At 41.9% G+C, this 286,312-nt stretch overlaps 11 protein-coding genes and 1 pseudogene across 29 annotated transcripts in view; 9 read left to right on the top strand and 3 right to left on the bottom strand.

The window, feature by feature from the left end:
- ARNT (aryl hydrocarbon receptor nuclear translocator) overlaps nt 1-21,388 on the top strand; it is a 52,302-nt gene extending 30,914 nt beyond the window's left edge. Inside the window, exons 9-22 of the mRNA XM_049880383.1 lie at nt 366-431; nt 834-919; nt 2,392-2,468; nt 3,303-3,437; nt 9,403-9,477; nt 10,731-10,882; nt 16,052-16,162; nt 16,328-16,397; nt 16,551-16,674; nt 16,865-16,967; nt 17,339-17,486; nt 18,748-18,910; nt 19,532-19,698; nt 21,202-21,388. Of these exons, the coding sequence (XP_049736340.1) occupies nt 366-431; nt 834-919; nt 2,392-2,468; nt 3,303-3,437; nt 9,403-9,477; nt 10,731-10,882; nt 16,052-16,162; nt 16,328-16,397; nt 16,551-16,674; nt 16,865-16,967; nt 17,339-17,486; nt 18,748-18,910; nt 19,532-19,698; nt 21,202-21,291 (1,567 nt within the window). The 3' untranslated portion in view covers nt 21,292-21,388. The remainder of the gene's footprint in view (nt 1-365; nt 432-833; nt 920-2,391; nt 2,469-3,302; nt 3,438-9,402; nt 9,478-10,730; nt 10,883-16,051; nt 16,163-16,327; nt 16,398-16,550; nt 16,675-16,864; nt 16,968-17,338; nt 17,487-18,747; nt 18,911-19,531; nt 19,699-21,201) is intronic.
- Nucleotides 21,389-22,943: 1,555 nt separating this feature from the next.
- On the top strand, nt 22,944-38,464 carry CTSK (cathepsin K). The gene is made up of 8 exons (XM_049880382.1): nt 22,944-24,650; nt 26,082-26,202; nt 28,068-28,190; nt 28,276-28,431; nt 31,394-31,612; nt 35,624-35,789; nt 36,060-36,165; nt 37,883-38,464. Exons 2-8 carry the CDS (start codon nt 26,083-26,085, stop codon nt 37,980-37,982), a joined length of 990 nt encoding a protein of 329 aa, XP_049736339.1. The 5' UTR covers nt 22,944-24,650; nt 26,082; the 3' UTR covers nt 37,983-38,464.
- Nucleotides 38,465-65,136: 26,672 nt separating this feature from the next.
- Nucleotides 65,137-90,333, top strand: CTSS (cathepsin S). 4 transcript variants are annotated; one of them, XM_049880378.1, is made up of 9 exons: nt 65,137-65,221; nt 66,779-66,875; nt 67,802-67,928; nt 75,508-75,630; nt 78,190-78,339; nt 80,074-80,301; nt 81,650-81,815; nt 84,050-84,152; nt 87,636-88,079. In XM_049880378.1, exons 2-9 carry the CDS (start codon nt 66,850-66,852, stop codon nt 87,733-87,735), a joined length of 1,023 nt encoding a protein of 340 aa, XP_049736335.1. In that variant the 5' UTR covers nt 65,137-65,221; nt 66,779-66,849; the 3' UTR covers nt 87,736-88,079. The 4 variants fall into 4 exon arrangements, with proteins under 4 accessions (XP_049736335.1, XP_049736338.1, XP_049736337.1 ...); XM_049880381.1 differs by lacking the exons at nt 65,137-65,221; nt 87,636-88,079 and adding an exon at nt 89,990-90,333 and having other exon boundaries at nt 66,738-66,875; XM_049880380.1 differs by lacking the exons at nt 65,137-65,221; nt 87,636-88,079 and adding an exon at nt 86,633-86,719 and having other exon boundaries at nt 66,738-66,875.
- Nucleotides 71,938-74,649, top strand: LOC126073399 (60S ribosomal protein L23-like; annotated as a pseudogene).
- Nucleotides 90,334-104,455: 14,122 nt separating the features above from the next.
- HORMAD1 (HORMA domain containing 1) lies at nt 104,456-125,286 on the top strand. Its single transcript, XM_049876003.1, has 14 exons — nt 104,456-104,632; nt 105,368-105,512; nt 107,055-107,118; nt 108,060-108,096; nt 109,902-109,922; nt 110,197-110,223; nt 111,523-111,590; nt 112,073-112,224; nt 113,944-114,206; nt 115,748-115,814; nt 115,894-115,970; nt 120,661-120,744; nt 123,284-123,355; nt 124,894-125,286. The coding sequence occupies exons 1-14, from the start codon at nt 104,600-104,602 to the stop codon at nt 124,972-124,974; spliced, it is 1,191 nt and encodes a 396-aa protein (XP_049731960.1). The 5' UTR covers nt 104,456-104,599; the 3' UTR covers nt 124,975-125,286.
- A 1,197-nt stretch (nt 125,287-126,483) lies between these two features.
- On the top strand, nt 126,484-164,237 carry GOLPH3L (golgi phosphoprotein 3 like). 2 transcript variants are annotated; one of them, XM_049880374.1, is made up of 6 exons: nt 126,518-126,591; nt 127,041-127,176; nt 128,772-128,966; nt 154,741-154,872; nt 155,774-155,888; nt 161,915-164,237. In XM_049880374.1, exons 2-6 carry the CDS (start codon nt 127,072-127,074, stop codon nt 162,340-162,342), a joined length of 975 nt encoding a protein of 324 aa, XP_049736331.1. In that variant the 5' UTR covers nt 126,518-126,591; nt 127,041-127,071; the 3' UTR covers nt 162,343-164,237. The 2 variants fall into 2 exon arrangements, with proteins under 2 accessions (XP_049736332.1, XP_049736331.1); XM_049880375.1 differs by lacking the exon at nt 127,041-127,176 and having other exon boundaries at nt 126,484-126,591; nt 161,915-164,236.
- Nucleotides 164,238-167,934: 3,697 nt separating this feature from the next.
- On the top strand, nt 167,935-174,775 carry ENSA (endosulfine alpha). The gene is made up of 4 exons (XM_049880376.1): nt 167,935-168,129; nt 169,766-169,891; nt 171,161-171,327; nt 174,034-174,775. Exons 1-4 carry the CDS (start codon nt 168,073-168,075, stop codon nt 174,047-174,049), a joined length of 366 nt encoding a protein of 121 aa, XP_049736333.1. The 5' UTR covers nt 167,935-168,072; the 3' UTR covers nt 174,050-174,775.
- A 22,436-nt stretch (nt 174,776-197,211) lies between these two features.
- MCL1 (MCL1 apoptosis regulator, BCL2 family member) lies at nt 197,212-201,229 on the top strand. Its single transcript, XM_049880373.1, has 3 exons — nt 197,212-197,976; nt 198,330-198,577; nt 199,597-201,229. Exons 1-3 carry the CDS (start codon nt 197,316-197,318, stop codon nt 199,711-199,713), a joined length of 1,026 nt encoding a protein of 341 aa, XP_049736330.1. The 5' UTR covers nt 197,212-197,315; the 3' UTR covers nt 199,714-201,229.
- A 12,423-nt stretch (nt 201,230-213,652) lies between these two features.
- On the bottom strand, nt 213,653-225,929 carry ADAMTSL4 (ADAMTS like 4). Of its 12 annotated transcripts, none has more exons than XM_049880355.1 (18): nt 225,823-225,929; nt 223,058-225,345; nt 222,794-222,851; nt 221,954-222,309; nt 221,094-221,790; nt 220,755-220,857; nt 219,672-219,820; nt 219,141-219,345; nt 218,720-218,892; nt 218,447-218,558; nt 218,160-218,345; nt 217,836-217,965; nt 217,125-217,329; nt 216,616-216,792; nt 216,064-216,270; nt 215,787-215,966; nt 215,354-215,498; nt 213,653-215,202 (listed from the first exon to the last, which is right to left on the bottom strand). In XM_049880355.1, the coding sequence occupies exons 2-18, from the start codon at nt 223,075-223,077 to the stop codon at nt 215,066-215,068; spliced, it is 3,240 nt and encodes a 1,079-aa protein (XP_049736312.1). In that variant the 5' UTR covers nt 223,078-225,345; nt 225,823-225,929; the 3' UTR covers nt 213,653-215,065. The 12 variants fall into 12 exon arrangements, with proteins under 12 accessions (XP_049736312.1, XP_049736313.1, XP_049736322.1 ...); XM_049880356.1 differs by having other exon boundaries at nt 223,058-225,398; nt 225,823-225,927; XM_049880365.1 differs by having other exon boundaries at nt 223,058-223,192; nt 225,823-225,926.
- LOC126071432 (translation initiation factor IF-2-like) lies at nt 223,206-234,999 on the top strand. The gene is made up of 4 exons (XM_049875630.1): nt 223,206-223,249; nt 225,393-225,453; nt 225,561-226,396; nt 231,377-234,999. The coding sequence occupies exons 1-4, from the start codon at nt 223,206-223,208 to the stop codon at nt 231,378-231,380; spliced, it is 945 nt and encodes a 314-aa protein (XP_049731587.1). The 3' UTR covers nt 231,381-234,999.
- Nucleotides 235,000-259,938: 24,939 nt separating this feature from the next.
- Nucleotides 259,939-267,128, bottom strand: ECM1 (extracellular matrix protein 1). Of its 2 annotated transcripts, none has more exons than XM_049880371.1 (9): nt 266,534-267,128; nt 263,869-263,949; nt 263,690-263,767; nt 263,294-263,350; nt 262,464-262,786; nt 261,829-262,203; nt 260,910-261,130; nt 260,668-260,755; nt 259,939-260,256 (listed from the first exon to the last, which is right to left on the bottom strand). In XM_049880371.1, exons 1-9 carry the CDS (start codon nt 266,601-266,603, stop codon nt 260,026-260,028), a joined length of 1,524 nt encoding a protein of 507 aa, XP_049736328.1. In that variant the 5' UTR covers nt 266,604-267,128; the 3' UTR covers nt 259,939-260,025. The 2 variants fall into 2 exon arrangements, with proteins under 2 accessions (XP_049736328.1, XP_049736329.1); XM_049880372.1 differs by having other exon boundaries at nt 263,294-263,347.
- A 99-nt stretch (nt 267,129-267,227) lies between these two features.
- TARS2 (threonyl-tRNA synthetase 2, mitochondrial) lies at nt 267,228-280,834 on the bottom strand. 3 transcript variants are annotated; one of them, XM_049880369.1, is made up of 18 exons: nt 280,593-280,834; nt 280,102-280,298; nt 279,672-279,795; nt 277,857-277,981; nt 277,090-277,207; nt 276,895-276,959; nt 276,567-276,645; nt 275,296-275,442; nt 275,016-275,114; nt 274,483-274,703; nt 273,688-273,850; nt 272,983-273,120; nt 272,721-272,798; nt 269,772-269,872; nt 269,469-269,612; nt 269,213-269,285; nt 268,476-268,590; nt 267,228-267,554 (listed from the first exon to the last, which is right to left on the bottom strand). In XM_049880369.1, the coding sequence occupies exons 1-18, from the start codon at nt 280,665-280,667 to the stop codon at nt 267,406-267,408; spliced, it is 2,211 nt and encodes a 736-aa protein (XP_049736326.1). In that variant the 5' UTR covers nt 280,668-280,834; the 3' UTR covers nt 267,228-267,405. The 3 variants fall into 3 exon arrangements, 2 of the variants coding, with proteins under 2 accessions (XP_049736326.1, XP_049736327.1); XM_049880370.1 differs by having other exon boundaries at nt 269,469-269,570; XR_007516781.1 differs by lacking the exons at nt 267,228-267,554; nt 268,476-268,590 and having other exon boundaries at nt 269,469-269,566.
- Between the last annotated feature and the right edge of the window lie 5,478 nt (nt 280,835-286,312).

Raw genomic sequence — 286,312 nt, 5'->3', positions numbered from 1 at the left:
AGATGTGGCAGTCGGCTTCCTTAACAATTACACCCTTGGAGACCCTATGGGGCAGTTCTCCTGTGTCCTGTAGGGTCGCTATGAGTTAGAATTGACTCGATGGCAATGAATTTAGTTTTTGGTCTGATGTGTATAGAAGCTTTGCATTTGAAGAGCGTCTGGGACATTTTGACTTCAAATTTTAAGACAGCTACAAGTTTTAGAGATACCAAGCCTGACTTAACCTTTATCCTTCCTTTTTAGGAGCATTGTTCCCAATTTTCTGGGTCTAGTTGTATCCAGAGCCTGTTATCTGGCTGCTACTAATGGAAAGTTCTTTGATCGGGCAGCCTAACTGCTTTTAATCTCTCTGTTGGTTAAAACAGGTGCGGCAGTAGCTCCGTGGACCCAGTCTCCATGAATAGACTGAGCTTTGTGAGGAACAGGTGCAGGTGAGATTCTAAGCAGTGAAAACTAAAGGGATGGCCAAGTATCTGGAGAGATCGTCACTTTTTTTCACCCATCTTCCTGTAGTCCTTCCTTCAGTAGTCCTCACCCTCATTCTTCACCTCCTAGTTACTTTTTTTTTTACTTTGACATTTTTCTGAGTTTCTCAAGCTTCTCCTGTTCATCCTGTTCAAGCTTCCGTTCATGCTTTACCTACTTCCCTCCTGCTATAGTCATTTTCATTTGCTTTACTTTGGAAATGCTCAAAAATGTGGTGGTCACTTTCAGGTGGGGAAGGTCCAAGAACTGGTTACCTTGACTGCTAAACACTCTAGAGCATAAAAGTTAAAGGTACTAAGCCATCATTGCTCTTTAGAAGTTTTACTGGGCAGGGTTTTCTTTTCTAGGAATGGGCTTGGCTCTGTGAAGGATGGAGAACCTCACTTCGTGGTGGTCCACTGCACAGGCTACATCAAGGCCTGGCCCCCAGCAGGTAGGAGAGTTGGATAGTGATTTTTCTCCTGGTTCTGCAGGTTCCTCACAGAGTCCAAGAAAATTAGCTAACGTTTATTATTTACCTGGCATATGAAATATATTTTGATACAAGCTATAAGAAAATAGAAAAGAAAAGCAAACTCAGACTTGAAAATGACTCAGTATTGGTCGCATCATAGAATATATAGTTTTTAAATGTCCAAATTCATAACAATGTGTATTAAATGTCTATGTTCTAAGCATTTATGTGCAGAGAAACATTTGACCTTGAGGGCATCTAATTTTGGAAAGCTTTCTAAAGTAGTTGTAAGACTTTGGAAAAGAAAGGGAAAATGACTTGATTGCATAACTTATGAAGGTTTTAAGCTGGGATGTGAGCAGATAAGCTTTACAAGAATTTGAAGTCATATAGGGACTGTGAGGAAGGCAGTTGGAGTGCAGGGATCAGCTTTTTAAACTGTTTTGTCAGTTTCCAAATCTTAGGAACTTTATTACTTCTCTGCTGGATGGGTATGATTGGGAAGTGAGGGTTGGGAGGAGACAGACAAGCTAAGCGAAAAGGGAGGCAAGACAGTATAGTTTGGAAAGAGATTAAGCTTTGGATTTGGAAAAGCCTGAGTTTGATTCCTGGCATTGTCATGTATTAGCAGTACAACCTAGAGTAAGTTGCTTGCTCTTTTTAAACCTCATTTTCCTCACTTACAATTTGGAGTCAATACATCCTGTATAGAGTTCTTATGAGGATTAAATTTAATGTAAGGAGAGCCTCAGCCCAGTGCCCAACATGTGGTAGGCATCCAGTAAATGATAATACTTAATAAAAAAAATTTTTTTAAGTAGTATTGACATTTGAACTTTTTACTCAATGTACTGTATAAACCATACATTTGAGGTACATTTGGACTTTCATACTTCTGTATAGATCTCAAAGGAATACTATTTTTCTGGGTAAAAAGAGTAGGAGGGAAATGCAGCCTTCTTCCTTTTCCTTAGAAAGCACTGGCATCTCCTCTCTTTTCCAAAGGGCACAGATAACTTTTAATATTTGGTATAATTTCATTTTTGGCGATTTGCTTACTTTAAAAGTCACAGGTGGGGCAAGACATTTATTCTCTGCCTGTCATACGGTCATGGAATGAGGTCTTATGTGTTTGGTTTGGCCAGTGTAGTTTTGTAGAAATTCCTTGGGTGAGATCTCTACTTTTTATCTTACTACAACTAATGTGGGTAAAATATATGAAAATACATGTATGTGTGTGTGTGTGTGTGTGTGTGTAAATATTTAGAATAATGCCTTGCATATGGTAGATTCTATGTAGCTTTTTACCTTTATCATCATTCATCACTCTCTCTTGCATTATACCTAACCTTTTTATGCATAAATATATGTTAATTCTTTACCTGCTTGACTTTGAAGGCATTTTTGAGTTTGATATTCCCGTTAAACCTTTAAACCTCACCTTCGTAAAGGTGTCTCTCTCCCAGATGATGACCCAGAGGCTGGCCAGGGGAGCAAGTTTTGCCTAGTGGCCATTGGCAGACTGCAGGCAAGTATGATGAATTTTCCACATCTGTTTTCCTTTGGAATTAGAGGAAGTTTCCCTCAGAACTTGTTCATGTTCATTTTCTTCTACCTTCTCTCCTAGCCTCTGAGTACAAATGGAAAATTCCGTAAAACTCCAAAATTTTAAAGGAATATGGCATTCAGAGTTAACATAGTGTTCAGCTGCTAACCAAAAGGTTGGCAGTTCAAATCTACCAGCTGCTGCTCTTTAGAAACCCTATGTGGCAGTTCTACTTTGTCCTGTAGGGTTGCTATGAGTTGGAATCGACTCAGCAGCAATGGGTTTGGTTTTTGGTTCTCTTGGATTTAGGAAAAGCTGAAGAATATGCAAGAGGAAGAGAGATCTTTTCCCCTCGTCTTTCTTATTTTTTTAGCTTTACAATGCCGAATTTTCCATTTCCAATTAATTTCCTTTGCCCCTGTACAAGAAGAGAGTTCGTTTGATTTTATCATTACATGACTATAATGATAGAGAAGTGGGAGTTTTTTGATTCTGCTCATAAAAATAGATAAGCTTCTTGGTTATTTGGGACCATAATTTTCCAGTCTGAATAATGAACACAGCCTAGCCAGATAAAAGTAGATGGGGTTTTGGGTTGAATTGATTTTTTTTGCTTTCTTTACTGACTGAGCAAAGAGTACATGTGTGCTAATGGAGCTAGCCCTCATGCCCTTTCTGATTGTAATTGTCATTATTTCCTTTCTGAGTGAGATGTGAAAGTTTAGAAATGCCTAAAACTGGTGGCCTCACATTTATGGAAAATACATCTGTAAAGAAGATAATAATTTTATCTCATTTTCATCCTTTTACTCTCAGGTAACAAGTTCTCCCAACTGTACAGACATGAGTAACATTTGTCAACCAACAGAGTTTATCTCCCGACACAACATTGAAGGAATCTTCACTTTTGTGGATCACCGCTGTGTGGCTACTGTTGGCTACCAGCCACAGGTGAGGAGCTGAAGCTCTTACACTGCTTATCGTTAGGCCTCTGTTTTCCCTTGGCAATGCTGACATTATCTAATCCTGTAATTCCGGAGACAGTCAAAGCATGTCAGCTCCAGCTCAGAAAAAGACAATCCCATTCTATCAGTAGCTAGCCTACCAAGGCTAGAATCCCATCTAGAAAAATAGGACTTGTGAAATGAAATAGGAGAAGCAGACATGAATATGTATTTATTTTGCATTATTGATATTAATACAAATAATGATGCAGAAGTGCTTGTTGTAGTTAAAATGGTATGGCCACCTTTAGATAAATCATATTATTACCCAGATGACTAATAACCTACAAAATAGGCAAATTTAGCACGTTATTATAATTTTATTTTTTCATTTATTGTGCTTTAGGTGAAAGTTTACAGCTCCAGTTAATTTCTCATACAAAAATTTATACACATATTGTTATGAGACCCTAGTTGCAATCTCTGTAATATGACAGCACACTCCCCTTTTCCACTCTGGGTTTCCTGTGTCCATTCACCCAGCTTCTGTCCCTTTCTGCCTTCTCATCCCGCCTCCAGACAGGACCCGTCCATTTAGTCTCATGTATCTACTTGAAATAAGCGCATTCTTCATGAGTATTGTTGTCTTATAGTCCAGTCTAATCTTTGTCTGAAGAGTTGGCTTTGGGAATGGCTTTAGTTCTGGGTTAACAGAGTCTGGGGGCCGCGTCCTCTGGGGTTCCTCTAGTCTCAGTCAGACCATTAAGTCTGGTCTTTTGACTTGAATTTGAGTTGTGCACCATGCTTTTCTTCTGCTCTGTCAGAGGCTCTCTGTTGTGTTCCCTGTCAGGGCGGTCGTTTGTGGCAGCTGGGCACCATCTAGTTTTTCTGGTCTCAGGTTGATGCAGTCTCTGGTTTATGTGGCTCTTTTGTTTCTGGGGCAAATACTTTCCTCGTGTCTTGGTATTCTTCATTCTCCTTTGCTCCAGATGGTTGGGACCAATTGATGCATCTTAGATGGCTGCTCACAAGCTTTTAAGACCCCAGATACCACTCACCAAAATGGGGTGTAGAATATTTTCTTAATAAACTTTGTTATGGCAGTTGACCTAGATGACCTCCAAAACCAGGGTCCCTAGACCCCTTTCCCTGCTCCTCTGTCCCTCAAAGTGTTTGGTTGTGTTCAGGAAACTTCTTAGCTTTTGGTTTAGTCCAGTTGTGCTGACTTTCCCTGTATTGTGTACTGTCTCCGTTCACCTAAGATAATTCTTATCTATTATCTTTTTTTTATCTAGTTGGTGAATCCCCCTCTCTCTCCCTCTCTACCCTCTTAACCATTAAAGAATGTTTTCCTCTGTGTTTAAACCTTTCCTTGAGTTCTTATAATAGTGGTCTCATACAATATTTGTCCTTTTGCAACTAATTTTACTCAGCATAATGCCTTCCAGATTCATCCATGTTGTGAGATGTTTCACAGACTCCTCATTTTTCTTTGTCATTGCGCAGTATTTCATTGTGTGTATATACCATGATTTGTTTATCCATTCTTCTGTCGATTGGCACCTGGGTTGTTTGTATCTTTTTGCTGTTACGAACAGTGCTGCAGTGAACATGGGTATGCATATATCTGTTCGTGTGAGGGCTCTTATTTCTCTAGGATACATTCCAAGGAGTGGGAGTTCTGGATCGTATGGTAGTTCTATTTCTAGCTTTTTAAGAAAGTGCCAAATCGATTTCCAAAGTGGTTGTCCCATTTTACATTCCCACTAGCAATGTATAAGTGTTCCAGTCTCTCCACAACCTCTCCAGCATTTATTATTTTGCGTTTTTGGATTAATGCTCTTCTTACTAGGGTGAGATAGTATCTCATTGTAGTTTTGATTTGCATTTCTCTATGATTGTGAGCCATTATCTCATCTCATGTATCTGTTAGCCACCTGAATGTCTTCTTTGGTGAAATGTCTGTTCATATCCTTTGCCCATTTTTTAATTGGGTTATTTGTCTTTTTGTTGTTGAGGTTTTGTAGTATCTTGTACGTTTTAGAGATCAGCCGCTGATCAGAAATGTCATAGCTAAAAACTTTTTCCCAATCTGTAGGTGATCTTTTTACTCTTTTGGTGAAGTCTTTGGATGAGAATAGGTGTTTGACTTTTAGGAGCTCTCAGTTACCTCATTTCTCTTCTGGTGTTTGTACAGTTCTAGTAAAGTTTTCTATACTGTTTATGCCATGTATTAGGGCTCCTAGTATTGTCCCTGTTTTTTCTTCCATGATGTTTATCGTTTTAGATTTTATATTTAGGTCTTTGATCCATTTTGAGTTAGTTTTTGTGCATGGTGTGAGGTATGGGTCTTATTTCATTTTTTTTCAGATGGATATCCAGTTATGCCAGCACCATTTGTTAAAGAGACTGTCTTTTCCCCATTTAATGGACTTTGGGCCTTTGTCAAATATCAGCTGCTCATAGGTGTATGAATTCACATCTGGAATCTCAATTCTGTTCCATTGGTCTATCTAGCTGTAGTACCAGTACCAGGCTGTTTTGACTACCATGGTGGTATAATAGGTTCTAAAATCAGATAGTGTGAGGCCTCCCACTTTGTTCTTTTTTAGTAATGCTTTACTTATCCCCGGCCTCTTCCCTTTCTATATGAAGTTGATAATTTGTTTCTCAATCTTGTTAAAAAACGTCATTGGAATTTGGATTGTGATTGCATTGTATCTGTAGGTGGCTTTGGGTAGATTTGACCTTTTTACAATGTTGAGTCTTTCTCTCCATGAGCAAGGTATGTTTTTCCACTTATGTAGGTCTCCTTTGGTTTCTTGCAGTAGTGTCTTGTAGTTTTCTTTGTATAGGTATTTTACATTTCTGGTTAGATTTGTTCCTAAGTATTTTATCTTCTCTGGGGCTATTGTAGATGGTATCGATTTGGTGATTTCCTCTTTGATGTTCTTTTTGTTGGTGTAGAGGAATCCAACTGATTTTTGTATGTTTACCTTGTATCCCAATATTCTGCTGAACTCTTCTATTAGTTTCAGTAGTTTTCTTGAGGATTCTTTATAGAGTTTTCTATGTATAAGATCATGTCATCTGTACATAGAGATACTTTTCCTACTTCTTTACCAATCTGGATGTCCTTTATTTATCTAGCCTAATTGCTCTGGCTAGGACTTCCAGCACAATGTTGAATAAGAGCGCAGATAAAGGGCATCCTTGTCTGGTTCCCAGTCTCATGGCGAATGCTTTCAGACTCTATTTAGGATGATATTGGCTACTGGCTTTGTATAAATGCCTTTTATTATGTTGAGGAATTTTCCTTCTATTCCTATTTTGCTGAGAGTTTTTATCATGAATGGGTGTTCGACTTTGTCAAATGCCTTTTGTCATCAATCAATAAGATCATGTGGTTCTTGTCTTTTGTTTTATTTATGTGATGGATTACATTACTTGTTTTTCTAGTGTTGAACCATTGCTCCATATCTGGTATGAATCCCACTTGGTCATGGTGAATTATTTTTTTGATATGTTGTTGAGTTCTGTTGGCTAGAATTTTGTTGACGATTTTTGCGTCTATATTCATGAGGGATATTGGTCTAATTTTCTTTTTTTGTGGTGTCTTTACCTGGTTTTGGTATCAGGGTTATGCTGGCTTTGTAGAATAAGTTTGGGAGTATTCCACTCTTTTCTATGCTCTGAAATACCTTTAGTAGTAGTGGTGTTAACTCTTCTCTGAAAGTTTGGTAGAATTCTCTAGTGAAGCCGTCAGAGTATGATTTTATTTAGATTTGTCTTTTAACCATCCAGTTAACTTTACCTGAGTTAAGGTATAAACCATTATATGAACTTATCATCAAGGGTTACTTCTGATTATAGCTGTTTGAAGAGATTTTGAAAAAGAAGAACAAAGTTGGAGGATTTACGCTATTGGTTTCAACATTCATTATAAAGCTATTGTTACTAAGACAGTGTAGTGTTAGTATAAGGATGGATCTGTAACTCAGTGGAACAGAATACAGAGTCTGTTCTCACATTTATGATCAACTGATTTTCCACAAAGGCGGCAAGACAATTCAATGAAGAGATTTTCCAACTAATGGTCTTGGAACAATTAAATGTCCATATGCAAAAAAAAAAAAAAAAAAACTAATTTAGACCCTTACCACATATCATACACAAAAATCAGCCTAAAGCCTAAATGTAAGAGCTAAAACTATAAACCCTCTGGGAGAAAATCTTTGTGACCTTGATTTCTTTAATGACACTGAAAGCATAATTCACAAAAGAAAAAGTTGATAAATTAAACTTTATTAAAATTAACGTTTACTCTCTTAAAAGTACATCATTCCTGGCTACCAGCATTGACCATTCTGACTGGGGTCACAATAGATGGTCTCAGGTAGAACGGGAGAAAAATACGGAGCAGAACTCAAATTCTTTAAAAAAAAAAAAAAAAGGACAAATTGGAACAGTAGAGAACAGACGACTCCCTGAGACTATCACCCTGAGACACTCTTTAAACCTAGAACTGTGCCTATCCCCTGAGGTTACCTTTTAGTGAAATAGCAGAAATAAAGATATTACCTGTAAGATTGGTACCCTACTTAAAAACTGTCTGTATGAGACCAAAAGGTCAACAGTTACCCAAAAGCAAAGATGAGAAGATAAGGGGGCAGGGAAACTAAGAGTGCTGGGAATGGAACAAACAGAACACAATTAAAGAAAATGTTGACACATTGTGAAAAGTATAACTAATGTCACTGAATAATTTGTGTGGAAATTGTCAAATGGGAGCCTAACTTGCTGTGTAAACTTTTACCAAAAACTTAATATTATTTGAGGAAAATAAAAGGGTGTCATTAAGAAAATGAAAAGACTAGCCACAATCTGGGGAAAAATGTTTGCAAATCATGTACCTGAAAAAGGATGTATATTCAGAATACATAATGAACTCTTTACAACTCATTAAGACAAACAACCAATAAAAAAAGGGCACAGGATTTGAACAGACATTTCACCAAAGAAGAAATATGAATGGCCAATAAGTGCATAAAAAGATATTCAACATCATTAGTCATTAGGAAAATACAAATTAAAATCACAATGAGATACCACTATATACCCACAAGAATGGCTGTAATCAAAAAGACTGACAGTACCAGGTGTAGGTGAAAATATGGAGAAACTGGAACCCTCATGCGTTGCTGACAGATAGGTTAAATGGCACAGCCACTTTGGAAAAACATTTTGTTAGTTTCTTAAAAAGTTAAACATACCCTGTGACTTCGCATTTCTGCTCCTGAGTATCTACCCAAGAGAAATGAAGACATATGTTCACAGAACGAGTTATACATAAATGTTCATAGCAGTATCTTTCATAATAGCCAAAGACTAAAAATAATTTAAATGTCCATCAAATAGTGAATGGATACACAAACTGGTATATTCCTGTTAGAATACTCCTGAACAGTAAAGAGGAATAAACTATTTATACATGCAACAACATAGATGAGCCTCAAAAATGTTAAGTGAAGAAAGACACAAAAGACTACATATTTCAGAATTTCATTTATGTGAAATTTCTAGAAAAGGCAAAACTAAAGAGGCAGAAAGCAGATCAGTGGTTAGCTGGGGAGATCAGATTGGGATCAACTGCAGGCAAGTGTGAGGGAGCTTTTGGAGCCGATGGATGTTTTCTAAAACTGAATTGTAGTGATGGTTGTACAACTTGGTGAATTGTATATGTAAATTATACCTCAAAGTTGTAAAGAAATTGTTAAATGTATAATGTTATGGAAAATAAAAATTCTGTAGAGACCAGCTGCTTAACAGATACCATGTTTGTTTCTTTTTTTTTTCTTCCACAATCTTAGGATAAAGGCAGGAGAGATAAAATCCAAGTCCCCAGCCGACAGGCCAGGAAAGTTGGATGTCCGTAAAATTATAGTGTCTTACTCTTCTTTCTCCCTTTCTAGGAGCTCTTAGGAAAGAATATTGTGGAATTCTGTCATCCTGAAGACCAACAGCTTCTAAGAGACAGTTTCCAACAGGTAAGTTTTTCCCTTGGTTTGGATCAAAGTAAATATTTTTTTCTATTTATTACATTCATTCCACAAATACTTATTGACTACTGATTAATTAAACAGTATGGTAGGTGCTGCAGTTTTACATTCTTTAATACTTAACCTGTATTTTGGAGGAACAGAAAAGGAAAAAGGACCAGTACATTGAAACTATGGATAATGTCCAGGGTATTTCTGTTTGGCTTTGGAATCATTCAGAGGCTATTCACTATCTTGTATCTAGCTAGCTGTATCCAAGGTGCTGTCTTTAAGGTCTTTTTACTGGGCTTTAGCTGAGCTGTGGATAGTATTAGAAAAAATCACTTTAGGGAGCACTTTTATAGATAATTAAGAGTTGAGTCCTAATTCTAATTTTTAGGCCCTAGCTCCTGAGTGTAACTGGTCAATTTAGTTTGAAGATAGACATGGCTTTAGTAGTAGTAGCTCTTAGTTTATATTAAAAAAAAAAATTATCCTTGTTAAGCCTCAGTAGTATTCTTATTGATACAATGAGTACAATAATCGTAAATAGTACTAAATAGTACTTAATTTAGAGGGTTGTTGGGAAGATTATGTAAATAAAATAAGTCATATAAAGCATGTAGCCTAGTGTATGACACATAGTAATTACAAAGTAATCTAAGTTGCTAAAATTATTGTTGTTTTATTGTTAGGGAGAGAGAGTCAAAAGATTATTTTCTATTCCATGAAACTAGAAACTAAAATAATCTAAAATTATTTTCTTAAAAAAAGGCAAAACAAGACTAAAACAAACTTGGGTTTTATTTATGGAAATCTCCATGTGTGTTATGAAAACAAATTCTCTGGTTTTGGGGGGGAAGGCAGAGTTGAAGAGCCACATGTAAGCTGTATTAAATGTCATTAAACCTAAAATTTCTAGCATAGTCTTGTAAAGCTAGCTCAGCATATCCTTAAAGGATTTTTTAAGGAATGTGGGGAAACAATCTTATCTTTACTGGAAATAATTACCGTTCTTGTTTGGCTTTTACTGGAGTGGTCAGATTGTTTGGGACTCTGGGAAGAAACCTGCTAAATATACCTCCTCTGTATTTAGTCACTTAGTTTTCACTGCTCATGTTATTTTGTTAGTAACATTGAAAGTGGCTGGTGCTTCAAGGTCGGTGATGTAAGAGTCTTAGGGTTGTAGAAATGGGAATTTAAAAAATTTTTCTAAAGAAAATTTTCTGTGCATTTCACTGATGGCATGAAAAATTTTTCAGGTGGTGAAGTTAAAAGGCCAGGTGCTGTCTGTCATGTTCCGGTTCCGATCTAAGAACCGAGAATGGCTCTGGATGAGAACCAGCTCCTTTACTTTCCAGAACCCTTACTCAGATGAAATTGAGTACATCATATGCACCAACACCAGTGTGAAGTATGTACCACAAAGGCCTTCTCTAGGTTGGGATTTCTTATGGGCCAAGTCTGATAAGCCTTATCAAGCTGTCTGTCTCCTTCTCTTCCACCTTTCCAATATTAAACTCCATTAGGTTCAAGTTCCTCATCTCCAACTTCTTAAAGGATTTGGGTAGTTGATCCAGGTAGAATAAGTTTTTAACGAACAATACTTTAGAGACTAAGTTCTGAGATGTGAATATAGCTTATATTTCAGTTTTATGTTTATCAGCTCATTTTAGAAAGAATTTTTTTTATATACCCAGTTTTTTATTGCTCTAGTCCGGCAGGATTTTCCTTTTGAGCTGCAGTCTGCCAACTTTTTCTGTAAAGGGCAGACAGTAAATATTTTAGGCCTTGTGGGCCATACAATCTCAATTGCAACTACTCACCTCTGCTCTTGTAGCACAAAAGCAGTCATAGGCAAGTTGAAATTAATGCACATGGCTGTGTTCCAGCAAACCTTTATTTTAAAAAACATGCAGTGGCCCAGATTGACTCATGGGCTATACTTTGCTGACCCCAGTTTTAAAGTACATCACACTGTTTTGTTATTTTCTACTCCTCTCTTCCCTGAACCTTTTCTGTTTGAGATTTCTTTCTCAGGCTGCTGCTGCTTTTGTTTTTTTATACAGCTTTAGTAAGATATAATTCATATGCCATACAGTTGACCCATTTAAAGTATACAATTCAGTGCACCCATTACCACAATCTAATTTCAGACCATTTTCATCTGCCCCTGGAAGAAATCCTGCACTTATTAACATTTAGTCCCCTTTCCCCTCCCTAGCCCTGTACAACCATTAATCTACTCTGTCTCTATGATTTGCCTATTTACACATTTCATATAATGGGACTCATACAGCATATAGTCTTTTGTGACTGGCCTCTTTCAATTAGGGTCATCCATGTTGCTGTATGTATCGGTATTTCAGTTCTTTTTATTGCTAAACAGTATTCATATATATATATATCATTTTTTTTACCCATTCATTGGTTTATTAACATTTGGGTTGTTTCCACCTTTTGGCTATTGTGACTAATGCCGCTATGAATATTCATATTCAAGTTTTTCTGTAGATGAATTTAAACTTTTGAGCAGCCACCAAACTGTTTTCCAAAACCACTGTACCATTTTACGTTTCCACGAGCAATGAAGGAGGGTTCTGATTTCTCCGCATATTTGTCACCACTTGCTATTGTCTGTCCTTTAAATTCTAGTCATCCTAATGGGTGTAAATTGTTAGCTTATTTCCTTGCTACTTAATATACCCCTGTAGAATTGGCTTTGGGACCTAGCCTTTTAAGATCAAATTATGAATAATTAGCAAGTGTGAATAATACCTGGTTGACAACATTGAGTCAGTATTCTCCAATTCAATTTTTAGGGCTTTTAAAGCTTAATTTTCTGTAAACTAACAGTATAAAACAGTAGATCAAGTTACAACATTTTATTACCTTCTCTTAGGACTCAACTGTATGGTCATGGTCATTGTAGTCATCTTTATATTATACAACATTGTTTTGTGTTTCCATTGAAATTTAAAAGGACTCAAGTTTCTGAAAATACGGCTTTCCCCAGTTTTATGTATAATTTTTCCCACCACAACTAATTTTTAATATATATTCTTTATAGAAAAATTGAAAAGTATAGAGAGAAGGAGAAATTCTCACTATCCAGAGATAATTTTCATTAATGTTTCAGTGTACTTTTAGTTTTTTTCCTATGCAGTTGATCAAGGCTTGATCAACTGACATATTTATTCATTCTAGTATATTCTTAAAGGGGACAAATTAAGAAAGAAGATTGAAATGCCACTATTTTTTGGTATATTCTTGTGAAGCATGTATTTTCTGGCTGAGGCTTAAGATATATAAGGTACATGAATGTGGCATCTCCATCAGCATCACCTCACTCTCAAAACTTCTTTGCAGACACACCATCTGGTGGTAAGGGTTTACGGTTGCAGGCTGGAAATTCTTTAGGGACCTTTTACTGATGAGGGTGTGTCCTGTGTTATAGAAGCTGAAGATGCTCTTCCAGAAGGGTAAAGCTTAAAGTATCTAAATTATTTATCTAATTTCCAAAGATGTAGACAGCTGCAGCTGCAGCAAGAACAACATTAATAAATAGCCCCTGTGCCTTTATAAAAGGGAGGTGCCAGTCCCTCCCTGCTTTGACAAGGCTTTTAATGGCTCGTTGCCTTCTGTAGATTTACATCTGAGGTGTGGTCTCCCCAGCTTGTTGGAACCACTATTAGTCTTCAGCTAGAGCAGTCAAAATAACAGCATACTGTGTGTTTAAGGAGTAAAAGCTGTTCTGCAGAACCCTTTTCTTTAGCCAAGAGGAAGCATTAACCATATTGAAAATTTAGTCCTGCCAAAATAAAAAGAGGTCAAGTCCTTAGACTGTAGGCCCCTTCAAGCAACAGAGTTAGCAATATTTACCTCAGAACCCAGTTGGATTTTGCAATTTGAGGAGTGGAAGTGACTCTGTCCCTGATGGAGAGATATCCTTTCACCATACTTATTAAGTCTCCGTGCTGAGCAAATAATGCAGGAAGCTGGACTACGTGAAGAAGAACGGGGCATCACGTTTGGAGGAAGACTCATTAACAACCGGTGACATGCAGATGACGCAACCTTTCTGGCTTAAAGTGAAGAGGACTTGAAGCACTTACTGATGAAGATCAAAGGCCACAGCCTTCAGTATGGATTAGTCTTCAACATAAAGAAAACAAAAATCTTTGCAACTGGACCAATAAGCGACATCATGATAAATGGAGAAATGATTGAAGTTGTTAAAGATTTCATTTTACTTGGATTCACAATCAATGCCCATGGAGGCCACAGCAAGAAATCAAATGATGTGTATTGCATTGGGCAAATCTGCTGCAGAAAACCTCTTTAAAGTGTTAAGAAGCAAAGATGTCACTTTGGGGACGAAGGAACGCCTGACCCAAGTCATGGTATCTTCAGTTACTTCATATGCATGCGAAAGCTGGACAGTGAAAAAGGAAAACCAAAGAAGAATTGCCACCTTTGAATTATTGTATTGGCAAAGAATATTGAATATACCATGGACTGCCTGAAGAATGAATAAATCTGTCTTGGAAGAGTACAGCCAGAATGCTCCTCAGAAGCAGGAATGTTGAGACTATGTCTCAAATACTTTGGACATGTTCTCAGGAGGATCCAGTACTTGGAGAAGGACATCGTGTTCTGTAAAGTAGAGGATCAGCGAAAAAGAGGAAGATCCTTATCAAGATGGATTGACACAGTGGCTGCAGCAATGAGCTCAAACCTAACAACGATTGTGAGCATGGCGCACAACCGGGCGGTGTTTCATTCTGTTGTTCATAGGGTTGCTACGAGTCATAACTGACTGGGCGACGCCTAGTGCCCACAGTCCCTCTTATAATGGGAGATGGGGGCAGATAGTGGAGACAGAGGTGAAAGAACTTCCAGATGACCTTTGTCTCCTGGCCTTTTCCAGACCTTGCTGTAGTAGATAACACAGCTTGGCATTAGGAGTAAGCAGGCCTCAGCTGTCTTCAGCTTTTCTCACTACTCCATTGATTCCTAGAGATAATCAGCCATCTTAAAAGTCAACATTAGCTATGAAACTTAAAACTCATTAATGTTAGAATAGAGGAGGCACCTGTTAAAATGTAGTTTCTTCTCAACCAAATACTAAGAATGGGATCCTGGTGCTTACGTTTTCACTTGGGTTTGAGCGGCAGACCTCTGCTAAGCCAAGGAATTTTGACAGAATTCTCAGGAGTGTACCTCATTTCATACCTGCCCAAGTTTTGGGTTAGATAGCTCCCAAATGAATTGATAGACTCTTGCATTCAAATGAGGAAATGAAAAACTAGGATAAGAATTAATTGCATTTTAAGGATAAGAAAACTGAGTCTCAGATAGATTAGGTGGTATGCCCTATGCCACACTACTAGGAGATCATGAAACCAAGACTTTCTTATCCCAATAAAACTACATTTTGAGGCTTTATCATAATAGCCGATTGAACTCTGGAATGTGGCTTACAAAGAGCATAAATGGAAGAATTTTATCAGTCCTGGCCTTTTTACCTCATGACCTTTGGGAAGACTGGAGAGTGGAAAGGAGAATACCAATTAAGTCAGTAGGTATCTTTTGAGCCCAAAAAGTGCCTTTGTCTAGGTGTTCGGTAATGTGTTACAAGATACGTACAGCTTCTACCTTCAGTTAGCTTATAGTTTAACATGGGAAATCTGCAAACACATCCATCAAAAATATTTCGTTACCAAGGAGCCCTGGTGACACAAGTGGTTAAGCACTCAGCTGCTAATTGAAAGGTTGGCAGTCGGACCCCCCCAGCTGTTCCACGGGAGAAAGACCTGGCAATCTGCTTCTGTAAAGATCATAGCCAGGAAAACCCTATGAGGCAGTTCAGCTGTGTCACATGGGTCACTGTGAGTCAAAAACAACTCGACAACACCTAACAACAAAAAACATTTCATTACCAAAGGAAATAAAGAGCAAAAGTAGTCACAGATTGAACCATGTTAATCAGGTTTACATATAATTACTATATACTCACAGCTTACAAAGTCACATGTAATTATATTTATGGAGAAAACATGGTTACTGCTTTCAGTGGCTTAAAATCTGGAAAACCTTTCTGTGGTTAACTATTGTGTGCTGGCAGGTGTTCTCAGCCTCTTTATGTCCTCACTTCACTCATATTTGCAAAGTTACATCAACTATTGAAAGATGTATCCTCCAAAGTTTTCCTATTCCAGTTCCTATTGTGTATGTTTCTCTCTCTTTTCCTCCTACTACTCTTCAGTGCGTGTGCATGTGCGTGTGCACACAAACACACATACACACACACACCCCCTATGTATTAAATACACAAACAGCTAGGCTAGAACCCAAACAGGGTGAACCCTTGGGCCATGGGACATAGTTTCTATCTGTACTGTTTTGTCCACAGTATGAATTATTTGCTGAAACTAAGGTTATAGGTTACCTGTAGGATTGGTCTTTAAACGGGTATTTATTAGTGATTGCCCTACCTACAGATGAATCTGTACAGCTTTATGTACAAACAGGGTCAAATTCTTTTTTTTTTTTCTGTTCTGTCTACTCCCTCTTTTCCCAGGAACTCTAGCCAGGAACCACGGCCTACACTTCCCAGCACAATCCAGAGGCCACAGCTAGGTCCCACAGCTAATTTACCCCTGGAGATGGGCTCAGGGCCGCTGGCACCCAGGTGAGAAATAGTGGAAGAATCATTTATTGGGCAGTCAGTAGCCCAGGGGATGGCCGTCTGCAATCCCATGTTTGGTTGGTTGGTTGGTTCTTTAAAGTTTTCCCAGATTCTTTTATAAAGTCTTTTTTTTGCCCGTTTCTCTCCTTACCGGCCTTTAACATATAGGCAGCAACAACAAACAGAACTGGAAGTGGTCCCAGGAAGAGATGGACTAGCCAGCTACAGTCATCCCCAGGTGTGTGTGTTTTCTTCCCTGAAGAGGACAGTAAGCATTTCTTAAAAAATATCTTCCAGTGCCCATTAAGAGTGTATGCATCTATGTGGATTTTAGGGTTTTGGATTATCCTGTTAAGTCCTTCATGGTTATTTTTATCACTGTATTCCGTAGGTCTCTGTTCAGCCTGTGACAACCACAGGACCAGAACACAGCAAGCCCCTTGAGAAGTCAGATGGTCTGTTTGCCCAGGATAGAGATCCAAGATTTTCAGAAATCTACTCCAGCATCAGTGCAGGTATATGTTCCTCAATTCCCCTAAATTCTCATTTAGATCACTTACTGATGGGTCTGCTGCTGCCCAGCCAGTGGTTTTCCAACATATTACCCTTTAATCATAATACCTCATAAATAAATAGGAACTTGCTGAACTAATAACTACAGCCCCTTGACTGGCCCTCCCCTCCCCCACTGCTTTTGGTCCACAGATCAGAGTAAAGGCATCTCCTCCAGCACTGTCCCTGCCACCCAACAGCTATTCTCCCAGGGCAACACATTCCCTCCTACCCCCCGGCCGGCAGAGAATTTCAGGTGAGCCCCATATGTGTGTGCTGCTTTAGAAGGCCCTGAAGTCAAGTTGTATTCTTCCTTAACTTTCTCTGATTATTTCACATAAAGCAGTGGAGCTTGCAGGGCCTAGGGTGAGGCAAGCTGCTTCTCTTCCACCTTTCTTTGTACCTTTCCTATTGCCACGTTCTAGGTTCCAACTCTGTATGTCCTGGTCAGTGTGTGATTGTCAGTCTTTCTCGTTTTTTCCAAATTTGGTTATCAGGCTTTTCTTAACTCCAGGGAAGTCAAGGGGAGATAAGGATACGATAGCACTTAGGTTGCCCTTTGATTCCTAGTTTCTGTGATAAATCTAACATTTTAATCCTTTTACTTCACTGTTTGTTCACTCCTAGGAATAGTGGTCTGGCCCCTTCTGTAACCATTGTCCAGCCATCAGGTTCTGCAGGGCAAATGTTGGCCCAGATTTCACGCCACTCCAACCCCACCCAGGGAGCAGCCCCAACTTGGACCCCCAGTACGCGCCCAGGCTTCTCTGCCCAGGTAAAGCTTCTCATTTGGCTGTCCCTGTATATAGTTTTTTGTTTTTTTTTTTCCTTATGTAAAATTACTAGACACCTTCCCTCTAACCTCCTCTTACCTCCCCTCCAGATTTTAGCTTTGTTAGAGCAGATCAATCATTAAAAACCGTAGCTAATCCAAAAATGTTAGTAAAGTCCATGCTTTTCACATATCCGCTTTAGATCAGGATTGCTCACACAGAACATTTTGGACAGGTTTGATTTTCAGGTCTTTACCCCTTAAATTCTAAAAAGTTTCCACTTTGTGGATACAGGGACAAAGGAGACAATTAAATAAAAAAATAAAAAATTGAGTACTTATTTATATATAGTAATGTCTATTTACCCAAAAAATGTATCAAAAAATTCTTACACTGTATTTTTATGCAGATAACACACGTCTTCTATGTTTGTTTGCTAACCATGTCCTCCCCCAGTGAGGTATCTTCATAAGCACTGCTATGCCAATTTTTTTTATATGTTGTTGTTAAAAAATTAGCATATCATGCTTACAAAAACACCTTGAGGGGAGAGGGTTTATCAAACAGAAATACAAGGCATTCGTTATTTGCATAAAAATATGGTATATGATATATTTAAGCCCAAAGCAGTCTTTCATATGTTAATATATATTTATGTTGTGCAACTAATATTTTAAATAAAAAAGCCAGAGCCAAAAGTAGGCTTCAGAATTGTTATATGCAGTATGATATCAATTGTGTAAAAAATGTATAGGAAAATGAAAACTGGAATTATCCAAAAGTGTTAACCATGAGTACTCTAGTGGTGAAATTATGAAATGGTTCTTTTTTTTTTTTTCTTCACTTTCCAAATATTTCTTATTAATATAGTAAGAAAGAAATGTTTAATGAAATAAAAGACATCATTTAGGAACAAACTGATGCAGTACAGGCTAAATAAGAAAATACTGCAAGATGTTTTTGCCCTCCATATAATATTCTGTTGTTAATGCCTCTAGTTTTTATATAACTTTAGTTTATAAAATGCTTTCATTTAAATAATTTAATTCTCACAACCCTAAATGTATGATTTTATTAATCCCTTAATTCTTTGCTTTTTGCACGTTATCACAGCTGCCTAAAAAATAGTGTCAGGGAGATAGGGAGTTAATCAGAAGAAATGTACAGTAGGAAATAAGTGATGAGTTTGGTTCCGAAGAACACAGTGATGTGCAGTACTGTTAACGTTCCATTTGTTGTTCCCCATCCCCTTCTCTCCTTCAGCAGGTGACTTCCCAGGCTACAGCCAAGACCCGTTCTCCCCAATTTGCTGTGGGCAACTTTCAGACTCCATCCTCCTTCAGCCCCATGTCCCTCCCTGGTGCTCCTACTACATCACCTGGTGCTGCTGCCTATCCTAGTCTCACGAACCATGGATCCAGCTTCGGTGAGTCCAGATCGGAAGGAGGGTAACAGGAAGATCACACCGCTAAAGAAAAAGGATTCGGTAGTTAAAATTGTTTGCTGTGTCTTGGGTGCACTGACCTATTTATGGGGAAAGGCAGGTGTATTCCCTGGAAAGTGGCAGTCTGTTTGGAATTAAAACCCTGCCCACATGAAAAACACTTCAGCACATATATCCAAAAGCATGTTAAAAAAAAAAACAACCCATTGCTGTCAAGTCAATTGCAACTCATAGCGAACCTATAGGATGGAGTAGAACTGCCCCATACTGTTTCCAAGGAGCATCTGGTGGATTTGAACTGCCCACCTTTTTGTTAGTAGCTGTAGCTCTTAACCACTACACCACCAGGTTTTCCAAAAGCAAGTATATTACTATAAATTTAATATAGTGCAGACTAAATGAGCATCGGGCTCTTTGGAAAGGCTACGTACAGAAGAAAAATTTATTTGGGGCTGGGTTTTGAAATGAAAGGTATTAATTGGCAGAGAGAAAGACGGAAGGTAATCTAGGTAAAGCTGATGGTTCGCATGTAGTTGTGTGCCAGTTTCCTATCTCCAGCGGAGTTAGTAGATTGAAGTTGTTTATTCCTTGCTGTATTTCCAGCTCCTGAGACTGGACAGACTGCTGGACAATTCCAGACACGAACAGCAGAGGGTGTGGGTGTCTGGCCGCAGTGGCAGGGCCAGCAGCCTCATCATCGTTCGAGTTCTAGTGAGCAACATGTTCAGCAGCCATCAGCACAGCAACCCGGCCAGCCTGAGGTCTTCCAGGTGAGAGGAAGAAAAGAACTTCAGAACATCAGAAACTGGGAGAGAAAGGGTCAGGGAGGACAGACAGAGAAGGAAGCATGCATGGACTGAGATGTTTGGTTGAGAGTGTGTAAGAGAAGACAGAGGAGGGACATGCAGAGATAAATGTCACTAATTGAAAAAATTATGAACTTAGTGTGATACACAGCCTTTAACCAGATAGAGAAAGCTAGTGATTTGAATCAAGCACCTTGTGAAGATGCCCAAGAAAGTTATTCTAACCCATTCACGGAGATCCACAGCCCCACATTAGAATAGCTATGGATACAAAGTAGGCAGAACCTATACAGAAAAAAAAAAAAAGGAGCCCTGGTGGCGCAGTGGTTAAGAGCCCGGCTGCTGACCAAAAGGTTGGCAGTTTGAATCCAACAGCTGCTCCTTGGAAACCTTATGGGGCAGTTCTGTTCCGTCCTGTAGGATCACTGTGAGTCAGAACCAACTTGATGGCAGTGGGTTTAGTTTTGGTTAATACAAAAAAATGCTTGAAGTAGAACATACCGATTATAGCTATAAAGGTATATTTATGTAAGTCCTGAGGGGCCTGGAAGAGTAAATGGAGTAATATTAGTCAGGCAAAGGAAACTAATTTAACAGACTGATTGAGAAAAGGCAAAATAGGTGTTGGTGGGTAAACAAATTATTTTATAAGGATCAGCACAAAGCTTTTCCTTTGAGGCAGAGGTTAAAGATGTCCCAAATGTCTAACCTTTCTAGGCTGCCACACCACTCCATCATCTCTGACATCGACTATTCCCTCTCCCTCAGTATTCTCCCTCTGTCTTTGGGTTCCCTAATTTCTTGCAACGCCTCACAGAACTCACCGACCATATAAAGGAAATGGCTCACGAGGCTGTAGAGGCTGGCGAGTCCCAAATTCGTGGGTCAGGCATAGACTTCTCCCTGGCCCTCAGTCTCTGCCCAGGGCACTCAGCTTTCTCGCTTTGTGGGCCGGGAAGCCCACTGTGCCATCTCCTGTGGGTTTCTGCTGCAGGTCTCTCCTCCTTTGGTGGTGGTGGGCTCTCCTCTGCTCTGGAATTGGCTCTCTTTTAGGGCAAAACTGACCAATCCCCATGATAGGCCATAATTATCCTATCACACAGTCACCTGGGTGAGAGTTACAAGGCCATAGCTGTAAGGGCCACACAAAAAGGTAGTTAATCCACCACAGTGGAAAACAAATAGGATGAAAGATACTCGTTATGTGTCTGTGTGACAAGCAGGTTTCTTTTTCCCTTTGAAAATACTGAGAACTGAAAAAGAGGGAACATGAGGAACTCTAGGAGGAAGACACAGAAGGGACTAGGAAAAGGCTGTGATCTAACAGAGAGAGTTGCTGGAAGTAAGCTCAGTACAGGGAGGCTCTCTGGGGTCTGTGGTAGTGGCACGGGGGAGTGCTGGAAGGGAGCTCTGTAAATGTAAGGGATCAAGGTGAGTGACCCAAATTTACTCTTTTTTTCTCATTAGGAGATGCTGTCCATGCTGGGAGACCAGAACAACAGCTACAACAATGAAGAATTTCCTGATTTAACTATGTTTCCCTCCTTTTCAGAATAGAACTGTTGGGGTGAGGATAAGGGGGTGGGGGAGAAAATCACTATTTGTTTTAAAAAGCAAATCTTTCTGTAAACAGAATAAAAGTTCCTCTCCCTTCCCTTCCCTCACCCCTAATGTATACCCCTTTTCCCTTCTGGCCTTTCCCCTAACCCTCTCGCCTCTCTGAGATAACATTTGTAGATGCAGTGGAATGAATTCCCAAGGCTTTTGGGGCCCTTTGAAAAACTGAGGCTAAACGAGGTTAAGAATGCCTTTCCTTATGTCTCTTGACCAGAACTTTGTGCAGACATGATTTGTGCTAGGGTCAAGGGGCAGATTAGAGGAACCTGGCACCCACTATTTGCCTTGGATACTATGGCATGTTTTTGGAAAAAATTCTGAATAGGGTGGAAGAGAATTGTCCTCGTATTTGAGGACCATGAAACATGGTAGGTATATATGGGATTTAGGAAGTGAGCATAGGCTCTTTCTCCTGCCTATGAGCAGTTCCTCTGGAAAGAAACTTGTGAGTGAGTGAGTGAGACTGTGTGTGCGTGTGCGTGTGTGTGTTCATGTGTTTATTCCTTTTCTCCCTCTTAGGGAGTTATGCAAAATTTGTCCCAGAGTTTATCTTTGTCTTTCTGTGTGTTTTTCAAAGAGTCCTAAGGAATTAAATCTTCCAGGTATTTCCACTTAGTATTGCAGCCAAAGAGTATTTAAATAAATGTCTTTGCTGCACCTACATCTATGCCAAGATAATATGCAGCTGTGAGCAAATGTATAGTCATTTGTTGATACAGTTGGTCTCTCATCAAACATTTAGTGATAAGGCTGGGCCATTCCTGCTTTTGGTGCTCTCACCTTATATGGAAGATCTGCAGACATTACAGAAATGGGCTGGCAAGATAAACACTTTAGAAACCCCAGACTTGGCCATAAAGACAATGCTGCATTTCTGTCAGAATCACATATGATGTGTATTCTGTAGACGTTATTTCTGCGTGGAAACTCAACTTCTTGGATTAGCAGTCTGAGTGAAAATCCAGCTGTTGGGGTATAAACCAAATACCAAGCCCTCTTGCAAAGTAGCTTCTTTCATCCCATCCTCAGTGTTCAGTCAGACAACAAATGGAAATTTAGGTCTCTCCTGGACCTATAGCTCTTTGCCTCTTCCCTCCAAACTTGAGATTGGATGTTGCTTTAGAGTGTAAGTGTAGTAATTCCATGTGACAGATGGGGCCTGGATTCCCATCCCAACAGGGTCACTTAGTAATTAACGATAGCCATATAAATGCAGATACAGGTTATTACTCTCACCCTTTACCTTCCTCAGGTCACAATCACGTGTAACAGCCTTTTTTAAAAAAAATTGGCTCAGGCCAGTATCTAAGTGCAAGGCTGAATAAGGAGAAGACATATTAAATGTAGCCATAGGGGACTGAGGAGCACAGATGGCCTTGGAGAGGCTAAGGGAATGTCATTTACTGAGTTTCCCTCCCTTTTGTCTCCAGTCTGGTGCCAGGTAGTAGAATCGAGTAAGGGACAGTTTATTTTTTTATTCTATGTGCACACATACAGTATACATATATATTTATACCACAGTTTAAGAAACCAAAAAGTTGAGTTTCCAATGGAATCCTTGTTTTTTAATAATTGACTGTTTTTAAATGTGATCAAGACTATAATATTGTACAGTTATTATAGGGCTTTAGGGGAAGGGGAGGGTAGGGAGAAGACGCTCTGGGGGTTTTGTTTCTTCTTTTCCTTCAGGGTTTTATTTTTGATTGTTTCATTTTTTTCTTGTTGGCCATTTCTGTACTGCTGGCATCTGTGCTGAGCCTTACAGTGGCAGAAATAATGACATGTAGCAAAGATTTTAAAAAACAAAATATTTTTTCCTTTTGTAAAATTTCTTGTGTTGTGTGATCTTGATTATGGCTTATTGTTGCTTTCCAGTTCTTAAACAACAGATGCCCACATCTAGACAAATCCATAGCTTGAGCTCCAGACATACAAAAATAAAGCACAGTGTGACTATATAATTGCAGGACTCAGAAATCACAGGGTTGTGATCACTCAGCACTCCACTCCCCCCCACCCCCCCTGTTGTCCTCCTGATCATGACACATCTGAGTAAAATCAGAAGGGACGTTCTGACCAAAAGGAGGGTGAGAGGCAATTGCCCAAGTTATCAGGAGGGGGGAGAGAGTTGGGGCTTGAGAACATTAGGGCACATCTGGATGCCTTCCCCTGGAATGTCCTCCTCTCCTGGATTAAAAGGAGTTAGGGATGGAAAAATTTAAGCTGTTCAAATCTGGACCTAGTTTCCCTCTAGGACCATATGGGTCATTTGCAAATCTTAAAAACCATAGGCATAAGGCTGTATTCCTGAGGGCCTGTGCAGCTGAGCTAGAAACGGAATCTAGAACCCAGTGTATTCTTTCTATGCCCAGGACTGTCTTTTCTCCTCCCCCATAGCTGGTAGGAAGAAAGTGGGATTTTAGGTGTGGTTTGGAGACTTAGCTAGACTCATGATCTGTCACATGCCTGGATGTTCGGGAAGCGTTTGGAGAAGCTCATGTGACTGGACCCGGTGCAGGGATTTTAATAATTGAGACAGATAATGTTCATCAGGCATCCCACCATCTGGGAATTTTAACCACGAAGAGTCACATGTGAGCCCATCAGTGCTTATGGCATCGATTCAGTGCTGTCATAAAAAACCAGGACTGCTGCTTTTGGTTACTTTAGAACTGATTTCATCCAGACTTTCTGATGGGACGTACCCTTCGTCAACAAAACTATCAGGCTATTCCCCTGCTTGGAAGCAATGACAACTTTTAGCCATTAACAAAATACAAATAAGTTTGGAGCCTGTGGCTTCCCTCACATTACTCCTTTCCAGCCTTTTGTGTTTATTCCTTCATCATTGGGATAAGGATTAGACACAATTTTGAAAAATGAGGCTTCAAAGTTGGGGAGGTGGGCAGTAACAAGGAAATGATATTAAAGAGAAGGAGGATGGGGAGAGAGAAGTGCTGTGTCCTTCCCTTTACCCACCAAGGAGAAGGTAAGCCCCAACTTGAGTAATGCATATTGAGGTCTTGTCTGAAGCTAAATAAAGACAGTCACGTGGAACTAAAGACATAGCAAATCTCCACCCATACGCAAATCCACTCCTGCCTTCCCTCTTTGCTAACCCCTCTTCTCTGAGTGTTTCTATCCCCGCCTCCCTCCCCTATCCAAATTTTCCAGCAGCAGACTGCTGCAACTGACTTCCGCAATCCTGATGGAATAAATCTAGCCCCCTGTAGTAACTCGCCCACATTATCCACACGTCCCTGCCGAAACCAGCCCAGAGAACAGATCCCCATCAGCAGGTAATATTTTCAGTTTCCCAAATCTTTCAGCTTCTCATTCTTCCTAGCTTTCAATTTTTAGTATTTGGGATTTGGGGACCAAAACGGACTTTTTCTGCTGAGGGAAAACAGTGCCTCAGGCCGTTTCTTGGCTAAAATCTGCCTGGAAACATTCAGTATTTCTTCTATGATTTATATGCATGGATGCATGGTTGTGAGTTAAAGCAAAGGATAAAGAAAATCCACCCATTCCTCAAGAATGGCCTTTATAGTTTTCTGCTCTGGCCAAAAGGGACCAAAAGAGTTAACTCACTAGTGGGGAAGAGGGGGCACAGGAAGCTTGGTGGCTCAGTGCTTCCTACTCTGACATATGAGAGCCCCTAACAGTCCAGCTGTCAGATGTCCTGCTGGACTGAGTTCGCAAAGATAACTCAAAAGTAGACTATAAATTCAGAAAGTATGCAAACTGTGAGACTTGATACAGATTGTAAATTTTTCTTAAAATGGAGGCTATGTAAGAAAGCCACTGCAAGAGTGAAGCAAGAATAAACTGAAGAGCTGTTAATTTAGTGATCCTAAAATAATGCTTTTCAACCTTATAATTTTTTTTTTTTTTACACATCTTGGTTCTTAGGATTTTTGTCCTGTGAGGCAACTGCAGTTTTTTGTTGTTGGAAAAAAGAAAGGAAACCTTCCCTGCCCACAGCAGCTGGTTGAGATTAGGGCAGCTTCCTGCCTAAGGAGGAGGGGGAAGAGAAAAGAGGAAGAAATACATAAGGAGAGTGAGGAGACAATAAACATCTCATAGAGAACAGGAAATACTGTCAACCTTTCCCTTGACCTCTCCTGGCAAGATCTGGAGAAGTAGCCTAACAAATTCAGAATTTAGGCAACGAAGAGAAGAATGAATGCCTTAAAGAAATGGTCAGGAAGCAAAACTTAACCGAAATCTGTCTTCTAGGTGTTCTCTAGCTCCACTTCTCCCATCTGGCCCTTACCCTGTTCATACCCTCCAAGCCTGCTGGGGACATTGGAGGAGACAGATGCCAAGACCATTCTGATCATCCAGTTTCTGTCCCCTTTCTGGTGTCCGTGCAAGTGTGTGTTGGTTGAGCCTCCTTAGGTCAAAATACTTGGAACTAGATGTGCCAGTACCCAATCCAAACCCAGGCCCTTTTGTTTCACGTGAAAATCATCCTCAATTCTGTCTACCTTCCTCATCAAGTCTAGTTTTTCCCTTCCTCGTCGGGAGAAAAGTGTTCTTCAGGTTCATGAACCCCCTTGAATTATTGTGTACAGTTTTCTTATGAAAGGGAAATTTTTATTGACTTCTTAAAGGAGTCTGTGGCTCCCAAAAGGTTCATAGTCACCTGACTGGGAGTGTGGCTTCAGCTATTGCCTTATCCTAAAACAAGCTGTGAATCCCTTCCCCTCATTATCCCCTTCCCCCAGGATGTGGGGGCTCAAGGTTCTACTGCTGCCCGTGGTGAGCTTTGCTCTGTATCCTGAGGAGATACTGGACACCCAGTGGGAGCTATGGAAAAAGACCTACGGGAAGCAGTATAATAGCAAGGTGCGTGGAGACCTGGAGGGGAGCATGGTGGGAGGGCTGGATCTGAGACTGCTAATCCTTTACTAGCTTCCAGATTCCTTTCTTCAGTCTAAATACTTTTAACCCCTCCAACCAAGCATTCCTGCTGCTGTTTCTTAGCTCTTAATGTACGTTTTTCATTTCTGTGCTTTAACTCACCATCAAGCCCTACCTATCCTTCCTTTGCTGTATTCATTTGCTGTCCCACACTTCTCTTTTGGGAAGCCTTCTCAGAATAATGCTATTAATCTGTAAGCAATTTTTCTACACATCTCCCCAGAGCTTTGCATTCTATTGTTTGTATTTATTTAAATTTTTTTTTCTTTTTTAAAAAATACTGTGATTTTGGAGAGAATTTACATAGTGAATTAGGTTCTCATTTAACAATTCCTATACATATTTATTCAATTACATTGGTTACATTTTTCACAATGGGTCAGCATTCTCATTATTTCTATTCTGTTTCCATTGATCTAGCTTCCTTGTCCCCCTCCTTCTCATCTTTGGTCCAGGGTAAATGTTGACCGTTAGATCTCATTTAGATGATTGTTCACAGAAGCACAGCACTCACGGGTGATATATTTTACGAGTCACTGTGTCTTTTGACCAATAGGTGACCTTGGAAGTGGTTTGAGTTAGGGTATCTGAGGGCAGTAGTCTCGGGGGTTCCTCTAGTCTCTACTGGTCCAGTAAGATTGGCCTTTTTAGGAATTTGAGTTCTACTTTTTTTTTTTCCATTCCATCTGGGACCATCTATTGTGTCCCAGGTCTGAAAGGTCAGTAGTGGTAGCCAGGCGCCATCTAGTTCTTCTGGTCTCAAGGTAGGTGAGGCCATGGTTTATGTAGACTGTTAGTCCTGTAGCCTACTTTCTTCTTTGAGTGTTTGGTTTCCTTCTTTCTCTTTTGCTCCAGATGCATGGAGGCTGATAGTTGTATCTTAGATGGCTGCTTGTAACTTTTAAGACCCCAGGCATTACTCTCCAAACTAGGATTTAGAATATTATCTTTATGAACTATGTTATTACAATTGACCGAGTTGCCCCCTGAGACTATGGTCCTAAGCCCTCAAACCCAGTAACCCAATTCCACGAGGTATTTGGTTATGTCTAGGAAGTATCCAATCCCAGGGGGCAGTTCTACTTTGTCCTACAGGGTCAGTATGAGTCAGAGTCATTGGAAGGCAATGAGTTTCTTTTTTTTTTTGGTTTAGGAAGTATCCATAACTGTGCCCCCATGTGCATTATGTTATATGTGAATACATATTTCTTTTTATATACTCTTAATAATTCCACGGTCAGTTCCCCAACTTGATTGTGTTGTTGTTATTGTTGGTATGTGCCAACGAGTCGATTCCGACTCATAGCGACCCTATGTGCAGTAGAACAAAACACTGCGCCATCTTCACAATCGTCACGCTTAATAAGCCCATTGTTGCAGCCACTGTGTCGATCCATCTCATTGAGAGTCTTCCTCTTTTTTCATCGACCCTCCACTTTACAAAGCATAACGTCCTTTTCCAGGGACTAATCCCTCCTGACAACATGTCCGAAGTATGTAAAGACATAGTCTCGCCATCCTTGCTTCTAAGGAACATGCTGGTCATACTTCTTCCAAGACAGATTTATTCATTCTTTTGGCAGTTTATGGTATATTCAATATTCTCCAACACCGCAATTCAAAGGCGTCAATTCTTCTTCCGTCTTCCTTATTCAGCGTCCAGCTTTCATGTGCATATGAACTTAATTGTAGATTCTCTGTTATTGTGAATTTTATCCCTTTCCCTAAAACCTCCACAGTATTACATATGGGACACAGTCTATGCCAGTACTGACTATGCTTTTGTTTAGGTGGATGAAATCTCTCGGCGTTTAATTTGGGAAAAAAACTTGAAGTATATTTCCATCCACAACCTTGAGGCCTCTCTCGGTGCTCACACATATGAACTGGCCATGAACCACTTGGGGGACATGGTGAGTTGAGCCTCAACTCCTAGCCCACCTGCCCTGCTTGCCTTAGTTTCCTGCTTATGCCTGGCCTCTTTCTTCTTTGTCCTAGACCAGTGAAGAGGTGGTTCAGAAGATGACAGGACTGAAAGTACCCCCCTCTGATTCCCGCAATAATGACACCCTCTATATCCCAGACTGGGAGGGCAGAGCCCCAGACTCCATTGATTATCGAAAAAAGGGATATGTTACTCCTGTCAAAAACCAGGTAACTTCCATTTTTCTGGGTGTGGATATGTAATCTGGCATGACCTCTCCTTTTTCTGCTTCTTTGTTTTTGAAGTAAGAGGCCTCCAGGAATAGGGGGCAAGGAATTAAGGTAAATCTCCATGCTGAGAGAATATAGACTAATCTGTTATCACCTATTTTTGGACCTTTAGGTTGTTTCTGGTTTTTCATTATTACAAATAATGTTGCAGTAAGTACCCTTGTGCATATGTTTTTTGTGCACATGTACAAATTTGTATGCAGAATAAATCAAAAACTGAAATCGCTAGGTCACAAAGAATTCCTTCCAAAAATGTTTTTACAATCTTACACTCTTACCAGCATAAGAATGACAGTTTTCCCAGAACCTTAGCAATGGATTTTATCAACAAGGTGAACATTTGGTTTAGCGTTCATTCAACACGTTTTCTGCTCACCAGCCCCCACCACCCCCCCCACCGGCCGCCCCGAATCTACCAGGTACAGTGCTAGGCAGTAAATATTCAGGATGACTAAAACATAACCTGGGTCCTCAAGAAACCCTCTTGATATTAATCTTAAAAAATTAAAAAAACAGGGAAGAAAAACTTGCAGTCTGGCTGAACCAACACTAACAATAATAGGTAGCACTTTAAAAAAATATTGTGGTGTAACAGATGATGATGGCTGCATAACATGGTGAATGTAATTAATGCCACTGAGATGTACACTTAAAAATGGTTAAAATAGCAAATTTTATGTTACTAACTTTTGAATATACACCTAGGGAGTGGAATCGCTGGGTCATATACTAATTCTGTTTATATTAACATAAAACTAGAAAACTTTTATACCTGAGCATAATGTTTTCAAGGCTTATCCGTTTTGTAGTATCTGTACTTATTCCTTTTTATGCATGAATAATATTCCATTGTATGTATATACCATATTTCGTTTATCCATTCATCTGTTGATGGACCCTTGGGTTGTTTCAACCTTTTGAATATTGTGAATAGTGCTGCTGTGAACTTTAGTATACAAGTATCTGTGTGAGTCCCTGTTTTCAGTTCTCGTGGGTATATACCTAGGCGTGGACTTGCTGGGTCTTACGATAATTCTGTTTAAATTTATGAGGAACTGCCAGATTGTTCTCCATAGCGACTGCGCCATTTTACATTCCTACGAGCAATGCAAAGGGTTCCAACTGGTCCCATTGGTTCCTCGCCAATGCTTGTTATTTTCCATTTTTTGTTTGTTTGTTTTTTAAATTATTAGCCATACTAGTGGGTATGAAGTGGATCTCATTGTGGTTTTGATTTGCATTTTCCTAACGGCTAATGATGTTGAGCATCTTTCATGAGCTTATTGGCCATTTGTATATCGCCTTTGAAGAAATGTCTATTCAAACCTGTTACCTGTTTTTTAATTGGGTTGTTTGTCTTTTTTTTTGTTGAGCTATAGGAATTCTTTATATATTCTGAATATTAGACCCTTATTAGATATATAATTAGCAAGTATTTTCTCCCATTCTGTATGTTGTGTTTCTACTTTCTTGATAACCTTTGTTGCACAAAAGTTTTTAATTTTGATGAAGTGCAATTTATCTATTTTTTCTTTTGTTACTTGTGCTTTTGGTGCTGTATCTAAGAATCTATTACCAAATCCAAGGTCCTGAAGATTTACTCCTGTGTTTTCTTCTAAGGGAAACCCTGATGGCGTAGTGGTTAAATGCTATGGCTGCTAACCAAAGGGTCAGCAGTTCAAATCCACCAGGCGCTCCTTGGAAACTCCATGGGGCAGTTCTACTCTGTCCTATAGGGTCACTGTGAGTCAGAATCGACTCGATGGCACTGGGTTTGGATTTTGGTTTTTCTTCTAAGAAGGAGCTCTGGTGGAGCAGTGGTTAAAGCACTTGGCTGCTAACCAAAAAGTCAGCTATTCGAATCCACCAGGCACTCTGTCGGAGAAAGATGTGACATTTTGCTTCCATAAAGATTACAGCCTTGGAAACCCTATGGGGCAGTTCTTATCTGTCTTATAGGGTCGCTATGAGTCAAAATTTGACTAATTGGCAATGGGTGTGGGGTTTTTCTTCTAAGAGTGTTATGGTTTTTGCTCTTATATTTAGGTTGTTGATTCATTTTGAGTTAATTTTTGTGTATGCTGTGAGGTAGGGGTTCACCTTCATTCTTCTTCATTATAGAGATTATTATGTGTCAGGAATTTATAAGTCCTTTACATGAATTGGAAACGCTGGGGGCATAGTGGTTAAAGAGTTCGGCTGCTAACCAAAAGGACGGCAGTTCGAATCCACCAGGCACTCCTTAGAAACTCTATAGGGCAGTACTACTCTGTCCTATAGGGTCTCTATGAGTCAGAATCAACTTGACAGCCATGGGTTTAATGGGTTTTTACGTGAATTGGAGCTGTGGTAGCGCAGTGGTTAAGAGTTTGGCTGCTAACAAAAATGTGGGCAGTTTGAATCCACCAGCCACTCTTCGGAAACCCTGTGGGGCAGTTCTCTGTCCCTTAGGGTCGCTACAAGTCGGAATCGACTTGATGGCAACAGGTTTGGTTTATATGAATTAAATCTTCTAATCCTCGTAACAACCCCATTAAGTATATTACGATTATCATCCACATGTTACATATAAGGAGGCTGGGCACAGAGAAGTAACTTGCCCAAGGTAACCTTTGCAAGTAGGTGGAAAAGCCAGGGTTAGAACTCAGGCAAACTGACTCCAAAGCAGGTAATCTGCTCTGCTATGCCTTATTGCAACTACCAATAACAATAGTAACAGCAGTTATCAACAGCAATAGAACAATGCAACAGATATTACATGAAGGGGAGTAGGAAGACTTCACAACAAAGGTAACATCTGTGCTGGAATTTATAAGATGAGTGGAATTTCATCAGGCAGGTAGAGGGAAAACAGATGAAGTGTGAACGGTAATGACTGATAATTTCTCTATATACCTCTCAGGGTCAGTGTGGTTCCTGTTGGGCTTTTAGCTCTGTGGGTGCCCTGGAAGGTCAACTCAAGAAGAAAACTGGAAAACTCTTAAATCTGAGTCCCCAGAACCTGGTGGATTGTGTGTCTGAGAATGATGGCTGCGGAGGGGGCTATATGACCAATGCCTTTCAGTATGTGCAGAAGAACCGGGGCATTGACTCTGAAGATGCCTACCCATATGTGGGACAGGTAAGACCACCCCACACAGATACACAGTTCTGTGATGGTTCTGTAATGGCATCTCCTTCCCCAACATATTTTGTACTAGAAACAATTCCAGAAATCTTGTTTTCTATTATCCTAATTTGATGGGATAATTTCCCACAGAAGGCCAGGAAGATTCCCACAATCTGAGAGAACTTCGAGAGCTTAGGCTACCACAGCTCCTATCTGTCTCTCTCTGGTCCTGGAGAAAAGAAACAGCAGACAGGTTATTCCTTAGGCCTCTGAGCAGATCTCTATATCCCTCTGCTAGGACCTTGGTAAAGAACTACCTCTGCTGACCAAAAGGTCGGCAGATCAAATTTACCAGCCGCTCCTTGGAAACCCTGTGGGGCAGTTCTACTCTGTCCTATAGCGTTTCTGTGAGTTGGAATTGACTCAATGGCAACAGGTTTTGTTTTGTTTTTAGTACTTTAATTCCTCCACTCCCAGTACAAACCCTCAACCCACCATGCTGTTTTCATAAGCCATGTGGCTTTATTTTGTATGATCTCAGCGTGGGTTTTAGGAATGTTTAAGTAGATTAATAAGTTAACATACTGACATACAAAATGAGACAAAAACAAGTTGCTTCATATTTACTGTAATTTTAGAGATGAAGAATCTACTCACTTCCTCCTAAACTACAGTTCTTTAGTGATAGGAATGAAATCTTTCTTATCTCAAAGGGAGAAGAGCCAAAGAATTTTTGTATATATGGGGCTGATAGGTAATATAATATGGGGCCTTTGCAACAGGCATCTTTGGAGCAGGGATAGCAAATTGATAAGATCTGAGTAATAAAAATGATGGCTACTATATCCTAAGCCATGTGCTTAGTGCATTTTCTTATTTAATCCTCACAACAGCCCTGTAAGGTATACTTATCATCACTTTGTAGATGAGGAGATTGATAGTTAAGGAGGTAAAATCAAAACCAAAAAAAACCAAGCCCACTGCTGTCAAGTGGATTCCGACTCATAGCAGCCCTATAGGACAGAGTAGAACTGCACCCCATAGAGTTTCCAAGGAGTGCCTGGTGGGTTCGAACTGACCTTTCGTTTGGCAGCCATAGCACTTAACCACTTCACCACCAGGGTTTCCAAGGAGGTAAAACAGCATATTCATATCCATACCACTAATTACGTATTAAAGCCAAGATTTATCTACCAAATCTGTTTATCTGCAGTAACATTTGTATACATGTCTTCTATGCATATATGTGAGAGTTTCTTTACTAGGCTATAATACCTTGGAACAGAATGTCTAGGTCTTATGTGTATGTGCAGCTAATGTCAAATTGTTTACTGAAGTATTTGGAATAATTTATACTCCCAACTGCAGTGTGTAAGATCCCATCTATTCATGTCTAATCAGTATGTTTATCTGGCCATTTGCATTTCTTCTTCAGTGAATTGACTGACTGTTCATATCTTTTGCCCATTTTTAATCAGGTTGTTTTTCTTGTTTTGGGGAATTTAAAACATTTTGGATATGAATACTATGTGTGAAATGATGTCTGCTGCAATAAAATGCTCATTAATGTAAATGAGTGAATAAATCCATTGCAAAGGATCTCAACAACCTACACAGTAAAGGCACTTCAATACTTCCTCATGACAATGGCCCAATAAAACTTATTTTGTAAATTTCACTCAATTTTTATCCCTTTTTATGGTTTTTTAGCTGTCAGGTATGCAAGACAAAGAAAATGGAGGTTGTACCTAGAAAAAAACTTTCTTCAGTGCATATAAAATTTTCAAAACTGCTGTGTCCCAAATCCATATTTGAACTCTGGGGCTACTAGTATCAGCTGCAGCATATTAAATCTGTCCTAACAATGAACTTGTTAATTCTAAATACATCAGGTCAATCAGTGAGATAACCTGAACATGACAAAATATTTTAACTTTTTTTTTGGCATTTAATATAAAAAATGAGACAAATCCCAACAGTATATATAAGATTTGTGTATATAAATATAGATAGATTTGTGTTTATAATTTATTCCATATTGATCAATCCAGGCAGCCAATTCAAAAGTTTGTGTAACTATGTTAATGAAAGTTAAATACTGTCAGAGCTAATAGATGGTCACTAATTCATTGACATGGAGCCCTGGTGGCACAGTGGCTGCTAACCAAAAGGTTGGCAGTTCGAACCCACCAGCCACTCAGTAGGAGAAAGATGTGGAAGTTGGCTTGCATAAAGATTACAGCCTTGGAAACACCATGGGGGCAGTTCTATTCTGTCTTACAGGGTTGCTGTGAGTCAGCATGGACTTGACGGCAATGGGTTAATTCATTGACAGTGTGTATCATATATTCAACACTGTATTGATCAGTTTGCTGTGGGGCACCTCCAAGACTGAATAATTTAAGTGAAAATTACAAAACATTTAAAACCCTATTTTGGAATACAAGGGGTGTTTAACTTTCAATTTCCATTCTTCCATGGCCTCAGATAATCTTTCCAGCATGACGGAGCAATGTGGAATGATTTAGGTCTCATAATCAAGTTAAAACGAAGAATTCACCATATCATACATATGCTCCATTTGTTAACATTCTGAAACTTGGGCAATCGTCCTCTTGTATCTATTTTACAGCTTCTAAAAGAAGTTATTGTTGAAAACTGGAAGAACTCTTCTTAGATGAGCACGTGAATAAATAAGGGAGGTTAAAAATTTTTTTCTCAAAAAGAAGAGATCTGATAGGGTGGCAGCCAGAGAAGAATATTTTAAAAGGACAGTAATTTAAGTTTGTTCCAGCCATAACATAGGTTATTCTGACTTTAAAGTAGTATTGTATGACATCTTTCTGAGTCTGTTCCCAAGATATTCTGTTTTACTTGTAGATCTTTGCAATCTCTAGCACCAGGAAGCATCAGGAGTTTGGATCATGTAGGAGAGAATAAGAGTTTTGAAAAATTACCAAGGTAGAAGACCACTGTGATCTTCAAATAGCATGTCAAATGCTGCCATTACTGTTAATACTTAGATGATATATTCTTGTTGTAGGTATAACTTTAGGATTTTGAAGGGGTAGTCTGCAGGAAGATGAATTGCCAAAAAGACCTTACCACCTTGACACAGACTGTCGTTAGATTCCTCAATTGTGGTTTGCCAATGAAATACATGAATCGCCATCTAGATGAATTGCCATCTAGACCTGTGAAACATGGTCTAGAAGATCCCAGGCTAAATTGCTAAGTTCTCTACCAATCTGTCTTAGTGTCATGTTATATACTTTTATATCTATCTCTGATGGGAGCAGAGGAGCCCTGGTAGCACAGTGGTTAAGCATTCAGTTGCTAACCAAAAGGTCAGTGGTTCAAACCCGCCAGCTGCCCCACGGGAGAAAGATGTGGAAGTCCGCTTCCGTAAAGATTACAACTTAGGAAACGCTATGGGGCAGTTGTACCCTGTCCTATAGGGTCGCTATGAGTCGGAGTTGACTCGATGACAGTGGGCTGATAGGAGCACAAGGGTCCAACCAAAACTCTTTGCCTCATACTAGCTCCACTGATATAGGTGCAGAGGTACAAGATCCTCCATCTAGCTGGACAATGGCCTTGGCCTCATCCCCACATAGCAGCTGTTTCTTCCCAACCCTCTGAGGCTTATATGTGCTACACAGCCAGAAGATAATTTGTGCTTTGTTTTTTTTTAATCTTATTTAAAAAAAATCTTTCCCTTTCCCTATCCTGAGGCAATAAAAATATTCTCTGTTTAAGTTTTACAGTTTTTCCTTTCACATTTATATCTTGAAACCACCTGGAATTGATTTTTATATATGGTAGAAGGTAGGGATCCACTTTTCATATTCCTTTTTACAGTTTTCTAAAATGGTGAGGAGGGAACAGACTCTAGAGACTTTTATCTGCTGTTGCCATTAGTTCAAAGCTAGAAAGCCAGCCTCATTCATGGGTAGAGTTCTCACTCACCAACTCATTGCCTACTGCTTTGTACCAATCCTCTTTCAACCTTGTTTCTTCCAGGATGAAAGTTGTATGTACAATCCAACAGGCAAGGCAGCTAAATGCAGAGGGTATAGAGAGATCCCTGTGGGGAATGAGAAAGCCCTGAAGAGGGCTGTGGCCCGAGTAGGACCCGTCTCTGTGGCCATTGATGCAAGCCTGACCTCCTTCCAGTTTTACAGCAAAGGTAAGAAGCTGTACTTAGAGAGCACAGACAACTGTCTTTTATGATGCAGGCTTGGTGGCTTCTCAAAGGATACTGAGCATTTTCAGTACTTAGTTTTCATATTCAGACTGAACCTAGCCAGAGAGAAACTAGTAGCTGCTGCGGTCTACGGTATCTCTGACTTAAGCCCTTCTGACTGGGGCAGAAGTCTACAGAGGCTGTCCTACACTCGGAGATCCCACAGGGCAATCCCTGGATTGCAGAGCCTCACCTTGATGGTTTGTTTCCTAGGTGTATATTACGATGAAAGCTGCAATAGCGATAATCTGAACCACGCAGTTTTGGCAGTGGGATATGGGATCCAGAAGGGAAACAAGCACTGGATAATTAAAAACAGGTAATGTTGGGATCGCTCCTTTTGTCACTCAGTCACCTTCTTAACACTTAGCCTCACCTCCAACTTCCCAATATTCCCTTCTCTCTCCCAAACCAAGAGAAAGTTCTCAAACTTCTCAGTTCTCCAGTTAGAGGCCATTAATTCTGAGTCTAACCTTTAATAGCCAGGCAACAGAAAATACTACTCAAACTATGTGTTGGGCTGCTCCACGTGCAAGGTATTTTTGCTAGGAGCTTAGCCACAAGTGAATAAGCAGGATGTCTCTCTTCAGTGATCTCACAGCCCAGTAAAAAAGACAGCCTTAACTAACACAACATAAATGAGTAAAAAGAACCAACAGGAGCCCTGGTGGCACAGTGCTTAAGAACTTGGCTGCTAACCAAAAGGTTGGCAGGTTCAAATCCACCAGCTGCTCCTTGAAAATCCTGTGGGGCAGTTCTACTCTGTCCTATAGGGTCGCTGTGAGTCAGAATCAACTTGACGGCAACGGGTTCATTTTTCTCTACTGTGATCAATTTCTTAGGGAGGTCTGCAACATCAGTCTGTCTATAAGCAGTAGCAGAACAATGTAAAAGTTTAATATCCCCGTATGTAGCTTTTTTCCCTTCCAGGAACACTTAGAATTGACATGTACAAGAACTTGCCAAAGATTGTGAAATCTGTGAAGAGAAACAGTCTTTGGAGATAAGATGTGAACTAAAATATCAATGTTTCCTTTCCTGTTATTGAAAACAAATAAACTCCAGGGTACCTTTGTTCCCCATCTCTTTTTGGCCCCTAGTGACTTTAGTGGGGGCAGATTTATAAGAATTATACTTTTCCTTTGCTTATTGGTCAGCACCAGCCTGGCAGCAGCACTGATTAAATTTTCTGTCCTTGCTGCCCCTCCAGAGCAGGAATCCTAGACTTTGGGAGGGTGGCAGATTAATACAGTGGTGCTGGGTATGGGATGCCACCTGCAGGGCTGACAAGGTAGAATGTGAGGCTGCGAGCTGCTTCACACTTAAAGCACCTTTTTATATCACAGTGCCATCTCAGGCTGAACCTGAGCAGCCCTTTTGAGAAGTACCCCTCCCGTAGCTTTTTCCCAGCGTCCTCCCTTTCTTGACTCCCAGCTCCTAACGCTTACTCTGTCATCTCTTGATTAGGTATCAAAGGTGGAGGCAGTATTTCAGAGAACTGAGAAGAAGAAGGGAAAAACCCAGGCAGGATCAGGATCACCGGGGGCCCCTAAAGAAGGGGTAGCCGGTGGTAGGGCACAGGTCTTAAGTAAAATGTATTAGGTAATTGAAGAACTTACTGGCTGGGGAATGAAAACTCATGAAAAGAATACAAGATGATTATATAATCAACCCATTTTCCTTAGCAGTCTCATCCACTCTCAAAGCTTCATTCGCCTCTCCTGCTTTCCTGCCTCTATTGCTCATTGCATGCTCCTCCACTGGTATCCTGTTTCCACACATTCAGATTCCATCCAGCCCGTGGGCTCAGCTCAGATACCACCTGTTGCATCAAGCCTTTTATGCCCTTGACCAGAAGCAGTCTCTCCCACCTTTGAGACCTATAGCATTATACCTTCTCTCCATTTCTTAACTTTAAACTTTTTAAAGGTAAAAATTGTCTTTTTTGTATACCATCAGTACCTGGCACAATACTCAGTGTTTTCATGAATAAATAAACTGAGGGTACTAAGTATTTTTCTCTATTGATCTTACAGCTGGGGAGAAAACTGGGGAAACAAAGGCTATATCCTCATGGCCCGGAATAAGAACAACGCCTGTGGCATTGCCAACCTGGCCAGCTTCCCCAAGATGTGACTCCAGCCAGCCAACCCCATCCCGCCCTTCCATTCCTTCCATGATGGTGCGTTGTACTGATGTACTTCGGAAGGGAGTTGGTGTGCCTTTCTTGAAGCAGATGTGTTCAGTTTCCTTATTTGTTTACGCTTCAGGTGACACCCCTACTACTTCCTTCTCTCCACCCAAGGCCTTTATTTTTTTCACTGTGGCCACAGCAGGAATTTCCCTGACAGGTGTGTGTTCTTAGGTTAAGAATTGTGACCACAGCCTGCCCTGGGACTAGTTAGCTATAAAAAACCGTAGAGGATTAAGGTGACCTGAGTTCTCAGTTTCCAAGCTCCCTTTTCCTATATCATCAAAGTAAAAATTTCTGTGTCTTTCACCCGAATTCGTAAGTTTATTCATAAATCTTTGATACAAGTCTACATGGTGCCAGAAATGTGTTTTCTTTTTCTTCCTTTGGATTTTTTGAAATAAACTAAGTATTTATCTCTTGTCTTCTATTTAATAAATAGCTATTTAATTAACATTCATTTTGTGTCAGATAATGTGCTAGGTGCTGGAGGCACAAGGATAAAGCATATTCCCAATCCTTGATGTTTGGTTGGAGAGACTGTCACATTGACAGTTCATTCATTTATTTGTTCATTCCTTCAAACAACATTTATTATGTGCTTACTCTCTACCAAGAACTGTACTAAATTTCAGGAATTAAGTGAACATAATCCCTTCTTTTGAGGAGTGCACAATCGAGTGAACTACAGCAGCAGGTTAAGGACCACAGTTGAGATGTATACAAAGTGCGGTAAGAACACAGAGGTGGACGTGCCTAACGTCAGGGAGCAATTAAGAATTACAAGGATAGTTTTAGGTATACAGGTCAATGATAAGACAGAGCAGTATTTAATTTTGCCTGTGGGGGGAACCAGATTAAATAACAAGTGAACTGAGTCTTGAAAAATGCCCTAAAGCCCTTTCTAGGTTCTACAGCCTAAACTCTTTATTGTCTCCAAAAGAAGAAACTGAAAATCTTATTCTGTTTTCCAATGAGCCTTTAAAAGAATTGTTTTTACTTATTTTGTTGTTGTTGAGAATATACACAGTAAACTACACACTGATTCAACCGTTTCTACATGTACACTTCAGTGACACTGATTACATTCTTTGAGTTGTGCAGCCATTCTCACCCTACTTTTCTGAGTTGTTCTCCCCCATTAACATAAATTCACTGCCCCCTAAATTTCCTATCTAATCTTTTGAATTGCTGTGGTCAATTTGATCCCATATAGATCTTGAAAGAGAACAATGCTCAAGGCAGACATACTTTACTAGTTAAGCTAAACTATTATTTGGTTTAAAGAAGACTTTGGGATATTTTTGGTTCAAAGATTATCTCAGGGCAATAGTTTCAGGGGTTCATCCAGCCTTCATGGCTCCAGAAAGTCTGGAATCAATGAGAATTTGAAATTCTGTTCTGCCTTTTCCCCCTTCCAATGAGTGTTGATTCGAAAAGAACTTTGCTAGCTAATAATAAATCAGCATAGCTTGTTTTGCCATTTTTCATAAAATGTTTGAGCTCCTATTATTACCACTAGAAAGAGTTCACATTTATTTAACACCTACTATGGGAGTCAAAATTGACTCAAAGGCAACGGGGTTTTTGATTTATGTGTCAGGTACTATTTTATTTTATCCTTATCAAAATATTTATTTTTGTGTATAAATATGTATTACCATGCGTTGAGCTGTGTATTAAGGCTAGGAACATGGAAAAAAATTAGTAAGGCATGGCTCTGACTTCAAGAATTTTGTAGACCAGTGGTAGATACAGACATATAAGCAACTAATAATACCAACTATAATGAAATAAATACGTATTATGCAAGCTCAGGGATGAGTCATTAATTTTGATGGGATTTTAGATGAGGCTTCACTGAGAGCAGGACTTTGAAAGATCTGAATTATCAAAGAAGAGGAGTGGGGAGGGCGTTTCAGGCTGAAGGTTCTGGGTGAGCAAAGGCATAGAACCATGTGGGTGAGTGGTATGCCCTGGGGTAGCTCAAGTATAGGGTGCAAAGGCAAACATGATAGAACTGAGGGGAGAAAAGTAGGTTGGAGGCAAATCCTGGAAGGCCTTGGATGCCCTGTATCTCTCAAGAAGTCCAGACTTTATTTTATTAGATACGCAGGCATTTATTAGGCATCAAACATTTTTGAGCAGGAGAGAAACAGTATATATCATCCACAGAGGTGAACTTTACCTCTCTTCCCATTTTTACCTTGGTTTCTTTCTTGTCTAACTACACTAGATAGTTATCTCCAAAATGATGCTAAGTAATAGCGCTGATAGATCCTGGCCTAGAAACATGATTTTTGAATTGGTACATGAAATTCCACTATAAAGATGTATATAACTTATTTAAATAGTCCCCCATAAGTGAACATTTATATTGTTCCCAGTGTTTTTAATTACAAATAACACTGCAATGAACAATTGATATTTTGGCACAAAGAAGTTTTAAAACGATTATATAATCAAACCTGTCATGTTTATTTTTCTATTTTCTTCGTTGCTTTTAAACCTACAGTCTTTATCCTTCTAGATAATGGTTCTATTATACTTCTAATTTTTCAAAGTTTGATTTTTTTAAAACCTTTTTGATCCTTTTGCAATTTATTTTGGTGTGGAGTGTCTGCTCTACTACTGCCTTTGTTTTTAGTAGCTCTCCACACAGTGGAGTCGAGCATAGGCAGGCTGGCTCCAGAGCTTGCGCTCTTAACTACTATTCTGAATATTTATTTGAGAGTTAATTTCTGTTGTGCCAGAAAAGAACACTACAGCGGAGTGGGGAAAGTCCTGAGCTGGATGTTTGGCCAGTTCTCATTTGGGCTGTGGGCCTAGGAACATTCTTCTATCATTCCGTACTCCAGTTTTTCCATATGTAACAGTATTCGTTGTTGTTGTTAGGTGCCCTCCAGTCAGTTCTGACTCATAGCAACTAGATGTGCAACAGAAGGAAACACTGCCAGTTCCTGCACCATCCTCACAATCGTTGTGCTTGAGCCCATTGTTTCTGCCACTGTATCAATCCATCTCATTGAAGGTCTTCCTCTTTTTCAATGACCCTCTACTAAGCATGATGTCTTGTCCAGAGACTGATCCCTCCTGATAACATGTCCAAAGCATGGGAGATGAAGTCTTGCCATCCTTGCTTCTAAGGAGCATTCTGACCATACTTCCTCCAAGACAGATTTGTTTATTCTTTTGGCAGTGCATGGTGTATTCAATCTTCTTCGTCAACACCATAATTCAAAGGCATCGATTCTTCTTCGGTCTTCTTTATTCATTGTGCAGCTTTCGCATGCATATGAGGTGACTGAAAACACCATGGCTTGGGTCAGGTGCACCTTAGTCCTCAAAGTGTCAGTATTAAGTATTATTAAGCTTTACTATGGACTCAACAGTCACGGGGGATGTGTGTGTGTATGTGTGGAGCCCACGCCATGTTAAGTGCTTTACACACAGTACTTTTATTATCCCCTTTTTACAGATATCAAATAGCTTGACCAAGGTCACTTAGTAAATGGCTGAGTCATGACTCAGACCTAGTTCTTCTTGTTTTTCTATCTCTTTTTTTAAATTTTATTATTATTATTAACTTTATCTTATGAAACATTTCAAACATATACAAAGGGACAAGAGTGAAATAAAGTGAAGCCTTGTATTCCCTCCTTGCTTAATAATTACCAACGTTTTACTGATTTTTAGTATTTTAAAACAAAGTGCAAATATTAACTTACACACTTCATTATACATCTCTGCATAAGAATTTTTTTTAACATAACCACTATGCCATTAGCATACCTAAATCTAACAAAATTAACAATTATTTCTTAATGTCACTTAACATTTGGTCCATTTTTAAAATTTCCCCAACTGTTTCAAGATATCTTTTTACTGTTATTCAAATCAGTGTCCAGTTTTACACACTGCATTTGCGCGATAAGTTATTGTATTCCTTCACACACACAAACATACACAATTCTTCCCCCATTGGTTTCATGGGGAGACCAGGTCTTTGCCCAGTAGAATGTCCCATACTTTGGATTTAGCTGATTGCTTCCTCATGTAGACCCAGGTCTTTCTGAATTCAAAGTCCTGGTGCTCTTAATCATTACAATATTCTCTGGTTTTCATTCTCCCTCATAGAAGTTGTGAAAAGGAAATGAAAACTTAACAAGTGACAGCCCATTAAACCTTTAGTAGAGCAGGCATTATTGAAATCCTGGGCACTTTTATTTGTTTATAGTAAATATCCTCTTGGCTGGCTTCCCAGGCACCTCTTCTCTTAAAAAGCCTTTATGAATCATTGAAGGGTCTCATAATACTTAAGCGTTTGTCCAAGGACAGCTGGGACCTAGTCCTTGACCTCTGAGTATTTATAGCCTAAAGGCTTGGCTTCCTGAGAGACACTATATGTAGATTTGATAGGGTGAATATTCTGTATCTTTGCAGATAACAATCTTAAATATAGAAAATGCCAAGAAAGCAACTAAAAAATTATTAGTACTAATAAATGAGTTCAGAAAGGTTGCAGCATATAAGATCAATATACAAAAATCAATTTTATTTCTATACAGTGAACGAATCAAAGACGAAATTAAGAAAACACTTCCATTTTCAATAGCATCAAAAACAATAAAATACTTGTGAATAAATTTAACAAAAGAGTGCAAAACTTAAACTGAACTACAAAACATTGTTGAAAGACATTTAAGAAGATCTAAATAAGTAGAAAGACATCCCATGTTCATGAATTGGAAGACAATATTGTTAAGATGCCAATACTCCCCAGGTTGATCTACAGATTCAACACAATCCCTATCAAAATTCCAGTTGGCATCTTTGCAGATATTGATGAGCTGACAGTGGTAGTCCAAGATGGCAGAGTAGTCAGGTGCTTCATAACATCCCTCTCACAACAAAGACCTTAGAAAACAAGTGACTCAGATATAGATGACAACTTTGGAACCCTCAGCATCAAAGACAAGGCTGCAGAATCGGACCAAACACCAAGTGGAAGGAGAGATGGTACAAAAACAGAGGACACAGAGAATTACGGATCACTGGCGCCCTGCTAGCTAAACCTGCAAAACATGGCCATACTGAGACAAAGATAGCAGTGTTCTGAGTCAAAACACCCATCACCTGGTGCAGCCCAAGCAGGAGCAACTCTTGCTCATGTCCAGAGCCCAGCGAAAGCTAAGTTCACGCAACTCACCCACCGTGCCCACCCCAGCCCCCTGTGCCAGAGGCCCACAGGCCTGTGGCACCCCCATCTTCTTGCCCATTCCCCCTCTCCACACGCAATCAGTCCAGCAGCACCCACTACCAGCCCACCCCGTAAACCAGGTGCCCACGGATGGGAGGTGTCTGTCCCTTTGTTCAGCCACTCACACCAGGGGCCCATGGAGCTGCAGTGCCTCCTACAACCTCCAGCCACCTGCACTGGGGGCCCTGAGGGCCAGCGGTGCCTTCCACTCCCCTCAGCTGCCCACACCAGGGGCCTGAGGGCTGGCAATGCCTCCCGCTCCCCACAGCCACATACACCAGGGGCCTGAGAGCCAGTGGTGCTGCCCAATTCCTCCACCCACCTGTACCAGGGACCCAAGGACAGGGGGTACCTTTTGCTCCATATAGCCACCTGCACTGGGGGCCTAAAGACCAGTGGCACAACTTCCCCTGTGATGTGCTCTAGTGCACAGGGAGGGGCACACCCTCCAACTGGGCACCCATGAACCCCTGCCTTGCCCCCGCATCACTTCCGCCCACAACTAGGAGCTTGTACGTGCTCCAAACCCCTGTGCAGCCCTGCCTGCCCAGGATCATCAGAGTTTCCTCACCACTCACCCGGGGCTGACAACCTGGGCACCCTTGCTCTGACCACCTGGTAATTGGCAGAGCGCTCACACAACACCCAACTCAGTGACCAGGGAGGATGTCTCTTGCATCCATGTCCTGGTGACTGGCTGGTCAGATATATTACCACACAAGAAGCACCAGCTACATCCTCAGCAGCCCTGCAAGACCAGCAGAGACCTGTGCTCACACATCCAGTCACTGCCCCACCCACCCAGAGAGAGGAGATGAGGGCTTCAATGTGGTCAGGTTAGCGACCAGAGGAGCACGCACCCAGCCTACTCAGATATATCAAAACAAAACAAATATTCAGGACACAGCAAACAAACATATAATAAATAAAAATAAACTTCTTGATGACTCAGAGACAACCCGTGAACCCACTGCCACTGAGTCAAATCCAAGTCATAGCGACCCTAGGACAGAGTAAAACTGCCTCATAGGGTTTCCAAGCAGTGCCTAGTAGATTCAAACTGCCAACCTTTTGGTTGGCAGCTGAGCCCGTAACCACTACGCCACCAGGCAGAAAATATCAAATCACATAAAGAAGCAGGACAAGATGGCTTCAGCCAGTGACCAAAATAAAGAACCAGAAAATTTCCTGGAGGAAGAAATGGTAATGGAACTACCTGATAAGAAATTCAAAAGATTAATATACAGGGCTCTCCAAGAGATCAAGGAAAACACAGACAAAAACAGGGAAAACACAGACAAAGCAAAAGAAGAATTTGGGGAAACAACACAAGAATGAAACAACAAATAGACAATTTGAAACCATACAAAAACAGCAACTAGAAATCCAATAAAATTTCAGAAATAGACAACTTGATAGAAGATATGGGGCAGAATTGAAACAACTGAAAACAGAATTAGCGAATTTGAAGAAAAATCCCTCGACACCAATTTGTTTCAAGAAAAATCAGAAAAAAGAATGAAGAAGATGAAGAAAGCCTAAAAATTATGTGGGACCCTCTCAAGAGAAGTTTGTGTGTGGTCAGAGTTCCAGAACAGGGGGAAACATGGAAAACATGGAAAGAATTGTCAAAGATTTGCTGGCAGAAAACTTCCCATATATCATGAAAGATGAGAAGATATCCACCTAGGAAGCTCAACAAATTCCATACAGGATAGACCCCAAAAGAAAGTCATCAAGACATATCATAATCAAACTTGCCAAAACTAAAGACAAAAAAATAATCCTGAGAGCAGCTCAGGAAAAACAAAAGGTCACCTACAAAGGGAAATCAATAAGACTAAACTCTGATTACTCAGCAGAAACCATGCAGGAAAGAAGGCAATGGGATGACATATAAAAAACATTGAAAGAAAAAAAAAAATGCCAACCAAGAATTATATATCCAGCAAAAGTGTCTCTCAAATATGATGGCAAAATTAGGACATTTCCAGATAAACAGAAATTAGGGAAATTTGTAAAAACCAGACCAAACTTAAAAGAAATATTAAAGGGAGTTCTTCAGACAGAAAACAAGCAATATCAGACAAAAACCTGAGATTAGGACACAGGACAGCATCAGCCAGATAACAATCCAGATAAAAAAAATTCTAAAAATATGAGGTTAAGTCAAAGAGTATTCCTATAAAATCACAGAAACTTCTATTAAACAAAAATATCAAAATATGAAGCTATTGTTTCTCAACATATCCTCCATCTAGGTCTATACACTTCTGAAGGCAGTGTTTACATCCCTCTAACCCTTCCCCGAAGAATTCTGTGCTCTTCAATTTACATCACATCAAAACGGCAGTTTTGGCATCCCTGAGGGACTCAAATTGTGTTCCTTTTAAATGTTCTTTGAGTTTTGGGAACAAAAACAAGTCTGAAGGGACAAGATGAGGGATGTAGCGTAGATGGAGTAAGGTTTCTCAACGAAATTCTCATAGAACCCTCAAAGAATGAGCAGATACATTGTCGTGATGGAAAAAAATTCCTCAATGGAAATTTCCTGGCCTTTTTCTCACCAATGCAGTCTTTGATTTTTTATTTAAAACTTCTTTATAATAAGCCCCCATAATTCTTCTGTGTCCTTCAAGAAAATCTATTAAGATTACCCCTTTGGAATTCCAAAACAGTCATCAAAACCTTCTGAACGATGTCCCCTCTTATGGCTCATTTTTGAGATCTTCCCGATCTTCCTTAAAATGCTTGATCCATCTAAAAACTGTTGTTTCATGTGGGGCAGCATTCCCATAAACTTGTTGCAAAGCTTCAATGATTTGGGAAGATGTCCACTTGAGTTTTGTTAAAAATTTGATGTTAGCCCTGGCCTCAAAATCATTTTTTTCCATGGCACAAAAAGTATCCTTTTTTTTCAAAGGCACCTTAGTGAGACTAAGACAAGTGCTTTACTGAGAGAACTTGTCTGCAGCCATCCATTGATCACAGAGACATGTTTAAACACTTTTTTTTTTGGAATAAACCCGTGCATGTATGACTGGAACCCTAGTAGCAATATTTTTTGACTTACTCTCATAATACAAACCTAAAAGACTGAAAATGGGAACCCAGAGATGTCGATCTGTAAATGATGACAACATCAAAACAAAAAAGGGGAAATAAACGGTGTAGTTACAGAATTTTCCTATGAAGAGGAGGTGACAGCAATGTCAAGAAATAAAAGACTGTTTTAAACTTAGGAAGGTAAAGTTAAATTTTAAGTTAACCACAAATAAAGTTAATAAACCTCAGCAAAATAGAAAAAGAAAAAAAAAAAAAACAACTCAGTAAACACAAAATCAACAACGATGAAAGAAATTAAAAGAAAATCCACAAACAAAAAGAACTCAGCACAAATAAGTGGAACGAAGAAACCATCAACACTACAAAAAAGTACTACAAAATGACAGCAGTAAATCATACCTATTAATAATGACACTGAATGTAAATGGCTTAAACGCACCAGTAAAGAGACAGAGAGTGACAGAATGGATTAAAAATCATGACCTATTGATATGCCATCTACAAGAGACACACCTTAGACACAAAGATATAAACTAAAACTCAAAGGATGGAAAAAAATATATATCAAGCAAACAAATTACCAAAAAAGAGCAGGAGTGGCAATATTAATCTCTGATAAAATAAATTTTAAAGCAAAATCCACCATAAACGATAAGGAAGGACATTATACAATGATTAAAGAGTTAGTTCACCAAGAGGACCTAATCATAATAAATATATACGCAGCCAATGACAGGGCTCCAAAACACATAAAACAAACTCTAACAGTATTGAAAAGAGAAATAGTTCCACAATGATAGTAGGAGACTTCAACACACCGCTTTCAGTGAAGGATAAAAAAACCAAAAACCCAGTGCAGTGAAGGATAGAACATCTAAAAAGAAACTCTGTAAAAATACAGAATATCTAAATGCCACAATCAGCCAACTTAATCTCATAGACATTTACAGAACACTTTACCCAACAGTAGCAAAGTGTACATTCTTTTCCAGTGCACATGGAACATTCTCCAGAATAGATCACATTTTGGGCCACAAAGCAAGCCTCAACAAAACCTCAAACACTGAAATAATACAAAGCGTTTTCTCTGATTACAGTACCATAAAGGTAGATATCAATAACAGGAAGAGCAAGGGGGAAAAAATCAAATATATGGAAACTTGTGGAGCAATTAATGACTTTTGTTTGTGGCCTTTCTAGCCATAGTCTTACAAGTCCCAGCCAGGTGATTGGGTGAAGCTGTGCAAATAAGGTAATTGTTGCCCACCAAGGGGATTGGTCAGTTTTGCCTTAAAAGAGAGCCAATTCCAGAGCAGAGTGGAGAACACACCACCACTAAAGAATGAGAGACCCGCAGCAGAGAGATGGCGCACTGGGCCTCCTGGCCCATGGAAAGAGAAAGTGAGTGTCTTTGGGCAGAGACTGAGGGTCAGGGAGAAGTCTACTCCCGACCCACAAATTTGGAACTTGCTAGCCTCCACAACTGCGTGAGCCATTTCCTTTATATGATTTGTGAATTCTGTGAGACATTGCAGTGAATTAGGGAACCCAAAGACAGGAGGGAGAGTACTGAGGTGAGAGGGAGTAGTTAATGTTAGAGATGATGGAGTGGTACAGCAGCTTGGAAAGGTTAGACATTTGGGACATCTTTAACCTCCACCTCATAGGAACCAGTTTTGTGCTGATTCTTATAAATTATTTGTTTAAAACCGAATAACACCTTACTTAAAAACTACAGGGTAATAAAAGAAATCAAAGATGGAATAAAAAAAAATTCCTAGAATCAAATGAGAATGAAAACACACCTTACCAAAATCTCTGGGATGCAGCAAAAGCAGTGCTCAGAGGTCAATTTATAGCAATAAATGCACATATCAAAAAAGGGCCAAAATCAAAACATTAATCATACAAACAAATAGAAAGAGGGCACCAAAAGAATCCCAGATTCACCAGAAGAAAGGAAATAATAAAGATTAGAACAGAAATAAATGAAATAGAGAACAGAAAAACAATAGAAAGAATCAACAAGACCAGAGTTTGTTCTTTGAAAGAATCAAGAAAATTGACAAACCATTGGCCAAACTGACAAAAGCAGAAAAGGAAGCAAATAACCTGAATAAGAAATGAGATGAGTGACATTACAATAGAATCAACTGAAATAAAAAAGGATCATAACAGAATACTATGAAAAACGATACTCCAACAAATTTGAAAACCTATAGGAGATGGATAGATTTCTAGAACACACTACCTACCTAAACTAACAAACTGTGGTAGAAAAACTAAACAGACCCACAACAAAAGAAGAGATAGAAAAGGCAATAAAACTCCCAATGACAATAACAAAAAAGCCCTAGACCAGACAGCTTTACTGGAGAATTCTACCAAACATTCAGAAAACAGTGCACATCAATACTACTCAAACTATTTCAGAGTATAGAAAAGGAAGGAATACTCCTGAATTCATTCTATGACGCCAGCATAACCCTGATACCAAAGCCAGGCAAAGACACCACACAAAAAAAGAAAATTACAGACTAATCCCTCATGAATAAAAAAATACAGACACAAAAATTCTCAACAAAATTCTAGCCAATAGAATTCAACAGCATGTCAAAAAAATAATACATCACAACCAAGTGGGATTCATACCAGATATGCAAGGATGTTTCAGCATTAGAAAACCAATCAACATAATCCACCACATAAATAAAACAAAACAAAAAAAGAATCACATGATTATCTCAATCAACACTGAAAAGGCATTTGATAAAGTCCAACACCCATTCCATAAAAACTCTCAGCAAAATAGGAATAGCAGGGAAATTCCTCAATGTTATAAAGGGCATTTATACAAAACCAACAGCCCACATTATTCTCAATGGAGAGATACGGAAAGCATTCTCCTTGAGAACTGGAACCAGACAAGAATGACCTTTTTCACCACTCTAAGTCCTAGCTAGAGTAACAAGGCAAGAAAAAGAAATAAAGGGCATTCAAATTGGTAAGGAAGAAGTACAACTATTCCTATTCACAGATCATACACTCCTATATATAGAAAACCCCAAAGATTCCACAAGAAAGTAACTGAAACTAATAGAAGGATTCAGCGAAATAGCAGGATGCAAGATCAACATACAAAAATCAGTTAGATTCCTCTACACCAACAAAGAGAACTTTGAAAAGGAAATCAGGAAAAAAATACCATTTATAATAGCTCCCAAAAGATAAAATACTTAGGAATAAAATCTAGCCAGAGATGTAAAAGACCTACACAAAGAAAACTACTGCAAGAAACCCAAAGAGACCTACATAAATGGAAAAACATATTATGCTTATGGATAGGAAAAAAACTCATCACTGTGAAAATGTCAATACTACCCAAAGCGATTTACAGATATAATGCAATCCCAATCCAAATTCCAACAGCATTCTTTAACAAGATGGAAAAACCAATCACCAACTTTATATTGAAAGGAAAGAGGCCCCAGATAAGCAAAGCATTACTGAAGAAAAAGAATAAAGTAGGAGGCCTCACGCTACCTGATCTGAGTACCTACTATATAGATCTCAGTACCAAAAGAGCCTGGTACTGGTACAACAGACACATAGACCAATGGAACAGAATTGAGAACCCAGGCATAAATCCATCCACCTATGGACATCTGATCCTTGACAAAAGACCAAAGTCCATTAAATGGGGAAAAGACAGTCTCTTTAACAAACAGTGCTGACAAAAACTGATGTCCATTTGTAGAAAAAATTAAACCAGACCCATAGCTCACACCATACACAAAAATGAACTCAAAATGGATCAAAGACCTAAATATAAAACCTAAAATGATAAATACCGTGGAAGAAAAAATAGGGACAATGCTAGAGGCCCTATATATGGCATAAATAGAATACCAAACATAACTAAAAATGCACACACATTGGCAGATAAACTAGATAAATGGGACCTCCTGAAAACTAAACAATTATGCTCATCAGAAGACTTCTCCAAAAGAGTAAAAAGAGAACCTACAGACTGGGATAAAAAAAATTGGCTACAATATATCTGACAAGGGTCGAATCTCTAGAATTTATGGAAAACTTCAACACCCTAACAAAAACACACAAAAAAACCCAAACAAAACACAACACCCTAACAAAAACACACACACACAAAAAAAAAAAAACAAAGAAAAACACAAACAATCCAATTTAAAAAATGGGCAAAGAAACAAATAGCAGATGAAGTTGCTACAGAGATGGAAACACAACAGCAATCACTGACCCCATTAGCTAAGGCAACATGAGAACAGAATAGCTTTAGATTTTTCATTAGTCCAAGAAAGTGTAGTCTGTGTTGTAGACAAAGAATTAGACAGCAAGCTACTTGGTTACACACTGTGGCACCCTTAAAAACACCAGATTTATTTGGTTGGTTACCATCAAGAATAAGTACCTGGGTTAGATCACTATTGCAAGAAATAGTAATATTCTTCGTCTGCATCCTGATAGTATTAGGCATAATAAAATTTATCTTCTATTGTCTTACTCACCTAAAAGGCAAAAGAAGGCCTCAGGCTAAAATGTTGATGTACATTGAGTCTGCTCACTTTGGCAATGTGATTGATGATAAATAACATCGCTCTTACTTAAGATCCTGCTGAAGAACCAAATGGTATCCAATGGAAAACCAGCACCAAGAGTTTAAAGAGCCTGCAATGGCTGCCATCTAGGCACTCTACTAAGTCCAGGTATTGATCATAAATGCGTTATCTCCAAACTCCAATCAACAGGAAGGAATGATTTAGGAAATAATATTGGAGTCATTATTCTCTGTCTTTGAGCATAGAGAATGTGATCCAGCTGGAACTAGACTCACAAGGACTCACAAGGATACATCAACTGGGCCCTGAGATATGAAGACAATAGCTAGGATAATCTTGGAAAATATCTTTTAGGGAAACTTGCACATAAACCAATCAAACAGAACACAAAAAACTGTCCACACTTACGTTTTTCTATTAGAATTAAGTGAAAGAAAATTTGTTGGATCAATGAGGACCCTGACTGTGGTTACTGAAACCTGTACAGGATCACAGTTGCTGCCCAGTGTGTGAAAAGGTAAAGTTTTCAATGGTTTTGCCCATTTGTAATGTTAATATATACTGATGGTTCTTTAGCGTTCCTTGGACTCAGACAGGTATGGCTCTGGCAGCATGCTTGTCCGTTTCCCCATTTTTGCTTATTCTGTAATATTCCTTGGACTCAGGCATGGCTTGTGGTAGCATGCTTGTCTGATTTCCCACTTTTGCCTTTTTGAATATAGGCCAGATAAATTTTTCTTTTTGCTTTACTAAAAAAAATAGAAAAAGAAAAAATGGGCAAAAGATATGAATAGACACTTCACCAAAGGAGACATTCAGGCAGCTAACAAACACCTGAAGAAATGTTCACGATCCTTTGTTGTTAGGTGCTGTCAAGTAGGTTCTGACTCATAGCAACCCTATGTACTACAGAACAAAATACTGCCCGGTCCTGTGCCATGCTCACAATTGTTGTTATGCATGAACCCATTGTTGCAGCCACTGTGTCAATCCACCTCGTTGAGGGTCTTCCTCTCTTTTGCTGATCCTCTACTTTACCAAGCATATCCTTCTCCAGGGACTGATCCCTCCTGACAACATGTCCAAAGTATGTAAGACGCAGTCTCGCCATCTTTGCTTCTAGGAAGCATTCTGGTTGTACTTCTTCCAAGACAGATTTGTTCGTTCTTTTGGCAGTCCATGGTATATTCAATATTCTTCACCAACACCACAATTCAAAGGCATCAGTGCTGCTTTGGTCTTCTTTCCTCATTGCCCAGCTTTCACATGCATGTGATACAACTGAAATTACCATGGCTTGGGTCAGATGCACCTTAGTCTTCAAGGTGACATCTTTGCTTTTCAACACTTTATAGAGGTCTTTTGCAGCAGATTAGCCCAAGACAATGCATCTTTTGATTTCTTGACTGCTGCTTCCATGGGTGTTGATTGTGGATTCAAGTGAAATGAAATCTTTGACAACTTCAGTCTTTTCTCTGTTTATCATGATGTTGCTTACTGGTCCAGTTGTGAGGATTTTTGTTCTCTTTATGTTGAGGTGTAATCCATACTGAAGACTGTGGTCTTTGATCTTCATCAGTAAGTGCTTCAAGTCCTCTTCACTTTCAGCAAGCAAGGCTGTGTCATCTACATAACACAGGTTGTTAATGAGTCTTCCTCCAATCCTGATGCCCCATTCTTCTTCATACGGTCCAGCTTCTTGGATTATTTGCTCCGCATACAGATTGAATAGGTATGGTGAAAGGATACAACCCTGAGGCACCTTTCCTGACTTTAAAACCACACAGTATCCCCTTGTTCTGTTCGAACAACTGCCTCTTTTTTTTTTATTGTGCTTTAAGTGAAAGTTTACAAATCAAGTCAGTTTCTCATACAAAAACTTATACACACCTTGCTATGTACTCTTAGCTGCTCTCCCCCTAATGAGACAGCACATTTCTCTCCACCTGTATTCCCCGTGTCCATTTAACCAGCTCCTAGCCCCCTCTGCCCTCTCATCACGCCTCCAGACAGGAGTTGCCCGCATAGTCTCATGTGTCTACTTGAGCCAAGAAGCTCACCCCTTACCAGCGTCACTTTCTGTCTTATTATCCAGTCCAATCCCTGTCTGAAGTGTTGGCTTCTGGAATGGTTCCAGTCTTGGGCTAATGAAGGATCTGGGGACCATGACCTCCGGGGTCCCTCTAGTCTCAGTCACATCTGTTAGTCTGGTCTTTTTATGAGAATTTGAAGTCTGCATCCCACTGTTCTCCTTCTCCATCAGGGATTCACTGTTGTGTTCCCTGTCAGGGCAGTCATTGGTGGTAGCTGGGCACAATCTAGTTCTTCTGATCTCAGGCTGATGCAGTCTCTGGTTTATGTGGCCCTTTCTGTCTCTTGGGCTCATCTTTACCTTATGTCCTTGTTCAAATAACTGCCTCTTGATCTATGTACAGGTTCCTCGTGAGCATCATTAAGTGTTCTGGAACTTTCATTTTTCACAATGTTATCCATAATTTGTTAATATCCACACAGTCAAATGCCTTTGCATAGTCAATAAAACACAGGTAAACATCTTTCTGGTATTCTCTGCTTTCAGCCAGGATCTATCTGACATCAGCAATGATACCCCTGGTTCCACATCCTCTTCTGAATCTGACCTGAATTTCTGGCAGTTCCCTGTTAATAGAGAGATGCAAATGAAAACTACAATGAGAAACCATCTCACCCTTACATTACTGGCACTAAAAAATAATATAACAAATGATGGAGAGGTTGTGGGGAGACTGGAACTCTTCTACACCGCTGGTGGGAATGTAAAATGGCACAACCACTATGGAAAACAGTACGGCGCTTCCTTAAAAAGCTAGAAATAGAAATACCATATGACCCAGTGATTTTACTCCTAGGTATATACCCTACAGAAATAAGAGCCATGACATGAATAGACATATGCACACCCATGCTCATTGCAGCATTATTCACAATAGCAAAAAGATGGAAACAACCTAAGTGCCCATCAACAGATAAATGGATTAAAAAACTGTGGTACATATACATAAAGGAATACTACACAACAATAAAGAATAATGGCTAATCTTTGCAACATCTCACAATATGGATGAATCTGGAGGACGTTATGCTGGGCGAAATAAGTCAGTCACAAAAGAACAAAGATTGTATGAGACCACTATTATAAAGAAACAAGAAAAGGTTTACACACAGAAGAAACAAAACATTCTTTGGTGGTTACCAGAGATGAGAGGGGGAGGGGAAAAAAGTACTAAATAGATAGAAGACACAGGTTAATATTGGTGAACGGAAAGGCAATACACAATATAGGAGAAGTCAAGCAAATCATGACCAAGGCAAGGGAGGACACTGAGAGGAACATAAGAACAAAAAAGGCAACAATGGTAATCACTAGACAATCCTGCAACAACAGTATTAACAAACAATAATTTATGAACAGATACATAAGTAGACAGGTACACCAAGAGGTATGGGAGGGTGTAAGGGAACACACCCACCCACAGATATAGCTTTGGTGGTAGATATTTCTACATATATAACTGTAACCAAAAAAAAAAAAAAAAAAAACCAAACCCAGTGCTGTTGAGTCAATTCCAACTCATAGCAACCCTATAGGACAGAGTAGAACTGCTCCATAGAGTTTCCAAGGAGCGCCTGGCAGATTCGAACTGCTGACCCTTTGGTTAGCAGCTGTAGCACTTAACCACTACACCACCAGGGTTTCCAGTTACTGTAGATGCTGCTTATATATTAATATAGACAATAGAGCACACAAGGGCCACAATCAGGGCAACTTCTTAGATGTAACCAAACACCTTGTGGGATGAACTTCCCAGTCTCGAAGGCAAAAGACCATAGACTCAGGGGACATCTACATCAATTGGCACAACATAGTTCATAAAGACTAAGTTCTGCATCTTACTTTGGTGAGTAGTGTCTGGGGTCTTAAAAGACGTCAAGCAGCCAGCTAAGATACAACTATTATCTCTTACTGTCGTGAGCAAAGGAAAGTGAAGAAAACCAAAGATTCAAGAAAGCAATTAGTCCAAAGGACTAATGGACCACATGAACCACAGCCTACACTACCCTGAGACCAGAAGAACTAGATGGTGCCTGGCTACCACTACTGATCGCCCTGACTGGGATCACAACAGAGGGTTGCGGACAGAGTGGGAGAAAAATCGTAGAACAAAAAATCAAATTCACAAAAAAGACCAGACTTGCTGGTCTGACAGAGACAGGAGGAACTCCGAGACTATGGCCTTAAGACACCCTTCTAAACCAGAACTGAAGCTATTCCCAGAGACCACCTTTCAGCCAAACCATAGACAGGCCCATAAAATAAACAATAATACTCGAGAGGAATGTGCTCTTTAGAACAATCAATTATATGAGATCGAAAGAGCAACATTTGCCCAAAAGCAAAGATGAGAAAGCAGAAAGTGGTAGAAAATTAAGATGGAAGGAAATTGGGAACCTAGGACGGAAATGAGGAGAGTGCTGAAACATTGTGGGGAAAGAAGTAAATGTCATGAAACACTTTATGTACAAACTACTTAACGGGAAACTAATTTACTCTGTAAATTTTCACCTAATGCACAATTAAAAAAGAAAAAAAAACAACAGAAGGGACATGTAAAAGAAAAACTCCTACAACTCAATAATAAAAAGACAACCTAATTTTAAAATGGGCAAAGAATCTGAACTGCCATTTCTCCAGAGAAGATATACAAATGGCTAGCAATGGGTTTAGTAAACACATGAAAAGATGCTCAACATCATCAGGAAAATGCAAATCGAAATCACAATGAAATATCACTTCACATCCACTAGGATTCCTATAATCAAAAAGACAGATAATAACAAGTGTTTGTGAGGATGTGGAGAAATTAGAACCCTCACCCATTACTGGTGGGAGCATAAACTGGTGCAGTTTGGAAGAGTTTGGCAGTTCCTTGAAAGCTTCAACACAGAATTACCATATGATCCAGCAACTCCGCTCCTAGGTGCATACCCAAAAGAAATGAAAACATATGTGCGCACCAAAATTTGCCCACAAATATTCATACCAACATTATTAATAATAGTCAAAAAGTGGAAACAACCCAAACGTCCATCAACTGATGAATGAATAAACAAATTTTGATGTATCCATACAATGGAATGTTATTTAGCCATAAAAACGAATGAAATGTTGATACATATTACAACATGGATGAGCCTTGAAAACATTATGCTAAGTGAAAGAAGCTAGACACAGAAGGCCACATATACAATTTCACTCATATGAAATATGGAGAATAGGCAAATCTATAGAGACATAAAGTACATCAGTGGTTGTCAGGGGCTGGGGGGAGGGAGGAATGACTGCTAATGGATAAGGGGTTTCTTTTTGAGGTTATGAAAATGTTCTAAAATTGATTGCAGTGATGGTTGCACAACTCTGAATATATTAAAAAACACTGACTTGTACACTTTAAATGGGTATGTGAATTATATCTCTATTAAAAAAATTTTTTTTTAAAGATGTTATCTAAAAAAAAAAGATGCTGTGCTATGATAATTTTTAACATATATAAAAAACCAAAAAACCAAACTCGTTGCTGTGGAGTCAATTCCGACTCATAGTGACTCTATAAGACAGAGAACTGCCCCATAGAGTTTCCAAGGAGCTCCTGGTGGATTTGAACTGCCGACCTTTTGGTTAGCAGCTGTAGCACTTAACTACGCCGCCACCAGGGTTTTCTTATATACAAAAGTTTTTTTTTCTTTTTTCAGCTCTGTCCTTCCTCCACTTAACCATAAAGTCTGTGGTTATTTGTATGTCGTTAAGTAGCATCTCTTTGTGGAATAGTTGGTTTAGACTCCAGTGTTTCACACAAAGATCAGATCATGTCACCTCCCTTCTTAAGACCTCTCAATAGCGTCTCATTGCTCTTAGGATAAAATTTAAAACCATTAACATGAATTTCAAGGCCCTGTATGACCTAGCCCCTACCTTATCTCTCCAGCCTCCTCACTTGAACTTTGTGCTTTAGTTCTACTGAATTTTTCATTTCCCTCTCTCTCTTCAATCTCTTTTCACTGCCTGAAAACACTTCTTTTCCTGGAACACTCCTACTCAGTCTTTGGATCTCAGCTGAGAGCTGAAATGTTAGTTCCATTGAGATGCCCTCTTTGACCCCCCAGCTCCAGGTTAAGGGTAACTGTTTTGTTGGCTTCACTTCCCCACTGGACCATGAGATCTGAGGGCAATGAGAATGTCTGTCTTATTCATCACTAAATCCCCAGGACACAGCCTAGCATCTGGTTCTCAATAACTATTTGTTAAATTCACATTGCAAAACTGGTTATGTCATCTAGATTGTGACCTGTGGGGATCTGCATAATAATCAAAGAGAGAAGTTCTAGTGCTGTTTAAACCTTTATTATTCAGCCTTTTCTCAATCAACTTGATGGCGCTGGGTTTGGTTTGGGTTTGGTTTCTCAATCGGCCATGAGATTATGAATCAAACATTGCTCAATCACTGTTTTAGAGTTATTCTTGACTTCTTTTATGGTCCATGTCATGGACTGAATTATGTCCCCCCAAGACTGTGTGTATCATTTTGGCTGGGCCATGATTTCCAGTATGGTGTGGTTGTCTTCCATTTTCTGATTGTAATTTTATGTTAAAGAAGATGAGGGTGGAATTGTAACACCCTTACCCAGGTCACCTTGCTGATCCAATGTAAACAGAGTTTCCCTGGGTTGTGGCCTGTACCACCTTTTATCTCTCAAGAGATTAAAAGGAAAGGGGAGCAAACAGAGGGGGAGGGGACCTCAAAGCACCAAGAAAGAAGCACCAGGAGCAGAGTTCCTCTTTTAGACCCAGGGTTCTTGCACAGAGAAACTCCTGGTCCGAGGAAGCCTGATGAGAAAGACCTTCTTCCAGAGCTGACAGAGAGAAAAAGCCTTCCCCTGGAGCTGATGCCCTCAATTTGGACTTCTAGCCTAGTAGACTGTGAGAATACAAAATTCTCTTTGTTAAAGCCATCACCATGTGGTATTTCTGTTATAGCAGCACGAGATGACCAAGACAGTCCATATCAGCAAATCCTGCCCTTCTGCTCTCAAAATACATGAATCTGGCCACTTCTTTCTGGCCACACAGCTACCACCCTAGTTTAAATCCCTATCATTTCTCCCCTGGACTTCTGCAGTAGCCTCTAACTTCCCTACTTCTGCGCTGCACTCTGCTCTGCTAATGGTCCATACTATATACTCTGTTCCCCGCACAGCAGATCATATCACTCTCCTGTACAAAGCCCTCCCATTACACTTTTTTTAATTTAATTTTATTGTGCTTTAGGTGGAAGTTTACAGCACAAATTAGTTTCTCATTCAAAAATTTATATACAAACTGTTTTTTGAATCCTACACTTTCATTTTTTTTAAACAAATATTAAATATCTACTGTGTGCTTCAAAAAAAATCCAGGCGGGATTCAGAAGAAACCACAGAACCAGAGATATCATTGCTGATATCAGGTGGATCCTGGCTAAAAGCAGAGAATACCAGAAGGATGTGTACCTGTGTTTTTTTGACTGTGCAAAGGCATTCAACTGTGTGGATCATAACAAACTATGGATACCATTGCGAAGAATGGGAATTCCAGAACACTTAATTGTGCTCATAAGGAACCTTTACATAGAACAAGAGGCAGTTGTTCGGACAGAACAAGGGGATACTGAGTGGTTTAAAGGCAGGAAAAGTGTGCGTCAGGGTTGTATCCTTCTACCATACCTATTCAGTCTGTATGCTGAGCAAATAATCTGAGAAGCTGGACTATATGAAGAAGAACGGGGCATCAAGGTTGGAGGAAGACTCATTAACAACCTGTGTTATGCAGATCACACAACCTTGCTTGCTGAAAGTGAAGAGAACTTGAAGCACTTACTGATGAAGATCAAAGACCACAGTCTTCAGTATGGATTACACCTCAACATAAAGAGAACAAAAATCCTCACAACTAGACCAATAAGCCACATCATGATAAACAGAGAAAAGACTGAAGTTGTCAAGGATTTCGTTTTACTTGGATCTGCAATCAACACCCATGGAAGCAGCAATCAAGAAATCAAAAGATGCATTGTCTTGCGCAAATCTGCTGCAAAGGACCTCTGTAAAGGGTTGAAGAGCAAAGATGTCACCTTGAAGACTAAAGTGCGCCTGGCCCAAGCCACGGTATTTTCAATCGCATCATATGCACATGAAAGCCTGACAATGAATAAGGAAGACTAAAGTAGAATTGATGCCTTTGAATTGCGGTGTTGGCGAAGAATATTGAATATACCATGGACTGCGAAAAAAATGAACAAATCTGTCTTGGAAGAAGTACAACCAGAATGCTCCTTAGAAGCAAGGATAGAGAGACTGTGTCTTACATACTTTGGACATGTTGTCAGGAGGGATCAGTCCCTGGAGAAGGACATCATGCTTGGTAAAGTACAGGGCCAGTGGAAAAGAGGAAGACCCTCAACAAGATGGATTAACACAGTGGCTGCAACAATGGGCTCAAACATAACAAGGATGATAAGGATGGTGCAGGACCGGGCAGTGTTTCATTCTGTGGTACATGGGGTTGCTATAAGTCGTAACCAACTCGACAGCACTTAACAACAACAACTATATGCTTGGTGGCGCAGTGGCTAAGTGCTCGGCTGCTAACCAGAAGGTTGATAGTTCGAACACACCAGCGACTCCTTGGGAGAAAGATGCGGCAGTCTGCTTCCGTGAAGATTTACAGCCTTGGAAACCCTATGGGGCAGGTCTACTGAACCCCAGTCTTTTTTCCTGGTGAGTCTTCTGCCTTCTTGCTCTGCACTAAGTTTAGTTTGGGGCTTTTCTACCCTATAAGGCTCTAAACTATGGGATTTTAGATTGTTAAGCCACAGGCAGAAAACTACTCTTAGCAAAGCCATATTTTCTTCTTTCTTTCTTCTTCTCTGCTTTTAGATAGGCCACTTTCAGATTAATTGTATTCTTACTGAAGCCTGCAAAAGGAGCCAAGACATGCCAACATGTTGATTTTTTCCTATCCCTTCTCTTAATGCCACACCTTTGTGCATTTCTTAGGCAGGAAGATCAGTAATAAGTGAGCTATTTTAACTATGAAAATAATGTCTTATTAAATTTTCAGTATAAAATTAATAACTGTGGATAAATTAACAGAGAACAAAACTAGCATCAATATTATCCTACGATTTTTTTTCTTCAAGACTTTTTTTTTTTAAGACTTTTAAGACTAAGATAGCTATTCAGAAAATCCTGAAGAAGCTGCCTCTCAGGTGCATGAGGTTAAGAGCTAGGAACCTCAAAAGCTGAAAGAAGCACAACTGTTACAAGTAAGCACGAGACTTCCCTTTTCTGCTTTCATTTCTCCTTTTCCATGTCATTCAGGAGATCTTTCCTCATCTGTCATGTGAAAAAGGCAGCATCCTAGATGAGATTTAGTATTGTACTTTTGGAGACTTGTTTTGTTTTTAATTTCCATAGTTAAATAAATTTGTAACAGCAAATGTGCCTACATTTTAAGGGAAACTTCTGCGCAAAAATCCAATTTACAGCTTTGGAATGTTGCAAGATGATTTTTTTATTTTAGAAAATTCATTAAGCGGACATGGGGATTGACCATTTAATGACATGTTTCCCTAATGTATTTAAATACCATATTTGTTTATAGACTTATTTACCAGGAGGAAAGTAAAAGAAGCAGAGAAACCTAAGGCTAAAAGCCTCAGAAGCCACTATCAAATGGTGATGAATCAGAAGTGAATATAAAACATGTAGAAGATTAGGAAAATGAATCCAACAGATGTGTACTAGTTATTGCCTTGTGTTAAGCAGCAGAAAAATACAAAGATGAGGAAGACAAGATCCCCTATCCTCAAGGTAGCTGTTGAGATAAAATGATTTTATATGATACAAAACTGCGTGGTACAATTTGTAAGTGTCATAAAAGCACAGAGGAAAGATGTGTGGGGTAGTCAAGAGAAGGCTCCATGGAGAGACAGTGGATCTTGCAGGATGAAGGGGCCAAGGAACGGAAAGAGGAGGTGAGAATGACCAGGCAAGTGTAGAAGGCCCATGAGACCAGCTCAACTACAGCAGGGGTTGAGAGTTTAAAAAACTGTTCTAAATTGAGTAAAATGCTCAAGGATGAGCTAGATTAGGGGGAAAAGTCCTTGAAAGGCAGAAGATCTGGATTTCATACAGAAATCATTTGTAGAAAATGGCATGATGAAAACGTGTTTTAGGAGCACAACCTGGCAGTGATAAGCAGGATGAGATTTCAAAGTAGGCTGTTTTGAAGACTGTTGAAATGATTTAAATCAAGTCAGCAAATATTTATTTAAGGGGCTAAATCTACCCCTCCAGGTAGCTCTGTAAGGCGAAGACACAAATCATTGTAGTATTAGGCAAAAACTTAAGAGGATGATTTTTCTGTTCTCAGAATCTGAGTTTGCCATAAGGGAGCCTCAATTCGCTGCAGAGATTCAAACAGTGACGTCCAGTTGCAGGGTAAAGAAAGGTTTTCCGGAAGAGGCGTCCTCTGAGACGGGCCATGATACAGGAGCAGGGTTTCAAGAGGCCGGGTTGAGGGAAGGACATCGCAGTCACCCGGAGGTAAAATGCTACAGATGGGGAAGCACTCCTTTTAAAACTGGGTTCACTTCCAGATCAGCAACTAGTTCTGTCCTCTTGAGAAGTATATAACCTCTGGGAACTTTAATTTCCCCTCTGTAAAATAAGAATTATAACTGTACCTATCTCATAATGTTGAATGAAGTAAGAATACACAAACAGGATAACATATTCATTGCCACGATTGGCGTCCAATAAATGTCAGCTAGTACTATTTTTTTTTTTTAAGTACTATTACAATAAAAAAAAATTTTTTTTTTTTTTTTATAATAAAAGCAAGTAAAAAGTGCAGAGGGTTGTAAGCATAGGTGTTCTAAGTACGTGAAGGAAACTAGTTGCTTAAGTATAAAAAATATAAGGCTCGTGTATAAGAATAGTGAAGATGAAGCTATAAAGATAGGGTGATGCTGCTTTGTATAGAATCTGAAACAGACTTTTTTCTTAAATCAATAGGCAATATGAAGTCATTGAAATTTTTTGATAAAGGAAGTATTATGATCATATCTCTGTTTTAGGCGAAGACACGATGAGTATTTAGACCTGTGTGGTCTCGCATAGTAGCCACTAGCTGCAACTGGCTATTGAGCACTTGATATACGGCCAGTCTGAATTGAGATGTGCTGTAAATGTAAAATACACATGGATTTTGAAGACAGTACAAAAAAGAATCTCATGGACAATTTATTGATTACATGTCAAAATGATAGTATTTTGCATATATTGAATTAAATGAAATATACTTAAATTAATTTCACCTGTTTCTTTTTACTTTTTTTAAATGTGGCTACTAGAGAATTTAAAATTCCTTTGTGACTCATATTATATTTCTATTGGATAATGCTGTTCTACAGGTGATGGAGATTGTTAAAATAATGAGTCAGGGATTTGCCCTTCCAGCAATGGTCAACTAGGTAGTACAGACTAGCCTTCCCACTGAGGGAAAATAGAAAAGCTGGAAAGATATTAAAAACAACAAATCTCCTTGAAGCCCTCAGAGACCCAACAAGGCCTTGAGGACTTACTGAGGCAGGCTAAAACATCGGATAGTATTGCAGTTTGAGACGATGGTATGTTGAGTAACTAGAGGAAGGCTAGCATCTCCCTAGACTCAATAGAAATGTCCATCTGGATCTTTCTACATAATAATTTATCACACCAGCTATGGTAAACTTAAAAAATGAATCCCTTAGATTCCCTCCAATCAAAATAATAATAATTTATCACTTAAGTTCAATCAAAAAATATTTTCTGTGCACCTAGTCTGTGCCAGGCTCTGTGTTAGCTTAAGAAGCGTACTGTCACTTGCCATGCCAACACCTTCTGGAATCAATTACTTTCCCCCTCCTCTATTGAACCTAAGACAACATTTCAGTGAAAGGCAGCAATAATATAGTGGTTGAGAGAATGAACTTTGGTGCCAGCCTGCCTGGATTCTTATCCTGCCTCTTCCATTACTTGCAGGGTAACCCTGGGCTTAGACTAGAGCTAGGGATTTATAAAATAGGAAAAATAATAATAGCTACCTCACAGGGTTATTGTGATGATTAAATGAGTTAACATACGTAAAGTGTTTAGAAGAGTGCCTGGCACACAGTGTCTGTTATATACTGGGAATGAAATTATTCAGATCTAGGCCCAGTCCCAGGAGCTGCAGGAGCAAGTATACTGTAATTGAAGTCAAGTTTAATATCTTTACAGTAATATTTCTTGTACTATTTTTTCAGCATAGAAGTGTAGGTTTTCAGCTGCATTATGGATTAGATAGGCTTTTGTTGGATTGCCTAAGAAACTAATCACCACTGTATAATACTTCTTTAGGAAAGCATATTCTTAGACCTAAACAGCCTTCTTATATGTCTTTTAGAACACAATCTTTTACAAGTCGAAAATTGCCTGTGTATACAGAACCTAAAAAACTGAATTGAAGAAGGCTATTTTACCGGGCCTGCGCTTGAACTTTACAAATAGAGTGAAGCAACTGTCGTTCATCTTCCACATTAACACCACCTTAGATATCTTCATATGCTCTGCCCCTTCACTGTCTTTTGCTGCTGCTGTTGGTAACAAGCGCTTTCCAAAAGGGCTGTACTGATTTACTAGGTCTGGCAGGATGTGAAAAGGAGAAATGAATTGAAGGAAAGCTGATCCCTCGTGACAGGGCTCTGTGCTCTTGTTCCTGTTTCTAATGTTTGTGGCACAGGCCAGCTGCGATTAATCAACATTTTTGGTGTCCCTGACAAAAGGAATTAAATGGAAGCTTCAGAGCCCTGCCCCATCTATCGTATCTTCGAAGCATTCAATTTTGTCTTCCAGATTCTTGGAGTAAATTACTGGACCATGGAAAGGCTCTCCAATTTTTAGCAAAGGCATTTCTAATCCCCCAAATAAAGGCATGACACAGTTCTCCTAAAATCTGGAGCAACCAATTTGTTCTTAGTTGTCCATGAGATTAAGGCATCTTAAAGCGTGCATTTTCTATACCTCCCAACTAGATTTTAGTAACCTCAGGTAGGAATGGAAACTCTGGTGGTGTAGTGGTTAAGAGCTACAGCTGCTAACCAAGAGGTCAGCAATTCAAATCCACCAGGTGCTCCTCGGAAACTCTATGGGGCAGTTCTACTCTGACCTATAGGGTCGCTATGAGTCGGAATCAGCTCGACTGCGGTGGGTTTTAGTGGGTAAGGTAGGAATTGTGCTTTTTGTTTGTTTGTTTTTTCCCCATCCATATCTCCTTAAATGCTTCAAATATGTTAGCTGATTGATGAGCTAAGATGCTAGTCTGGTTAGCCGACATCAGTAATGGCCAGGCTTTCGTCCTTAGATTAGTGCAAATTCTTCATTCATTCATCAAATATTTACTGAGATTCCTCTTAATCTCAAAAAAAAAAAAAAAAACAAAAAGATGCCAAATGGAACATTGATAAATGAGTGCCAGGAGTGTTAGTATTTCAAATAAATATCCCAAAAGGTAGCATTACTCATAACCATCTATCTCAACACTAAGTACTTTGTTAGAATCTTGTTCTGTAAAGAGAACAGACCTAGGAATAATTAGTTGGAGTCATAAAATCTTTCCACTCATGGAGAGGTATTATGATTGCATTCTGTTGCCGTTGTCTTACCCTGTTAAGGTACCATGAAGTCAGTATTTCTGAACTACTTATGCACTGGGAAAGTGAACCACCAGTGGATTAACTTACTTGCTCTGGGCCTTATAATCAACAGCTGGCAGAATCAAGACAAATGTGGAAGTTTTTAAGCTGTTTATTCAGCCCACAAAGTGACAGTGACACGAAAACAAAACAGTGGTAGTTAATATCACTTCTTTTTCCCATAAAAGGAAACTCATTTGTATTTTCCCTGCCTTCCATCAGCAAAACTTTAGTTTCCTCTAAAACCTGCACATTTATCAGAGATCACAGTAGATCAAAGTAAAATAAATGTAGTCTCTGCTTTTTTTTTTTTTCTGCTTAGCTCTTGAATCTTAAAGCAGTCTGGGAAGAAGTGGATATATCCTTGAGATATCTGTTTCATTTTGGAACCAATTCAACTTAGTCTCCGGGTAAGTCTGGAATTCATTTATAGATTTAAAATGAACATGCGAAAAAATTTAAATGGCAGTAGCTGCCCAAATTATGTCTAGAACAGCACTGGACAGCACAACTAGCCCCTAATTTTTTCCCATTTGGTATAGGATTATCTGAAACAACTAGAGAAGTAATTTCATACACAATTCAGCTTAGACGATATCCAGTAATGGGGAGAAGGCCTTTTCTGTTGCCCAATTACCATATTTATGGTATGTACTGAGTGTAGGTTTATAGACCCTGTCCAGCAGAAAAATGATGACTGAAAATAAACATGATCTTTTCTAAAAACAGTTGCCTACAATTTTTATCTTAAAGGAAAGACATTTGTTTTTATGTACATTTCCTCAGTAAGAAAATTCTGCCATACATGTCTGGGGGACAAATACATATATAGTAACCTGTGAGAGCTGGAACTCGACCGGACTACCTTGTTTTTCAGGTCTTGCAAGTTTTCCACCTTTGACAGGGTGCAGTCTTACTACTTTTCTATCGTTCCTTTTAGTGGAAAATATTTATGTTTTCCTTCTCTGACAGGTTTCCACCTTACACAGGTTCCGGCTTTCACAGGTTTTACTGTACAGGCACCAAGGCTTAAAGCAAAAAACTGGGTAGAAGACAACGTGAAGTCATTGGGAGTCCCACAATAGTTTTCCTCGTGAGTTTCCTCTGCTCACAACCTGGGAAAAACACCTTCCAATCAACCTTCTGGGTCCCAGCCCTTATTTCTCCAAACTCAACTCTCCTGTGGATGTCATTATTGAGTTTATCTATCTGTGTAGTATAATTTATTTTAAAATGGTAGGAAGCTCACACAATCTCTGGAAAGGCCAGAGAACCAGTCAGGTTTAAAGATTATATAGTCGGGGACATCACCCAAACCATAAAGACAGGGCTGCTGAAATGATGGTGCCACTGAACAGACACAATATTTGACATAAACATCACCATGTGGGTGACACTGGGGACTAGATGCTGGAAGCTCAGTTGCTGCTAGGAGACATCTCCCCCATAACCACTCGAGCAGTTAGGTGTATATAAGTTGTATATTTTTTTCCATGACTATACTAATATGTATTACTATCAAAAAAGATAATTTGAATTGATGAATGAAGGAATGGCTGGGTGAGACTCTGACAATAGTAGATTATGGATGAACTGTGTTAAAAGGAATAAGACAGGTTTTCCCAGGAAATCATGGAGAGAGCTGGATTTCAAAAGCTTAATCCTAATCTCTTCGTAACTAAATTTTTTTCCATCTGAAAATTGGCGTTTTTTAATTAAGAGTGAATTACCAAAGTGATAAGGGATTAAAGAGTAAACTTGTACTGCTTTTACTTCACTGAGTTTGTTCTATTGATCTCCCCCAATGGGGGCTCTTCTTGATTGTTTACTGTACCCACATTGTCCCCAGGATTGCAGGGAGGAAGTCAGAGGTAGCTCATCTAGTTAGACTGTAAATGAAACTGAGACGAAAGTTCACTTCCTCATTGTGGATGCCTCATGTGACAAGTTCCAATTTCTTCTTAAAGTCACTGTAACTCGTCTCCTTGCTGCTTTTGAAAGCCTTGGAGAGAGGCCATCAATTCAAGAACTCTTAACTATGGGCGCACCTTCTGGTCCTAGCAGGTATGTACTGCCTGTTCCTTTTCTCCCGTTTGCTCTTTAAACACCCCTCCTTTATGTTTTTTTAGCTTCCTCTGCCTGCCAGGTTTACAACCTTTTGTTTTAGGAAGTAAACTAAGAGATCATGTCACCCAATTTGCTGCTTCTGTTTCTGACTGAAAAGAATCTATTTTTGAAAAGTTAACGTCTGCTTAAACATCTAAGCCTTAGATTGAAGTACAGCTTTCTTTGGAATTTAATTTGAAGATTTAAATAGTTAAAATCCTGCTTTGAAATAAAAAGAAGCACGAAAGGCAGTAAAATCTAGTTTGAGGAGGCTAGTCACTGAACTTCTGTTGAAAATCCCTTTGAATTAAATACAGAAGTGGTGTTTTGAAAAGTAGTTAATTGCTTCTGTGGAAATAGATATTTCGATTGCTGAGAAAAAAAGTTTAAAAAGTAAAATGACCCAGGGGGCATGAGAGCAGTACATAGGCGTTGTCTTTTAACTACTTTCAAAGGTCACGGATGTTTAAATAAACCAGTTAAGAACAACTCCTCTACTGAAAACTTCAGAAGATAAACCTGATTTTTCAGAGGTTTGTCTTCTTCTTAAGAGTAATTTTTTGGAAAGGAAGAAAGAGGATTTTCATTAATTAGATTTGTTGGCAAATCCTGGAAAGCCCTGGCTTTCGCCTCCCCCGCACCCCTCCCCAATATAAATTTGATTTACCAGATACTGGGAAATTTCTGAAAATAACTTTTTAATGCTACTAAGTAATGGAAGTGGTAGTTTAGACATAAACATGAAGTTGCACATGGCTATAGATCCCAGAAAATTTCTTATATACTTCTATCCCTTTGATGGATTTTTGTTATGAAAAAAAAAAATACGGTCACTCTACATGCAGCTAGCAGCTACTGTTCCTATGTTATCTTTCCTTAAACAGAATGAAATGGTTGCTTTGGGTGGCCCTGGTGTGCTCCTCTGCAATGGCACGGCTGCATAAGGATCCCACCCTGGATAACCACTGGGACCTCTGGAAGAAAACTTACAGCAAACAATACAAGGAGAAGGTAGATGAGATGGCCACTCCAGCAATATGCTTCCATACCCCATGCTTTCTCCCTGTCCAAATTGAGTTCTTACAAGCAGTGTTTTAATCAATATTTTGGACTCTTTTTTTGCTAGATGCTATTCTTTTATTCTTGGTACTAGAGATATATCAGGAAGCAAAGTTCCTGTCTTTAGGGAACTCACATCCTACTGAAAGAAACAGGAAATAAGTAAATAAGGAAGTAGATGGTAATAAGTGCAGAAGAGAAAAATAGGATAAGGAATGGGGGACAAGAGTGGCCCCCGGTGATGGCAGTGAGAGGTCAGGAGTGATTATTCCATATATATGAGGGGATAGTCAGAGAAGCCTTTAAAAATAAAGTAACATTTGAGCAGAGAATTGACGGAAGCCAGTGAGCAAGCAAAGTGAGTAACTGGGGACAAAGGTCCCAGGCCAAAGGAAAATGAATGCAAAACCCCAAGGAAGGAGCACATATGGCATGTTTGAGAAACTCAAAGGTTTTATCACAGTTCCTGGCACATAGAAATGCTACCAGATGTTCCTTGACTTTCACTTCCCACCTTGTAATTTTGTTTACTTCAAAGCATACTCAAACTTTAACCTTGTTCGTCAAATAACTATTCTATAACCACATAATATCTGAGTTTGTAAGCAAGCATTATGTGATAATTTATTTTCTGTGTTATTTTGTATAAAAATGACACTCTTAGTAGGACATGAACTTGGGGTTGTTTTCTTAGTGGTGATCCATTTCACCATCACCCACTCCTGTTTAGGACTAGGCCCCCAATTTCAGGTTGACCAGTTAGATGTGCAGTTAGCATCACTAGTTACCTAATGAATTCTATCTCCCCCCCCTTTTTTTATAATCGTGTTTATACCAATAGAATTTTTTTTGTTGTTTTAATTGTACATTAGATGAAGGTTTACAGAACAAAAGCCAACCAGCTTCTCACGAAACAGTACATATCGATTTACAGCATTGCTTAACAACCCCTTGACATGTCCACACTCTCCCTTCTCAACCTTGGGTTCCCTATTACCAGCTTTACTGTCCCCTCCTGCCTTCTAGTCTTTGCCTCTGGGCCGGTGTGCCCCTTTAGTCTCCTTTTGTTCCACAGGCCTGTCTAATCTTTGGCTGAAGTGTGAACCTCGGGAGTGACTTCATTACTGAGCTAAAAAGCTGTCCAGGAGCCATACTCTCGGGGTTTCTCCAGTCTCTGTCAGGCCAGTAAGTCTGGTCTTTTTTGAGAGTTAGAATTTTGTTTATGTTTTTCTCCAGCTCTGTCTGGGACCCTCTATTGTGATCCCTGTCAGAGCAGCCAGTGGTGGTAGCCAGGCACCATCTCATTATACTCGACTCAGTCTGGTGGATGCTGTGGTAGTTGTGGCCCATTAGTCCTTTGGACTAATCTTTCCCTTGTGTCTTTAGTTTTCTTTATTCTCCCTTGCTCCCGAAGGGGTGAGACCAGTGGAGTATCTTAGATGGCCACCCACAAGCTTTTAAGACCCCAGACGCTATTCACCAAAGTAGAATGTAGAACGTTCTCTTTATAAACTATTTTATGCCAATTCAGCTAGATATTCCTGAGACCACGGTCCCCACAGCCTTCAGCCCAGCAAATCAGTCCCTCAGGGAGTTTGATCTATCCCTCTTTTTAATGATGTCAGTCCCTCAGGAGGAACGAGCATGACTTCTGATTAGTATTCCTGATGCCTTTATGATTTATCTCAAAGTTCACTTACTTGTCTCTTTTATCCTTTCCTTTTCTTTGTTAGATTTGTTTTTCTATATTCTGTTTTTTCCCCTTCTAGTGATTTGGAAATGTGTCTATATATGCCCAACTCTGGGCTAACAGGGTAAAACTTTGCTTCAAGGGAGAGGGGGCTGACTCCAGACTCACTACCTGAAACCAGGGTCTGGGCTGGGGCTCTCCCACTCACTGAGCGGTACTGCTGCTGACTGCTCACTACGGCTACAACTTAATGGGAACTGTGGCTCTGGGGAGTGAGGGTGGCATAAACCAAAAAAAAAAAAAGAATCCCGTTATCATTAAGTTGATTCCAACTCATAGTAGCCCTATAGGACAGAATAGAACTGCCCCATGGGATTTCCAAACCTGTAATCTTTTCAGAAGCAGATTGCCACATCTTTCTCCCATGGAGCAGCTAGTGGGTTTGAACCACTAACCTTTCCGTTAGCAGCTGACCGCTTAACCACTGTGCCACCAAGGCCCCTCGAGGGTGAAGTAAGAGGTGAGCAATTAATTCTAAGGGGCACCATGGACATTGTATTCTGGGTATATTGTATTCTATATAAATGAAGCCCCTGGAGGGCAACAAAAGCATCAGAATATGAATTCACTCCAGATAAAATTTAACTAATAGAGCAAAACAGGATTTTAAAATGTCCACACAAATGAGCGAGTAATTGTGAAATAAATTAGAAATCCATTTAGAAATCTTGGAAATGAAGTGAAAGATACAGTCCTTAACAAAGATTGGAGATACCCCAAGAGTATGGCCCCCAGACACCCTTCCAGCTCAGTAATGAAGTCACTCCTGAGGTTCACCCTTCAGCCAAAGATTGGACAGGCCCATAAAACAAAATGAGATTAAAGGGACACACCAGCCCAGGGGCAAGGACTAGAAGGCAGGAGGGAACAGGAAAGCTGGTAATAGGGAACCCAAGATCGAGAAGGAAGAGTGTTGACATGTTGTGGGGTTGTTAACCAATGTCATAAAACAATGTGTGTATTAACTGTTTAATGAGAAACTAGTTTGTTCTGTAAACCTTTATCTAAAGTACAATAATAAAAAATATGTATGTATATATAGTCATTGAAATAAGAACTTAATAAAAGGGATAAATTCCAGTCTGGACTGAGTTGGATAGAAATGAGCAAACTGGAAGACAGTACTGAAGTATTCACCTTGAATGCAGCACATGGAAATAAAAAGAAAAAAACTATGAAAATATAGGTAAGAGACTTGGAGTCTCCAAATACATCTAACAGGAGTTTCTGAAAAAGAGAATTAGATGGAATGGTGAAGAACCAATATTTGAAGAGATACTGGCTGAGAATTTTCCACTTATGAAAAAAATCCTGGGCCTCCAATCAAAAGTGTTCCCTAGTAAATGACAACACTAAGAAGTACACAAGACTAAGGGAAGTTTTTAGTAAATGCTATAATATATACAATTTCGCAACAACAGCAATAACAACCACAAAATACGTGTGTGGTTACATAGGTAGGTATGTATCCATGTGTGTACAGGAAGGCACATGTGCATATAAAGGTGTGCATGTATAGGTGCATCCGTAGGCACATGTATATACATGTTTCTGTGTGCTGTACATATATGTTCATATATATAATAAAGCACATAGTGGGCACAGTTACAGATACTTCCTAGACATAATCAAACACCTCACTGGATTGGTTTACTGGGTTGGAAGGCTTAGGACCACAGTCTTGTGGGACAACTCGGTCAATTGGCATATCATAGTTCATAAAATTTATGTTCTACAGCCTAGTTTGATGAGTAGCATCTGGGGTCTTAAAAGCTTGCGAGTGGCCATCGAAGATACAACTATTGGTCTCCACTTGTCTGGAACAAAAGAGAAAGAAAGAAACAAAAGACTCAGAAAATACTAGGCTACAAGACTAATAGCCCACACAAACCACAGCTTCATCAGTTCTGAGACCAAAGAACTAGATGGGCCCGGCCACCGCTATTGACCATTCTGACTAGGGACACAATAGATGGTCCTGGATAGAATGGGAGAAAGCTGTAGAACAAAACTCATTCTTAAAAATGGACCAATAAAGGCTAGAGGAACCCCCAACACTATCACCCTGAGATACCCTCTAAACTTGGAACTGAAACCACACCTGGAGGTCACCTTTCAGCTAAATAACAGATTGGCTCATAAAATAAACAATATCACTCATGAGTACTCTACTCTTTTAAAAAATCATCTATACGAAACCAAACTGTCAACATGTACCCTAAAGTAAAGATGAAAAGGTAAGTGGGGACAGGGAAGTTAGATTAATGGAAACAGAACAAAGAGAACAGAAATAATGCAAATGTTGACATATTGTGAAAAATTTAAGCAATGTTGCTGAACTATGTGTAGAAACTGCTAAATGGGAAACTAATTCGCTGTGTAAACTTTTGTTTTAATTGTGATTAAGGTGAAAGTTTACAGAGCAAATTAGTTTCTCTTTCAAAAATTTATACAGAAATTGTTTCACAGCATTGGCTGCAGTCCCACAGTGTGTCAGCACTCTCCCCCTTCCCCTTCTACCCCAGGCTCACTGTGTCTATTCATCCAGTTTTCCTGTCCCCTTCTGCCTTCTCGTCTTTGTTCCTGGGCAAGTGTTGCCCATTTGATCTCATAAGCTTGATTCATCTAAGAAGCATGTTCCTCACATGTGTTATTATTTGTCTCATAGGCCTGCCTAATCTTTGGCTGAAAGGTGTACTTTGGGAGTGGCTTCAAGTCTGAGTAAGATGGGTGTCTGGGGGCCATAGTCTCAGGGGTTCCTCCAGTCTCTGTCAGACCTCTGAGTCTGGTCTTTTTTGTGAATTTGATCATTTGTTCTATATTTTTCCCCCGCTCTGTCGGAGACTCTCTACTGTAATCCCAGTCAGAGTGGTTGGTAGTGGTAGCCAGGCACCATCTAGTTGTTCTGGTCTTGGGTCATGTAGGCTGTGGTTCATGTGGTCCATTAGTCCTTTGGCCTAATTGGTCCCTTGTGTCTTTAATATTTTTCCCTCTCCTTTGCCCCGGACTGCTGTGTAAACTTTTACCAAAAGACAATAAAATATTTTTTTAAAAAGGCACTCCCCAATCAAAAGTGCTCTCTTCTATCAAAAGTACCCAGCAGGAAGTTCAAGAAGTCAAAGCCAGATGTGTTAGGTCCTCTGGTGTAAAATTCCAGATTTCTCTGGGTCTTCTGGAAGGAGCTGTACTCAACTATGCTGATAACACAATAGCCCAAAATCTGTATATCATCTCTGTCAAGGGGATAAAGGGATGTCTGAACAGTCTTTCCACTGCAGTGTAGGTGCCATGCTAATGGCCGAGGTCAAGAAAGGGAAACCAGAACTCAGAAAGAAGCCACATCCAGCAATGGTAATTCCACAACAAAAGTCATACCAGAGAAAAGACAATGTGTTCCATTGTTTTGAAGATAACGTGGGGTCACAGTAGACAATAAGGATGAGATGAAAGGTTCTGCCATCACAGGACAGGTTGCAAAGGAGTGTGCAGACCCGTGGACCAGGATTGCGTACAATGCTGGTAGCATTGCATGATTCTTCAGTGTATTTGTAAAAAAACACTGCATTAAAAATTATTTGCTCAGTGTCCACCAAAAGTAGATACACATGCATGCATGCACACACACATGTATACACACACACTCCATAATTGCATGAACTACTGTTAAGTAAAAAATCATAGGCTCAAGTCCAGTTCTGCTACCAGAATGAAAATTCTAATAGAGTGGTGGGACTATAGACCCTTCACCCAGCTAGTTCTACACCTGACTGTATGCGACTTGGCTATGTCAGTGATATGCCTTAGTTTCCTCATCTATAAAATAGGGATGATTGTGATATCTACCTCACAGAGTGTTTGTAAGGATTTAAAAAATTAACATATGTAAAACACTTATAACAGAGCCTGGCATATACGAAGCAGTGTATATGTGTTGTGTTAGCCATTATTATTTAGGTGTGTCCTTGGATATTGCCGTAATTCATTGTCTAGGCCTCAGTTTCTTTATCTGTAAAATCAGAGAGGGGTCTAATGTGCAATAAAAAATGTGCGATAGAAAGCTAATATTCCAAGTTCTACACTTTTGTGAGCATTTGGATGATTCTCATCTCTAATGTAGTCTTCCCTGTGAAGACTTTGAAACAGTAGGCTTGAAGCCCAGGACAAAGAAGTTAAATCTCACCATGACCTCAGTAGAAATTATATAACTTTTCTCTTAGATACTATGAAGGAGAAAAATAAACCCACTGTCAGAAATATGGTTAAGAAGTATATAGCTGAGAGAACAGCTTGTAGCTGAGTCATCTAGATCTTAATAAAGCACAATGATCCCCAATTTTCAGCACTGCCCTATCAATGGAGTATCATCTTGGACACGTAACAGACACTGACTGAGATTTTAAGTTTTGTTTGATGGCCTTGTAAGTCACAGTATAGCATCCTACTGAGCAATGCATTATGCATAGTAGGGCAGATCATAGTTATCAACTGAAATTGTTACTTTGGCTATATATTAACTTATACAGATTGTTCAAAAGCATTCCACAGAATAGGTTCTTTCTAGATTGCTACTGCATGTTCATTTTCACTTTTGTTGTCTAAAGATACAATTGCATTTATTTGTTTAATATAAGACCAACCTAAGAAGTGGCCTATATTTTTAAAGAAAATAAGATTTAGCTGGAAGTACCTCAAATTTGTGCCAGGACTTTAACTGTTAGATGCTAGCATACAGCAGTGGAAACTCATATCATAATTGAAGCAGTAGTTTTCATTTTCATGTGCCTCTGAGTCTAGAAAAGAAAAGAAGAATGTATTTTGATAATATTTTCTTGTTTAAAGGACCTCAATATAAATGTGAATATATATGTATGGACATACATGTATTATGTCATAATATACTACATGACTATTTACACAAGAATCTTGCCCAATAATGCTTTTAAAAAAAGATGTTCAAAAATTATGAGAACAGATTAGTTAGTATGATTTAAAATCTTAGTCTAAGATTATGAATAATAGAAAAAAAGGTAATCAATATTATCATGTAATAATCACCTGTAGTCAATGGCATGCCACCTCTCTAAAAATCTCAGCTCTCCTTGGGAGGGGTAATACAATTAAAAGTCTCAGATATAAAAAAAAAAAAAAATTATTTGCTCAAAAAAAAAAAATATTCAGCAGAATAAAGAAATTCACACCCAGACACATAATGAAGCTGCGATACATCAAAGAGAAAGAGAAAAATGCAAAAGCTACCAGAGTTAAAAACAGAGCAACAATTACACTAATAGACCTCTCATCTGCAACAATAGATACCAGAAGACACTGGAGATAAATCTTCAAGTAACTGAAGAAATGTAGCTTGAAATTTATATTAAGTTAAGCTATTTTTCTGCTTCCGAAAGATTACAGCTGGCCTTGAAAATACTATGGAGTAGTTCTATTCTGCACACATCAAGACCTATAAAGATTAAGAGACTTTACCCACTACAAAAGATATACCTCAGCAAAGAGCAGCTTCTAAAAAAAAAAATTCCTATGTATTTTAGCATATTAAGTAGGAAGGAGATTTACATAGATCATAAAATAATATTAATCACCCTCAAGGCAATTAATAACTAGAATTAAGATTAACATGTGACTTTAGTAGCTAAACTGGATATAAATTTATTCGCATGGTCCCAGCAGATCCACATTTAATAGAATGTTTCATAATATGCTATTTTCATTATTTAACACTTATTTAAACTTATAACTATATTCTTTTTTCCTTATATTTAGAATGAGGAAGTAGCACGACGTCTCATCTGGGAAAAGAATCTGAAGTTTGTGATGCTTCATAATCTAGAGCATTCAATGGGTATGCATTCATATGATCTAAGCATGAACCACCTGGGAGACATGGTAGGTAAATTACAAACAACTCTACTTTCATGTCTGGTTAAACATGATTTCTGTCTTCCCCAAAACAGTTTGAATGTTTTCAACAACTACAACAAGGGAAAAACAAGGCTATATGTGTACAAAGTTAGAAAACAGTAGAACTTAAGGGCATGAGAATTTGCATAGAGCTTCCTTTCTTTGTCCTATTTTGACCACTCTCCCTAACAAATCTCTTCTTTAGAGGAATATTTTAAATTCACAGAATACTCTGGCTTTTACTTTTTTTTTTTTTTTGGTCATTCACTATATATTTTTATTTTTTTAATAACTTTTATTAAGCTTCAAGTGAACGTTTACAAATCCAATCAGTCTGTCACATATAAGTTTACATACATCTCACTCCCTACTCCCACTTGCTCTCCCCCTCTTGAGTCAGCCCTTTCAGTCTCTCCTTTCTTGACAATTTTGCCAGCTTCCCTCCCTCTCTCTCCTCCCATCCCCTCTCCAGACAAGAGTTGCCAACACAATCTCAAGTGTCCACCTGATATCATTAGCTCACTCTTCATCAGCGTCACTCTCCCACCCGCTGACCAGTCCCTTTCATGTCTGATGAGTTGTCTTCGGGGATGGTTCCTGTCCTGTGCCAACAGAAGGTCTGGGGAGCATGGCCGCCGGGATTCCTCTAGTCTCAGTCAGACCATTAAGTTTGGTCTTTTTATGAGAATTTGGGGTCTGTATCCCACTGATCTCCTGCTCCCTCAGGGGTCCTCTGCTGTGCTCCCTGTCAGGGCAGTCATCGATTGTGGCCGGGCACCAACTAGTTCTTCTGGTCTCAGGATGATGTAGGTCTCTGGTTCCTGTGGCCCTTTCTGTCTCTTGGGCTCTTAGTTGTCGTGTGGCCTTGGTGTTCTTCATTTTCCTTTGCTCCAGGTGGGTTGAGACCAATTGATGCATCTTAGATGGCCGCTTGTTAGCATTTAAGACCCCAGAGGCCACATTTCAAAGTGGGATGCAGAATGATTTCATAATAGAATTATTTTGCCAATTGACTTAGAAGTCCCCGCAAACCATGTTCCCCAGACCCCCGCGCTTGCTCCGCTGACCTTTGAAGCATTCATTTTATCCCGGAAACTTCTTTGCTTTTGGTCCAGTCCAATTGTGGCTTTTACTTTTTATGAATTCTACAAAGCACTGCCTAAAGACTATTTACTCACATTTTCTATAGTAAGTCATCATACTTACTTAAGTCTAAATTGACAATTTAATACGGTCCACCTGTTTTCTTGAAGGGGGGTGTGAGTATTCAATATCAAAAATATCTCCTATTAGTTATTATATTCTGTTCTATTCTACAAACCTTTACTAGTGTTGTCATAGTACTTCTTGGAAGGGAACACCCTAGCTAGACCAGCTTCTCACTTAAGTTCAGGACTCTCCTCTGCAGTTCTTTCTCACAAGGAAAACCAGTTTAGTCTATTTTTTAAACAGCCCTTTTATAAAATTCTGCCTTGTTACAACTGGACTAAACCAAAACCAAAGAAGTTTCCTGAATAAACTGAACACTTAGAAGGCCAGCATAGCAGGGGCAGGGGTTTGGGGATCATGGTTTCAGGGGACATCTAGGTCAACTGGGATAATAAAATCTATTAAGAAAACATTCTGCATCCCACTTTGGAGAGTGGTGACTGGGGTCTTAAACAGTAGCACATGGCCATCTAAGATGCATCAATTGGTCTCAACCTACCTGGAGCAAAGGAGAATGAAGAACACCAAAGATATAAGGTAATTATGAGCCCAAGAGACAGGGCCACATAAACCAGAGACTATGTCAGCCCGAGCCCAGAAGAACTAGATGGTGCTCGACTACAATGGATGACTGCCCTGACAGGGAACACAACAGAGAACCCCTGAGGGAGAAGGAGAGCAGTGGGATGCAGTTCTCAAATTCTTGTAAATAGACCAGACTTAATGGTCTGACTGAGACTAAAAGGACCCCCGAGGTCATGGTCCCCAGACCTTCTGTTAGCCCAAGACAGGAACCATTCCCAAAGCCAACTCTTCAGACAGAGATTGGACTGGACTATGGGATAGAAAATGGATCAAGTAGACACATGAGACTATGTGGGCAGCTCCTGTCTGGATGGGAGATGAGAAGGCAGAGGGGGTCAGAAGCTGGCCAAACGGACACGAAAATAGAGACTGGAAAGGAGGAGTGTGCTGTCTCATTAGGGGGATAGCAGTTGGGAGTATATAGCAAGGTGTATATAAATTTTTGGTACTGGGTATATAAATTTTTGTATGAGAGACTGACGATTTGTAAGCTTTCACTTAAAACACAATAAAAATTAAAAAAGAAAAAACTCTGCCTTGTTTTGAACCAAAAATCTGCCTCCTTGTAACTTCTTAATTTTTACCATTTTTTTCTCCTTCCCATTGATAATTCACCCACCAGTAGTAAATAGTACCTACGGTGGTCACAACTACCACTGGTTTTTCTAAGTTTTCTAATGTATTCCCAGATATACTTATTAGAATATCGAAAAGGATATAAGTCAAAGCAGATATATATTTGCTTTGTAGACCAGTGAAGAAGTGATGTCTTTGATGAGTTCTCTGAGAGTTCCCAGCCAGTGGCAGAGAAATGTCACTTTCAAGTCAAATCCTAATCAGAAATTGCCTGATTCTCTAGACTGGAGAGAGAAGGGATGTGTTACTGACGTAAAATACCAGGTGAGTATTATCATCTCAGGTCTCTTTACCCCAGGTGGAACTCTCTTTCTTCCCTAAAAACCTAGTGTAGCTACATTATTTGGTAGTAAATCTCATAGTCCCTTATGGTATTTTCTAATTACTTTGTTATTCTTGTCTTCCCAACTAAATTATAAACCCCTATATACAAATACTGTACTTTATTCCCCACAGTGCTTAGAACACCACTGGTTAGAGCCATGCTAGACAAAAACTGTGAAGTAAGCTAACAGGTCTTTAAGACAAATTTTTATTGCCCATGCTATCCATTGACTGCACTGAGCCTTCCACCAAGTCAACGTCATGTGCATGCGTGTGTGTGTGCGTGCATGCGTGTGTGTATGTACACCAATCAGGAAGTTTCCCCCTTGATCTCACTTAATTTCAGGGTCGAAGGATGGGAAAGAACTATTGCTGAGAGTGGTCTGTAAGTTGTACCAGTCAGGTTAATTCATGGTTAAATCAAAACCAAATCCACTGTCATTAAGTCAATTCCTACTCACAGCGACCCTATAGGACAAAGTACGACTGCCCCATAGGGTTTCCAAAGCTGTAAATCTTTACCAAAGCAGACTGCAACATCTTTCTCCCATGGAGCGGCTGGTGGGTTCGAAGCCTGACCTTTCGGTTAGCAGCTGAGTGCTTAATCACTGCGCCAACAGGGCTCCTTCAATTCATGGTTGGGCTTGCATTATTAGAAAGTAAGAAATACAGGCTTTACAAAATTGTTGTTCCTATGTTTTTATATTTTCATTTTTCTTCAATTTGCTTGAAAGAAAAATAAAAACAAACTATGAAACTCCTAAACTGGTCAAGAATAGAAACTCTGGTGGTGTAGTGGGTAAGAACTACGGCTGCTGACCACAAGGTTGGTAGTTCAAATCCACTAGTCACTCCTTGAAAACCGTATACAGCGTTCTACTCTGTCCTATAGGGCTGCGATGAGTCAGAATCGACTCAACAGCAACAGGTTTACCCTAGTTTCACTAAAATAAAAGTTTGTGAAGATCCAATAAACTATATATTTAGATGGTAACTACGAATAATTTAAGGTACTGTTTTCCCTAGATACTTGCACTTTAATGGGGGATTTTTGCTTTAATCAAAAGCAATTTCAAATTGCTTTCTTGGGTAGAGAGCAAGGTACGAGGGAGGGAAGAACAGGGAAAGCAATTCTGATGAGGCTGTGGACCCTCTGTACCTTTTTTAACCAAAGCAGCTTTGTGTTCTTCTGTTTGTTGATACCTCCCTGTAAAATATCCTTTGATCAAAAATTTTTGAGAAGTGCTAACCTAGGATTAAAGTTTCTTATGTTTCAGCCTTCATTTGGCAGAAGGAAGGGTTTGTCAGGTCAAGGGAATCATCTTAGCCCCTCTCAAAATCACTTTATTGTAGACATCTATCTCCCTTACCTATGGAGGAAGCTAGCTGGGATTCCGTACGTGCTCAGTAATTACTGTTTCTTGATATATTTGAGTATGGCAGTTATGCTCTGAGCTCAGCCATGTGCAGACCTTTATCAAGGGTAAGCCTTGCTCAAAGAACAATCAAGTATTTAGTCTCCGTTTCCATTGTCTTGGAGAGGAGAAAATTGTAGTGGGGGAGCTCTTTCTGGGAACAACTGGCTGACCTTGGTGGGAGTTGCCCAGTTTGTGTTTCAGAACCCGTCAGCACTGACTCCCTCTGATGACCTCTGTGACTTTGTCTCTGTTGTAGGGTTCTTGTGGTGCTTGCTGGGCTTTCAGTGCTGTGGGGGCCCTGGAAGCACAGCTGAAACTGAAAACAGGAAAGCTGGTGTCTCTCAGTGCACAGAACCTGGTGGATTGCTCTGGTGAAAAATACAGCAATAAAGGCTGCAACGGTGGTTTTATGACACGGGCTTTCCAGTACATCATTGATAACAACGGCATTGATTCGGAAGCTTCCTATCCCTACAAAGCCACTGTATGTCACAAGTAAATGTTTTGTGCTGCCTCATGACCTCATGCTGTCCGTTGACCGCACTGGACTTATCTCCAAGCCAGTTGCTTGAGAAGCCGTGTTGTGTGTCAGAGAATCCCAACTGAGAATTCTTAAATTCACAAGTTCTCTTTCTTATGCAGTAGGTAACCTTCTTAGATCACTGCAACACAATGTTTTCCAAGAAGCAAATAGCATTCATGCTTAAAAAACAAAATTTAAGTAAACCTTCTTTAATATTCTTCGTGTATAGGTGCCTAGTATTTAAACGTTTTTATTCTGCAGTCTCCATGACAGCTTGACCTTATTCTCAGATCACTGACCACGTCATTCTTCTACCTACTAACAAGCTAAATAATGTTCTCCTTCTCCTCACAAATTCATTATGCATTTTGTTAAATATGTAATATATCCATGTACAGAAAATTTGGAAAATATCCAAAATTTTACTATCTTAACCATTATTACTTTGGTTTATATCTTTCAAGTTCTTTTCCCCTTAAACATTTAAAAAAATATAGCTGTATATATGACATATATGAATTTGCAACTTTTCTTTTTTTACTTGAAATATACTATAAGTGCTTTCCATATCATATGGTCTTCACAAACCATCATTTTAACTTCAGATCATCGTCAGCAAAGATTACCATCATCAAAAAGATTTTAAAACTCTTCTTTAGCATTTATGATCTCCACGTAGTATTATCTTACAATCCACCTGGGAGCCACAAGGGATGTTGTCCTGGCAACTTCTGCATGTATGAAGATGCTCACAATTGAAAACAATAGAATAGTTCTATATTTCCTCTGTTATTGATAAAACATGGAACTGTTAAGGTTTGGAAGATTCGATTTTTCTTTGTTCGAAAGAGAGAAGGTGACATCTCTTGCCTGGACTATTGCTGTAGCCTTCTGATTGGTCTCCTTTATTCTCAAATCCATCTTTCATACCGCTGCCAAAATGGTTTGTTTAAAATATGAGCGTGAGCTTAAAATTGAAGCCAGAAGAAAAGGCTAAGGGAGACTTGAAAAATTCGATAGGAAACTTAGGGGGCAGTGAGTTTATGTTAATGGGGGAGGAACAACTCAGAAAAGGTGGGTGAGAATGGTTGCACAGCTCAAAGAATGTAATCAATGTCATCGAATTCTATGTGTAGAAACTGTTCAATTGGTGCATGTTTTACTGCACCAAAATAAATAAAATTAAAAAAAAAAAAGGAAAGGCTAAAAGTGAGGAAAGAAAACCCATCTTAAATCCAAAATACCTAGGCTATTGGTGATTTATAAAGGAAGTTGAAGTATACTTCTTTATCTATTGTACTTTTTGCAGGATGGAAAGTGCCAGTATGACCCAAAAAACCGAGCTGCCACATGTTCAAAATACACTGAGCTTCCCTATGGGAGTGAAGATGCCCTGAAAGAAGCTGTGGCCAACAAAGGACCCGTGTCTGTTGGTATAGATGCGAGTCGCCCTTCTTTCTTCCTCTACAAAAGTGGTAAAAATTCAGATATATTATCCTCTTGTTATATGCTGCCCTTGCACTATAAAAAGATCTTATCCTTCCCTATCACTCCACCTCTGAATGATTAGATAGATTAAACAGAATCCTCCATTTCATATAAGGCAGGCTTTTTCATTCCCAGTTCTAACTGGTAAAGTAACACTTATCAAAGTTTACTGATACTGCATGCCATGTGCTAAGCTAAATTCTTAACATGCATTATCTCATTTAATCCTTACACTAACCCTAATTTGTTGTTGTTGTTGTTAGGTGCTGTAGAGATGGTTCCGACTCATAGCGACCCTATGTACAACAGAACAAAACACTGCCCAGTCCTGTGCCATCCTCACGGTTGTTTCTATGCTTGAGCCCATTGTTGCAGTTACTATATCAAACCATCTTGTTGAGGGTCTTCCTTTTTTTCACTGACCCTCTACTTTACCAAGCATGATGTCCTTCTGCAGGGACTGGTCCTCCTGCTAACATGTCCAAAGTATGTGAGACAAAGTCTCACCATCTTTGTTTCTAAGGAGCATTTTGGCTGTATTTCTTCCAAGATAGACTTGTTCGTTCTTCTGGCAGTCCACGGTATAGTAAATATTCTCCGCCAACACCATAATTCAAAGGCATCAATTCTTATTCAGTCTTCCTTATTCATTGTCCAGCTTTCGCATGCATGTGAGGCGACTGAAAATACCATGGCTTAGGTCAGGTGCACCTTAGTCTTCAAGGTGACATCTTTGTTTTTTAACACCTTAAAGAGGTCTTTTGCAACAGATTCGCCCAATGCAATACATCCTAATTTACAGATATAAAAACTAAGTTTTAGAGAGGTTAAATTGCTTATGGTCATATGGTTTGGAACAGTGGAGCTGGGATTAGAAACCATGCCACTTGATTCCCCAGCCCATGCTTGTAATGACTATAGAGACTGTGTAGGGTAGGTGTGGCCCAGCAGTGCACAAGGAGGGCACCTAACACTTTTTTTAAGATGAGGCTTGAAAAAATTATACGTGATTATATAAACTTAACAATACATTTCCTGAGACCCACTAAGGGTAGAGCATTGTATTGGACAAAATAGAAGGCTAGAATCTTTTTAAAAAAACTTTGCCTTAGACATTATAAAACATAACTACCATGACTAATGAGAATCGGTTATATTACATCAGCAGATGAAATAGCATGAAAGGAAAGCGTTGTTTCCATGAAAACTAACCCGAATGCTTTAGACACTCAGTAAAGATAGACTGAGTAAGAAAACTGTAAAAGGTGGGGGGAGGGTTAAAAATCTAGAAGGATTCAGAAGGCTTCATCAGTGTCTTTAAATTCTTGATGTTTAGTTAAAGAATAAACTAAATCAGGAAACGTTAGAGCATACAATTATGGCTTATACAAGAACAATGGACCTATGCAAACAAAAGAAAAGCCATTGACATTACATCCGCAGATCAGTGAACGAATGTGCATTTATATGCTTTCAGTTAAAATAAAATATTTACGTTTGAGGTATGGTATAGTATTTTTATAATCCTCTTCTTCAACCAAAGTTTCAGTCATTCAACCAATGAATCACATGGGATAAAAAGGACACTATTAAATGATGTGGAGTCTTTGGACAGTACAGTTAATGCAGTGGGCTGCTAACCAAAAGGTTGGAGGGTTGAGTCCACCCAGAGGCACCTCAGAAGAAAGGCCTGGCAATCTAGTTCACAAAAATCAGCTATTGAAAACCCTAGGGAGCACAGTTCTACTCTGACACACATGGAATCACCATGAGTCGGAATCAACTCTGAAGCAACCGGTCTTATTAAACTATGTATTTCTGGTGACACACACACACAACTTCACCTCAAAGAGCATTTAATCTGCTAAAGGATGAAAATATATGAAACAAACAATTTAGTAATATATACAAAGAAATATGATAAGTGATTGTACAGAATTTTTTTAAATAATTAGGAAAAGATGGCAGGTTATCAAAGAAAGTATTTGAGGGAACTATGATTGGATTGATATCAAACCTGGCAAGAAAACTGACAAATATAGCATTGATGGCAAAGAATTATGAACTCTAAATAGTTTAAGCATGAGAATATATATTCCTAACACTTTAATTAACCTTGTCGTATATCCAAAACAGTCTAATAAAAAGTAGTAGTATTTTCAAATGTCCCGCATTGTTGCATACCATTTGCTCTTTTTCTCCACCCATATCTTACTCTCAGGTGTCTACTATGACCCATCCTGTACTGATAATGTGAATCATGGTGTATTGGTGGTTGGCTATGGTAACCTTAATGGAAAAGACTACTGGCTTGTGAAAAACAGGTAAATATATCACACTTTTATGTGTATTTTATTAAAATCAGGGATTTGAGGGAGCCTGAATAAATGCTTTCTTGTGATTACGTTGATCATGATATTGACAATGATAAACATTTGTAGCTTCTTACAAAGTGACATTCTCAATTACTCAGTACCCCATTTCTTCACTTCCTATTCTGCCTTCAGCACTTCGTTTTATGTATCTTGTATCATACTTCTCTGAACATTCTTAGGAAATTCTATGTTTAACTTTTGGAGGAATCACCAAACTGTTTTCCATAGCAGCTTCACCATTTCACATTCCCACCGGCAATGGACGCAGAACTTTCATTTTTAAATCTGAAACTCGAACCAAAAACCCATTGCCATCGAGTCACTTCCAACTCACAGCAACCCCGTAGGACAAAGTAGAACCGTCCCACTGGGTTTCCAAGGAGCACCTGGTAGATTTGAACTGGTGACCATTTTGGTTAGCAGCCTGAGCTCTTAAACACTGCACCACCAGAGCTCCAAAACTGGGACAGTTCCAGGTCATTTGAGATGGCTGGTCATCCTGGAAGAAGGGTATATATTTTTAGAAAGTGGATGGACTCTACTTGAGTCCAATCATACCTGGTTAATAATAAACATAACTACCTCCATGTATTGTGCATTTACCATGTACCAGATACTATACATGTATTTTAAATAATTTTCTCATTTAATTTTAAAATAACCTTATGAGAAAGGCATGTTATCCCTGTAATACAGACTAAGAAGCTCTTGATACCAAGAGAGTTAAGAAACTTGTCCAAAGTTGAACCATTTGAGTGGAAGAGCCATAGAGTTAATAAAAATGAACAACTTGGCAAGGATGGGAATGAAAATCTGGAGGAGACTTGGCACAGTTCCGAAGGCCACAATTTGTCCTCAGATGCTTTATGTAGCTTGAGATTTGTATTCAGTAGTACTCTCTAAAGAAGAGCTAGCAGGACTCAGTCAAAAAGAGGCCTAGGATTATCTACAAAGTTTGGGGCAGTTGAACTTGGTCAATAAACTGGAAAAAGTTTATAAACTTGAACAAATGAGAAAAATAAGTTGTCTAAATGTTGAATGGGATCTTGGACTCCTGATCTCACTGGCCGAATTCATACTACTGATAACTAGAACCTCAAACCAATTTTCATTACCAGAACAAAGATCCAAAGTCAGTTCATCTAAAATGGCTTATGTATTTTTTTTTTCCAAAGGCAGTAAAATAGCTATAGTAAGATATGAATTATGTAAGATTTTGGATGTTCTGGTCTGAATTTCATTCCCCATGCTACCTTACTCCCAGGGATAATGTCAAGAAAGGAATCGTATAATAGAGTGGTCTTTGGAGTAAAAACAATCCGAGATTTGAATCCTGGCCTCACAATTTACCATCTGTTTGACTTTGAGCAAGTCAGTTTACCACTCTGCCCTTCTGTTTTCTCTTCAGTAAAAAGAAAATGATACCTAACTCACCAGGTGATGATTAAATGAAATAATAGACTTTAAGCTGCCTAACAGAGACTACATGCTCAATAAATCGTGGCCATTAATATTACAAATAGCTTGGCCAGAGTTTACTGTTCTTACTTTTGCTCATCAAACTGGATACAAAAAGAGCACTGCACCCACTGGTACAAGGTGAAAATGGAATTTGAGTTTTATGCTAAAGTTATGCGCAGCTACAAAAGAATTTTAAGCAGGGGAATGGCAATTAAATGAAAGGAAGCAAAAAAGGAATTCCATGAAAAAGTTTAAGAAGGAGTGGCTGGAGAGGGAGGAGAAAATCAGGATGATAGTGTCTTAAAAACAAGAGTGAAATGAGAGGAAGAGTAGACAACTTGTTAAATGCTACAGAGAGATAAAATTAAGACTTGAATAGTGTTGCATGAGTGGCTGATAACTAAAACAAAAAAAAACAAACCCAGTGCCGTAGAGTTGATTTCGACTCATAGCGACCCTACAGGACAGAGTAGAACTGCCCCATAGAGTGTCCAAGGAGCACCTGGCGGATTCAAACTGCCGGCTCTTTGGTTAGCAGCCATAGCGCTTAACCCTTAAAGCACATACCTTTTAAAATACACCACTTGTCCTCTTGCAGTAAACCAGCACTTCTTAGTTTCTCCACTGCAAACAAAAACACAACCTTCTTTTGAGTCCTTGAGCAAAAATTTTCAGTGGCTTCCCTTTGCCTGTGGAATTGAAGTGCAAACTCCTCAGCTTGCTCTTCTAAGCTCTTCACACATGGTCCTACGTCTTACTTTCTATCCTCTTTTCCCACTGCTTCCCTAGAGACATCCAGTTTTCCTTTCAACTAAATTTCTTGCTCTTCTCTAAACACACTAGACATTTTCACAATTCTCCTGCTCCATGTGACTTCTTTTCCTTAACTATTCATACGACTTCATATCCTAGTTACAGCATTTAATGAATTCTGACTCATAATTATTTGTGGACTTTCAATTACTTAGAATCATAAAGAAGTTGAGAAATCATTTCTTCTATAAGGATTTTGCCAGTTTTTTTTAACCAGTCTGTGGCAAAGTGGGAAGAAATAAAATATTGTGGTGAGTTTTCATAAATTTAAATTTATTCAACTCAAAGGACTGTCCTTAGACATTATGTCCTCCAAATATTTTTATGTTAAAATATCCTTTCTTTTACAAAATATAAGTTTTGTATTTAAAAACAAATCCATACTTGCTAAATAAAAAAAAAAAAAATTGGTGACTTTAGGTCAATCTGCAAAATTCGTTTTAAGTTCTTTAAAGTCCATGAAATCAAAAAGCAAGAAAACCACTGATTTGCTCTAACCCTCATCTGACCCATGATTCCCTCTGTAAATAATAACTCTGACAAATGACACAGCTAGCCTGTGCTTGAATAGTTCTAGTGGCAGGGAACTCAACAGCTTACAAGGTAGCATATTCTATTTTTTGATAACTTTAATTATGAGAAAGTCTTAGTTCCACTTCTAGATTTAAAAACTTTTTGAGAGCTTCACTTTTTATTGCTTATCTTAGAATTACTTGCCCTATGCCTTTTCCATAATAGTTGCTCAAAAATATTTAATTGACGTTCTTTAGAGGAATTTAAATTTGAAGGAAAGTCATCACTCATGATCTTATTATGCAAAACCATTTGGAGATGGGGCCTTGGAGAGGATAATAATATTATTTTCCCTGCAGAAAGCACATTTACAAAGCAGGAGAATTGAAAGACTCGGATGGACCTCATATGGTTTCCTTAGGTATTAAAAGCCTGTTCATCAATATTACACTACAGCATTCCAAACTACCCTTTGAAAATTGCCTAGAAGCCATGGAGAAATTATTATTTCATCCTAATTTTGTTTTACTGCTTTTCATATATACTTTTATATACTTGGGAGAGAAAACCACCTAAGGGATAAAATGTGGATAATAAGGTTTTATTTTATTCATTTGTAATTTTGTGTTATTTCTTTTTCTAAAGCTGGGGCCTCAACTTTGGTGAACAAGGATATATTCGAATGGCAAGAAATAGTGGAAATCACTGTGGGATTGCTAGTTTTCCCTCTTACCCAGAAATCTAGAGGATCTCTTCATTCTATAAAAAGTCAAGAAAGATGAGCTACTTCTAATCTGTTGTAACCAGTAGAAATAAGTGTGTCATGATCAATGTATTTTTTTTTTAATTAGAAAACATAGTTTGACTTCTTTTCTAACTTTGCAGACCCTGAAAAAAAGCTTGCTAACTAAATTAATAATGTATGATAGTTATAACTGCATGGAAATTTGTCAACCTAAAACAATCTGTTGTGTTTGTCCTTGTCTTATTTTCCATTCCATTTTTTGTTTTGTTTTTTAAGCTCTCTGATACCCTTTTTTAACCTGGTGGTGTATATATACTTAATAAATGTTTGTCTTTTCAAATTTCTATCATTGCCATATACCACTCTTTCCTTATTCTTAGGTAACTATTATAACCTGTAATGTACTGAGAATGTACTTTGATGGAAGAAACTATGAAGTCATATTGAGGCATTGGTGGTTCAGTGGTAGAATTCTCACCTCCCATGTAGGAGACCAGGGTTCCATTCCCCGCCAATGCGCCTCATGTACTGCCAACACCCACCTGTCAGTGGAGGCTTGTGTCTTGCTATGATGCTGAACAGGTTTCTGCAGAGCTTCCAGACTAAGACAGACTATGAAGAAAGGCCTGGAGATCTACTTCCAAAAATCAGCCAATGAAAACCCTATGAATCACAACGGTCTGATCTGTAACTGATCATGGCGATGGCACAGGACCAAGTAGAGTTTTGCTCTGTGGTGCGTGGAATCCCCATGAATCTGGGCCAACTCACCAGCAGCTAACGATAAATGAAATTATAAATGTCCTGAGGGCTCAGATTGTGCCTTTACACATAAAAGGATCCAATTAATGTTTTTAAATCAATGATGTCAAAGTGAACAAAAGCTTAAAGATCATCTGGTTTTGGGGGGACCTCATGCTACCAAGAAGCACCGGGAGCAGAGCACATCCTTTGGACTTGGAGTTCCTGTGTGGAGAAGCTCCTAGTCCAGGGGAAGGTTTTACAAGAAAGGCCTTCCTCCAGAGTTGAAAGAGAGAGAAAGCCTTCCCCTGGAGCTGATACCCTGAATTTGGACTTCTAACATACTAGACTGTGAGAAAATTAATTTCTCTTTGTCAAAGCCATCCACCTGTGGTATTTCTGTTACAGCAGCACTAGATGACTAAGACAGAATTTGGTATGGAGAGAGTGGGGTGCTGCTCTAACAGATACCTAAAATGTGGACGTGGTTTTGAAACCTGAATGACAGGGAAGCAGCAGTGGCAGAGACCTAGCAGCAACAGAACCAGGAAACCAGTGTGGGATGGTGCTGGAGCCAATCCATGGAGCAAGAGAGCTGAGTGCCTGTGTGCAGGAGGCTTCCTAGCAGAGTGGGGTGCCTCCAGGCACTTATTGGTGGAGCTAAGCTTTGGCACACTTGCCCCAGCAGGGCAGGTGCAGGTGTGAGACCTGAGGCACCGAGAGGCCAAGAAACCAGGAAACAGAAGCTGAAGGGACAAAGAACACAAGCTGAGCTGCCACAGTCTCAAAATGTATGGTCATGACCTCATGGGTTTCAAAGGGTGGAGCCATGGCTTCTAGTGTTTCTAAGGGTGGAGTCGCCATTCAGATAGACTAGGAGAATGGTGAGTCTAAAGCCGAGGGAGCAGAGTTGCTGTCCCAGTGGGCCTGGAAGGTGGTGCTGAAGCCCAGGGCCGAGGAGCTTCCATTCAGAATCCAGAGAGTGTGGCCAATACCTAAAGTTTGGAGGGCAGGGCCATTGTTTAAATTGTCTCAGAGAACAGGGGATTATTTTCAAAGCCTTGAGGGCTGATGTAATATGTTCTGCTGACTTGCTTGGTGCCTGTCGTCCCTTCTTTTTCTCCAGTTTCTCCCATTTGTAATGGAAATGTCTAGCTTGTGCCTGTTCTGCCATCGCACCTTTGGAAGCAGGTAACGTGTATTCTAGATTTCACAGATGAAGAATTTTTGGATTTTGGACTTGAGTTAAGATTTTTGCTATGATGTGACAGGGTATGTTTTGCATGGTGCAAGTGAGACAGGTAGGGCTAATTGTGCTGGCAGAACAAAAGAGCTGTTAAAAGATTACTTCTAGAAGTTGGGAAAACAGGAACCACATCCTGTCAATATGAGACAAAGTTAAAACAACCCATGAATTACTACCTCCTCCTTAGTGTTTTTCTAGTCCCTTCCCCCTTTACAGGCTCTGCATGAGCAGAAGAACAAAGTGTGACCACTGTTTAACCTTCCTTAGTCCGTCGAAGAGGGTGATGTAGTGCTGAAGATCAGTGTGCCTGCACCATATGCCCTAATAAATGATGCCAAGGGTTGCCGAGAGGACTTCGTCTTGAATATCAGCAGGTTCCATCTTGGATTCCAGATATGCGTGCAACCTAATTAGTCTGCACCGTTATTCTGAGAAGTACCCGCCCCTTGAAAGAAACCCACTAAATATTCATTACTCTATTGTCTCCACCAAACCTATATAAGCCCTAGCCTTGCTTCCCTTTTCAAGTCAGTCTTTTGGAGTGGCATAAGCCCCCACTGACTCTTTTACTTGTCACAAGTAAAATAAACCTGTTAGAGCTGAATCCAAAATTGTCTCCTCTGTGTATTCTTACGAGAGAAAGACAAGAACCCATTGAGTCCAGAGGGCCTCCGTGCCCTCCGCGGTAACACAAGGATGTGATTTTGGGGGGGGCTAAGGGGTCATGGATTGAATTGTGTCCCCCCAAAATATGTGTTAACTTGGTTACGCCATGAGTTCCAGTATTGTATGGTTGTCCTCTATTTTGTGATTGTAATTTTATGTTAAAGAGAATTCAGATGGGATTGTAACATAACCCTCACCCAGGTCACATCCCTCATCCAATGTAAAGGGAGTTTCCCTGGGGTGTGGCCTGCACCACATTTTAGCTCTCAAGAGATAAGAAGGGAATGGAAGCAAGCAGAGAGGGGGACCTCATACCACCAAGAAAGAAGCACCGGGAGCAGGGTGCATCCTTTGGGCTCTGAGTTCCTGCGTGGAGAAGCTCCTAGTCCAGAGATTGACGAAAAAGCCCTTCCTCCAGAGCCAACAGAAAGAGAAAGCCTCCCCTGGAGCTGACACCCTGAATTTGGACTTCTAGCCTACTAGACTGTGAGAAAATAAGTTTCTCTTTCTTAAAGGCATCCACTAGTGGTATTTCTGTTATAACTGCACTAGATGACTAAGACAGTCCTCAAAGTAACATCTTTGCTTTTTAACAATTTAAAGAGGTCTTGTGCAGCAGACTTGCCAATGCAATGCATCATTTGATTTCTTGACAGCTGATTCCATGGGCATTGATTATGGATCCAAGCAAAATGAAAAATTTGACAACTTTAATATTTTCTCCAATTATGATGATGTTGCTTATTGGTCTAGTTGTGATGCTTTTTGTTTTCCTTATGAAGGCTGTAGTCTTTGACCTTCATCAGTAAGTGCTTCAAATCCTCTTTGCATTCAGCAAGCAAGGTTATGTCATCTGCACATCACAGATTGTTAATGAGTCTTCCTCCAATCCTGATGCTGCCTTCTTCATATAATCCAGCTTCTCAGGTTATTTGCCCAGCATACAGCTTGAATTAATAAGGTGAAAGGACACAATAACAAAATTTTTAAGAGACCATCTGTTTTCAAGCACTTTGGAAGAATTATTTTAATAATAAATAATTAAACTAGTTAGTTCAAATTAATTTTATCTAGTTATTGGCAGTTTGGCCAAGGCCTTTTTTTGGCGAATAATTAAGTCAGCCTGAATAAAACAGGCAAACTGCATAGAAACTGCATATTTTCATCTAATTTAGATTATCTTCCTCACAATTGCTCTAGATTAGAAGATGAGTTCTGCTCTGGACAAGAAGCAGGAACTTTAAATTTTACAAGTTAATGCCCATGACATGAAAAATGTATGGGATAATATCATTAATAAACATTAAGCAACTACTACTAGCCTAAAGGTTGGCAGCATCTGGGGAGACAGGCCTGGTGATCTGCTTCCAAAAGGTCAGTCTTGAAAACCCTATGGAGCAGTTCTGCTCTGCACACATGGGGTCGCTATGAGCCAGAATCTACTTGACAGCAGATAACAGCAACAACAAAACTGACCTTAAACTAATTTCCCTATTTCTGGCTCTCTCACCCAAAAACACATTTTAAGGATCAAAGATTAGACAGGACTATAAAACAAAAAATAATACATGTGAGTAATGTGCTTCTTAGCTTAATCAGATATATGAGACCAAATGCGCAGCTCCTGTCCAAAAGCAGGATGAGAAGACAGGAAGACACAGGAACTGGCTGAATGGACACAGGGAACATGGGGTGGAAAAGGAGAGTGTGCTGTCACATTGTGGGGATTGCAACTAATGTCAAAAAACAACATGTGTATAAATTTTTGAATGAGAAATTAATGAACGAGCTGTAAACTTTCACCTAAAGCACACAAAAAAGAAAACAAACAAAAAAAGAATTGTTAAGTAAAAACATCAGAGTTTAAAAGTATTCGCCCTAAGACACCCTTCTGAACTGGAACTGAGGCCACTCCTGGAGACCACCTTTCAGCCAAACCATAGCCAGACTCGTAAAATAAACAATAACACTTGAGAGGAATGTGCTTCTTAGAACAATCAATTAGCAACAATCAATTAACAATTAACAATCAACAAGCTACATTTGCCCAAAAGCAAAGATGAGAAGGCAGGACAGGGTAGAAAATCAGGATGAAAGGAAATGGTAATCTAGGATGGAAAAGGGGAGACTGCTGACACATTGTGGGGAACGAAACTAATGTCATGGAACACTTAATATACAAACTATCAAACGCGAAACTGATTTGCTCTGTAAACTTTCACCTAATGCACAATAAAATTTTTTTTAAATAAAAGTATTCAGTTGATTGTTCTTCAGTTTTTAACATAAATTTTGTTTTACCCACAAAAGTGACTGTAAGTGGAAGTAAACCAGCAGTTCTGAATCTCTGTCATGCCCTGGATCCCTCTGGGAGTCTGGTGAAGCCTATGGATGCCGTTTCAGAATTGTTGTTAGGTGCCGCTGATTCGGTTTTCGACTCACAGCGACCCTATGCACAACAGAACGAAAACACTGCTGGGTCCTGAGCCGTCCTTACAATCGTTGTTATGCAGGAGCTCATTGTTGCAGCCACTGTGTCAATCCACCTCGTTGGGGGTCGTCTTCTTTTCCGCTGACCCTATACTCTCCTAAGCATGATATCCTTCTCTGGGGACTGATCCCTCCTGACAACATGTGCAAAGTATGTAAGACACAGTCTCGCCATTCTTACCTCTAAGGAGCATTCTGGCTGTACTTCCAAGAGATTTGTTCGTTCTTTTGACAGTCCATGGTATATTCAATATTCTTCGCCAATGCAACAATTCAAATGCATCAATTCTTCTTCGGTCTTCCTTATTCATTGTTCAGCTTTCACATGCATATGATGTGATTGAAAATACCATGGCTTGGGTCAGGCGCACCTTAGTCTTCAAGGTGACATCTTTGCTCTTCAACACTTTAAAGAGGTCCTTTGCAGCATATTTACCCAATGCGATGCATCTTTTGATTTCTTGACTGCTGCTTCCATGGGTGTTGATTGTGGATCCAAGTAAAATGAAATCCCTGACAACTTCAAATCTGTTCTCTGTTTATCATGATGTTGCTCACTGGTCCAGTTGTGAGGATTTTTGTTTTATGTTGAGGCGCAATCCATACTGAAGGCTGTGGTCTTTGATCTTCATTAGTAAGTGCTTCAAGTCCTCTTCACTTTCAGCAAGCAAGGTTGTATCATCTGCATAACGCAGGTTGTTAATGAGTCTTCCTCCAATCCTGATGCCCCGTTCTTCTTCATATAGTCCAGCTTCTCGTATTATTTGCTCAGCATACAGATTGAATAGGTATGCTGAAGGAATACAACCCTGACGCAAATCTTTCCTGATTTTAAACCAATCAGTATCCCCTTGTTCTGTCCGAACAACTGCCTCTTGATCTATGTAAAGGTTCCTCATGAGCACAATTAAGTGTCCTGGAATTCCCATTCTTTGCAATGTTATGCATAATTTGTTATGATTCACACAGTTGAATGCCTTTGCACAGTCAATAATTAACACAGGTAAACATCCTTCTGGTATTCTCTGCTTTCAGCCAGGATCCATCTGACATCAGCAATGATATCCCTGGTTCCACGTCCTCTTCTGAAATCGGCCTGAATTTCTGGCAGTTCCCTGTTGATATATTGCTGCAGCCGTTTTTGAATGATCTTCAGCAGAATTTTGCTTGCGTGTGATATTGATATCATTCTACAATTTCCATATTTAGTTGGATCACCTTTCTTGGGAATAGGCATAAACATGGATCTCTTCCACTCAGTTGGCCAGGAAGCTGTCTTCCATATTTCTTGGCATAGATGAGTGAACACCTCCAGCACTGCATCTATTTGTTGAAACATCTCAATCGATATTTTATCAATTCCTGGAGCCTTGTTTTTTGCCAATGCCTTCAGAGCAGCTTGGACTTCTTCCTTCAGTACCATTTGTTCTTGATCATATGCCACCTCCTGAAATGGTTGAACATCGACTAATTCTTTTTGGTATAATGACCCTGTGTATTCCTTCCATCTTCTTTTGATGCTTCCTGCATCGTTTAATATTTTCCCCATAGAATCCTTCACTATTGCAACTCGAGGCTTCAATTTTTTCTTCAGTTCTTTCAGCTTGAGAAACACCGAGCGTGTTCTTCCCTTTTGGTTTTCCATCTCCAGCTCTTTGTACATGTCATTATAATACTTTGTCTTCTCAAGACGCCCTTTGAAATCTTCTGTTCAGTTCTTTTACTTCATAATTCTTCCTTTTGCTTTAGCTGCTCGATGTTCGAGAGCAAGTTTCAGAGTCTCCTCTGACATCCATCTTGGTCTTTTCTTTCTTTCCTGTCTTTTCAATAACCTCATGCTTTCTTCATGGATGATGTCCTTGATGTCATTCCACAACTCGTCTGGTCTTCGGTCACTAGTGTTCAATGCGTCAAATCTATTCTTGAGATGGTCTCTAAATTCAGGTGGGATATACTCAAGGTCATATTTTGGCTCTCGTGGACTTGCTCTGATTTTCTTCAGTTTCAGCTTGAACTTGCATGTGAGCAGTTGATGGCCTGTTCCACAGTCAGCCCCTGGCCTTGTTCGGACTGATGATATTGAGCTTTTCCATCATCTTTTTCCACAGATGTAGTCAATTTGATTCCTGTGTGTTCCGTCTGGCACGGTCAATGCATATAGTCGCCGTTTATGTTGGTGAGAGAAGGTATTCGCAATGAAGAAGTCGTTGGTCTTGCAAAATTCTATCATTCAATCTCTGGCATTTTTTCTATCACCAAGGCCATATTTTCCAACTACTGATCCTTCTTCTGTTTCCAACTTTTGCATTCCAATCGCCAGTAATTATCAATGTATCTCGATTGCATGTTTGATCAATTTCAGACTGTAGCAGCTGATAAAAATCTTCTATTTCTTCATCTTTGGCCCTAGTGGTTGGTGCATAAATTTGAATAATAGTTGTATTAACTGGTCTTCCTTGTAGGTGTATGGATATTATCCTATCACTGACAGCGTTGTACCTCAGGATAGATCTTGAAACGTTCTTTTTGATGATGAATCCAACACCATTCCTCTTCGAGCTGTCATTCCCAGCATAGTAGGCTATATGACTGTCTGATTCAAAATGGCCAATACCAGTCCATTTCAGCTCACTAATGCCAAGGATATCGATCTTTATGTGTTCCGTTTCATTTTTGACGATTTCCAATTTTCCTAGATTCATACTTCATACATTTCAGTTTCCAATTATTAATGGATGTTTGCAGCTGATTCTTCTCATTTTTAGTCGTGCCACATCAGCAAATGAAGGTCCTGAAAGCTTTACTCCATCCACGTCATTAAGGTCAGCTCTACTTTGAGGAGGCAGCTCTTCCCCAGTCATCTTTTGAGTGCCTTCCAACCTGGGGGGCTCATCTTCCAGCACTATATCAGACAATGTTCTGCTGCTATTTATAAGGTTTTCACTGGCTAATGCTTTTCAGAAGTAGACTGCTGGGTCTTTCTTCCTAGTCCGTCTTAGTCTGGAAGCTCAGCTGAAACCTGTCCTCCATGGGTGACCTTGCTGGTATCTGAATACAGGTGGCATAGCTTCCAGCATTACAGCAACACGCAAGCCTCCACAGTACGACAAACTGACAGACACGTGGGGATGTCTCAGAATGATGTTTTTAAATGCATAAAATAAAACACATAAGATTACAAAGAAAGCCAATTCTACTGAAATACAATTTTTAAAACGTTAAAAATAGGTCCCCAGACTTTCTGGTAGGCCAAGACAGGAACCATTCCCAAAGCCAGCTCTTCAGAGAGGGATTGGACTGGACTATAAGACAGAAAATGCTACTGGTGAGGAATGAGTTTCTTGGGTCAAGTAGACACATGAGAGACTATGTGGGCAGCTCCCCTCTGGAGGGGAAATGAGAAAGCAGAGGGGAAAGAAGCTGGCTTAATGGGCACAGGGAATACAGGGTGGAGAGAGGGAGAGTGCTGTCTCACTCTGGGGAGACTAACTAGGAGTATATAGCAAGGTCTATGTAAATTTTTGTATGAGAGACTGACTTGATTTGTAACCTTTCACTTAAAGCACAATAAAAATTTAAAAAAAAAGTTAAAAATATAAATTTGTGATATAGTAATATACATGCTTCTATATAAATGCATTAAATAACAAGAGTTAATAACTATCCTGAATTTGAAGTATTGATGAGGATAAATGATATTTCAAGATATCGGCAAAAATTGTTATGTGATATAAAAATATCTGGGTTTTCTTTTGGTGATAAAGTCACAAGCATTCCTACTATTACTGTGGTTTATGGACTATGTTCAGAATTGAAGGAAATGCTAAATTTCATTTGTTGCTGTTAGGTGCTGTGGAGTGGGTTCCGACTCATAGCGGCTCTATATACAACAGCACGAAACACTGCCTTGTCCTGCGCTATCCTCATGACTATTGTTATGCTTGAGCCCATAATTTCCATTAGAGGTTAATAAAAAAATTAAGATGTTTAATTTTTTTTCCATACAAATTCACAAATTCCCTGAATTCTATCCATGGATCCCTTGTGGATCTGGGAACCCCAAGTAAAGAACTCTTGAACTAAACAAGTAAACCAAAACCTGTTGCCATCAAGTTGATTCCAATGCTTAACGACCCTAGAGGACAGAGTAGAACTGCCCCATAGGGTTTCCAAGGAACAGCTGGTGGGTTCAAACTGCCGACCTTTTGGTTAGCAGCCGAGCTCTTAACCATGGCGCCATTAGGGCTTCAAACAAGAAAAGTAATGAAGTATTTAACAAAAATCTTCACTGTATATCCAACACAGGGGGAAAACTTAGCAATAAGTAATTTTAAACTTATAGAAATAAAACATTTTTTAATTGTGCTAAGATATATATCACAAAAAAATTTTGTTTAACCAGTCTTCAGTGTACAATTCAGTGACATTATTCACATTCACCAAGGTGTGCAACTCTATTATCTATTTCCAAAAAAAATTTCAATAACCCTAAACATAAACCTAGTACTTATTAAGTAGTAACTCCACATTTTCTCCTTCTCCTAGCCTCTGGTAACCACTAACAAACTTTTGTCTCTATGCATTTTCTGTTCTAGATATTCTATACAAGTGGAATCATACAGTATTTTGTCCTTCTGAATCTGACTTATTTCACTCTCATGTTTTTAAGATCCATCCATGTGGCAGCATGTATCAGAACTTCATTTCTATTTATGGCTGAGTAATATTCTATTGTATGTATGTACCATATTTTATTTATCTTTTCATTTGTTGATAGATTTTGGGTAATTTCTACCTTTTGACTCTTGTGAATAATGCTGCAGTGAACATTGGTGTAAAGAATCGGTTTCAGTCCTTGCTTTCAAGTCTTTTGGGTATGTGCCTAGCAGTGGAATTGGTGGAACATATGCTAATTCTGGGTTTAACTTTATGAGGAACTACCAAACTGTCTTCCATAGTGGCTGCACATTTTACATTCCCACCACAATGGACAAGGGTTCCAATTTCTCCACATCATTGCCAACACTTGTTAGTTTTCATTTTTCTGGTAATAGCCTCTCCAGTGGGTATGAGGTAGTATACTATTGTGGTTTTTATTTGCATTTCCCTAATGACTAATGACTTTTAGCATCTTTTCATATGCTTGTTGGCCATTCATATATCTTCTTTGGGGAAAAGTCTATTGTGCATTTTTTTTAATTGGGTTATTTGTCTTTTTGTTATGGTGTTGCAGGAGATCTTTATATATTATAGATATTAGACCCTTATCAGATATATGGTTAGCAAATGCTTTCTCCCATTCTGTAGTTTGGCTAAGCCATTTGTTTTTAAGAAAATAAAAATTTCAAAACAAAAAATAAATTTAAGGAAAAATATTGAAAAATCTCCATCCCTCTTCTTTATCCTATAGGCTCAGATGCCCCATCCTTAAAAGTAACCATTGTTATTAGTTTCTTGTATATCTTTCTACAATTTGTTATGTATATATGAGCAAAGTTTTAAAAACATATGTTGTTGTGTGCTCTTGAGTTGACTCAGACCCATAGTGGTCTTATACAACAGAGTAGAACTGCCCCATAGGGTTTCCTAGGCTGTAATCCCTAGGGAGCACATCGTCGGGTCTTTTCTCCCATGGTGCCACTGAGTGGGTTCAAACCGCCAACCTTTCAGTTAGCAGCCAAAAACTTAACAATTGCACCAACAGAGCTCCTTATCAAAGTACATAAGGAACTATAATTTGTTTACAAAGTATAAGCAAATAATTTATTTGAAAACTCTTTATAGTCTTATAAAAAATAATAATGGTTTATATAGAATTTAGGAGTCCTGGTGGTGCAACAGTTAAGCACTTAGCTGTTAACAGAAAGGCTGGCAATTCGAACTCACTCAGTGACTCCATGGGAGAAAAGACCTGGTGATCTGCTCCCATACCAAAAAAAAAAAAAACCCAGTGCCATCGAGTCGATTCCGACTCATAGTGACCCTATAGGACAGAGTAAAACTGCCCCATAGAGTTTCCAAGGACCATCTGGCGGATTCAAACTGCTGACCCCTTGGTTAACAGTCATAGCACTTAACCACTACGCCACCAGGGTTTTTTGGCTCCCATAAAGAGTAAAAAACCAAAACCAAACCCAAACCCATTGCCATCAAGTCAATTCTGACTCATAGTCGACCCTGTAAGGACAGGATACAACTGCCCCATGGGTTTCCAAGGCTGTAAATTCTTATGGATGCAGACTGCCACATCTTTCTCCTTCTGAGCAACTGCTGAGTTAGAACTGCTGACCTTTTGGTTAGCAGCCAAGCACTTTAACCACTGCATTACCAGTCTCCTTCCGTAAAGAGTACAGCCTAGAAAACCCTACGGGGCAGTTCAACTCTGTCACACGGGGTCGCTATGAGTTGGAATCAACTTGTCAACATCTAACAACAGCAGCATTGATTCCGCCTCATAGCAACCCAATAGGACAGAGTAGAACTGCCCCATAGGGTTTCCACGGAGCAGCTAGTGGATTCAAACTGTCAACCATTTTGATTAGCAGCCAAGCTCTTAACCACTGTGCCACCAGGGACTCTATTTACTTCCAGGTTTTTAAAATATTTGTATTGCTATTTTTGTACTTATCAATTTTAGATGGTATCTATAGACGTAGCTGTTCTGGTGGTAGCTGAGGTTTTAGATCTCTTACACCACCACCATCCATTTCTCCACTCCCATCCTCATATATAGTGGCATAGTTGGTTAAATCAGTAGTCGATGATTGCATTATTATGATTCTATGATTCACTGGTGAACTGTTTCCTTTTTTACACACTTTTTGTTTTTCCTATAGTTGTTAATTCACAACTCATCTGTCAGTTTGTCATACTGTGGTGGCCTGCATGTTGCTGTAATGCTGGAAGCTATGCCACCGGTATTTCAAATATCAGCAGGATCACTCATGATGGACAGGTTTCAGTGGAGCTTCCAGACTAGGACAGACTAGGGAAGAGGACCTGGCAGTCTACTTCTGAAAAAATTGGCCAGCAGAAGCCTTATGAACAGCAGCAGAACATTGTCTGATATAGTGCCGGAAGATGAGCCCCTCAGGTTGGAAGGCACTCAAAATACAACTGGGGAACAGCTGCCTCCTCAAAGTAGAGTCGATTTTAATGATGTGGATGGAGTAAAGCTTTCAGGACATTCATTTGCTGATGTGGCACAACTCAAAATGAGAAGGAACAGCTGCAAACATCCATTAATAATTAGGACATGGAATGTACGAAATATGAATCTAGGAAAATAGGAAGTTGTCAAAAATGAAATGGAACACACAAAGATCGATATCTTAGGCTTTAGTGAGCTGAAATGGACAGATGTTGGCCATTTTGAATCAGACAATCATATGATCTGCTACACTGGGAATGAGAAACTGAAGAGTAATGGCATCATGTTCATCGACAAAAATAACATTTCAAGATCTATCCTGAAATACAATCCTGTCAGTGACAGGATAACAGCCATACGCCAACAAGGAAGACCAGTAAATAACAGCCTTTATTCAAATTTATGCACCAACCACTGAGGCCAAAGATGACAAAATTGAAGATTTTTACCAACTTCTGCAGTCTGAAATTGATCAAACATGCAGTCAAGATGCATTGATAATTACTGGTGATTGGAATGCAAATGCTGGAAACAAAGAAGCAGCATAAGTAGTTGGAAAATATGGCCTTGGTGATAGAAATGGCACTGGAGATCACATGATAGAATTCTGCAAGACCAGTGACTTATTCGTTGCAAACACCTTTTTCAACAACATAAACAGCAACTATACATGCTGACCTCGCTGGATGGAATACACATATCAAAGGCTGGCACAGCTAATTGTTTTAATAAAGTAAAAAATTATCACTGACTTAAACATGTTACTGATTTAAAGTAGAGTAGCTAAAGCAAACAGAAGAAATGATGAAGTAAAAGAGCTGAATATAAGATTTCAAAGGTTGGCTCGAGACGACAAAGTAAAGCATTATAATAAAATACACAAAGACCTGGAGATAGAAAGCTGAAAGGGAGGAACATGCTCGGCCTTTCACAAGCTGAAAGAACCGAAGAAAAATTTCAAGCCTTAATTTGCTATGTTGAAGGATTCTATGGCAAAATATTGAATGACTCAGGAAGCATCAAAAGAAGATGGAACGAATACAAAGACACACTGTACCAAAAAGAATTGGTCGACATTCACCCATTTCAGGAGATGGTATTGAATGAAGAAGTCCACGTTGCACTGAAGGAATTGGCAATAAACAAGACTCCAGGAATTGATGGAATAGCAACTGAGATGTTTCAACAACAGATGCAATGCTGGAAGCACTCACTCATCTATGCCAAGAAATTTGGAAGACAGCTACCTGGCCAACTGACAGGAAGAGATCCATATTTGTACCGATTTCGAAGAAAGCTGATCCAACTGACTGTGGAAATTATTGAACCATATCATTAATATCACATGCAAGTAAAATTTTGCTGAAGATAATTCAAAAACAGTTGCAGCAGTACATCAACAGGGAACGGCCAGAAATTCAAGCCAGATTCAAAAGAGGCCGAGGAACGAGGGATATAATTGCTGATACCAGATGGATCTTGGCTGAAATTAGAGAATACCAGAAAGATGTTTACCTGGGTTTTATTGACTATCCAAACGCATTTAACTGTATGGATCTTAACAGATTATGGGTAACATTGCAATGAACGGGAATGCAAGAACACTTATGTGGAAGCTGTACATAGACCAAGAGGCAGTCATTCGAACAAAAGCACTTACTGATGAAGATCAGTACAGATTACACCTCAACATAAAAAAAGCAAAAATCCTCACAACTGGATCAATAAGCAGCATCATGATAAACAGAGAAAATATTGAAGTTGTCAAGGATTTCATTTTACTTGGGTCCGCAATCAATGCTCATGGAAGCAGCAGTCAAGAAATCAAACGAGGAAGGGACAGGAACTGGATGAATGGACACAGGGAGCCTGGGGTAGAAAGGGAGAATGTGCTGTCACATTGCAGCAATTGCAACCAATGGCACAAAACAAAGTGTGCATAAATTTTTGAACGAGAAATTAACTTGAGCTATAAACTTTCACCAAAAGCACAATAAAATTTAAATTAAAAAAAATCAAATGATGTATTGCATTGGGCAAATCCGCTGCAAAAGACCTCCTTAAAGTGTTAAAAAGCAACGGTGTCACTTTGAGGTCTAAGGTACACCCACCAGGCCACAGTATTTTCAATCACCTCATATGCATGTGAAAGCTGGACAACGAATAAAGAAGAACGAAAAAGATTTGGTGCCTTTAAATTATGGTGTTGGTGAAGAATATTGAATGTACTGTGGACTACCAGAGGAACAAATAAATCTGTCTTGGAACAAGTACAGCCAGAATGCTCCTTAGAAGCAAGGATGGCAAGACTTAGTCTCATGTACTTTGGTCATGTTATCAGGAGGGACTAGTACCTGGAGAAAGACATCATGCTCTGTAAAGCAGGTCATCGAAAAAGAGGAAGACCCTCAAGGAGCTAGACCGACACAGTGGCTGCAACAATGGCCTCAAACACAGCAATGAATGTGAGGATGGTGCAGGACCAGGCAATGCTTCCTTCTGTCGTACATGGGGTCACTATGAGTCGGAATCGAATCGATGGCACCTAAGAACAACAACATAGTTGTTAATGACTCAAAATAAATTTAATATGCAGCACTATATCATAAACTTAATATGCCATCATTAGGCAATGTGGTTTAGTGGCCTCACTCTGACAACCCTGAAATTAGTTGTGATCTTGAAAAACCAGCTTTACCTGAGCCTGTTTTCTCACCTCTAAAATAGGAGGTAATACTTGCCCTGTCGTTCTCACAAGGTTCTTGTGAGAAGCAAAGTAACAATGAGATAGTGAATGTGAAAGGCCCTTATAAATTATGTGAGCAAAATATAAGGCAAAATAATTATTAGACCAAAGGTTTTACCATTTTTGACCCTGAAACAAGATTCTAATCTTGATTCCTCTGATTAAGTGACTTTAGGTAAATCTTTTCATGATTGAGGTAGCTGTTTTTTAACTGGTAATACAAACATCAAAATTTATGAATAATTACTCTATGTTTACACTGCTTACACAATTTATTTGAATATATAACTAAGTTTGTAAAATAAGAAGCTTATACTACTAATCTGCTAAGTACCTGCCAGCTCTGATTTTATGATTTTGCTTCTAAATGACCTTACGATTTTATCTCAAACCTATCTATTGTCCCCATAGACACAATACAGTGGTGATATATAATAACTAGCGGACTGCTAAAGCAACTGGTTTCCTGAAGATACAGGACACTATAACGTGGGAATGCAATTATGTGACAGATTCAATAACAAAATAATCAAATTAATATGATGAATTAAACAGCTGATGAGAACACTTTGGTCCCCGCAGAAAAGCACTCTGTATCGGAAAGGCTTTGCACACGCAATTACTTCACCTTTGCGTGTTGTTACTGGCTTGTCGGGGCTGAGACGTGGCGCCATAGATTTCCCTGGCTTGGGGTTCCCGGCGTGCTTTGCGCGCTGTTCTTGGCGGGAAAGGTTACCTCGACTGAAGGGCAAAAGGCCACCGTCGCGTTCTCGCGGGCGCGGGCGACCGACCGTTGAAGGAAGGCGCATGCGCCCCGAGCAAAGCGCGTGTCTCCTCGAGCCGCTTTTCTGGTCGCTGGAGTCGGGTCCTCAGACGTTCCGTAATATATATATATACGTATTATTCTTTGCTTTTTAATCGCTTTTTCTGTCACCTCGTTTACATTTAAGTTTCTAAAAGGCTTAATGACAAAATATTTGGAGAAAAATGTGTATACCTTCTTATTTTTCTCAAGAGGTTCTTCAGATTAGGTTGACCCTAGCGTCTAGTCCAGGTCTCATCAAAATAGGTTTATGTTATACGTTTACGTTAAAGAGACTGTTCTGTGAACTCTTCTAGTTAAATTGCTTCATTAAGAAAAATGAAATTGGGGCAGAAAAATTATAATTGAAACATACATCAAATACACCCGTTGCCATGGAGTCAGTTCCCATTCATAAAAAAAAAAGGGACCCTTAAACGGCAAAATACCAAGGTTGTAATTGAGAAATTAGAATTAGTCACAAAAATCTGTAGTATTTTCTGTTGCCCTATTATGGCTGTTACACAGTATGAAAATATGTTATATCCAGAGCCCTGCTGAAGTTCAGTGAAGGAAAGTTACTTGATTTGGTTATTTTGAAACTACAGATTTTTAAAATAAACATTAGGTTATTTTAAAGGAATTTAGCTGGGCAGTTTTTCATTACCTAATGCCTACCAGCAAAATGTTGTCAATGCTTAAATACTGTAACGAAAAGGAAGGTTGTGCCTTTTTTAAAAAGCACTGAGTTTTACACAGTGCTAAATAAAAAACTTGATTTTTAGTAACCCATTTATTTGAGGCATGCAAACAGCTTACAATTAGGACATTACTCGAGATAGTTGTAATGTGGACCTCTACCTTTTTTTAAAGAATGAAAATAAATTTTTAGTTTATTCACATAATAATCTTTCCGACTTGTAATAAACTAGAATACCAGGGATAAAAGTAAGTTCTGAAGTTAATAAAAGCTTATATTTGTGTCACAAGGTTGAATTAAAGAAAATACTCTGTCAGAAGAAGATGGCCACTGCACAGTTGCAGAGAACTTCCATGGTATGATTCCTTACATTTTAATATGCCTTATTTTAGCTGATTTTATGGTTTCTTAAAGTCTCAGCTATTTTATATTTCCAAGTTAAGAGTCAACTGTTTGAGGGTTTGATGATATCAGGAAACTTCATGCTTTCAGAAATGAAGATATTTGCTAAACTATTTTGAATTAAAGAGTTCTCTTGAATGTTTGATGCATTGCCTTAAATTGCTGGTTCAAATTTTATTTACGTTGTTGCTGGGCGCAGTCGAGTAAATTAGGTTTTGTTACTTTAACGAAATTATGGTTCAGAGCAGTTTACTCCTAGGAAATGAATGTCTGTGCCCCATAAAAAAATATATATATATATATTTTTTTTTAGACAAAGATAAAATTGTCATTTTTACATAGGACCTTACATGACAGTTACCTGTGTTAAATGTAGTCAGTGACTAAAAAGGAAATCATTGTTATCTATTGATGTATTGTGTGTTTACACACAGATCACGAGCAATTCTTAACAAGATTCTCAAGCACTTTTTGCATGTTAACTTAGGCTGCTACCCTAGGAACACTCTTCACATCTTAGAAGTCACGCCTACATCCTGGACATTACTAACAGCAACAACACAACATGGGGAGGGATTCTTTTGGGGGGTACCATGCTTATACAAAATTGGATCGTTTTTAAGTTCAGGAAAACTTTAATTTTCTTTAATAAATCTTAATAAAATGTTTTCATTTCCCTCGAATTCTAGAGTGCATTGGTATTTCCCAGTAAAATATCAACTGAGCAGCAGTCTTTGGTGTTAGTAAAGAGGCTCCTAGCAGTTTCAGTATCCTGTATTACGTATTTGAGAGGAATATTTCCAGAATGTGCTTATGGAACAAGATATCTAGATGGTAATATAATATATCCTTTAAAATGTTTTTATTTTTGCTTGCTCTGTAACTATAATTTTTGAACTAGAGATTTTGTGTCTTTTTTTTAATAAAAGCTTTACTCCGTAAACCCCTTGCTGTGGAGTGGATTCCGACTCACAGAGTAGAACTGCCTCATAGTGTTTTCCAAGACTGTAAATCTTTAGAAAGCAGACTGCCACACCTTTCTCCTTCAGAGCTGCCGGTGGGTTCCAGCCTTTCAGTTAGCAGCCTAGCGCTTCAACCACTGTGCTACCAGGGCTCCTAATAATGGCTTTATTGAGATGTAATTCACATACCATACAATTCACCCATTTAAAGTGTATAGTCAGTGTTTTTTGGTATATTCACAGAGTTGTGCGATTTTAGAACATTTTTATCACTCCAAAAAGAAACCCCATACCAATTAAGTTACTCCTCGCTTCTCCCAACCCCTCAGTCCTGGGCATCCACCAATCTACTTTCTGTCCGTATGGATTTACCTATTCTGAACATATCGTATAAATAGAATCATACAATATATAGTCCTTTGTGACTGGCTTCTTTCACATAGCATAATGTACTCGAGGTTTAGCCATACTATAGCATATATCATTACTTCATTTATTTTCTTTGCTGAATAATATTCCATTGTATGGCTATACCACATTTTATTTATCCAGTCATCAGCTGATTAACATTTGGGTTGTTTCTACTTTTGGCTTATTATGAATAATGTCACATTTGTGTATACATGTAAGTGGCTTTTTAAAAGTATATTAAATAAATATACCTTGGAAACAATCATAAAGTTTTTCCTCAGTTTCTCAAGTATAATTTCATCTGACATTACTCTTATAATGGTGAAGTAAATAGATTAAAAAAGTCTATTATTTAGAACTTTGTACAATGATAGTATATCTCTTGGGCTATTTTAAGGGAGTAAAAATAATACAGAGACATCTGGTTTGTACTACAATAACAACTTTCATATGCTGTGTACCAACTATGAGCGCTATGTTAAGCACTTTATGCATGGTATGTTGTTAATTCATATTACAGCCCTATGATGCTATTATCCCTATTTTTTCACACAAGGAACCTGAGACTGAGAGATGGTCTCAGTCCTTTCCACTATGTTACGTGTTTCTTTTTGTGCAGCATTCTTTGTCTTTGAGAGCCAGCTAACTTCTTGGTCCTTTACAAATATTTTAATGGGATAAGGGTTCATAACAAGTATTCTAAGACTGTGGGATAATGATGGCATGAAAGCATTATATATAATTTTATGTATTCTGTAGTTTTTAAAAATGAAATTTTTCGATCCATCAACATGCATCTTAATCATTATGATACCATTTTATAATAAGGATAAAGTACTATTTATTTCCATAGATCCTTTTTTCCTTTAATTATATTACTAATGCCAATTATCTATAAGTTCACTGCCATTAATAATATAGCATACAGCTAAAAAAAAACTTCATTTAAAATTTCTAGTTGTTACTGTTCTTAAGATGATCTTTATATCATTTTTGTGTTTAGATCTTTGTGTCAAAATTCTGAGAGAAGATAAAAATTGTCCAGGATCTACACAGTTAGTGAAGTGGTAAGTAAAAGAACACTAACAGGTAGGAAATTATTTCTTTTCTTAAATCATATTTTTGTACCGTGGATATCTTTCAATGTTTAACCTAATTTTAGTGATTCCTCCTTTAACACTAGATTTTAAATACCAATATTGCAGATCTTTGAATTTTTCCATTAAATTTTTCCTTTTTTCATGCCCATGTGAACACAAGTGTTTTCAGGCTCCATTTTCTTATTATTGCTCCCTACAAATAACTGTCAGATATTTTATGTTTTTCTGTTAGCATTTTATATTTCTGCCACATTGTGTATGTGTTTTAATCTAGTTAAGGAAAGAACTCTAATAAGAAATGTTTGTATTATTTTGTTGCTGTCGTAAGGTGCCATTGAGGTGATTGCGACTCATAGCAACCTTATGTACAACTGCCCAGTCCTGCTCCATCCTCAAAATCGTTGCTATGTTTGAGCCTACTGTTGGAGCCCCTGTGTCAGTCCATCTCCTTGAGGGTCTTCCTCTTTTTCGATAACCCTCTATTTTACCAAGCATGATGTCCTTCTGCAGGGACTGGTCGCTTCTTATAACATGACCAAAGTACATGTGACAAAGTCTCACCATCCTTGCATGTAAGGAGCATTCTGGCTGTACTTCTTCCAAGACAGATTTGTTTGTTCTTCTGGCAGTCCATGGTACATTCAGTATTCTTTGCCAACACCATAATTTAAAGGCATCAATTCTTCGTCGGTCTTCCTTATTCGTTGTCCAGCTTTCACATGCATATGAGGCAATTGAAAATACCTTGGCTTGGGTCAGATGCACTTTAGTCCTCAAAGTGACATCTTTGGTTTTTAACACTTTAAAGAGGTCTCTTGAGGTAATATGGATATTTGTGAAAAGAACTTTATTTTCTGGAAATGTGTTTAGTCTAAAAAAGAGCCTTGATTTTTTTTTTTTTCTTAAAGGATGCTAGGATGCTATGATGCTTTACAGAAAAAATATGTAAGTTTTTTAATACTTTATTTTTTTTCACAGTTTACATTCTACATTTCTAATAGCAACTACCTTGTAGTAAAACATTAAACTAACTGGGCATAGGCCAGTCTAAGTTACTGAAAAGTCTGAACATCAGAATATTTTAAAAACTGATATTAACTCATTTAAAGCTAATGGAATTAATATTAAACAAATTTTGCCAAGTCAGTTTTGAGTGTTTAAGATTCATTTGTATTAATAATACATATTGGCTTACAAAAATTAATGATTAAAAAGTCTTTTAAAATATTTATTCACTTAGTTTTATTCAATGCCTTCAACAATCTTGTTTATACTATTAATTTAATAAATTATTTCTTCATAAGAGTTCAAAAATAAATTTCCATATAGTCTAGGTTAAATTATCACACATTCTGAATTACTGAAATTTTAACTCATGAGGTTTTACTATAGACTAAAAACCTTTTAGCATACTTAGTATACTTTTTTAACTCATGAGGTTTTACTATAGAGTAAAAACCTTTTAGCGTACTTAGTATACTTTTATATCAATGTATGTAAAGAAGTCCAGCCCTAGGCAAAATTGTGAAGAGGATAAGTTTTTATCCATGGTCCCCAAACTCCTTCATTAAGGCATAGACTAAACATTGAGTGCTTGCTGTGTGCTAAGTACATATTCTAAGTAGGAGCTGAGTAAGCTAGCAATGGTCAACAAGGCAAAAAGGGTCCCTGCTATAGTGGGAAAACAGCCAATAAAACAAGTCATCAGATAATTCCCAATAGTGTTAAATGCCATTAAAATTTTTAGAAAAAGTATGGGGAAAATAGAGAGGCGGGGCTAACTTTAGGGCTATCAAGAGGAGCATCTCTGAGGAGATGATGTTTAAGCAGGGACCTGAATAAGAAGAAACTAGCCAGACATTGATTTTGGGAGGGAATATTCCTGACAAAAGAGAAACACGAAAGCAAAGACTTGGAGGGGTGTTTGGAGAGTTCAGGGAACAAAAAGAAGGCCAATATGACTGGAGTGCAATGAGCAGCACAGGAGAGTGGCCTAGAGAGATGGGCAGGGCCAGAATATTCAGGACTGGGTAGATAAAGATTCTATTTTAAGTGCAAAGAAAATCTGTTTTAAGTTTTTAAGTAGAGATGCGACAACGTTTGTCTTTAATTTTTTTTTTAAATCACTCTACTGTTTAGAGAATATACTGTAGAAGGAGAATAAGATTGAAAGTAAGGAGAATAGCACTTAGGCCATTGTTGTCGTCGTTGTGAGGAGTAATGGTGGCTTAGACAAGGATGACAGAGAGAGAAAAATGAATGGATTGAGGATATATTTGCCCATAGAACTTATTCAACTTGTTGATGGATTGGTTGTGGAGTATAAGGAAAAGATTAGAATCAAGGATGACTTCGATTTTTGGCAGATGACCTGAGTGAATGATTTCATGTGATTTTCTGGTCAGAAGGTCTCCAAAATCTTTCTTTTCTTAAGTGCTAAGGGTCATGAACTCTCCACTTTTTTCTCTCTTCCAAACCTGATCTCAACATTGGTAAGGTTTTGTGTGTTATTTTACAATATATATTTTCCTTTTAACTGCTTGTAGTGTCCTTGTTTGCATAAGTCAATTAGGGAATGAGGAAACATATCTAAAGTATTGCCTTACGTGCATGATACGAAGCCTACCTTCTGTACTAGTTATTTCTTATTAGGAATACATGTTGAAATAGGACAAAGAATTCTTATGATCCATCATGAAAAAATGTTTTATAAAATACAAGTAAGATTTTTGTTCTTTGTTGTATTTCAGCTAAGGATGGTTGTTCTAGCTGTAAGTATTTTAAAATAATATGTTCTTTTTTTATAAAGACTGTCAAATTCAGCCTTCCTTAATTAAATAACACTGAAACCATCAATAGATTATGTCAATTTATTCAAACAACTGATCTATTTAATAGAAAAAAATAACACACTAATGTTTCAGGTGGTTGTTTCGTTTTGCTTTGCTCTGCTGAGTTCACTTAATAATTTAGTCTAAACACCTAATTTAGTTCTTCTTGAATACATAGCCTTAGATAACTCAATTGTGAATTATTTTTAAATAGGTATACACCAATCCAAAAGACCCTCAGGTAGGTGTGCTTGAGTTCGTAATGAAACATAATGCCTCTAATGTTTAGAAATAATATAAAACTGTAATAAATCTTATGCTTTAATTGTTCTTTGATCAGTGCACTTTCATGACTGTCCACATTTGAACCTTATAAAACTCTTCTGAGGTAAGGCAGGGCTTGTGGTGTTATCTTTAAACAGATTAATAAATTTACTACAAGAGAGAATGTATGGCTGATTCTAGGCCACAAAGCTAAAAATTGTTAGAATTACCCTAAATCTCCTGATTTCTGGTTCTTTACAATATTCCTTCTGTAGAATTATGGAAGGGCTTGAGTTTGAGGAAAATAAGAAACTCATCCTTAAAAACTTTGAATACCTATCCCAGTCCAGTCATACCCACTTGTTCGTCTGATAATTAAGGGAAAGACAGAAAGACAAGAAAGGGGAAACCAGAAGATAAACAAGGAGGAAAGATGTATTGAGTGTCAACTACATACTAGGCTGTGTTCTTTGGGAATTTGTGTGCATTATCTCACTTGTTCACTACCACCTCAGCAAGGTTACTATCATTATCATTTCCACTTTACAGATAAGAAAACTTAACTACAATGTAACTTGCACAGGGTCACAGTGGCAGAAATGGCAGAACCGGGACTTGAACCTAGGAAGGCTAGTTCATGATCTGAGTGCTTAGCTATTACACTCTAGCTATTACAATATTGTGTTCCATTCAATCATAGAGAAGCAAATTTAAACTGTTTTTTTTTTTTTTAAGAGAAAGAGAGCTAATTCCTATCCCTATGTGAGCATTGGAAACCCTGGTGGCGTAGAGGTTAATTGCTACAGCTGCTAACTAAAACTCGGCAGTTAGAATCCACCGGGCGCCCCTTAGCAACTCTGTGGGGCAGTTCTACTGCCAGCCTTTTGATTAGCAGCCAAACTCTTAACCACTGCACCACCAGGGCTCAGTGATTATGGTATACCTCCTAGTGGAGAGCAAGGATTTAAGCCCAGTGCTTAGCCGCTCAGCTGAGGTATGCTGCCTCCCTTATCTGCCTGCTGAGGAGTTCCTTCCATGTAATATACATAACATACGTTACAATGAGTAGAGGAATGCATATCTCTTCAAGATGAGCCCAAAAGCCCAGCCCATGGGAATAACTACTGTATTAGGATTTGAAAACTTCAAAGGACCAATAGATTAACATGACAGAAAAAATTATCAAATAAATGTTGAGTCATACAAAAGCAATACATAGGAGTTTGGCAGCCAGTACTGTATATTAAATGTATAACTGCAATGTTTTCTATTTAAGACAATTTCAGAATGTTACCAGTTTAAATTCAAGTACACCAGTAATGGACCAGTAATGGACTTCATAAGGTATTATTCTATAGTTTCTTTTTGCATTACCACTTAACTCATGTTAATACTATATAGCCAAATTTCAGGATTAATTCTAAAACTTCTCACATTCCCAATTAACTATCGAGACATATAAAATATACTTGGAGTAGCTAATTAAAAAAAGCTCCATACTGTTAATTGTGGAAACAGAGCCAGAGTAGGAAACTACTATATGCTTGAGTGATTAGAAATATAATTAACATCCATGATTTGTTTCCTTTAACACCTTATGTAAAATGTATATTAATTTAATTTATGTAAAATTGAGTTATTAGTTTATAATGATATTAATAGTGATATTTTTAAAAATTATAATAGAGACATTAAAACACATTTTTATGGTAACTTCCAACTTAAAAATGTAATGCTGTTAAAGGAATTAGATCTCAAATAGTAAAATGTGAAGTTATATTAGAAGCCACAAGTTTCATAAAAGAAATTGTATGATTCTCTTCTAGTAAAAACCAAAACAGCGAATCTAACATGTCATCTGCTGACACCAAGAAAGCAAGTATTCTCCTCATTCGCAAGATTTATATCCTAATGCAAAATCTGGGACCTCTACCTAATGATGTTTGTTTGACCATGAAACTTTTTTACTACGATGAAGGTACTATTTGTAATACATCTTATTTCATTTAGTATCTGCAGGTTTTATTATTATTGAAACAGTTGGTTTTCATTATAATTTAGATAAGTATTTTAAAGCACCTAAATTGTTATGTATTTTTAGAAATCATAAAAGTTATATTTAATATCAGCATTTGAAAAATAAAGATTTGAGTAAATAGACTTTAAAATATACACAAACTTCTCTAGTAATGAGAACATGTCCATGTGAGGTAAAGCCTCACTCATAATTAAAGAAATGCAACATGAGATAGTGTTTTTTTTTTTACTTATCAGATTGGTAACACTTATAAGCCCATTATAGGCAAGGGTATGGGGAAGGACATCATGCTGGTAACATAGAGGGTCAGTATAAAAGAGGAAGACACTCAACAAGATGGATTGACACAGTGGCTGCAACACAGGCTCAAGCGTAATAACGATTGTGAGGATGGCGCAGAACCAGGCAGTGTTTCGTTCTGTTGTACCTGGGGTCACTATGAGTCAGAAGCAACTCGACGGCACCTAGCAACAACGACATACATCTGTTTAAAAGAATGTGCTGACAAATGAAGTTATCCAAGAGATATTATTAAGTTGAAAAAAGGCCAGGTGCAGAACAGTATGATCCCATTTGTATTTTTAAGGATATAAATATGCAATATATGTTCTATGTGCATAATATCTTCTAGAAGCACATAAGGCAACAACAATAATAAAAGCTAACATTATGTGCTTGTTCTGTTCTGAGCATTTTATACATTTTAGTTCATTTAATGCCCACAATATAATAGTATTTACCTGTGAGGTCAATATTATTATTTCCCCATTTGACAGATGAGGAAATCAAATCAAAGATGATACATATAATTTGCTGAAGGTCACACAGCCAGTCAAGTGAAGAAAAGAAAGGTTTACTTTAGGAAATAAAATGGGTACTTGGAGCAAGGGCTTAGAAGGGTAACAAGTGCCCAGGAGCAATCTCTAAGTTGCACCTCCCCCAGTTTCAAGATGTAGGGGCAAGTGCCCCCTCTACCCTCTCCTCATTACACCTCTGACTTGGAGATAGTGTTGTTAGGTGCCGTTCAGTCAGTTCAGACTCCTAGTGACTCTGCGTACAGCAGAATGAAACACTGCCTAGTCCTACACCATCCTCACAATCATTGCTATGTTTGAGCCCAGTTGTTGCAGTCACGTGTCAGTTTGTCTCATTGAGGGTTGTCTTCTTTTTCACTGACCCACTGCCAAGCATGCTGTCCTTCTCCAGGAACTGATCCCTCCTGATAACACGTCCAAAGTAAGTGAGACAGAGTATCACCATCCTTGCTTCTAAGGAGCATTTTGGCTGTACTTCCAAGAAGTGGTCTTTACTTTTTATTTTATGCCCTTCTGTACTATTTGAAGGTATGTTGGTGGCACAGTGGTTAAGCGCTCACCTTCTAAGCCAAAGATGAGCAGTTCTAACCCACCAGCTGCTCCACAGGAAAAAGATGTGGCAGTCTGCTTCTGTAAAGACTACAGCCTTGGAAACCCTGTGGGGCAGTTCTGCCCTGTACTATAGTGTGGCTGTGAGGGGGAGTCTACTCGATGGCAAAGGGTTTGGTTTGATTTTTTATTTTTTGGTTTATACTGTGAAATTTCTTCAGTCCACCTGTATTTTTATAATAATAGTTTTCTTCAATTTCATAAAAAACACATTTTACACTTAATTTTTTTGCAGTTACACCACCAGATTATCAGCCTCCTGGTTTTAAGGATGGTGATTGTGAAGGAGTGATATTTGAAGGGGACCCTATGTACTTAAATGTGGGTGAAGTCCCAACACCTTTTCACACCTTCAAAGTAAAAGTAACCACTGAGAAAGAACGAATGGAAAACATTGATTCAGCTATACTGTCACCAAAACTATCATTAAAAACACCACTTCAGAAAATCCTGATGGACAAAGATGATCTAGAAGATGAACAGGAGCATTATATAAATGTAAGCATTTAAAGAGTTATGAAATACAGTAATAACAAACATCTGACTCAATTCTGAGGACTTTAATAGCTCTCATTAATATTTATTCTAAATAATGTATTATGATCATAAACTCAAGGTTGGAAGGGACCTTAAAGAAGGTTAAACCCTGAGGTTCTCAAACTTGTTACCTTGTTCCAAACAACATTATACTCAGAAACTTAAAAATACAACTATTCTGACTGAAGTAGGGAATGGTCCTAGAGGCCCAGCCACTTGTCGACTCGCTTACCTTTATAGTGAACTCTGAGGAAATCCCTAGAACTCTGGGACATAATTTGAAAATCACTGAACTAGTCCATTCCCACAACCAATCCTGGATCCTTTCTACAACATCTGCTACTAAGTACTCATGGAGTTTGTGCTGGAAATTCCTCCAGGGCCTGGAAAGTCATTGTCTTAAAGTAGCCTGGAAGACAGGGAAGGTGTCTTATTCATCTTTGTAACCCTATTGTGCCTAGCTAGCACTTAGATTTGTAGCCAGTGGGTTCACAATATTGCCTGAATGAATGGATGAATAGAAATATAAAAATGGTTCCTCACTCCCAGCAAATGTGAAAGCTAGCATTGCTTTAATCTTTCGGCATTAACGTCTTCTTTAATCTTACCTCTGTTGTTTTCTCTTGTCTCTTTTTATTCGCAATTATGGCCACAGTACTAATGTACAGAGGCTGACTCTTGTTAATTAGGGATGCTGCTCTGTGGCCACATTTTTACAAATAAACGATTCAATTAATTTTTAACCAATTCAGTCAAAAGAAAGCTTTTTTCCAAAACCTAAATCCTAGTCTTGCTTTGTAAGTAAATATAGCTGGGATTTATGCAGCATTCTTTGAAATATTTAAAGCTCTTTGACATATGTCACAAAGGGAACAATAATTATAATTAGACATTAAACCTGTTACCCTTCCTACCATACTATGACTGAGCTTCACTAACTTCCTGAAGAAAGTTGGGGTATATTCAGAGTGTATGCTAACATCTGTACAGAGATTCCAGAAACTATAGAAGTGGTAGCTTGTTGGGTGAGCATGTCTAATTCAATGCCCTCAAACAAGAGTAAGATCTGAGGGCTCTTAGAATCATCAGACATTTTTGAGAAAAGTTGTGTATTTTCTTTACTTGTACTTAAAGCAATTCCACAAAGCTAAGAAAAACAGTATTTTATACTTTGGATGGAGCCCAAAAGTTGGCAGTTCAAGTCTGACAGCCGCTCCTTGGAAACTCTATGGGGCTGTTCTACTCTGTCCTATAGGGTCGCTATGAATCAGAATCAACTTGATGGTAACCGGTTTGGGTCTTTTTTTTTTTTTTTTTTGGCTAAACAAGTAACTGTTCTATAGTAATTATTCAATCACTTATATTTCTGACAAGCTTAAGGTAATTGTAGTGTTATGTTATATTTAACCTTCACACGAAACAAATTCATTTATAAATACTTCCACCCACTTGTTTTAATTTTTTTAAACGTGTCGATTTTTTTAATTCATGTTATTATGTAGGATGATTTTGACACTGGAACTAAAATGGAAGAGCAAAAGAAAAACCCTGGATCTCCTGAACTTGGAGGTAAGAAGCTAATGAAAATGTAGGTTAATTCACTTCCAATTCAATTTTATACCATCTTAATTTTTTTTTCTTTCCCCAGAACCAAACTTGATTTGCGAGGAAGATGAAATTATGAGGTCTAAAGAAAGTCCAGATCTTTCAGTTTCTCATTCTCAGGTATAAACATTTAGTTCCATTTTATATTTTTTTAATATACTGTTTTTTTATTGTGGTAAAATGTACGTAACAAAACTTATATGTAATATATATATTTTGTATATATAAATATGTATATGAAATATATATAACAAAATTTTAGCCATTTTTAAGTGCATGATTCAGTGGCATTAATTACATTCACAGTATTATGCAACCATCACCCTATCCATTTCTAAAAATTTTCACCACCCCAAACAGAAACTCTATACCCATTAAGCAATTACTTCTGATTCCTCCCTTCCCCTAGCCCCTGGTAACCTCTAACCTACTTCCTATCTTTATAAATTGCCCCGTTCTAGATATTTCATATAAATGGAATCATACAATATTTGTCCTTTTGTGTCTGGCTTACTTCACAGCGTAATATTTCTAAGGTTCATCCATATTGTAACATGTAATCAGAACTTCATTCTTTTTTGTGGGTGAATAATACTCCATTTTATTACATACTACATTTTGTTTCTCCCATCTGTCAATGGACATTTGGCTTGTTTTTACATTTTGGCAGTTGCAAATAATATTGCAGTGAACTTTGGTGTACAAGTATCTGAGTCCCTGCTTTCAGTTCTTTGGCTACATACCTAGTTCTTTCAGCTTGAGAAATGCCAAGCATGTCATTCCCTTTGGGTTTTCTAACTTCAGGTCTTTGCACATTTCATTATAATACAGTATTTCGTCTTCTCCAGCTGCCCTTTGAAGTCCTCTGTTTAGCTGCTTTACTACGTTCAGAGTCTCTTTCGACGTCCATTTCGGTCTTTTTTTCTTTCCTGTCTTTTAATGACCTTTTGCTTTCTTCCTGTACGAGGTCCTTGATGTCATTCCACAATTTGTCTGTTCTTCAGTCATTAGTGTTCAGTGCATCAAGTCTGTTCTTGAGATGGTCTCTAAATTCAGGTGAGGTATAATCAAGGTCGTACTTTGGCTCTCGTGGACTTGTTCTAAATTTTTTTCAGCTTCAACTTGAACTTATATATGAGCAATTGATGGTCAGTTCGGCAGTTTGCCCCGGCCTTGTTTTGACTGATACTGAGCTTCTCTATCACCTCTTTCCACAGATTGAGTCAGTTTCCTTCCTGTGTATTCCATCTGGTGAGGTCTACATATAGTTGCCATTTATGTTGTTGACAAAAGGTATTTGCAATAAATAAGTGCTTGGTTTTGCAAAATTCTATCATGCAATCTCAAGTGTTGTTTCTGTCACCAAGGCCATATTTTCCAAATACAGATACTTCTTCTTTGTTTCTGACTTTCACATTCCAATCACCAGTGCATCTTGATTGCATGTTTGATCAATTTCAGAGTGCAGAAATTGGTGAAAGTCTTCAATTTCTTCATCTATGGCCTTAGTGGTTGGTGCGTAAATTTGAATAATAGTATTAACTGATCTTCTCGTAGGTGCATGGATAGTATCCTATCACTGACAGCGTTGTACTTCAGGATAGATCTTGAAATGTTCTTTTTGATGATGAACGCGATGCCATTCCTCTTCAAGTTGTCATACCCAGCATAGTAGACCATATGATTGTCTGATTAAAAATGGCCAATACCAGTCCATTTTAGCTCACTAATGCCTAGGATGTTGATCTTTACACATTCCATTTCATTTTTTACGACTTCCCATTTTCCTAGATTCATACTTCATACATTCTATGTTCCCATTATTAATGGATGCTTGCAGCTGGTTATCCTCATTTTGAGTCATGCCATATCAGCAAACGAAGGTCCTGAAAGCCTTACTCCATCCATTTCATCAAGGTCGACTCTACTTTGAGGAGGCAGCTCTCCCTGAGTTGTGTTTTGAGTGCCTTCTAACCTGAAGGCTCATCTTGCGGCACTACATCAGACAATGTTTTGCTGCTATTCATAAGGTTTTCACTAGCCAGTTTTTTCAGAAGTAGACTGCCAGGTCCTTCTTCCTAGTCTGTATTAGTCTGGAAGCTCCACTGAAACCTATCCGCCATTGGTGACCCTGCTGGTATTTGAAATACCAGTGGCATAGTGTCATGGATTGAATTGTATCCTCCAAAAATATGTGTCAACTTGGCCAGGCCATGATTCCCAGTATTGTGTGACTGTCCACCATTTTGTCATCTGATGTAATTTTCCTGTGTGTTGTAAATCCTGCCTCTGTGATGTTAATGAGGCAGAATTAGAGGCAGTTATGATAATGAGGCAGGACTCAAGATACAAGATTAGGTTGTGTCTTAAGTCACTCTCTTTTGAGATATAAAAGCCAGCAGAGAGACAGGGGGACCTCATACCACCAAGAAACAAGAGCTAGGAGACGAGCACATCCTTTGGACCTGCGTTGAGACACTCCTAGACCAGGGAAAGATTGAGGACAAGGACCTTCCCCCCAAGCCAACACAGAAAGCCTTCCCAAGCTGGTACCCTGAATTTGGACTTCTAGGATCGTAGAATGTGAGAGAATAAATTTTCTTTGTTAAAGCCATCCACTTGTGGTATTTCTGTTATAGCAGTACCGGATAACTAAGACACATAGCTTCCAGCATCACAGCAACACACAAGCCACCACAGTACAACAAACTAACAGACGTTTCTTAAGCTGAAAGAACTGAAGAAAAATTCAAGCCTCGAGTTGCGATATTGAAGGATTCTGTGGCCAAAATATTGAACAATGCAGGAAACATCAAAAGAAGATGGGAAGTTAGATATGTATAAAAAAATAAGTATGCATAAATATGTATGGGAAGGCATATCTGAATAACTAGGTATATGTAAATACATGTTTATGTGTGGTGCATATATTTTCAAGTATAAAATAAAGCACATAGGGGACACGGTTGTGGATACCTCCTAGACACAACCAAACACCCCACAGGATTCGTCTGCTGGGTTTAGGACTATAGTCTCCTGGGGCAACTCAGTCATTTGGCATAATATAATCCATAAAGACGGTGTTCTACATCCTAGTTTGGTAAGTAGCATCTGGGGTCTTAAAAGCTTGTGAGCAGCCATCTAAGATACAATTCTTAGTCTCCACTTGTCTGGAGCTAAAGAGAAAGAAGGAAATCAAAGACTCAGAGAAGAAACTGGGATTGTATCCTTTCACTATACTTACTCAGTTTGTATGCTGAGCAAATAATCCAAGAAACTGGACTATATGAAGAAGAACACGGCATCAGGATTGGAGGAAGACTCATTAACAACCTGCAATACGCAGATGACACAACCTTGTTTGCTGAAAGTGAAGAGGACCTGGAGCACTTACTGATGAAGACCAAAGGCTACAGCCTTCAGTATGGATTATGCCTCAACATAAAACAAAAATCCTCAGAGCTGGACCAGGAAGCAACATCATTATAAATGGAGAAAAGTTGTCAAGGATTTCATTTTACTTGGATGCACAATCAACACGTATGGAACCAGCAGTCAAGAAATCAAAGGACGTATTGCATTGAACAAATCTGCTGCAAAGGACCTCTTTAAAGTATTAAAAAACAAAGATGTCACCTTGAGGACTAAAGTGTGCCTGCCTGACCTAAGCCATGGTATTTTCAATCACCTCATGCATGCGAAAGCTAGACAATGAATAAGGAAAAATGAAGAAGAATTGATGCCTTTGAATAATGATGATGTCAAGAATATTGAATATACCATGGACTGCCAGAAGAAGGAACAAATCTGTCTTGGAAGAAGTACAGCCGGAATTCTCCTTAGAAGGGAGGATGACTAGACTTCACCTCACGTACTTTGGACATGTTATCCGGAGAGACCAGTCCCTGGAAGAGGACATCATGCTTGGTAAAGTAGAAAAGTAGAGGGTGGGAGAAAAAGAAGATCTTCAACTCGATGAATTGACAGTGGCTGCAACAGTGTGCTCACACATAGCAACAACTGTGAGGGTGGCGCAGGACTGGGTAGTGTTTAGTTCTGTTGTACATAGGGTCTCTGTGAATCGGAACTGACTCAGCGGCACCTAACAGCAGCAACATATACCTAAGATTGGACTTGCTGAGTCATATGGTAATTCTGTGTTTAACTTTTTGAGGAACTGTCAACTTGTTTCCCACAGAAGTCCATTATGCTTTTAACTTTTTTTTTAAAGACTGTTTCTTATATGCTTACTTAGTTATAGCTCCAAGTTTCTTATTCTAGGTCACTAAGAAGAAAACAATGTATTTAGAATGCTTTTTACTAACGACACCTGGCAATTATATGTTGAAAAGTTTTGATTATATTACTGGTGGATTTGCTTAGTAGTAAACTTAAATACTGTTCACAGAATCTCAGAATTTCAGAGCTAGACAGAATCTTTGGGATTATCTATTCTACCCACTTTATATTTACTAATGGAATATATAATATTTTTATTTATTTATTTTTTTACCTTGGAGCAGAACTTGTTTAATTTTGCTTTCCATATACGGTGAAATCTTGCAATAATAGATTTATATAAAAGTAATTTGGAAATAATGACATAGAGGATTGTCCGACTTCCTCTGCCCAGCCCCTTTCTCAAATGGCAGTGGGCTAAAGTTTTTATCTTCTGGAAGCATAGTGCCTAGTGATCATTTGGGTCTTTGTCAGTTCAGTAAATTGCCAATTTTATATAGTGTCAGTTTCACCCTCTTTACTTTTGTGTTTTTTATGTTATATGGTTTTGTATAATTATCTTCCTTTTTAGGTTGAGCAGTTAGTCAGTAAAACATCTAAACTTGATGTGTCTGAAAGCAAAACAAGAAGTGGAAAAATATTTCAGAGTAAGATGGTAAGTATCTCCTTAGGTTTGTTTTCCAGTCTAACCTTGTAATTTTCTCCCTGTATGTGAGTTTATATTGCTGTTTAATACTTCACTTATTCAAGTAATATTTATTAAGCACCTATCATGTGCCAGTTACTCTACTAGGTGCTTGGGATGTAAGCTGAATAATACATAGCCCAGGTCTTGGCTAAACATTTAGTGACTGGAGGTAAACAAGCAGTGATCTAGAGCTATGATAGAAGTCTGAATGAGCTACATGGAGGAAGGAACTGTTCCCTACAAGGGAAAGAACTGTTAATTTTTCTGAAAGTGCAGAAGAGAGGAGAATCCAGGAAAGGCTTTGAAAAGTGACCCTATTGAACATAGTCTCAGGGGACATCTAGGTCAATTGGCATAACATAGTCCATAAAGAAAATGTTCTACATTCTACTTTGGTGAGTAGTGTCTGGGGTCTTAAAAGCTTGCAAGTGGCCAGCTAAGATACATCTGTTAGTCCCATTCCATCTGGAGCAAAGGAAAATGAAGAAATTAATGACACAATGAAAATATTATTCCAAAGAGCTAATGGCCCACGTGAACCACAGCCTCCACCAGCCTGAGCCCAGAGGATTAGATGGTGCCCAGCTATCACCACTGACTGCTCTGACAGGGATCAGAATAGAGTCCCAGACAGAGTGGGAGAAAAATGTAGAACAAAATTCACATTCACAAAAAAGACCAGATGTACTGGTCTGACAGAGACTGGAGGAACCCCCAAGGCTATGGCCCCTTCCTAACTCAGAACTGAAGCCACTCCCAAAGCCCACTTTTCAGTCAGAGATTAGACAGGCCTATAAAACAAACGATAACACAGGTGAGAAACTTGTTTCTTAGTTCAATCAAGTATATGAGACCAAATGCGCAACACCTGCCCAAAAGCAAAGAGGAGAAGGCAGGAAGGGACAGGAAGGCTGGTCAAATTGACACAGGAAACCCAAGGTGGAAAGGGAAAGGGCTGAGAGTGCTGACACACTGTGGGGATTACAACCAATGTCACAAAACAATTTGTGTATAAATTTTTGAATGAGAAACTAATTTGCTCTGTAAACTTTTCACCTAAAGCAAAAAAAAAAAGGAACACTGTCATCCATACTCCCAAGGTAATTTCCTAGGATGCCAAAATATTCCCATGTTCACTCTTGTAAATTATCTTGTTAATTAGATATTTAAAAAGTAATGTTTTGTATATAGTTTGCATAAAATGAATCTTACGTTCTCAAACTAAAAAAAAAATCACTACTTTTAGTTTCTGCTATGAATTAGCATTTTATTTTAGACTTTTAAGTTACTCTCAAAGGTTCAGGGGTGAAGAAAAAGCATTCTGTAAAATATATAAAACACTACATCCAAAATATTACTATCAGTGGTGTGCTGGGGCTGGATTGTAAGAGCCAGTTATTAGCATTTCTTCCCAACACGACGTTGAGTGACTTCATGTTGGTAGCTTGAAATTTGACATTGTTAGCGTATTCACAGCACAATAATCAGCAAGTGCCTCAGATCAGGGTTTTTTTTTTTTTCCTCTGAGCTAGTTGCTAAGAATTTGCTAGCATACCACTGATTACAGTGCCATTTTAAGATGTATCCTTTTTTCTACATTCTCACTGAGAAGTTAGAGCTGGCAAGAAGGCAACATTCAAGCTAGTATGTATGTAGGCAAGAGATGGAAGAATGTCAAGAGTTACTACCTCTACAGGAGGGGACAGGAAAGTTAGTAATAGAGAACCTAATGTTGAGAAGGGAGAGTGTTGACATGTTGTGGGGTTGTTAACCAGTGTCATAAAACATGTGTACTAACTGTTTAATGAGAAACTAGTTTGTTCTGTAAACCTTCATCTAAAGTACAATAAAAAAAAAATTACTACCTCTAGCAGCAAAACGTCCTCCCTAGCCAGCTTCTATTTAGGATGAATATCCTTTACTAGGATGTAGGAAGGCAGGCATTAAAAAATAATATATTATTAGGCAATATTTCCTTGTAATGTAACATTAAGATGCTTTGTGAACGTAAATTCATTTTTTAAATTGCCCATGTATTTGGTTAGGAAGTCTCAGCCAGAGTGCTCTCAATTTTGAGATACATGACTGAATTACAGTTAGGAAAGGGCAAGAAAATGAAAATACTATGGAAGCAGAGCCCTGGTGGCACAGTGGTTAAGAGCTAAGGCGAGCTATGGCTGCTAACCACAGGGTCGGCAGTTCAAATCTACTAGCCACACCCTGGAAACCCTGTGGGGCAGCTCTACTCCATCCTGTCGGTCACTGTGAGTGGGAATTGACTCGATGGCAACAAGTTTAACTTTTGATGTACTATGGAAGTAATCATTGAAAAGTGCATTTTAAGTTTCAGAAAAGAAATATTTCCTTTTAGAGGATAATAATATGATATCTAATAGTTTGTCATCACATAAAATTCATTTAAAACTGCGTATGGTTGCATAAGATTGAAAATCAAGCATTGGCTCTTGAGATATAACCAATTAGTAATTATTTTTTCTTTATGGAGGCTAATGGAAATCAACCAGTAAAATCTTCTAAAGAAAATCGGAAGAGACGTCAGCCCGAACCAGGCAAAAGAGTAAGTGTCGTAATAATGTATATGTTGAATAAAATGGCAAATATCAGAATATTAGCAATATAAAAAAAAGCAATATAGATTGAGATTAAAATGATAAATATGATAACATCCTTGGATAGCAAAGCTCTGATATTCAAATCTTGTTTAAATATATTTGGTTTTTAAAAATGAGATGATTTTTAAATAAGATGAACTAAGTTGGTTTATTAATTATTTCCTGTAAACTTTTACTGCCTCATTCCATGAATGATTTGAAGTAGTCTGAGGAATTTATAAAATAAAAATCAGTGTCAGGAAAAATATGTGTAGAATGAGAAAGTTACAGTATAAGAATATTCAGGCCATTTTGTTACTACAGAGCTGAAATTGTGCTAGAGTCCCTGGGTGGCACAAAGGGTTAAGCACTTGACTACTAGCCAAAAAGTTGGGGCTTCAAACCCACCCAGAGGCTCTTTAGAAGACAGGCCTACCAATTTGCTTCTGAAAGATGATAGCCTTCAAAACCCTGTGGAGCGGTTTACTCTTCACACATGGAGTCAGAATTGACTTGATGGCAACTAACTACAACAGAATTACACAAATTGGATCTGGCCTTTCTAAAGGCCAAAACTAAGGTGGAAACAAGGTAAATTGCCAAATCCATGTGTTCCCTGAAAATCACCTCCTTCTAGAAAAAACTTTTACTGACCTAAGTTCTGTGAATGATAATGTATTTGGTATTTCTGAGATAAATATTCATTTTTCTGACTAGAATTTTTAGTATTATTAGTAGGTTAAAATTAGATGATTCAAACCTTAATGTTTTTATTAAATCACACATTCAAGAAGCAATCTCAATAATACAGCTGGTTAATACTGTTTTCAATTGTATAACTTAAGGGAATGGAATAACGACATTCCATTAATATTTTAGGTTGTTTAATTTTCCCCAATTATTAAGCCTCAATTTATTCTGCAAAATGATAATCCAATTTGTAATCCCTAGTGAGTTTGACTTTTTCCATCAAAATCAAAATTCATTAACCCAGGGAATCTTATGAAGTGTTCCCTAATTCATCCTCCCATTCATTCAGAAACATGCATTGAATTTCTAATATCTAAAAAAAAAAATTTTTTTTATCAGGTATTGCTGAGCACCAAAAAAACAAGAAAGACACGATTTCAATCTTACATTGTGCCAAAGTAGAATGTTTTCCTATTTGTAGTTCATTTTTTTAATCTTTTTTCCTTTCTTATACTTCCCAAATATTTGAATATTGTGAGGACATAGGGTTAAATCTCTTTTTAAGTATTCCAGCAACCCTAATGAAGACCTTTTACTTTGCAAGTACATACTTTCAACAGCCATTGGAAGATGTAAATATGTTAATAATAAATTTTACCCTACTTTTAAGGAATCCAGGCATTCTTATCTTAGTAGGAAATAGTTCTGCTCTGCATAATAATAATAATAAAGAAACCTCAGAGACATTAAAAAATATCTAAAATTAAAGACATTTAAACTGGAAAGTATCTGAGCAGATGTTTTCTTTTAACAGGTCCTCCATCACTTTGATTCTTCTAGTCAAGAGTCAGTACCAAAAAGGAGAAAGTTTAGTGAACCAAAGGAACATATATAAAAATTATTTTCTTTTCTGCCGTTTGCAAAGTTTTTCTCAACATTAACTAAAGGATACTATATTACTATTTTAAGGTGTGTTTTCTATACCTCTGAAATTTTATATGTAGTCATAAGCAGTTCTTAGCTATCATATTGTAGTCCTTAATCTTATCTGAGACAAATTGAAGAAAATTTTTTAATAAGACCAAAAGTACCAATCTCATACTCGATTCAGTTCATTACCTACTTAGTATTGATCTGTCTTCCATTTCGGTGGACAATTTCTTTAAGCATATATTAACTTTTAAGGCTCTCTAAAACCATTTTTTGAAACAAATTATGATTATTATGCTATTAAAATTTGGTAGGGACTCAAACTTTTTACTTATGTTAAAACTATATTATTTAACTAGCTGTGTTTGTCATTGTGTTGTTATTAAAACAGTGTTCTTCACTACTTTAATAATAGTGTATTAACATGGCAATGCATAATGTGCAATAAAAAATTAGTGCTTTACCTTTTTTTAACATTTTTTACTACAGGAAAAAAGATGACTAATTTTTTAAGTCTGGTATTTTTAGCAGTGTAAATAAAATATTGTTCAGCATGTAGACTCTCTGATGTCTTCTAATTTTTATTTAATTAGCAGAAAACATTTAGGCACTAAATTTTTAAATCATTTCAGTAGATGTTACTCTCCAAGAGTTGACCACACTTCTTAGAGCTTTTGAAGTGGTAACGTGAAATACTGTGCTTTTAAGTGGAAACCTGGGCCCTAGTTCTAGCCTTACCCATTTCCTTTGCTTTAGAAAAACAAGACTTAAAACTTGCTGTGTCTGCCTCTTGTATTTGCAGCAGTCATATTCTAAAAACATACATTGCCCATGGATTTACCATTAATAAGCGCTATAGTGAATGTTGGTGTGTATGCCATGGCAGAAATGTACCCAAATAAACGGTCAGTGTAAACCAAATAAACGTCTGCAAACTGACCCATCAGGTTTTTCTGGAAGAGGCCATACGGGATAAGCTTACTGCCAGAAACAGTACTAAAATGTTTATTCTTTGCTTTATTGCTTGGATCCCAACACATCTCACCTAATTGTCCCAGTATACACTGCTACAGTTAACAACACCTGCTACTCTGAGATTGACCAACCGAAGTCTTTGTAGATCGATAGCCCTTGTTAGCTCACTGGACGCTTTGATTGGCCGGTTTAATGGGAGTGGGGAGCGCAGCCCTCTTTCCTCTCTTCAACCAAGGTTCCTTCATTGGATTGACCAGCTGTCAGGTTGAACCCAAACCTGCCTCCGTTTGGTGGTGTTTGTCTGGATCGCAACACAATAGCCGGGGGAGATCCTCCCCTCGTAAGCTCCGATTGGCTGGACTCAACCTTGGTGGTTTCTGATTGGCCCAATGAAGAAACACCAAGGTAGGTTGCCTAGTGATCCTGAGGAAGCTGATGTGTTATTCCTTCTCTGCATCGAAGGATCAGGAAGTTTGTGCTCTCTACGTGGCTGAGAAGTTTTTCATCCACTAATACCGGGGAGGGGTGGGGTGGGGGCAGGTGTCCCTCTATAAAATATAGCGCAAGCTGCAGTCCGCGTCCAGCTGTAACCCAGGAGTAATATCAGGTAAGCAACGGGGAAAATACATTTTCTAACGTCCAAAATAATAATAAAACCTCTAAATTTTTTATTTCATGCAGAGAGGAAGATTTTTATATATTTATTTTGGCCATTTGTTTTTTCAAGTAGGTAAATGTCTGGGGCGAATTAATTCCTCAAAGAAAATTCCTCTTTTATTTTTTTTACCCTGAAGATTTAAAGTTTCTAGGACTGGGTTTAGAAATATGTACTATTCACAGTGCCAGATAGGGTTAGTGCCCTTAAGCATTTATTTCATCCGTGTCTTCCTCCTCCATTCTTCTCTCCTTCACTCTTCTTCCCGCCGCCCAAGAATTATGTTTGAAATATATCCTTGTACAACAATCTTTTGTAAGTCACTTCATTTGTATTTTTATTTTAAATGTTCACATGCATTTCTGAGTATTCATTTTAATCAGTATATATTTATTGAGCAGTTACAACGTTAAAGACATTGTGCTAGTTGCTATGGAGAATATAAAAACCAAGAAGACAATATCCCTGCTCTCAAGATGTTTACAGTTGAGAGACAGCCATACCAAAAGAAAGACTGTAATAAATGCTTTAAAGGAAGTAAGTATAAATAAAATTCCATGAAAGTACAACTCAGGGAGAGACCAATTCTGACCGTGGGGCTTATGGGTAATGGAGAAGGAAATTCATTTAAGGCTTCACAGTGAGTTTTCAACAGGCCCTTGAAGAATGGGCAGAATTTAGAGGAGAAGGTAGAAGGGAGAGAGCCCCAGCATGAACAAAGGAGCAGTAGCAGAAAGCATAGGGGGTGTTTGAGACATGGTTTGACAACAGTGCATAATTGAGAGTAACGGGAAGTGTTGCTGGAAGGTAGGATTGGGGTCAAGTCACAGAGGCTCTTGAGTGCCATTCCTTTGACTTTGAAAAAGGTATTCTTTAAATAATTACTAATTAAAACTATTGTGTATCATCTTAAGTTAACCCTGGTGGTGTAGTGGGTAAGAGCTACGGCTGCCAACCAAAAGGTCGGCGGTTCAAATCCACCAGGTGCTCCTTGGAAACTCCATGGGGCAGTTCTACTCTGTCCTGTAGGGTTGCTGTGAGTCAAAATCAACTTGACGGCAATGAGTTTGGTTTGTTTTTTTGTTTGTTTTATATCATCTTAAAAACTGACATTTAGATGTATCTGAAGTGTGCTAAATTTAAATGTTATCACAGATTTAGTGAAGTATCTTTTGACTATAGATTAAAAAAAAACTGTTGTGTGTTAAAAAACCCTGGTGGCCTAGTGGTTAAGAGCTAACGGCTGCTAACCAAAAGGTCAGCAGTTCGAATCCACCAGACGCTCCTTGGAAACTCTATGGGGCAGTTCTGTTCTGTCCTATAGGGTTGCTATGAGTCGTAATTGACTGGATGGCAACGGATTTGGTTTGGGTTTTGGTAGTAGTGTGTTATATAAAAGGTCATGTGCTTCAGTACTTTTTTATAATTGGGAAAAGACTTGCTAATCTTTTAACCTATGTTGTCAGTACATTCTGTTGGCAGCTGTATGTGTATTTTCAAGATGACTAGTTGAGGTCTGGAGATGGAAAGTTTACTGGCTGTGTGGAATTACTACACATGATCTTCTGAGTGCTCTTTTCTAGACTAGTGATGTCTAAAGCGAGTGCAAGAAATGAGCCATTAGCATATGAGATGGAAGTATTAGAAAGTGTATTCCTATTTAATTTTTCTCATCCTTATATACTTTCTATTTTTCTGTATGTTTTATAATAATAGTATAATTGAATGTTTCTAGAAATAATATCTGAAGTGTTATATACACATTTGGGGGCTGGAAACTCATAATTTTTTGCTGTCTCATCTTATTTAACTTAGGGATCCGTTTTGTGAAAGAGGAATTACAATGGTGGTCAGTCACTCCTGGGTTATAGATTACGCACAAGAAATAAGGAGTTTAAAAGACGATCATTTGTATTTGCCTTTGGAATTACGAATTTGATCTCTTGTCAGTTCTATCTGGGGAATACAAGCTATTGTACTTTTGAAAAGAAATTGTGTTACGTATCCAACTTTTCTGATCATTACTCCTTCCTTTCTCTGTTTAGTAAATATTTCTTATTTGCATACATTTTTAGTATGCATGTATATGTGTTTATGTACATAAGCACACATTCTTTTACCATCCCTTCCAGAAACAAGTGAGAATGACCACTTTAACTCACCGGACCCGTCGCACTGAAGTAGGCAGGAACTCTGAAAAGAAAGTGGAAAGTGAGGAAGACATTAATCAAGAGAGAAATCCAGACAGTGAAGACTCTGGAGACTCTAAGGATATCCGCCTCACCCTTATGGAAGAAGTACTGCTCCTGGGACTAAAGGATAAAGAGGTACTTCATTTGGGTTTGCTACACTATCTGAAATAATTTAAATATGGGAATGTTTTTAGGAAGTAATCGGATGAAATATTTTCATTAATGCTATATTGGACTTAGAATTGTGCTCCAGCCATCTGGGGGCAGAGGAGTTTGAGGGGGTGACTGATATTTGGAGAGTAAAGTCCAGAAGTATAATTATTTGAGGTGTAATTTAATGACAGAATTGCTCCAGAGTTTTAGAGGATACAGAAGAGGATAACCTGGTGTAAAGTTTGTGTATTTGTAATTTCCCGAGTCAGAATTGATGGTAAGACAATTCAGAGAGAGGGCCCACACTTTGAAGTCTTCCTGTGCTTTGGAAGGGAAAACATCTTTTTAATAAAAAAATAAGGAACAAGGGTGGTTATCTTTCTTAGAGAAATAAATGATAGGTAGATTTCTTACAATGTAGCAGAAATTTTTATTCTCTTCTGTGGATCTTTAGAAGTTTAAATATCAACAATTGATGAGGAATATTTTAATTTTAGAAGATGTTTTAAAATTCATTTCACCTTTCCCTTTCTAAATTTTTTCATATTACAGAAGTATTTATAGTAGAATAATCTTGAGATAACAAGGCTTGCGTTACAACCAAATATTTTCTTGGCATTTCTGCTATGATATACATTATCCTTCATCTGTAATTTAACTTTTTCCTGTCTGCTTCTCTCTCACTTTCTTCTCTGTATAAAAGAGTTTGAGGGTATATAAATGTAATATTTGAAACAATCTGCTTCCTCTCCAAGAATGTCTTTAGTACAGAGCGGGAGAAAAATGTAGAACAAATTCAAATTCACAAAAAAGATCAGACTTCCTGGTCTAACAGAGACTGGAGGAACTCCAGAGACTATGGCCCCCCAGACACCCTTCTAACTCAGAACTAAAACCACTCCTGAAGTTCACATTTCACCCAAAGATTATTCAGGCCTATAAGACAAACAATAATACACATGAAAAATGTGCTTCTTAGATCAATCAAATATATGAAACCAAATGGGCAACACCTACCCAAAACAAAAAGGAGAAGGCAGAAAGTGACAGGAAAACTTGATAAATGAAAACAGGGAACTTGGAGTGAAAGGGAGATAGTGTTGACACATTGCAGCGATTGCAACCAACGTCACGAAGTAAGTTGTGTATAAACTTTTGAATGAGAAACTAATTTGCTCTGTAAACTTTCACCTAAAGTACAATAAAAAAAGAAAAAGTGTTAAACACCCACTGCTGTTGAGTCGATTCCGACTCATAGCAACCCTATAGGACAGAGTAGAACTTCCGCATAGGGTTTCTAAGGAGCGCCTGGCGGAATATCAAAAAAAAAGGTATATTTATGACTAACATTAATTTTGAAAACATTTAAAATTAAAATGTTGCTTTATATTAAAAAATACTAAATTTGGCTTTACTAATTTTTGCCTTAGCTAGAAATGAAGTAGCTACATACATCTAGCAATATCTCTTCTACATAGTTTCCTTAATTTGGAAATACTCTTATTTCTTAGACTTTGCAATTTACTTTCTTTACCATTTTCCCTTCTTTATTTTTCTCATGTCAAATTACCAACTTGAACAGAACTTAGAAGACCTGTTACAGCCTCTGGATTATTAACTAATATTAGAGGCATGTCCGTATGTACTTGGCCAAGACACAAATATATTAGAAAATCCTGCCCAAGAGCATATTTTCCTGTTTGCTAAGAAAGTTGATGAGGCTCTGATTTTATAAAAGGCAAATAAATGAAAGAGCAATACTTAATGTCAGAGTAGAACTGAAGATTAGGTATAAATATTTGTTTTGAAATATTTACATAGTGCCTAGGAAACATTCACTGTAGAAGAGTATAGTAGAAGAAAAAACTATTTGGTTTGCTTCAGTTTGCAATAGGAATGATTTATTTCCCGCTGACTTTTTAAAAGTTAACTAACCCAAACATCTGTCAACAGCAGAATGGATAAAAATCAATTGTCCATTTTTATTTAAATGAGGAAAAATACATTTTCTATACATAGTGATCGTGAGCATTGTTACACAACCTGTGTGATTCTCACATAATGTTTATTGAAGGAAGCCAAACACAAAAGAAATATATGTTGGATGATTCCATTTAGATAAAATTCAAAAAACCATAGCATTTGGGGTCGTGTATGTAGCTGGTAAAACCATAAAAAAAACCAAGGACGAGATTGCCATAGTTGTTAAGGTAGTGGTTACCTTTGTGTGGGAGTGAGCAGGGATTTGTGATTAGAAAGGAGCATGAGGAGGATTTCTGAGTATTAATAGTTTTCTGAGGGAGTCTTCGTAGCGCAATGGTTAAGCTCTCAGCTGCTAACCAAAAGATCAGCGGTTTGACCCCACCAGCACTCCATGGAATATAACACCTGGCAATCTACTCTCTAAAGATTTACATCCTTGGAAACCCTATGGGGCAGTTCTACTGTCTCCTGTAGGGTCGATATGAGTCGGAATTGACTCGGTGGCACGTGACAGCAATAGTTTCCTGTTTTCTGGACCTAGAGAGTTCCTGGATATTCACTTTTGGAATAATTCATTGAGCTGTTACTTATTTTTGTTTTGTGCACTTTTCTGTATGTGCATTATATTTCACAATAAAAAAAATTTAATGTAAACAACAATCAGTAAATTATTGCACGTTAGAACAATACGTACCATGGGAGTTTAAAGGGAGGAGATATGACTGTAAATTGGAATCATCTGAGGAAGAATAATCCTGTTGCTCTCAAGTCAGTTCTGACTCTGACCCAACAGGACAAGGTAGAACTGCCCTATAGGGTTTCCAAGGAGCGGCTGGTGGATTCAAACTGCCGACCTTTTGGTTAGCAGCCTGACTTCTTAACAACTGCACAACCAGGGGAAGAATAAAAAACAAAAACAAACCCCGTTGCTGTCAAGTTGATTCTGACTTGTAGTGACCCTATAGGACAGAGTAGAACTGCCTCATATGGTTTCCAAGGAGCACCTGGTGGATTCAAACTGCCAACCTTTTGGTTAGCAGCAGAACTCTTAACCACTATACCACCAGGGTTTCCAGGGTAAGAATAGAGGGCAGTAAAACTTAAACTAAGCCTTTAAGGATAGGTAGGTGTCATGGATTGGATTATGTTCCCCCCAAAACTGTGTGTATTAATTTGGCTGGGCCATGGTTCCCAGTATTGTGTGATCTTCCTATGTGTTGTAAATCCTGCCTCTATGATGTTAATGTGGGAGGATGATAGGCAGATGTGTTAGTGAGGCAGGACTCAATCTACAAGATTGGATTGCATCTGGAGGCAATCTCTTGAGATATAAAAGAAAGAAGTGAGCAGAGGGACCTCATACCACCAAGAAAGGAGCACCGGGAGCAGAGTGCATCCTTTGGACCCGGGGTCCCTGCACCTGAGAAGCTCCTTGACCAGGGGAAGATTGAGGACAGGGACCTTTCTCCAGAGCTGACAGAGAGAGAAAACCTTCCCCTGGGGCTGATATCCTGAATTTGGTCTTTTAGCCTATTTTACTGTGAAGAAATAAATTTCTCTTTGTTAAAGCTATCCACTTGTGATATGTCTGTTACAGCAGCGCTAGATAACTAACACAGTAGGATTAACATAAATTGAGAGAGAGGGCCACATTCTGGTTGAGGGAACCAGAGTGAGCCAAGGGTTAATGAGTTTCATGAGTTTGGAAAATAATTGAGTAGACCAGTATGACTGAAGTAGGTGGTAGTCTTGGAGAGCAATGGGATTCTAAATTAGCAAATAAGATTCAGGCCAGATTATGAAGGATATTGAGTGCCAATCAGAGACTTTTAAACTCTTTCCTTAACATCAGCCTGTTAAAAACAGTAAAGCACATTTCATTTTTGTATACAACTTAAGGACTTAATGGCATTTTACTCTGTATTCTTTGTATGTTAAAAAAAAAAAACCTGAATGTTAAATTTTATATCCCAAAGTCACTTTTGCTTAAGATTTTCATAAAATCCTCTGTTTAGAATACAATACTTTATTTTTTTTAGAAATTATATCTGTTTCAGAAACATGTAAGTACAGAACAATATATTTCAAGTATTACAGACCTAGAAAGGAATGGCAATAGGCCATATATTCAAATCATCAGTGAAAAATTATGTCATCCCTTCCTTAAGATTCTTCTGAGGAGTGGCTGCCACCGGTAAAATAGTTGCCATCGAGTCAGATCCAACTCCTGGTGAATCTCGTGTGTATCAGAGTACAACTGTGCTCCATAGGGTTTTCAACGGCCGGTGTTTCAGAAGTGATTCTTCCAGGGCACCTGTGGATGGACTTGAACCTCCAACCTTTTTGTTAGCATCAGAATGTTTTAACAGTTTGTACCACCCACTGACTCCATAGCTGCCACAGCCTGGTTTTAAAATATTAAGCTTCATTGTCTCATAAAAACCACCAAAAAATTTAAATATATTTTGAAGAGTCTAACCTTTCAAGCACATTTAAAACTAAGATGTTACCTCGGTTCAATAACACTGACCTCAGTTGAGAAAATTAAACTTAAGTACCAGCCTGACCAAAGTAACCTAGATTTATTTCCCACTGAAATCAGTATTCTGTTTGTCATTATTGCATTCGTTCAGAGTTTTGATATAGATATAATTGACTCATGGAAAATTAATGCTTTATTTCCTAGTATATTTAAAGGTTTTCATTTATTAGACTTTTTATTGCTAAATTATTAATATCAGTAAGAGGTATTAATGCTTTTCACTTTGAGGGATGATCTTTTAACCTCTCACACTTTCAGTTCATGAATAGTGCTTTTTAATCTTCCTTTTTTCCTTGCAAAGCTTTCTCCTAGCAGTACCATTTATTGAACACTTACTATGCACTGTGAAATAAGGGCATTTCAACAGATTTCTCATTGTCACTGGAGTAAAAATTGGCAATAAGTATTGTTCATTGGAATTTTGAAAATATATTTTCATTTGTTGGGTCACCAAACATTTATTGACTGCCTCATATATGTCATGTGCTGGATATAGAAAGAGAACAAATAGTCTCTACTTTTGAGATCATTTATGGTTTACTGGCATGAGGGTAGTTGGGGAGGTTGGGAGTGGGGTCAGAAAAATCAGACCATTGCAGTACAGTGTGAAACTTGCAGAACTATGTTCTAGGCACTGAGAGACCAAAGAGGAAAAACAGCTAATTCAGCTAGGTGGTGGAAAGAGGCATAGTGGGAGAGAGAAGGGATGGAAGAGAGATGTTAGGAAAGACTTGTGGGAAGTGATAACTCAACCTGAATTCTGAAGATGAAATGAACAAGAGTTAGTCTATGAATAGAGACAAGTTCTAGGCAAAATGAACATCAGCTGGATGTTTGTGATAATTTTCAGTGATTCGCAACGGGAGTAACCACAGATATTTGAAAGCACCTCATCTCCTTTAAATGAATGCAGGTGTTTTGAAATTTAAGTACCAAACAGAGCTGGGCATCAACTTATGTGTTTTATTTTTAACCTTTTTTAAGTTATGAAATGTAACATATCCAGTAAAGCATATAAAGCACTTGTGTAGAGTTTAACAAATAATTATGAAGCAGACACTCGTGTAGCCACCACCAATAGATTGTCTTCATCCTAGAAGTTGCCTCCTTATGCTCTTCCCTAATCACATAGTGCACCTCCTCCTTGTAGTTTTAATGTGTGTGTATATCCCTAATCAATATGTTTTAGTTTTGCCTGTTTTTAAACTTTATATTATTGGGATAATATTGTTATGTATTCTTTTGTTCAGTATAATATTTATGAGATCTATGTTGTTGCACATTATTTAATTTAATGTAGTTCTTTAAGCTAGAGTATTTCATTGCATGAATATACCACTATTCATTCGTTCTACTGGTTGATGGACATTTAGGAATTCATTATGAGTGGTGCTGCTAAGAATACTCTTGTACACGTTAGTTATGTCCTTTCAAACAATGTCATTATACAAACAGAAAAAGAAAAAAATCAGACTTGGTAAAACTTTTGTTTTAAGTTGTAAAGTACGTTAATGCTATACTTTTTCAAGCTACTGATAATCCTGCATCACATATAATTCATTCATTATACTTTATTAGAAATGGGAGGCTGGAAAGTAAAAGATTTTTTTAAAGCTGAGAAAAAATTTCGGTGAACTAATTAATAATAAACAAACAACAAAAAAAAAACCCAAGTTGCTGTCAGGTCGGTTCTGACTCATGGCAAACCCATGTGTTACAGAGTAGAACTGTTTCATAGGGTTTTCTTGGCTATAATCTATACAGAAACAGTTCACTAGACCTTCTTCCTCTGCCCCACTAGGTGGGACCAAACTACCAATCTTTAGGTTAGCAGCCAAAATAACAAATCGCTTGTACCACCCAGGGACCTGAACTAATCAATAGCTTAAACAAAAAATCCGTCAGAATAAGTCAGTACACAACTTGTTTATGAATTGCTGTGGGTGAAGAAAATTGCTCCTCTCCAAAAGTGACTCAGTTCTAGATCGTTTTATTGTTAGATTAAAAGTCTAATTTAGGTTACTACATGGTCTTGCCTTTTAGTTTCCTGATTGCACATAATGAACAATAAATCTTTTGTCAGTAGTTATTGCCATTGTGAATGGGGCATATATATCGGAAGAACAAGTATATCAACTTTTGTTTGCTTTTTTAAAACATAGGCTGTAAAAAAAAAAGTAGAAGAATTTTTGTTTACTTTTGTTTTTTATTAGACCTAGCCGTATAACCCCAAAGAATTACTTACTATTGCCATAAAAGGAAATTAGCTGGGAGACCAAAGTCCTATTTTAACAGTAGGAAAGTATAGATTAAGCTCTTTCATTAAGAGACTCTCCCTATTCTCCTTACCCCTCAAATGTACACTGTTTTATAAAATATCTGGTATTGATGTTGAGACAAAAGCCACCCATATAGAATTGTGCTTTTGACTGTAACCACTGAACTGTGAACCATTGCACCTCTTTTGTCTCCTTCTTCGTATCTTGCATTTGTATAACTTAGCAAGACCAACAGTTATTCATTACAAATACATTTTCTCAACAACATAAACGGCAACTATACACCGGGGCCTCGCCAGATGGAATACACAGGAATCAAATGGATTACATCTGTGGAAAGAGATGGAGAAGCTCAGTATCATCAGTCAGAACAAGGCTAGTGGCTGACTGCAGAACAAACCATGAATTGCTCATATGCAAGTTCAAGTTGAAGCCGAAGAAAATTAAAACAAGTCCACGAGAGCCAAAGTATGACCTCAAGTATATCCCACCTGACTTTAAAGACCATCTCAAGAATAGATTTGATGCATTGAACACTAATGACCAAAGGCCAGACAAGTTGTGGAATGACATCAAGGACATCATACATGAAGAAAGCAAGAGTTCATTAAAAAGACAGGAAAGAAAGAAAAGACCAAAATTGATGTCAGAAGAGACTCTGAAACTTGCTGTGTAAAGTATAGCAGAGCAGGTAAAGGGAATGGAAGAAATGATAAAGTAAAAGAGCTGAACAGAACATTTCAAAGGGCAGCTTGAGAAGAGATAGTAAAATATTATAATAACATGTGCAAAGACATGGAAATAGAAAACCAAAAGGGAAGAACATGCTCGGCATTTCTCAAGTTGAAAGAAATTCAAGCCTCAAGTTGCAATATTGAAGGATTCCATGGGCAAAATGGAGCCCTGGTGGCGTAGTGATTAAGAGCTGGGCTGCTAACCAAAAGGTTAGCAGTTTGAATCCACCAGGCACTACTTGGAAACCCCGTGGGGCAGTTCTGCTCTGTCCTATAGAGTTGCTTTGAGTCAGAATCGACAGCAATGGGTTTGGTTTTTTTTGGTTTGTGGACAAAATATTGAGCAACACAGGAAGCATCAAAAGAAGATGGAAAGAATACACAGACACTGTACCTCGGTGGTGTAGTAGTTCAGTGCTACAGCTGCTAACCAAAGGGTCAGCAGTTCAAATCCACGAGCTGCTCCATGGAAACTATGGGGCAGTTCTACTCTGCCCTATAGGGTCGCTATGAATCGGAATTGACTCAGCGGCACTGGGTTTGGGTTTTTTTGGTTTTTCGGTTCCAAAGGGAATTGGTGGAGGTTCAGCCATTTCGGAAGGTAGCATATGATCAAGAACCAGTGATATTGAAGGAAGAAGTACAAGCTACTCTGAAAGCATTGGCAAAAATCAAGTCTCCAGGAATTGATGGAATACCAATTGAGATGTTTTAGCAGACGCAGCACTGGAGGCGCTCACTTATCTATGCCAAGAAATTTGGAATACGGCTACCTGGCCGACCAACTAGAAGAGATCCATATTTGTGCCCATTCCAAAGAAAGGTGATCCAACAGAAAGCAGAAATTATTGAACAATATCATTAATGTCACACACAAGTAAAATTTTGCTGAAGATAATTCAAAAGCAGTTGCAACAGTACATTGACAGGAACTGCCAGAAATTCAAGGTGGATTTAGAAGAGGACATGGAACCAGGGATATGATTGCTGATGTTGGATGGGTCATGGCTGAAAGCAAAGAATACCAGAAAGATATTTACCTGTGTTTTATTGACTATGCAGAGGCATTCGACTGTGTGGATCATAACGAATTATGGATAACATTGCAAAGAACGGGAATTCCAGAACACTTAATTGTGCTCATGAGGAACTTGTGCATAGACCAAAACTCAGTGATTCAGCAGAGCAAGAGTGTACCGCGTGGTTTAAAATCAGAGAAGTTGTGTATCAGAATTGTATCCTTTCACCATACGTATTAAGTCTGTATAAAAAAAAAAAAAAAGTCTGTATACTGAGCATATAATCCAAGAAGCTGGACTATATGAAGAAGAACGTGGCATCAGGATTGGAGGAAGACTCATTAACAACATGCGATATGCAGATGACACAACCTTGCCTGCTGAACATGAAGAGGACTTGAACCACTTACTGATGAAGATCAAAGACCACAGCCTTTAGTATGGATTACACCTCGACATAAAGGAAACAAAAATCCTCACAACTGGACCAATAAGCAACATCATGATAAATAGAGGAAATATTGAAGTTGTCAAGGATTTCATTTTACTTGGATGCACAATCAACAGCCATGGTAGCAGCAGTCAAGAAATCAAACAATGTATTGCATTGGACAAATCTGCTGCAAAAGACATTGGACAAAGCTGCTGCGAAAGACTTCTTTAAAGTGTTAAAAAGCCAAGATGTCACCTTGAGAACTAAGGTGTGCCTGACCCCAGGCATGGTATTTTCAGTCATCTCATATGCATGTGAAAGCTGAACAATGAATAAGGAAGACCAAAGAATTGATACCTTTGAATTATGGTGTTGGTGAAGAATATTAAATATACCATGGACTGCCAGAAGAATGAACAAATCTGTCTTGGAAGAACTACAGCCAGAATGCTCCTTCCTTAATAGTGAGTATGGCAGAACTCAGTCTCACGTACTTTGGGCATGTTATCTGGGGGGACCAGGCCCTTGAGAAGGACATCATGCTTAGTAAGGTAGAGGGTGAGTGAGGAAGACCCTTGTGGAGATGGATTGACATAGTGTTTCAAGCATAGCAACAATTGTGAGGGTGCCCCAGGACTGGTTAGTGTTTCATTATAGAATCACTGTGAGTTGGAACCAACTGGAATGCACCTAACAACAATGGCATTTCCAAAACATTTTCCACATTCTCCTGTTTGATCCTGTGAGGCAGGTATCATCGTCTCTATGGGAATCAAAGTTAAATGGTTACTTGGCCAATAAATTGTGAGATTTACATCCACGCTGACTCTTAAAAAGTAAAATTTAAGAAAAAAAAAAGTAAGATTCCCCCCCCACATGATAATTGCTCTATCCTAGGTTAAAAAAGAACATGCTTACAAAACAATATTCTGTATTTTTTGTTTGTTTCTTGCTAAGCTCAAGAGAATTGTTTAGAATTTTTAGCTATTTTAGCGTGACCCCAAGAATTTCATCTCTTTGGGAGCTTCTACCTACTACCTACTCAGTGCCATCGAGTCAATTCCGACTCATAGTGACCTTATAGGAAAGAGTAGAACTGCCCCATAGAGTTTCCAGGGAGCGCCCGGCAGATTCGAACTGCCAACCCTTTGATTAGCAGCCGTAGCACTTAACCACTACGCCACCAGGGTTTCCCTGTAATTTATGCTTTCTATTAAGATGAAAGAGTACAGTGCTGTGCAGTAGTAGTATTTGGCACATGAGTTATTTTTTCAAGTCCTATTCCTGTCTTTTGTTTTAATGGTTAATACCTTAGCAAAGCTCACTCTTGGAAAAAGATTTTAGGGGTCTCATAAAAAACACTAAGTTGGCACAGATAATGTCAGAATAATAGAAAGTGCCACTGTAAACAATTCTGAATGATGTGATTTTATTAGTTTTATTTTTACTTCAAATTTTTCACCCCATTACCTCAAATTCTGAGGAAATGTGAAGTTATATACATTTTCTTTGTCTTCTTTTTCTTCCCTTAAATGACATATTCTGGTCATAAGGAGCAACAGGTCCAAGTAAGTAAAGAAGTTTAAATAACTCATTTTACAAAAGCAGAATGTTTAAAGAGGCAGTAAATAAATAATACTTATTAATTATTATAACAAAGTCTTTAGATGGTCTGGTGTGAAAATAAATAGGCATTTTATTTTTCTCCTCAGTTTACCCTGACAGCCGTAAGATAAGAACCCATGTCACATATCATTCCTATGGAAGAAGAGGAGACTACTATGCTAATAAAAGATAAATATGAATAGGTAGTATTCTTTTTTCTTGCATCTTAAAGCTTAAGACCAAATGAATAGACAGGCCCCTTCTAGATGTTTCTGTGGGAATGAAATAGAAAGGTTTTACCCAAATTCTCACAAAAAGACCATACTTAATGGTCTGACTGAGACTAGAGGAATCCCAGCGGTCATGGTCCCCAAACCTTCTGTTGGCCCAGAACAGGAACCATTCCCGAAGACAACTCATCAGACATGAAAGGGACTGGACAGTGGGTAGGAGAGAGATGCTGATGAAGAGTGAGCTATTTGTATCAGGTGGACACTTGAGACTGTGTTGGCATCTCCTGTCTGGAGGAGGGTTGGGAGGATAGAGAGAATTGGAAGCTGGCAAAATTGTCATGAGAGACTGGAAGGGCTGACTCATTAGGGGGAGAGCAAGTGGGAGTACGGAGTAAGGTGTATATAAACTTATATGTGACAGTTTGACTTGATTTGTAAACGTTCACTTGAAGCTCAATAAAAGTTAATGAAAAAAAAAAGAAAGGTTTTAGAGGAAATAGAAAGGTTTTGAAGATAATTGCATAATAATTTGCTGTGTCTACTTGGAGTGCAGTTCATCCTCAGGAATTGTTATTAAAATTGTGTAATTGTATAATTTTTCCTCCACGTCAGCCAACATTTATTCAGTACCTGTTCTATGCAAGGCACTGGGGAAAATAAGGAAAATATAGAATAACTAAGATGTGCTTTTCTGCTCTCAAGGAACGTATGGATCTAATCAGGGAAAAAAGGTATGCGGATGCAGGGCAGTGAATTACTTCTATGGCCCTTCTAGCCATAGTCTTTATGACTCCCACATAATGATGGGATGGAACTATGCAGATAAGGTGCTTGTGGCCCACCAACAGGATTGGGCAGCTTGCTAATAATGTAAGTAGGGTGGATGGAACCCTCTGGGGCGGGGGGAACCATGCAAATAAGAAATATACACCTCTAACTAGGAGATTGGTCAGCTTTGCCATCCTACTAGGCTTAAAAGAGCCAGCCCTAGAGCAGAGGGGGACCTTACTCCCATCAAGAAGAAGATGGGAGCAAAATGCATCCTTTGGACCCAGGGTCCCTGTGCTGAGAACCTCCTAGACCCAGGAGACAGAGTTGTAACACTGGAGACGGCACAAGATGGCAAGAAACAGCAGCAAAGAAACAACAGCAGCAGAACCAGGAGACCTGTGCCAGACAGCACATTAGACCCCAGGGAGCAAGGCAGCTACAGTAGTCATGCAGACCCACTGAGCGAGAGAGCTAGGAGCCTTTGGACGGAGACTTGCTGGCAAAATGGGTGCCTCTGCTAGGCTTGCAGAGCTGGGGTTGCTGTGCCTTAAGGAAGACTTCTTGGCATAGTGGGGTGCCTCCAGGTACTTATTGGTGGCTCTAAAGAGCTTTGTAGTACTTGCCCAAGCAGGGCAGAGGCCAGGCTGAGGGATCAAGAGAGGCCCACCTATGGGCATGGCCAAAAAGCTGTCCTGACCAAAGAACTGTATTCTGAGTCATTCCTGATCCTGAATTGTAACCTGTTACTTCCCTAATAAACCCCATAACTGTGAGTATGGTCTGTGAGTTCTGTGTTACCATTGCAACAGATTATGGAACCCAGCAGGAAAGTACAGAGTGCAGTGGGAGGGGTGGCTGGTGTCAGAATCGGAGAAAAGGTTGGAGAGATGAGGTATGTCTAATCTCCACCTCCTAAGAGTCAGCCTTGGACTGATGTTGATCTTGATTCTACCCCCTCGTGAAGTTAGAGAAGGTCAGACACCTGCACCGCCATTTTTACAGTGCATAAAAACTAGTTGCCTCGAGTCGATTTTAACTCCTAGCGACCCATATGGAAGTATATGTAAGTGCTATGAGTAAGGTACAAAAAAGTGCTGTAAGGACTTGGAAGAGGAAGAAATTCCTTAAAGGTTACTCTTTACTTCTCTTTTTCCCCTCACCTATTCACAGCTGTCGCAAAGATTAAGGTAGGAATGCCAAATAGAAAAATATACTAAATCAAAGGTTTTGAGGTTTCTGTATGTTAATTCATAGACTGCTTTTTTTTTTTTTTTGGTGTCAGTAGTTTAATGAAAGCTTTGTCTTTTTTATAAAGTAGTATCTCTCACACATAAATCCTAAGAGTAAGATTTTGAGCTTCAGATTCTGACTTCACAATCATGTGACTTTGGACACATTACTTTGACCTCCCAGTGCCTCAGGTCCTTTGTATGTAAAATGAGGATGAAAATGCCTGGTAATTGTAAAATGTAACTCAAGAAATATTTATGACTTTTTTTTAAAAATTGCCTAAAATATAAAAATGGCTTTATTACTTTTTATTATTTTAAAAATAAAATATATCTACAGTAACAAATTCAGACAAAACAAAGATCTACACGAGTGAACTTAACTGGGGTGATAGAAATGTTCTGTATCTTGGTAAGGGTGTGAGACACATAGATACATACATTTGTCAAAACTGATTGAACTGTGCTTTTCACTATATGTAAATTATACCTCAATTTTAAAAAAAAGATAAAGACAAAAATGAAAATAACTCATAATTTCACCACCCAGAGATAATTCCTGTTAAAATTTTGAAATATATCCTTACAGACTTTTTTCTGAGTATGTATCTACCTTGATAAATAATTAAAAAAAAAAAATCTTACCAAACACATTCTTTTGTAGTCTGTTTTTTTTAATTTACTTTTCTTGTCAATAAATATAAACATGACCCATCATTTTTAATGGTTTCTTATGATTCCATTGAATAAATGTTTATTATTATTAACTTTTAGGGCTAGTCTACAACTTCCTTGAAGAAAGAAAAATGTTTTCCTGGCTTTCCAGCCTCAGATGGCTCCACCTCATCTGTCTGCCCTTATCTCTCACTGCTCCAGTGTGCTTACCACTCCAGTACCATTTGTCTTTTTATATACCTCTGCCATGTTACCTTCTGTAAACCAAACCTATTGTTGTCAAGTTGACTCTGACTCTTAGCGGCCCTGTAGGACAGAGTAGAACTGCCACATAGGGTTTCTAAGGAGATTCTGGTGGATTTGAACTGCTGACCTCTCGGTTAGCAGCCAATCTCTTACCTACTGCACCACCAGGGCTCCAGGGCTCCGCATAGTTAGATTTAATTTAAATTCTGCATTTCCTTTCTAAACCCATCACAAATCCAACAGTGACCTTTCTATTCTGTAAATTCCCTTACATTCTGTCGTACTTCTCAAAAGGTCGGGGCTCCAGACCTACCTGCTGCTGCACGGGAGAAAAGAACCTGGTGATCTGCTGTCATAAAGATCACAGCCTAAGAAACCCTATGAGGGAATTCTACTCCGTCCTGTAGGGTTGCTGTGAATTGGAATCAACTCGACAGCACACAGCAACAACAGTGCTATTATGAGAATTAAGTTAATTTATAGAAAATGTTTAATACAGAGCCCGATACATATAACTATTAAGGAGTAACCGTTCTTGTGTTTTTTAAGTCTATTAGTCTTTGGCTCTCAACTAAATGATAATTTTCTCGTGGGCAAAGACCATACTTTCTACGCAGAGATCTTAGTTGAATGCTAGGCATAAATAGGCACTTATATGCTTTAAAATAAACATCTGTAGGATAGCCTTAAGTTTTCAAAGCAGTAGTTTCTCATTTACTAGACTTGAAAATGATCATGTGAGTCAGGCCTTACAAATAAAACAAATGTTCTTAGTGTCAGAACAAGAGGGAACTGGAAAATCTGTTTCCCTAGACAAAGAGCCTAACCTAGCCTTCTTTTGTGTTTCAGTGGCCTCCCACATAAGGATGAAAAAAGTAAAATTGTTCACTGTTTCTTACTTGATGTACCATACCTCAAAATAACACTAATTTACTTGGGAATATAATGTAGAAAATAGAAAACTCACTTGATACCTGAATTAGTTTTATGTAGCCATAGGTCTGAATCAGTGCTATATGACTTCTAGAAGTTTTAGCTGAATTACTGAGCCATGGAGAAAAGAAACCCTGTGGGGCAGTTCTACTCTGTCCCATAGGGTTCCTGTGAGTCAGAAACGACTCAGTGGCAGTGGGTTTGGTTTTTTTGATTTGGAGGAAAGGGAATGGTTTAAATTTTGCTTTTATATACCTTTGTATACTGGTTACAACGCCAGATTTGGAAAATATGTAAAAAGGTTTCTTGCCCTCTTAGTTTTACACCCTTTTCCATTGATCTCACTTTTGCTTCTAAACTGTTGAAGAAGCATCATTTTGAAACTCCCTACTTCTCTGGATTTTGTTTCCCCCTCTATAAAATAAAAAATAATCTCTGTGGAATCTTCCAGCTCTTAAAATTAATCTGGTCGGGATTAAACAAAAATGTATCGACAGTTTATCATTTCTTGCTACCTATTTACTTTTAAATAAGTAACTTTTGAGGTAAGCTTTGTAGCTGCATGTAGTTAATTTCTTGGGTTTTTCATTGTTGTAATAGGTGAGGAACTTAAGTGTCTCCCCAAAAGATTAAGGGACCAACAGGAAAGTGTGCAAAACTAAGTATAAGAAACTTCTCGTGTATTTTTGAAATTTCTTAGATTTTGTTTTCAGATTTAGTCTACAATTTCTAAAAAAGTGTATTCTTCTTTCTGAGCCTCCATACGTTACTATTTTGAGTGCAGCTTTGGGATAGCCAAGTAGAATATTGAAGATATACCACCACTGCGCATTCTGTGTCAACACTGACTTGTACTGATTATGCTGTATGTGGCAGTTAAGTCTTTCCCATTACAATAATCTTTTGTCATTAGAAGTAATGCTGTTGACATTTCACTATGGTCATAAGAAAGACTTAAAGGAATGGTGCAGGACTTGAAATTCCAAAGGTTCACACAAACCTATGATTTTTCCTGTTTTGTTTTAAGGAAAAGAATGCGTAAATATAGTACATGCTCTTGATGAATGTAAGCAATAGAGAGAAATATAATGACTAAAATTGAAAAAAAAAAAGGATAGAAATCTCACTTCCTGAAAATAACCATAGTTAACATTAATGGATATTACTAAACTTTTTTAGTCTAAAACATTCCGTTTTTTGAAATTATAAATAGTACAGACATACAAAAAAATGTGTAAAGACTCCTGGGTAATCAGCATTGCTCTCTATGCATACATTCAGATAAGATAGAACAGTCTGGTGAATTGTAGTATAAGAATAACAGAATATATATGTTATAAACCTTGACAACATACAAATTACAATTTAAAAACTTGGAGATAAGGCAGTAAAGATGGGAGAAAGTATGAGAGGGACATTAACTTTTATTTTTTATAGCAGGGAGTTAATTTGATATTGTCTAAAATTGAAACATAAAGTTAAACAGAAATGACCCAAACCTCAATATTCTTCCAAAAACCTCTTATGATAAAGACATGTTTAAAGTTCAGTAATTCCACAACCTGTACAAGGCAAGGTCATGGTAGCTCCATAGACATATCCAAACTCCCTGAGGGACCATATTGCTGGGCTGAGGGCTGTGGGGACCGTGGTCTCAGGGAATGTCTAGCGCAGCTAGCATAACATAGTTTATAAAGAATATGCTCTACATTCTACTTTGGTGTGTAGCGTCTGGGGTCTTAAAAGCCTGTGAGCGGCCATCTAGGATACTTCACTGGTCTTGCCCCTTCAGGAGCAAGGAGGAATGAAGAAAAGTAAAGATACAAGGGAAGGATTAGTCCAAAGGACTAATGGGCCACATCTACCACGGCCTCCACCAGACTGAGGCCAGTACAACTAGATGGTGCCCAGCTACCACCAGTGACTGCTCTGACAGGGATCACAATAGAGGGTCCCGGACAGAGCTGGAGAAAAATGTAAAACAAAATTCTAACAAAAAAAGAAAGACCAGACTTGCTGGCCTGACAGAGACTGGAGAAACCGTGAGAGTATGGCCCCCGGACACCCTTTCAGCTCAGTAACGAGCTCACTCCTGAGGTTCACCATTCAGCCAAAGATTAAATAGGCCCATGGAATAAAACAAGACTAAAGGGACACACCAGCCCTGGGGCAGGGACTGGAACGCAGGACGCGGAACAGGAAGGCCTGTAATAGGGAACTCAAGGTTGAGAAGGGAGAGTGTTGACATGTCATGGGGTTGTTAACCAGTGTCATAGAACAATGTGTGTACTGTTTGATGAGAAACTAGTTCTGTAAACCTTCAACTAAAGCACAAATAACAAAAAAAAAAAAAAAAAGTTCAATAATTCCTTCAGTGTCACTGAATTTTCTTTTTCTTATGTTAAATTTATTTTTTCCTAAAAATTTTTCTAATCAAGTAGTATTTTCTCACTAGAAATTTTGGGAAGATTAGAATGTCATTTTTTAAAGTAGGCAATAATTTAGGTAATTGTGATAATCTTGAATACATAACTATGTGTCTGGAATTTTTTTTTCCACTTTATCATAAACATATTCTAACGTTATTTTTAAAAACTCCTTATAGGTATGGTTTTTAATGTTGCTTTAGGTTTCTTGGAGTCCTTGTGGCACAGTGGTTAAGAGCTCAGGTGCTAACCAAAAGGTTGGTGGTTCAAATCCACCAGCTGCTCCTTGGAAACCCTACGGGGCACCTGTACTCTGTCATATAGGGTTGCTATGAGTCAGGATCGACTCTACGGCAATGATTTTGGTTTTTGGTTAGGTTTCTTTGTTTTCTTTCCTCTTTTTTTACCCAAACAAGAAACTTTGAAATCTTTAAGAGATGTTGTAGTGAGCAGCTATCTGAGATACATCTATTGGTCCCCATCCCATCCAGAGCAAAAGAAAATCAAAGACACAAGGAAAATATTAGTCCAAAGGACTAAGGGACCACATGAACCACAGCCTCCACCAGCCTGAGCCCAGAAGAACTAGATAGGTGCCTGGCTACTACTACCAACTGCTCTGACAGGGATCACAGTAGAGGGTTCCAGATAGAGCAGGAGAAAAATGTAGAACAAAATTCAAATTCGCAAAAAAAGACCAGACTTACTGGTCTGACAGAGACTGGAGAAACCCCAGAGACTATGGCCCCTGGACACCTTTCTAACTCAAAACTGAAGACACTCCCAAAGTTCACCTTTTAGCCAAAGATTAGACAGGCCTATAAAACAAATAATAACACACGTGAAGAGCGTGTTTCTTACATCAGTCAAGTATACAATACCAAATGGGCAACACCTGCCCAATAGCAAAGATAAGGCAGAAAGGGCCCGGAAAAATGGACAAATGGCAACAGGGAACCCAGGACGGAAAGGCAGAGAGTGCTGACATATTGTGGGAGTTGGAACCAGTGTTGCAAAACGATTCATGTCTAAATTTTTGAATGAGAAACTAATTTACTCTGTAAACTTTCACCTAAAGCCCAATTTTTAAAAAAAGGAAAGTTGTTTTAATCAACTATATGAGACCAAACAGTCAACATTTACCTTTAAACAAAGAAGAGAAGCTAAGGAAGGGCAGGGAACTTATTAGACTAATGGAAACAGAACAACAAAAAAAAAAAGGAAATGAGAATGTTAACACATCGTGAAGAAAGAATGCAGCCGATATCATGGAACAAGTTATATAAAAGTTGTTAAATGGGAACCTAATTTGCTATGTAAATTTTCACTTAAAACACAATAAAAAATTTTTTAATTATTTTAAGTATTCAAAGAAGTTTTAATAAGGAAGGACATTCTGAATTCTTGACTAGGCAGAAATTCAGTATAAAATGTTAATTGTCTGAAGTTATTGACGTATCATTGCCTAACCTTTTACAAGAACAAAATGACTGTCAAAATATGATCTTTGACCAAAAAATTTTCTTCCAACTATTTTAGGTGAAGGGAAAAACACGATACAGGAGAGGTCAGCACAACTGGACTAAACCAAAAGCAAAGAAGTTTCCTCAATAAACTGAAAGCTTCGAAGGCCAGCGTAGCAGGGCCGGGGGTTTGGGGACCATGGTTTCGGGGATATCTAAGCCAATTGACATAATAAAATCTATTAAGAAGACATTTTGCATCCCACCTTGAAGGGTAGACTCTGGGGTCTTAAATGCTAGCAAGCGGCCATCTAAGATGCATCAATTGGTCTCAACCCACCTGGAGCAAAGGAGAATGAAGAACACCAAAGACATGGTAATTATGAGCCCAAGAGACAGAAAGGACCACATAAACCAGAGTCTACATCATCCTGAGACCAGAAGAACTAGATGGTGCCTGGCTACAACTGATGACTGCCCTAACAGGGAACACAACAAAGAACCCCTGAAGGAGCAGGAGAGCAGTGGGATGCAGACCCCAAATTCTCGTAAAAAGACCAGACTTAATGGTCTGACTGAGACTAGAATGACCCCAGAGGTCATGGTCCCCAGAGCTTCTATTAGCCCAGCACAGGAACCATTCCTAAAGCTAACTCTTCAGACAGGAATGGGACTGGACTATGAGATAGACAATGATACTGGTGAAGAATGAGCTTCTTGGATCAAGTAGACACACGAGACTATATTGACATCTCCTGTCTGAAGGGGAGATAAGAGGGTAGAGAAGGTCAGAAGCTGGACGAATAGACACGAAAACAGAGAGTGGAAGGAAGGAGTGTGCTGTCTCATTAGGGGGAGAGCAATTAGGAGTATATAGCAAGGAGTTTATAAATTTTTGTATGAGAGTCCAACTTGATGTGTACGCTTTCACTTAAAGCACAAAAAAAGTAAAAAAAAATTTTTTTCTTACAAGAATTTATTCAACAGAAATACTACACAGATAACTATTTATAGCACTTCTTTTTAATAGTAAAAAACTGTAAGCAATCTAAATGTACGTCAGTAGAGGCTTGGATAAATAAATTATAACCCATCTCTAAATGCAGTATTACGCAGCCATTAAAAATAATGGACAAGCGAAAAAAGTTGGCATTCAGTATGATCTCATTTCTGTGAGTAATAATAACAAATATGTAGTAGAATATGTACATAAAAACCTAGAAGAATATACACTGAGCTGTTAATAGTGGTCATTTAGAGGATAGAGTAGGGGACTTTGACTTTCTAATTTTTTTTGTAATGTGAACTTTTTTTTCTTTTTTTACAATCAAGTATTGCTTTCATAATCAGTACAAAACACAGACCACTGTCCAAAGATCTCCTTCTGCCAATCCTTCAAGATTCTTTGTTGGTCATGAGTCGTAAAATTTTCCTCTTCATGTATTTATGTATATAAAGAGAGAGGGAAGGAACCCTGATGGCACAGTGGTTAAGTGCTCGGCTGCTACCCAAAAGATTGGAGGTTTGAACCCACCTTCTGCTCTGTGGGAGAAAGATGTTGTGCTAGCCTTCTGTAAAGATTTATAGCCTTGTAAAATCTGTGGGGCTGTTCTACTCTGTCATATAGGGTAGCTGTGTGTTGGAATTGACTTGACAGCAATGGGGTTGAAGTTCTTTTTGTTTCATATGTATATATATATATATGTATATACACATATATACATACTAAGGTTCATCATTCAATCATTAAATTTAATTACCAAAGGATATTCACCATTCAATCATTAAATTTAATTACCTAAGGATATTTAATTATTCCTTTACTTATCTTTTGATAATTCAATTTAATGATTGAATGGTAAACCTTAGTGTGTATGTTCACCAGCTCAGATATACCAAAGCATTGGCCCTTTAACACCGGAGTCTTTGAGAATCCACTAAGCCAGATATATGTATTTAGAAAAAAATGGATCTTTGAAATATAAGTAACTACATCTTCCTTTGCCACTAGGCTATTCTACACTGGATTTGTATCATAAATCTAAAATATTACTATAGATGACAATACCATAATCTCGATCCATCATCTGTCCCCATGGTACATACCGTCCTCTCCTCTCTTTCTTATTGATCATCTTTTCCTAAACCCAGTTTCTTTCTTGTAGTTACAGTTGTTTTTTATAATTTTTTTTTAACTCAACATGTTTTCATACATTTTTCTATTATGGCATATTACATAATAAAAAAAATTTTTTTAACTAATTTGGAGACTTTTATATGCTTTGAGATGCTATGATGGGAAACAGTGATATTCAAGACATACAGTTTCTACATCCTGGTCTCCATTGTTTATTTACAGCGTTCCTCTTTTAAGTTCTCTTGACAATCTGGTATCTTTGTCACTGAAACAGAAGTTATATGGTCAGGAAGAAATAGGAGAACATTTCCTCCTAAGTGCTTTAATATTGGCTGAAATGTTTGCACACCTGTTGAGGTTTATAAAGTCATCAAAATCCCTGGAATTATATACAAATTATGCCTAAGTAAATTATGTATCCCGAAGTAAGTTATAGTTTAACCTTAAATAAAAAGATAAGCTGTATAAAACAAGTATTAATCTAAAAAAAAAAAAGCCCACCCCACTAGTTTCATAAATATCACTCTTGCAGTTGCCATGAGTCAGGTGGGAGAGGGAATTAGTCCCAGACTTGAATTGAAGATCAGGCCCTCAGAAATTTGGACATGTCTAAGGAATGTTTATGGTTCAAGCTGAACTTTTGCCAGGTTGGCATATTCATTTTTGATCATACGTTTATGCTTTCGAGAAACATTTATTGAGCAGATATTATATATTAGTCATAGAGAATACTCTCTCCTTAAGGAATTTATAGTCTAGCGAAGACAATTGATATAAACATTCAGGTGAGGATCCTAACTGAGAGGATGGAATGGAAAGAAAAACAGTGTTAGAGAAGGCTACATGGAAAATGTGACAATCTGTACTCAATCTTTAAGAGCAGCAGTTGGGAGGAATTAGAGGGAGGAAGAGGATTAGCCGGAGCAGTATGTGCAAAGGACAGTTGGCAAAAATGATGCATTAAGAGTACTTCAAATAGTTGAGGATAGCTAGAGCATAGTGTTCTAGGGAAAAGAGGCCAGAGAGAGACTAGTAAGCAACAGCCTGGTTTGGGTACTATACTAAGGAATTTTGACTTGATTCTGAAGGCTGGAAGGAGCATTTGAAAGATTCTTAAGTAGAGGAGAAGGTTTGAACTTAAAGATCATCTTACTTATAGTGGAAAAAGCTATAGTGGGAATAAAATTTAATTTTTAATGTATTGTTGGGCGCTTGGAAAGCAAAGGAAATCTTCAAGGGCCCCCAAATGCCAGCAATAAAATCTAAGAGGTGAGCGATAAGCATGAAAACCAGATTGCCGAAGGGCAAATGACCAAATCAGTCCTGAGATTCCGGGGTGGTGTGGTCAGGAACGAACTTTGACCTGAGATGAGTGCAGAAGCTAGGTTTAAATGTGGCCCTAGTTATATGGAACCTCACCCCCACCCCTGGCTCTCAGCAGAAGCAAATGCAAACCTTCCTCTCTGGAGGAAGGTATCTTCAACTTAGGCCTCCAGAATCTCACAAATTCACAAAAATCTAAATACAAATCACTTAATCAAAGAACATCAAACTTAAAAAGAAACAAACTACCATGAGAAAGAATCAGCAGAAATAACAAACAATAGATTGTTTTCCAAGAACCTCAGATGTTATCAGATATTAAAATAATCAGTATAAAATATCTCACATTTTTAAGGAAATAAAAGAATAAAAAATGAACAGCAAAAATAAATGATCACATAAAACCAAAACCAAGCCCATTGCCATTGAGTTGATTGTGACTTGTAGCAACCCTATAGGTCAGAGTAGAACTGCCCCATAGGGTTTCCCAGAGTATCTAGTAGATTCAAACTGCTCACCTTTTGGTTAGCAGCCACACTGTGAACCACTATACCACCAGGGTTTCAGTGATCACATAGAACTCCTGTAACTCAACAAAAAGAAAAGCTACCCTGTCAAAAAGTAGGCAAAGAATTTGAATAAACATTCCTGCAAAGAAGATTTACAAGTGATCAACAAACATGTGAAAAGCTGTTCAACATCATTAGTCATTCACGCACACACACCCACTGCCATTAGGGAAATACAAGTCAAAACCACAATGAGATACCATTTCACACGCACTAGGTTGGCTATTGTTTAACAAACAAAAAAAGGAAAATTAGTGTTGTTGAGGATATGGAGAAATTGGAACCTTTGTCCATTGCTGATGAGAATGTAAAATGATTCATGGCCCCCAGACCTTCCATTGGCCCAGGACAGGAATCATTCCCGAAGCCAACTCTTCAGACATGGATTGGACTGGACAGTGGGTTGGAGAGGGATGCTCGTGAGGAGGGAGCTTCTTGGATCAGGTGGACACTTGAGACTAGGTTGGCGTCTCCTGCCTGGAGGGGAGACGAGAGGGTGGAGGGGGTTAGAAGCTGGCGAAATGGACACGAAAAGAGAGCGTGGAGGGAGAGAGCGGGCTGTCTCATTAGGGGGAGAGTAATTGGGAGTGCGTAGCAAGGTGTATATGGGTTTTTGTGTGAGAGACTGACTTGATTTGTAAACTTCCACTTAAAGCACAATAAAAATTATTTTTAAAAAAATGTAAAATGATGCAGCTACTGTGGAAAATAGTTTGGCAGTTCCTCAAAAAGTTAAACATAGAATTACTGTGTGACCCAGGAATTCTATATGTATACCCAAAGACTTGAAAGTAGGCACTGATACCTGTACACTAATGTTCATTGCAGTACTATTTGCAAAAGCCGAAAGTTGAAAACAACCTAAGTGTCTAGCACAGATGAATGGATAAATAAAAATGTTGAATGTATCACAATGGGATATTATTCACCTGTAGAAGGAGTAAACTAATACATGCTTTGACGTGGATGAATCTTGAAAACATTATGCTGAGTGAAGTAAGCCAGACACAAAAGGACAAATATTATATGATTCCTCTTACATGAAGTATCTAGAATAGACAAATACATGCGCATAAAAATAGATTAGTGGTCACCATGGGCTGGAGAGAAGGGGAATGGGGAATTATTGCTTAATAGGTACAGAGTTTCTGCTTGCAGTGATGAAAAAATTTTAGAAACAGTAATGACAGTTGCGTAGCATTGTGAGTCCAGTTAATGCCACTGTATTGTACATTGGAAGTCCTTTGTTTAGAATGCCCTTCTGAAGAATAGGTAGAATTTGGATAGTTTCCCTCATCTGGAAACTTGAAAATGGTTAAAATGGTCAATTTTATGTTGTGTATATTTTATCACAATTAAAAAGGAAAAAAGAAACGATCACAGATGTCCAGGCAAATTTGAAGAAAAACTAAATACAACTTTTAGAGGTGTAAAATTATTGAAATAAAAAACTCAACGGATGGGTTAGTTTAACATATTAGATACAGATCAAGAAAGAATTAGTAAATTGGAAGGCCAGATATGAAATAACTCTCCAGAAAACAATACAGAGAATAAGGAAATGGAAACTATAAAAGAGAGGTTAAAAGAGAATAAAAAATGGAGGAAAGCCAGAATTCTTGGAGATAAGGGCTCAGAACTGTTGAGACAACAATTGCTAACAACAACAATGAAAGAAAGGAATACACAAACACAGAAAGCACAACATATTCCAAAAAATTCACACAGAGGCATGTTGCAGTTAAACTGCAAAACACCAAGAGAGAAGATCTTAAAGACCCAGGGGAAAAAGATCACCTACAAAGAAACGACAAGCAGGATGAATGATAGATTTCTCATTGCAGCAATGGAAGCCAGAAGAGGGCATAATATCTCCAATGTGATGAGAGAAAACTATAAACCTAGAATTTATGTCAAAAATTATCTTTCATGAATGAGGGTGAAATAGAGACATCTTAGATAAAGAAAGTAGAGTTTGCCTCCAACAGACCTCCACTAAAGGAAATTCTACTTTAGGAAGAAGGAAAATGGTACCAGAAAGGAAGTCTGAGATGCAAGAAGGAATGATAAGCAAAGAAACTGGTGAGCATCCGAGTAAGCCTGAACAAGCACTTGCTGTATAAAATAATAATAGTGATGATAAAATGAAGTCTAATTTGTGGGAATAAAAAAATGACAAAACATTGGACAGATAGGAGAGTTGTTCAAAAATATTGACTAATTTTTTAAAATAGATTAGATTTTGGGAAAATTAATAAATTAGTCACACATGCTAAAATTTCTAGAATAACTTCTAACCAGACTTAATGGTCTGACAGAGACTGGAGGAAGCCCCAAAACTATGGCCCCGGGTGCTCTGTAACCCAGAACTAAAACCATACCTGAAGGTCACTCTTCAAAGATTAGACTGGACTATAAAACGTAAAATAATACTTGTGAAGAGTGTCCTTCTTAGTTCAATCAGATGCACGAGACCAAATGGGTAGCTGCTGTCTGGAGGCAGGATGAGAAGGCAGGAAGGGACAGGAGCTGATTGAATGGACATAAGAAACCTGGGGTGGAAAGGGAAAACATATATTCCATATATACATGCACACATATATTCCTATTTAATCCTTAGAGCAAACTTATGAAGGTAGATATTAGTGTCCTCATTTTTAGCTGAGGAAACTGAGCTTCTGAAAGGTTAAGTAACATACTCAAGGCACTTAAGTAGTCAGTGGCGGAGATGAGTTTCTGTTATAACCACCCAGCTGGCAATAGTAGATATCTTTTTTTTTTTTTAAGAGGAGTAAAAGATTGAAGTCATTTATACTTTTGTCTGTCTGACTTGTTCATACTGCACTGAAATTTAGGGTTTCATGGAAACAGATTTCAAAGAAACCAGAATTCTTTTCAAAAAATAAAATTTGACATGCCCATTATTAACTAATAACAGAGCCATAGGAATCCATTAAATAGCTTGGAGTCAGGCAGAAGATCATGTTTTGGAAGGTTTAGATTAAGAAGACTCAAGGGACATTCTATTCTATTATTCTGTACTTTGCTCTGAGTTCATGAAGTGTGATGTGAAATGAATCACAACCATTCTTGGAGTGTTTACTGCAAGGTGGATACCTTTCAGAGCGTACTTTCTCTTCTTTTCCCCTATTGTAGGGTTATACATCCTTCTGGAATGACTGCATATCGTCTGGGCTGCGAGGGGGCATCCTGATAGAGCTGGCCATGCGGGGTCGAATCTCGTTGGAACCTCCCACCATGCGTAAGAAGAGACTACTAGACAGAAAGGTATAGCATCCTCTTGTGGAAAGGCAGATACCAACAGTCCATTATTACTATCTGAAAGAACAGGAATATTTGAGCATCAAGACAATCAAAATATCACTGTCTCAGCTGTCCCATTGTCTAAACCAAACAAAAACCAAACTCATTGCCCTCGAGTTGATTTTGACTCATAGCCACCCTATAGGACAGGGTAGAACCGCCCCTGTAGGATTGCCAAGGCTGTACAGGAAACCCTGGTGGCATAGTGTTTAAGTACTATGGCTGCCACCCAAGAGGTCGGCAGTTCAAATCTGCCAGGCACTCCTTGGAAACTCTGTGGGGCAGTTCTACTCTGTCCTATAGGGTCACTATGAGTTGGAATCGACTCGACGGCAGTGGTTTTTTTTTTTTTTTTTTTTTGGTTTTTAAATCTTTACAGGAGCACACTGCCACATCTTTCTGCCGCAGAGTAGCTGGTGGGTTCGAACCATCGACCTTTCGGTTTGCAGCTGAGTGTTTAACCACTGCGCCACCAGTACTCCTTATCCCATTGTGTAGACAGGTATAATTATCCTATAGCAAAGGGAGAAGTCTAAGTACCAGTAGTCTAAAGAGTTATAAGAGGTTCATGGTTTTGTCTTCCTTTTTTTATGCAGAAAAGTCACATTTAAGGTGCATGCTGTTAATTATTTCTCCTTCTTTTTATATTTATAGCTATTACATTATGAAGTAGAGAATTATATAAAAGGAGGTAAATACGTGGGTTATACTGAAGTTTAAATTTAAGGACAGAGACAGTATTTTTTTCTTCTTTGCATTTCATTTCCTGCAACACATAACCACTAGTGTATATGTGATATGTTGAAAGATTTTAACTTGAATGAGTTGAATGAACCGAGATCCCTTGTTTCTTCCTTCCTGAAAGGTACTGGTAAAATCAGACAGCCCAACAGGTGACGTCTTACTGGATGAAACACTCAAGCACATTAAAGCAACTGACCCCACAGAAACTGTCCAAACATGGATAGAACTACTCACCGGTAAGATAATTCAAAATGTATTCCATACTTTGTTATCTGGAACCTATCCTTAGAGTTGGGAAAAGAAGTACAGAAGTTCAGGGTGCTGAGTAAGATTTATATGGTCCACAATTTAACTATACTAATGAGAGACAGGAAAAGCATGGTTAATCAATACCTAAAGTTTTCCATAAGGTTTTCACGGCTGACTTTCAGAAGTAGATTGCCTGGTGTTTTTTCTTAGTCTGTCTTAGGAAACTCTGCTGAAACCTGTCCGCCATGGATGACCCTACTGGTATTTGATACACCAGTGGTATAGCTTCCAACACCATAGCAACACATAAGCCACTACAGTATAACGAGCTGATAGACAGGTGGTGGTGGAAGCACAGATGGACAATGACAGGGCAATGACTGGGCAGTGTTTCATTCTGTTATACATAAGGTCACCATAAGTCAGAGCCAACATGACAGCAGCTAACAACAACAAAATTTCCCCTGGACGCTCTGTTAACCCTGAACTAAAATCATTCCCGAAGCCCACTCTTCAGACAAAGATTAGACTGAAGTATAAAACATAAAATAATACTCATGAAGAGTGTACTTCTTAGTTCAAGCAGATACAGGAGACCAAATGGGTGGCTCCAGCCCAGAGGCAGGATGAGAAGGCAGGAAGGGACAAGAGCTGGTTGGATAGACATGAGAAACCCACGGTGGTAAGGGAAAGTGTGCTATCACATTATAAGGATTGCAACTAGTGTCACGTAACAATATGTGTATAAATTTTTGTATGAGAAATTAACTTGAGCTGTAAACTTTTCACCGAAAGCACAATAAAAAAAATAAAGGATAATCCCTTTCCCATTGTGAAAACTTAACTTACAACCATCCCAGTAAGATGAATAGCCAGTTTTGTCTGTGGTTAGTTTCAGAAAAATGGCATTCTTACAGTGTACCATCTGCCTGCTTAGCCTTAAAAAAATCCTCTCCAACCTTACGTACCTTCAAACTATACCCTATACCTCTCCTCCCTGGGAAAATTTATAACAAGTTCTACATATTGCCTGTGGTAGGCAGAATAACAGTCCTCCAGAGATGACCGTGTCTGTGGTGGATTGAATAGTGGCTCCCAAAAGGGTATATAAGTCCTAACCCCAGGAACCTGTAAATGTGGCCTTATTTGGAAAAAGAGTCTTTGTCAATATAATTCAGTTAAGGGTCATAAGATGAGATCATCCTCACGACAGGTGTCCTTATAATAGAAAAGCATAGGGACACGTGGGAGGCAAAGACACAGAGGGGAAGGCGGTGTGAAGACAGAGGCGGAGATAGGTGTTATGTTCCCACAGCCAAGGAATGCTTAGAACCATTCAAAGCTGGAAAAGGCAAGGATCCTCCCTTAGAGCCTTCAGAGAGAGAGTGGCCCTGCTGACAACTTGTTTTCAGACTTCTGGCCTCCAGAACCGAGAGAGAATGAATTTCTGTTGTTTTAAACTGCCAAAAAAAAAAAAAGTTTTCCAAGCTTCACCTTACCTTCAGCCATCCCACCCCCTAAGCTCTTTAACAGTTGTCTTAGTCATCTAGTGCTGCTAACAGAAATACCACAAGTCGATGGCTTTAACAAAGAGAAGTTTATTCTCTCACAGTCCAGTAGTCTAGAAGCCTGAATTCAGGGCCCTGGCTCCAGGGGGGAAGGCTTTCTCTCTCTGTTGGCTCTGGAGGAAGGTCCTTGTCATCAGTCTTCCCTTGGTCTGGGAGCATCTCAGCTCAGGAACCTCAGATCCAAAGGACACGCTCTGCTCCTAGTGCTGCTTCCTTCATGGTATGAGGTCTCCATGTCTCTCTGCTCACTTCTCTCTATCTGAAAAGAGATTGGCTTAAGACAGTATCTAATCTTGTAGATCTGCCACTAATCCATCTCATTACATCGTAGTGATAGGATTTACAACACATAGGGAAATCACATCAGATGACGGAATGGTAGACAATCATACAGTACTGGGAATCGTGACCTAGCCAAGTTGGCTGATATTTTGCAGGGACATAATTCAATCCATGACAACAGTATTCTTCACAAGAAATTTTTTTAACATCTTTAATGAGATATAATTCACATCACATACCCTTTAAAGTATACAATTCCATGACTTTTAGTATGTTCACAGAACTGTGCAACTAAATAGCTTTAAGTTTAAAACATTTTCATCACTCCATAAAGAAACCATGGACGCATTAGGAGTTGCTCTGATTTCCCCCATTCTTCCTCCTCAGCCTTAGACAACTTCTAGTCTACTTTCTGTTTCTATAGATTTACCTATTCTGGATGAAAAAAAAATTCTGGATATTTCATATAAAACGGAATCATATAACTTACGGTCTTTAATGACTGGTTTAACTGGAGCACTGGTGGCACAGTGGTTAAGAGCTACTGCATGCTATGGCTCCTAACCAAAAGGTCAGCGGTTCAAATCCACCAGCCGCTCCTTGGAAACCTTACAGGGCAGTTCTCTGTCGTGTAGGGTCGCTATGAGTTGGAATCAATTCAACAGCAGTGTTTTTTTTTTTAATCACTGGCTTCCTTGACTTAGCATAATGTTTTCACATCCATATTGTAGCATGTATCAGTAATTCATTCCCTCTTTTTTAAATATAAATTGTAATATGAGAAACTAGATCTATGGCATACAGTTTTAGTGAGTATCTTCCAGAGGGCACCTTGAAGTCATAGCCAGTGTCACCTTCTGGAACAGTTTGTTTTTAATTGAAATTCTTACTGAGATAATTGTAGATTCACATTCAGTTGTAAGAGATAACACACTAGGGCCCACTTTTAATGTTATTTTTGTCTCCACACAATCACCATACTAGATTTTAAACTTCTTGAGAACAGGGATTATTTCCAAAGTATTTGCACCATTTTACATTCCCATCAGCAGTGTATGAGGGCTACAACTTTTCTGCATCCTCGCCTACTTGCTACAGACTTGCTATTGTCTGTCTTATTTTAGCCATCCTGTTGTTGTTAGGTGCTCATATTGGTTCTGACTCAGAGCAACCTTATGTATAACAGAACAAAACATTGCCCAGTCCTGCCCAGTCCTGTTGTAGCCACATTTGTTTATGGGATGAGGTGAGATCCAACTTCATCCAGCTCATTGAGGGTCTGCTTCTGTTTCACTCACCGTCTCCTTTACCAAGCATGATTTCTTTCTTCAGCAATTGGTCCTTCCTGATGACATGTCAAATTGGAGTACAAAAGCTGGCTATCGTAGTGGTATAAAGTGGTATCTCATTGTGGTTTTGATTTACATTTTTCTAATGACTAATGATGTTAAGCATCTTTTCATGTGCTTATTGGCATTCTTTGGAGAATTGTCTATTCAAATCTTTTGCCCATTTTTCAATTGGATTATTTACCTTTTTATTAATGAGGTATTTTTGATGATTTTTTAAACATGTTCTAGATACAAATCCCTTATCAAATAGATGATTTGCACAAATTTTCTTTGATTTTATGAGTTGTCTCTTCATTTTCTTGATGATGTCCTGAAGCACAAAAGTTTTTTATTTTGATAAAGTCTATTCTTTCTTGTGTTGCTTGTGCTTTTGGTGTAATAATTAAGAAAAAGTAGCATAGACACAGGTCACGAAGAATTACTCCTATATTTTCATCAAAGAGTGTTACAGCTTTAGCCCCTTCTTTTAGGTGTAAGTCCATTTTGAGTTAATTTTTGTTATGGGATGAGGTAGGGGTCCAACTTCATTCCTTTACATGTGGCTATCCAGCACCATTTGCTGAAAAGTCTGTTCTTCTCCTTTGAATTTTCTTGGCACCATTGTTGGAAATCTGTTGACCATAAATGTATAAGTTGATTTCTATCCAATGTCAGTACCACACTGTCTTGATTTTTGTAACTTTGTAACCCATTGCTGTTGAGTTGATTCCAACTCATAGTGACTATATAGTACAGAGTAGACCTGCCCCATAGGGTTTCCAGGGCTGTAATCTTTAAGGAATTCAACTGCCACATCTCTCTCCCACTGAGTGGCTGGTGGGTTCATACCTTTTGGTTAGCAGCCAAGTGTTTAACTGCTGAGCCACCAGGGCTCCTGCAGCTTTGTAGTAATTTTGAAATCTGGAAGTGTGAGTCCTCCAGCTTTGATCTGTTTCAAGATTGTTTTGACTATTTTGGGTCCTTTGTATTTCTGTATGAATTTTAGAATCATCTTGTCAATTTCTATAAAACGAGCTAGGATTTCAGTAAGAATTGCATTGAATCTGTAGATCAATTTGGGGGGTATTGATATTTAATAAGGAGACCTGGTGGTACAGTGGTTAAAGCACTGGGCTGCTAACCAAAAGGTTGGTGGTTCAAACCTACCAGCCACTTTGCGGGAAGAAGATGTGGCAGTCTGTTTCTATAAAGATTTAACGCCCTAGAAACCCTATAGGGTAGCTCTGTTCTGTCCTATAGGGTTCCTATGAGTCAGAATCAACTCATTGGCAGTGGGTTTGGTAAGATAAAGTTGTGGCTCAACTAAGTCACGGTATGGCTTGAGTAAGGCGGTACAACTCAAGATACATCCCACCCTAATCCCACCTCATAGAGGTTTTAGTATTTACAACACATAAAATGGAGAATAGTTATATAATATCACAAAATGGAGGATGGTTACATCAGATCACAAAATGGAGGACAATTACACAATACTGGGAATCATGGCCTAGCCAAGTTGACACATATTTCGGGGGGACACAATTCAATCCATGACATACATATTACATCTATATATGTTACAGACCCAGTAATACATTGGTTCTGCCAGTTTCTGCTTGTTTTTTTGAGTTCTTATGCAGGGGAGGCAGGGGGGACAGGAACATGAAGCTGCTTATACCACCATCTTGCCAGTGCCTCTAGCATGTGATTTTATTTTTAAACTCAGCCTTCTAGGAGTTGCTCCTAGGTTAGAGTAACTTAGTGTTCAGACAGTGTTTGGTCAGAGGTTGTACTTAAGCCCTTGTGCCAGTGATGTTTCCACCCTTTGTTGATGGATCTGTGTGTGGCCTAGCAAATGCTTTCAGGTCTGTCCCCCCACCCCCATCTTGCTCTGATTGCTCCTGAGTGGGTGCTGCCTAGTGCATGCGCACAACCTTCCCAATCCCCAAGATTGGCTACGATCCCAGAAGGGCTTTTCGTTGCTTTCTGGGAATCTTTGGTTCTCTCTGTTAAACTTCAGCTGCTCTGCCATTTGACTTGTTGCTACCAGCACCCTCTTAATTGTTCTCCATCAAGACCTCCATGTTTGTAACAACACTTTTAGGCATAGAATTCACCACACTATTTTCCCATTAAAGTCAGCTCCCTTAGGCAGAACTGCGGAAGTCTCTATCACTCAGGCCTGCTTCCCCTCCTGAGCAGAACCTTTGCTTACTATACAGGAGCTGAGGTAGGCACAGTGGCCCACTTCTCCCAGATTGACACCTCTGCTCTTTGAGTGGGTACTGGGAGGAAGAGATGGAGCCCTGGTCTTTGTAGCTTGCCCCTTCCAGTGTGGGAAGGGAGCCTCTAAAAGCAAGCTGCACTGGGGACAGTCGGGTCCTCAATATTCTTGGCCTGCTGTGCCTGAGTAGAAATTATTCCCTACCAGTAGGGGAAGGGAGCCTCAGTCTTCTCAGCTGTACCCACCCAGAAGAGAACTTCTGAAATATAGGGTAGAAAGCATCTAGGAGAGACTGGTACCCTGAAGAAAATTTCAAAAATTCAGGAATGATTAAGAGTATTGAAGAGAGGTCATGTAAGATAAGAAGTAAAGTCCATAAACACTAGCAATATGAAAGTCCTCAGTGACACTTTTGAATCTGCTTTAATGTGAAATATGGTTGGAGTCAAAACCAGATTATAAAGGGCTAAGGATTAAATGAATTGAGGAATGAATAGAGACTAAACTTTCTAAAAATTTAACCATTCAAGTTTCCAAATAACTAATTTATTTTTTCACTTTGTTTTTCTTTCTGTTCATGTTGTCCTATTTCTTATTCCCCATAGGCGAGACCTGGAACCCCTTCAAATTACAGTATCAGCTGAGGAATGTACGAGAGCGAATTGCAAAGAACCTAGTAGAGAAGGGCATTCTAACCACTGAGAAGCAGAATTTCCTTTTATTTGACATGACCACCCATCCAGTAACCAATACAACGGAGAAGCAGCGACTAGTGAAAAAACTGCAAGATAGTGTACTAGAGCGGTGGGTGAATGACCCTCAGCGAATGGACAGGCGAACACTGGCACTCCTGGTGCTGGCTCACTCCTCTGATGTGCTAGAGAATGTCTTCTCCTCTCTGACAGATGACAAGTATGACATGGCAATGAATCGAGCCAAGGACCTGGTAGAACTGGACCCTGAAGTGGAGGGGACAAAGCATAGTGCCACAGAGATGATCTGGGCTGTGCTGGCAGCCTTCAATAAATCCTAAAGCCAGCTGGTAGGTTTCTCCTTTTCCCTTGCTGGCTGGTGACTGTCAGAGACCCCATCACTGAGTTTTGTGTGATGAGATGCTTTTACATCATGTTTTTTCCTCCTGTTAAATAAGACTTCATGATTTGAGGCAGGGGCAACATCAGGGCTTCTCCATAAACTGTGACAGTTCTAAGTAGACTTTGTTTCACCCTATACTTCCACTCCCGAGCGAAATAAATGGGGTGAACACACACCCAGTAAACATATTCTCCCTTTTCTTGGCTTAGTTTCATCCAGTGTGCTTTTGGACAATCAGGACTATCTAATGGGGTTTAGACTGCTCAGCCACAGAATGTGAATGAGATGAAGAGCAAACAATTTATTACATTTCGTAAGTTTTTTTTTTTCTATCTTAAATACATGGTGGTTTCAAAGCCTTTGTTTCTAAGACTTTGTTAAGTAATGTACTTTATTTAAATAATTATGTCTTTAAATAAGGGGCAATGGAAACAACACTAATTTTTGGAGCAGATGGTCTCTGGGATTGTTCTACAGGTGGTTTTCTCATCCTTCCTTTTCTAATCCAACCGAGAATGTCCCAAATTTGATTACCTGGTTCTCACATCCTAGAACCAAAAAATATATTCTATACTCCCTCTAACATCATCCTGTTCCCTCACTCAGCAGAACAAAAGTCTAACTGAAAAAAAAGAAAAATGTATCTCTCAGCCACCTGTTTCATGTAGTCAACACTAGAATTCGTAAGGAAGGGAGGTAGCATGAGGCTTTCCACTCTTCAGCACATGACTGTCATGTTCTCCAGACTACTTTAAATGTCTCTGCTCCGATTGAATTGAGGGAGCTGTAAATTTCAGTTGGTAAATAGCAGCATCCTGAGTCAAGACAGTATATCTGAACTCAGTATTACTGTTGCCTGTTTTTTGGCTTCCCACATAAGTTGAGAAACTGTCTATATTTAAGGGTTCTGGGAGTAGTTTTGTGTATACTTAATTCACAGAATAGTCATCAATCTTGGTTTAACATAACCCTCCTTCTGGCCAAATCTCTAAAACACTTTCACTTCAGTAGTGAGAGCAGAGAAAAACTTCATTAAGAAAGATCCCATATAGAGGGGCAACTTGGTGTCAAAAGCAGCCTGATATAAAGGCTAGCATAACTTCTTTTCCTCCTCCGACCCTACCTAACCCCACAGAAATTCCCCAATTCAATTAACATTTTTTTTTTTTGTTTTTCACTTCATCTTTTTTTTTTTAATAATTTTTATTCTGCTTTAAGTGCACTTCAAGTATCTCTTAACTAGAGGTACAAGTTGTAAATGTGAGGCTAAGGAGAGCTCCAGTGGTAAAAGTACAAAAACCAGTCCATTAGTTGCCTCTACCTGACTTAGCTTTTCTCTTCATTTGAACAATTCGGCATGAATTGAAACCAGGTTTTCCTGTGGAAAGTTTCAGCCTGATTGGGGGATAATAGTTCAGCTGAGTTCTTTCTTGCAACTCTCGGTCAGTGTTTATTTTTATATTGTATCTCGATAAGATTGGATTGTCTTCAGTTTGAACCTGCATAATGTTCACTGCCAGACATATTCTCATTTAATGCATATAGCCCTCACACTTCTGTATAATAAAGATCAATTCTTGGCTCTCTCGTCTCTCTATGCAGCTTTACAACTTTTGTTATTTGACTTGGAAATAAGAGCTTTCTGCATAAGGTCAGAAATGTCTCCTCTTACGCTAGTATATTAGCCTCTGTTTCATCCTGTGTGGAAAAAGATTAAGGGTCCACAAATTTTATAATTGTAACAGGTATAGGCTAAACTGAACACCAGCTAATGTAAAGTCTGAATACTGTCTCCATCTCAATTAAAATAACAGTTACCCAAATTTACCATTATTCCCATAAGGAGAATGAGTATGTTCTCTCCTATTAATATCTTCTTGCAAGTGACCCCTGAATTTATTTAAGAGCTAAGAGGTCTTAGGCTCTAAATTTTGATAACATACCTAAACATAACAGAATTAACAAAATGTGAAAAAATAATTGTACTGATAAACTTTGTTAATTGGCTTGTCCTTCCCTTCTGTAGAATGTCTACAACACAAGGGACAATAAGAAATTTATTTACTAGAATTGTTTATACTTCTCTGTTATTTATTTAAAACAAAGCAGTGTTCCCATAAGTCATTCTTTAGTTGATGCAAAGACCACCTGTACCAAAGACACCTGGGGAGAAAAAGGAAGAGTACCTTGCTAAAAAGGAAAGATTACTAGTAAATCAGTGTCTGGTTAGGGGCTTAGGAAGCTGAGATTTAAACAAATTCTCTTAAAGCTTGCATATTAAAATTTGAGAACACCGCTATAATTGTTGATCATCAGGACAGCAAATTCTGTGGGCTATACCTTCAAAATAGATGCCACATCCAGCCATTTTCGCCCTCTAAGTGGCTACTAAACTCTAGGCCAAGCCACCACCATCTCTTACTTGAACTGTTGTAAAAGTCTAGTTGGTTTCCTGCTACTTCTTCCACTCTTGGCCCCCACATAGCAGCCAGAGTAATCAGTTTAATACCTAAATCATCTTGTGGGACTCCCCTGCTCAACACCATCTAATGACTACCCATCACACAAAAAAATAAAAGTCCTTACTGTGGCTGAAAAAGCCAAAAGTGATCTGCTCCTTGTCTACATCTCTCTTACCCTGGCTCTAGTTTGCAATTTCTCAAAAAAAACACCAAAATCATGCTTCTGCTTCAGGAGCTTTGCATTCGCTGTTTTTCCTCCAGATAACTTCCTGGCTCACTCCGTACCTTATTCAGACCTCTGCTCAAATATCTCAGAGAAGTGTTCCCTAACCACCCTACCTAAAGCACCATCTCCTCCTACCCAGTCACAACTAGAGTAATTACTGAGTACATCTCTGCCCTAGACATTCTTCTAGTTTTTGTGAAACCCCATTCTCTTTTTCTAATCAAAAGGTAATGATGCTTATCTGCTTTACTCTCATTTCAAGTTCTACCCTTCCTAATGCTCAGTAATTTGGCTATGTCAGAGATAAATGTATAAATAAATCATCACCTTAGCAAACATAGTTTTTATATATTACTCTTAAGCAGAGCTTGGAGTTAGAAATAGCTTGTGTTAAAAGTGTTTTCCAAAAGAATCTGTTCATCTTTTAGAAATTTAAACTGATTGCTTAAATGCATTCATAATATATTTTCACCATAACTGACCAAACCTGCATTCAACCAATAATTTCCACCTTCTTTCCCCATATGACTTAGCTTAAACTTAACCTGCCTCCTTCTATCCTTTTCCTATATCGAGTTGGGCCATACATTCAACTGCTTACCAAGTTCTGTCGGTTCTTAATATCCCTCATTCTTCTGTGTCCCTCCATTCCCACTGCCACTTCTCCTTGAGTCATTAGACCTTGGAAATTTAGCAAGGGTTGGTGATTCTGGTCAAAAATATGAAGATTGTTTTCTACACTCCTTTATACCCTCCTTAATTATCCACTCACTTCCCTGAAGGAGATGAAGCTTAAGCAGAGTGTTTTGTTATTGTTGTTAGCTTAAGCCTTTTATAATATACATACAGAAAAGTGCACATAAGTGTACAGCTCAATTCTCACAGACTGAACACACATGTAATCAGCACCAAGATTAAGAACTTTACCAGCACCTGAGAACTCCCCTTATGTTCCCTTCCAGTCACTACCCTCCAAGGATAACCGCTCTCCTGACTTCTAACAACATTGATTCATTTTACCTGAACAGGATTTTTGGAGATAACTGGGAAAAGCTTAGATGGAGAAACATCTGAGGAGCAGCAAATCTAAGAAGGCTGAAAGGAAAAGAAGGTGGAAAGGAGAGGTCTATCCCATCCAAAAGGAAGGAAAAAAAAGAGAAGAAGAACAGGAAAGAAAGAAACCAAGAGGGAGGAGAGGAAATAGGGGCTCGAAGGGAGATATATCATGTTACCTGGTTGGCTACCCAAGAAACCCAACTACGACACTCTTCTCAGGGTTGCCTTTTCTCCCCCCTGCCCCTCTAGCCTCCTACATCCTCTCTACCTGCTTGCCCTCTCCCCTGCAAAATTTACCCACCCCAGAATTATAAGTGGATAGGTCAGTCATCTATTTGACATGATTTCAAGGGTGGAAAGTCCTCTGCTCCAAATCTACCTCACAAGTCTATAGATGGCACTTTAAATTTCATTAGTGATCTCTTCTTTTGGGTTAATAATTGCCACTTTTGGTTGAATACATTTAAAATACAAATACTACAGGAAGCAGTGATCTGGTATCATCTGGTTGACAGATTTACATTTTAACCAGAAACTTCAATACTATGGAAGACAGAGATGAGAAATTTATGGGAAGAGAGGGCTTTTCTGTTGTCAGGTAAAACTGTAAAAGACTTTAAAATGGGCAAAAAGATTATTGGACTTAGAACAGCCTTCATAGTTATCTCGTCTCCCTTTCATTGTCTTTGAACTATTTTACAACTTTGTTAAGTTGAGAAAACTGATGGCAATACAAATGATTCTTGTACCAAAACCAACCCACTGCCATCCAGGCAATTCCGACTCATAGTGACCCAATAGGGTTTCCAAGGCGGTAAATCCTTAATGGAGCCTTTCTCCCACGGATCCGCTGGTGGTTTCCACCACTGACTTTTCAGTTAGCAGTTGATTACTTTAACCACTGGCCACCAGGACTCCTTGATTCTTGTACATAGAGATGCAGATTAATTTTGTCCAGTGAAATACAATTAATTTCTACCCTGTGGAAGAAATGATTCTAAACATTGCATTTTATAAGCTTTCTAGATATTGACCAGTTTTGCATCTATTAGCAAATTCTTTTCAGCATTCCTAATCGCCTATTTTATGTCTGTCTTTAGATTCTGGTTCCTTCATTAATGAGATAAACTTTGATATGTGCTAATTTTATGAGTTATGATACTATCTTTTTAAAAATTATCTTGAACATAATACTATTCTGATCACTTCCGTACTTTCCTTAGACTACACTTAAGACCAGTCCTGAGAGTGTACATTTAAAAAGGAGGCAACTACGGGACAGAGCTTGCTTAATTTCCTGGTATTCTCAGTCTGGCCCATCAGAGGGTGCTAATGGCTTGTCCTAAAACCAGCTATTTCTGCAGCCGCACAATTTCTTTTTTAATGGTCATCCTTCCAGAACGTTGCTTAAGCACTAATGGATTTTATAGTGTTATTCCCAGACTTTTCGTCTCATACTCTAGAAGGATTTAGGCTTACAGGCCCTGGCTCTTCAGTCTAACGCTCAGCAAAACCTCCTCCGCACCGGGCGGTGAAGCCTAAGGAAGTCTGAGCCCACCACAGCGGCAGAAATGCCAAAGCTAGCAGCCCCGCCTCCTAAGATTCCCCCCATAGGCTTCCAATTGGTCCTTGTGGCTCATTCTCTTCCCAGAATGGTGTTCCAGCTTGCCCGTCGCTTTCATAGACCCCACCTTTGGCCAGAGACTATTGGTAGATCGTTACGTCACTGCCCTATCTGCCCCACTCCCATTGGCTTTCGTAGGAAGGGACGGTCGCAACGTCACCGGCAAGGGCCGCCATTTTGACTGAGCAACCCTAGTGACAGGAGCCGAAGCAGCAGCGCAGGTTGTCCCCGTTTCCCCTCCCCCTTCCCTTCTCCGGTGGACTTCCCGGGTCCGCTACACTTCACAGTCCCGGTCCCGCCATGTCCCAGAAACAGGAAGAGGAGAACCCTTCGGAGGAGACCGGCGAGGAGAAGCAGGTGAAATGGAGGGGGTGCGGGCTGGTGAGCCGGGGGCGACCGTGCTGGGGCAGGAGACGATCTCTCACCAGTGCGGATTGGTCGCCATGGTCTCTGGGTCTGCAGGGGTTGGTCACTTCTTACGTCACGCAGGGTGAGCTTCAACACGGCCTGCTGCTTTGGCGCTGGTTAGTTGAGTTGATTGTCAGTCAGTGCCATACCCTTCCTGATTGGCTAATAGGCCTACCGCTCAAGTCATTGACGCTGTGCTGTAATTGGCCGAGCTTGGGCGCGGGGCGGGTATTTGGAGAGACTGAATGAAAGGGGTTAGATGCAGGGGGCTGGTGGGCCTGGGACGCGATGTGTGTAATTGGTTAATAGGGGTCTAAATGACGCGACAGCCAGGCTGGGGTCCGCATCCTCAGTCCGCAGAAAGATGTAGATCGAGATAAAGACGTTTAAAAAGGACCAACACTGGGGGAGGGGAGAAGAGTAATTATCATGGCTAGTTTAAGGTGGCAACTTTCTCAGGAGATCTGTTTTGACGGTTAGAAGATTTAAGAGGACCAGAGTTCCAAACAGAATAATGGAGGTTAAACCTAGAAAAGACTCTGAAAAAGTCGTGATAAGAAAGACACCACCCTATTCCCCCAGACTTCCAACACAGACTGACTTGGTCCACCCACGATTTTGCGATGAAAACATCAACGCCAAAGAAACCCCTTCTAGAAGCTTGTATTTGACTTCTAACATTTAGTACTGGGCTGTGGGACTCATGAAATACACCTGGTGTTCTATCTGTACCTGCTTCTCAAGGGAGGGGAATGTAACTACACTAAAAAGAGCCACAAGTTGGCTTCAGGTTCATTTTTAAAGTCACTTAAAAAAAGGCAACAGGGCCCACAAAAAGCAACAGCTAAAGCCCTAGAAGCCAATTCAGCCCTTGGCATGTTTCCTAAGCTTCCATCGTTTGCTGCACTAGGGAAGGTGTTAATTTTTTGGTGAAAACTGGTGGGTAAATACTAGTGAATCTCCTATATCTTAATTTTTCTGAGGTTAAAGACAGTGTCGTTTTCGTCTCTGTTTACCTATCACCTTCCTACTACGGTGTTTATGGAAATGTGGGAGCAGTGCTGTCCCCATTACTCTGGTGGACATCTTTGGAGAAGGCCGCACAGCCTCGATAGGGAGATTTATCAGATGACTTTCTTAGACTGGAGGGAAGATCTCAGCAGAATTATCCCCCTTGATTTCCTGTTAGACCTGTACTATGTGTTAGGGACAGCCTAGGGAACCCTCCGACACATCTTGTATCACCAGAAGCCCTTAGCTAGCTTTTTCTGTCTTTCCTAGCTTCTGTGCTGAGTGAATTATGGCCTGCTTTGTGATTACAGTGTTGTGTTTATTGGTACTACCTTTAACCCAATACCTATAGGTGGTTCCCTGGGCGTAGTGTGAGAAGCACCTTGTCTTTTCCTTCTGATAATACAGTCATCTTGAGCTTTGGGATTAGAACAAAAGTCTAGCTTTAGGAGCCAAGTGGAGATAGCATGTTTATAAGTGGGTGGATCGCCAAGCTGATGGTATGAGGGTTATCAGGTATTATCACAGTTGTTTCTCCATCTTTAATTTTATTTGGCTCATTTGTTTCCCCCAGGACACTCAGGAGAAGGAAGGTATTCTCCCTGAGAGAGCCGAGGAGGCAAAGCTAAAGGCCAAATATCCAAGCCTAGGACAAAAGCCTGGAGGCTCCGACTTCCTCATGAAGAGACTCCAGAAAGGGGTATGGGCATAATCTCTTACCTTGTTACTTTGCAGCCTAAGGGCTTGCTGAAGATGAGTCTGTAGAGGTTCCACTGGAAAATGGTCAGGAAGCTTTGTTGGGCAGTAGTACAGAAGCTTGAAAAGAGCAAGGCAAAATATTGTAAACCCCTGATCTGGTATGGGGTTCCTTCTGATTTCCCATATTGGAAATGAAGACTTAATGAAGGGGCATTTGGATATTGGGTGGTGAGGGGATGGGGGAAGGATGTTAAGAGACTAGAATGCTGACCGCCCCCAGGCATTTGCCTGTTTGGATTGGGAGGGAGAGGTTAGAGCTGTGCTTTTTTTTTTTTTTCTTAGAGTTAAATTTGGAGACACATCATTTCAGAAAAACAAGTCATCTGTCCTACAGAAATGCTTTTGTTGGCAATGAATAGTAGATTTTTTCAGACCCTTGAAGCTATGTAGCACCAGCCATTAACTATATTTTCTAAAGAGACATATTTTTCCCGTATCCAGAGTGGTTCTTCTCACCAGGGAGAGTCTACCTTCATAGCCACCTAGCTCCTGATCAGATTTCTCAGCCCCTGGAGGTACCTAAAGCTGACTGAGGGATTGTCAGCCATTCAGCTGCAGTGTGCTTCTCTGTGTAGATGAAAAGGGAGAGTGAAACTGGTTGCTGTGGAGAATCCCAGTTACTGAGTCTTAGTCACAGATGATAATGTGATTCCCATCTGCAGCTTACCTTGCTGTAGGCAAGGCAGGCGTGGGCAGGCTGTCACAGCCATGGAACATGTGTGGGCGCAGTGGGCGTCAGAGGGAAAGCACATTGTCCTGACGAACAAGCCCAGTTCCTATTTCTGGTCTGAAAGAATAATTTTTAATTTTGAAGCTGTTGGCTGGAGGTTGATCTGATGATTGCTAGCCCAGCCCATTTATATGTCTTATGCATTCCTCCTTGCCCAGCGCTAAGCCCATTACTTTATAGGTCCTCAGTAATCCTTTATGAATAAAGTCAGTAATTTTACTTTATCTTGTATCAAGTATGATACAAAGGATGTAGCATATTTAGCTGGGAAACTGCTTCCGTACCTGAAATAGCAGGACACACTGAGGAGAAGACATAAGTACATGCGATTATTGTTAAGCTGTGTATGCATGAGATTAATCAAGGAAGACTTCTCAAAAGATCTGAGTGTGGATGAGAGTTTATAATGGGTGTGAATCTCCTTGCTTTTCAGAAAGGCCAGAACTCCCCTCTCACTTAAACCTCCCTCTTGTCTCTTAGCAAAAGTACTTTGACTCAGGAGACTACAACATGGCCAAAGCCAAGATGAAGAATAAGCAGCTGCCAAGTGCAGGACCAGACAAGAACCTGGTGACCGGTGACCACATCCCCACCCCACAGGATCTGCCCCAGAGAAAGTCCTCACTCGTCACCAGCAAGCTTGCGGGGTAACCTGGGCCCCCTCTGCTCCCCTTCCTCACCCACTGGACTTTTATGTATCGTAGGCAGGGATGGAATGGGCGCTTAGTCAGATCATCTTAGCTTGCTAGCCAGAGTTAACTGTGGTTCTGCTGAGAAGGTAATGTGGGTTAAAGAGAGACTTTGAGTTCATTTCTTTGGTTAAACTGAGATTTTCACACCCTTAGCCCAGGTAGGGGCCCAGAAATAGAAGAGACTAGGACTGGGTAATGCTGCAAACTTTCTTTTTCTTTTGTACGAGAAACTGGGGAGATAACGATTTCTACTTTTGGAAGAAAATATCCCAAAATTGGTTAGGCTGAGCCTTGGGAATAATATGTCAGGTATAACATCTCAAGGCTGACCTGACAGAGTTGGGGAAGGTAGATAGAATGAGATATGTTTTCTGTGCTTCTAAATGTTTTCTGTGCTTCTGAATTTCTTAGGCTGCTATTGCTTCATGTTGCCATTATGGCAGGTTTAAAGAATCCTCAAAAAAGAAAAACTGATTTGCTTGCCTAAAATTACAATGCCCGCTTAGCCTCCTTTACTCAGTATCTCTTGCAGTTTGCTCTGGCTCTCAAGTAACGTAAAGATAGGTGAATATTGTTCACGGAAAATGGGTACCTTCTCTCTCTCCTAGAGTGTTGGTTTTGAAAGGTATCATGGGATAGTGGAAAAAGCACTGATTTAGGACCCAAGATATCTGGGTTCTAATCCCGCTCAGTCCCAGAAGGGTAACCTTGGTTAAGTCAGCCTGTCTGAATTTCTATTTTCTCCTCTATAAAATAGAAGGTGAATATATATAAGATTGTTTATCCTGTAGCTACCAGCCGAAAAACTCTGCTATTCTTTGTAAAGCTAAAAATGAGGAAGGCCTCCTGGGTGAGCTCCTACCTGGAAAAATGCTGCAGAGAGGAACTATTTGAAGGCCACATGGAGAGAGAGGAAGTTGAGATCTAGGGGCTATAAAGTCAGGCAAGAGGACCTCATAGTTATCATGATCTTGAGAGTCAAGGAAAAAAATTCTTAAGCTTGCCATGGAAGCTTCTTTCCTCTGCCCCCACCCGCTTTTCTGGCCTACATCTGGGCCTTTGCTGCTAAAAAGCTGCTCTGGCAGCAGAGCTGTGGGCCTGAGAAAACATGCTCAGTCATGCACACGTGGAGCGCCACATTTCAGATGTGATCAGATCCTAGGTGTGTTGTTTGGGAGACAGGAAGAAAAGGGATGAACTGTGCTGGCCCCCAGGGCTTAATACTCCTGCAGGGCTGGAACAGCAGGTTTTTCAGAGATGATTCACTGCGGAGGAAGCTAGGGAAGGTGGTTAGAGAAGGAAGGAAGACTGAGAGATCTCTGCCTTCCTAGAGCTCAGTAACCCAGCTTTTGGACAATGAGGAAAAGTAGCAATGCTGATTCATGAACAGGTGGAGGAAAGGGATTGTGGTTGGCCAGCTCTAGGCATCACCAGTTTGGCCAGAATCTTACTGAATGCAGCCTGGCCTCCTAGTTATGACGGAGAGGGCCAGGGTGAGAACTAACTGTTCAAGAGAGCCCTCTCACTTCACTAATTCTGACATGCCAAATATTTGGCCTGATGAGAATGCCTGATGAACTTGCTAGTGTGCATGTCGGGGGGTGAAGTGTGTATGTACTTCTCTCCTGACTGGCCGTACAGCTTTCAGGGCTGTCATTCAGATTGGATAGGAAAAAGTTGGTGAGGAAGGAATGGAGAGAGCAGGATCCCTGGACTCCCTGGCCCCCCAAACTCCTTGACTATCACTTGTATATAATTTTTGTGTTTCTTGGTTCGTTTCTTCATGCTGTCTTCCTTAGTCTAAAGTCCATGTGGGAAGGGGAAAATGCTGAACATCCTTGTATAGTTTCAACTGTCCCAGCCATGTTGTACATAGATATGTCATGTTATTATATATATAAATATATATATAATTTTGTACGTTTTCTTCATCTCCGATCTTCTCGAGTTCTGTACTTTTTTTCTTTTCTGTCTGAGCTGCGTTCTCTATTGTCAGGCCTGAGTCCTCAAGACTGATGATCACAGTGAAGTCTGGTTTTAGCAAGGCATGGAAGGAATAGAAAAATTGTTGGTCTCACTTTTTCTCCACCTGGTCCTCTTCAAAGCTAAGAAAACAAACAAGCTACCTTCCTATTTGCCACCTGTTTCCACAGCATGAAGTACATAGCTTTCTTTGGAAGGAAGGACCATCTCAGAATACAAATACAAATTGCTTTGATTAAACCTGGATTATTATCTTTTTCTCCACCCAAAGCAACACGGCCTCCACACAGCCACTACCTCATCTCTATGCTGTGCCCTATTAGTCTCCACTGCTGATCGGGACCGTGACCTGTTCTGGCCCAGGCATTTAACACTCCTCAGAACCTCCAGTTATTTTGGTCTTTACCTAAGAATTGTTTTTCTGTCTTTTTTTTCCCCATGGCTATCTCCCAAAAGAGAACATTTTGTTTTGAAGATAGTAAAAGACTGAAATTTTTTTTTTTTTTTCTTTTGCCTGTTTGTTTGCAACTCCCTTATGGATAGGATTGAGGCATGTGACAGGTAGCTAATGATTGTTCAATTTGGAAGAGTCATGGGTTAGGGACTGGGATGGGATTTAGGGCTTTTTCCCCTATTACTTGACAGTGTTTTATTTTGTTCTTCTGTGTTCGTCTGCAGTGGCCAAGTTGAATGATGCTGCCCGGGGCTCCCGCCAGATCCTGAGACGCTGCCCCCCTGGGTCCTGTGCTGGCTCCTGCCCCTCCCTGCTTTTGCAGCCAGGGGTCAGGAGGTGGCTCGGGCGCGGGCTGGAGAGGCAGAAGCCCCTGCCCGTCGGTGTCCCAGCGCATGGAGCCCCTTGGGCTGAGCACCAAGACCTTGAACCTATTTTGTTTTACCTTTTTCCAAATAACTTTTGGGAGAAATCTCAGTAAAATCCTGGGGGTGGGGCTGAGAGGGTGGGGGGGGCGCTTGGGGAAATATGAATTAGGGCTTAGAATTGATAAAAAACATTCCTGACTATTTTCCTTCTTAATCATGTGACTGGTGTGGGGTGGGTATTGGGAGGAAGTGGAGTGGACTAAAAATGAGGGGTTCCAGTTCAGCTCTGTAGAAAAATGCCTTGTTTGCTTGGATGTGGCTGGGGACTGGGACTTGGTGTCAGATAAAAGAAACTGTCCATCCAAATGTGACAGATGCAAACAGCTCCTCTGGTTCTGTCCGCAGAGCAAGCTGAGAATCACTGTTAATTGTTCATAAAAACGTGCTGTCCTCAAACTAGATTTGCTGTGGGAAGGAGGGCAGTGAGTATGGGGAGAAGGGGCCATGAGCGTGGGGAGCCCCACAGAGCCTAGGGAACTTTTTCAGTATTTGAAATAAAAAATAAAAAGAGGACCCATAAAAAAAACCCAACCCAGAAATACTCTGAAGCAGTTGGTATGTTTTATTGGGGCTTGGGAGGGGAAAGAAAACAAGACTGCAGATACCGTTTAAGGGAGAAGCTGGTATGGGCTCCTGAGCGTCTAAGGAACAGGGGCCCTTACTATGGGATGTGGCAGGGCTTCTTGCTTCCATCACTTAGAGAGAGGGCTCAGGGATGTTGGCATATAGGCCTGGGCTTTTCCTAACCCCAGCTCATTCCTTTTTTCTGTAGCTAATGCAGAAGCTCATCAGTCTCAGGCTGTGGCTTACAAAATGAGGGGTTTAAAGTATTTGATCTACATGGTTTATTGACTCCTAACCAGCTTGGCCAGAAACTGGCCAGCTTAGTCCAGGTTAAGCAAAAAAAAGAAACCCATTCTTCCTTTTCCCTTTCAGTTTTCTATTCTTTCTCAGTTTCCCGTATCTGTGAAGAAGTGTGACCTCTAGAAATAAACCAAAAGGAATGTAAGCCTTTGTGGCCAGCAGGAGGCAGAGTGACTTCTTGCCTCAGGATGTGCAAACCTGCAACACTGGGATCCTGCCATTGAAAGAAGGTTAAAAAGCTGCTTGTGAATGTAACATATAAAAAAAAACTTTACCAAAAAAGAAACAAGTGCACACCCGTCTCTCCCACTCCGCAACATTCACACATAGTACATTGAAACTGCTTGCCCATTTTGCCATAGTTAGTTAGGAGAGTTGATGATGGTGGTATTTCCCCAGATGTGATTGGCTTCTCAAATGAGTATGCTTCAAGGAAGATAAAGAAGGTCCAGGACACATAGATATCCCAGAGAACTCCCCATTGTACTGGCGGGGCGGGAGGTGGGGGTTACTTTCTAAACTGAAGAAGGGTGGTTTTCAATATGTGCCTTATTCTTTCTCCTTAATCAGAAGCTTTCCAAATTTTCAGCTACTAGGGATGTTACTGGCCTGGCTTTCAGAATGCTCGGGAGACTGTGAAGCTGTCTAACTGTCTGCCTTTCTGAACAGCATATGACCTACTGAGTGAACCAGGTAGCACGAAGATAAATTAAAGGCATTCACTACCGTTGCAGAGTTGTCTAGTTGGAAGAAAATAATATTGAAAAGGTTCACTATTTCAAAGATATAAATGCATATTTTAAAGCTAGAAGAGACAAGGTTATTTTATATAAGGTGTTTATTAAAGTATTAAAATAACCTTATGTCTCTCCTAGTTTCATATCTTACTTAAAATAACCTTATTCTCTCTTAGCTTTAAAATACATACATATATATCACGGGACAAATTAGTGGCTTGGAGCATTTATTCTGGTGAAGAAACACCCTTCTCATCCTTATTCCCACTTGAGCCAATCCCCTGACTTTTTGAGAATGGTGTGTCTGGCTTAGGGGTAATGAGGTCAGTGAAGCAGAGTGTGGGATTATTCAGTTAGTGCAACTTCATTTTAATACAGGTGAGGAAGTTGAGGTATAGAAATAAGTAACTTGTAAGGTGGCAGAGCTAGTTAGCTGAAAAGCTTGAGTTAGTATCTAGGATTTATATTATTTTTTCCCCATATTCCTGGCTTTCCCAATCCATAATCTTCACAAACTGTGGCTTTAGGATTCCTGGGTGCCAGAAAGTGTTTGTAGCTGTCTGTATTTCAGTTTAAAACTTGCCATTCCTCCTTCTTTACCCCTATACTGCAGTGCTGCAAGTATGTATTCCTGCCCATTATCTTAGCTAGGTGTTTCTAAAATCTTTCTTCCAAGGAGTCGAGAGTTCTTCTCCTCTAACATAGGAAATGATTGTGCTAACAAAACTCAGCTGAGTCATCTGATATGCAGGGTGGCAGGGATGAAATCACCATTATTATTGTCCGGTGGCATTTATTTTAACTTGGTGTGGCCTGAGGATGGGGAAAAGGCAGGCAAAAGAAAACAACTTCAACAATTGCCATTTAGGACAGGCTATCCACATTAAAAAAAAAAAAAAAAATTTTTTTTTTTTTTTTATCCACAGTAGTGAGCCAGTGACACCCATAGAGAGAAGATGAGTGTGGTGCCCCCTACTGGGCCATGAGAGAGATTAACAAGGAAGGGAGTGATCTATCTACCACCTGTTAACCCGTTGCCGTTGAGTCAGTTCCGACTCATAGCGACCTTATAGGACAGAGTAGAACTGCCCCATAGTTTCCAAGGAGCACCTGGTGGATTCAAGCTGCCAGCCTTTTAGTTAGCAGCTGTAGCTTTTAACCACTGCGCCACCAGGGTTTCCTTCGTCTACCACAGTGGTATACAAATAAAGGCAAATTTGTGTAGTTCTAAGCAGCATCCCAAGAGCTAGGGGAATGAGAACCAGGAGATGAGTTGTTAGCTGAATTTTAAACTTGCTGATAAAGATGAAGTGGGGCCACTTATGCTTCAGCAGCAGTATTTTAATTCACAAATAATTGTGGAGCACTCTCTTTCCAATTGAAGATATTAGATGTTGTTGGGCAGATAAACAATGCAAGAAAGGGTGTCTGCCTTGGAATAGCTTGTAGCCTCACTGAAACAACACTTCTACGTATAAAGCAAGACAGCATAGGGTTAGTCAGGCAGTGGTAAAAGAATTCTGGGAAGGGAAAATCCAAAGGACTGGAGTCACCAGGTAAATATTAGTGGTGGAGATGGTAGTTGAACTGGGCCTTGCAAGATGGGCAGTATTTGAATAATCCAATTTCATAAGTGCCCAAAATGTTTCAGGCAGTGTGCTAAAATAAAAGATAAGTAATTTATGGCTGCTTTTTTTCAAGGAGATTAGACTCTGGAGGGGACTACTTGTGAACAAATATTAGAGAGTTATACTGACAGCACTGGAGGTCTAGCTAGGTAGAGGAACAATGAGAGGAGTAATAACTGCTAATTTTTTTGAATGTTCGTTACGTGTCAAGCTCTATGATAAGTGCTTAATGTACATCATCTCATGTAATCCCCACAACAATTCTGTGAAATAGGTTCTGTTAGTATTTCTATTATGCAAATGAGAAAACTAAGACAAAAACTTGCAAAAGCCCTACAGCACACAGCTTTTGAGAGTGGAGGCAGGATTCAGTCCAGTGCCAGCTAAGGGATGGGGAAAAGAATGGTCAGGAAAGGTTTCATTGAGTAAGTTCTGAAAAATAAGCAGGATTTCTCCAGAAAGGTAAGATGTAAAAGAGCATTTTGTTGGAGGGGCCAATGCTTGTGGAAGAATGAGACCCTGTGGGTTCTGTTGTGTTTCTGCAGTAGGGAGTGAGTCCTGGGGGTAGCTAGAGACCAAGCCGGAAAGGTATACAGGAGCCAGACTACAGAGGATATGGTATGCAGGCCTGTGAACCACTGGGGGGATTTCTAAGAAGAGATGTGGTCATATCTGTGTTGTAGATAGGTCACGTTGACAAATAGTATGAAAGAATTTAAAGGAGAGGAATTTAGATATGGACTAGCTCTAATGTAAGACTGCCTCATTTTAAATCCTGATTTTGATATTTTTTGACCCCTGGGCAAGTTTCTTAACTTCCCTTTGCCTCAGTTTGCATATTTGTAAAATAGAAATGATACGGCACTTACCTTAAAGGGTTGTGATGATTAAATAAGACATGGTTTGTGCCCTCAAGGAGTTTACGGCCTACAGGGAGTTACAATAAAGATGTTGTTGTGTGCCATTGAGTCAGTTCTGACTCATAGCAACTCTACAGGACAGAGTAGAACTGCCCTACAAGGTTTCCAAGGAGCGGCTGGTAGATTTGAACTGCCGACCTTATGGTTAGCAGCCTGAACTCTTAACCACTGTGCCACCAGGGCTCATAATAAAGATGAGTAACAGGCAATTAGAATACAAAGATTCAGGGATAAGATAGGGATAAACACCAGATGCTCTAGAACCACCCGGTAGAGGCACCCACCCAACTTGGGGAGGTGGGGGGACAGGAAAATCCTTCTATAGAAAGTAGCTTCTAAACTGAGATCTGATGGAGAAACAGGACTTAATCAGGCAAAGGGGTTAAATGGAGAAAGAGGGCTTCCAGTGGGAAGGAACAGTATGTAAAAGATGCAGAAGCCATACGTTCCAGAAACTGAAAATAATTAAAGTGTAGCTGTAGCATAGCATACAAGGGCTGAGGTCAAAGATGGGTAGAGGGAAGCAAGAGCCTGATCACAAGGGACCTTTGGACTTTATCCTGGAGGCAGTGAGAAGCTGCTGTTTAAAGATTTTGAGAAAGGAAATAACATGATCAAATTGACTCTTTAGAATAATCAAAATGATTGAATGTGGAGAAGAGATTGGAGAGAGTATGGAAAAGTTAGAGGGCGCTTGTGTGAGGAGGAAGATGATGAGTTCAATTTGGGGCACAGTAGGTTTGAAGTACAAGGTAACATCTATCTAACTGGAGAATTTCATACTACATTTAGTAAATTATTACCATAGCCTAGTGGAGTTAGGAGTAAGACAGACTTTTTTATGCTACTATAGTACTCCAGGTAAGGAGCCCTGGTGGTGGAGTGGTTAAGAGCTCAGCTGCTAACTGAAAGACTGGCAGTTCGAAACCACCAGCTGCTCAATGGGAGAAAGACGTGGCAGTCTGCTTCCGTAAAGATTACAGCCTTGAAACTATGGGGCAGCTCTACTAGGGTCGCTATGAGTCAGAAACGACGTGATGACACACAACAGCAATACTCCAGGTAATATATGATTAAAAACTAAGGAGGGTAGTAGCAGTGGGGTTGAAGTAGAGTGGACAGATTTAAGAGACGCATGAAAAGTACAGTCAACGGCACTTATGGAATGTAGGACTCGGGAAGAGACAGGAGTCTAATATAATTCCCAGGTTTCTATCCTGGGTTACTGGGTAAATGATGCCATAACCCAGATTAGAATACAGCTCGAAGAGCAAGTTTAGCGAGGAAGATAATGAGTTCAGTTTTACAGAAGTGTAGATTTGAGGTGGCTATAGAAAATCCGAAGGAGCCCTGGTGGTGCAGTGGTTAAGTGCCACCACAGGAGAAAGATGTGGCATTCTGCTTCCATAAAGATTTACAGCCTTAGAAACCCTATGGGGCAGTTCTACTCTGTCGTATAGGGTTGCTATGGGTTAGAATTGACCTGACAGCAAGTGGTTTGGGTTTTTTGGTATAGAATATCCAGGAGCCCTGGTGGCACAATGGTTAAACAGTAAGCTGCTAACCAAAAGGCTGCTGGTTCGAATCCACCAGCGGCTCTACAGGAAAAAAGTGGCAGTCTGCTCCCATAAAGATTACAGCCTGTGAAACCCTATGGGGCAGTTCTGCTTGGTCACATTGGTTCACTGTGAGGTGGAATCGACTCAACAGTACACAACAACATAGAACATCCCCAGGGTAAATGACCAGTAGGGTATTGGATTTATGAGACTCGAGGTTGGAGAAGTGAAGTAGGAAATACAGATTTTTGTGGACTTCAAGATATACTAGTAAAGCCATGGAAGTGAAAGCACATAAAGCAGGATTACTAGAGAGCTGACCCTTTTGAAGGTTAACATCTGAAAGGAATAGAGAAAAGGGCCCAACACAATAGGAGAATGAGGAAGATGTGGTGCCCAAGGACAGAGATTAAAGGTGGAACTGCATCAGTCAATAATGCAATATACTGTAGAGCGGTTACACGAGATCGAGTGAAATTGTCTCAACTATGTAATAAAAAGCACCAAAAATAAAAAGACGGAAATGTACCAGAATGGTAGATGCTGCTAGTTAGCAGGATTATGGTTTGAGGTGTGGGTGTGGGTGGGTGTGGGTGTGGGTGTGAGTATGAATGTGGGTATGCACTTACGCACATATACCTTCTGTACTTTCCAAATTTTGATAGCACATATTATTTGATAATCAGAGATAATTTTAATTCTAAAAACAATAATAAAATCACAAGGTGTAAAAAAATAGGACTGAAGAGCATTCGATTTGGCAATTAGTGATGTTTTTAAGACCAGTTTTAATGGGTTGGTAGAAGTTGAATCTGACTTGTAGAGCCATTGTTGAACTGAATAATGTAGGAAGGTTGTTGACGTTTTAGGATGGGAAAGATTTAGGCACATTTATTAGCAGAGTAAAAGGAGCAAGTAAAAGCTGTAGCTCTAGAGAATGATAACCAAAAAGAAGAGTTCTGAAGAGAAGGGAGGGGATGGAAACAAGAGCACAGGTGAATGTGGTTCAAGAAGTCAACGGTCCAGTTCAGCAGGTATTTTCTGAGCACTTACTATGAGCCAGTTACTGTATTAGGTGCTGAGGGTTGTCTAGTTGGAAAGCCAGCTGAGTAAGAAGAGATTGTCTCAAGCAGGAGAATGTGTAGCTCATCCTGCTTGAAATTCAAGGTGAAGCTATAACAACGAGTAAACTCACAGCTAGTTGGGATTGGGGTAGATAACTGATAGAGTGCTTGTCTGGTAGCTTTATTGTTCTTTGTGAAGGACGATATGGGGTTGCTAGTTGAAAGGAAGGTGAGAGGCAGAGGGCTTAAGAAGAGTGACCATGGTTTGGAAGAGGGAGCTGACCAAAGATCCTAAGTGAAAGGGTTAGGGAACGGTGCTGAGGGCCTAACACTTTGGAAACCATTAATTAATGTGTAGGGGCATCAATCCATATATTTGTGCTATTTTCTGTTGCAGCACCCAGCAGAGTACAAGAGCAGAGAAGACTTACTGTGTAGATTCTGGGTCACGGTTTGTAGACACACGAAGTACTTTGGCAAGGGAGCAAGACAGAAGGTTCAGATGATAGTTCAAGGGATCCACCTGGTAAAGGGCGAGTAAGAAGGTAGTCTAAGAAAGGTGTGATAAATTCTGGTCAAGAAAAGGTCAAAGAGCAGGTCAATTAGAAGTAAAAGAAGTGATTAAGCTGGACATAGTAGTCACAGAATGATGTTAGAGTTTTAATATTTCAGAGTTGGAACTCTTCCAGGTAAAAGGTCATTGGAGTGTTAAAGAACTAAGGGAGTTCCCACATCCAGCTGTGAAGGTGGGGTGGCTTATGTATTTGAAACTGTGGGACTTGGAAAAAATCAAGGTGTGTAAATAAGTCAGGAGTTTTGCAGGACTAAGGAGGAGAAGATGAAGCCAAGTGCCACTCCTGGTATAGAAGTGACCAGGAATAGCTAAGGATATGAAGGAGAGTTTAGCCTGATGGAATGAACTCCAAAGCAGGAGAGATTGCACGCAAATATTTTGGAAGAATAAAGGTCTGGAATTTAAACTAGGGAGCTAGGAGTATCTCAGTTCCCCTACTTTTTGATATTTAAAAAAAAAAAAAAACAAACTCATTGCCGTCAAGTCGATTCTGACTCATAGTGACCCTATAGGACAGAGTAGAACTGCCCCATAGAGCTTCTAAGGAGCGCCTGGTGGATTTGAACTGCCGACCTCTTGGCTAGCAGCTGTAGCACTTAACCACTACGCCACTGGGTTTCCGCTTTCTTATAAAGGAGGGGGAAAGAATCCTCTAGGGCTGCAAATAAAGCAGTGTACTGGGAGAAACCTAGACATAATTTGAATGAGTTGGTTGATGGGTATTGTCTAAAGGGGAATTTCTATATGAGAGAAAGAGGCAGGGAGAAGCCATCAGAAAAATAAGGAGACCAGGAATAAAAGGTTAAGTGAGTAGGAGCGTCCTGCATTTGGGGGAGGGCCCGAAGATGGCAGATATGGGAACCATGTGTGCCGTAAGTTAGCCTTAAGGTTCCCAACTTTGGTTTAAAAGTTGTTTGGTACCAGTCTTGACTGAAGGCCCCAGATGATTATGAAGCCCAGACTCCTCTGGGTGCTGAGTGGTAGGTTAAGTGTTCCACTTCTGAGAAGACTTTCTAGGAAAAAGGGAATGGAACAATAGTTTGAGCAATGGTTACAAAGAAGACCAAGTAAGCTAGGCTAAAATAACAGGAAGAGAGACCTTCTTCATTCACTCATTTAACAAATATTTACTGAGCTCCTACTCTATACCAGGCCCTTGCTAGATTCAATGCTGAACAACATAAAGCCTCAAAACTAACAAAACAACAAATAGAGTGTAAAGAAAATCATTTTGGATGGCTTCAGCAGGCCTTGGCTTCTGTGCTGTTGGGTTCAGCATCTGCCCTCACACCCAGATCCAATCCTGGACCAAATTGTCTTCAATGGCTTCTGAGCTCTCTGTTCACCCCTACCCCCATTAAGAACCAATGCCCTTTGCTACATCTTTCCTCTTAAGGAGATGACCAGCCCAGGATTGCTTTTGTGGAGGTGGTATCCCCATAGGCAGGTTCTCCAGGCTTGAATTTTTTCTTCAGGTCTTTCAGCTTGGGAAATGCTGAGCGTATTCTTCCCTTTTGGTTATGTCATCATAATACTTTGCCTTCTTGAGCCGGCCTTTGAAATCTTCTTTTCAGCTCTTTTACTTCATCATTTTTTCCTTTTGCTTTAGCTACTCGATGTTCAAGTGTCTGTTAGAGTTGTACACAGTAGGTGGCTCTTGGCCTACTTTGAACTGTCATAAAGAATCAAATCGACTAAGGTGCGAAGGCTTGGTGAACTACCCTTTCTTAAACAAATTATTGTATCTCAGCCTTCCCTATTTTTACCAATGTCACTACCATTCACTCTGTTTTTCTGCAGGCATTCTTGACCTCTTTCTTGTCCTCACATGCAGTATCCAAACCTTAATCCCAATTATATCTGCTTCTCGCTATCTCCATGCTCCTGTCAACCTCTCACTTCAATCATAGCAGTAACCTCCTAACTGGCCTTTTGTTGCACCTCTACAGTTTATTCTCTATCCAACTGCCAGTGCACTTTTAAAAATATACATCAGATCACATCACTCCCCTGATCAAAACCAAACTTGTTACCATAGCCTCCAAGGTCCTTGGTGCTCCGGCCTGTCTTCCTCCTCTGGCCTTATTTCCTACCAGTTTTCCTTATTCTGCTCTAGCTGCACTGGCCTTCTTGCTCTTCAACCACAGTAAACTTATCCCTAGTTCAATGACTTTACTCTTGGCTTTCCCTTTACCTGGAATGTGCTTCCTCTAGATTCTTGCTCCTCTACATCAATCAGACTCTGCTTCAATATCCCTTCCTCAGAAAGGCCATTCCATCTATCTTATCAAATCACCCTACCATCATCCCTTTCTCTGTCCTTAGTCTGTTTACTTTTCATAACATTTAAATCACTACCTGAAATTATATTGTTTTCCTGTTTATTGTCTCTCTTCCAGGAGGACAGAGGTTTTTCTCACTCACTGCTATATACCTAGCATCAGGACTGGTGCTCAGAACATCACAAGTGCTCAATAAATATTTGTTGACTGAAGGAATGAACTGTTCACCGTGTTCAAATAAATCTGTAAATATTAAGGGGCAGGGGAGGGGAGTTTGACCTCCAAAAGTCTCTGAATGGCAGGAGCAATAGATAAGCAGGGAAATGAAACCTCTAATGAGAGAATATTATTGGAAAGTCACTCTCCAGACAAAGATATGTCTCCATTTTGGAAACTTAGATGACTAATAATAGGTAAAAGCCAAGTACTCAGATTATTGACCAAGGATGGCTTTTTTTTCTGTAAGAAATTTCAATTTCCTCTTAATAGGAAAAGAGACAGAACTAAATACTGATAACCATATTACAGTTTGGTATAAACTGAAATTTAGTGCCTAATGTACTTAGTGTATTTAGGTGGACTTTTTTTAAACCTTGTTCTAACTTATATATTGTACCACGGGTGGTGTGATGCTACCTGTGCAAACTACTACAGAAGGGGCACAGTGGACAAGCCCTACCTTCATCACAAACTGCGTGGTAAGCATCTCCATAAATCCAGTTCCCACCTGGAAATGAATCCAGGCGTTAACTTTCCGCATCTCCATTCCTTGCCACAGGCCACTTGCATGGCACTTCCTTCCTCTGACCCTAACCATTCAGACTTAGGTCAGACTTTATCCCTAGGTCAAAACATCTCTGGCCACTGGGGGCCAGGTCATCAGGGACCAGCCATGGGCTGAGAAGTCTGCACAACCCTCTGCACTTAGACTAGCCAGCCTCTTTCTCTTTCTCTCTCTTCCTCCTATACTACAGGGCTAGTTCACAAGCTAGAAGGATAACTCAGCACTGAGTCTTCACAGATCAACTGACCGTACAACCCTTTCTCTGAATTAGCCACTGTGAGCTAAGTCAGTTTCACTTTTTTTTTTTTTTTTTGCCCCTGAGGGTTCATTAATTTTGTATAATGGCTTATAAAATTCACGTAAACTATTACCTATACTACAGTTACCCATTTATTACAACCAGAAAGGACACAAGTAAAGAGACAATCAGGCAAGGCCTGGGAGGGGTGCCAGCACAGGGCCTCCATTGTCCCTAGAGAAGTGCCACACCCTCACCCGTATATGGATGTTCTCAACAATCCCGGAAGCACCAAAAGAGGAAGCCATAAAGTCCAGGGTTCCTTAGTCACTGTGGCCTTGATAGATAAGCTTGGCTGCATCATGCACCTCTCCCTTTCTGACATTAGTTCCCGGGTTTAGTTTTTGGGCTCCCATCTGATTTGCACACATTTAAGTGTTGTCTGGCTGTTTTAAAGAAAAACAAAAGCACCCTGATTGCTTGAGAAATTCCAAGGGCTATTTTTAGGAACCAGAGACAAAAGGCCATTTTGAGTTCTTTGTCCTACATGGGTAGATACCAGTGATTAATGCAAAATATGAACCCAGTTATTAAGTCTTTATTGTAATATTGAGATTGAAAAGCAAAACTGAATGGAATTTATGTGGTACACAAACTTTTCTCAAATTATTCACACAAACTGCCTAGGACTGCATTCCTACCAATAAGGATCATTCTCTGTCTAGTGCCAGCTGCCTACCTTACATTCCCAAACCTAATTAGTCATGCCAAACTGATACCTATTCAATATTTCCATTTTCAACTGAAGACAAAACTCTCATAGCAGAAATCAAAACATCAGCAGACCTATGGGGAAATTTTTTTAGCAGAGGCAACTTATTGCTAAAATTACCCTCTGTGGTGGATACCACCTAGTCACATATACAAAGGAAAGCCCTGGCATCATTCAGTGATCATGAGGGGCCTAGTTTGACATTAAGGTATGCGTCTGAAGTGCGTTTTATACTTAGGGAAGTCTGAGTCACCCCAGGTGGCCTCCATTGCATTTCTGTCTCATTTCCGTTTCCTTGACCTACACTAGGTACAACTACTTAAAGGAAAATTTTCATTCAAAAATGAAAATTGAACCAAACAAAAACTCAAAATTACAGAATTTTGGAACTAAAGGGATGTTAGAGATCATTGAGTTCATATCCTCATTTTACAAATGATGAAATTAAGGCCAAGAGGTTGTGCATTTTGCCTTGTTGCACAGCCCATGTCAGACAACTTTTCCTATACCGAAGGGCCCTCTTCTCCAGAAGCCAGTTTCACAGCAAATTTGGACTCCAGCTTAGATTTATTTTTGTTAGAAATAAACAGACTAAATTGGGCTGGAAATCTGAGAGGAATCTCAAGGCCCAGGGGGACTAGATGGCATCAGTGGTATCCCCTCCAAGTAATTTGACCTATCACTGGTGCTTCTGCAGTGGACCAACTAGAAGCTTCACATAGGACCAGCGTCTCTTAACTCACTCAGGGTTTCTCTGCCTCGGCACTATTGACATTTGACCAGATAATTCTTTGTTATAGGGTCTGTCCTGTGCATCTTAGGATGTTTAACAGCATCCCTGTCCTCTACCCACTAGATGCTACTAGCACCTTCTTGATAGGGACAATCAAAATTCAAGTCTCCAGACATTGCCCAACGTCCCTGGGTTTGGGGGGGTGGGGGGGGAGGCGGGATTTTCCCAGTTGAAAACCACTGTGCTGATCTAGGAAGGGGTTCTCATAACTGAGGCTGGGGTCTGTTTAGTCTTCACACCAGTGCCTCTCCTTTTTCCTGCACCCCTGTGCCTGGCTCCTCTGCCACCTCTTCCCTCAGGGGCTACTGCCCCTTCATCAGATGGGGTCCTCCAACCTCTCTCTACCCTCAGTACTCCCGAAAGTGGCACCTGGGGTGAAAATGGGAAGCAAGAGCTTCTACTCTTCCCCTCTTACACCACGGGGATCCCCTGATTGACTAGGAATTTACATAATTGGTAAAAATAAGACACAATGTGTGCAGAGCTCAGCTCTTAACTGACTGCTTTGAATCCAGAAAAGATCAGGGCCATAAGCCCTCTCATACCTTGGGGATAGGCTGAGGGTGAGAGTGGAGGACACACCAGAGGAATGTGTTTTTCTGCATAATTTTCCCCTTGACTCAGCGGTCCCACTTCCCCTCCTCAGCCCACACCCACCCTCCGCATTGCGCATATTTAGCTGTGTTGTCAGAAACCAGATGATTGCTATGGAGACGTGTTTAAATGCACGCACTGCACGCACAGAACTAGGATGTGGCCCGGGCTGAGTGATGGGGTGAATGAAACTTCTTGCCAATGCCTTTCCCTCCTAATTTGATACTACCTTACCTCTTCTCTTCCTCCACATTTTCACGTGTCTCACTCCTGCTTCTGGGTGCCATTTCCCACTCATCAGCACTGTTCTTAAACATCTTCTGTGCCACAGGAAGCCACTGTTTTAATGACAAAATTATTTAACCTTTTTGAACCTCAGCCCCTTCATCTGTAATATGAGTATAATGATAATATAAGCTTTATATGGCTTTTATTAGAATTAAATTAGATAACGGGTAAGAAACTTGTATCATCACCAGCAAAGTAGATGCTCAATAAATGGAGTTTGCTCTTAGGTTACAATAAAATCTTTTTTCAGGGCACCTGGGAACCAACCACTGGTGCCTTTGGAAATCTTGGTTTGTACTTCCTTTCTGGCAGTTGAAAAAGCTACTTTGGGAGTGTCACTTGTCCTGTGGAGTGATGGAAGAGCCTAATTGTGGGGAAGCTTTCTCTTTTTTTTGAACTCAGCTAGAAAGCTGTTTTGGGGGGCAATCTGGGTATATGATCTTCTGCAATTTGAAATGAAAGCCGCAGGGAAGAGAAGACACAAGACTCAAAAAAATCATTCTTTCCTGGCTAAAAGGGCGGGCAAAGGATTAAGGAGGCAGAATGCTCTCTGGGCCTTTGGATCGTGCTGTCCTCGGCTTCACGGCAACGGTTCGGGTTTTTTTTGGTATACATACGTACGTACACGTATATATATGTATATACATTGACACACACATCTATACATGCATATATGTTTATATAGGTATATGTGTATAGATACCGTTTGTATGTCCTGTGTTTTAATTGCCTACTTTGACCATATTTCTGTTGGGTCTCCTAGGTCATTTTCGAAACGTTATGCTATATCTTCCATGTCATGTATGGTTTTGGGCTCCCCCCCCACACACACACACCCTTTAATCTTTAGGCTGGCTTAACCCATTTAAAGTAAATATTATTAGATTTGGCCCGGCCTGCCAAAATCTTTGTGTTCTGATCCTGTTATCCAACATATTCATTATCCCTCTCATGTTCTTGACAGCTACAAATGTGATCGTCTGTCAGCAATGTTCTTAACTAAACCATTTGTACAAACCTTGAACAGGACAGCACCCAGGTCAGATTTTGGTGGAAGGCTCCAGAGCTCTAATTTGGTATTAATCCATTATCAGTTAATAGGATTCTGGGTATCACTCACATTGCCTGCTCAGCCAGCACCAATTAGTAGTCTGGTTCAGTTGGAACTTGCAGCTGCAGGCCCCATTGCCAGACTTCACAAGAGAGAAGTGAGTTCCATGTCCCAGGCCAAAAGGAGAAAAACTGAAATTGAGTAAGAAAGTAAGTTTTCAACACAACCGCTTTCCTGGACTTCTGTCACCTGGGTCAGTCAGCTCCTCTGTGGATCTGCTTTTCCCATTTCAAAACCCACAGGTTTTCTAAAAAATTATAAATTGGTATTTGTCATTCATTCTTCAATTTTCTTATCACCTAGTTTGGGCCAATTACAGTTCTAGTCTACAAGATCTTTGTGGCTTTACTTCTTTCCCTATCCACTTTAGATTGCATGGGCAATGACTCAAAGACACTCCCACTACACCTCAGCTACCTTTGTTTCTTGTTTTTTGATCCCATCTGCCCCACCACTCCCCAGTTCTAGATCAGTCTAACTTTTATGTTCATTTATTCATCCAGGAAATATTTATTGAGTGCCTACAGATGTGTCAAGAGTTGTTCTAGTACTAGGTATACAATTGTGTCTCCACTTCTGAGTGTCGGCTGCTGCTTTATGGAGAAGGTTAGTTAAACACCAGTCAGAGCTGGTGGTTTCCAGCCTTAGCTTCGCAGTCCTCGCGGGGAGCCAGGTGCCGTTTGAATTTCCCATAGCTGCTCTCCTCCAGAAAGGAGCCCTGGTATCATAGTGGTTAAACACTCGGCTGCTAGCCAAAAGGTCAGCGGTTTCAACCCATCAGCTGCTCTGTGGGAGAAAGATGTGGCAGTCTGTTTCTGTAAAAATTAAAGCCTTGGAAGCCCTGTGGGGCAGTTCTTCTGTGTCCTATAGGGTCACTGTGGGGCAATGGATCACTTTTATATAGCCTTTCTCACCATGGTCTTATAACACCCACCAAATGATTGGGTGGGACTATGCAAATTAGGTGCTCTTGGCCCACCAAGAGGACTGGATAGCTTGTTAATAATGTAAATAAGGTACGTGACACCGTTGTGGGGATGAGACCATGCAAATAAGGTACATGGAACCCTAAGAAGGGGATTAGTCAGTTTTGCCATCCCACCAGGCTTAAAAGAGCAGTCAGTCCCAAAGCAGGGGGACCTACTGCCACCAAGAAAGAAGAGCTAGGAGTGGAGCACATCCACAGGACCCGGGATCCCTGCACTGAGACCTCCTAGGCCCAGGAGACAGAGAGAGAGGAACTATAACACAGAAAACAGAGAGAGGCAGCAGAGGCTGCAGAACCAGAACAGAGAGAGAGCTGTAAAATGGGAGGCAACGAGAAGCAGTGACAGAGAAATGGTGGCAGCAGAACCAGGAGAGCGGCAGGATATGTAGTGGGCTTCCTGGCCCACGGGGAGAGAAAGCTGAGCACTTTTGGGAAGGAGGCTTCCTGGTGGAGTGGGGCACCCCCAGGCACTTACTGTTGGAGCTAAAGAGCTTTGTAACAGTTGCCCGAGCCGGGCAGAGGCAGTGCCAAGGGGCTGAGGGCCAGAGAGAGACCTGCCTGCGAACAGCTGAGAAGAGGCTGTCCTGATAGAAGAACTGTATCTTGAGTATTTCCTGATCCTGAATTGTATGTAACCTGTTACTTCCCTAATAAACCCCATCATCGTGAATATGGTCTGTGAGTTCTGTGTGGCCATTACAATAAATTACTGAACCCAGCAGAAAAGTAGAGAGTGCCATGGAGGAGGTCAGATAGTGTCAGAAGTGGCAGAAAGATTGGAGGATGCAGGAATGTTTAAACTCTGCCTCATCGGAGTCAGCCTTGGGCTGTTGATCTTGATTCTCCTTCCCCTTTTTGAAGTTAGAGGAGGTCAGACGCCCCGCCACATCATTTTTATAGTCACTATGAGTCGGAATCAACTATATGGCAATGGATTTGTTTTTGTTTTTGTTTTTGGCTGTCCTTAAGCACCATCTCTAGTCCCAGCCTCTTGTAGACTGCCTTGCATTCCATCGGAAGAGGAAAGGAGACCCTTGAGCACTGCACTCTTTTTAAGAATTATCTATACGAGGTTAAACGGACAACAGTAACTCTAAACTACAGATGAGAACTTTAAGGGGCAGAGGGTCTAAGTAACAGTGGTGTGAAACAATATGGGCAGAGAGAGAGAGAATGCTGACACCCTGTAAAATACGTAACATTGTCAACGAACATGTAAATATTGTTGAACAGGTGTATGTTTTGTTGTGTATATTTTCATGGGGGAAAAAAACAGGAAAGGAGACAAGTACCAAATCCCCCAACATTCCTCTTGACCTCTAAACTGACCTGTGAGGACACCCATCTGTATGTTCCTGCCTAGCGAAAGAGGAGGCACCTTCTTACAGAGGCTTTAACTTGAACCTCTCTCTGCCCTTCCATCTGTCTCTTCTGGATTACTATGCCCTATCACTTACCGCTTCTCTTGCCCCAAATATCCTTCACTCCACAAGACCATTCTCCTTAACCTACAAATAATTTGACTCCCTCATTTTAAAAAATCTTTCTTCAACCCAACTACTCTTCCTCTGCTTTCTCTTTACTCTCAAATTTCTTGAAAAAGGAGCTACACTTTGTCCTCACTTCTTTAACTCCTATTTACTCTTCAACCCACTGAATTTCATCTTTTTCCCTCATTTTTTTTTTTAGATTTTTTTTTATTGTACTTTAGATGAATGTTACAGAACTAGGTTCTCATTAAACAGTACCCATATTGTTTTATAACATTGGTTAACAACCCCACAACATGTCAAGACTCTCCCTTCTCAGCCTTGGGTTCCCTATTACCAGCTTTTCTGTTCCCTCCTGCCTTCTAGTCCCTGCCCCAGGGCTGGTATGCCCCTTTAGTCTCGTTTGCCCTCTTTTTTTTTTTTAATAAATCTATTATCAAAATAGCCTAATTGCCAAGTTCTAAAAACCAAACCAAACCAGTTGCTGTCAAGTTGATTCCGACTCATGACGACCCCATCTGTTAGAGTAGAACTGTGCCCATAGGGTTTACACGGCTGTGACCTTTCAGAAGCAAACCGGCCGGCCTTTTTACTGAGACACCTCTGAGTGGGTTTGAACTGGCAACCTTACGGTTTTTAGCTGAACACTTAACCATTTGTGCCACCCAGAGACTCCTGCTTTGCCAAATACAGTGATGTATTTTCAGTCTTTGTCTTGATTTTTTTTACTTTCTTGCCTTCCTGGGACCGCCTGACTTTCTTCCTACCTTCATACAGTCAACAAATATTTATTGATCTATTGATCTGTCTTGCATTTTGAATGCATCTTTTACCCAAGCATGATTTTGAAATAATGCATCAGTCATTTGAAAAATATTGGTTCACTCAGTTATGAAGAAATTCCAAATGTTGGCACATTTCATTATCCAATAAAAAAAATCTTACTAATATTAAAACTAATCCCGTCAGAAAAGTCCATAAGTGTTGGGAAGCTGTGAAACAAATTTTCCAACATTAAAATTTTCACCTATCTCAAATTTTATTATTGGCAATAGATACACAAAGTTGTTTTCCTTAAAGTGACAGGCTCATGTTGTTCATTTTTCAGGAAATGTTGGCCCAATACCCAAGTCTAAATAACCATACCTTGACTGTCAATTGTTTTGGTTTTCCATGAAATGGAAAATGGTTTTCCATGAAAAAAGCATCCAGTTCAGCTCACAATTCAAAAATTGTTCAATTGCTTTTCTTGGAGACACCATCATACTTTGATAGAAAGCAGAAGTGCCTTGTATGTGCTTCTTATTCTGTCAAACAGAATATTAAAAAGCCATGTACTTGAGGGTTGAGATTTAATAAAATAATATTTACTGCTTCATCAAGGTCATTCTTAAGTGAAATTGGCTTTTTTTTTTTTTAACTGAAAATGTATAGCAATAAAGAATACGATGATTACTAGTACAGTTTTGTGCCACTACCTGGATTTGTGCTAAGATGGCAACAGTTTTACTTGATTACTTTTGCACAATCAGTGCAAATGTCAACACAGTTAAAAAAGGCAAGTATCTTAGTATTATTGTGAAAATGGTTTTGACCTAACGAACCCAGAGCTTCAAGGATTCCAGGAGTCTGCAGACCATGCCTTGAGAACTGCTTTCTTAGATCCTTACAGCTTCATAAGGAAGGAATATTAATTACTCTTACTTTATAGACGGGCAAACAGACTCAGAGACTAAAATAATTTGCGCGTGGTCACTGAGCTGGTAAGTGGAAGTGCTGGGTTGATTTGCTGTGTAGAGCAGGGATGACAGAATTGGAAAACTGGTGTTCTCTTGCAGCCCCTCTATTGTACATCTGACTGCTTGTAGTTCCTTGAATACACCACACTGCTTTGGCTCTGTAGCTTTGCAAATGTTCTGCCCTCTGCTTAGAATGTTTTGTCCCTTGTTCTTCTGATGAACATTTACACACAGTTCAGTACCCAGCTCAAAATCACTTTTTCCCAAGGCAGAGTTCATTGTTCCCTCCATTGTGTGCACATGCATTTTGCTCATACATCTAATTTTGTCACTGAACATGTTTTCATTTAAATGTTGTCTCATTTGTCAGTATTTTCCTCTATGGTTATTGCTTTTTAAATCTTGTTTAAGAAATTGCTGTAGGTTTTTGGGGGTTCTTGTTAGCTGCCCTTGAGCTCCAATTCATGATGACCCCACATATAACAAAATAAAACACTGCCTAGCCCTGCACCATAATCATAGCCACCGGCATGTTTAAATCCATCATTGTGGCCACTGTGTCAATCCACTGCACTGTGTCAATCCCTCACCCCTGCCATCACCAAACATGTTCTTCTCCAGCAATTGATCCCTTCTGATGACGTGTCTAAAGCAATCAAGTCAGACAATGTTCTGTTGTGATCCATAAGGATTTCATTAGCTAATTTTTGGAAGTAGATTGCTAAGTCTTTCTTCCTAGCCTGTCTTAGTCTAGAAGCTCCACTGAAACCTGTTCACTACGGGTGACCCTGCTAGTATTTGAAATACCGTGGCATAGCTCCCAGCATCATAGCAACACACAAGCTGTCACAGTAGGACAAAGAGATGAGTGGCTGAGGTTCTTGGTGACATTCTTTAATTAGGTTAAAGAGGTCCTCTACTAAAAGTTTTTTTGTGTTGTTTTATATCATAAATGAATGTTGAATTTTACTGAATACCATATCGAATTATATTGTTTTATAATTATTAATTTATTTACCATTATGCTTGGTAAAATGGATTGACACAGTGGCTGCAACAGTGGGCTCAAACATAGCAATGATTATGAGGGTGGCAAGGACCAGGCACAGGGATCGATTACCCAATAAGCAAGGTACACTCAGATTTAATTGTGCTTACTTACTAATCTGTAGTGCACCAAAGATGTGGTGAAAACCAGGTGAAATTGTACACTACAAATTAGTAAGTAAACACAAGCCCATGCTACATTGCTTACTATAAGCCAGTACATACTGTGCTTACCGGTTAATCCGCCCCTGACCGGGCAGTGTTTTGTTCTGTTGTACAGAGGGTCACTATGAGTTGGAAACCAACTCGACAGCACCTAACAACAACAGTTTATGTACCTGAGAGACAAGGAAGCATGTCTTGTTCACCTTTTTTATCCTCAGCTTAATAACTGCCAAATGAATAAATGACATTTACTCCTGCTTCTCTCCAAACCACGACGTCACGTCAGTAAAAAGAAGTTTATCAACATTTTCAGGATGGCAAGGGAGCTCTGGAAAGCTGAGCACATGGTAACTCAAAAAAAAAATTTTGTCAGAAAGAAGGGACGGGAAGGATGAATATTGGCTAAGGTAATTAGCAATACCTGTCACATCTTTTAAGTGGCTGCTGAACCCTAGTTATATGCTAGTGTTACCCGTGGAGACAAGGGCCTGAAATTATGATTTTGTGGGCAAAGATGATGGATCATAATATTGTGCTGGGAGGGAAGGAAGATGCTGATGCTGGAGGCACAGCACAAAAGAGTATGGTATGAAGAGGCCTTGGAAAGAGCTTAAAGGCAAAAAAAGATTAGCCTCAGTTTAGAGGAGGAAAACAGGGTACTCCAGTAGTTCTGGAAATTTCTATCAGCAAAGTTGAGAATCACTACTGTACTTATGGAGCTCAGAATTGGTCCCTAACCAGCAGCATTAGCATCGCCTGGGATCCTGTTAGAAATGCAAATTCTCAGCAGGGATTCGAATCTGAACGAACCAGTTTGAAGCCCGATTTTTAAAGATATGAGATAGAATGTCAAGTTTTATGCTGATGGGAATGATTTGACAGAGGGGGAGAAATTAATGGTGCAAGAGTGTAAACAGATAACTGCAAGTACTTGAGTAGGCAAAGGAGATGTGATCCAATGCACATTATGATATTAGATGGCAATGAAGATTCATTTATTTTAACCATATTGGAAAGGCAAAGGGAGTGGAAATAGAAACATTAAATTAGCAGATTTAATGGTGGAACATGAGGCTATTCTCTTCTGATTGCTTCCATTTTTCAGTGAAACAAGTCGTCAGCTGAGAGTGATGAGGAAGGAGAGGATATTAGAGGTTTGAGGACAGGACAGAAGGTGTGCAACAGTCATCTTGGAGCATAAGAGTGAAATGACTAAGGAAATGCAATAGGATGGCTGAGCACTTGAGCTTTCTGACTATAAATTAAAACTTGCAATGCAGTTCCTTTTTCAGAGGCTGAATGCCTTTGCTCTTACCTCAATCCCTCTCCCTCCACTACCTGATAAAATTGTATTTTAGAAACCCAGCAAAAAAGCTACTTCTTCCATAAAGCCTTCCTTTAGCTCTCTCAGCTCAAAGTGAATTTTCCAACCTCTCAGCACCAATATTACTAAATTACTGAGGCCTGGTATACAACATACATTCCATCTCACATTATGGTTAGTTGCTGTGCCAGAAGTTCCTTGAGTAAAGAAACCGTTTATCTTATTCATGAATGCTTTTCTCCATCCTCTCTTGTCTGCTACATATTATAGATTTCTATGGTTCTGTTGTTGTTGTTAGGTGCTGTCGAGTCGGTTCCAAGTCATAGCGACCCTATGTACTACCAAATGAAACACTGCCCGGTCCTGGTCCTGTGCCATCCTTACAACCGTTGTTATGCTTGAGCTCATTGTTGCAGCCACTCTGTCAATCCGTCTCGTTGAGGGTCTTCCCCTTTTCCGCTGACCCTGTACTTTGGCAAGCATGATGTCCTTCTCCAGGGACTGATCCCTCCTGACATGTCCAAAGTAGATAAGATGCAGACTCGCCATCCGTGCTTCTAAGGAGCATTCTGGTTGTACTTCTTCCAAGACAGATTTGTTTGTTGTTTTGGCAGTCCCCGGTATATTCAGTATTCTTCGCCAACACCACAATTCAAAGGCGTCAATTCTTCTTCAGTCTTCCTTATTCATTGTCCAGCTTTCGCATGCCTATGATACGACTGAAAATACCATGGCTTGGGTCAGGTGCACCTTAGTTTTCAGGGTGACATCTTTGGTTCTAGGTCCTGCTCTTTTTTCCTGAATATGTCCCTCAAATACTTTGCTCTTCAATTTTAGCTATTATTTTTACAAACCTTTTTGCAGAAAGGGAGTCCCTGGATGGTGAACATGGTTAAGCCACTTGGCTGCTAACCAAAAGGTTGGAGATTCGAGTCCACCTAGAAACACCTCAGAAGAAAGGCCTGGTGATCTCCTTCCAAAAAAATCAAGTCATTGAAAACCCTATAGAGCACATTTCTCTGACATATACGGGGTATGACACACATGGGATCACCATGACTTGGAACTGTCAATTTTTTTTAACAGAAAGAGCTTGCTTCAATTAACAATCGAACGCTAACTGACTAACTGACATATATGGCAGGATCTTGGGAAACCCTGGTGGCATAGTGGCTAAGTGCTACGGCTGCTAACCAAAGGGTCTGCAGTTCAAATCCACCAGGCAATCCTTGGAAACTCTATGGGGTAGTTCTACTCTGTCCTATAGGGTCGGTATGGGTCGGAATCGACTGGATGGCCCTGGGTTTGGTTTTTTTTTTTAACAGGATCCTTTCCCGCAAATGGATTACACCTCAAATCAAATGTGCCTTATCATCAATAGACAAAAATAAGGCTCAAGAAGAGGTGCTGAGGGAGAAAGGTTTATATGTAAATAGAGCCAGGGACTGTGTGTCAAAGATGGGGGATGGGAAAAGGCAAGCAGGGTGACATGAATGGTTTAGCTAGGGCAGAACTATTTCATTTAGTCAACTTACATATAGGTTTTCTAGAGCAGCCCATGGAGCAACCTCATTTTCTAACGTTGTTGGAATGGAAGTAGACACCTGATGATGTGCAAAATAACCATTGGCCACAAGAGTACCCTCTTACTTGCCTCTAATACCTAAAGCTTCCCATCCATAATGTAACCTTCTCATTCATTCTCCTCCATCTGGGTGATTCAATAGTTCAGACTTTGGTGTGGGGAAATAAAACCCTGGCACAAAGGCAACAGAATGGGTTTGCAAATCAGGGATCAGGGAAGCCACGAGGCAGCACGAAGGAGCTCCGAACCTGGCACAGGGCCAGAGCCCGACACTACGCGCGGAGGCGCAGTTACGTAACCGAGCGCGGCGAATCAGCCGGAACTAGCTGGTAAGTGCCGTGTGCAAGGCTCCAGAAGCCCCGCCCCTTTCTCGTTTTGGGGCTGGCGACGTCATGACGCCACCGCGTAAGCCGGGCCCTAATATTGCGGTCTAGGAGGGCCTCACCCACTGCTCACTTCCGCTTCTTTCGGATCAGGAGCCGGTGGCCCCCCCCCAACTTCTGGTCACCCTAGGCGACTGCAGCAGGGGCTCGCGATGTTCGGCTTCAAGAGAAACGCAGTAATCGGACTCAACCTTTACTGTGGGGGGGCCGGCTTGGGGGCCGGCGGCTGCGCCACCCCTCCGGGAGGGCGACTTCCAGCTCCTGGAAAGGAGGCCACGGCCCGGCAAGAGGTAGGGGGAGGGGACGCCGGCGCGAGCCCCCCGGCCGCTGTCGCTCCGGACGGCCGGAGGGTCGTGCGGCCGGCGCCCATTGGCGCCGAGGGCCCCGACGTCACTGCGATTCCCGCGAGGCCGACGTTCTTTGCGCCCACCCGCCGCGCGTCGCCGCCTGTGGAGATGGAGGCTCTAGCCGCCGACGCCATCATGTCGCCCGAAGAGGAGCTGGACGGGTACGAGCCGGAGCCGCTCGGGAAGCGGCCGGCTGTTTTTCCCCGGCTGGGGCTGGTCGGGGAGGCCAGTAATGGCCCCGGTACCGACGGGTCACTACCCTCGACGCCGCCCCTAGCAGAGGAGGAGGAGGACGAGTTGTACCGGCAATCTCTAGAGATTATCTCTCGGTACCTTCAGGAGCAGGCAACCGGCGCCAAGGACACCAAGCCAATGGGCGGGTCTGGGGCGGCCAGCAGGAAGGCGTTAGAGACCCTCCGGCGAGTCGCGGACGGGGTGCAGCGCAACCACGAGACGGCCTTCCAAGGTAAGGGGGTTAGTCACGAAGTCCGCGGTGTCCTTTTTCCGTGTTTCCCTGGATTCAGTCGCCAAGGGAGGGTGGAAACCAAAACGAGTCAGCGTTGAAACGAGTCTGATCCTATTTCTGAGACCAGAATATTCTGACCATTAGTCATTGTTTCCGCCCATCTTTATTCTTTGGGAAATGGCAGCGCTGTTCCAAAGCCCGGAAAGGGTGGGGTGTAGGTTTTCAAACGGGGTCGCCCTGAGATCTTTTGAGCCCAAACTAGCGATTTCCCCCGCGGTGGGTGGGCTAGGAGCATCGTGCCCTTGTTTAGACAAAGGAGACCGTGAGAACCTGCGTGCATTTCTTCCTCTCAGGAATGCTTCGGAAACTGGACATCAAAAACGAAGATGATGTCAAATCTTTATCTCGAGTAATGGCCCATGTTTTCAGTGACGGGATAACAAACTGGGGCAGAATTGTGACTCTCATATCTTTTGGTGCCTTTGTGGCCAAACACTTGAAGAGCGTAAACCAAGAAAGCCGCATCGAACCATTAGCAGAAAGTATCACAGATGTTCTCGTAAGGACGAAAAGGGACTGGTTAGTCAAACAAAGAGGCTGGGTAAGTTTGCCTTAAGGTATTAAGGGTGAGGGGCTTGGAGTGGAAATGGAATGGAGAACTTTGTAGATAAGGTGGGAGAGTTAGGTTGTTGTTTTTTTTTTTTAAATAATGCACAACTCAAGTTTTCAGTCACTGGTGAGATTGTCAGTTTTCAGCTCTTCCAAGTTGCTTGCTGTTGGTTTAGGTAGTGGTAGGAAAGTCTTGAATTGCTGCATCAAAAATCCTGGGTTTTTGTAACCTGTATTGCTGATTGTTGAGCTTTTTGCTTTTGATATTTTGATGTAGTTTATCTGGATACTGTTTACACAAGTGGATTCAAACTATGAAAAAATAAGAGTCAAGTGGGGATGATAGATAAAATACTTTCCTAATCAGTCCCTCCTTAATGATTTTGATTGATAGGGTGGGACCCAGGAATCTGCATTTTAAACATACACCCAGGTGATATAAAAATTACAGTGACACTGCCTCTGTGCAGTAAATAAATTAGACGATGGGAATTTGAGGCCGAGAACTCTCAAAGACCCGTTTTAGGTTATCCTAATATGACCGAGATTCTAGTGCCCTGGTGGCGCAGTGGTTAAAGCGCTTGGCTGCTAAACCAAAGGTTGGTGGTTTGAACTCACCAGCCAATCCACAGCGAGAAAGATGTGGCAGTCTGTTTCCATAAAGATTTTAGCCTTGGAAACCCTAGTGGGGCAGTTCTGCTCTGCCCTGTAGGGTCATTATGAGTCAGAATCAACTGACAGTGGCAGTGAGTTTGATTTGGTTTGGAAAATGACCAAGATTCTACTGTAAAAGCAAGTTTAACTATTAGAGGTGGCCCACTTATGAACTGTTGTAATGAACTGAAGAACTAGGGAAATGTCTCTTTTTGTAGCCCAAGAGTGAATAATAGTAGATTTCATCATTGTGTTCGTTTAGGGGGACCTTAGCTATTTTAATTCTTTTCTCCAAAAATTGCTTTTAAGCCAGTGGAAACCCATACTTGAAAAATGTGTATCTTCTTTGTTTTCTAGGATGGGTTTGTGGAGTTCTTCCATGTAGAGGACCTAGAAGGTGGCATCAGAAATGTGCTGCTGGCTTTTGCAGGTGTTGCTGGAGTAGGAGCTGGTTTGGCATATCTAATAAGATAGCCTCGTAAGTGCAATAATTGACTCTTAACCAACTCCAGCCACCAAAACCACACACTTCTGCTGTGAAATCCGATGTATTTATGAAGACGGACATCAAGCTGCCCAGGCTATAACCTCCAAGAGTCCTACTCTAGCAACCAAGCCAGAAAAGCAAGTGGCAAGAGGATTATAGCTAACAGGAGTAAATACATGGGAAAAGCAGTTTTGCTTCCTTGAAGAGTCATTGTCTGAAAGGAGTAAAGTTCAGTTTCAACAGCAAACTTTGGGAGGCCACGGAGGAGGACTTTTAGGTTTAGTGAAAATGGTGGGGTGGAAAGGCTTAATTTGCTTGTCTAGAAAAGTGGCCAGTAGCCCCAGGCTAGTCATAGAATTCAATTAACGTGCCCACTGAGTTCAGTAACTTGCTATAGTGTTGAAAATCATTAACAATGTCAGTGACCTGTGTAAAATGGATTTAAGCTACAAGTAGTAAGAACTATGACTAGAAGTCTCAGTACTGTACAACAGAGTGTGCAGGGAAGCTTTTTTCTTCTCTTTGATTAGCTTTCCCAAGTATACTTCTTGATGAATAGAAAGTCTAAATATTCAGGACTATTTTACCTGTTCCACTTTGGCTTGGGTTGAGTTTATTAGCCTAGTTATGGCCAAGAATACTTGACTTTAGGCTCACTAATTGCAGTTAACAAAAATGGAATGTACTTGGTTTTTTTAAGAAAACAACCTGTAAATGTATTTGTCTGTAAAAATTGTATATATTTTTACAGGAAATTTTATTTCTTGGAACAGGGAGAGAAGTCTCAAATTTACATTACCAGAGGTTTTTTTTTTTTTTTTTTTTCCCATTTTTGAGATTTGCGCTTCTGGAGTTAAGAATTCTTTCTTACAGTTTTTCTATTCTAAACTTTTACCTGGTCAGTTCTAGAGTGTATACACAACAGTGATGTAATTGTATGCAACTCTTTTGTGGTGGAACAATTCTGATTCATGGCTATGCAGGTTTTAATTTTCCTATCTGATTTTGGTAAGTATTCCTTAGATAAATTTTTTTGTTTTGCTTTTTTGAGAAAACCTGGGATTGAGAGGTTGAGGAATGGGAATTAATTCTTTACTTCATGGATATGTAGGTTTTCAATAATTGAGTCAAAGTGGAGTTTTAAAGGTTTTTTTTGGGGGGGGGTGTTGATGGCTTAGTGGGCTCTGATTGGGCAACTGTTCTGTGAGTTCTGTGTATTTGACCTAATTTAACTAGTGAAGTTTAAACTGAGTTCATGAGCTCATCTTTAACGCTTTTGCTAAAAGATTTTCAGCTGTTGCAAATGGGACTTACTAACAATATGTGTATAAGAAGATTCCATCAAGTGGATGAGATAAATCTGAACACTTGTTTGTTTAATGAATTGTAAAATGATGGCTTGGAAAACCAGGCTAAAGTCGAACCATGGTGCTATTATTAGGCTTACTTGTTAAATACAGGTCTAGGCCTAATATGTCAATAAAACAAATGCTTATTGTTTAATTTCTGTTAATGATTCCCAGATTTTATTTGAATATTTTACATTTCTTTGAATTTCAGACCTGATGTTCTTTCGAACTTGCGTTTTATTTCTGTCAGTTTCTCCATCTTTGCTATCCTTGGACTCTTACTAGCCCTTTTAGTTCTGGCATTATGAACCCCTCCTGGGAACCTAAGTGAATCCCCCCTAGAAGTCCTCAGACCTTCTTTCACAAATTTCATCCTTTTGGGAAGTCCTGGCACTGTGGGTGTTACGACAGTAGCTGTCCTGGGGAGGGGGGTGGGTTCCTTTTCCCTTGGTTCCTTTTATCCTATTTTTGGAAAAAAATTTCAAACTCCCCCTAGGAATTTTCAGAGGAGGAAACAATAATGAAAGTTTTTTTGTTTTTTTTTTTTTTGCATTTTGTTATGCCCACTTAAAACTTATTGAAAGGGGTGGGCACTGTTAAGCCTCAGAGAAGTTACATAAAACCTACTGGTAAACCAGAGAATACTTCTGTAGTGGAACTAGGGTTGTTTGAAAGCTTCAGCCTCAGAAAGTGACCTTTAGTCTATGGACTCCAGATAAAGATAGGCATGAATAAAATGACTAAGAATGTAATAGGGAAGAATTGCCCCACCTGCCCATCTCCGAGCCATAACATCCTGCTACAGCTATTTTTACCTAGGCATTTATCATTCTTGCCCATAAACCACTTATTTATATCATGTCGGTTTCTAAGGACCTGAAAGCACTTTATGTAGTTTTTATAATTAATCTTAAGACCTGAGTAAGGTGACTAAAAGGCTGGTTTCCCCACATCCAGTCCTGGAAATAAGTGTGTAGATGTAAATTGGTGGAGTTTAGGGTGCCCCACTCCTAGATGTGACTGTTGAAATATAGGTGAGGATCTTAGCTGATATTTTGGGTTGGGGCAGTGAGGGCATAAGGAGGCCAAGTACTTTGGGAAGGGATATTGATTTATGGGGGTAGGCACTAGGTCTCTGTGCTGACTAGCTGCATAGTTCAGGCAAATCCTCCAGTGGAAATGGAGGGGCTGCTTAGAAAGATGGCTCTCTCAATGACTTCTGTTTGTCTTATGCTTGCTTCTCTCAGGGAGAAACATTAGTCCTCTAGTGTCATTCATGTGCATTCTGTAGGGAGTAAACACCTTGGTCCTGGTTAAACAGCTAGTGTTTTTGACAGCTGTACTGGGAAGGGTTAGGACCAACTACAATTTAATGTGGGTTGTAAAATGTAGTGTGTTGCTAACTTCCTGTTTTTCCTGAGAAGAGAATAATAAACCTTTTTATTCAAATACAAGGTGTGGTATGGGTCTTTTCTAATTAACGCTTGTCTTCCCCCTTAGGCAAGCCTTGTAGGGAAGTCAGCCGAGCCAATATTCGAATTCACAGTGATCCTATAGGATAGAGTAGAGCTGCCCCATAGAGTTTCCAAGAAGCGCCTGGTGGATTTGAACTGCAGACCTTTTGGTTAGCGGCTGTAGCTCTCAGTCACTACACCACCAAGGTTTCCACAATACGTATAGGTTAAATTCAAAGCCCAAGTTCCGTAAAACTGCTTTGCCTTAGAGCGACAGTTCCCTTCAGAATACGTTTCATTAAAATTAGAATTGTTGGGTTTTCATTTAAATACATTACTACTGTTTAGAGTAATTCCAGTATATTTTAATAGTGAAGTCCCTGTACTGATTTTTCTTTTAGGCACTGAGTGTGGTATAACTTTGAGGTAAAAAGGTTCACTATAGCATCGTTATATTTCTTGGTACTAATGTTTCAGTGCTTTCAGCCTGCATTTATTTCAGCTACCTTGAAAGAACAGCATTCACCATGGAAATGTGCAAATGTGAGGTTTGCATATTGGTTTTAAGCCCTAAGCACCAGCTACTAATCATGCAAACAGGGTTCTGTACATTGCCAAGAAAGTTGTGAGTGTTACAAGCACACTCCCAAGCAGAGGATTGGAAGGGATGGGTAGCACAGGACACAAGGCCCCATGTCTTACTCTTGGTCAAGTTCTGTGCAGAGTTGTTGCTCCCACTGATGTGCTGTGAAGCCATTTCTCTGGCAGAATTTCATAGTTTAACACCTTAAAAACTTAGGTGGAATGGTAAACGAGTAACATGAATCACTTACAGAAGTCAATAATTAACAGCCTCCATTTGATCAAACCAGGCTCTCTCAGTTCCTGTTTGTGACTTAAGAGTCAGCTCTTACGTTATGCTATTTCAGAGAACAGTTGGGACAGTTGAGAGTTTCACGAAAATTAAGTGAAATACCTTGCACAACTGGTGTGTACAGTGGCTCCAGCCAGATGCTCAGAGCATGGTACATTAGTTCCTTGAGTTCAGGATGATCAGCTGAGTTTCTCTGTTTACCTAGTTCTTTTTGTTCCGCTTGTTCAGTGATTGGTGATTACAGAACTTTGTCTTGAAGCCTCCTACACTGTTGAAAAGCTTTTCAGTTTAAGATTTGAGAACTGTCCCTCTTTGTTAGTTTCTAAGTTGTATTACCTTAGTTATGTGACGCATGTGGGTAGTTGGGGGTTGGGTACTGGAGGCAGATCTAACACCTCCAAGAATTCAGTGGTCTTTACTGATAATTTTTGTGAGGTATGAGAAAACAGCATTTCGTTTCCACACTATACCTGGTTTCTGTTTTGCACTATACTGACCATTGTAAAATATATTAGGGCCAAGAATATTTCTCCGTATTTTACTCCAACGAGTTTCCATGGCTAGTTTCTGCCCTTGGCTTCTGTATTACTCGTTTTACCTTCTCCCCTTGTCCCCGGTCCAGGGATTCCCTTTAGAATAAGAACTCTTTGAACACTGCAGTGAGTTGGGACATTTGACCAGTCTTCTAGGCAGCCAGATGTTTTCAAAAGTCCATTCATATATTACACGGCAGTGGACTGCTTACTACGTACTGTGCACTGTTGGATGCTGGAATTTTAAAGACAGAATAGGCCTTCCCCTGAAGCAACTCTCTCAAAAAAGGCTGGCGAACAGTTCTAAAAAAAACGGTGACTAAAAACAATGTGACTTTTTTTTTCTTAATTGGATTCTGGATGAAAAGGCTATAAAGGACATTATGGGGCTATTTCACAAAATTTGAGTATGAACTATAAGACAGCACTGAAGAATTTATGCATAATGAATTTATAGAGTGAAAAAGCAAATCCGGTAAAATATTAAAAGCTCAAACTAGGAGTGCAGACATGGACAAAAATAACGCTACACAAAGTGCTATAACGAGTATTCTAAGATATGGTGTAGGACAAAGCAAGGTGATAACTTGGGAAGTACAGAGTAGTCAACGTCACAAGAAACATTTGAAGTTGGACATTAAAGGATGTTAGGTGCCCTGGAATTGGTCCTAACTCATAGCAACAGAATGAAACAATACCAGTCGTACGCCATCCCCGCGATCCCCACTGTATTTGAGCTAATCATTGCAGCCATTGTGTCAGTCCCTGTCCTTGAAGGTCGTTGTCTTTTTCCCTGACCCTCTACCAAGCATCACATCTTTCAGGGACTGGTCCCTCCTGATAACATGTCCAAAATACATAAGACAGGGTCTCGCCGTACTTGTTTCTAAGGAGCATTCTGGCTGTACTTCCGAAACAGATTTTGTTCTTTTGGCAGTCCATGGTGTATTCAGTATTTGCCAACACCATAATCCAAAGGCATCAGTTCTTCAGTCTTCCTTATTCATTGTCTAGCTTTTGCATGCATATGAGGTGACTGAAAATATCATGGCTTGGATCAGGCACACCTTAGTCTTCAAAGGGACATATTTGCTTTAACACTTGAAATCTTCTGCAGCAAATTTGCCCAATGCAGTACATCTTTTTTTTTTTAGTTTAACTTTTTGTGCGTGTGTACTTTAAGTGAAAGTTTATAAATTAAGTCAGTTCTCATACAAAAACTTATACATGCCTTGCTGTGTACTTCTAGCTGCTCTCCTCCTAATGAATACCCTGTATTCCCTGTGTCCATTCAACCAGCTCCTGTCCCCCTCTGCCTTCTCACCTCGCCTCCAGATAGAAGTTGCCCACATAGTCCATAGTCTTATGTCTACTTGAGCCAAGAAGCTCACTCCTCACCAGTATTATCATTTTCTGTTTTACAGTGCAATCCAATCCCTGTCTGGAGAGTTGACTTCAGGAATGGTTCCAGTCTTGGGCTAACAAAGGGTCCAGGGACCATGACTTCCCAGGTCCCTCTAGACCATTAAGTTTGGTCTTTTTATGAGAATTTGAGGCCAGCATCACACTGTTCTGCTCCATCAGGAATTCTCTGTTGTGTTCCCTGTCAGGACAGTGATCGGTGGTAGCCGGGCACCATCTAGTTCTTCTGGTCTCAGGCTGATGTAGTCTCTGGTTTATGTGGCCCTTTCTGTCTCTTGGGCCTTTGATTTCTTGACTCCTGCTTCCATGGGCATCAATTGTGGATCCAAGTAAAATAAAATCCTTGACAACTAACATTTTCTGTGTTTATCATGATGCTGCTTATTGGTCCAGTTGTGAAGATTTCTGTTTATGTTGAGGTGTAATCCGGGCACCATCTAGTTCTTCTGGTCTCAGGCTGATGTAGCCTCTGGTTTATGTGGCCCTTTCTGTCTCTTGGGCCTTTGATTTCTTGACTACTGCTTCCATGGGCATCAATTGTGGATCCAAGTAAAATGAAATCCTTGACAACTTTAACATTTTCTCTGTTTATCATGATGCTGCTTATTAGTCCAGTTGTGAAGATTTCTGTTAATGTTGAGGCGTAATCCATACTGAATGCTGTAGTCTTTGATCTTCATCAGTAATTGCTTCAAGTCCTCGCAGCTTTCTGTAAGCAAAGTTGTGTCATCTGGATATCAGAGGTTGTTAATGAGTCTTCCTCCAATCCTAATCTTGTATTCTCTGCTTTCAGCCAAGATCCATCGGACATCTGCAATGATATTCCCTTTTTCCAAGGCTTCTTCTGAATCCAGCTTGAATTTCTGGCAGTTCTCTGTTGATGTACCACTACCACTGCAACCATTTTTTAATTACCTTAAGCAAAATTTTAACTTGGGTGTGATATTAATGATACTGTTCAATGATTTCCACATTCTGTTGGATCACCTTTATTTGGAATGGACACAAATAATGGATCTCTTCTAGTAGGTTGGCCAGGTAGCTGTCTTCCAATTTTCAGTTCTTTCAGCATGAGAAATGCTGAGCATGTTCTTTCCTTTCGGTTTTCTAACTCCAGGTCTTTGCACATTTCATTATAACTTTACTTTGTCTTCTCTTCTGACATTTTGGTCCTTGATGTCATCACACAACTCGTCTGGTTATTAGTGTTCAATCTGTTCTTGAGATGGTCTCTAAATTCAGGTGAGATATACTCAAGGTCGTATTTGGCTTTCCTGGATGAGTAGGAACAAACATAACCAAAAGTATGGCTTTGAAATAACTGGGAGTGTATGTGGACATGTGATATGTAGATAATTTTTTCTTTACATTTTGTCTTCTCTCCCTGCCTTCTTTCCCCCAAACCAGACTTGGCCAGTGAACATAGTATCTCCTCTCCAATTTCTCCCATTGTGAGGCCGAATATAAAAAAATATTGGGAAACATGTTGGAAAAGAGATGATTGTCTGTCTGGTCTAAGTCTGAATTGGGCATATATGACACTGGGGTGGATGGGTTGTGTTTATTTAGGAAATAAAGGTAAACTCCATGGATTGCCTCCTTTATCGTGTTAAAAGTGGTGACCCAGAACATGGCTTGAATAAAGTTGCTCTTACTGATATGTTGGAAGGAGCCTTTGTGGTGCAGTGCTTAAGCACTTGGCTGCTAACCAAAAGGGTCAGCAATTTGAACCCACCAGCCTTTCCATAGGAGAAAGATGTGGCAGTATGCTTCTGTAAAGATGGCAGCCTTGGAAACCCTATGGGTTGTTTCCAAGGACAGAGTAGAAACCCTACGGTTCTACTCTGTCCCATAGGATTGCTGTGAGTCCAAATTGACTTGATTGTATTGATACATTAAGAGCAGTACACATCTCACCAGCCATCTTGTTCACCTACCCAAGTTCACATAGCCAAGAAGGAACCAATTTTTGAGTATAGGCCTAGAAGTCCTATCCTCTCTGCGGAACAGAATTTTAGTAAGGGATAGCCTCCAAAAGTTATTTAATTGGACCCCAAGATGCTGAATGGTAGCTCCCACTCTCCCTAATCCTGTTCCCATGGGAGACTGGATTATTGCTATTCCCATCCTGATTTAAAAACCAGTTTGCTCTGACGGCCCAGACTTCCCCATGGGCTGCATTCTTGCCCATGAGCTCATTGTTTTGGCTTCTCGGTTGTATAAATTCACAGCCAGTGCCAGAGGTCCCAGCCCAAGCCCCCTAACTAGCTGGGGCTGCATTCCATTCAGAATTTCACCACCCCCACTTCATGTTCTTCCCACCCTCAGTGGTCACATGTGTATGTTTATTCAAGTTAGCCTGGGACAAGGTGTGCTGGGAAAGAGCCAAGGAAGCAGACAAGGAAAAAAGAATGTTTAACTGTTGGATTTCATCCCAGATGAGTTTTCCACCTTACTGAGATTAAGAAACACTTTCAAAGCTGTACCCCTAAAAAAAAGTCAGTTTTACTGTCTAGTGGGAAGAGCTGGTTTTGGAAGTTTTGCTACATTTCTTAGTCTTCCCTACAGGGTTGGCTATGACTCAGGTATTCAGATTTAGTGGGGGGACCTCCTTAGGAAACATTGCTTTCATAGCATTTTATTGCTGAAATCTCCTGTCTTCAGACCTATCATGCGTTCCTTCCTTCTCTCCTACCTCCATGCCTTAGGTTGCCAGGAGCAATTCCCACCCATTTTCTGTCCTTGGTGGGGTTGGGGGCAGGGGAGACAGCTGGGTTGCTGCCAAGGAGTGGCTGTTAGGTTTCACCGCTTTTGTTACTGAAATTTCCTGAGGGGAAGATACTTCCTTTTGACCCTGAAAGCCAGGATTTAATGAAAGGTGGGGCACCCTAGAGGTAAAGAGTACACTTTTAGTGGCAATGAATCTTAAATTTTAGAAGCATAGCCTTTAAAATTTTGGGTTAAGACTATATTCTTAAGCAATATACTCTTTTCCTCTTACCCCCTCCATTAAAACAAAAAGCACAGGCTATGAGGTTCCATTTTCGTTTTCTCAGAAAAACCGTCATGAGGCAAACAAACAGGAAATAACTCCGTGTCGAAATGAATGTGTGTGTTGGCAATGAGGTCTTTTTCAGTTCTAAGGAACAATGAAAAGCTCTGCAGAGGAGCTTGATGCTGGTGAGGAGTGGTGGGTTATCGACTTCCTTGCCCCTTCCCCCCACTTCGAAGCTTGGTAGTTGGGGCTGGTCTGAAGCCCAGTGGAAGTCTCTGTTATCTTCCTCGTTCTGAATTCAGTGTTATGAATGAAAGAAAAACTAATACAGGATAAGGAGTTGCTAAGAAGTCCCAGACAAATTATTTCAAAAAGAAATGCCCTTGCATTGCTCTTAAATAAAAAACGTATTACCATAACACACAATTCTGATTGCTAATAAAGTTTGTCTTAGAAAAAAAAATCTGACTCAGTAATGCTTGTTGTATGACCTATGTTTGTATGGCAGTGTACTTTAAAGATAATGTACACTGTATGGTATTATTTTCTGGACCCAAATATTGAATGCATTTGAAATAATTTTTTAACTTCTTCAATCTTTAGGTTGAAAAATAAAAGAGAGGATTTTCCTAAAATGCCAAAAAGTCAGGAAAGACATTTGAAAACAACAAAAAACACTTGGAGCCATCCAAGTTCTGGATCACTGTGGCCTAAATTTCTGAGTATTTTCATAGCAGGGTGCCAGAAAGGACTGAAAGTAAATAGTGGGACAAAGGAATTTACCCATTGATGTCAAGTCAATTCCAACTCATAGCAACCCTATAGGACACAGTAGAATTGCCCCACATGGTTTCCAAGGAGCAGCTGGTGGATTCGAACGGCCGACCTTTATGGTTAGCAGCTGTAGGTAGTTCTTAACCAGTATGCCACCAGGGTTTCCAAACTGAATAGACAGGTCTTAGGCCTTAATTTTCTCCCCTGTAAACTGAATTTAACAATACTGTTTTCCCTATCTTGTGAAGCTGTAGAGGTTATTTTATATACACACACACACACGTAAGTCCTTAAAACATTACAGGAAGTTAAGGGATTTCAGGAAATACCCATTAAGGATATTTTCAAGTTGTTAAATTCCCTGGGAGGAGTAACTAAGAACGAGTCATCAGTAGACAGTATGTTGAATTAAAGGTGCTACAGGTATATTTTGAGGCCCAAAGGAGACGCAAACAGGACCTTCCATGGGTGGACAGAGTAGTACAGTCACATGGGAAAAATCCTGGGGGTTGGCAGACTACCTACTGCCCAAATCTGTCCCACCGCCTGTTTTTATATGGCCAATAAGCTAAGAATGGTTTTTATATTTTGAAATGGTTGGAAAAAGAAAAATCTAAAGAATAGTATTTGTGACATGAAAATTATATGAAACTCAAATTTCCCTGTCATAAAGTTTTATTCAAACTCAGCCACACCCATTTGTTTACATATTGCCTATGGCTGCTGCCAGAGACTGTACGGCCTACAAAACCGAAAATATTTACTATCTGGCTCTTTAGAGAAAAAAGTTGCCCGCCCCTGTACTAGAACTAAAAAGAAGTTTCATTACGTGATGAAAGAGGCAGGCAACATGATGAAAGAGGCAGGCAACGGAGAATCAATGGTAGGGAGGGGAGGGAGCTAGAGATGAAGGAGAGAAGGGGTGCTCTGGTTCCTGGGGCAGGTTAACTCTGAGACCTCCAGGTCAAGGGGGAGGAACTTAGGGATACAGCCTGTTCTTTTTCTGAGTAACAATGCCCTCTTCCCCAAGTTTGTTTTTTTTTTTTGTCACTCAAAGTTCTGTAGGGGTGTCTCCTAAGACATTCAGGCAAGGCTTAGGTGAGTGTACCACACCCTTCCCCCAAGCTGGGACCTTCCTGATATTGAACCCATCCCTCCCCTAACAACTGAGGTTGTTTCCCAGTGCTCTGGGTGCTCTGGTCTGTCTTGTTCCCAGGCACCATCCTACCTCCCCTTCAGCTGATGTGGCTGATGGTTCCCTAGGATCTGACCACACCATGTCTCATGCTGGAGTCCCCTTCCTTTCACCTTGTGTTCAGTCTTCATTCCTCCCTCAAATCCTTTCTACCTTCAGACTTTAGCCCTGAAAGGCCCTCCTATTGAGTTTTTCCCAATTTCCTATGTCAAGGAACCCAAAATCAGATTCAGGATTTGTTCTGGCCAGCTTAAGTTTAACTCAGACTGTTTATCTTTCTTGTTGACAGACTTAGACTTAGGTACTTTCCTGAGTCTACTTCCTGTAAAGGTGCCTTCTTGGTGCCCTTTAAAGTTAACACTTCTTCCTTTAAAGTTCACACCTTCTTCACCTGCCTGTGACAAATAAGCCCCCTCTGCTGTAATTTTCTAATTTACCCATCCAGACTGTACTACAGATGGATTCTAGCTGTGTTGGTAGATTGTGGGAATTCCCCTCCCCCACACACTCCTCCCAAACCAAAACCTCTACTCTAGCATGATTCTCCAGGGTTCAAGGAGAGGAAAGTTCTCCTTATTCATTTACTTTGGCAGGGAAGGGTGTTAAATTAAAATGAAGCCTTCCTATATGAACCATAGCCTCATCTAGTCTGAGAGCAAAATAACTAGATGGTGCCGGGCTACCACTACCAACTGTTCTGAATAGAGACACAATAGAAGGTCCTGGACAAATAGGGAGAAAAATGTAGAGTAAAACTGAAACTCCTAAAAAAGACCAGACTTACCAGACCAGTAGAGACTGGAGGAATCCCCAAGACTGTGGCCCTAGATACCCTTTAAAATTGGAATTGTAGCTACTCCCAGTGGTCACCTTTCATCCAAACAACAGATTGGCTTATATAATAATATCACCATGTATATTGTGCTCTTTAAATAACTATGAGACCAAATGGTCAACATTTCCCCTAAAACAAAGCTGAGAAGCCAAGGAGAGGCAGGGAAGCTAGATTAATGGAAACAGAACAAAAAGAATGGGAATAATGAGAATGTTGATACAGCGCAGAAAAATGTAACCAATGTCATGGAACAAGTTGTATAAAAATTGTTAAATGGGAACCTAATTTGCTGTGTAAACTTTCCCCTAAAACACAACAAAATATTTAAAAATAAATGGAGCCTCTCTCTAAAACCGGGGAGGAGGGGAAAGCAAGCAACGAAAGAGGATCTGGTTGGAGATAATCAGGAGGGGAGCTTCTCCTTGCATTTTGCTCTCAAAGTTTCCTCTATCTCCCACTTCCCTCATGTCTGTCTAGATCTTCCAAGTGAATTCTTACAGGTCTCCTGAGAGAGGGTGGCTTAAGGGTGAGACACTTATGCACTGGACCAGCAAATGGGTTCCTGGGCTCTGCTTCACTCCTAGTTACCAGAGGTCTAATCTAGACAAGTTGAGGGGAAGGATATTTAAAACTCTCCACCAGACCCACCCCTGCAGCTGTTCACAGCTGCTTACAGGGAGGCCCAGGGGGTTGGGGAAGTCTAGGAGCTAAATTTAGTCTGAATACTATAGTTTAAACGGGTGGGTATTTACCCTGGGGAAGCTAGGCATGGGGGAGGGGAGAGGGAGGAATCCTCACCAGCTGGACTGAGACTCACAAACGTGCCCTTGACAACACTGATACTGGAGCTACAAGCCCTCCATGCCCTCCACCAAGCCCTCAGAAACTAGGAGCCTTCAGCAACTTTGCTGGCCTTTTGCCCACTTGATCTCTCTCGGGCATACCGAGATTGTTCCTTTCCCACCTTCCCCCTTCTCAATTCTTAGGGGTCCAGTTCCTCTGAGTCCTTCCCCAAATTTCCCTCTGTACACCAAACCTAGGAGCCCCTCCACCACATCTCCTTGCCAGTGGGCTATAGCTTCCTCTCTCCCAGGTCCCTCCAGAAGATTTCAGAGGTCAGTAAAAAGGTGTCTGGCCAGATTACTTTTTTTAAGGGGCCAGGAAAGGGGGTTGCTTAGGGTCAGGTTCCCTTTCCTGTGAACTTTCACATTGACCCCATAGAACCTCAGTGACCAGAGGAAAGAGTCCTTAGGGGCTGCACTGAACGCTAGTTTTAATGGGGAGGAAAAAGAGGGGCAAACCCCCAGGTTAAGAGCCCATGTCGTGTGAAGTCAGAGACTAGAGGCTGTTAGAGGCTGGGGGGTAGAAGTGGAAGAGATACTGAACCTGGGGAGCCATAAGAGGGGCTGTGCTCCATTCCCCACCTGTGATTGGCTCTCAGGCTGAGGCCTAAACTGCAAACCTGCCCAGCAACAGCCCAGAGAGGCAGTGTGCGGGGGAGGACACTGTGGGGAAGTCAGCTGAGCCCGGCAGGCTGCCCAGCAGAAGCTTCCAGGAATAGCTGGGAGGATCCCTGCTATTCACCACCACCCCTTCCTGGGCCGAAGGACACCCCCTTCAGTCTTCAGTATCTACACGGTTGGAGCACGTCCCCCATGTCTGATTTCCCTATAGGTTCACCAGAGCGAGGAGCACACTGTCTGACGTCCTCTCCTTAGGCTGCGCAGAGACATTGAGGCCGGGCTTTGGTTGTATCACCTTTCCTCAGGCCCTGCTCTAAGCTAGTCAGTTTTTTTTTTTTTCCCCTCCCTTTCATTTGCACCCTTCCTCACACCCTCTCCCAAGATGTTTTCCAGTTTATTCTCAGCCACTTTCAACCAAAGGAGAAAGCCTGAGTCTCGAGACAAGAAACAGTGTGAGTAGCGAAGACTGCTAGAGTGGAGAAGTCCGGTCTCCTAAGGCAAAGTCAATGTCCTTCACAGGGACTAAGTGTACTCAGGAAATAGTAGTCACTGAGTTAAACTACAGGCCCTTTATTAGTGGTCTTATTTTTTTTTTACTCAGCTGGACCTGGGCAGGTACAGAGAAGCAGGAAAGGATACTTTCGATGGGAAGGGGCGTCTGATTCTGTTGCACCCTCTCCCCTCCCTAGGCACGGGGAACCTTGGAAAGTGCAGCTTCCGGAAGCAGCAACTCAGACCTCAGATTTGGAGGGATCACGGTGAGGATACGTCACACCACCTCTAGCAAGTTATTTACCTTGGGAGACCAGATGGGCGGGGGCGGGGTGCAGGAGGGAGGAGACCGGGTGAGACGGCTCTGAGGAATGTCTTTGGCAGGACATCCAGTACTGCCTTAGCTCCTCCCTCCACCCGCACCAAGACCTCGGGAGCCAGGCCAGGTTCCAGCTCCTCCAGCCGTTTCCGCTGAGGGAAGGAATGGCGGGGGTGGGGGTGGGGGTGAGGGGGTAGTTGGGGATAACTTTTTCCCGTACCCCAAGAAAAGTAATAAACCAAGCTTAATAAGGAAACAGTAGCAGAAAGAATGGGGAAGGCAGGAAAGCAGGGCCAAAGAAATGGAAAAGAAGACAAGACCCTTGAAAAGCCAGTGGCCATTCAGCTCAGGCCCCAACAGAAAGGACTGCTAGATTCCAAGAGTGTTTACAGAAGGATTCCACCTACCAAGAAACCCACTACAGGCCCTGCATTTCTTTTTGCTGAGCTCTGGACCCAACTCCCAACTCCATACTTAAATTGGGAGAAGTAGTGACCTCTAGTGGTCAATGACTAACTTGCAAGGCCTAGGGTCTGCCAGGATCCTCTCCCTCTGACCAAGGTTCTTGATTTCACTCCATGGCCCTTCTGGGCCCAAACTCTCTCCTCTTGGCCTCTAAATGCTGTTCCCCTTCCCAGTTTTACATTGAGCTCATGCTGCTTTGGTGGTCCCTATGGCTGGGTTCCCATGAAGACAATGAAGAGCCTGTTTCTCATTCGTCATAATCATCTTTAATAAAAAATAAATTAGTTCTGGGTGGGAACCATTTTAGAAGGTGGGGGTGGGAGCAGGGCATAGGGTGTCTTATTGTAACATTTTTCATTTCCACCCTCTGTCCAGCTGGTCCCTGCTCTGGGGAGGCAGTCTCTCTTCTTGGGGAAAGGCAGGATTGGCAGTGGCCAAACACCCCCACCTCCAAAAAAAACCAAAACTGTTGCCTTCAAGTCGATTCTGACTCATGGTGACCCCATATGTTACAGAGTAAAACTGCTTTATGGAAGCAGGTCACCAGGCCTTTTCTTCTGCGGCGCTGCTGAATGGGTTCAAATTGCTAACCTTTAGTAGTTGAGCACAAACTGTGCCACCCAGGACCTTCAGTTGACCTCCCTCCGTAGCCAATTATGAGAGGTCAGGGTAGACTAGGTAAGGGCACAAGGGGTCTGAGGGCAAAGGGTGGATTAGAAGATGTGAGGCCTGGGATATGAGAAGTGAGGTTTAGGACACAAAGGTCGGGATTGACGGGGAGTGCACGCTCTAAGTAGCTCAGAATAGCAAGAAGCTGCAAACCTGCTTTCCTCCCAGCCTAGAAAAGTCTCAGGGAACAGGCTTTGTCCTGTCCCCATTCCTGCTCAGTCTGTAACTCTGTTTTGATAAGTTATGCACATGTATGAGCACACACATCCATGCTGCCCCGATACACATTTGGGGGCATATGTGCACACACACCATGACACCACCACTCAGACCTAACAAACATCTTGAGAGTCACTGTCAGTCATCTCTCCATCCTCGGGGACAGACATCCCTGGTAAGACTGGGGCAGTTGGAGAGCCAGGGGGTACAGAGTGGGCTGATGGATGAGTGGCCACTGGTGGCATAAGAAAACCATGAGGAGAGGGTCTCCCGGGCCCATTTCAGGCAGGTTCCGGTGGGGACCGCTCCAGGACGTGGGTGCAAGAGCGGCAACAGGTGGCTGTGTAGTAGGGGTAGACGCAGAGCCGGGCCTGTACCACCAGGGGGCAATGTGGAGAGCTATCCTTACATTGGTCATCTGAGGAAAGAGGAGGCCAGTGGGCACAAGAGGGTTGTTATCAAGCTTCTCCAGAGGTACGCTGTTCACTCACGCTGATCTCTTCCCCTCTCCACCCACATTTCAACCTACTCCACTCTGTGGGGGGAGGGGATGGGGAAACGATTGTTACCAGGGCGCTGGCTGCACGGTTGGCTGTTACAGGGTTGTTTCCTGGGGGGCCGCAGGTGAGGAGGGCATCGGGTGCTGAGAGTCTGGTTGGTGGTCAGGCACTGGACCTCCCTTGTCTGTATCCCCCCCTGGCAGGAGCGAGAACACTGGGGAAAACGAGCTGTCATGTCAGACCCTTGCTGTGCCCCAGGCGCCTCCCTAACCCCAGGCCTCCACTTCCCTCCCTGAAAGGGGGAGGGCTAGGACTCTCCTGGATCATTACGAAATCCCAACTGGAGGGGGCCCACTTGTCCTCCAAGTCCACAGGATGTGGGATAGTGTTAAGCCTCAGCTGGACTTATCCCTGGGCACAGAGACCTGGAGGGGGATGCAGTGAGAGGCAACTCCCCTTCCCTGGAGGTCCAGGTGAGCAGGGCAAGGAGCCAGACACTCACCGGACTCCAGGGTGTAGAAAACCATCGGTCCTGGCAGCCCCGGCCCTGACAGGGCTGCAGGGCAGGGGGCCTGGGCAGGTGGGAACAGTTGCTAGGAGAAGTCACGTTGAATTCAGCCCCCAGTTTTGACACACAGATGATGTCTCTACGCTGTGTGCCAGGCCCACATTCTGAGGAGCACTGATGAAGGGGAGGGGTAGGGATATATGAGGGGAATGGGGGCCAATTCCCCACTGGGACCAGCACCCTCCGGCTCCCCTCCCAGCTTTCCACTCACCTCGCCCCAGGGCCCTGTGTACCAGCACCACGTCACCTCACAGGGCCTCAAGCTGCAGGCACGCATGTCAGAAGGGCGGCTTCCTGGTGGGCAGCTCTGCTCACTGGTTCCAGCCCCAGCTTCCTCCTGGCCAGCCCCGCGGGCCTCCCCGCTTCCAAGGCAGACCACAGAACGTCGCTGGATTCCCGTCCCACACTCAGCTGAGCACTGTCGACAAGCAGAGGGGACTGTGTGATGGGAGGCAGATGGTGACTGGGGAGGCATGGAGGGACTGGAAGTGTCATTGGTCCTTATCCTAGTACTTAGGGAAAGCCCCAGGGGTCTGGGATTCAAGGATACCAGCCAGGTAAGGGAACCTTTGCAGGGGGGTCCAAAGACCAGGACCCTAATATAAGTTTTCCTCACTTAGTCCAAGTTCCCAGTGCCAGCAGTGTCCAGCACAGTAGGTGCTTGCTCAGCAAATGTTTATTGGACTGGGTTGGAAAAGGCCCGAGAGGGTGCCTGGGGGTGCACCAGGGACCTGGTACTTGGTGAAGAGGGTGTGGGGCCCACCTTGGAGCTCCAGTCGCTGTGGAACCAGGCTGTGGTACAGGGCCCCATGTCACAGGCCTCTCTGCTGGGGGGCCGTGGGGGACCCGACATGCACTCCCGCTCACTCACTTCATCACCATTGTTTCCAACACAGCGCACCTGCCGGCTCCGCTGGCCCCGCCCGCACCGCACAGAGCACTGAGGGGATGAGGAGGAATTCGGGGAGCTAGGCTTCCCAAGCCTTCCCACCCAACCTCCAGCATCATGGTTCTGAGCTGGGATCCACCTTAGATCCCCAGCTCAGGGGTTACATGGCTTTGGGGGCTGAAGAGGAGGCTAGCATGGGGCCTGGGGCCCGCAACCCCTAGTGCAGTCTCTCATCTGACTTACTGGGGTTCCATATGAAATCTAGTCTGTAAAAACCCATCTGATTAAAATTAAAATTGGAAAACACAGCTCTAGTTGGCTGGTGCCCCCTCCCACGTGGCCCTCCTTGGCCTCTGAAGGCCTTCTTGCCTGGTCCTGCTTACCTGGCTCCAGGGAGAGCGGACCTCCCAATGGCCACAGAGCCGCAGCTGGCAGGGTTGGGTGATGTTGGGCCGGGGGAGATGTCCACAGCGCTCTGGAGGCACTGAGGAGCCACCCCCACCAAACTCCTGCCGGCAGCGCAGCTGACGTTGCTGGGTGCCAGGGCCACAGGAGCGGCTGCAGGACGTCCACTCGCCGGCCTCCCAGCTGTGGGCATGGACAGGGCAGAGGCAGAGGTATGGAGGGCAAGACAGCAGATGTCTGAGGCTGCTGTGTGTGGGGAGGGGTACAATGGGGGGACAGGGACCCTTCAGAGGAAAGTGGGCATATTTAACACTTGGAGTCTGGATCCCAGGCTTCTCTTGCTGTTTATAGAATGTCAGCCTCTCTAATCTGACACTGTCTTTCTGCAGCCAGGAAAATCTCGTGTTGAGGGCAGAGTCCAGGTGACATCTTGTGAGCAGCGAGGGTGTGTTTGCCCCAGGGGCAACTGTTGTGTTTCTGGTATTTTAACCCCTCCTGTGGGTCACAGAAAGGCTGGTGGTGTGGTGGTTAAGTGCTACAGCTGTTAACCAAGAGGCTGGCAGTTCAAATCTGCCAGGTGCTCCTTGGAAACTCTTTATCAGGCAGTTCTACTCTGACCTATAGGGTCACTATGAGTCGGAATCGACACAACGGCAACAGGTTTTTAGTGGGTTATGGGTCATACTCACTATGGGGGACAGGGAGGGCCATGGCAGGGCTCTGGGGAGGCCGGGGGTCTAGCGCCCGTGGCACAGCTGTGGTCATCCAGTTCCTCTCCGGACTCCCGAGAAACGCAGAGGAAAATGGGGCGCCAAACACCTGAAGGGGGTGAGAGGGAAGCCAGGGGAGGTGGGATGGCCTGGGAGGCCAGTTTCAGCAGGGTCCCAGGCCCTGGAGTTTGAGTTTGGCACACAGTCAAGGTGTGGGCCAGCAGTTGCCAGGACTGCAGCTAAGATTCAGGGTGTGGATGAGGAGGCCGAAGGTGCGGGAATAAGGCGGTACGGAAGTCACACCTTTCCCACAGGATGCTGAGCACTCCGAGTGTCCCACTCGTTTCCAGTATCCAGCTGGAGACCCCAAGGGTGTCCTGGGGTGGGGCGGGGCAGGCATCTGGGGGATCCGCACCTGACGCTGGAGGGTGCCTGGGGTCCGGGCAGGGCGGGGCACTGAGGCGGGCTGGGACTCCACCCTCAGAATCTCTGTGCGGGGTGTCAAGCAGGCAGATCAGTTGCTGTGTCCCACAGCCTGGGAGCTCCCCTCTCAGTGCTCCTCCTCCTCTAGGTCCAGGAATTAGACTTACCAGGCTGAAGTTGGGGGTTAGAGGCTTCTGGGGTGGGGCTCTCATGGTTTGGAGGAGGTGAAGAGATGACATACTGATAAAAAACCCCTGGGTTTTCTTCCTGAAAGATCATCTGGAAGGAAAAGAGTAAGGGAATTTTGGAGTAACGTAAGGTTTGGGAGTGGCACAGGGGCATACCACCAGCCTGCTTGGCCATCTTGAGACCCACAGCTTTGCTCTTAGAGGGAACAGCTTCCCTCCCACCACACCAGCTCCCCTGGACCCCAAGCTCACATAGACATCCACAGGCTGGGTTGTGGGGCCTTCAGCTGACAGACTCTCTGCTGTGCCCTCCTCCCGGGGAGGGCGGTTGTACCGGAAGATTGTTCCACCGGCTGTGTAGGACCCAGGGGGATCCACAGCCCAGTTCCCATTGATGATGGACCGGCCTCCAGGGCCTCGAAGTGCTGGAGGTGGGAGATGAGGAACCACAAGGTTAGTCATACTGTCTTCCTCTCCCAAGGCTTTCTTAACCTAAATAGGCGCATCCCACCCAGAGCCCAAGCTCTCTCGGGTTCTTCGCTATCTGCACAAAGGAAGGAGCCCCTCAACGTCTCCCCGTTTGGCCTGTTTGTTGAGTGGGGAGGTAGGGAAGAGAGCCAAGAGACCAGGAATGGAAGCGGGATCTAAGACTTAGGGAAGCTGGGGTGCTCACCAAGGTAATTGGCGCTGGGCTGGAGCTGGGCAATGTGCAGCCGGGAGGCTCCAGCAGGAATCAAGAGGATCTTCTGATAGCCCAGGGGGCCCCCCCGGTCAGTGAGGTTCCCCGAAATGACACGACAGGTAGACTCATCACCCCCACAGACGCCACAACCATCTGGATGCCGGCCAGAGCCGAGGATCCCATCACAGCCGGGGCTCTGGGGGACAGTGAGGTGAGGCAGGGCCATAGGAAAGACAAACACCACCTCACACCCACCCTGGTCCACCTGGGACTCTACAGCTCACCTCATGTCTTGCTCTTCACACTACAAGTGAGAACATGTTTCTCTCTCAGCCCCACCATTCCCAGCCCGCCTCAGGCAAGCTTATATGCGCCTGAGAGGAAGGTCCTTCTTGCAGTTCGCCTCTTGGCTCTGCTCAGCCCAGCTTGGCAGGTGAGAACTTTGCCCTTTGCGAACTCTTTTTGGCGTTTTTTTGTTGTGATGATGAGTGAGAAAGAGAGAGAGACTGTGTGCATGCATACCCCAGCCCTCACCAGACAGCGGCCGGCCACACAGATGTCTAGGGCGCCAGGCTGACAGAGAGTCCCATCCTGGACTTTTTCCGTGTGACGGACATAGAACCGGAAGCCACGGGGGCGGCAGTTCAGTTCGCAGCGTTGGGAGCCCTGAACTAGGAGAGAGGGTAGATGGGTGGTTAGCTGGGGTCCCTGGTGGTAGATCAATTGGGAAAAGCCCCAGGACCCTGACTGCAGCTTTGCTAATGTTCACTATGGACCATCCTGAGGCTGCCTAGGTCACTGTGGATCAAGGAAACACGATAGTTCCATACTCCGAAAGGTTGGTTAGAGGGTCACACAAGAGTTGGGTCAGGTCAATTGAGGTCACTGAGACCAGCAAGGGGGTTACAAACTCTGAAAGAGAAGAAATCCTTGAAATCTATGTTTATATGAGTTCAGAGCTCATGAAGGCTTATCTCAATGTCAGATTGATCTTGGTGTCAGATCGATGTAGGCCTAAAATTAAGTAGATGGGAACCGGGGAGCAATTGGTAAGATACCACTCAGGATCCATGGCACACCTCTACCCTGTTGTTACTACTGGACAGGATCTCTCTGACCAGGGCCCTCTCATGCCACATCCAGTTCACACCTGGGATGGCCTTCTTCCCAGAGGAAGCCAGCCAAAGGGCTGCTTCTAGGCACACCCCTCCTCCAGCCCAGGCCCTCTGCTGATCTACCATCTGACAGTTCAGGCCTCTGACCCCCTCGCCTTTCCAGACTTGTGCTAATTCTCTTACCCCAGCCTTGGGGAGTGGGAAAGAAGATATGACACCGAGGAGAAACAGCAGCAACAGAAAAAACCCAGTCACCATCAAGTTGCTTCTGACTCATAGCAACCTTACAGGACAGAGGAGAACTGCCCCACAGGGTTTCCAAGCAGCAGCTGGTGGATTCAAACTGCAGACCTTTTGGTTAACAGCCTCTTAACCAAAACAGAGGGGCTGGAAATCTCTCAGGGCTGGGAGTGAGCAGAATTTTCCCTCTCCTTCTCCTGCCCAATCCTGAGCCCTTCATGGGTGGAGCTTGGGGGGCTGGAAACCTTACCTTCAGTGAAGGGCTCCCATTGGTACAGCTGGCCCATGAATTCCTGGGAGTCAAAGGCTGCACACTGCAGGGCCCGGGGGTCTGGCTGCTCAGGGGGGCAGGGCTGAGGTAGGGGAATACAGAGGAGTCAGAGCTGGGGAGGAAAATGGGTTTTGGCTCAGGGCTGGATTTGGGGAGGAGGAAGGGTCAGGTCTATGGGAGAGCTCCCAGGCTCCTACCCTGAGGAGCTCAGAGGTCGAGTCCCTTCTCCCCCAGGTCCAGATGGGGCAAGCCAAGGATGCAGGGTCAGGGAGGCTGAACTGAAGTCTGGGGTGACAGGGTGGTCCAGGGAAAACTCACCGCCTGGCTGCAGGCTCGCAGCTGCTCATTCTCTCCAGAACATCTTGGGACAGGGCTACTGGGAGCAAAGAGGCTCCAGCGGGAGCTGGAGTGAGGGCCAGCACTCAGGAGAGGCAGCCAGCCGTTCGGGTGGTGAGGGGCAGGCTCCATATGAAACCCGGGAAGACTCCCCCCGGGTCTCCAGTGCTCCCAGCTCTGCTGGCCTCGGCCCCGAGGGACAGTGGTGAAAGGATTAGGGCGTCTCCCTACTACCTGGGGACTGGCCTGCCTCTGGGGATTTGGCACTCTTGGCTGAGGGGACACATGAAAGGAGATACTTCCCCCTGGAAAGGGGGTGGGCAAGAGGGGCTCTGTGTCAGAGGCCTGGTTTCTGGGGTGTGGTCCTGAGGCGGCAGGCCTGGCTTGGGATGGCACCTCTGTCTGAGAAATCGTGGAATTTGGGGGCTCTGCTGGGGGGGACTGGGTATGGGCAGACAGTTCTATAGTGGGGAGCTGAGTTTGAGGGGTCTGGTTTGGGGAGGATGTTTCTGCTCCTGGAGTCGGGGATGGAAGGGGAGCTTCTCCTCTAAAAGAGGTCTGGGGAAGCTCAGATCTGGGTGGTCTCTGGGGGTGCCTGCGGTTCCGATGCAATGGCAAGGCAAAGGGCACTCTCCCGTAACCAAACATCCCTGGCTTGATGGGGTCTCGAACCCGGGACCTGAGAAGGGGTTGCAGACACAGGGTTACAGCTCTGGCCATCTCTGATCCTACCTCCCCAGTATCGTCCTGGTATCAAAGATAACCCTCTGTTAACCTCAGGTCTTTTGCTCCCCCTTCCTTCCTACCAAGCCCGCCCCTTCCCTTCAAGCCCCGCCCCTCACCTCCGGGCTCCTTGACTCTCTTGGGTCTCCTCTCTCCCAAGCTGGGAAGCTGGACTTTGAAGTGGGCCACCTCTTCCCCGAGGCTCTGGTCTGTACAAGGGGAGGGTTTTTCGGGAAGCCTGGGGCCTGGGGCCCTGACCCCGAGGAGGTTGGGGTTCTGGATGTCTTGGGGGCCGGGGTGGGAGGGGCAGGCCTGGGTGGAGTTGAGCTGTGGGGAGCTGACATATCCTGCTCCTGCGCTGCACCCCCACCCCACAGGGCTGGGAACAAGAGGCCCACTGGTCCCAAGGTCCCCAGACGCCCTCAGGGCCCTGGCCTTCCTCTGGGGGTGTATGAAGAGAGTGTCCAGACAACACCTATGTAGAGAAAAAGACCAGAGAGAACGAGTTTAGAGAGAACTAAGAATAGTATGGCGCCCTGGTGGCATAGCGGCTAAGAGCTCGGCTGCTATCCAAAAGGTCTGTAGTTTGAGTCGACCAGCCGTTCCTTGGAAACACATGGGGCAGTTCTACCCTCTTCTATAGGGTTGCTACACATTGGAATGGACCCCACGGCAACGGTTTTGTTTTGTTTTTTAAATGAAAAGTAGCTATCTAGGCCAATGCCCAAGGCTCAGAGAGGTTAAGTTACCAGCCCCAGGTCACATTCAGGAGTAGGAGATAGGACTGGAACTCAGCCAACTTGATGTTACTGACAGGCAGTTAGCCAGGGAAGTCTAGGACAAGTGTGAGTGAAAGGGGTCGGGGGTCAGCAGAGGCTGAGGGAAATGGAGGCATGGGCCTAGAGAAGTGGGTGGGAGGTCAGGGGAAGATGGCAAGCAACCTCTTGTCCCTCGCTCACCTCCTGATCCAGGCAGAGCTGAGGGAGGGACAGAAGCAGCATCAGACAGAGCCAGGGCCTGCACACCAAAGGCAGGAGAGGGTAGGTCAGATAGGAGCCGAGGTGTTACACCACCACGCCTACCCACAGCAGCTCCCCACATCCTGACCACCAGCCTCTCAGAAAGCACAAGTTACTCATCACTTCCCCTGCCTCTCCCTGTGCTCTCCCCTCCCTCATGTCCAGGGACAGAGCTCCCCCCACCCTGGCAGCCCCACCTCTTACCTGCCGGCCCACTTCTCCATCACTTCTCCCTGATTGCCCAGGGCTAGGGAGAAGGGGACTGGAGGTAAATGCACTACTCAGGCATCTGGGCGTGGAGGGGAGGGAAGCCTCGTGGTTACTTCAGTCTTCAGAGAGCTGGGGCGTCGGGATGGATGAGCCCTCAGAAGGCTGTCTCAGAGTGAAGATGGAGGGGTGGGAGAGACTGGCCCACCTTTTTATGATTCTAAGGGTGGGAGCAGGGAGTCATACTGCCTTTGTCCATCTGCTGAAGCTAGAGGGTGGGGGTCTGACCTCAGCCTCCCAAGTATTGGCTCAGTCCCCTCCCCCTGGCCCTGTAGGAACCTCTGACTCCTCCCTAGACCCAACTTGGGTGTTTCTAGGCCAGCACAGAGTTTTCTTAATATGGTTTTCATCTGGGTCTCCCTCCTGCCCCCTAGGGGTACCTGGAAAGTTGAGGAAGGAGGCTCTGGTGAGGATATGCCAGACGTCCCCTCCGAGGATCTGACAAGGAGCCCCTTGGGTTTTCCAGAAACAAGAGCCTCCCCAGCCATCTCTGTTTCCTACCTCCCAGCTTTTTCTTTCCTTCTTAGCTAAGCTCCTTATGGAACAGTCAGGCACATCTCTGCCTGCCTCAAAAACTTTCGAGCCAAGGGATAAACTAAGTGGGTTGATGGTTTAATCTCAAGAGAAACAGATGATTTTCCCACTGCGATTTACGCTCCACTCTGGCCAGAGGTCCCTGAATGGCACAAATGGTCTGTGCCTGACTACAAACCTCAGAGTTGACAGTCTGAACCCACCCAGCAGCACTGTGGAAGAAAGTCCTGGTCATCTGCTTCCATAAAGATGACAGCCAAGAAAACCCTATGGAACAGTTCTGCTCTAACATATGAGGTTGCCATGAGTTGAAATTGACTCAATGGCAATGAGTTAATGGACTGGGTGCCAGGATCCTGGACTGGTTCAATGAGGGCTTGTTTCATGTGCAACTGTGACAGGCTAGGAGAACCTGAGGAGAGAGGCTGCCAGGGCTGCCCTTGCTCCCCAATCACAGGCCTATCATTCTCAAGATTCAGGAAGTTCTCCCTGAAGTCTAGCTTTGAGGGTTGGGGAAGTGGGGGTTGGAACCCTCCCCACCTTAAAGCCTGACTCTGCCCACCCCTCCTTGCCCTCCAGCCCCCTCCTTCTTCCTTTGAGCCCTTCCCATCCCCAGCCCACCATTTTGCTTCTAGTTCTGCTTTCCAGGAAAAAAAAAGTGTGTTTCTGTTGGAGCTGAAAGGCACCCAAAGAGGAGTCCAAGGAGCCAGTGCTGAGGTGGGCCAGCTCCAGGGCAGGAAAATGACAGAGAGGAGGGCAGGAATGTGCCTGGGGGTAGCAACACCCAGACCCACTCCCCTCTCTAAGACCCCAGGACTTGCGAATTTGAGGGAGAGACCAGAGTGGTCAAGCAGGGTCACCTCTGCTGCTCAGGGTTGGGATGGGGGAGATAGGCCGATGGCAGCTCCTTCCCCTGGCTAGGCCAGCCACTGAGGTCAGAGACTACACCCTGATGGGCGGGACGCTGGGGGCTCCCGAGAAGGGCCTACGTTCCACCCAAATCTCCATATCTCTGCCTGACTCTTGAAAACCCTAACTTGAGGTCGAAGCGAAGGAGAGATGGAGGAAGACCCTCACTGCCCTTCTCTGCTGCCAGGTCCCCTCTGTACTCCCTCTGTCTGTGCTTCTGTTACCAGAGGTTTGTATCTCGCTGTCTCTCTCCATGGGTCTACCCAGGACACATAATCCCGTCCTGAGCTGGGTTTGGCTTTGGCATATCCCTAGAGAAGTGAAGGGTGGGGGGTGGAGTGACGTGAGCTCCTGGGGCCCAGGCCAGGCCTGGCTCCCTCTCTGGAAAAGTCCCACCTCCCCCACCCCCCTGCACAGCTGGGCAGGGGGCAGATATCCCCTTCTCTCTGGAAACAGGCACACACCCCTTTTCACATCCCTCATCTGGTGTCTCTCAATGCCCAGGGTGAGGAAAGGAGACGTCAGAAGTGGACACTCTGGTGCCAGGCTGGAAGCTGCTCTCGACAACCTGGGCTCCTCCTGGCCACACCTCCTCACACTGGCCAGTGAAGATCAAGGAGCAAGACCTGGGCAGGGCTAACTCCTCAACACCCAGAGGGACCCACCTCTGGGAAATAGGGAGCCGCTGAACAGTATGTTTCTGGGCTGGTGGTGGAGAGTCCCTGTCCTGTGTCAGAACTCTTCGGTCCTCATCATGTCCTCCACTCTTGGGTCCTGGAGGACTGTACCAACAGGTGTCCTTCCTTTGGTCGACCTCTTCTGCCCTCAGGCTAAGCTGGATCAAGGGCACCCACCTGCATGCCTCCCAGCGCCCCTATTCCCCTCAAAAAGTAAAAGGCGGAGTGGGGGGCACACATTCTCGGAGGAGGGGAGGCGGCGTCGGCGCATGCCGGGAGGTCCTGGGTATGTTTTCCAATTTTACTATGTGACTGAGTAGGAATTTTGGCTTATTCCCCGCCCGAGTGATGGGGCCAGAGTTCTACAGGATCAGACTGCGCACCCCCCCCCCCCCGCCCCAGGGAATTCGACCCCAGGGTCTGGAAGATCTTCCGAGGCTCTAAGTGCCGGGGTCGGGGTCGTGGCGGGGGCGCGACCAAGGAGCGCGAGGCGCGGGGGCGGTGCGCGCGTTCGGGGCGGCCGGTCTAACGGGACCGGGAAGAGGGGGCGGCCGTGGCCGGGGTCCCAGGGAGGGTCTGTACCTGCTCTCCGCGCCCCCAGGGGCCGGTTAACCCTTCTGCGCCCGGGCGCTCTCTCGAGACAGCCTTGCTCCGCGGCGGCCACTGTGGCCCCAGAACAGGGCTCGGGACACTGCCGCCTCCAGCTGCGGCTCCGCCCCTGCGCCCCGCCCCGCCGCCGCCCCGCCCCGCCGCCGCCACGCGCCCCTCGGCCGCCCGGGGTGGGGACGGCCGACCTCCGGCTGCCTGTCGACCGGCCGGGGCCACCCACCCGGGGCCGCTGGCCACGGCGACCCCTGAGTGTCGGGCACCCTCCGACGGTTCGAGGAGCGAAGCCAAGGCGGTCGCAGCCTGGGCTGGAGGCAGCCGTCTCTCCCGGGCACTGTCGCCGGCCCGCGCGCTGGGCTCGGCTGGGGCTCGCGGACTCGCGGACCCCCGGCCCAGGGCCGGCTCTGGGTGGGCGGTGCGAGCGCGGCACCTGCCCAGGCGGGGCAGCCTGGAGAGGCGCCAAGGGTCCAGCTGGGTGGCGTAGGCGAACCAGCCCCGGGCCCCAGATGGAGGCTGTGCACCGGGCCGAGATGGCCCCGTCCAACCCCAGGTCCGTGTCGGTCAAAGCTCCTTTCTCCACGCAGCCAACGGTGCCACCCAGTCACTTCTGCCTCTCCCAAGTTGGGTGGTGAATCATAGTGGTTCTGACGGCTCGGGGACCTCTAAGAGCCTCGGTTTCTTCATCCATAAAATTTTACACACTGGGCGTAGCGGAAGGAATGCGCTGACTTAGGAGTCACACTGACCTGGATTTGAATCTCAGCCCCCAGCACTTGTTAGCTGTCTGGACTCGGGGTGAATACTTTAACTTCGGGGTGAATACTTTAACTTCTCAATGCTGCGGTTTCCTCATCTATAAAACGGGGCTAATTTGATATCTATGATAGGCTCGGAGATACATCTATCTATTAATTATAGCTGGAAGAATGCACCCCAAACTTGTAGGGGTGGTGACATCTGAGGAGGGGTTTGGGATTAGAGAAGGGATGGAGACTTTTTGCTTTTTACTCTGTATGCTTATATGTTGTTTGAATTTTTTTTTAACTACAAATTTTATCCATATATTGTTGTTATTATTTACCATCCAGTAGATTTGGACTCGGACTCATGGCGACCCCATGCGTGCAGAGTAGAACCGCTTCATAGGGTTTTCAAGGCTGTGACCTTTCCGAAGCAGATCACCCGGACTGTCTTCCGAGGTGCCTCTGGGTGAGTACAGACTGCCAGCCTTTGGCCTAGTAGTGGAGTGCTTAACCATTTGCACCATCCGGGGACTCCATCCATATATTAGTTATGTTAAAAATGAATAATATTTGTAAAATGGCTGATGGGAATAGATAATAAGTTGTCACTACTATTTTTTTTTTTTGCCATTTACTTATGATGTACGGTTATGTTTTGTTGGGTCTACTTGGTGTTTTGAAGGTTTTTTTTTTTTTCCAGTGACTTGTCAGTATTTTAAAAGCAAGATATTTTATAGCTTCTCTTGACAAACAAAAACACAAAAATAGACGCTCTAGCAACATTGCTGTGCATCCCCACAAAGAAACAGGGATCTCGAGTGCCCCCACCTAGCCCTGAGCACCTTTTGCCCTTGGTGCTGAGAACACAGTTAGAGGACAATCTCTTGCCTCAAGAGTTGGTCCAATGGTGGACAGACGCTGCGAGCCGGCGGGGATAAGTGCTGGGCTCAGCAAAAGCAACCATTATCTCGAAGACTACGCAAGTGAAACTATAAAATGCTTTTAAAATGCAAGAATTGTATCCTTATTTGAGTCACCATGCACATTTTGTTTTCTCAATAAAACCGTTCTTTCAGGACAGAGTCTATTGATGGTGCTTCGAATCATCTATATTTCTTCATATTTTGTATTTGTGTCTGTAGGGTTACAAGAAATATCTGAATTGCAGTGTTATGGAACAGGCAAATGAGTCCCAGGTGCCCAGGCCTGCCCTCCTGACTTTTCCCCCTGAACTCAGAGGCCCCGGGACAGGCAGGTGGGCTGGCTGGGGCACCTGAGACCCCGGTTACTGAGTCGGGGTGTAGGACGGTGTTGCTAAGGCTTCTATTTTTGTTTTTGCTTTTCCAAGAGCAGCTGTATTCTGGTTTTAAAAGTCAGTGAAAACGAACTTGTAAACACCAAGTTGTTGTTAGCTGTCATCGAGCTGGCCCCTACTCATGGTGACCCCATGCACAACAGAACAAACTACTGCCCAGTCTATCATAGTCTGGAAGGTTCCCCGAAATCTGTTCAGCATCATAGCAACATGCAAGCCCCCCCAGGTCTCCCACATGGAAAGCAAGAATTCTACCATTGCCTCAGAACTCCAAGCGGACCCAACAAAACACACCTGTGGGTCAGATTTGCCTGCAGGCTTTTGGATTTGTGCCTCTGCATAAAACCTCCTCTGTCCATCTTCCTAAAGGGTTTAGGCAGATAATAGGTTAACAGCTCCCTCCCAGGAGTGGTGTTTTATCTGGAGACTCCTGATGACACACGGTCCTAACCCAGAGGCTTATATATAGATGCAGATTTGGAGCGGGAAGCCCCTTTGCTCAGACCTCAGAGTATAATGCCTATGATGAACCACCCTGCTTATGGGGGAAGACGAAGATGTTTTAGGCCCTGGACCTTTTAGCGTCCCCCAGATCACACTCCATCAGCATCCACTTATCTACAAGGAGGTGAGCTGTGGGAAAGGAAGGTGGGAAGGAAGGCAGGAGAGTGAGAAGGGAATTTCGGAGGGGGGAAAATGTCCACCTTTGACATTTGTAGCTGCCATGAACTGAAGGTCAGAAATAGTCTTTTCCGTTAAGAAATGGCTGCAGACCAAAGAGCTCACAAGATTTACTACAGCGTCACCTCTCATGGCTTGATGTTCTGAAAATATTGTATAAAGAAAATAATTTCCTATGCCTCAGCAACTTGTGAAGTACCAGATTAAATTTGTGGACATTGTCTCAACGATAAAAAGAAGTTTCCTAAAAGATTAGGTAATAAGTAGAGGGAGAGAACAGATAAAGGACAGAGGGAGGGGGACAGGCTGAGTATTGGTCTGCCTTTTAGCTCCACATAGTGATTTAATAATAACAACATAGCTAAGGTGAACACAGTGCTTCCTCCGTGCCCGGGGCTGTTAGAAGAACTTTATACCCATTGCCTACTCGGTCCTCCTAGTAATCCTGTGAGGTGGGGACTGTTGAGCCATCTTATAGATTTGGAAACAAAGACACAAAGAGAAGTTCAGTAACTTGCTGCAAATCTCACAGCTAGAAAGTATGAGAGCCAGGATTCTAAATTTAGGCACCATCTGTATATGTTTTGTGCAAGTGAAATTTTCGAGAAAAGTTAGTTGAGCTCAATTAAAAAAAAAAATTTTTTTTTCAGGCAGTAGAGTAAGGAAGTTGTATTTGTGCTGAATGAAGTAACATTTTTAAAAAATGTATCGTTAAACACTTATTAAAAGTTGTGGTAAATATATAGGTAACAAACATTTGCCATTTCAACAATTGTCACACGTACAATGCAGTGACCTTAAATATGTTCGTTATGTTGTAAATAACGTTTTTAACTATGACTTTCATGTTTCACGTGAGACGTTGCTCCTATTCCAAGATAATGCGGATGCTAAAACTGATGTGTAAGGGGGGGTCCAGAAGCTAATGTGAAACTGTCTGTCTTTTGGTTAATAGTTATAACAACCATTTTCCAAAAGCCTGATGTTTGCCTTTCTGCCTCAGAATCATGGTTTGCTCAACTCCTTTGTTCCAGAAGAGCCACTCCATTCCCAGTTGCTAAACGCCAGGCTGGTCCCCGGGCGTTGATTCCCAGTGGCCTGTCACGTTATCTCACACTGTTTTTCGTTCTTTCAACTGATGCAGCTCTTCGGGTCATTTGACTTTGGTTTGCCCCCGTTAGTCCACTCCCCACAGCAGTTACGAGAAGGGCGTATTGTTACCTGTTCTCTACAAGGAACCTGGAGGTCAGGGAAGCACCTTCCATGTTTAGCTTTGTTTCCACCACTCTGCCGTGCACATACCAAAAACAAAAAAAAACCCAAACCGACTGCCTTCGAGTCGATTCCGATTCATAGCCGCCCTGTAGGACAGAGTAGAACTGCCTCATTGGGTTTCACAGGCTGTAATCTTTGCTGAAGCAGACTGCCACCTCTTTCTCCCCTGGAGCAGCTGGTGGTTTAACCTGCTGACCTTTTGGTTAGCAACTGAGTGCTTAACCACTGTGCTACCACGGCTCCTTTGCCTCGCATATAGTAGGCATTTAATAAATGTTTGTGGGATAAGAAGTGGTGAGTACTGCCTCAGCTCTGGCCACATTCCAGCACTGTCTGGTTGTCATGGCTGGGGTGGCTCTTGGGTGATGAATGATGAAGAAACAGGATGTGAGCCATTTGGTAACATGAGTACTGGGATGTGGACGGGCTGTTCTAGCCTCCCAACCACCGTTCTGTAGACTAAATTTGGTCAGAAATTCCCGAAGTTGGAATTCTTCTTGATTGGATTTCTACATTTCAATCTACCAGTGCCTCGCATGTGGGTCCTGGGATCCATGGTGACAGACTTGGCCTTGGTACTGCCCTGAGCAGTGTGTTTGATCAGTGTTCTGGAAACGAGAAGTGCTCAGTAATTGTGTATGGAACTGAGTGAACTGATGGGACATGACCTTGGAAGCTGTTGAGTTTACCAAACCCTCAGCACTTCAACAACAATGTTAAGTGGTTTGAACTCGTGTACATCTCCCTGCATATGTGCTTGGGAAATATGGCCATAAACTAGAGCTTCCAGACTAGGTCTGTACAGCATTTGAGGATGTTCATTGTCTAGTGAGTTGGAAAGGCTTCTCAGATGATGTTATTGACTCTACGTAAGTGTTTTACAGAGTTAATGAAATGGTGGGTAACGGTTAACCAGGACTTCATCCTTTTGACACAAGCCACCACTCAGTCCTATCCTTAGGGCCTTAGGGAACATTTCAGAGTAGCCACACTCTCTCATGGCTTCCAGGGCAGAGGGGAGTCCAGGGTGGTACGTGCTGTTGCTGCTGCTGCAAGGTGGTGAGATACAGCACTGGGGCCCTGAAGGGACCAGAGTGGGAGAGCCAGCACTGATCCAGGCGGCAGTCCCAGCCTTGCAATTTGGGGGCTGTGTGACCTTGGGCACACTAAGCCTCTGTGTCTTCATCTGTAAAATTGGAGTAGTAATAATAGCCACTTTATCTACTTCATAGGTTATTGTTAAGACCAAAATAAAAATGAGAACATGTGTGCGAAGGCTGTAGAGTCATACACAAAAATAAAGTGGTGTTATTACTAATGATGGAGTCCTGGTGGTGCAGTGGTTAAGAGCTCAGCTGCTAACCAAAAGGTCAGCACTTCAAATCCACCAGGCGCTCCTTGGAAACCCTATGGAGCAGTTCTGCTCTGTCCTGTAGGGTTGCTATGAATTGGAATTGACCCGATGGCAATAGGTTTATTACTTAATGATGTTGTTCGACAATTTTTTTTTTTTTAGCTGATGTGCCGTGAACATCAAGACCCTGGATTGTGCCGAGATATAAAGCTGCAGTAGAACAAAATTCAAATTCATAAAAAGACCAGACTTACTGGTCTGATAGAGCCTGATGGAACCCCGGAGACTATAGCCCTTAGACACCCTTCAAACCTGGTACTGAACCCACTCCCAGATATCACCTTTCAGCCAGACAAGACACAGGCCAATAAAGTGAACAATAACACCCATGAGGAACATGCTGATCAGAACAGTCAACCATAAGTGACCAAAAGGGTAGCATTTGCCCAAAAACAAATGTCAGAAGTCAGGAAGGGGCAGGGAAGATGAGCGAATGGAAACAGGGAACCCAGGGAGAAAGGGGGTAGTGCTGTCACATTGAGGGGCTTGCAGTTAATGTCACGAAACAAAATGTGTATACATTGTTAAATGGGAAACTAATTTGCTCTGTAAACTTTGACCCAAACCGTAATAAAATGTTCAAAAAAAAAAAAAATGTAAAGCTGCCCCATGGTGATGCCAAGAGTTTATTGCTGAGAACATTCTCTCAGACGCCAGCAGGACTCAGGTCAGGGTTTGCTAGCGATAGAGAGTACATGAGTATGTTTTCAAAGCAGGTTGACGATAATGGCCTATTGTCTGTGCAAGGGCTGGGGGGATAAATTATGTTGCTGTCTGGGCAGAGCCTATTTTCCTTACTGAGAAATCTGGCAGCAGATCGGCCACCAGGACTGAGTTCTGTGATGTCTCCCCAGCTTGGCAGGCTCCTTGTGTCTTGGGTTCCTGGACCAGAATGTGAGGTGTCTGCGGACCGGCGGAAGCTCAGCAGCTGCCGAGGGCAAAGGTGCCTGGGAAGATGCTCACGGCAAGAGGGGCAGGCGCTGCCTAGCGTGGGGGAGGGCATTTGAGAAAACAGAGCAACCTATTGTTTCTTTCTTGGGTCTGGAATTGTACTTAATATACTGACCACACGTGGTGCTGTGACCAACTCTGAGATGAATTACAGATGCTGAATTAAGAGCAGGAAATCATACATTTTGTCCCAAGTAAGGAAGGTGACAGAAATTCATCCTGCCTCCCCTAAGAGGCTCCTGTGAGAGCACAAAGGTCCGTGTGATAGTTGGGCCCAATTTCCAACCTTTTGTCTTGTTCCAGAAGCAGATTAAGAGTTTTCCAAAGCAGAGCAGAGGCATACAGGAAGCAAGCTTTAGAGCTGCCATGGGCCGGCCCTATTTGTGGTTGAGGAAAGGGTGTCTCTTTCAGAGTGACGGTACAGAGCAGGTAGGGTCGGGTGGAATGTCACGTTGCATTGGACAGAATCGGAGCATGTTATTCTACCACCTGAGCCTCAAGAAATGACTGCTTTCTCCAGTGGGCCGTCGCTGGCAGTGAAACAGACGACTGTACTGCTGGGATTGCCTTAAGAAAGGAAGGGGTCGTGGTAATTTTCCCCAGATGAAACTCGCTCTTGTGCCTAGAGGTTTCCTTGCAATTCTGAGAAAGCCAGTTTGATGTCAAACTAATCTTGACAGATTGTGTTGAAGGCCTAAGAAAGGCAGACATAAAAGGGTAGGAATAGGGTACAGAGCGTCGTAACTGTGGCCAGGGAGGCGGGCAGGGCAGCCAAAGGAGAGGCAAGAATTTCATACATACCAAGGCCTTGAAGTCAGAAACAGAAGAGCTGGGGCCTGCTGTGAAGGAAACACAAGTTGAGGCAGGAGGTGATGTGTGTGCATCCCTCTGACCACAGGCACAGGCTCATCTCAGGCACCCCGAGGGTGCCTGGGGACAAAGACGGCAACCTCATCAGTACCTGGGGCTGGAAAAGATCTCCCTTCTCCGCTCCTAGCAGCTTCAGGATCCAGTCCAGCTCTTAGCTCGCCATTCAAAGCCCTTGCCCTCGGGCTTCGGCCTGCCTCTCTAGCTTTATCTACCCTTACAGGCCGGCACCCCCAGCCTGTGGGCTTCCCCTGCCTTGAATGTCCTCCCTGTCCCTGAGTTCAGAGTCCCAGCTCCGTCTCTCTCTAAGTGAGTCCACAGCCACCTGGGATCACCTCTGCCTGTGCCTCCCTGGCCTGAACCCCTCTGGGAGGTCTGACCACACCGGAGTGGCTCTCCCTATGGGGTGCCTGATAGTCATTTGCAGAGATTATTAAAATACAGGTGCCAGGTTCCCACCTCTGGGTATCCTAGTTCGAGAGCTTCACAGAGGTTCTTACGCACGCGCAAAGGTCAGGCCCCTGCTCTAAACCACTCATTGGGAAGTTTGCCTGGGAACCAGGTACTAATTTGGGTCCTCAAACACAGGTATGCAAGAACTGCACCGTTAATTATTTCTCAGTAACAATCCGATTTCTATTTCAAGTGCCGATTCCCTTGGGGTGATGGAAACGTAATTGTCAATTTTGGGAATTCCACGCCACTGACGAGCACTCGGGCGCTAGGCAGTGCTGCAGGATTCGTAGCCAGATTGTGTTGTTGATGAGAAGGTGTATCCTCCCTCACTGAGCGGGAAGCTGACAGGCCATCATCTGGGGCAGAGGTCCCCTCCTGGTCATTGCTTTGGCCTTGATGCAGCTAGATCCACGCCACCGACCGGAGGAGAGGAACAGCGAGTGCCCCGAGCCGCCTCAGAACAGATAGTCTGAGACCATGGTGACCAGAACCCAGGGGAAGGAAGGGTCATGAAGGGGTCCACTCAACTGATCTAAAACTGAATCCTCATCCCCAGCCCTGCTCCTCTCCTGACTTCTCACCCCATTATTGGTACTGTTCTTCAGAATTCTACCATCATCTTTTCTCCTTTCTCTCTTTATTCCAGAACAGTGAGGAACTTTAGAGGTCATTGTGCCCAGTCCCCTTATTTTACAGATAAAGAAACTAGCTCAGGGAAGGAATGTGACTTGCCTTGGGTTTAGAGGCAAACCCAGAATTGGACTCCAGATGGTCATAGATGTGAAGACCTGGCCTCAGCCCAAAGACTTCCTCTCCTTCACATACTTATGTGTCCTTGTTTATTCCAGGGTCACCACCTGACTAAGCTCTCCTCACCTCCTACCTGGATGACAGTGACACTGATCAAAGAAAATGCATGACCTTCTTCCATGGCATCTGTAGAATGCCTTCTTCCCATCCCTCACATTCTACTCATCCTTCATAGTTGCCTCAAATGCCACGTCTCCCAGATTCCAGCTCCTCTCCTCTTCCAACTCCTCCAGCACTTGTAATCCACATGCTCATGGCACGAGGTGGTTGTAGACAGGCTACACCTTTTAATGTCTTTAATTTTTCGATAATTAGATCATAAACTCCTAAGACTTGGGGGCTTGTCTTACTCTCCTGTTTCCCCGGTAGGGCCTGGGCGTTCATTGCCCCTATAGTCCATTGAGGACGACATGGTAAATTTCAGTCAGTGCTTGGGTAGTGGCTCTTAGAGGGGAACTTTAGCAACATGCTTAGAAATGTCCACTGAGCCACTGGCCCTACTGAAATGGGGACCCAAACTGAGAAGGAAATGTTAAATTTCCAGGTTAGCAAGCTCCCAAGACTGGCTGAAAGGTAAAGGAAAGAACTGGTACATCAGTCCAGCAGGCGTTTTGTTCCAGACCAGGGGGAAAGACACTGAAAGGACCTGGAGTCAGAAGGGGGGGAGGGTTGGGGCTTGCTACAGCAGAGATGCAGGTTGGGGCAGGAGGCCAGACGAATTCACCCCTCTGACCACAGGCACAGACTTCTCCTCGTCCACAGATCCTGCGGGCGGACGGGGCTCTCTGGCTGTCCACAGGGGCCCCTAATGGGGTTTCTGGTGCTATAAGCTGACACTAGTCTTCCCGGGGTTAAGAAATGTGTCCATCCCGTTCCACATCCTTCCCTGGCCCCTGTGGCCCTGTGTTCAGTCCAGGAGCTTACCTGGCTCCCTCGCCCAGCTTTGGCACACCTCTCCAACTCCTTTCTCTTTACCACTCGTGTTCCCAGATAGGTCACAACGTTCCCTTAATCCCGCTGGCTCAGTCAGGGCCCTACCCAGCTCCTACACTCAGTGTCAGGGGTTCTAGACTGGGCACTGTGGAGCTTTTTGTTTTCAGGTGCCTGGCACGGAATAAGTGCTCAGTAACATTAACAAATGACTCTTCCTGTCTGGGATCAACTCCCCAAGGAGGCATTTCTTTGGAAGCCTTGATGAGCCAGCCCAGGGCCAACATCAGAAGGAGAAATTCTGCTTCTGAGCTCCTGGGTGCCTTCTTGCCACACCTCAGGCACCTTAAGGCAGTGTAATCCATTGTTTCTTCCCTCCCACCCACTGGGAAGGGCCTGGTAGCACAGGAGGGGCAGCCTGGATACAGATGGGTGGATTGTTCCAGAAGGAGTGAGGAGGGATGGTTTTGCTCAAAACGCCTACTGTTTTCTCTCACTTCAGGTCCTGCCTTTATCTCAGAAACTGGGAAACACCAGTGGGAGAGGCTAACAGATGGCGGGGCTGAGAATACCTCAGCTTTTCACAGTCTGCAAGGGTTTTTAGTTCATCGCATTTGATCCTCCCAGAAAACCTTCTGAGATGGCAGTGGGCTGGTGGACATTCCTTCCACTGTCAGATGAGAAAAAACGAGGCATTACCTGACAAGTGCTGGACTTTGGAGGCAGAACCGGAATCAGAAGCCAGGTCTCTGGTCTCCTAGTCCAGCTCCTTTCCATCATGCTGGGGCGGGGGGAGGGCTTGGGAGGCCCAATCTAGGTTTCATATAACTACTGTCCCAGCAGGAGGAAGTTTATGATCTTCTCCCAAGTAATTTGTAGCATTTCAGAGCTGGAAGGAACCACACAGAGTGCAGCCCAGCCCTTTTTTACAGAGGAAATGAGCCCAGGAGGTTGTGAGCTGCCCAAGGCCACATGGTCAGTGGGTGATAGAGCGGGTAGAGGAGCCCAGCGCCCCTGATTTCAGCTTCTCAGGCCCCCACTGTGTGCCCTAAGCCCCAAGTGCAGAACAAACTGCCAGCACTTGGACTTCGGTTCTCCAGTTGCTGGGCTGCAGATCAGGTCCCATTTGGTGCAAGATTCTGGGGCTTTCTGTAAATCATTTGGTTTTTATTCATGAGCAGCTATGAGCATAATGTTTCCAGACTGCCTGGGCTCACATCCCAGCTCCCTCTCTGACTGGCTGGGTGAAAGGCAGATTTCAGTGATACCACCCCCATCAGGGTTCTGTGGGATTTAAATGAGATGATAACACAAAGCGCAGAACTGAACAGTGCCTGGCCCACAGTACCAGTTATCAGTTGCCATTGAGTTGACTTCAACTCATGGCTACCCATGTGTGTCAGAGTAGACTTGTGCGCCATAGGGTTTACAATGGCTGATTTTTCAGAAGTAGATTGCCAGGTCTTTCTTCCACGGGTGGACTTCAACTTCCAACCTCTCAGTGAGTACCACCCAGGGACTCAGGCCCACCATGAGAGCCTCACAAATAGTGGCTGGTATTATTATTTAATTCAGAATTAGATCCAGTGTTAAAATTCTATTTGTCTATGCATGTCGTGTGTGTGGAACTGCTCTGACACCACAAAGGAGGCCATGCTACAGCCTTCTTCCCAGGAAGAAGCTGTGTCTTGAAAGGTCTGAATTGTTGTGCAGCAGGCGAGCAGCTTTTCAGTCTTATTGACCTGCTGAGAGCCGCCCTGTGCCCTCCCCGAGTGCAGGGCCAGGACGTTTGATCTGCATTCTGCCAGGGACCTGTCATCAGCAGATGACTATATTCCCCGACTCATGGCCCCAGATTACTGGGGATCTAAACACCCTGCCCACTGGCTGATGGCTGAGAACAGGTGGGTCCTGAAGCCAGGCCAGAGCCTATTTGTGGGGAGGTGAAGCAAATCTAAGCCAAAATTCTGGAAAGAATTAGAGAAAACAGTCCCATCTTGGCTTCCTGCTGCCTGGGCAGGGCCAGGCAGGGATACCAGGCAGAGCAAGGTGAGCTCTTTGCTCAAAGCCAAATGGCCAACGAAGGTGTTGGGAAAAGCAACTTGAGACTAGTTCAGATCTGAACTAAGAGCCCCTGGTGGGGCCCGCAGGTGCTGTGCTCAGGGAGGCCTGGGCTTCTCTCCGTCAACATGTGGGCTCTAAGGGGACTGGAAGGAATGTCCAGGGGACCTGTTGGGCCACTCACCCGAGCAGGGCAATTTGTACTTGCTAGACTGCCCACCCCTGGGGGGCTCAGGGTGGGAAGCTGCCTGCACCCTGCCTCTCCGGGCAAATTCTTGAGCATGGAGGCATGTGAACACAGGTTAGGGGTGGGGTGAAGCAAACATCGAGTTAGGACCAGCAGGTTTGTCACTGCCCCACCCTGGCCTCAGAAGGCTGGATTAAGAATAGCTGGGAAGGGATATTTTCCCCAGGTTCCCCCAGCCCCAGATCTGAGCACTTTCTTCCCTCAGCTCACATCCACTCTTCTCAGGCTTGAGCTCCTTTACAGGAAACCAGTTTACCTTTTTTAAACTGGTAAAGCATGCACGGGGTACCGATGAAAGGTGAATCTCCTTCTCCCCCAGCCACCCATCTGCTCTCCTCAGAGGCAATTCCTGTATCCTTACCAAGGCGGTCTCGGCGTGTGCAAGCACATATTAATACTCCTTTTACATCAAGGGTAGTATGCTGTACACATTGCTGCTCATATTCTCGTTGCTTGCTCTTTTGGTCATAGGGACTCCTTTTAGAAGCTGATAAAAGCTCTGAGATCTGGGTTCTCTCCCTGAAATAAGGTACACACAAAAATTTCAGTGTGTAATCTCAGGTGTTTACATACTCTGTGTAACCCACTTTGCCTTGAAATTAAAAATCCATGCTCACCAGAAGACATGGCCCCCGGACTCTCTGTTAACCCAGAACAAAAATTACTTCTGAAGCCAACTCTTCAGACAAAGATTAGACTGGACTGTAAGACCTAAAATGATACTCGTGAAGAGAGTGCTTCTTAGTTCAAGTAGACACATGACACTAGATGGGAGGCTCCTGTCTGGAGGCAGGATGAGAAGGGAGAAAGGGACAGGAGCTGGTTGAATGGATGTGGGAAACTTGGGGTGGAAAGAGGGAGTGTGCTGTCACATTATAGGGATTGCAACTATTGTCACATAACAATAGGTGTATAAATTTCTGTATGAGAAATTAACTCAAGCCATAAACTTTCACCTAAAGCACAATTAAAAAAAAAAAAAGATAAAGGAGTGGTGGAAACTTGAAAATGTTTATCCTTGTGTACAACGCTTATTCCCATTCTGTGTCCATATTCAGCCCCTATAATATACTTTTGGTACATATTAATGTATTTGTTTGTTGTAATAGAAATTAAAGGGTAGATGATAGAGTCTCTTTTTAGGATGTCAGGCTCTATTAAAAAAAAAAAACAAAAAACCCTGCTCAACAAGGAGACCCTTCTGGCTGTACATGGCTGTGGCTTATAGCAACTGGGTCTCAGCTACACTCTAGCTGCTTAATGCCCTCACCCATATACACGCATCAGCTAACTGCCTGAGTCTGGACAAGATCTCAACAAGTAGCTCCTCAAAGGCCTTGACAAGATGGCCAAGACAGGCCAGTCATTCAGTGTCTTTTTTTCCTATTTATAAAAATTTATACATACATATATACCCACTGCTGTGGAGTCAATTCCGACTCATAGCGACCCTATAGGACAGAGTAGAACTGCCCGATAGGGTTTCCAAGGAGCGCCTGGTGGATTCAAACTGCCAACATCTTGGTTAGCAGCCATAGCACTTAACCACTATGCCACAGGGTTTCCTTTTCCTATTTAGAGTAAAATAAAATCTAAACTCTTAAATGGTTTCTAAAGCCCTTCTTGGTGTTGGCGGAGAATATTGAATATACCATAGACTGCCAGAAGAATAAACAAATCTGTCTTGGAGGAAGTACATCCAGAACGCTCCTTAGAAGGCAAGGATGGCAAGACTTTGTCTCGCATACATTGGACATGTTATCAGGAGGGAGCAGTCCCTGAAGAAGGACATCAGGCTTGGTAAAGTGAAGGGGCAGTGAAAAAGAGGATGACCCTCAACGAGATGGATTGACACCGTGGATGCAATAGTGGGCTCAAACATAGCAATGATTTTGAGGACAGTGCAGGTAACATTTTGTTCTGTCGTACACAGGATCGCTATGAGATGGAGCTGACTCAATGGCACCTAACAACAAAAAGGCCTTTCATGCGTGGTCTGGTCCAAGCCCAGTCCCACCATTATCCTTTGCTCACTCTGCTGTAGCCACATTGACCTTTGTACTGTCTTAATTGAACGTATCAAACTTGGTCCTACCTCAGGGCATTTGCTTAATTTGTTCCCTCTGCCTGGAAAACTCCTCTCTTGCTAGTGGCATTGCTGGCTCCCTCTGGCCATTTGGGTGGCAGCTCAGATGTCATTCCTCCTTCCTTCCCTGGCCGCCCTTCTAGTGCTGTGCCCCATCCCTGCACCTCTTCTCTCTTACACTATCCTATTTTATATTGCTCATTTTATTTCCTCATTCTCCATTTTCCTTATTGTTAGCTGCTGTCTAGTTGGCCCCCAACTCATTGCAACCCCATGTACAATGAAATGACAAGGTGCCTGGTCCCGTGCCATTCCCATGATGAGTCCTGGATCTCACCATTGTGATCCATAGGGGTTTCATTGGCTGATTTTTGGAAATAGATCACCAGGCCTTTCTTCCTAGTCTCAGTTTGGAAGCTCCCCACTGAAACCTGTTCAGCATCATGGGAACATAAGCCCCCACTGACAGACGGGTGATGGCTACGCATGAGGTACATTGGCTGGGAATCAAACCGGGGTCTCCTGCATGGAAAGCAAGAATTCTACCACTGAACCACCTGTTCAGAGCACTTAAAAAAAAAAAAAAAAAAAAACCTGTTGCTATCGAGTTGATTCTGACTCAGAACAACTGTACAGGATGGAGTAGAACTGCTCCATAGAGTTTCCAAGGAGCAGCTGGTGGATTTGAACTGCCGACATTTTGGCTAACAGCCAAACACTTAACCACTCCACCACTGGGACCCTGCTCAGGACACTTACCTCTTCTGAAATGACCTTATTTTTAGTCATTTACTCTGTCTTTCCCAGCACCTCGCCTGTCTTCTATCCAGCACCTAGAACAGTGCCTGGCACACACTGTGTGGACTAAATAAATACATGTGGAATGAGTAAAGACTCTTAGTGGAGGTTAGATAAGAATCTAGACTCAGTTTTCCAGCCCTCGAGGCAGCCGCAGGCATCCTTGGCCCTTGTTCTAGGCAAGGTTCCTGCCTTTCCCTCATTTCTCTATTCCCGGCTGTCCTACTCCTTTCCCAGGTCTCTGGAGCCCCTCCCTCCCAATCAGCAACTAACAAAAACTCTTTTGTGATTTTATGCCGGAGGTGGGGCGGGGGTGGGGGGGGGGACTTAATCTGAGTCAGTTGGCTTCTCCAGCTCTAGCTCAACTGAGTCCAAAGGTCTGATCAGCGTTTCCAGTGACACAAGCCAGCAACTCTGACGTCTGCGAGCTGGAGCTCCACCCCAGGCAGGAGGCGGGAACTGACCAGTCTCTGCTCCAGGCGTTTTCGTTGCTGGGGCTTCCTTCCTTCCCTTAAACTTCAAATGCCTTGAAATAGTAGAAACGTCTGTTTATTTAGTAGCTCTTTACTGAAAGGCATTCTCTGCAGAACATAGGCTATGTCACTCAATTGGTCCAGGACAGGGAAAGACAATTTCTGATTAGGGGTATTAGGAAGGCTTTCTGGACTGCAACGGAGTCCCCCTGGGTGGGGTAAATGGTTAAGCTCTATGAGTCAAAATAGACTGGACAAAAAAACAAATCCATTGCTGAGGAGTCAGTTCTGACTCATGGCAATCCATGTGTTACCAAGTGGACCTGCACTCCACAGGGCGTTCAAGGCTGTGACCTTTTGGCAGCAGATTGGCAGGTCTTTTTTCCGTGATACTACTGGTTGGTAGTGACGTGCAAAGCATTTGCACCACCTAGGGACCTACTGACTTGACAGCAACTGGTTTTTTGGTTTTCTGGATGGTGTGGTTTCAGAGTTTTGCTTTGAATGACAAAGGGGATTTCTATAGGTGGAAACTGGGGAGGGGGAGAGAGGGGGTCTTCTTGGAAGGGGATACTATGAGGGAAGGTGGTGGGGCCTCGGTTTAGCCGTTTACTCTCTTTGGGTCTCAATTTCTTCACCTGCAGAACTGCTGTGAGACAGGCGTGATATGTGTGAAGGTGCCTTGTGAATTGTGATGGTTTCAGTGTGAGGGAAGGTCAAGAAGAGGAGTCTGGACATCACCCTGTGGACAGGGTAATAATAATATCAGCATTTGGTGAGAGCAAGTCACTGCTCTGAGGCCGCACAGACCCCTGCGGCAGAGCTGGGAAGGGACTGGCCTAGGATAACACACTAAGCATCAGAGGGGAGACAGCAGATAGATCTTGTGCTTTGCATTACTTTGCTGCAACTGTGTTCCCCTCAAGTGCTGCCTCTCTGATTCAGCATCTTGGGCCTTGACTGTGTATCCTGCCACGCCAGTTCCCATTACTCATAATACAGAGCAGCCCTAATTAAGTGACAGGCATGGTCCGGTCCTAACCATTTGCATGTGTTAACTCATTTACCCTTTACAACAGCCCTCTGAGCTAAGAGCTGCGATTAACATCCCCATTTTATAGAAGAAAAAAATGAGGAGCTAAGTAACTTCCCCAAGGTCGCATAGCCCAGGTCCCTGGCCCTGGAGTCCCACATCTACCGCTGTGCCAGGTCCCTGCTTGACAGTCAGCCATGATCCTCAGCAGTGTATCCATACTGTGACCCATGGCAGGGGCCAACCCCAAGTCAGTGGTTCTTGATTTTTTGGATCAGAGACCCCTTTAAGAATTCAATGAAAGCTGTAGACACTCTCCCTCAGAAAAATAAATGCACACCCATACACTGAATTTTGTACACACTTGAGGAAATTCACAGACCCCTCCTATAAAGCCTTTCCGTGGACACCTGGTTAGGAAGGCCTATGGAGCTCATAAGCTCCGCCCCTTACCCACTAAGCAAGCGGGTGATGGGGGAAGACTTTTGGGGTGAGTGCTTCAGCCAAGAGGATTTTCTCCAGTCTGGAGCCAACAGGCAAGCCTTTCTGAGCCCTAAAAGGTTTCATTCATGGAGAAGACGAAAACAAAATTCCACATCTACTTTCATTTAATTCGTCTGAGAAAAGAATAGAAAGCAGCCTGCCCTGCAAGTCCCTGTCTTTGGATCAATCTCATTATTCAGCTTCTTCCATACCCAGACAGCTGCACCCTGCTGGAGGAAATCTCCTTCTGCAGACAGACGTCAAAGCACATATATGGTTTCTAATCCCAGCTGGGTCTTTAACGCCACTTGGCAGCTCTGACTTGTACCGGATAAACACGCACATCCAGTTCCCACAGTGGCCATTCTAACTCTTCTATACCAGTTCTTTGAGCTTTCAAAGTTTTCCTCTATAGGAAGCATATTTGTACAAACTTTAATTAATGCTCTCCACGATTTTTATCCTGTTTCTCCCTCCACCTGTGCCCTCGCTCTTTTATCTTTCTTTGGTTGTTACTTAGAGGTTACTGTGTCGGCACTGGAGTCCCTAGGTGGTGCAAATGGTTAACACACTCAGCTGCTAACCAAAAGGTTCATGGTTTCAATGCTTCCAGAGGTGCCTTGGAAGAAAGGCCTGGAGGTATATTTATATTTTTTTGGAGATCGACTTTTAAAAGCCTTATGGAACACAGTTTCTACTCTGACGCACGTGAGTCCCCGTGAGTTGGAATAGACTCGACAGCACCCGGTTTTACTGGGTGCCTGGCATTGGTCTAGGCTTTAGGATACCTATCACAGTTTCTGTTTTCATGGAGTTGACAGTCCGGAGAGTAAAACATCATTCAACAAAAAATCACAAGTATAATGAAGGGTGCTAAAGGGAGAGTAGAGGGTATCCTAAAATGTGTTGATTTAGAGGCTTCAGGAAGGCCTCCCTGAGGAAATGACACTTAAAGCTGAGTCTTCAGGATGAAAGGAAACGAGGAACCTAGGACGGAAATGAGGAGAGTGCTGACACATTGTGGGGAATGAAGCCAATGTCAGCGAACACTTTAGGTACAAACTATTGAGTGGGAAACTAATTTGCCCCGTTAACTTTCACCTAACGCACAATAAAAATTAAAAAAAAAAAAAAAGTCGAGACTCAAAGGATGATATGTCAGTTAAGAATGCATTGGGCTGCACATAACAGGAAACTAACAGTGAAAACATAAGGATGTTTATTGTTTTCTTAAGAAGCCCGCTGCAGATGTATGTTTTCATTCCATCACAGAGTGAAACTGCTACGTTATCTGGTAAATGCGTGTTTAACTTTTTGAGAAACTGGCAAGCTGTTTTCCAATGTGACTGCACCAATTTTTATTTCCACCAGCAACATGTATACAATGTTCTTGTTTCTATACAATGTTAACCACATTTGTTATTGCCTGTCTTTTTTTATTATAGTCTTTTTAGGGGGTATGATGTAGTACCTCACCGTAGTTTGTATTTCCCTAATGACCAATGATATTGACCATCTTTTCATGTGCTTATTAGCAATTTCTATATCTTCTAAGTGAAATGTCTATTCAGATCTTTTGCCCATTTTTTCATTAAGTTGTTTGTCTTCTGCTAATGACTGAGGTATAATAGTTCTGGATAGTCTCTTCTGAATATACACTGTCTTAGTTATCTAGTGCTGCTATAACAGAAATAACACAAATAGATGGCTTTAAAAAACAGAAATTTGTTCTCTCACAATTTAGGAGGCTAGAAGTCTGAATTCAGGGTGCCAGTTCCAAGGGAAGGCTTTCTCTCTCTATTCTGGGGAAAGGTTCTTGTCATCAATCTCCCCGTGGGTCTAGGACTTTTTCAGCAAAGGGACTCCAGATCCAAAGGACACGCTGCACTCCTGGACCGTCTTTCTTCATGATATGAGGTCCTATTCCTCCCTGCTCGCTTCTCTCTTTTATATCTCAAAAGAGATTGACTCAATAAAGAAAACCAAAGACACAAGGTAATTATGAGCCCAAGAGACAGAAAGAGCTACATAATCAGAGATTACATCAACCTGAGACCAGAAGAACTAGATGGTGCCTGACTATAACCGATGACTGCCCTGACAGGGACCACAACAGAGAACCCCTGAAGGAGCAGGAGAGCAGTGGGATGCAGACCCCAAATTCTCATAAAAAGACCAGACTTAATGGTCTGACTGAGACTAGAGGGACCCCAGAGGTCATGGTCCCCAGACCTTCTGTTAGCCCAAGACAGGAACCATTCCCGAAGCCAACTCTTCAGACAGGGATTGACTGGACTACAGGATAGGAAATGATACTGGTGAGGAATGAGCTTCTTGGATCAAGTAGACACATGAGACTGTGTAGGTAGCTCCTGTCTGGAGGTGAGATGAGAAGGCAGAAGGAGACAGAAGCTGGCTAAATGGACACGGAAATACAGGGTGGAGATAAAGAGTGTGCTGTCTCATTAGGAGGAGAGCAACTAGGGGTATATAGCAAGGTGTATATAAATTTTTGTATGAGAGACTGACTTGATTTGTAAACTTTCACTTAAAGCACAATAAAAATAATAATAATAAAAAAAGCGGATTAGGCATAGACGCAAGCACAGATGGGAGAAGACAGATGCCATGTGAAGATCTCCAAGGAACCGAGGACCAGAAGCTGAAAGAGACAAGGACCTGCCCCCAGAACTGACAGAGAGAGAGCCTTCCCCTAGAGCTGGTGCCCTGAGTTCAGACTTTTAGTCTCTGGAGGGGTGAGGAAATAAATTTGTTAAAAAAAAAGAGAGTTGACTCAAAATACAGCCTAATCCTGTAGATTGTGTCCTGTCTCATTAGCATCAGTGCCTCTAATCCTGCCTCATTACCACCATATTGTTGTTGTTAGGTGCCATCCAGCCAGTTCTGACTCATAGTGACCCCATGCACAACAGAATGAAACACTTCCCCAGTCCTAAGCCAGCCTTACAATCCTTGTTATGCTTGAGCCCACTGTTGCAGCCACTGTGTCAATCCAGCTCCTTGAGGGTCTTCCTCTTTTTCACTGACCCTCTACCTTACCAAGTATGATGTCCTTCTCTAGGGACTGGTCCTGCGTAATACCATGTCCAAATTACGTGAGACAAAGTCTGGCAATCCTTGCTTCTAAGGAGCATTCTGGATGTACTTCTTTCAAGACAGATTTGTTCATTCTTCTGGGAGTCCATGGTGTATATTCAATATTCTTTGCCAACACCATAATTCAAAGGCATCAGTTCTTCGGTCTTCCTTATTCATTGTCCAGCTTTCACATGCGTATGAGGCAATTGACAGACATATGGTGGGTTAACATCATAGGGGTTAGGATTGATAACATGTAGGATAATCACATCAGATCACAAAATGGAAGACAACCACACAATACTGGGAATCATGGCCTAGCCAAGTTGACACATTTTGGGGGGACACAATTCAGTCCATGATATATATCCATGTTGTTTTCAGTTTAATTTTCTCTTAAACACAGCTGTTCAGAATTACCACAAGGGGATGGCGTTAACAAACAGAAACTTAATTCTCTCACAGTTTAGGAGGCTAGAAGTCCTAATTCAGGGCTCTGGCTCTTGGATCTCCCTATCAGAATGATGTTTTGTCATTGCCATCTTTGGTAGTGGTAATCTAGTTTTCCCCAACAACTTTGATAATGTGCAGTAACCCCCTGGAAATTTTTATTGAGTATGTGGGGTGTATAATATTAATTTTTTTTTAATTTTAGATTAACACCGAGTATATTAATTTCCTGTGGCTGCTGTAAAAAATTGCCACAAATTTAGTAACTTTAAACAACACAAATTTATTCTCTTACAATTCTGGAGGCCAGAAGTCCAAAATGAGTCTAAGGAGCTAGAATCAAGGCGTTGACAGGGCTGCTTCCTTCTGGAGGCTCCAGAGAGAATCTGTTGCTTGCCTCCTCCAGCTTCTGGTAGCGGCCAGCATCAACCCCTCCAATCTCTGCTTCCATAGCCTTTTCCTCTTCTGCTGTCAACTCTCCTCTGCTGCCTTTTTTTTTTTTTTAAGGTTTTCCTGTTGCTTCTCCTTAATTGCTTTAGGGTTCCTGGTAGACATTCCTTTCTCACTCCTGTCTTCATTCCGCCTTTTCTCATCAACGTTGCACCCGGCAGCCATCTAAAATTCAATGTGTAATTGTATAGAGTCTTCTCTGAAGTCACTGGAGCAGCTGCACAGGCCCTCTGTGAGTAAGCTCAGACTGTCGCCGGCAGGGCTTTGGATCCAGCCGCCTGCTCACCCTATGGCCTGCACTGTCTCACTTTCGTGAGGTCAGCCTCCATTTTATAAGGACCTTTGTGATTACATCTAGGGCCCACCCAGATAATCCAGGATAACTTTTCCACTTCAAGGCCATAACCTTAATCACATCTGCAAAGTCCCTTTTGCTACATAAAGTAACATTCACAGGTCCAGGGGTTCGGGCCCTTGTTCAGCCCACCACACTATTCAGCTATCGGCTGCAGTCCAGTTAGTTCGGACTCACGGCGACCCTATGTGCATCAGAGTAGAAGTGTGCCCCACAGGGTTTTCAACGGCTGACTTTTCAGAAGTAGATCACCAGGCTTTTCTTCCCAGGCACCCTAGAGTGGACTTGAACCTTCAGCCTTTGGGTTAACAGCTGAGCAGGTTAACAATTGTACCAACCAGGACTTCTACACTGTCCAGTAGAAATACAATGTGACCCACAAATGCAGGCTTCATATTTAATTTAAAAATTTTTAGAAGCTACAGTAAAAAAAATAAATGGAGACAGGTGAACTTAATTTTAATAATAGATTTCATTTAAGCCAATACATATGTCTTAGTCATCTAGTGCTGCTATAATAGAAATGTGACAGGTGAGTGACTTTAACAAAGATAAATTGATTTTCTCACAGTCTAGTAGGCTAGAAGTCCAAATTCAGGGCATAAACTCCAGGGGAAGGCTTTCTCCGTCAGCTCTGGAGGAAGGTCTTTTTGATCAATCCCCCCACCCCGGACTAGGAGCTTCTCTGCGCAGGAATCTCAGGTCTAAAAGACACACTGTGCTCCCGGTGTTGCTTTCTTGGTGGTATGAGGTCCCTGGTCTCTCTGCCGGCTTCTCTCTTCTGTATCTCAAAAGAGATTGGCATAAGACACTATTCGACCCTGTAGATCTCATCAGTGTAACTGCCAGTAGTCCATCTCATTACATCGTAGTGATAGGATTTACAACACATTGGGAAATCACATCAGACGACAAAATGAAGGACAACTACACAATACTGGGAATTTTGGCCTAGCCAAGTTGACAGATATTTTGGGGGGACACAATTCAATCTGTGACAACATCTAAAATATTCTCATATCAAAATATACCAAACCCAAAAACCAAACCCATTGCTATCAAGTCAATTCCGACTCATAGGGACCCCACAGGACAAAGTAGAACTGCCCCATAGGTTTTCCAAGGATTCCAACTTTTTGGTTAGCAGCCAAATGCTTAACCACTGTGCTACCAGGGCACTGTCAAAATGTAAGCAACACAAAAATTACTATTGTTACTTTTTAATAATTTATTTTTATTTTGTCGAGAATAGAACATACACCAATTCAACAATTTCTACATGTACAATTCAGTGACATTGATCACATTCTTCAAATTGTGCAACCATTCTCACCCCTTTTCTGAGTTGTCCCTCCCCCATTAACATAAACTCACTGCCCCCTAAGTTTCCTATCTAATCTTTCGAGTTACTGTTTTTAGTTTGATTCCATATAGTTCTTTAAAAGAACGCAATGCTCAAGGCAGACATTCTTTACTAACTAAGCTAAACTATTGTTTAACTTAACTAATAAAGGGATATTCTCAGGGCAATAGTTTCGGGGTTTTATCCAGACTCAATGGCTCTAGAAATGCTGGATTCCATGCGAATTTGAAATTCTCTTCTGCGTTTTCCTCCTTTTGATCAGGATTCTTCTATAGAATCTCTGATCAAAGTGTTTAGAAATGACAGTCAGGCACCATCCAGTTCTGGTCTCGTGACAAAGGAGGCAGTTGTTCATGGAGTCAATTAGCTAAGCATTCCATTTCCTCCTTCTCTTCCTGACTCTCCTTCTTCCTCTGTTGTTCCAGGCAAATAGAGACCAATTGTTGTACCTCGAATGGACATTTGCAGGCTTTTAAGACCCCAGGCATTTCTCAAGGAGCTAGGAGGTAGAAAAGAAGCTCTAAACACAATACTAGGCCAAGTAACTGGGATGTCCCGTGAAACCATGACCTTAACCTCCCAACCAAGAAACAAACTGCATGAGGTGTTTGGTTGTATGTACACAGCCTCAGCAGCTGCTCACTTCTTTTTCTTCTCTTGTGTTTTTTTAAAACATCTGTCTTAGTCATCTAGTGCTACTACAACAGAATTAACAAAGAGAAATTTATTTTCTCATAGTCTAATAGGCTAGAAGTCCAAATTCAGGGAATAGGCTCCAGGGGAGGACTTTCTCTCTCTGTTGGCTCTGAAGGAAGGTTCTTGTCATCAATCTCCCCCTGGACTAGGAGATTCTCCGCACAGGAACCCCGGGTCCAAAGGATGCGATCTGTAACCAGCACTGCTTTCTTGGTGGTATGAAGTCCCCAACTCGCTGCTTGCTTCCCTTTCATCTCTTGTAAGATAAAGGGTGGTGCAGGCCACACTCCGGGGAAACTCCCTTTACATTGGATCAGGGATGTGACCTGAGCAAGGGTGTTACAATCCCACCCTAATCCTCTTTAACCACAGGCAGAGATTATGATTTATAACACATAGAAAAATCACAAAATGGAGGACCACACAATACTGGGAATCATGGCCTAACACGTATTTTGGCCTAACACAATTCAATCCACGACAGTATCTATCAGGCAGCATTTATCAGCTTTTACAGGTATACAACTTACTGACATCAATCATATTACTTGGCTGTGCGATGTTTATTTTTAAAATTTTTATTGTACTTTAAGTGAAAGTTTACAAATCAAGTCAGTCTCTCATACAAAAACTTATATACACCTTGCTACATAATCCCAATTGCTCTCCCCCTAATGAGACAGCCCGCTCCCTCCCTCCATTCCCTCTTTTCCTGTCCATTTTGCCAGGTTCTAACCCCCTCTACCCTCTCATCTCCCCTCTGGCAGGAGATGCCAACAAAGCCCCAAGTGTCCACCTGATCCAAGAAGCTCACTCCTCACCAGCATCCCTCTCCAACTCACTGTCCAGTCCAATACCTGTCTGAAGAGTTGTCTTTGGGGCTTTGGGAAAGGTTCCTGTCCTGGGACAAAAGAAGGTCTAGGGGCCATGACCACCAGGGTCTTTCTAGTCTCAGTCAGACCATTAAGCCTGGTCTTTTTATGAGAATCTGGGGTCTGCATCCCACTGCTCCCCTGCTCCCTCAGGGGTTCTCTGTTGTGTTCCCTGTCAGGGCAGTTATCGGTTGTAGCCAGGTACCATCTAGTTCTTCTGGTCTCAGGCTGATGTAGTCCCTGGTTTATGTGGCCATTTCTGTCTCTTGGGCTCGTAGTTACCTTGTGTCCTTGGTGGTCTTCATTCTCCTTTGCTCCAGGTGGGCTGAGACCAGTTGATGCATCTTAGATGGCTGCTTGCTAGTGTTTAAGGCCCCAGATGCCACTCTCCAAAGTGCGATGCAGAATATTTTCTTAATAGATTTTATTATGCCAACTGACTTAGATGTCCCCTGAACCTATGGTCCCCAGACCCCTGCCCCTGCTATGCTGGCCTTCGAAGCATTCAGTTTATGCAGGAAACTGCTTTGCTTTTGGTTTAGTCCAGTTGTGCTGACCTTGCCTGTATTGTGTGTTGTCTTTCCCTTCACCTAAAGTAGTTCTTATCTACTAAGTAGTGAATACACCTCTTCCACCCTCCTACCTTCCCCCCTCTCATAACCATGAAAGAATATTTTCTTCTCTGTTTAAACTATTTCTCCAGTTCTTATAATGGTGGTCTTATACAATATTTGTTCTTTTGCAACTGACTAATTTCACTCAGCATAATGCCTTCCAGATTCCTCCATGTAACGAAATGTTTCACAGATTCATCCCTGTTCTTTATCGATGTGTAGTATTCCATTGTGTGAATATACCATAATTTCTTTATCCATTGATCTGTTGATGGGCACCTTGCTTCCATCTTTTTGCCATTGTAAACAGTGCTGCAATGAACATGGGTGTGCATGTATCTGTTCGTGTAAAGGCTCTTATTTCTCTAGGATATATTCCAAGGAGTGGGACTGCTGGATGGTATGGTAATTCTATTTCTAGCTTTTTATGGAAGCGCCAAATCAATTTCCAAAGTGGTTGTACCATTTGACATTCCCACCAGCAGTGTATAAGTGTTCCAATCTCTCCACAGCCTCTCCAACATTTATTTTGTGTTTTTTTTGACCTAATGCCAGCCTTGTTGAAGTGAGATGAAATCTCATTGTAGTTTTGATTTGCATTTCTCTAATAGCTAATGATCGTGAGCATTTCCCCATGTATCTGTTAGCTACCTGAATGTCTTCTTTAGTGAAGTGGCTGTTCATATATTTTGCCCATTTTTTAGTTGGGTTATTTGTCTTTTTGTAGTTGAAGTTTTTGCAGTATCATGCAGATTTTAGATATCAGGCGCCAATCAGAAATGTCAAAGCTAAAAACTTTTTTCCCAGTCTGTAGGTAATCTTTTTACTCTTTTGGTGAAGTCTCTGGATGAGCATAGGCGTTTGATTTTTAGCAGCTCCCAGTTATCTAGTTTTAATTCTGGCAATACTTACTCTTAATCAATGTGAATTTTCCACCACTGTAAACAGATACTTGGTGCTCCATAAGCAATAACTTCCCCCTTTTCCCTCTCCTGCCTGCCCCTGGTAACCACTAATAAACTTTGGTCTTCTATATATTTGCCTGTTCTTGTCTTTTTATGTAAGTGAGGTCACACAATATTTGTTCTTTTGTTATTGAATACAAAAGTTATTATTGAGATATCTTGCAGTCTTTTTCCTGCTAAGTCTTAGAAATGCAGTGTGTATTTTACACACTTACAACACATCTCAATTCAGACCAACCACATTCTAAGCATTCAATAGCCTCATGTGGCGAGTGACAACTGTACTGGACAGTGTGACCAACTTCTAAGCTGGAAAGTCACTGGAAAAACTGTTCAGAACAGGATTACCACAAAATGGCTTTTCCATTTTTTTCAATAACTTATTTTGCTTTTGTTGTTGAGAATGTACATAGCAGAACATTCCCCAATTCAACCAATTTTACATGTACAATTCAGTGACATTGATTACATTCTTTGAGTTGTGCAACTATCTCACCCTCCTTTTCTGAGTTGTTCCTCCTGGCTTTTCTATTTTTAATATTTGCATAAAGAATTTGTATAAATTTCATAACGTTTATGTCTGTTCATTAAACAATATCCAAGTCACTCTTGAAGAGCAAAGTGGGAGGACTCACCCCATAGATATGACAATTTATTATAAAGCTACAGACTGTGGAAGGATAAACAAGTAGTAGCACAGAGCATCCAGAAACAGACTCATGCAAATATGGACACTTGATTTTTGACAAACATGGCTCCGCAGAGCAGTGGGGAAATGACAGTCTTTTCAACAAATGGTGCTGGGATACTGGAATCTCCAAATGGAATAGAATATGAATCATGACTTCTACCGCCCAGGTGGATACTAGTCTTAATGAGCTAAGCAAAAAAATAAAGCTCTTTAGAAGATAGAATTTGAGAGTATCTTTGCAACCTTGGAGTAGAAGATTTTAAAAAAACAGACCCCAAAATGCACTCAAAATAAAAGACTGATGCATTTGATCGTATTAAAATTAAGTCTTTTTATCAAAGATACTATTAAGAAAGGGAACAGGCAAACCACAGAGTGGGGAAGATATTTCCAACGTATTACCTGCCGAAGGGCTCATATCCACTGTCTTGGTTAGTTAGTGCTGCTATAATAGCAATACTACAACTCGGTGGCTTTAACAAACAGAAATTTATTTTCTCACAGTTTAGGAGGCTAGAAGTTCAAATCAGGGCGCCAGCTGCAGGGGAAGGCTTTCTCTCTCTGTCAGCTCTGGAGGAAAATCCTTGTCATCAATCTTCCCCTGGTCTAGGAGCTTCTCAGAGCCTAGACCTCAGGTTCAAAGGACACACTCCACTGATGGCTCTTGTTGGTTGGTGGGAATGAGCCCTCTCCTCTCTGCTTGCTTCTCTTTTGTATCTCAAAAGAGATTGATTCAAGATACAACCTAGTCCTGTAGATTGTGTCCTGCCTTATTAACATCACAGAGTTTAAAATTTACAGCACATAGGTAATTACATCAGATCACAAAATGGAAGACAACCACACAATACTGGGAATCATGACCTAGCCAAGTTGACAAACTTTTTGAATCCATAACACTTTCTAAACTGTGAGAGAATACATTTCTGTTTGTTAAAGCCACTCACTTGTGGTATTTCTGTGGCAGCAGCACTAGATGACTAAGACACCCCTTCTACCTTTTATTACCCCCTCTTATTGCCCTTTCTCCTACCTGTTCTCTGTCCATGCTATTTGGCATGTAAACATGGCTGCCTTGTTAGTATTTAATCCCAATTCTCCTCCCAAGACATGAACTGGGGCATGCTTGGATGCACTCTAACCCTGTGGATGGGCGTCTAACTTCGGTGAACCTAGTCTGATGATGATGTGTGCTGTTCTACTCATCCCTGTCCTTTGCATTCTGTAAGTAACAAACGTCTATTGATTGCGCCATTAGAAGTGTCTGGTCTGTGCTCTGCTTCAAATGGTCCCTCACTAAGAACTTGTGAGCGTAGTGACATTGCATGCATCTTCTGCCAAAATTAGGTTCTAAGTTAGTACATAGGATAAAAATCATATAATCAACATAGCTTTTGAAAACCTCTTAAATCACTTGTAAAATATCCATGGTTTTGTGTGTGCGACTCTGTACACAAAATGTATGTATAAATGCATACACAATGATATGTATATATGTGTGTACTGTACATAGTAAGGTGCAGTACATAATAGGGTAAGTATACACCATATGGAAAACCTGGTGGCGTAATGGTTAAGTGCTATGGCTGCTAACCAAAGTGTCGGCAGTTCGAATCCACCTGGCGCTCCTTGGAAACCCTATGGAGCCGTTGTACTCTGTCCTGTAGGGTCGCTATTGAGTGAGAATTGACTCAACGGCAATGGGTTTTTTGGTTTGGTATACGTGATATAACATTACAGGATTTTTAATTACATAACAATGAGACAGTGCTGCAGCTACACAGCTAAACAGAGTTGTTAAATACAGACAGAGCTGTGAAATACTACACTGTATTCCTCATCTCTCCACTGACACCACCCTAGTCCAAGCTTCCACCAACCCTCAGGATTATTGACACAGCTTCCTAACTAGTCTCCTGGCTCATACTCTTGACCCTGCCAGTCCACTTCCCACACTCAGGCAGAATGACTTCCTGACTTGATCAGGTCACTTGCTGCTTTAAAACTGCTCAGTGCCTCCCCATTGTCCTCTAAGAGCAAACATTCCACAGGGCTCTCCAGACCTTCTGGCCTTATCACACATGACTCCCCCACCATGTTCTCTAAGCCCTAGCAGTCCTGGGGCTGGTCAGCTCTTCAGATTCACCACAGCCAGGGACTTGCACGTGCTACTCTCTCCACATGGAGCTCTTTTCCCCCTTCACCTCACAGGGTGAAACTCCGTTCCGCTGTGGCCGGCACTTCTTGTCTAGTCAACAAGCCATCCTCCTCCAACCCCTGATAGTTTATTCTTGCTAATTCTTAAATTAAAAAAACAACAAAACTATATTGTGAAAGACAACACACATTTTTAAAAGCATGCAAAAACAAATATATTGTTATAAAATGAACCTCTTCACAACAACTGCCCAAGGTAAGAAATAGGACACTGGCAGCCGCCCCCCCAAGCCTCTACAATGCTGCTTTCTGATCACAGGCTCCTCCCACTCCCATAAAGGTAACCACCCTCCTTCCTACTGTCCTGATATTTATGGAAATCATTTACTTGTTTTTTCTTTATAGTTTTACCACCTAAATATAATCATTTAGTTTTGAACTTTATAAGAATGGAATCAGAAAAAATGAATTTATTGTGTGTCTGGCTTTTAAAGTGTGCTTTAGTGTTATTTTAGGGACCTGCAGTTCTTTCATTTTCATACAGAATTCCATTCTAGAAATATACAATTTATCCATTCACCATTGATGGATATTTGGTTTGTTTCCAGTTTTAGGCTCTGTCAAGTATGCTACTATAAAAAGCTACAGACTACGTCTCACAGACTTTGGACATGTTATCAGGAGGGATCAGTCCCTGGAGAAGGACATCACGGTTGGTAAAGCACGGGGTCAGCAAAAAAGAGGAAGACTCTCAACGAAATGGATTGACACAGTGGCTGCAACAATGGGTTCAAGCATAACAACAATTGTGAGGATGGCGCAGGACCAGGTAGTGTTTTGTTCTGTTGTGCACAGGGTCGCTATGAGTCAGAGCCGACTCGACGGCATCTAACAACGTGAATTTTTGTTGGCTACATAGCTAGGAGCTGAATTGCTGTGTCACAGAGTCTCTTTAACTTAGCTGGACAGTGCCCAAGTAGTTGTACTAATCTTTACTCCCACCAGCAGTGTATGAGGGTTTTCGTTGTCTCACACTCCGACACTCTCTGAGGCTGTCAAGTCTTTTTAGCCATTCTGGTGACTTTGTGGTTATATCTGAGTGTGATTTTACTTTGCATTCCCCTTACTATAAATATTACAGTCCCAGCGTGGCACCATCAATTAAATGCTCGACTACTAACCAGAAAGTTGGAGGTCTGAACCCATCCAAAGGTGCCTGGGAAGAAAGGCCTGGCAATCTGCTTCTGCCTTGAAAACCCTATGGAGCAGTTCTACTCTGCACATATGGGGTTGACATGAATTGGAATCAACTCAATGGCAAATGGTTTGGTTTTTGGTTTTTAGTATAAATGAGGTTGAGCACCTTTTTACATGCAGATTGATCATTTGGAGATCCTCTGTGCGGTTCCTGCTCAAGTCTCTTGTCTACTTTTCTACTGTGTTATGCCTTTTTCTTACTGATTTATAGTTCTTTATTTATTCTGGATGTTATGGATTGAATTGTGTCCCACCCCCAAATGTACGTCAACTTGGCTAGGCCATGATTCCTAATATTGTGTGGTTGGCCTTCATTTTGTGATCCGATGTAATCATCTTAGGTCTAGGAGGTTCTCAGCAAAGGAGAACCCCAAGTCCAAAGGATGGGCTCACTCCTGGCTCTTCCTTCTTGGTGGTACTGAGTTCCTCGCCGCCGCCCCCCTTACTTCTCTCTGGTTTTATCTCTTGTAAGATAAAAGGTGATGCAGGCCACACCCCAGGGAAACTCCCCTTACATAGGATCAGGGTTGCGACCTGAGTAAGGCTGTTTCATCTCACCCTAATTCTCTTTAACATAACCTAGTGGAAACCCTGGTGGCGAAGTGGTTAAGTGCTACGGCTGCTAACCAAAAGGTCAGCAGTTCGAATCCACCAGGTGCTCCTTGGAAACTCTATGGGGCAGTTCTATCCTGTCCCGTAGGGTCACTATGAGCTGGAATCAACTCGAAGACAGCGGGTTTGGCTTTAGTTTTTTAAATCTTGCCTCATTAACCACAGGCAGAGATTAGGATTTACAACGAATAGGAACAATTACATCAGATCACAAAATGGAGGACAACCACAGAATACTGGGAATCGTGGCCTAGCCAAGTTGTCACGTATTTTTGGGAATTCAATCCATGACAAGGGAGTAATAAAAGTGGAAAGACTTCTGCAGGCCAGGGACATGTTTATTGCCCCTGTTCAGGCTATTCTAGAATTTACTGGTGCCAGATAACAGCTCTTCCTCCTTTACCCCACTGGGTTTCTTCGGAGGGCAATCATCTCCCCCTAAAACACATACTTTATGGCTGTTAGTAGCTATTATGTCCATTAACACCTAGGGAGACGGTGATGGGACAATGATAATATAGCACACTTGTGCATCCAGCAAGTAACTCCACTGTCAGTGAATTTAACAGATATTTAGAAAACTTGGTGATTTGGAATAGAAGGGAGAAGAAGGATTAACTAAAGAAATGATATTCTCAGGTCTCTGGTTTGAACAACTGGGCACATGGTGGTTCTACTTATTGAGATGGGACCCACTGGAGGAAGAATAGCTGGAGGGTAGAAAGGATGAGCTCATTTTTTAATTCAATATTTGGTATTATTTGTTTTTTAAACTTTTTATTTTGTTGTTGAGAGTATACTATTTCATTTAGAAAAATTTAAAAAATACAGAAAAGTTGACCGATTATCCAGTCACCATCCATATTTCCCATCGCCCAGATTCTACACTTACTGCTATATTTTCTTTATTGCATCTTTCCATATATCCGGATGGGCTCGTTTCTGAGCAAGCGGAATTTGTGGTGTCTAAGAAACATCCAAGTGCTGTGACTAATAGGCCACTGGTCTAGAGAACAGAAGTACATTTAAGGAACAGACTACCCTGCTGCTTCCTCTTCTTCACCTCCCATTCCATCTCCTAGAATTTGGCTTTTGGTACTGCCCTTCTGCAGGGGCTCTCACTGAGGACACCAACTACCGAGGACTCCAAAATTGAACTCATAATCCTCCTCCTATAAAGCCTGCTCCTCCTTCTTTATAGTCTACCTTACAGTTATCCGCACCTCAAACTTGGGAGTCATCCTACACACCTCCTCCAGCAAACAGGTTCTGTCAATCCTATGTCCTCAATACCTTTAAAAAATGTCCCCTCCCTCTTCATTCCCCTATGCCAACAGCAAAGTTCAGGATCTCAACCTTTCTCAGTTTCACTGATAACAAGGAATTTCAATTTCAGCCTCCGAATGGGTCCCCCTGTCTCTCCAGCTCTTCTCCTATCCACCTGTCTTGTCTGTACATTTATCTTTTTAAAAAGATCACATCACTCAGGTTGGCATGGCTTCTACAGTCCTTCAAGATCTTCCAGAAAGTGGACTACACTTGAATTTCCAACTGCATGCCTAGCTCCTCCCTCAGTAAAGCTTTGTGCTTTATTGCCTCCTCCGGGAAGACCTCCCTGAAGGCCAGGCTAGGTGGCACTCACAAAATCCTGGGAATACCTCTCTCATTAGACATGGGAGTCTCCACCGAGGCTAAGCTCCTTGACGGTAGGCTCTGTTTTGGTCAGCATATTTGTAGGCAGAATCCTCACCATTCTGCCTATCACAAAAGACACTGTTTACTTTAGCCGAACGTTGCAGACATCCAATATTTTGTACATCCTTCCATCCCGTTTCAGCAAAATCCTACACAGGTTTGATTCATGAAGCTTTCCCAGGTCCCTCCAAGTAGTTAGGAGCTCTGACTCCTTTATCCCTTGCCCCTGAATGTACTAAATTATATTTTAATAGTTTATCTGTATAACTAATTGGAGCCCTGGTGACGCCATGGTTAAGAGCTCGGCTTTTAACCAAAAGCTTGGCAGTTTGAATCCACCAGCCCCTCACTGGAAACCCTATGGGGCAGTTCTACTCTGTCCTACAAGGTCGTTGACGGCAAAGTTTTTTTTTTTTTTCTAATATAACTAATTGCTATTAATGTTGACTTTCACCTTTTCTTGCCAACTTACAGCAATCCTGGCCATGCCTCTGGCTTTGCCCCAAGCAACCTCCTCCACGGAAGAGTTCTCTGATCCCAAGAGAGAATTCTTTTAACTTTCAGCACATGATGCTTATGTCTACTTAGCATTTGTTATTCTTTCATTATAGCTGCTTAACAGTTCTTTCCTGCTTCCCTTCCCTTCCTCCTCGATGGACCCACCCTCACCCTCCAGCACTTGGCACTGTGCTTTGCAACTGCAGTCCTAAGACGTCGCGGGGAATCTCGTGGAGAGAAGAGCCCTTTGGAGACGCCTCTGCAGGCAAACCCGACTGGCCCTTCCAGTGCATGTTCCGACCCAGGCACAGAGGGCGAACCAAGCTGGGGAAACAGCGGGACCGGCCTCGCCCCACCCAGCGCCTCAGTCCCAGCGGCAGTCAGGCCTGCGCAGGCGCAGTGGCTCGCCGAGCGCGTGACGCCAGCGCCTTTGGCTCGAGGACCGCACCTCCCACGGCTCGGGCGGGCGGGGTTGCCGGCGCGTGGGCGGGGACAACGCTGTTCTCGCTCGCTTATTGGTCCCCCTGCTGACGGACAGGTAGGGCCAGATGGATGGAGAAGCAGCTTAGTCAGAAAGAGCTGGTGGTGCTGGGGAGGGGGGGGCGCTGTCAAGAGGAGGAGCGAGGGCGGGTGTCGGCTTGAGCTCCTGGGGCTCGGTTTGTCCCCGGCTGGGGCAGAACGGTGGTCCTTGGGTCACCGTCTTCTACAGGACCGGTCCCCATGGGGCACAGGTCTTCATTTTCAGCTCCAGCCTTAAGACCCCTGGCTCCCAGAGCAGCTTCGTAGGGCTCGAGAGTCCCCGTCACTACCCTTTGGTCCACAGCCGCTCCCCTCTGGCATCGGCAGTACTCTCCGAACTGACCTTCCAGGCTTCTGTCTGGCTGTCTGCCGACTAGACTTTTCCAAAGGCAAGTCTAAAAACGTCCTCTGCTTAAAACCTCCACTGACCTCTCGGGCAGAGGGGCCAAGATCCACTTTAAACCCTAAGGATGAGGCATTTGTGATGCGCTCCTGCTTATCTTTCCAGCCACATCTCAGAGGAAGACTCACGATCGAACCTTTCTGCTTGGCGCTTCTGCACAAACTGTTCCTTCTGCCCGGACGCACCTGTCCCTGGCACCCTCTACTTCTCTTCTGGGGCAACTCTGACCTCATGCCCAGAGCGCCTTCTCCAGTGCACCCACACTGCCCCCACCCTACTCCCGCCTCCGGGCAGGCCATCTGGCTGCCCTACACCTCAACATTTAGCACACCTCCTATGAACAACTTCAGGGCAGAGACTTTTTTCGATGTGTATCCCCGGGCTCTAGTACAGTCTACATAGATAGGGGCTCGATAAATGAATATTAAATTAATTAGGGCATGGATCTGAAGGATCAAAAGTGAATGTTAAAGGAATGTCAGGCTAGGCTGAGGCATTTTTGTGGGCTCATCAGGAACATGAACTGTATCTCTTTACCTCTGAATCCTGATAACTAACAAGGTGATGCTCCTTTTAAAATATGTGAATAAATTCAAGATGACAAATAGTGAAGCGAAGTCGTTTAGCTATAATCCCATCACAAGCCTGTGCAACATTTTCTGCTGTATTAGTGGGGGCAGGCAGTGGGCCTCAGGGGCCAGTCCCTGAAGAAAATCCAGGCAGGCTTACAAGGGTGTGTTTGTGTGTGTGCTGTCACAAAGAAGACACCAAACTCAGGAGGTGTTTACTGTAATGAATGCTCGAGGAGGGTGGAGTGGGGTAGGGTTCCCCCATCTGCTCCTCCAAGGCTCTGGGGTGACTCACTCTTCACTGGGCTTTCGGGTGGGGCTGATATTTGTTTCCTGATTTGGGTCCTGCTCCCCTGGGTCCTTGGCATCTCCAGTGTCTCCAGCAACTACAGCCACATTCCTCAGATATTGGATGTTGAAGCAGTTGGTTTGTTTGTCCCCAGGACTCAGGTCACAGCAGAGGGCAGGGTCTTGCCAGGAGTTACGTCGGGGACCACACAGGTTTTCAATGAAGGCTGATTTCTAGGCAGGAGAAGCAGAGTAAAGCAAAAGTCAGGCATGAATATTTGGGTGTCCAAAGTCCCCCTTCCCTTGGTTTCTACTCCTACCTACCCCCTGGACCTCCTGGAGTCCAGAAGGGGTGCAAGGCTGCCTCCTTGCACAGCTGGATTCCTTGTGACTGACAGATATGGATACGTGGAAATGCCAGAAGCTTGAGGGCCAGAGAAGGCATAATGGGAATTTAGGGCTGGGAGCAGTTTAGGTCAGGAATGAAGACTTCTGGCACCAAGAAAGATTCCCCCACCAGTCCTCGTTATTTCTGTGGGCTGGTTTGAGGTGCGAAAGAGGAGGGGTGGTCTGCTGTTATAGCCCTTTCCCTCCCCTCCCCTGTATTTTCTGGGAGTCTGTGATCCTCCCTCTCCACACACTCACTTCCTCCTCGGCACAGCAGGCCTGCTCTGGAAATGGCAGGTCACAGCATCGGGCAGTCATGTTCTGGATCAGCCCGGGAATCTGTTTACTGGGTCAGTGGGAAACAGGCAAGGGTCAGGGGCTTTGGGCATCCCTAGGTATCAAAATGGGGCTGGAAGACCATGATTTTGTTCTTCCCAGGGGTGTCCCAGAAGGGAGTTTTTTGGGAAGGGAAAAGAGTTGGAGAACTGGGCAAGACTTACTGCTTGGTGAAAACTCTTTGGTTTCCACAGAGATGGCCCATGAGGTTGGGGGTGACTTGGCTGACGTCAAGAGTCAAGATGTCCCGGTCATAGTTAGGGTAGGGAGCCCAACGGGCAAAGCACTCATCCCGGGCAGGGCTAAGGGGGTGGCGGCAACACGAGTGTTGGTGGGTCTTTATAGCCTGCTCCTTGTCACAGTATCTATCAAGGGCATCCTCCCACTGTGGGCCAGAAAGAGGGAAGTCAGAAGCCTGGGCACTTGGCCCCTTCTTGCCTGGCCCTCTGCTTCCCTTACTGCTCCAGACTATAAGATAAGGGGCTCCCAGTCCCAGGTTCCAGGAAAATCTGTTGCCATTGAATCGATTCTGACTCATAGAAACCCTACAGGACAGGGTAGAACTGCCCCATAGGGTTTCCGAGGCTGTAGTATTTATGGAAGCAGACTGCCACATCTTTCTCCCGGGAGTGGTTGGTGTGTTCAAACTGCCAACATTTTGGTTAGCAGCTGCGCGCTTAAACCATTGTGCCAGGAGGGAAGGGCAAAGAACCAGAGGGCAAGGGCAGATGTGGATGTGTGGGGTTGGGAAGGTGGAAGGGTGGAAGGATGGAGTTGGCCACGGGAGGAGATGAGCTGAAATGGCAGGTGGAGAGGGTCAGGTGAGGCCAGAATTGGATGGATGGACGGCAGACAGGTGCATGGGTGGTGCCATGGGTGGACGAGGTCAGGAGTATAGGATGAAGGCTCAAGACGAACAGACTCAGGTGATGAACACAATGGATGGACGAACAGTCATAAACAGATGAACAGGTGTACGTGCTCACAGCGGGGATGTACATGGACCGATGGACCGGTAGAATCAGAGATCGGAGATGGGCAGGCAGGCAGACAGGTTCTCGGAGTGCTGGGACACCCACTTACAGCCTTCCGTGCACAGGTGTGGTTGTGCTCCTGGCGGCAGCAGCGCTGGAACGCCTGTTCCAGCTGAGTCAGGGCCTGCAGCTGCCTTTCGATGTGGCCAGTAGCTTGGAGGTTGCGTGGTACAGAGTGGAAGCGTCTCAGGAGACAGATGTTCCTGACATTGTCCAGTGTGGGGACCCCAGGGGGAAAAGGTAGCTCGGGGCCCGAGGAAATACCAGGCTGCTGGCTAGGGCAAGCCCGGGGTTGGTACTGTGGCCAGGGAGCTTCCTCCTGGAAGCAGGAGAATCGAGCCTCCCCCTGCTGTTTGCAGCACCAGTAGGCTCGGGTCTTGACCGAGAACTCGGCCTCACAGAACTGGGTCATTGCGTCCTCCCACTAGAGCAAAAGGGGAGGGTCAGCCCAGAAGTCCATCGTTCACATTCCTGCCTCCCGCCCAGGCTCCAGAAAAGGATCCTGGACAGGTGGACAAAGCACCCAAGGTTCTCCTCAGCTCTCCTGGAATACTGGGGAGGCCCGAGGGAGGGCCAGCAAGAGAGACCTGAGGTTCCTCCACACCTAGGCCTAGACCTCTAGCCCCTGTTTGGGGATCAAAGGCCCACCCCCACACTGCTCAGAATCAAAAGCCCCACCCTTACCGCAAGTTTTGCACAGTCCAGGCGGTTTGTGTGGCTGCTGCAGCGGCAGCAACGGGAATATCCAGTCTCCAGCAAATTGAGGGCTTCACCCTGGCGAATGAGGTGGGAGTAGCCAGTCTGGGGTAGGTTCCAGGGCCCATATACCACATGTTGACGGCCAGGGAGGCAGATCTGGTTCAGATTGTCTGGAGAAGGTCGCCCAGGGGGGAAGCCATCCAGCCGGTGGCCCCAGCCCCCTCGGGGTCGACCTCGTTGACAGTACTGGGCGGGATTCCAAGACTCAGGTTCTGGGTGGCCCTGGCCCAGGGAGTGCGCTGGCTTTTCTGGAATGGGAAAAACAGAGTGGGAAGGCTGAATAAGTGGAGGAATAGACAAAGGCTGGGGGAGCTGGGGGAGCCTTGGTGGTGCCCTAGTGGTTAAGCGTTCAGCTGCTAACCAAAAGGTTGGGAGTTCAAATCCACCAGCCACTCCTCGGAACTCTATGGGGCAGTCTTCTCTGTCCTATAGTGTTGTTATGAGTTGGAATCAACTCTCGACTAGATGGCAGTGGGTTTGGTTTGGTTTAGCTTGGATGAGTTGGCGGGATTGAAAGAACTTGGGTTTGGGGAGAAAGGGTAGGGGAGATATAAGGGAAATGGGGAAGAAATGAATTTGTGGCTCTTACCTTTGGAATGACTGACTGAAAGTAAATGAGAATTGAGACATGTAAGGTGAGACCCTCACAGCCCCCTTCTCCAAATCAGGCCCTGCTTGCTGTACTACTTCCCAAGGCTCAGGCTCCCTGCCCTGCTCCCCAGGAGAGGAATCGACGGACCAAAGCTGTCACTCACTTTGTCTCTGCTTAGATCCGAAGGTTATTTCCTCCTGCTGTGGGAAAGGTGGGTCTACTGGGGTAGAAAGAGATGGGTAAACAAAGGTGATAGCCCACCCTACCCCATGTTGGGGTGGGCATCTCTACAAGAGGGGGACCTGACTACATCCCATTTATAAAGAGGAACTCATAGAGGAGCAAGTAAAAACAAATGCTATTTTTTAAAATGTTATATAAATGTATAAAAGATATTATTCCCCCAGTTTTACAGGTGAAGAAACTAGGGCTTAGAGAGGTAACATACCCAAGGTTCCATGGCTAGTAAGTCAGTGGCAGAGCCCACTATCTTGTCTGCATCCCAAGCTCATGTTCATAAGGCCATGGGCAGGTGAGAGGGTAAAGAGAAGTCACTTACCTTCTTTTTGTTCAACAGGGAGTTGGGGAGGGGGCAGCTCTTCTTGAATGGGGATGGCTCCATGAGGGAGAGGGTGATCTGTGGACAAACAGAAGAATGAGCACAAAGGAGCAAGGATCAGCCTGGTGTCAGAAGGCCCCATGGTGGGGGCAGAGGCTAGGGAAAGGGCAGGCACTCACCTTTCCTTTCAACAGGGAGCTGGCGAGGAGGCAGCTCTTCTGTTTGGACAGGAATGGCTTCCTGAGAAGGAGGGGTCTGCACTATAGAAGGGGAAGTGTGTGAGCAGGTGATCCCTTCTCCTAGACAGGGCAAGGAGAGGGGAGGGGGTCTTTTCCATCCGCCCTATCTGAAGAACAGAAGTAAGCCTGAGTAGAAATTTGGAGGGTAACTGAGAAGGACATGTGGTGGGGACTTACCTTCCCTCTGTCCCTCAACGCGAGGGCCATGCTGAGATGTGTCAGGTTTATCCATGGGGAGGGTTCGGGTCAAGGGTGGGGAGGGTTCGGGTCAGGGGTGGGGAGGGGGATGCTGCATAACCAACTAGAGGCAAGAAGGGAGACGGTCAGAGACTGTAGTTCCTCCTGGTCCCCCAATCCCATGCTGCTCTCCCAAACACCTTCTTGAGGGTGCTGGGTGAGGTGCTCTGGCCTCAATTCTCTCTGTCCTGGAGCCTTGGGGCCTGGAGGCAGGAAGGGGGACTCAGAAGCAGTTTTGAAGAGCCCCTTTCTGGCCCTGAGCAAGGGATGGGGAGGCTGTGGAGCCTGAGTGTAGGGAAAGATGACCAAGACACCAGGAAGCCCTCTGTATTGCTCCTGCCCTGTGTCCCCTACAGTGGTGTCACTACGGTTGGTGTCACCCAGTGTGGTGTCACCCCCCCATGGATACACATGTAAGTTTATTATAAATTTTAATCATAGAATAATATGTGATATAGTTGTAAATTGGTTAAATGTAATATTTCTTAACTTATATGAATACTAACAACAAAATTGTTTTGTAAAATCTTTCTACATTGAATTATATTATTAGTAATTGAATGGAAGCCTTTTTTGATTTTTCTCCTGGTTGTCTTTTAATTACTACTTCATTCTCAAAAGTTATTGATATAGGTTCACAAATACTAATTACAATATTATAGTTAAAAAAACAGAAAATCTGACAAAATCAGCGACTATAAAAAACGCTGGCAGCAATGAAAACAATAGTGCCTGCTTGTAGCACTTGCGAACAAAACCACGTGATTCACTGTAATTGGGTAATAACGACAGCTCTGACCGATTCCATTAGACGGTTCAAAAAGTAAATCAGCATACAGTTTTAGCTTTGCAGGTATAGTGATACATGAAAGCTGGGCTTATGAAAAATACTTTTATTGTTATAACTACCTACATGGATATTTTTATAAAAAATAATACATTTTTGTTGAAACACTGCACAGAAATTTTATAGTCATTTTGGTGTCACCCTCTCTGACAGTGTCACCCAGTGCAGTCTGCACCCCTCTAGGGATGCCACTGACCCCCTAGTCCACCCCAAACACAGTTAGATGTGATCAACTGGGTTCTGACAAAGCCTGTGATATTCTGATAGTCCTGTCCCTACAAGGCTCCAAGCCTTTGGTCTGCTGAGTCTGGAAATGTGACATACGGGGCTGGGGAGTACAGACCCTTACCTAATCTGCTGTTAGTGTCTTTCCCTCAGGGCTTCTGGGTTCTTCTCCCCACAGCCTCTCTGTGATGCTTCTCTAGTTTTCAGAGGAGAAAGTCTAGACCCTGAGCAGATTGAAGCCTCATCTGTCCAATGCCTCCACATACCCTCCTGCTCCAGGTCCTTTCAACCTCTTCGGTTTTCAGATAAGGAGCCCAGTCTGGAAGCTTAAGTGCCTTCCCTTCAGCTAGTCCCAGCTCCTCCTACCCAGGCTCTGTTTAGGACCTGAGGGAGTGGGATGATTCATGGTACCTAAGGCAAATCATGCCCACAGCCACAGGGAACTGAACCTCTCGTAGTTGATCTGCAGGCACAAAAGACTAGGAAGAGAGAGGGTGAGACAGGGCCTTTCAGAGATATGAACTAGACATTCTCTCAACAGTTTCCTTCACGTGTTCCCTGCTTTGCTCAGGCACCAAAGCAGATGAACAATGTGTGTGTACTAGATCGTGGCTGTGCCTGGTGGTTCACCTGTTCCCCTGTGGACAGACACCCTGTTAACTCTTCCTTAAACGGGCAACAAGTCAGTCAAGGCTCCTGGGTCAGTAAACGGGTTTTGAGTAGCCTGAGGGCCGCTTCCTTCTCCCTTCCCTGCCTAGAAGTCTTTCATACACATCTTCAGACAGAGGCCCCCTATTCTGTGACTCTACCCACCCACTCAGGAGTTGCCCATTTCACTCCAATTTTGTGATTCTTGGCAGCAATCTTTAGAAACCCCTCTCTTCTCAGGAGGGACTAGTCCCTGAAGAAGGACATCACGTTTGGTAAGGTAGAGGGTCAGTGAACAATAGATCCTCAATGAGATGGACTGACACAGTGGCTGCAATGATGAGCTCAAACACAGCAATGATTGTAAGGACAGCACAGGACCAGGCAGTGTTTTGTTCTGTTGTACACAGGGTTGCTATGAGGCGGAACCGACTGGACAGCACCTAACAACTCTCTCTTCCTGGCCTGATCCTCCCTCTCTGGTTAAAAGCTCTAGTGCCCCAGCCCTACAATAGACCTGCCTAGAAAAGGGAGGCCGAGGGGAGCATCACCCTGCTGGTGATGAGCTGTCTAGAATGCCTGGACCCAGGTTCCAGGCCCATGCTAGGCAGGACCTCTTCCCAAGTGATTACTCCAACCCCAACTCACCTCCCTCTGAGGCTGCAGAAGCAACAGCCAAACAGGCCAAGACCAAGGCTGCTCTGGACACGGTCCCCATCCTGGGGCAAGGACTGGTCACTGGCCACCCAGGAGGTGGGTTCTCTCAGGCAGATCTGGATTTGAAGGGCTGGGCTGCTGAGAGCCTGCTCCTCTGGTTGCTGTTACTGATGTTGTGAACTTTAGGGCCAGTTCTTTCTCCTTTTTATACATCTGGCAGGGATAGGTCTGGCTGTATCTCCGCCCTCCCCAGCTTCCTGCTGTGACTCAGTCCCAGCTGCGCCTCCTCTGGCAGCCACTCCTTCTCAACTCACCCCAAGGCCTCCTCAGAGGACTGAGAAAAATGGGGATGACAGGGGAGCATTCTTATGACCCCAAGAGAAACTGACTCTGAGAGTCATGGAGCAAGAGCTGTTTGGGACCTTATTTTGTGCCTCAATTTCTCCTTCTGTATGCTGCCTTCTGTGGAGAAAGGATTTGACAATCATCTGAATTGGGGTTGGGGAAAAAGGGCACTAAGAAGTGTACAGTGGGGAACAGAACAGCCATTCCTGGGGCCCTCCTGACCAGTGAGAGGCTCGGGCTGTCCTTTTTCAATTTTCCCAACCCCCTGGCACAGAGAAGAGAAAGACAGAGTCCACCTCCCTTTATCCTCCCTCTCAGGAGTCAAAAATGAAGACACATACCTGGTAGCTTGAAATTTATTATTTTTAGTTTCACTCTCTTCACATTCAAACAGCTACAGCTTTTCCTCCCTCCTCTCTAGGGCCACCAAGCCAAGTCTTGGTTCAAAAGAGAACTGAGGCAGCAGGAGCTATGAAGGCTCTGCGGGACTCCTGGGGGCCTCATCTACGTACAGGGGCTCAGAACACTTCTTCAGCATTTGGGACCCTGGTGTTCTGCAGCTCCAGCAGCCGCCCTACTGCTTCAGTCAAGCTGTGCTCTCCAAGTCGATGATTCTCTCGAGTCCGAATGTTCACCGTTCTCTCACTTTGCTCTTTCTGGCCGACCACTGCCGGGACAGGTGGGGAGGTTTGGGAATTTCAGGGCAAATTCATCCATATGGAATATTTTTTTGCTGTGCAGAAATTAAACTTAAGAGACCTAAATCTTCAGGAGGGGTGGAAATATGGTTCAAAGAAAGGATAAATTTAGCTGTCCCTTGCTCTCCAGTTCTCTGCTCATCCTAAGGTGATAAGAACATGTCCCATGGCCATTCATTCCCCTATGTGCCTTATCACTTCCAGTCAGGAGCCCCGGTGTGAGCCCCTAGGGTCAGCCAGATAAAGACAAACAGATCAAGAACCAGACAGAGAAACTATGCGTGGGGGTTGGGGCATGAGAGGAAGGGGAAGATGGCAGGGGTAGAACACACATGTGCAAGGCCATGAAGATATGAGATTATGGGGCAGCCTGCTTGAAGTACTGGCAGGGCGAGTGGGGCGTGTAAAACTAGACAATCAGGGAAATTGGCTGTGGAGTTTGTGCTCCTTGTCTTAAAACAGAGCTCTGAGCCCTGGAAAATTCAAAACAGCAGGAGTAAGATAGGACTAGATTTTTCTCCCTAAGATCTTTCTCCTTGCGATGACTCTATCTGGGTTTAGGATAAACAAAGCTAATTAATTAACACCCTAGTAACCTTTTGTGGTCCTTTCTCTCTCATGCTACCTCGGTTACTTAACCTAACCAACACCAAGAGTAGGGCAGGGGTGAGTAAGAGGAAAACTCTTCTAGGGTGGGAGGTGGTGGTCAGGGGGTGAAGGAACCTGGTGCCCAAATGAGTCAGGTGTCCTGAATTCTGGCTCCTTTTGATCAGGTAATGTACCCCAATTATGGAGTTAACCATACTTAACAGACAGGAAAGAAGACTGCAGAGGGCATGTGGGAGAGCATAGGGCTGAGGTCCTGGGCTTTAGCTGCTCCACTCACTCACCAAACTGAAAATTGTAGTGGGCAAGCTGGGACCGGCGGACCCTCCGGCTGAGGGTTAGTCCAGAGTCAGCATCCAGGTCACCAACCAATCCTGCAGCCTGTAGGCTCCGTTGTACCTGGGGCAAAGGTTTCGTGATAGGAACTTAAGTTAATGGAAGGCTGATGAGCTACAACAGTGTGATGTCAATCTTCCCTAAGTCTCCCCGCCATTCCTCTTTCCCATCTCAGTGTTCTCTGGTTCCCATCAACAACCCCTCATTTCATCCCCACACTGAGGCCTCCACCTCACCCCCTGCAACTTTTTCACCTGCCTCCTGTTGGGAATGAGGCCCTCTCCCGAATTCCCTGGACTTTGCCTGCTTCTAGCCACCAATCTACCCAACCAGCTGTTCAACGCTGGTGCTGTCTACACCCTCAATTCTCTCTAGAACGGAAAAATAAAACCAACTTCACCTTACCCCACTTTTGTGCCAAGTACTGATAGTAGTTTTTAGCATTTTTTAATGTTAAGTGTTTAATTTTCACACATCCCAACATGGAGGGATGATCCCTGTTTTTTAGATGTAAACTTCCAGGCCACATCATGGGCAGCATACAGGACAGCTGCCACTCAAGCCCAGCCTGGTGGCTGCAAGTGCTGTGCCCTTCCCACTACCCTGTGGGGCCTCCTCCCACCCACTGCTGGGACCGACTCCCTACTAGTTCTGGTGCTGCCTTGGCACTGGCCCCACTCCTTACCTCCCGGGCATATCCCTCCTGCTCGGGCCCTACAGGGATGACCACCACCTGGAACGGGGACAGCCACAGTGGCCTGGTTGGGAGAGAACAGAGGAGGGCCAGTGACTGATTCTGGCTCTGGTCAGAAGTGTGGGAATGCACTGTGAGGCTGAGGTGCAGAGAGCAGATTTGAGAAAGAAATATAAGCTAGGTTTGAAGGGGAGGAACCATCTGGTTTGAGGGCCAGAACAGAAGAAACTGGGGTCAGAGGTCTCACCATTTTCCCCCACAGCTTTCCGCCAGGACCGCCAACATTCTTTCCACGGAGCCTAGTACTGCTCGGTGAATGAGGACTGGCCGCTCCAGGGCCCCGGCCTGCCTTGGAGGGAAATGGGGGGAATGCAGTGGAATGGGAAGGGTCCTAAAAATTGCACAATCAATGTCAGCTTCCAGTTTTTGAGAAATATCCTGTCCCCAGTAGGGGAGGGTGTGGAGGACTTGCTTTAGGCTTTAGGGTCAAAGGTAGAAGAGGGAGGCCATTGGCTGCCGAGGGAGAAGGGGACAGGGCAAGGTTCTATACCCTCTGTACTGCAGGCCAAATCTCAGGGGCAGTTGGAAGTCGAGCTGGATTGTCCCACACTGATGGGGCCGACCCAGGGCATCCCGGAGGTGCACATCAATCTGGAGGAGACAGATGGGAGGCATGAAACCAGAACCAGTATCCTCCACTATGCCTGCCACCCACCCCCTCAGCCTATCCATGTCCCCAGCTGTTTTAAGAGTCATGTCACCCAGCTATATCATGCTCTACCCCTCACTGCACTCACTGGGGACTCTGGCAGTGGCTCCCTCTGCCTAAGCCCTATATAACTTCAGGGACATCAACATTCACAGGATGACCCACCCACACTCTGGCCTCTCAACTTATTGAGTGCCTCATCTCAGTGACCTTTATCCCCACCCACACTGTGGCTAAACCCTCCATGCTGTCATCACCCAGAATGGCTGTACCTCTGGAACTGTCCATCAGACACCTGCTCTGGTTACCGCCTCTCAGCCTTCCAGCTCTGACAATTATTCCTACTACTTGTTCTTCAATCTATAGGTTCCTTAACTCCTCTTTTTCCTTCCCATCCACAGGCCTCTCCCACTTTTGTTTCTTCCCCCATGCGGCTGAACCCACTTTCCCCGTTCATTTTTCTTCTGTCACACCCACAGGGCAAAGCCTCAACCTGAGGCCACCCTAGCCTTCCACCTCCGTGGCCCTGCAAGAGAACTGCTTGGTGCTGCCCAGCATGTCACATACATGTTGCAAAAACAGACTGATGCCACTACGGATGTCACCATTTCCAACCTTAACTAGACCCTCGCTGCTGCCAGCCATCCTCTGACTGCCCCAATTCAGCTCTTGTCCAGTTCTCCTTGGGGATTTTCAAGCTTTCTCTTGTCTTTATATCTTCGAGCTCCCCACTGACAACTCTCCTCTCCCCCACTTCCCTCTCAGGAAATGATCCTCCTATCTCATGGAGAATTCGAATTATTGATATTATGAGATGGAAAAATGCCTGGACTTCCTGTTTCCACTCTTATCAACTTCCTTGCATCCACCTCCAGCCTTTTCTCCTGCCCTTATACAATGGCAAAGGTGGTACCTTCTGTGGAGGGCTCTTGATTCCACCCTTCCAGCCTCCCCAGGAACTGCCCTCTACTGTAATCCCTTCTACAACTTCAGCTTTTCCTCCACCCAAACAGATTTCCTCTCATCATAGCATTTAAACATTCCCAAGTCTCTCCCTTCAGAAAAACCTCTCTTTTAATCACCCAGGCTCCTTCTGTTATCTTCCTTTGCCTTTATCAGAGCCAAAATCCTTTTTAAAAAAACTTATTTATTTTTTGTGGTTGGGAATACACACAGCAGAACATTCAACAATTTTTACATGTATAATTCAGTGACGCTGATGACATTCTTCAAGTTGTGCAACCATTCTCACCCTCCTTCTCTGACGTGTTCCTTCCTCATTAACATAACTCACTGCCCCCTAAGTTTCCTACCTGGTCTTTGGAGTTGCTGTTTTCAATTTGATCCCACATAGTTCTTTAAAAGAGCATAACGCTCAAAGCAGACATTCTTTACTAATTAAGCTAAACTATTTTTTGATTTAAAGAAGACTTGAGGGAACGTTCTTGGTTTAAGGTTAAAGATCATCTCAGGGCAATAGTTTTAGAGATTCATCCAGCCTCAATGGCTCCAGAAATGGATCCCATGAGAATCTGAAATTCTGTGTTGCATTTTCCCCCTTTTGATCAGGATTCTGCTACAGAATCTTTGATCAAGACATTCAGTAATGGTAGACAGGCACCATCCAGTTCTTCTGGTCCCGTGACAAAGGAGGCAGATGTTCATGGGGGCAATCAGCCACAAATTCCACTTCCTCCTCCTGTTCCTGACTCTCCTTCTTCCTCTGTTGCTCCAAGTGAATGGAGACCAATTGTGTAACTTGGATTATAACCTCCTGTAAGCTTTCAAGACCCTGTAGCCAAAACTTTTTTTTTTAATTGTGCTTTAAGCGAAAGTTTACAGTTCGAGTTAGTTTCGCATACAAAATTTTACACACATTGTTACATGACCCTAGTTGCTCTCCCTATAATGTGTCAGCACACTCTTCCTTTCCACCCTTAATTTCCCATGTCCGTTCAACCAGCCCGTCTGTTTTTGCCTTCTCACCTCATCTCCTGACAGGAGCTGCCCACATAGTCTCAAATATCTACTTGGACTAAGAACCACTTTCTTCATGAGTATCATTTTATGTCTCATAGTCCAGTCTAATCTTTGAAGAGTTAGCTTCGGGAATGGTTTCAGTTCTGGACTAACAGTCCGGGGGCCATGTCTTCTGGGGTCCCTCTAGTCTCATACTATTAAGTGTGGTCTTTTTACTAGAATTTGAGTTCTGCACCCCATTTTTCTCCTGCTCCACCATGGACTCTCTGTTGTGTTTTGTGACAGGGCGGTCAACGGTGGTAGCTGGTCATCATCTAGTTCTAGTCTCAGTGTACCCAAAACTTTCAGTTATGTTCATTTGCTCACTTCTATCTGGCTACACACCCCCACTTTACCAAAAATGGCCCTTGGCAACTTAACACCTTTTTACTAAATCCAGCAGACACTTTTTGGTCCTTTTTTCCCCTTGACTTCTTTCACTTCTTCCAACTTACCACGTGAGTTGGAATGTCGTTGGCCAATAATTATTCAACTTTCAGACTGGAAAGAGGTTTCTGCAGGAATTCTTTCCTGACCCCTGGTGTTGCACTCCCTTTGTACCTACACAGCACTGGCCCCACCCGGCTGACAGGGCTTATTTCACTTCCCCACAGCTCTCACTAGACTGTAAAGGCCATGGGTGGCAGGAACCGCGCAACTCTTCTTTAAAACCTATACAAGTTAAAAAATATTCCTTTGTACCTACTTGATATTTAATACAACAAAATGAAAAAAGAATAAATAAAATTCTAACCAGAGTCCCTAGCTTACCTTAGGCCCATAGAAGGCACCATCTCCAGGTCTGAGGTCCCAAGGTTCCCCAGATTCTTCCAAGGCCTGGTGAAGGACCTATAAAAGGAATAAGATACAAGAGAAATGTGTCATCTTAGATTTTATAAGCAACATATTCCTCCAGTCCCAAAAAATGACCCCCTCAGAATATGGCTCTGTCTGAGGATCCTGGCTCCTGTCTCTCCCACCCCTTCCACTGGAGAGCAGTTTATCTGCCTTTGCTTCCTGACCGCCTACTTACCTGCTCAGCCTGGTCCCAAAGACAAGACTCCCCTAGGAACCCAGATGGCCGGGTGGACAGTGCCAGGCGGAAGGAGAAGCCAAGGACAGCATAGACAGAGTGGAGGAAATCTAGGCAGTCTCGGATCTCTGCTTCCAGCTGCAGGCAGGAAACAAGGGTGAGCTGTGTGTCAGCTGGAGATGGAGAGTGATGGTAGTTTGGGGGAAAAAGAGGGCAGAGGCATAGAGAGATAGCAGAGACAAGATGGGGGTAGAGCTGTAGTATGTAAAGAGGGCAACTGAAGGGCAGGGACGTTGGGAGCTCAAAGGGAGAATGGAAGGCAGTTATAAAACGCTTTGGTGGAAAAAATATCCCCTAAAGTCTTCTTTAAACCAAACGACAGTCTAGTTTAATTAGTAAAGAATGTCCGTCATGAACACCGTGTTCTTTTAAAGAACCATCTATATGGGATCAAACCGACAACAGCAGCTGGAAAGGTTAGACAGGAGGCTTTTATGTTAATGACGGTGAAATAATTTGAAAGAGAAAGATGAGAATAGTTATACAACTTTAAGAACGTAATCAATGTCACTGAATTGTACATGTAGAAATTGTTAAATTGGTGTATGTTTTGCTGTGTATATGGTCAATATACAACAACATCAAAATAATCAAAATAAACAAATAAATAAATAAAATGCCTTAGTCGAGGTGGGGAAGGACCACCTGATCCGGGGCACAGAAGATGTGAGCGTCATCCTGCTGGAAGCGTCGCAGCCGAGTCAGTCCCCCCAGACTGCCAGAAGCCTCAGCGCGGTGCAGGGCCCCGAAGTCTGCCAGTCGCAGGGGCAGCTCTCGCCAAGATCTGGGCCGGTGGGCGAACATCAGGCTGAGATTGGGGTGGGGAAGGGTCAGAATCACAGGGAGACCCAGCCCTCGAAGATGTCTCCTCTGCCCGATCTGCTTGCCTGTTTTCTCTGCACCGCCAGTTAACACCCTTCCTAGCTTTAGCACGCCCTACCACTGAGTCCTGTCAACACCACTTATCGCAGCCTGAGCCATGCCTGCTTCATAAGTGAGTTTCCCAGAAAAAACCCATATAGAACTTGTTGCTGACTCATAGTGACCCTATACAACTGAGCAGAACTACCCCACAGGGTTTCTAAGGAATGACTCATGCATTCAAACTGCTGACCTTTTGGTTAGCAGCCTAGCTCTCAACCACTGTGCCACTAGGGTTCCAGTAACAGCCATTAACTCACTGTGCCCTTGTTCTGTGACAGGTAGTGAGCTGAAAGAGGAACCTTAGATAGCAAATCCAAATTCTTGATTTTACTAATTAGGAGGCCGAAGCCTAGAGAGGCACAATGATTTTCCCAAGTTTCCGTGGCTACCTACGGAACAGACTGAAGACTCAAATCTAATGTCGCAATATCCTTTCCCAGACTCTATTAATATTTAGCAACTCAGTTGCCTCATCCTAACCCTGGGAGGAACCAGGCTTCCTTGCTCTCAGCTCACCAGTGTGCAGGGCAGTTCATGGGCTTGAGGGCGAGTGTGGAGTGGGCTTGATGGCTGGTGGAATGGTCACTCAGGGAGCTGGCAGGTCTGTCGGAGCCCTGGCGCTGCAGGGCAAATATGTCTTCCCTGTAATGCTCCCAGTGTCCTGACTGTTCCCAGAGCTTCGTAGAAAACAGTGTTGGGGTTTTTACTTCTGAGAAACCACGGCGGGCATACTCAGCCTGGAGATGAGGGTACAGACATGGAGGGCCAGAATGACTGGGGGAGAAGAGGCCGAGTGGCAGCTGTCTCATTCTCCTGAGGCCCTCAGGCCATGTGGATCCCAGTCACAACCTATTAAATACCATGTTCCCTCTCTCTGTCTCCTGCTGCAGATTGCACATTCTAGCACCGGGATCAAAGTCACCAGCACTTTAGGATGCTTATATCCACGCTTCCAATCCCCCTCTATTGACTCTCACACCCCGGCTTCTCCTAGGGCCCCAGCCCCACCCTGGTCTCTCTTCTCCAGGACTCGGTTCCCCCTTACTTACCCTGATAAAAGCCATCAGTGCATTATACACCCTCGTCCCCCGGGGCAGGAAGAAGCAGCTCCCAGGGCTCAGCTCATGGAAGAAGAAGAGCTCCTGTTCCTGGGGTCAGGAAGGGCAACAGTCAGTTCAAGAGGAAAGGGTTGCTTTGGGACCTAGAAGGAACACCTGACAGCTGTTCCACCTGTTTGATTCTGCATCTGCTCCCAACATCGCAGTCAGATTGCTTCCATCCCTCTCTAGCCCTTGGCATCATCCCTCCCTATCTTCCCAATCTCTGTACCTTGCCAATGCGCCGGTGATCCCGCAACTCTGCTTCCTCCCTCCACTTTTCCCAGGCCCGCAGCCCCTCTGCCGTGGGGAAGGAAATCCCTGACACTCGCTGCAGTGTCTCTGGGACCCCTGAAGACCTCCACAAGGATGAGGAGTTCTGTGGAAGGACACGGAGAATCAAGGGGAAGGTGGGGAGGACCGAAGTCACCCCACACCCCCACTTTCAACCCTCACATGGAACTCTCAGTGTGAGCATCACAGGTATGCTGCTCAACAACCTCTCTCTCCTCTAGACCCCCTTGCCATGTTAATAGCCTTAGAATTGCCTGACTCTTGATTTCTATGGATGTCTTGTCCTGGTCAAGCCTAACCTTACCCTGTCACCTCTTTTTGTCCCCATTTTTACTACCACTGTAAGATCCCCTGCACTTAGTTCCTTCCCCTTCTAGCCAATGGCTGCTCAGGAGCGTAACTCTTAGCTCTGGTCAAATGTTAGTCTACCCATCTCCTTATCAGTCTCCTGAACAGCTGCTAGAAAACGCAATCTCCCACACACAGAAACTCAAATACCTTTGCTTGTTTTTTAGGCTCCTTTAATAACAGTAATAACGAGAAGCAGCCTACCTCTTAGAGCACTTTTAACTCCTCCTCAGACACTTTCTCACGCATTAGTTGGTTTTCATTGTCTCTATGATGTGGACTCACTGGTAGGACAGGATTTCACATCCTCACTTCACAGATGGAGAAAATGGCCACAGATCTCAATCGTGGCAGAGCCAGGACTAAGTGAGGATGGCTAGGTTCTCATTCCAGGGCTTTGTGCTCTACACATCTGCCTCTCCCTTCACGCCCTGCTCCCATCCCATCCAATAACTCACCCTGTCCAGGAACAATACTTTCATAAAAAGCATGCCCTTGACTTAGGGTATTCTCCCTGTGCCTGTCAAGTGGTGTCGATCAACCTGCTGGACCATACCCCCTCTCCCAGGACTCTTCTCAAGTGGCCCTATCCAGCCTGCTCATGCCCTCCCCCGCTTTCTCTCTTAGCACTGATGTCCAACTGTAGAATTTGAATTGGCTTCTGGGTCCTCGCAGGGTGTTCAGCATTTGCTATCAGTTTGGTAGTTTCTAGAAGGCAGGGACTGAGTTTCTTTCTCCTTCTAGATCCCCCCCTCAGCTCTCAGAGTAGAGAAGGGACTGAGAGAGAGAATCATCTCTCCACTCCTTTGCTCACGCCAGCGAAAACAGGAGTCTCAACCTAACCCTGCCTTCACAACTGACCGCCAGCAGCTTCAGTCCTCCAATCTGTCCAGTATGCCGAAGGTGGGGGCCCTGGCAAAGGTCAACCAACATGCCACACCTGGGAGAAAAAAGGGGCCAGTTAGTGGTTCCTAAATTCTTTGAGCTTCTCGTTTTCACTCCCTCATAGCCTTCTGGTCACAGAAAGAGGAGGTGAACAAGACTTGTTCTACAGTCAGAGCAATGAGAGATAAAAACTAATTCCTGCTCCCATTTCTCTTTTTGGAGACATACAGATTACCTTCTATCCTCTGACCCTTATCTTTGCTTCCCCACCTCTCCCTGTCTCCCCCATCTTGACACCACTCACCCGTACACTGTTGTTGTTGGACCTGTCACTTTCTCCTCAATCAGGCGAAGCTTAAAGGGGTTATCCTGAAAGAAGACAGAAGGGAACAGAAGAGGGAAGACAAGTCTTCATTCCCACAAAGATGTCCTGGGAGACAACCAGCCCTTTCCTCATGCTTCTGAATCTTTCTTCTAAAACTGTACATCTCCACCCTACCTTGAAGAGCTGGCGAAGCTGATCCTGAGAAGCCTCTAGCCGCCGGAAGGGTTGAGTAGCAGCTGCAAGTTCCTGGCAAATCCGCTCCAAAAGAGGTAGCTCTGAGCCTTGGACAGTCCTGGTAAGAGGAGAGTTGGTGGGCCTGCATCACCTGGGTGACAGATCTGTGGCCTAGAGGGTGGGAGTGGAAGTCCTGCCCTCCAGAAACATCTAGAATTATTGATATAAAACAGACTCAGAGAAAGCAAAAATAGAAAACCAGATAGATTTTACAGCTGGAGAAAAAGTTCTATGCATGAAATTAAAAGCTGAGTGCAGGTAATATGGCTGGACAAAATTAGAGCAACAATAATGAAGAGATGAAGTAAGATTCCAAGATTTCTAAAAGAAGATAAGTTTTAAACAGGGTTAGACACAAGAGAGGGACATGGACTAGTAAAGAACTGGTACCATTGTCACAGTTGAGGCCTGGATACCAATTATAATAACAACAATGATAAAACAATGACAGACACTGAGTTTCTATTATGTACCAAGCACTGTATATGCATCTTATAGGATAATGATAGGGGGTGGGGTAAAGGGCCCCACCTCCCAAGCCTGGAGACTATGTCAAACCGAGTTACACTCTCAATTCTGGCAAAGGTGCTATGCAATGCCTCAGCTATCTGTTAGACTTCTTCTCTAAACTGAATGTGCCCAAAGCCCCAGAGAAGGGGCTCCTAAAGCACTCCAGAACCATGCTCCTCCTTCCGGACACTACTCACCGCTCCTTTCCCAGGAAGAAATCATGGTAGAAACCACATTCTGTACTTGGACCTTGACAGAGGACAGCGCCTAGGAGTTGTTCAGCTGCTGCCCCCAGGACATGAGCACTGGAGTGCCAGAACACCTGGGTTCAAAAGAAAGGAGTTCACAAATTCAGAACCTTCTCCCTTTCCCCAAGCTCTGATTCTCTCCTTAGGGAAGCTGGTGGGAAAACTGGTATTGCTCTTCTAGGGATAACTGCCCCAAAATGAAGAACCTAGACCTTGGCAGTGGCTGCTAAAAAGTGAAAAGTGTAAAACCGACTCAGAAAAGAAAGTGAAAAGCCAGTATCCTGGAGCGTGGAGGCAGGCTAGTCAGTGTTCCTTTGTTGCTCCTATAACATCTCCTTTTAGGGCTTCAGAGTAAACTGCCTTCCTGTGACAACGGTTCCCTAGGGCTCTGCTTGGTCTTTTAGTCCTTTTCTTTTCCTACCCTAGGATTTCAGTGTGATGTGATACACCTACTTGTATGGGTTTGGTCGCCATCTATAGAAAACAGATCTCCATTTTTCTGGATTCTAACAGATGAGGTCTGTGTTACCTGAGCTGACATGAAGGAGACAAACTGGGGAGGTGGACAGGTTGTGTGCTCGGTTGTGGAAGCCATGTTAGTATTAAATATACATCTGGATAACCTACAACATGTGTGCTCAAGAGTTAAGGGGGCAGCTGGCGTACTACCCTTGTGTTTTTTAACTTGTTATTTCTCCTTTTCATTAGTACATATGATGTCTGTTTAATAGATCCAGGCTGTCTATGTAAAAATTTTCATCACCAGGTTCCAGCTTAGGTGGGAAGAGTTAAGATAAACACAGTCTATTGGTCTCCACTCATCTAGAACAAAAGAGAAAGAAGAAAACCAAAGACTCAGAAAAGAAAGTAGCCTACAGGACTAACAGTCTACATGAATCACAGCCTCAACTACTTTGAGACCAGAAGAACTAGATAGTGCCTGGTGAGTGTTCTGCTCAGGGCACAATAGGTGGATTCTTGTAGAATGGGAGAAAAATCTGGAACAGAACTCAAATTCTTAAAAAGGAGAGACTTATTGGACCAGTTGAGACTAGAGGACTCCCCAAGACTGTTGGCCTGAGATACTCTTTAAACCTTAAATCAAAATTATCCCTTGAGGTCACCTTTTAGCTAAATAACAGATTGGCCCATAAAATAAAGAATATCACTCATGAGTAAATGACTTTTTAGAAAAAATCATCTATATGGGACCAAATGGTCAAAAATTATGGCAAAGATGAGAAGGTAAGGGAGCACGGAAATTAGAGTACTGGAAATGGTACAACCAGAATGGAATGAATGAGAATGATGGCAGTGTGAAAAATGTAACCAATCACTGAATAATTTGTGTAGAAACTGTTAAAAGGGAACCTAATTTGCTGTGTAAACTTTCACCTTAAACACACACACACACACACACACACACACACAAACCAAACCTGTTGCCATTAAGTCGATTCCGACTCATAATGACCCTATAGGACATAGAACTGCCCCACAGAGTTTCCAAGGAGTGCCTGGTGGATTCAAACGGCGAATCTTTTGGTTAGCAGCTGTAGCACTTGACCACTATGCCACCAGGGTTTCCTTAACCATAATAAATTATTTAAAAAGATAAAAATGAAAAAGACAAGCAGTCTGTGGTAGGTCTCCCTCTCAAATGTAAACGCAGAAACTGAGGCAAAGAAAATAAATGCTAGAAGCCTCTGCTTGCATATCTTACAGTTTAGTAACCACCGTATTTCTGATAAGGAAGGAGCTTACCGCCTTCCCCTCTGGGGAATCAAATGTCAGAAATCTGACGTTGGAATCTGTCTCCAAGGGCCGATCCATGTCATAAGGTTCTCCATTCACTAGGGCAGCCACCGCAGTATTTGCCAGTGTTGAACTTTGGGGATGGGGAGTGGGGGTGAAGAAAAAGACAGTTACAACCCACAGGGGTAGAGAGGGCCTAATCTCTTAGTAATTCCAAATTTGCAATCCTGGAGAAAATGAACCTAGCATTTCTTTTCCCAGAAGACAAGAGAGAAAGAGCAGACTCCAAAGCTAATGCAATAAAACAAATTTACGAGAAGGGCTGTCTTGACGGGGATCGAACAGAAATAAGCAGATTGCATTTTCGTTCCCCGCTCAGGTCCAAAGGAAACACAGAGGCAGGAGGATGATCCTAGGAGGTACAGGATGGGCCTGGTACCTGATCTGCTGGGCTAGTTGGTAAGGGGTTGTGTTCCATGCCACAGCATCCACTTTCTGGCCTCCAGGAAGGGATATTTTAATAGTCCGACGTTCCTTCTGTGCCATGCTTGCTAACCTTTTTACCTGAGCAGCCCAAAGCTCCTCGAAGAGACCAAGTCGCTCTGCCAGCCAGGGTGCAGGGGTCGGCACGGCTGCCTGAAGGGAAAGATACGTTAGGAGGTAACACAGATCCCATCATTCCTTCTTGGGACCGGGGGTGGCGGGAGATGAGGCTATTTAAGTGGACTTGGTCCTGGGCCGTAGGCCGGGGCCCTACGGGGTGCAGCACTCCCCAAGTCGCTGACCCTTGGAAGCAGGCAGCGCGTCTAGGGCTACGGTAGCCCGGTCCGGGGACTCTCAAGGTACCGAAATTGCATCAGGCTGGGTTGAGAGTCTACACCTTAGGCTTCGAGTGGGGTGAGTCCGACGCGGTTCGGAAACTTTGCGTACCTCATGCACCGTGCGCAGCCCGCAGGCTTGTAACCCTGGGAGCCGGAGCCGCGGCCACATCTGATACAGCCCCATGTTCCTTCAGACCCGTGCCTACATCCCCAAACAGATTATCGCCGCTTTTCCTTCACCAGGTTTTCATTGGCTTCTGGACCAACAACGTCCCTGCATATTGGCTGCTGCAGCTGCCACTCTTATCTGGCCCCACCTCCAGGAACTCCGAAGAAGTACACCCCACACAGCACCAGCAGCGATGCGGGTGGTTCCGCTTGCCCGGAAGACCCAAGCTGTTACACACAAGCCTGTTACTTTTTAGCCGAAAGCCCAAAGTAGCAATACAGTATCCTGCGGCCTTGAGTTCAGTAGAACTGGTGAGGGCAAGAGTGGTTGAAAAACGGCCCGGAAAGGGTAGCTGGTAATTTTTTCTTAACCACAAATTTTCCTCTACATGGCCTTTACTGACACGTTGAAAACCCTGGTGGTGTAGTGGTTAAGTGCTACGGTTGCTAACCAAAAGGTCAGCAGTTGGAATCCACCAGGTGCTCCTTGGAAACTCTATCGGGCAGTTCTACTCTGTCCTATAGGGTCGCTATGAGTCGGAATCGACTCGAAGAAAACAGTTAAGAGCATGGGCTTTGGAGCCAGACAGACCTAATGTATCTGCCATTAACTAGGTAATTTTAGGTATATTATTTCTCTGTCCCAATTTCTTCATCTATAAAATGAGAATAATAATAGTATCTATCATTACCAATTGTTGAAGTTAATTTTATGTAAATAATATAGTATAGTGCGTAGTATATGGTAACGAGCAACAACAAGCTGTTAAAATAAATGAATATAACAGTTCAGGACTGGAGCAAAGAATCTGCAGAGGGCATCGCTTAATTTTACAGATAGGAATTTAAGCTCCAACAGTAAGTGCTCATGCTGGCTTCTGAATCTAAGTCTTGTACTCATCCACTGCACCATGCTTTTTCTGGTAATGGAGTTTACTCTCAATGTGTTCCTCCATTACCTCAGAAAGAGAGGTGCCAGACCCTAGAATCTTAGCTCTCTGCCTCCTATATATGTCCTTTGCCTCTCACTCCCACTCTAGCATCCTAGCTCTCAACTTCCTTTATCTTCTCTTCCCTCTCCCGGCTATATCTAGTACACAAGACTAGGTATATGTGATTAATTTCACACAGTAAAAACTGAAACAAGGTCAAGCTTGTAGTAGATAAAGAATGAGGGGGATGGATTGGGGGGCAGCTGTGAGGTTCTCAGTTATTCCCACTAGTCCCCTCACCTGGGGGTGGGGATGGTTAGTTGGTTCTCAAGTTTCAATGGTGATGGGATCAAGGGTTGTGGAGGAAGAGCTGTCAGAGAAAGCTGTTTAATTTAGATCTCTACAGAAGCCAGAGGTTCTGTCTGCGGAGGGCAGCAGCTGATCTGAGTCACAGGCACCACTCTGGATCTTGGCTCCATCTTCTGGTATGTTAGACATTCTGAAACACAAAGAGAGAGACAAGACTGATTGTGGGAGAGGAAGATTGTGTGTGTGTGTGTGTGGTGGGGAGCAGTAGTGAGAATTTATAAATGGCATTCAGAAAGTGTGGTAAAGGCAGGGCTCTGCAAGGGAGTGTTATATTGCAGGCAACGAAATGGTAGGTGCCCAATAAATACTGAAGTATTTAAGAATGTACCTATTACTATATTGACTTGAAGCCCCAAAGACAGTGACACACCATTTATTCACCTGATTTTACCTTGTACTCTTTTGTTAGGCTAGTAGAGGGATGGTGGAGTAACAATTAGGTTAGACTGAGCTGGTAGCTCCTTACACTCATCCCTCAAACATTTGCCATCTGCTTACTGTGTGCAGTAAGCACTTAGCTGGATGCTGTGGGGATGCCAGTCAATAACTATTACATCCTCACCTATGTAACTTGTGTTGCAGCGGAGGAAGGGCGGAATGCCATCCTTCCTCCTTCTGTGGCAAGCAAGCTAAGGCCAAGTCATCAGTCACTGGTTCTACAACTTCTGACTTCTGACTAGCCTATGCCTCAGCCTCCGGGAATTTTAACCCGTTAGCTTGCCTGGGAAACATCCATCCATAAAACTTCTCTTACACCTCCCTCCCCAGCCCAGAATACCACTGAACACCTACTATGTGCCAAATGCTGTGCCTTGACTATCTTGTTTAATTCCTAAACAACGGTGAAAAGCAGTAGCTATTTTTATGCTCCCTTTAAAACATGAAAATCGAGCCTCAGAGAAGTCAAGCCCGGCCCAACTGAATTCGAAGACTGCGTTGTTTATACCATGCCACGCTGCCTCTGGGGACCAGATGATTAGTATGTTTAATTAGTATAATGTTTGGTAGCCCGGCTCCCTTTTCCTCTTCAGGGTACACTACCCGGAGGCTTTAGGGCCAAAGCCTTTAATATGGGGTGAAGAGACAGGTCCAATAAAAAAGAGGTGTCATAACAACTTTTCTCTACCAGACTAAGGAACAAGAAGTGTCCATGAAATAATGTCAAGATTTCGTAGAAGTCGAGGGAAAAAAGGAAACTCAGTAAAGGGTGTCCTAGGTCCTTAGTAAAAATTTGAGAAATTCTCAGCCTTAATCAACTCTTAGGAGCCTAAAGCCTTGGTGAGGCAGTATTTTTTTTTTATAGGCTTAAACCACATATAAGAATGTTCACCACTGAAAGTAATTTCCACTAGTAACCAGATCAGCACACACTTCCAAATCTACCATAGACTCTTAGAAGCAAATTCCTCACTTCCCTTGCACCAAAGAGACAGAAAAGATATTAGAGCTATATATATATATATAGTAAAAGATAAGGTTTATGTCATTAGCACCAAATGCTTTTTGAGGCCCAAAGTGGCTAAAAGCACAGTAGGCGGTGTGGGGATTAGGTTAATAAAAACTTGCCTTAGTAAGTGCTTAGGTCTAGGTTGGGTCTTTTACCTTACCTTTGCTTGAAGATGCCTCAAAGGGATAGAATACGATTTCCCATCCCCAAGCCATCTGAGTCTGACAGAAACAAGGAAACAAAGCCCCACCTTTTAAACAACCCTGATATATCAGGCCAAGGGAAAAACATAATGAAGTCTCCCAGATACAGGAGCCAGTGCAGGGATGTGTCAACTCAGGCGTTCCTGGACTCTCAAGGAAAAAAACAAAACAACAAAAACATACACAAAAAAACAAGAAACACAAAGAGAAAAGTACTTGAAAAAAGGGCCTAAATCTATCTATAGAAGGTAATATACAACTAAGGCCTACTCCTCAATAACCAAGATTTTAAATGAATCCTTTACTAATCTCTACTGCCCTGGCAATAACTGGCTTCCTAGAAATTTGGGACCTTAAGTGTTATATTTTATAGGCACAAAGGAGACTTCTAGCTAGGAGGGGAAACAAAAGGAACGGAACCCTGTCTGTCCATCTTTCTACCCATTCCATTGGAAAGGCCCGAACAAAAATGCAGTAAATTTCAAGTCCTCTAATCTCCTTTCCCACAAATTATGGGGCAGAGGACTTAAGTAATTCTCAGGAATAAGGGGGTACAAAGGACAGAGGTGCAAGAAGTTGTTGGAACATCCAATTTGCTATGAACGTGAACGGACCCAGTCTGGATTGGTTTAACCAGCATCCTCTGAATCAAACATAAACTGCTGCCTGTATTTGTTTTCTTGATTGGCAGTGCAAAGAGCTCATTAGCCCCTCCACCCACACCTGCTTTTGACTCTTGCTAGGGTGAGGACAATGAAGGCAAAGTTGGATAGAAAAAAAATAGGTAGCCATAGTATCGATTTCTAAATAATTTCAGCCTTATCCCCTTCCCTCAACCTTGTATCTAAGCATAAAGTTTTTTACCCCCCAGTGTTAGTCAGAAGTAACTTGGATATTTAGTTTTTTATTCCTTTTGCTCCTTTAAAGCCTATCTGCTTCTCTTCTACATAAGGGGAGAACAGGATGTTTACTTAAAAGCCACTGTCTCATGTAATGGTGGCCCTCTAGTAGACCTGTCTATGCAGCCTCAGTGAGTTATTACTCAGCAATTGTGAACAGGTGACCAGGCTTGTCTACACAGTTACTCATAAACAAGTATGAGAAACGCCCCAATACCCTCAAGAGTGCTAAAACTCATTTTGATGGTGTTACTGTGTCTACATACATGAGAAGGTAACTCATCCCTCCTGTATAAGATTGGCTTAAATAAAACAATTTAGGGGAAGTGCATTTTCAACATGCCCAGAAAGGTTTCCTTGGGGTCAAAGAGAGGAATCAAGTAGACAAGTCAAGGTCCCAAGAGGGGATAAAGAAGAAAGGGTGAGCCAGATTCCAGAAGCAGCCAGAACCGGGGTACACCCTACGTGCTGGGTGTGTTCCTAGGTCACTGCTATTTCTGCAGTGTCTGATGACACATGTATGGAGCTTCACATAATCAAGGCTGCTATTTAGAGCCTTCTACCTGCCAGTGACCCAGACCTGGCCCAGATACAGTGACTATCACTCTTCACTTCTTAAAGGAACATTCCATTTATTAAGCCTCACTGGGTTGTGAAAAATGGGGTAAGAGAAAAGGATTAAGCGTGGCTTCTGTATTCCAGATTACCAATATGTAGTGAGGGCAGATGTGGGGAAAGAGCTGGCCAGAAGGACCCCACCACCACTAGCCCAATCCTATGTTTGCCTTAAAACTGTTTCTTGGCTCACAACTGCATAACCTTTTGAAGACAAATAATCCATACAGTATTATCCCACTTCATCACCAGCCACACTCCACGAACATCTCGATCTCATCCCACCCATCAGCCCTTTGCAAACTTCAATTACACAAAGGATCAAACGGAAAACCTACAAGGTCATGAAGATCTTAGAGGCTCAGATTGCTTTCAGTGACAGAGTGCAGAAGTCAAAGGGACAGCTGGACAAGATCAATGTGAGGGGAAAAGTCAACCACACAACAAAGGAGACTATACTTTATTAAACTTGAAAACAAAAACATAATTATATCAGGGACAATTAAAAAAAAAAAAAGGGAATGGCTGCAAGAGAAAGTGGAAGTGGCCACAGGAAGGTAAAAGATGGGATGGTCTCTGGTATCGCTCTGTGCGCCTCAGAAACGTGTGGGCACACACATCACTACCCCCATGCACTCAGACCAAAAGCCAGTATAGTATGACTGCATCTTCCGAGGTATCTCCAGGCTTTTCTTTCTGCATTCGGTAGTTGGTTCCACCTTCAGCCCTCCACAGTCACGTAGGGTCTCTGCTGGAGAAAATTTACGTTTTCAACCACAGGCCTGCTCCACAAAGCGGCCGTTTCAGCTCCTGGATAAATTCCCTCCTCTTTGCACTCACCAGAGAAGCCAGGGGCCCTTAGTCAAAGCCCAAATCTCAAAGAAAAATGTCAAACCTTTAGAACTAGTTATTTTATTAAATGATATTAATACACGTTTCAAAAAGATTTCATTGTTGTTGCCTCTAAAGCACGTACTTGTTTTCCACACCGAACACGTGAGAATATCATTCCAACATATCTAATTTTAACAGGCACTACTGCCTATTAAAAATAAAACTAAAAAAAATAAAATAAAAGGGGGGGAGGGGGAGGGGAAGCAGTAATTTACAGCAGTTCCAAAATAACAACAGCTGAAGTTAATTCTGCATGAACCGGCAACTTCAGGACTTGATAGTGAATATTCTGCAGTTAGGAA

The sequence above is a fragment of the Elephas maximus genome, chromosome 3 (assembly GCF_024166365.1).
Source record: "Elephas maximus indicus isolate mEleMax1 chromosome 3, mEleMax1 primary haplotype, whole genome shotgun sequence".
Classification (NCBI taxonomy): domain Eukaryota; kingdom Metazoa; phylum Chordata; class Mammalia; order Proboscidea; family Elephantidae; genus Elephas; species Elephas maximus.
The sequence above is the reverse complement of the archived record's forward strand: the minus strand, read 5'-3'. Positions and strand labels throughout refer to the sequence as shown.

Bases quoted from the DNA above. Each gene is read 5' to 3' on its own strand.
- MCL1 (XM_049880373.1), top strand. From the start codon at position 197,316: ATGTTCGGCTTCAAGAGAAACGCAGTAATCGGACTCAACCTTTACTGT. The intron at 197,977-198,329 runs GTAAGGGGGTTA...TCTTCCTCTCAG, and splicing joins CCACGAGACGGCCTTCCAAG to GAATGCTTCGGAAACTGGAC. The intron at 198,578-199,596 runs GTAAGTTTGCCT...TTTGTTTTCTAG, and splicing joins TAGTCAAACAAAGAGGCTGG to GATGGGTTTGTGGAGTTCTT.
- CTSK (XM_049880382.1), top strand. From the start codon at position 26,083: ATGTGGGGGCTCAAGGTTCTACTGCTGCCCGTGGTGAGCTTTGCTCTG. The intron at 28,191-28,275 runs GTGAGTTGAGCC...TCTTTGTCCTAG, and splicing joins TGAACCACTTGGGGGACATG to ACCAGTGAAGAGGTGGTTCA. The intron at 36,166-37,882 runs GTAATGTTGGGA...TTGATCTTACAG, and splicing joins CACTGGATAATTAAAAACAG to CTGGGGAGAAAACTGGGGAA.
- ADAMTSL4 (XM_049880355.1), bottom strand. From the start codon at position 223,077: ATGGAGAAGTGGGCCGGCAG. The intron at 218,559-218,719 runs GTGAGCTTGGGG...TTTTCCTTCCAG, and splicing joins CCCAGCCTGTGGATGTCTAT to ATGATCTTTCAGGAAGAAAA. The intron at 217,966-218,159 runs GTGTGACTTCCG...CACCCCCTTCAG, and splicing joins CTCAGCATCCTGTGGGAAAG to GTGTTTGGCGCCCCATTTTC.
- ECM1 (XM_049880371.1), bottom strand. From the start codon at position 266,603: ATGGGGACCGTGTCCAGAGCAGCCTTGGTCTTGGCCTGTTTGGCTGTT. The intron at 263,768-263,868 runs GTGAGTGCCTGC...GTTTGTCCACAG, and splicing joins GCTCCCTGTTGAAAGGAAAG to ATCACCCTCTCCCTCATGGA. The intron at 263,351-263,689 runs GTAAGTGACTTC...TTTCTACCCCAG, and splicing joins CCCTGTTGAACAAAAAGAAG to TAGACCCACCTTTCCCACAG.
- LOC126071432 (XM_049875630.1), top strand. From the start codon at position 223,206: ATGGATGAGCCCTCAGAAGGCTGTCTCAGAGTGAAGATGGAGGG. The intron at 223,250-225,392 runs GTGGGAGAGACT...TTCTGCCCTCAG, and splicing joins CTCAGAGTGAAGATGGAGGG to GCTAAGCTGGATCAAGGGCA. The intron at 225,454-225,560 runs GTAAAAGGCGGA...GTGACTGAGTAG, and splicing joins GCCCCTATTCCCCTCAAAAA to GAATTTTGGCTTATTCCCCG.
- GOLPH3L (XM_049880374.1), top strand. From the start codon at position 127,072: ATGGAGAATATAAAAACCAAGAAGACAATATCCCTGCTCTCAAGATGT. The intron at 127,177-128,771 runs GTAAGTATAAAT...CATCCCTTCCAG, and splicing joins TAATAAATGCTTTAAAGGAA to AAACAAGTGAGAATGACCAC. The intron at 154,873-155,773 runs GTATAGCATCCT...CCTTCCTGAAAG, and splicing joins AGAGACTACTAGACAGAAAG to GTACTGGTAAAATCAGACAG.
- CTSS (XM_049880378.1), top strand. From the start codon at position 66,850: ATGGGCGCACCTTCTGGTCCTAGCAG. The intron at 67,929-75,507 runs GTAGATGAGATG...CCTTATATTTAG, and splicing joins GCAAACAATACAAGGAGAAG to AATGAGGAAGTAGCACGACG. The intron at 84,153-87,635 runs GTAAATATATCA...CTTTTTCTAAAG, and splicing joins TACTGGCTTGTGAAAAACAG to CTGGGGCCTCAACTTTGGTG.
- ENSA (XM_049880376.1), top strand. From the start codon at position 168,073: ATGTCCCAGAAACAGGAAGAGGAGAACCCTTCGGAGGAGACCGGCGAG. The intron at 168,130-169,765 runs GTGAAATGGAGG...TGTTTCCCCCAG, and splicing joins AGACCGGCGAGGAGAAGCAG to GACACTCAGGAGAAGGAAGG. The intron at 169,892-171,160 runs GTATGGGCATAA...CTTGTCTCTTAG, and splicing joins TGAAGAGACTCCAGAAAGGG to CAAAAGTACTTTGACTCAGG.
- HORMAD1 (XM_049876003.1), top strand. From the start codon at position 104,600: ATGGCCACTGCACAGTTGCAGAGAACTTCCATG. The intron at 107,119-108,059 runs GTAAGTAAAAGA...TTTTTCTTAAAG, and splicing joins TCTACACAGTTAGTGAAGTG to GATGCTAGGATGCTATGATG. The intron at 120,745-123,283 runs GTAAGTATCTCC...TTCTTTATGGAG, and splicing joins AAATATTTCAGAGTAAGATG to GCTAATGGAAATCAACCAGT.
- TARS2 (XM_049880369.1), bottom strand. From the start codon at position 280,667: ATGGGGCTGTATCAGATGTGGCCGCGGCTCCGGCTCCCAGGGTTACAA. The intron at 277,982-279,671 runs GTAAGCTCCTTC...TTTTGAACCCAG, and splicing joins ATTCCCCAGAGGGGAAGGCG to GTGTTCTGGCACTCCAGTGC. The intron at 274,704-275,015 runs GTAAGTAAGGGG...CCTCATCTCCAG, and splicing joins CACTGATGGCTTTTATCAGG to GCTGAGTATGCCCGCCGTGG.